This window comes from Pelodiscus sinensis, chromosome 1, assembly GCF_052426305.1.
Source record: "Pelodiscus sinensis isolate ZL-2025 chromosome 1, ASM5242630v1, whole genome shotgun sequence".
Classification (NCBI taxonomy): domain Eukaryota; kingdom Metazoa; phylum Chordata; order Testudines; family Trionychidae; genus Pelodiscus; species Pelodiscus sinensis.
In genome coordinates this window covers 85,108,950-85,360,332 of record NC_143052.1, presented here as the reverse complement: position 1 = coordinate 85,360,332, position 251,383 = coordinate 85,108,950, and the positions used below count along the sequence as shown (strand labels likewise).

Genomic DNA, 251,383 nt, shown 5'->3' with positions numbered 1-251,383 from the left:
TACACACTCCAGCCCCCTGCCGTAAGCTCCTCCTCATACCCCCCAACCGTTTCCTTTCGCCGTTCCCCAATCCTCTTCCCTGAGCCCCTCCTTGTACTCCACCCCCACATCTCCAGGCCCGTCCTGACTCCTGCACCCTTCACATGTCCACCCTCTGCCCTGAGCCCCCACACTTAAATTTCTTACAGGTGTTGTCCTATCACACCTCCTACCCTGATCACCCCAGGGAGCAATATGATAGTACTTGTAAGAAGCTATTTCTACTCCTGAGTCTAGTGCAGTGAGTTTCAATCTGTTATGTCAGAACCCCAAAATGGGTTGTGACTCCTTTTTAATGGGTTGCCACAACTGGTGTTAGATTTGCTGGGGTCCTGGGCCAAAGCCTGAGCCTCACCAATCCGGGCCAAAGTCTAAGGACTTCAGCATTGGGAGGCAGCGCTCAAGTTACAGGCATCCTGTTTGGGGCTGATATCTTTGGGCTTCAGCTTTGGTCACCCCACCTGGGGTGATGGGGCACAGGCTTTGGTTTTGCCCCCCTTTGCCCAGTGCAACAGACCTCAGTTGAGCTCAGGGCTCAGTTTCCCCCTCCTCGGGTTATGTAGTAATTTTTGTTGTCAGAAGAGGGTCACAGTGCAATGAAATATGATAACTCCTGGTCAAGTGGAGAAAAAGAATATGTAGCTGCTATAATTATACAATTAAAAAAACAATAATTAGAGGCGAGTAATTTCCATTTTAAAAGTGTGATATGATAGATCCACACATGTAGCTACTAGGAAGCTCCAGAAATAACCTATCAAAACAATTGTGGAAGATGAAAAAAATTGCCTGTTCCCTTACAAAAACATCATCATGAAGTAGAATAGCTTTGTTGGTAGATGTAAATGTCTTCCAAATAGTAAATAATATTTACATATGCAGGTATGTATTATAAAATATTAGCTATACCACCTAGATAATGTACAAACTGCTGGAAAGTATGCATTTGTTTAGCCTCATTTTGAACCAATTTAAGCATCACGCATTCAGAAGTTCAATGTGCACTCCTACACTACTGTTGAGTTCATGTTCATCTATGAAAGTAACTGAAAAATGCTGAAGAGAAAAAACAGGCGGTCACATTATTGGATTCTGATGTGAGCGTACAAAAACATTGTTGCAGCCACGGTTATGTTTGCACCAATTCATGTACAAAGTGGTCCAAGTAAGATATCTATGAAAAGCTTATGGTTCACTGATTCTGTTCATGCTATTTGTATGCATATATCATTTTTGTATTTGAAGTTATGAGTGTAGATTTGCCCTCTGTGACAGCCTGAGACAGACATTAGAGAAACTGTTTATTGCCTCCCATCTTGGGCTACACCTGGGCAATCCTGTTATCCCATGCTAGGAATGAGGCATATAAGAAAAAAAATCAATTATAGAACTTTGCTCAAAGAAACTGCATTGAGAATGTAATATAGTTAATAGAGACTCAAAAGGGGAAAGTTACAAACTGAGTGACAGAAGCTCAGTGCTATGCAGAAGCCCTGTAGTGACAGAGACATTAAGCAAAACAAGTAGAGCCCTGCAATTCCATGGATATCCACGGCTTATTTTCGAAGATACCAATGTGGATGTGGATACAAATTTTGTATCTATTCGGGGCTTTACCAACAAGCACTGAAACTTATCAGAAGCAGTTCTGGATTGAGCAGTTGTTGGCACACCTAGGTGGGGCAAGACACCCTCACACTGCTCTGACACCCTTCTGAAACATAAAAGGGCCACACTCTGAAAGCGCCCTATCCTACTAGGGGGGAACTCTCCACAGTGCCTGTCCTTTGCTGATAGCCAGAAAGCTGCTTCCCAAAGACCCCCTTCCCTCTAGCATATGTGGAGAGGATCGGGGGCATGGCACAAGGAAGGCAGGCCCATAGCACACAGCAAGGTGAAATGTTATGGCAGACATTTCTCCAAAAGCTAATTTTTCCAATCCTGCCTCTTCCCCTGCTAGAGGGGAAGAAAGGGCTGACATGACCCCACCTGGCAAAGGCTGTATCTTGCCTCTGATTTACTTATGCTGAATCACTCCCTGAAGCCTGCTGGAGACACCAGTTATCACAAATGCCTCAGAAGGGGAAGTGGAACTGAGGAGAAAATCTCTCAAGAAATCAAATACAGCCCTTTGACACAGCTGCAAATCAGTCCAGGACATTATTAACCTTACCTGTTGGTCTAACCATTTGAAATTAAATTTGGAATTTATCTCAAGGAAGCTCTTCTGCAAAAGGGGGCTGCATGAACAACCTGCTTCTAAAAAGGCAGCTGTAACTGGAGGAAACTTCAGGAGAGTTGCATCTACACAAGAGGGCTTAACTCAAAATAAGCTATGAAAATTGAGCTACATCAGTTAGATTATTTCAAAATTGGTAGCATCTACACAGCACTTATTTTGAAATAGAGCACGATTCCTCCAACTTCCCTTACTCCTCGTACAATGAGCGTAACAGGAGTCGAAGTAAGAAGTCCTCCAGCTTGACACTATTTTCACACTATTTCAAAATAACTGCCTGCTGTGTCGACGCGGACTACGTTATTTCAAAATAATGTTGCTGTGCAGATGTACCCGAGGTGACAGGACTCATTTGGCCCTCAAGCTGTCCTCTGTTTGATTACAATGGGTACTTCTCTCTGGGGTCCTTAAAAAAAAGAAGTTAGAAGCAGTAATCAGTCTCATTAAAACAAATGTGTGATATAGGACACCAGATTAGGAGACAAAAAAAAATTAAATTAAAGTGGTATTGCCAGTTAAGGCAATGTAAGATTTCCTGAAAACACTAATAATGTGGTGAATTTGTTCAGCCTCCCTCCTTAGTAAAGAAACTCAGGACAGCAAAGATTTGTAAAGTGTTAAGGGAAGTGTTTACAGATAAGGAGGTGACAAACACTCTGCAGCAACTTAGATAAGGAAAGTGCTTTCTGGAAAGACTACTTGAAGCACAACATCATCCAGAGAATGGAGAAGCTGATGATATTGATTTTAGCTAATGATAAGGAGACTATATAACAAAATTGGAGATGTTCATTAATTGTTGGTTTATTAGATTTGGAGGGAGAAATGTTTCTGTTTGATCTGGCATTACAAGCGATAATGGGAATACTAATGTTATCTAGATAAGTTGCTTCTGGCTAAACTTTATTCCGTTTTGTGTTAATTGGAACACAGCTAAGCATCAAAGAAAACTTGCTGACCAAGTTGTATCCTCTCCCCCAAATGTTTCTGTAAAGTACAAAACTTTGTCTTTACTCTTGCTTTTGCTTTTCATGAAAAGAAGTTGCTGGCATTTTTGACCCCAAATCTTTTTTGAGCAATATGATTCTGTGTTCTCTTGCTCTCCTTTCACAGCTCACATCTTCCATTTTATTTCCCTGTTCAGAAATGTAAGCAATACTATTGACTCTTCTCTCATCAGCTAAACTTGCAAGGCTACCAACTAGCAACTGTTGGAATTATTGCTAATGTAGGATACCACCATGACAAAAACTCAACTGTGACACTAGTTGGTATAAAGGGCAAAAAGACAGAGAAGAGAAATGGAAAAGGAGTGCCCATACTCCATAATGGGGCAGCTATATTGCAAAAAAGGACAGAAGGGGCAAGAGACAGTGAAGGGGAGAAGGGACAATTATAATGCACAACGGCCCTTATGGGCAGGAGAGCGTGAGAAAGGGACAGAGGGGCTTACAATACCTCACCGTGACTAGGGACAGTCGAGAGCAGAGGCGGGAAAGCAGTGGTAACTGGCCTAACTGGCAGTAGAGATGGAAGAGGGGAAAAGAGTTGAAAGGGGCGACTCTGTTGAAAGGGGAGGCAGCAGAGAGTGAAGTGGGCAAAGCATTGGCTGACCTGTATAACAGGCCATAGGGGCCAGAGAGGATGATAGGCAGAAAGGTTCTGAGGGGAAGCAGAGAGTGAAGGGGGGGGAAGAAGCTACATTGCATAAGGGGCACTAGTGGCAGGATAGCGAAAGGGAGAAAGTGACAGATATGGTGCCTAATGGGAAACAGGGACAGCAGACACTGAGGAGAGGAAACATCTGCTTCCATTGAACAAGAGATACTAAGTTCAAGAGAGGGAACAAGGGGCAACAGCGAACGAAATGGGGAAAGTGACAGCTCTCCTGCCAAATGGGAACTAAGGGCAGCAGAGGGCCAAAGGAGGGAAAGGAGAGTTCACTGACTGAACAGCCATAGGGGCTGAAGAGGATGAGGTGCTGAAATGGAAGCTTTACTGCCTAACTCCATGGGGAGCAGTGAGTGGGAAAGGAAGTCTTATACTACATTGCAGCTCCACCTAGCGTCCACTAAGAACTATGGTAACTCTCCCCCCCCCCCCCCCCCCACTATTCTCTGCTGCCTCTGTTTCCAATTAAGCCGGATAACCTCCCTTTCCTCTCCTCACAGTCTTCTACTTCAACTGCCCCTTTCATCCCTTCTCCCACTATTCATTAGGCCCTTCACTACCCCTTTCCCTCCTTTGCCTTTGGCTGTCCCTAGACTTGATGAGGCAGTACAAATACCCCTTACCCCTCCTCAGACTCTCCTAGTCCTTGTGGCCATTGTGCAGTGTAATCTCCCCTCCTCCCCTTTTACTCTCTACTGTCCCTCCTGCACCTTAACCTTGTCCTTAGTGCCTATTATGGAGTAGGGAGACTTCTTTCCCTGCTTTGCTCTGTTCTGCCTCTTCTGCAGCCTAGGCACCCTTACATCCCTTTCATTCCCTTGTACAGGGTTCCCAAACTGGGGGGCATGAAGAAATCCCAGGGGGGCGCAAGGTAATCCAGCCTCCCCCCATCAATTCCTCCCCAGTTTTTCTGCTATTTTTGTTTTTCAGCCCGTCAGTTCCTTTTTTTTTTTTTTTTTTCTCTTCTCAACAAGTTTTGCTGCTGCTGGGGGCGGGGGAGCGCGAGGGTTTCTCAAAAATCCAAAAGGGGGCATGATGCCGAAAAGTTTGGGAACCACTGCCTTAGTGGGTGTTAAAATATACTGTAGTAGCTTTTCCACCTTCTCTATCAGCTGCCATCATTGCCCATTGAACCTGAGGAGGTGAAAGGACAGCTATTCTGCATAACACCCAGTATGGGATTCAGAGGGTAAACGCACAGAAAGGGGTAGGTCACTGTGCACAGTGGACACTAGGAGCCACAATGCAATATGGAGCCTTGAAGTCTCTGCTACCCCTAAAGTCTATTAAGCAGGAAAAGTGCTACTACCCTTATCACACTCCACTGTCCCTAGAGGCCCTTGTGAAGTATAACCTCCCTTTTTTCCTGTCCCCCCCGGTGTCTATTATTCAGGATCAGTGCTCATTTCCCTTTCACACTCTGCTGCCCACAGTACTCATTATACATTAGAACCACTGCGTTCACTCTCTGCTACTCCTAGTCCATTTATAGGCAGCATAACCATCCCTTTTGACACTCTCCTGTCCCCACTGCCTGGTATGCTGCCTCTTCCCCTCTCTCTTCCTGTGTGTACTGATGAGTGCTCCACAGTATAGCTGCCCTTTCCCCTCCTTACCTGCTACCCATAATCTCCTTTATGCAATAGAGCTGTCCATCCAGTCTAGTGCCTGTTATGTATTACAGCAACTCCTTTCTCCTCTTCATCCTCATGTGCCCACTAGCAATCTAGTCCCTGCACTGACCTCCTGCATGCCCTAGCTCATGTTACGCAGTTACACTTTATGCCTTTAGTAAATCCAAAGGCCAAAGACTATTTTAGGCATGGTTAGAGCAATTGTAAAAATGCTAATTACTACATCTAATCAGTAATAATCAAATGATTATGATTTGAATGTTTAATATAGTCACAAAAGGACTAGATTTTAGGGTTACTCTCACCCATGTTGGCTGGCTGAAAGTTAGGGGTGGTTAACTGTTAGTGACTCAGTCAAGAGTTCACCTTTAACACTTTTCAACAAACAGCAGTGCCACTGCCAAATGATGACCTGCTAGAAGTCTGTGGCTGGACTTGCTTTCTTAGGTTAAGAGCAGACAAAAATATGAGTGGGTTTCTTCCCTCAAACTCATATTGACCTCAACATACCAAGAATGTATTATCACATCACAAAACTGTTTTTTTCCCCGTTAGAAACAGGTTGGACAATTAAGAGGCTTCTTGTATTAGTTACATTTTTAACTCCAAATTTTTCAGGGCCAGCCCACAACATTTTGACACCTGGGGCAGGGAGCTCAAATGACGCCCCTATGCCCCCTCGCTTGGACCAAAACTTTGAAAGGTCTCAATGCTGCCTTCTTCCTGTTCTACTCCTCTGATGGTAAGAGAGAATACATGTGCACCAGCAGCAGACACAATTTTCTACACTCTGGGTCCTGGTGGTGCCCCTTCTCCCCAGTCTGGCACCTGAGGTGGCTGTGTCAGTTTGCCTCCTGGTAAGGCCAGCCCTGGCATTTTTATAGCTTGTCTTAGCAGTTACATTTTTAAAGATCTATTGCAGTTGTGAGAGCGTCTTAACTACAAAAGACGTATTTCCCTTCATTCCTAAACCAACTCCATATGTTTGCCCCATTAACTTCTGCTTTGACTCTGCCGGTATAAATTATCTCAGTCATATCACATTCTATTCTTGTATGTATTTAAAATCTTCCAAGGATTCACCCTCATCTTTCACAGACTTTGTATAGGTTTCTTTCTGTTGTAGCTTACATGACACGTCCTATTACCTAATTGGCTGGCTGTTTTCAAATGTATCTGAAATACTGGCTCACTATCTGCACTATGCCTTTATGAGGAACAGCACAGAAAGTGAAATCAGAGCTATCTATGGGATGCCCTGTAGCCTGGAGCAGTCCAGAATTTCCTTTGCTACTCTCAGTGCTCCAGTTCCCACTTGCTACAGCATAGCTTGCAAGGGGCCACCACAGAGGTATAGCAGCAAACAGGACACCAGAATGCCACCCTTCACCTTTTTATTGTCCTTCAACCTTTCTTTCTTAATGCTAACTTTATTGCAAAGCATTGTATTATGAAGTTTGAAATGTCATTATATTTCATGTATTTAGACGGTAGCGCACATGGAAAGATTATTTATCTCCTGACTTTGCTTTTCTTTCATGCATGTTCATGAAAAAGAATTTCAGCACTCTTTTCATTTTTTACCCCTGAATCACTCTTCCTCCCAATAAAGTATAAACTTAAGAGCTCCAAGAATTATTCACAAATTAGGCTGAAGCAGCCTGGATTGTTTGTAGAACTTTAAAAAAATCTTTACTGTATATTTTAGAAATGTGCATCTGTCCAACCATCTGCAGGTCTGTTTGTTCAAGAACTCTTCTTAAATGGTAAGAGTTAGGACCACCAAACTTGGTATGTAGCTTCCTCTGATCATAACTTAAAGCAAGGTCAGGATTTAGTTGCGCCAGGATTGGGATGTGCCTGGAATTCGAATGTACTTCCTGCCAGGCCCCTTCCTTTCCATTTTATGAGAAACAGTTATAATGCAGAATGACCACAGAGATGCTGCAAAGGATGAGAGATGGGGACTGAGACAGCTACCTACTATATATTTCAGAGAGTCTGTCTGTGTCTATCTGTCCCCCAGCAAAGGGGATGCACCCCTTCCCCGGCTGTGCTCGCTGCAATGGCAATTGCCATGGGCAAGCACTTTTCACCTGGCTCCAAGCTGCTGCAGTGAGAAAGGGCTGTGGTTGTCCTTGCTCCCCAGGGCAGCCTGCATACGAACCCCTCATCCCAAGCCACAATCCATAACAATGATTTAAATGAAGAAAAATAAAACTTATTCAAGCTAAGGACCTCAGCAACACCGGGTAAATCTTCCAGTATTCAATATACAAAAAAAACCCCAAAACCCACACACTCATCTCTTAAATTTATTTTTATTTTTTTACATGTCTAATTGTAACTTCATTACATTACCCGTATTCAATATTGCTCTAATACAGTCGTATTGCAGAAGATTATAGACAAAGAAATAAAAATTTGGTTGTCATAGAAAACACACTGAGATTTTAAAACTTATTCTGAAATACAAGATGAAAAATTTACATTGAAAATTTATATATACACACTTTAATGTGTTAAACATCCAAATACTGACGTTAAAAAATGTTTTGTTATTAATTGAAAGAAAAGGAAATCACAGTTACTACTGCCTGAGCAAGTTCACAGACAGACAGAATCAATGGACTAGAACAAAGCTTACTTTAAATTTGATTAGAAATAGTTGGTTATTTAATTAAATAGTTACAAAATCTAAGTTAAGAAAAAGGCAGATAGTGTAGAAAATCTCAGATACATTATATCTTTTACTGGATCAACAAATGTGTTAAAAAAAATCACATACTTTGGGATCAAAAAGATTCCTCTGCAGAGGATTCCCTGTAAACAAAGCTGACCGGATAGCACATAATATTATCTTCATGGCACAAACTAGAGTGAACACTAACCTTAAACAAAAAGAAAATTTCTGTATTTTTAGCAACACTGCAAACATCAGTATTTTTGAACAAGAGCCTTTTGACCCATTTACATCCTCAACTTAGCAGGCTTTCCTCTGACTAGAAAATGAGCACACAATCTCCTCCAATGCAATTACCAACGCCCTTTGAAAGTGTGCCTACAGAGTGCTGCAGCCATTATCTTCCCCCCTCATAAGCCACATTCACTACTCTTTTATAATGCACCCATCTCCGTAAATCTTGAAATCATCATGGTTTCATGCAGTGGTGCAAATTAGTACTGGTGTACAAGTGGGAGAGCTACTCGATTCTTTGCTAAAATTCTTTCCATGACCAGTGCCAAGTTTGTACTGAGAAATGAAATTCTAGCAAAGTCATTAATTCTTTCCATTCTATATTCATTAAAACAATGTCACACATGCCTAGTAAAAGATCATAATTGTTGGTACTTGGCAGTCTCACATTCATGGCCTGAAAACATTTGCCACCAGATTTCTACAAACTATGATTTCCATGTATTATACTCCTATTATGTCTTCTGCTGTTAATCATCTCACCCTATCTGAATACAAGTTAATATAATTTTACCAACAATATAACAAGGTGCATACTTAGTATGCAAATCAAAATGTAAGGACAAACCATTAACAATAACAACGCTGATCAAAACCAAGATGAAATGTATGCTCATTTGCAAAAATTTACATAAATATTATACATACAAACATTTAATGAATCCAATACTGCAAAACACTTCACAGTTTAATGAATGTCAAATTGATTTAGTAGAATTTTGTTTCCAATTCAAAACTCTATAAATCAGTTGCATGAATTTTAACATCCACAGTGCTCAATAATTTATTCCATCATCTGTAGCACATAAAGAATACCAAGGTTATCAATGGTCACATATATTTTGAAACTAGGAGACACACATATCGACTTGAGGTTAGTTCCATTTGTGTAGAATGTTTGTAAAGGTTCTTTAGTCATTATATTCCACCACTGTAAAGAAAGAAACATTTTAAGTTAGTAGGAACAGATTTAGAATACAAGTCAAAGAAAAAAAGTTTAGCATGGTGGGCCTAGGTGACTGACTAGTTTTCTTCCTTCATTCTGTATCTGGGGAAAGAATAAAAAAATCTCAAATAAAACAAGGGGTTAAGAGAGGGTCAAAAGCTGTTAGAGGTTAGGGATGGTAGCATGTAATTGATTACATGATTAAGCGATAAGGCTGGGCTTATAAGTTAACCATACCCATTACTTGCAACCCCCACTCCTTGCTGCCTGGAGGAGGGTGGGGGGAGTCAGTGCCTGCCCACCCATATTGGCTCCCACAGAGCAGCCTGTGCCCCCCCTTACTCCCTCCCACAGAGATGGAAACGTGGGCGGAGGGAGGGGTGAGGAGGCGGGAGCCAACACACGCAGGAAGCCAGCTTTTAAGCTGGCTCTCCGCACTGCTCTGCTTCTTTAGAGTCATCTCTCCTCTCCCCCACATCTGCCTCCCACAGAGGCAGCGGCACAAAGGGAGGCAGGCAGGAACCTCTCGCACCCGTGCTGCTGTCTCTGCAGAGCTCGCATGTGCAAAGAGCTGGATTAAAAGCTGTCTCTCTCTGCATGCTGGCTTTGCAGAGCCGTCTGTACACACACCCCTTGCTTCCCACAAAGACAGTGGCGGGAGAGGGGGAGACAGGAGCCGGTGCTGGGGCGAACTGGCTTAAAAGCTGGCTTTCCATGAGCACCAGCTTCCATGGAGCCATCTGCCTCTGATAGAGTGGTAGCAGCATAGGGAGACAGGGGGAAGAGGCAGGCAGCCAGGAGCCAGTATATGTGCCAAGTGGCTTTCAAGCCGGCTCCCAGGGCATATTGACTCCCATGGAGCCACTTGCCCCCCCTGCTCTGCTACTTCTTTATCGGAGGCAGTGGCTAGCTAGTGCTCTGAGAGAGATGGCTTAAAAGCCGGTACCTCCCAAACACTGGCTCCCGCCAGCCCCTCTCCCCCCTGCAGGTAAATGTGTAACTGCTAGAATTTCCAGCAGCTACAAATTTTACACAAATAAATGATCGTTAACTTCCCTATTAAAGGCCTGAGAGACTTTCAGATTAGAAGATACAGAAGAGATGACGGCTAGTTAGTTTACAGATACACAATAAAGGCATATATAAAATAGTAAAAGGAAGAAAAGATTAAGTTAGAGACTCCAGGTTACCCCTCTCTTAGTACAGGAGCAAATAAAATTTAAAAACAGCATTCAAAACTGAGGAGATATATTTTTATATCACAAAATAACTGTGAAAGAGAGATCATTAAGGCCAAGAGCTTAGCTGCAATCTAAAGGTTTAAACATTTAAAAAGATAATGAGATCATTATCCATTTCATTGGAAGGTAGAAAATTTGTTCAAAGTACAGCTGAAACAAAAAACAGGACTATGTAGCACTTTAAAGACTAACAAGATGGTTTATTAGGTGGGGAGCTTTCGTGGGCCAGACCCACTTCCTCAGATCAAATAGTGGAAGAAAATTGTCACAACCATATATCCTTTGGTTTCTCGTGGAATGAGGAGTAACGGTAGTTCGAACTAGGAAGCCTAGTTCGAACTACCTAGTTCGTGCCCTGTGTAGCCGCGCTGCACGGGGTTCGAACCAGCAGGGTTTTAAAAATGGCGGCGCCCCGCTTATGCAAATGAAGCCCGGGAAATTCAAATCCCGGGCTTCATTTGCAAGTGCGGTATGCCTACATTACCCCGCTAGTTTGAACTAGCGGAGTAGTGTAGACATACCCAGACAGAACAAGGGTCTGGCCAATATAGAACTTCCACTGAATTAAGAACTGCATCCTAGGAATTGCTGTTTCAATACCATTTTAAAATAATTTTTCAATTTCCACTCCCACCCTCCAAGATTTACTGTGATCTGGAAATTTTAGTGAAGACAAAAGCCACAATCTTATTTTCATTAATGACTTGGATAATGGAGCAAGAGAATATGCTTACAGAATTTTCAGAACATACCATGTGGAGAAGAGGTTGCAAGCATTCTGGAGGATAAGTTTAAAATTCAAAATAACCTTGACAAACCAGAACACTGATCTGAATTAAAAAAGATAATATTCAGGGAAAACTAGTGCAAAGTATTTCACTTACGGAAGCACAATAAAATGCAGAACTACAATATGGAGAATAACTGTCAAAGTGGAAGTACAGGCAGTCCCCGGGTTACGTACAAGATAGGGACTGTAGGTTTGTTCTTAAGTTGAATCTGTATGTAAGTCGGAACTGGCGTCAGCCGCTGCTGAAACTGATCAGTTTCAACCGTGGCTGAATCTGGACGCCAGTTCTGACTTACATATAGATTCAACTTAAGAAACCCAGGCATACCCAAGTCAGCTGCTGCTGAAACTGATCAGCGGCTGACTCCAGGAAGCCTGGGGCAGAGCAACTCTGCCTCGGGCTTCCTGTAGTCAGCCGCTGGTCAGTTTCAGCAGCGGCTGACTTGGGGACGCCTGGGGCAGAGCAGCTGGGGTGCTGCTGGGTTGCTCCAGTAGCGCGGCTCCTCGGCGCTACTGGAGCAACCCAGCAGCACTCCAGCTGCTCTGCCCCAGGCGTCCTGATTCAGCCGCTGCTGAAACTGACAAGCAGCGGCTGAATCAGGACGCCTGGGGCAGAGCAGCTGGGGTGCTGTTGGGTTGGTCTGGAGCGGCGCTGCAGGACCAACTCGGCAGCCCCCAGCTGCTCTACCCCAGGGGTAGGCAAGAAAAGCCTGGTCTGCTGGGGGAGTGGGCGCGGGAGGCACTAGCTGCACCCCCCCCCTCAGCAGACCAGGGAGACGGGGGTGGCGGGACCGCCCAAGTCCTCCATGGCTTTGCTCCGTCTCCCTGGTCTGCTGACCTGGGAGACGTGGAGCAAAGCCGCAGAGCACGTGGGCAGTGGGACAGTCCAGGCGCGCCGCGGCTGTCCCACTGCTTGCGTGCTCCGAGGCTTTTCTCCCCATCTCCCTGGTCTGCTGGTCAGACCAAGGAGACGGGGAGCAAAGCCTTGGAGCACGCCCGCAGCGGGACAGCCCGGGCGCGCTTGGGCTGTCCCCCTGCGGGCGTGCTCCGCGGCTTTGCTCCCCATCTCCCTGGTCTGCAGGGAGACAGGGAGCAAAGCCTTGGAGCACGCCTGCAGCGGGACAGCCCGGGCACGCTTGGGCTGTCCCCCTGCGGGCGTGCTCCGCGGCTTTGCTCCCCGTCTCCCTGGTCTGCAGGCGTGCTCCTGCTCCCACTGCGGGCGTGCTCCAAGGCTTTGCTCCCCGTCTCCCTGCAGACCAGGGGGACGAGGAGCAGCTTTTCTCGCCCCGGAGGACGGGGGCGGCGGACTGCGGCGCATCTGGGCGTCCTGCCGCTCCCGTCCTCCGGGGTGAGAAAAGCCCCGTTCGTAACTGCGGATCCGACATAAGTCGGATCCGCGTAACTCGGGGACTGCCTGTACTACTGAAAAAGATCTGGGAAGTTATAGTGGACCACAGATTGAGTCATCAATGATGCAGCTGCAAAAAGGCTAATATGAGTCTGGGGCATATTAAAGGGAGTTTCGTATGTACGATACAGGATGTAATTGTCCTACTCTACTCAATGCTGGTAGGCTGCAACTGGATTACTGAGGATGAGGATTACTGGGCACCACAATTTAGGAAAGATGTGGACAAACCAGAAAGAGGTGTAGAAGAGAGCAACAAAAAAAAGATAAAAAGGTCTAGAAAACCTGACCTATGAGAAAGGTTAAAAACTGAGCCTGTTTAGTCTTGAGAAAAGATGACTGGGTGGGGAGGGATGCGGATAAGTCTTCCAGAATGTTAAGAGCTGGTATAAAGATGATGGTGATCAGCTCTTCTCCATGTCCACAGAAGGCAAGGCAAAGTAGTAATGGGCTTAATTTGCAACAAGATAGATTTTAGATTAGGAATATTCACAAAAACTTTCCAACTGTAAGTGTACTTAATAAGGATGTTAAATTGCATTTAATCAGCTAATCAAGTAGTCACTGGAATTTCCATTAACTACTCAATTAGTCAAAGGGGGAAACTGCAGAGAAGCAACAGGGTTAGCTCCTGGCCCAGGGAGCTAACCCCACTGCGGCTCTGTCTTTTAAATGTAATAAGAGCTGCCCAGCTCTTACTACATTTAAAAAGCAGAGGTGCAGTGTCTGGGACTAGGTGTGAGCCATGACAGCTGAGTCCTGGCCCATGCCTGGTTCCCCAACGCTCCTCTGCCTCCCCAACACCTCTGCTCCCCCCCCCCCCCACACACACACACAGAGCTGGTGCTGAGGAAACCAGCTTTTAAGTTGGCTCCCCCTGGCACTGGCTCTTGCTCAACCACTTGGCTGCAAGTGGGGGGAGAAGCGACTAGTTGAGTAGTGACTCAACTACCCAATAAGGTAAGCTTATCAGGTAGTCAACTACAGGCAGTCCCCGGGTTACGAACAAGATAGGGACTATAGGTTTGTTCTTAAGTTGAATTTGTATGTAAGTCGGAACTGGCTCCAGATTCAGCTGCTGCCACTGAAACTGACCAGGGGCTGACTACAGGAAGCCGGAGGCAGAGTTGCTCTGCCCCCAGCTTCCTGGAATCAGCCTGATCAGTTTCAACAGCTGCTGAATCTGGAGCCTGGGACAGAACAGCTGGGGCGCTGCCCGGTAGATTCCCACAGGACCAACCCGGCAGCACCCCAGCTGCTCTACCCAAGGCGTCCCGCAACAAAAGCCTGGTCTGCGGGGGGGGGGTGCACTAGCTGCGCTCCCTCCCTCCCCCCCCAACAGACCAGGGAGACCCGAGCAAAGCCGCACAGGCGGAGGGACTCCACCGCCCGTGTGGCTTTGCTCCTTTGCCCCCAGCGGCTTTGCTGGACCCCCCCAGCAGACCAGGGAGACAGGAGCAAAGCTGCCCAGGCAGCGGGGGTCCCTCTGCCTGGGCCGCTTTGCTCCCGGGCAAACGAGCAAAGCCGCCCAGGCGGCGGCTTTGCTCGGGTGTCCCTGGTCTGCTGGGGGGCTCCAGCGGCTTTGCTGGACTCCCCCAGCAGACCAGGGAGACAGGGAGAAGCTTTTCTCGCCCCGGAGGACACGGGTGGCAACCCGCTGCCCATGAGCTCCGGGGCGAGAAAAGCCCCGTTCGTAAGTGCGGATCCGACATAAGTCGGATCCGCGTAAGTCAGGGAGTGCCTGTACTTGACTAGTTGCTTATATCCCTAGTACTTAAGCTTTGGAGTAGGCTTCAGAGAGAGATTGCGAAGTCTCCCATCATGGGAAGCTTTTAAAAACGAATTGGACAAATATATCAGGAATGGTCAACGTTCACTTGGCTCTGACACAGTGCAGGAGGCTGGACTTAACTTCTCAAGGTCTCTTTCATCTCTACATTTCTATGGTTCTATAAAAACTTATTTTCCACACATGGAACTCGTATTAAAGAATTTGGAAGTAGTCTGTAAAAAGCAGAGTTAGACATGGCTCAATGAATTTAACCACAATAGTTACTGACAGTTCCTAATGGAATATACAAATGTAACCACTAGAAATTTCTCCATCAATGACAAATTTGAATTTCCAGTTTTAACTGGCATCCTTTCAGAGAACTTTTACAGTATGTCTTCCAAAGTACAGTACCACATTATTAGTATGTGTATTACTATAGCCTGTAGAAGACCTAGTTATGGATCAGGACCACATGCCGTCACCAACTTCTTTTAAACTTTTATATATTTATGAAGAAAGTGAAAAACCAATATTTGAAGTTCAGCTCTTACAAAATAAGGGCCCACTTCTGCAAGGCGAAGTGCACATAATTCTTTCTGACGTTGATGTTTTGGAAGTATTGGCCACCCAAGCTTGAGGAGATTTAAGGGTGTTCAGCAAGGACTATGCTCTGCTAACAAATGTTCTTATATTAAGGGCCATTTTGCTAATATAATCAAGTTTCTACTTTTAATCATAGGTCTAGTGATGCGATGTAAGATTTGTCACTTCTACTGTTGTTTTTGTTTGATTTTTCTAAGTAAAAGAGAAACTCTATTGATTAGCCTATCAAAAAGTTCAGTTACCAAGACATTTTACCAGGTTAGGTACAGCAGAGAGATTTAGAAATGCCCATGAATGCACTGATCATCATAATTGACTATTCAATTCTATTTTCTCTGGCACTGCAAATACAGTGGTTAATAGATGGCAACTGATCCAAGATTTAAGATATATATGGAAAGCGTCTCACCAGTGCTATCCTCAAATAACTCAAAACAATCGATTTCACTCAAACTTTTTTAAAACTTTTGAACAGAAATCAAGCATGAAAAAAGCCAACCCCAAACAAATTTGAGAAAGCTGTAAGCAATGAGAAACTGGGACTGAGGAAGGAAGGGAAACAGTTTTTAAAACTTGAAAAGTGAATATGACCATAACACCCAAGTTGTCACTTTCCAAACCTGTACTTTAATTAATTAGAATAGTATTCTGTGGGGCTTACCGTAAGATATCCTCCACATGACACAAGCATATTACTGTCAGGAGAAAAACAGAGGTCTGTTACCCAGCCACCATGTGTTGATTCTCCTCCATCTACGGTAACAGGGGAGTAGAGATGAAGTAATTCACCTCCTGAGACATCCCAAATCTAAGAAAGACATCAATTAATAATATATACAACCTATTGATGGCATTAAATAAAAAGGATAATTGCTTCAAGGATGACAGGATTTAGAGAAATCCAACCTTTACCTCAAACATTATAGTAGGATGTAAAGTAAGAAGATAATTCAAAGAATAACTCTTAAATCTTAAACCTTTATTGTATATGGAGTGTTTAATGCACAATTGAAGGAGGAGGCTAACTGGTATAAAGAACCCATAGAATTTAGCCATCTATAGAGCAACATTATTTATACCACCAGCAAAAACCACAAAGTCAACAGAATAAATATATTTTCTACTTTTCAAGGAGTGAGGAATGGGCAGAAGGCTATTTATATTACATTTTTTCTCTTTTTTCCCTGTGCAATACATAAACCTAAATGCAATAAATGCCTAAAAAGGGACTCCTTTCCTATCAATCCATAAGTATATTTATAAACCATGAGTCCTAAAAATGAACAATCCAGAGTCTCAGAACACAAATCAATGAAGCAAAAGATGTGCAATAGATGATCAAACCCCAATGTACACATGCACATCTATTCTGAATGTTCTTTTCTTATTTGTAAACTTTACCCTCTAAGTCTATTGATTGTGATCTTTAAATACATTTCTAAAGCAACTCAATAGCCTGTAGTTTCTAGATGACTTCCGTTTTATACCCACTACAAAAACATGCAGTCATCTTGATGGCAAAAGTTCCATTGTTTATATTCTGCCTGATTTCCCTTTGCCATTTAGTAAGTGTTTGCAGGGCAGAAATAATTACCCAAATTCGTATCTTCCAAGTACACTAGACTAAGCACCCTTAGGGTAGTTTTGACTCGAATATTAAAATGTCCCCAAATATACCCTTATTTCTCCATTGTCATCTCCAGTGGCCAAGAATTTATCATCGAAGGAAAAAGTGCAGCACCGCACGCAGCCTTTGTGACCAATAAGCTCATGAAGAACTGATGAACTTTCAAAGCTCCATATCTAAAGATAAAACATTTAATAAAATAGTGAAGATAAGTGGTACATCATGGAAAATTTACAAAATTGTATATGTTCAATCTGATCAGAAACACGTGAACGTAAGGCTTAAAAATACTCAAAGTACATAAATCTGAGAAGCACATATTTGCTAGCTATTATTTGAAAAAGTATGCACAATTTTTTATTACACATTTTAAGCTCCTGGCCCATTAGACAAAGTTTATGAAGTTATTCAGGAAGAGGAAATTCACTAATCAATACAAAGATATTTTTATAAGATGAAAAAAATATATATACTCCAGAATGTGCTCCTGGTGTAATACAATGGGACACACATAAGCAGCCCACTCAAACAGCTGACAAAAAGTAACCTTAAAGGTGATGGTCTTAAGAAACATGGCTAAGTTTTCTTTGTAACTTGAAGGGAAACTTAAATGATTTATTTAGTTTAAATATTATTTTATAAGTTGCATTTCTCAAAAGATTTAGAGATTTTGAAATGTGGCTTTTTTCTGAACAGAAACAAAAATGGAAAATTGTGATATTCCCTGGAAGGAAATTTTTGAAAAGTAATGATGTTTAGGTTAGATAATATGAAAAATATTATATACGATTCACAATTCTAGACAAAAGGTCATTTTAAAATGAATTATCAAAACATTTTGACATGTTGGAACTTGTTTTTCTGGTTTTCTTCCAAAACAAAACTTGGGCAAAACAGTGGACAAAGGAACTGCCTACTCCGATTAAATACAATTTTTATAAAAGTACTTGAATTACAAGTACTAGACAAAATACATTTTAATGTATAGATGCAGACTTCTAGACAACAAGGATATGACTGCTAGAAAGAGCAAAATAAAAAATAGCCCAAATTCCAAAAACAGGAACCTAAGCTGAGTTTCACAAATCTATTTTCAGAAATATATCTGAATTGCTGTTTAGGAGCGTTGGCTGGGTACTTTTGAATTGTGAGAGGTACCTAATATTTATTTATTTTTAATAACCTTGTCTTGTAAAATGTTAGTAGTTAGTTATTTAATGCTCTAGTATGAAAACTTAAAGCAATACACATAGTTACACAAAAATACTGGGCATGGGCTATGCACCTTATGAGAATTAATGTCAGCAGGTCTCCTTAAGTGTGTGTTTAGCTATCTCCAACATAAATTCTGGGAGGTCTCTAAAGCTTTAGAAAGTAAAAACTTAAGAAGGGCCATACTAGATCAGATCATTGGTCCATCTAGCCCACTATCATGTTTCTGACAGGGTCAGTGCCAGACACTTCAGGGCAATTTCAATTGAATCATCCCATCGTCTACTCCCAGCTGTCAAAAATTTAGGGACGTACCGAACATAGGGTTGCATCCCTGACCATCTTGGCTAATTGCTATTGATGGACCTATTCTCCATGAATTTATCTGATTCTTTTTAACCCAATTATACTTTTGGCCTTCACAATGATTGTCCTGTATCTTTAAGAGTGTGTGGTGGTGGGAGGGGGGGAGCGGGGAGAGTTGGCTGGTCTGGTTGAATTAAAGGAACAGTGGTTTATGGCTGGGTGGGGGGTTGGGAAAGATAAAAACTGCTGCAAAAGGGGCAATGGGTTTCTGACTCATCACTTGGGAATGCAGGGCCTGAAAATGCACATAGTACAGAGTTGGGAGCCTCCATTATACATATACCAAGACTGAAGGAAAGGCCCCTTTTTATGCACAGTGACAGGAGTCCCCTTACAGCATATCAATTTATTACAGTGTTGAGATGGAGGCTGATGAGGCTGGAGCTGCCAATCCATGAATTTTATTCCCACTCATTCAGAATTGGGGCAGCAGCAGCAAAGCTGGATACAAGAGCAGAGGTGATCTAGGCACTTGGGTGTTGGCATTCAGTTATATACCTAACATATGTAAGACCTCAGCTGATGAGCCAATATGAATTTGTTGCAATCTCATAACAGATGATGGACAACCAGCCATACAGAGGGTGATATGGATCTGCAGACACACTATTTTCTTTTAGGCACATGTCCATGTTGCCCAAGGATTTGCAAATGGAGTTGAGTGATAAAGCTGGCATTTATGGGACCAACAAATATCAATGTTGTGCGGGGCAGTCAGCAGCAACCCCCAAAAGAATTGTGATTCATCTTGAGGAATGTGATTTAGAAATGCTTAAACCAGGGCATGAAGGGATTTGAGGCAGATCCTTGAATTTTTTTCAGAAGTTCACATCCTTTAGTCAGATATGCTTCAGTGCAAGGTCTATCAGGGAGCTGCAAGCCCACCAAGGTGGACAAGTCAAGGAGGTATGTGAACAGAAAGGTGGCCAATTTTCTGGGGGAGGGGGGAGGGAGGAGTACTGGAGAGGCAGTAATTTCACATCCTGGCACAGTATATGAGACAGCTGAGTTGTTTCAGGAGGATGGGGTTCACTTATCCAATTTAGATGCTGTCATGTTTTTACTCAATATAAAAAATAGCATTAGAAGATATCTGGAAACCTGGCAGTGAGGGAGGAAGTAGCCAAGCTAATTGCTGGCACCTCCTTGTGGTCAATGTCCAATGCAGGCACTCCAATTGCAAAGTTATACGAGCAGGTAAATGACTTGGAAAAGAACTTAATAAAAGGTGTTCATTAAAGGAGTAAACAGTGGGAATCATTTGGGGACTCCTAATATTAGCCAACCCCCCTTCTTACAGCCCACCTTAATACCTGCTATCAGGCCGAGGTGGACGGTAAGGTCCCAGCAATGGATTAGCTGAAGGACAGGGAAGGAAAAGAGGGAGAGCTGGTAAAAGCCCCTCAAATAATTATGGAATAAATATGGGGGTATCTGCACTGTATGCTGTTATCTGCTGGGTAGTCCCAGTCATCTAATAATAAAGTTAGTGGTGAGGGATAGCTCAGTGGTTTGAGCATTGGCCTGCTAAACCAGGGTTCTGAGTTCAATCCTCACCAAGGCCATTTAGGGATTTGGGGCAAAAATTTATCAGGGATGGTACTTGGTCTTGCTGTGAAGGCAGGGGACTGGACTCGATGACCCAAGGTCCCTTCCAGTTCTAGGAGATAGGCAATCTCCATTTATTTCTAAAGTTGTGCCCTGATTAAATTCATGACAAATGTCGCCTGTCCTTTCTGTATAGCCAGACAGCACATGATGGCAATGAATTCCATAAGCTGACTGTGTGTTATATTAAAGTAGTATATCCGTATGCTTGTTTTAACCTGCTGCCTCTTAATTTCATCAGATGACCTTTAGTTCTTGTGCTATGTGAAGGGGTAAATGATATTTCCCTATTCATTCTCTCTATACCATTCATTTTTTTATAGACTTCTATCATAGTTTCACATTAGTTGTCTCTTTCCTAAAAAGAGAAGTCACAGTCTATTTAATTTCTCGTGAGATAAAGTTGTTCCGTATCCCTGATCTCTTTTGTTGCCATCCTCTGCACCTTTTCCAACTCTAATTCCAATTTTGCGATGGGGTGACTTGAACTGCATGCATATTCATATTTATATAGACTTATATAGCAGCTACAGATGTGAAAAGTTAGTCATGGTTAGCTACAGTTCTAATTAACTGGTGAGGGCTGGAGCAGCTTCCCAACCACCACAGGCAGGAGGATGCTCCAACCCCGTGGGGCCCACTGCAGACAGGGGTGCTCCAGCCCAAATGGAGCAGCCCTTGTCTGCGGCAGGGCCAGATGTGTTGTACGCAGGGGCTTCACCATCCTCCCAAAGCATCTGAGGTTGGGGGACTGCTCCAGCCTGGCTGTTGCAGGCAAGTTGGGCTCCAACAAAGGCCTCCTACAGTGCACAGAGATCCTCTGGCACTGCTCAGTCCAGACCACTTTGTTTGGCTTACCTTTCTTACACAGCTCAGTGATGGGGGTGGCAATGGAGCTAAAGTTGGGCATAAACTTCTGCTAGTACCCCGCCATCACAATGTAGGCCTGGACCTGTTTCTTATTCTGGGGGACTGGCCAATCTCATATGGCCTCCATCTTGGCAGGCTCTGGCTTTAAGCTCCCCACCTTATGAGTAAGTATGATACCTCTGTCATCTCCACCTTGCACTTCCCAGATTTTACCCATTTAACCAGTTAAAAGGGATTTTGCATCCCTAATAGTGGCATTTTATTTTCTTTTTTTGTGTGTCCCTTTCCTAGTGGTTCTGTCAGTTTTCTAACTGCCATTGCACACCCAACAGATGTTTTCAGAGAATTTGTGATTTCTTTCTTCAGTGGTGACGACTAATTTAGACATCCTCTTTTTATATGTAAAAAAATTGGGATAATATTTTCCCTGAGTTAGTTCTGCTCCCTTCTCAAGGCACTTTACAGACCTGAGTAATCGGAGGACAAAAGACTCATTAGTCAACTCTCAGCCTAGCCAGATGCTTGGCTCAGCACACAGACCCCAAAACAGACCACATTATAATCTCACAAACAAACATATAAACTAACAGATAGTCCCATGATGCAAATATGATATTTCAAAATGCTGAGAGGTATTTTGAATTGTTGTTGGCGAACTAATGAAATTATCTTTAGCACAAATTCCAGGATATACTCACCATATTGTGCAGATTTGTCAACATTATGTTTACTAACCTTGGCAGTTTTGTCAGCAGAAGTAGATGAAAATTTGGTGGCATCAAGCGAAACGGCACAAGAAAGAACAGCATCCTCATGGCAAACTAAATCATCTTCTATTTTTCCATTACAGATATTCCACACCTATAAAATATTAAAATTTAAAGAGTACAGGCTACTTTTGCTCTTTTTGATCAAAATTCAGAATCTATAAGACAGTTCTAATACAATAATGTATTCTGGATTAAGTACATCAAGAAAATCCAATAAGTTTGTGACTTTATAAATATGCTAAATAGTAAGGGTGCAATAGGAGTAGTAAGGTGAATGATTAAAAATAAATGAAAATGTGTATTTGAACTTACTACACAATGTAATGGAATGCATAATTAACCCAACAACAGAAAAAGCAAAATATAATCAAAATACTAAGTTTTTTTAATTGACATTTTCCTACTGAACTGACTCTGACACTTTTGCATTTCCTAAATACAGCAATTACTCCCAATTTTAAGCCTTGTTTGCATTGGGATTTTTAGCATCCAGTATAGCTACTCTGGTGAAAAAAAAATACACTTTACACTGATGCACCACTTCAACAAAAAGGACTTGCAACTGGTGAATGCAGCTATATCATGTAGTTTCCATTAATAGATAAAAACCTCAGCATTAATAAGACACAAGTTTAAAAATTTAAAATTAAATATACAGTTTTGTTTTTGCATGTATTTTGCTACCAATTGAAGATACAATGCATCTTCTATAATTTGTCAATACAAAGACATTGTATTTACCTTGACTGTTCCATCAAATGACCAAGAAAGAAGTCTTGAATTTTCCAAAAGCCTAAAATTCTTCACTGCTTCCTTGTGACCTTTTAAAAATATATATTCTTCTGACTGCCAATTCCATACCTGTTTATCAACATAGAATCTGTAAGCATTTCAAAAAACAAAGAATGGGTTCTTCAGCAGAATATATCCATGGTCTTCCAGACCCTCTAAAGCAGTGTTTCCCAACTGGGGTTCCACGGACCATCATCAGGGTTCCGCGAGAAATCATGGAATAAAAAACGCTGGGTGGGGCCTGGAACCTCTGTCATTGCCTTTGCCTCCCACCCTGGCACTCGGCTGACTTCTGCGCAGCTCAGCCGGGCCGCTGCGCAGGAGCAAGCGGCCATTTGGGCTCTGCGAGTGAGAGGCAGGAGGGGGAGGATATTTAAAGGAAAAAAAAAAAAAAAAAAAGATTAGATAATACAAAAAAAAGACAGGAAAAATACTCCAATTTTTTTCTTACAATGTAAACTCTCTCTCTCTCACCCACCCAGCTCTTTACAAATACATTTTATTTAAAAAATATAGTAGTAATTGAATTGCACTTCCCACTGTCAACTTTTTCTGGCCAAGCAAACGTTTTCATGGGTACGGGTTCCTCGGGATATGAAAAATTATTTTAGGGGTTCCTCCATGGGAAAAAGGTTGGGAATCACTGCTCTAAAGTGTTGAAAGTAACTGGCTCTGTTGAAAAACACTTCAGGTAAGCACAAACGTGAGCCAATTACGAAAGCATATAATAGTGTATCATAATGGCCAGCCGATAGAAAGTTCATGTGAATGAAGTAAACCTTGAGAAAACTCTAAAAAGGGGAAAAGCCTTCCCAATAAAATTTGTATAATGTGACTTTCAATTATTAGCTGTAATTAGTGAGTTTGAAAACTTCTCCTGAAAACTCGAATTTAGGACCTTAAAACCTTGATTATGTCAAATAAATAACCTTTCACACTTTAACAGAATTATTTTACAACTTTACTCATTTTACAGTTAAAATACATTTTTGATCAAGTGCCCCTTTGTTTTAGAAGTTTGTATAGTTTTTTCTTTTAATTTCAGCAACTGTGCATTAAACATTCAAAGGATGTTATCTCATTTACAAAAATTATTAAACAGCTCAAAGATTTATTTTTTTAATTATTTTAAACATATAGCTTTCTGCACCAAAGAAAATAGGTAGCCAATAGCCAAGAAAAGTATGTGGTTGAAAATCCAGAAAAATTTCAGTGCTAACTTAGCCACTAAAGGGAATCCGAAACAAAAACAAAACTTATGCTGTCAGTTAAAGGAATTAATAAAAATTTCCTTTGTTCAATAATGCTTACCTCCACAAGTGTGCAAAAAAGAATCAGATCTCAAGCTCAATCCTAGCCTCCAATATTTAAATGTTCATCTTCACAGATTTAAGTTTATAATAAAGGCAGAATTGAGGACCTGATCCAAAGCTCACAGAAGTCAATGTATCTTTTATTGGCTTCAATGTACTGTGGATCAGGTCCCAAAATTCCTAAATTACTCAATGTCTGAACTGTCCTATTTTGAGAATCCATATTTCTTTGCAAATATGACCACTATTCAGCTACATTTACCAAAAGGGTGTAATTCATCATTATGTGACCAGAAAATAGAAAAGTTCTAAATGGTCACACAATAGTCACTGCAGTACCTTACATTTTACTAAAAAATTGGTTCTATTTAAGCTATTAAGGAACTGCTCCTTTTTCAGATTTGGTTCTTATTGTTTCTGTTCAACAAGATAAGCATGCATAATTAATTACATAAAAGAAACATTCTGCTGTCCCCATCTTCTACAGTTTTTTAAAAAAATGGAACATTGAGTATAGGATTGGTAAGTCAGAAAATTCCTCACTCTTTACATATCCATTGATATCAAAGACCCAATTTTGAATGTTAGTAGAGATGTATTTGTAAAAAAGTTAAGTACCTCAAATTTGTAAAGGTAAATTATAAGCCGTTAGAGCTATTGATCTTGGTTAGTCTCTAATTCAAAAATCAAACAATCTGTGTAGTATTTGTGCCTCTATGTACACAAATATATAGAATTTGTGAATGATACCAGTAGAAAGACAGACAGCAAGCTTCAAGGTTGGGTAAATGAGAACTGATCTTGTTAACAGACATCTCCTGACCAGTCGTCATTTCTCAGCTGTGATGATGCTCCATCCAAATGGACCATGAGACTAAAAATGGTCAATATGGAAAATGGATGGAGTTTGTTGAGTCTGCATTATCTGCAGCGTAACCCTACCTTTTTTAAAAACAGCTTTGAATTCTCCAATGTAAGTTTAAAACATTTTCCATACCTGTATAGTTGAATCATCAGAGCTTGAAATAAGGGTCTGTCCATCAGATGTAAACTGGCAATGTTGTACAGATTTCTCATGACCAGTACTGGATTTGAAAACTCTCCTATTAGACAATTCCAAAACCTGAATAATGAAAATCAGAGAGATCATTTATGAAGAATTAAAATATTTTCGTTAATAGAACAAACAGAGGAAAGCAAAACACCTGAAGTAAAAATAATGGAATACTATACAGTATTATATAAAAGCGGGGACTCAAATCTAAACCAGTAGGTGGAAAGAAAGCCCTATACATTAGCTTGGTCCTTGGAAAAAGTGAGAAGATAATCTACATTGTTCAACACTGGCTATAAGTCCTTCAATTTACTTTGGCATATATCAACCTGTGTGTGAAGTTTTATGTGCGCTCATGTTTGCTGACTAATACATTCTGCGATGGCATACGTGCATCCCATTACCAATATGTATTAGTCACACCATACAGCTATCAGTATGCATGAAGCACCTAAATGTAATGTAATAGCAATTATATAGCCTTAATTGGCCTAGCCTTTTACATTATCCTGCTCGCTTATGCTAAGTATCCCATAGCCCCTTTCATTCACTACAGTAAGTTTTGGCTTAAGCAAATAGGGAAGCTGTCAAGACCAGGACAAATGACCTCTTTATTCTAGCAACAAGAAGGAATTTACTCTTACAGACCAGTACTGAAATGTCTCAAAAGAAAAGGATAAAAACATATGATTGTTCTACCCTAGTTCAGACCAAGGAGTTCCTTTGGTACCTGAAATGCAGGTATTCATAATGAAGAGATTAAGAGTATGCCATAGTACCAGAAAAACAAGGTAGAAAACTAAGTGGTTAAGTGACTTTATACAGTATTTTGCACTTATAAACAGGTTGGGTAGAAAAAGATCACTTTAGGGGGTGTAGTTTTGGAAGCATATATTCTGGCTAGAGTGAATGGACTGTTCCACAAAATGGCTTTTCAGAAATTGATAGAAACTTTTTCTATACTATGTTATTATTGGTTTACTTCAATAAACCTAACTCACATAGGTTATTTGGCCTCAAACATATTTCATTACAAACCAAAGCATTGTCAAACTATTGACTATACAATTTCTCAATTACATATGTGTCATGTTTTATTTTAACATGACTGCAACACAGCAAGCTGGCCTCTAAATTTGTGTTATATTCCGTAATTAACAGATTAACATGAAAGTGCAATTTTCAAAATTTGTAAGCACTTCTTTCTGTTCTGACAGATGTGAAATTAGACAAGCGGCCAACATGTGTAACACACTACTGCTCTTAACACTCTATTTCAGTGGGCCCCAACATGGTGCCCGGGGGCGTCGGGCATTTGTGTGCGCCCGCCAAGTGCTCGGGGCTGGCTTGGCCCCGGGCACGTGGCGCATGCATGGTGCCGGAGCCGGCCCTGGGCGCATGGCGAGTGCCGGCCCCGGGAGCGCTGCTGATTGGCCGCCCGCGCTCTAGGCGTGTGGCGCATGGGGGAAGCGCCGGCCCCGGGTGCGCGGCCTTTGGAAGGGGCACCGGCCCCGGGCGCACGGCACTTGGGGGGGAGGGGCTAGGGAGGGCCGACCCCAAGCGCGCGGTGCTTGAGGGGGGCGCTGGCCCCGGGAGTGCGGCCCTTGAAGGGGGCACCACCCCAGGCGTGCGGCGCATGGGGGAGCCCCGCCCCCGGGCGTGCAAGTGTCCCCGCCCTCTGGCGCCCGGCGGGCGAACGGCCACGTCCCCTGGCGCCTGGCAACCTCAAATGGTTGGGGACCACTGCTCTATTTACTCTTTTTATGTATGCAGATAAAAATATGGAGATAATTGCCAAGACAGTTCTGAAGTTTATAAACTAGATAATAAACGTTAGTCTCCAAAAGTGCTATCGCCAGGGAACACTTTGTTCTCCCTTTTCATAGTACCTTCAGTCACATCCGGAACTACTCGTGACATGAGGCTCTATTAAATTTCAAGCAATACACTCTTTACATTGTGATCTCCACATTCTGGAACCCACATCTGTCATCTGACAGAGCAGAGGACAACTAATGGGGACCATATGCAGGCAGCACAGAGGCATAGGTTATCCAGTAGAACCCTAGATCCATGCAGATATTGGGGTCTGTGATCCAACATCTTGCTGCTTTTGCTAGAAGAGGAGAAACCCCAGTTACAGAATTCTTAAAGTCTTTGCAGATTACCTCTCCGTTTTCCTTTCCTAAAGCCATTCCCACTGTTTTCCCACATGGCAGGGAGTGAGCTGGGTTGGTATATTCATTATTGGGTAGGGAACAGTTGATTTTCCATAAAACAGCATTATATACCATTTATTTTAACCTTTAAAAGTATAACATACTCTGTTTTTAAAAAGCAATACCTGAATGACTTATCCTCTCTCTTTCTATATTTTTTTTAAATGTTACTTTTGTATTAAAGGAAGCTAATTAAAAATTCTTAGAAACACCTGGGGGTTTAGTCAATTCTGTCCAAAAATCTGGGTACAGTACCTTTACTGTTCCATTCTCCTCTCCAAATGCCGCATATTGAAGATCTTCACTTAGGCAACAGCAGCAAATAGGTGATTCCTGGGCTTCAGTCAGATACTCAGTATGGCCTGTATTTCCATTAATTAGCTGCAAGAAAAAAATGTGGATTATTAAGCTATAGCAACTTTGTACAGTATTTTTTTTTTTTTTTACTTAAAAACTTGTGACAAGCGTAGAGAGCTTTTGTGAACTCTAGTATCTGACCAAAACTGTTTTTAGCATATATCCTACTTGAACATAGGCTAGATAACATTCAGATGTGCTTTTCTAACCAGAAATCAGTTATAAAAGCTGTATAATTAGCTCCAGGAACTTGTTCTTTAGACAAAACAAATTTAAGCTGCCAGGATTTTATAGATCCTGCAGAACAGTTTTCAAATACAGAAGTGACATACAGTTAACTATCACTTTTAGGTAATCTTCATGGAAAGATCTTTGGAATGCAATGATTTACAAACAAGTGAAAATGTCTCCTTTTAAACCGTCTCTGGGAAAGAAAACACTTTGGCTAAATTTTAGAGATTTTTTTCTCTCTTTGATATGCAAAAGTAACTATGTGTGTGTAGTGGGGAGGGGGAGAACCCCATGGTTTGTTTCTTTTAACTACAGCCGCTCCCCGAGTTACGAACAAGTTACGGACCAACATTTGGTCGGTAACTCGAAGAGTTCGTAACTCGGATCCCATAGAGTTACATGGCGACCGTGCTGTTCTTAAGTGCGGATTGCCATTCGTAACTTGGATCTGCATTTACGACCACTTTGGTCGTAAGTGCGGATGGTCGTAAGTGGAGGTGATCGTAACTCGGGTCACAACTGTACTATACACTGAATAAGGTTATTCTAAAGATAGTCACAGGCCAAAACCAGCAGCATTTGTGTACGCATCATACACTGGTCTCTTCCTAGATCCACAGGCAGGTTTCTGATTCTCATTGGTTAATCTCCTTTAGACAACGAACAGAAGTAATTTGTCCATAGAAATGTCAGCAGGCTTAAAAGGCAGAGGCACAGTGGAACATTTTCCTTGGTGTGCAAATGACCACTTTAATCCATCTGTTTCTGACAATCAAAAGTCAAATCTTTCTTTAAAAAATGGCAAGTGGCTACCTGTTCACTGGGAAGTAGTCTAAGAACCAACAAGTTCATATGCCAGCCAGCTGACGGAAGGTACACCAACACTCTTAACCTTGAACACAGTTCAACTTATGACCTAGAGATAAAATACTCTATACCTGATAATCAAACCCTCTGACAGGGTTATAAAATCCCACGTAAAATGTTAATCAGTTAAACTATAGGGTTAACCAGCCTTCCTTTGGTGCGGCAGGCCTGGCCAAGCTGAAGCGCCCCCTTTCCACAGATAGTATAGTGGACGTGGCTGGGCTAGAGCAGTCCTCCCTGCCCTCCCCACCTGTAGCATGCTACAATTATGGGGCTGCTCGGGCAGGGTGCCAGTTAGCCAGTAAGCATGATAGTAAGGCAGTGCTTACCAGGTATCCCTACCCTCAGAGTCATCCAGTCCCACTTCAAAGTTTAAAAAAATCCACCAGTGTATTTTTATGGTTATAGAATATTCAGTTACTGTAACGACTGCATTGCTCTGTATATCTTCTTATAAAAAAGTGGAAATCAGGTATTAAGGATGTAAAATCCCATTTACTTGGTTGACTGTTTAAGCACATTGTTTACAGGTTAACGGATTAAAGGGGGGGGGTAGGTGGAGGGGTTGCTCCTCCTGGCTGGGGCTGCCTGCCGCTGCCCCTGAAGCAGGCCAGGCTTCTTTTGCATCCCTGCTAGAGCAAACCCTAACTCTGTGAACAGAGGCTGCTCTGGCATCTGGGTTGGAGCAGCCTCTGCCTGCTGGGTGCCTGGGCCCACTGCAGACAGAAGCTGCTCTGACCAAGATGCCTGAGCAACTCTTGCCTGCGGTGGGCCAGTCCCTTGCCCACAACAGTCAGGGAGCTGCTCCAGTCCCCACCGATTAATCTTAACCAGTAAGCTTCACCCATTAAAAATGAGGCTTACCGGTTAACCAGTTAAACATTCACATCCCTACCAGGTATAAATGACATCAGAATGTGAAATTAAAACAGTTTCAAAACAAATCAATCATTGAAATGAAAAGTCTCTAGAGTCAAACACCGCCTCACAAAATTTTTGATTGTATAGAGGTAAAATAAGAATGTCTTTTTTCCTGGGGGAGAAGGTTACCTATATTTTTTAAATTAATTAATTTAATTTATACTTCTTTCGAATATACCTAATGACAATGGGATAATAGCACCCGGGACAGCAGAAGACACTTTCTAATGTAAACATTGCAAACTGTAAGATTACAAAAAACAAAGACTATAAACACAAACACCTATAACAAGAGATAGTACTAAATAAACAGGTAGATAGAACCCAGATATGCAAGATTGGGAAAATGCTCAAGAGTTATCAACTTCTTTCTCCATGAGGAATATTGCTATGCACTAGGGACATAAGAGAGTAGTCGTTTAAATGGGTAACCGATGCTTATCGGTTAAACAACTACACCTGGCTCCCGGTATAGCTCTCGAACTGCCAGCTGCCACCTAGAGGCAGCAGCTGACTCCCTGGGAGCCAGACAGGAGGCTATGATTGCCAGGTGCCAGCTTAAAAGCTGGCTCCTGGGAAGCCAAATGCCACCCACACTGCTACCTCTGTATCAGAGATAACAGCACGGGGCAGCAGCTTAAAAGCTGGCTCCCAGCGCACACTGCCTCCCAAAGAGCTGGCTGTCAGCCTGCACTGGAGGTGTGCATAACCATGTAACGGCTAAATTTTAACATCCCTACTATGCACTCAGATCCTTTAATATAAGGGTGGGAACCTATGGCCTGCAGGCCGCATCCAGCCCACTTTGAGCCAGCTTATGATGCTCAGGGTTCACTTCCTCCACCTGCAGGGCATGAGACAGTGCTGACTCCCGCAGCAATGCTTATTGTTCACCCTACACATTCTTAGCTCAGTCTCTGGATTCTATTTGGCTCAAATTTCATAAGTGCCTACTCTTGGTGTCAAGCTTTTAATTTTCTCTATTAGGCTTTTATAACTTTTTTTCCAATAGCTGTCACACCAGTGTCAAATGCTTTGGTAAGCTATCTTCTACTCCATACTCCTACTTGATATTCCCCTATTTTTCTAACCAAGAACTATATTAGACTTCTTGGCAACAGCATTACACTTGGATCTCATCTTTAGTTGATTATGCACCATAACACTATTTTTTTGTCAATTTCTCTTCTTCAAGAAGGGGCACATAAATTGGTCCTATTTTTGTACGGCTGGGTCTCCTCTGCTGTTTGGGTGGAGGTAATTAGAATTCCACATCTAGGTGAACCTGGTCAGTACAAGACTTGCCCACCATCGTTTTTCCTAAAAGAGTTTGTCCATAATTAACACAAGAACTTGTTACAATATATCACAAATACATATGTTAACTGTACATAAGTAGGTCATGTGTGTTACCTTAGAAAAAAAGAGTCCAATTATGCTATTGCATACGAGTTGCTCAAACAAATATTCTTGGCAAAAATACATTCACATTTTCAACTGATTAGATTCACTATTTCCCCTCCCTACAAAAAAATTAAGTGTGGACTGATCAGCAAACCCTTCTCAAAGAGAATAAACTGATCAGTAAGACAAAGTTTGTCCACCTCTCCTTTGTGCAAGGCATATCAGCTCTACTTGTGGGAAATAGCCAGTAAAGGAAAAAGCAAAATAAGGGAATAAGGAGACAAAAAACAGAATTTAGAAGTACAGATAACTAAGCTAGACAGTTTCAACTGATTTGAAATCCCATCTACTAAAAGCAGCATCACCAGACCCCTGGAAGCTGAGCTTAATATTTTATAAAAACAGTGTTAGTTTTAGTGCAATTTTAGTTATAAAATTTAACTAAATATGTACTTTACATTTCTCCTTTGCCAGCCTCATCAACCCAGGAAAATGTGGCTGTTCTGGACAAATTCCCTCAAATCATTTCAGCCTTACATGGTTCTTTGATATAGCTACAGATTCTTGTAATGGAGATATTCTGAATGCATTCTGTCTCCTGCACCTCATGGTCCAATGGAAAAATAGGACCTTGGATTTTTAGGTCCAGTAAAGAAAAATCTTGAAAGCTTTTCTGATGTCTAATGTGTCAAAGTTGCTCTCTAATATTTGCATTTGATTAGAAGACAGCAAGAAATAAATGAAACAAAATTTTTCTTCATATGTGAAAACTTCTAGATTTCTGTTAACAACACTTCCTGTAATTAAAATCATGAGTCTGACTAGACAAAATCCCTCTCAATCTGTTCAATTGTGATGACCTCCATAAGTAATAGGAAGCATTTTGCATTGGTGACAGCCTATTGAATCTTGTATAATTCATACCACAATAATCCTGTGTGTGCCATTCCACAAACTCATTTCAGCAAAGTTAACCACATTCTAAATGTGATTCTTCCCAAGAAGGAATGAGAGTATTAAAGATCCAACTGAAATTACTTCTTTCCACAACTGTCTCTGCTTAACAGCCACATTGTGTAATACTTGGTTTTTCCCCCACCTCCCTCAGGGTATGTCTACACTGCCACCCTAGTCCGAACTAGGGTGGCTAATGTAGGCATTCGAAGTTGCAAATGAAGCCCGGGATTTAAATATCCCGGGCTTCATTTGCATCTTGCCGGGCGCCGCCATTTTTAAATCCCCGTTAGTGCGGACTCCGTGCCCGCGGCTACACGTGGCACGGAGTAGGTAGTTCAAATTAGAGAGTCTAATTAGAGTAGAGCAGAGCAGAGTAGAGTAGAGTAGAGTAGAGAGCCTAATTCGAACTACCTACTCCGTGCTGCGTGTAGCCGTGGCCACGGAGTCCACACTAACGGGGATTTAAAAATGGCGGCACCCGGCAAGATGCAAATGAAGCCCGGGATATTTAAATCCCAGGCTTCATTTGCAACTTCGAATGCCTACATTAGCCATCCTAGTTCGAACTAGGGTGGCAGTGTAGACATACCCTCAGATATTAATGCACCACTGGACCATAGCTAACAACATTATCTTGTAATGGAAGGTAAAGAAATGGATGTACAGCATGGTGAGTGTTCTCAAGATCACTATAGGCTTCCTGATAAACATGATCCCAGAAGCTGAACTCTGGACTAGTCCTCAATCATCTTCTGTATCCCTCTGATCAGTGACAGAATAGGGGGAATTGTATAGCAATGTTGCTTATTCTTTGGAGGTGTCAAAAGCTGACACCCTCTGTAATAAATATAATGCCCGGGACTGTGATGTTGGTACCCACGTTGCCGAGGCGAGCCATGTCCTCCTGGAGAAGTTGCTCACCTTAAGCAGTAACGAGGGTTCCTCGAGATGGGTCCCCGTGGGTGCTCCAAGCCCCACCCTTCCTCCCCATTCCGGAGTTGTTTTCTTGTTCTTTGTACCCCTTACAGATACGGAACGGTGAGAGGAACTGACAGGGAAGCCGGGTGCGTGCGAAGATCAAAGAGCGTGAACGGCGCTAGCTGCACCCTGCGCACGCGCACCCGGCTGGAAACAGCTATACAAAGCATCCGAATTGAGGTGCGGGACGAGCCTGACACCATGAGTGGAGCACCCATGGGGAACACTCGAAGAGGAACTGGAAGGTACCCACAATGGCATGAGCCACAATGAATGCAGTGACAAAACAAGCTTTCTGTAGGGTCTGTGCACATTGTATTCTGCAATAAGTTGTGTTTTAGTTAAGTGTGCTGAGAGAAGAATATATAGAGGGAAAAAAAACACTTTCATTTGTAGGAATGGGAGTGGACAAAACTTCGAAGAGAGTCCTCATAAGATAGTCCAAGACCAAGTTCAGATCCCAAGTAGGGACTAGCACCCTACTTGGTAGAGTTTGTGAAGGCCCTTCAGAAATTTGAATGTTAAGGGGTGTGCAAAGACAGATGAGACATCTATCCATTCATGAAGAGTTAAGATTGCTGCAAGGTGTACCTTCTCAATAGTGTTACACTGTTGACTCATATTTAGCTTGTGGTCCACTATGACCCATAAAATCCTTTCTGCAGTATTACTTCCTGGATAGTCACTTCCCATTCTGTATGTGTGAAACTGATTATTCCTTCCTGAGTGGAGTACTTTGCATTTGTCCTCATTAAACTTTCATCCTATTTACCTCAGACCATTTCTCCAGTTAGTTCAGATCATTTTGAATTATGACCCTATCCTCCAAAGCAGTTGCAACCCCTCCCAGCTTGGTATAAATGTGCAAACTTGGTATCGTCAGCAAATTTGCTGCTTCGCTTCCTGCGAACCCAAGGAGCAAGCCTGAGGTGGACACTTCCTCTGGGATCATTGTTTGGCACGATTATAGTCACATTGCTATTGCTGAACACAGTTATAGTAGCTGTCTCTGTTGTACGGAGTATAACGCTTTCAGTGGTATGGAAGGGTATATATGCCAAGTGTACAAAAGGTAGTGCATGAGTTCTTGCTGCTATACAGGACTTCGTCAGTACTAGCTGGAAAAAGTTTGCACTTATCAAATGGAAGGTCTTCCACCTTCAACTGGAGTTATTTGGGTATGCTGGCTGATAAGATCCAAGAGGCCCTTCTCATCACCACTGCCGTGGCTATTGCCCTGGTGGTTGTGTCCGCTACGTCTCTTGAGAAGGGCTGCACGAGCAATAGTGTGCCCATTGTGAATGACTGATATGAGTATGGGTCTTTTGGAATGTGGTAGATGTTCCATGAGCTTAGCCAGTTTAGAATAGTTATCGAAGTCGTGGGTTGCTAGCAATGCTGAGTAATTAGGAATTATTAGCTGCAGTGTGGCCGAGGAATATGCCTTTATCCGAATAGGTCTAATTTTTTGTGATCCTTGTCACTGGATGCTGGTCTGACCTGAGGGGCCTTTACACAATGATTAGCAGTGTCCACAATAAAGGGGTTTGGGATGTGAAAAAAGGAAGTCTAAGTCTTTTGGTGGCATGAAGTATTTCCTGTTGGCCTTTTTACATGCTGGTTGAATTGAGGCAGGGGTTTGCCAAATTTCATCAGAGACCTCCAAGACAGCCTCATTGAGGGGCAGCATGATTCTTCACTGTGAAGAAGGGCATATGTTTTTCAGGAGTCGATGCTGTTCTCTTTGACTTCATACAGCTGGATGTCTTGGGTGATCGCCACCCTCTTAAACCATTTTTGGAGTTGTTTTAGATCATCTGTTGGATGAGTATCGTCTGGTATTAGAGCTTCGTTAGGGTTTATGAAGAGTTATCAGGAGGGAATTCCGTGTGGTCCAGTAACTCAGTGTGTTCATCAGGGAGCTGACCCTCCTCCTCTTCGGAGTCCACAGGGGTTGGCATAGTGAGAGAGGGATGGTGGGGGAAGTCTCCTCACTGGGACGTGTCTAAACTACATGGCTCCATCGATAGAGCCATGTAGATTAGGCTGATCGGCAAAGGGAAATGAAGCCACGATTTAAATAATCGCGGCTTCATTTAAATTTACATGGCTGCCGCGCTGAGCCAACAAACAGCTGATCAGCTGTTTGTCAGCTCAGCGCGCTAGTCTGGACGCTCCCGCGCCGACCTGAAAGCCCTTTATCGACCTCCCTGTTATGCCTCGTAGGATGAGGTTTACCGGGGAGGTCGATAATGGGCTTTCATGTCGGCAGGGGAGCGTCCAGACTAGCGTGCTGAGCCGACAAACAGCTAATCAGCTGTTTGTCGGCTCAGCGCAGCAGCCATGTAAATTTAAATGAAGCCGTGATTATTTAAATCACGGCTTCATTTCCCTTTGCCGAACAAACAAATCTACATGGCTCTGTCGATGGAGCCATGTAGTTTAGACGTACCCTGGGATAGATGATGCAGTCTTCTCCATGGACTCCAATGGTCCCATGGTGACCATCAGGAAAGGTTGTGGGATGGTGGTTATGGCAACTCCGAGTACCAAGAAGGGTATCGTGGTTTCTCTTGGTAGTAATAAAGATGATGAAAGGTAGTGGAGGGACAAGTGATGTGAAAACACTGTACTGATCATTTTGGCCAAAGATAGCATGCTCAGAGAGTGCAGGAGACCTCACATAGTGTGGGGAAACACATGGTGAGAATGGCAAAAGAGAAGCCTCTCTGGAGGGAAGAGGTGAAACACCCTGCCTGCTGTTTGTGTCTGCCTGGCACTGGGCCACAGCCTCCATGAGGGGGGCAGCATTGAGTCAGGAGGTGAGGACCTCGTGTTTGACAGTGGTCCCTTATGGGAGGACTGCTTGTTCGCTGGTGGCACAGATCTCGGCGTGCAGGTGAGAGCTCTCAGGTGCCAATACAGCTCTTTTCAGGACCAGGGCTGCACCCAGTGCAGAGATTGCAGTGCCAGTTGTGGCCCCGAATTCCCCGGTGTGAGGGGTATTCATCTTGTCCCCTCCGGCTACTCTAGGGGATGAAGTTGGGGGCAGAGATTTAAAGGGCTTCTTAGCCCAGTCCTGGAGCAACGCTGAAGCGGCTCTCTTTCAGGGAGCCTGCCCCACTGGCAAAGAGGCTTGAGTCCCCTCAGGCTGAATCGCCCTCTCAAATAAAAACATTCGGAGCCAGAGCTCCCTACCCTTCATGGCTCTCGCTGTGAGACCATGGCACAGTTCGCATCTCTGGGGTACATGTGCTTCCCCCAAACAGAGGATACAATCCGCATGTATGTCCAAGATTGGCATCAGGACTTGGCATGACCGACATTTTTTAAAACTGGAAGAACCCAGCATTGCGCTGTCTGCAAGGGTTGTAGGGGCATCTGTTTCACTGTTTGTGGTGTTGCTTTTCTCCAAATGTTGCCTCTCTGCTTTTGTTTATTATTGTCATTATTGTCTGTCTTTTTTCTTTATTTTTTTTTTCAAGGGAGGGAGGGACAAAGGGAGTGCCCAACTGCCTGAAAGACAGGCGCTAGGACAAGCAGTGGCTCCTTAAGGAGCTTACAGGATTTTTTTTTAAGGGAATAAGGAGGCAGCAGTCAAAGAACAACAAGAAGTGACAGAGAGAGAGAAAAACTGACAGGTTTTTCCTCCCTGAGGAGAGTTGTTAAGGAGAACAGAGAGCTCTACGGCAGAAGAGGAACTGAAGGGGCGGGGGGGAGCCTGCGCATGTGATGTGCCAAACTGAACACAGCTTGAGGCTCCCCTCACACATGCACAGCCCGCTGACACACTTGCTGAAAAAAAGCTCTACTCCATGGTTCAGGGACATCTCTATACCTTACCTGGAAGCACCCAAAGAAGAAATTACAAAAGTGAAGGCAGCTAGCTACATGTGCATGTTTAAAGTACTTAGTATGCTTAGTCAACAACAATCTGTGGGTTTAACCCATACAAAAATATTGTATCCAAAAATGAGTAAAATATAAGGCATACCCCCAATAAAGAATAGTTATTTTATAACAGAAAAGGTCCTCTGCCTATCTTTATGCAGTCAGCTTCAATTTGCCTATCTAACTTTTCAAAGGAAAAATCCTGCAAAATGTGATAGGTCTTGCTCATTGAAATAGGCATAGCTCCTTTACAGTAAATCCTTGAGTAAATTACAAAACATTATCCATTTACATACCAGATCCAAATGCTTAAATCATAAACAAAAACAACAATCCTTAATGTGCTTTTCACAGACAGCCTCAGGCATATTATTGATTTATGTACTGAAGTCCACTCAGAGATACTTACTTGTAGATGCTTCTGATTGAGAATTGCTAAAACCACAACTTTATCTTCCTGAAACACGACATCTAGTTCACGTTTTAACACAACAGCAGAGGACTTGCACACCTTACTTGACTCCCAAATCTGTTAAAAGAACAATGTCTCAAAGGTTCTATAAAGAACAGGTTATACAACTTTCAGTCAATAAATAAGGCAATATACAAAAAGTTAGAAACTCCAATTCAGTCATTTAAAATCACTAATAACTGCTCAATACTTAATGATTTTCATTGATATGATTACTAGGAAGGGATGTACAATCCAATTCGATAAAGTGCAATATTGATATTTTTCCTGTACTGACTCCCCTATTTCCTCTAGTCAGAGACACCACTTCCTAACTTGAAATGAAAGAAAACAATTTTAAAAATGAAAGTAATCTATTGCATTCTATATTTCAGTAACTCCTCCTAAATTGTATGGGGGCATATAAAATCATATGAAAAAGAGAGAGAATCGCTAGGTAGGTAAAAGGGGCTAAGGGCGCTCCCCCTGCCTCCAGGACTACCCCAACCCTGAGCCTTCCAACCCCCAGTTGCCCCTTAGGGGGCTAAAACCGGCTGTTCCCTTTTGCCAGGGAGCAAGAGAAAAGTGCACATATTGTTGCATTCCTCACTCTGGCTGGGGAATGAAGGAGGCAGACGAACCTAGACCTGCCCAAGTTGCGGTACATGCATTCAGTCATGCCACTGGAGCTGCAGCAACCATGGAGAAGTGCTTCTCACCTGGCCCCAAGCTGCTGTGGTCAGAGAGGGCTGGGGTAGTCCTCTCTCCCAGGCGCAGCTTATATACATGAGCAGCCGCACCCCAGAGTAATGATTCAAATGAAGCATGTACATTTTCATTCTATTTTCTAAAAAACAAATACTGAGTTAAGGATCTGAGCAGCGCCAGGCAAATAATCGAGTATTCCATGTATGTTACCACAGGTTGGACCCTCCCTGGACAGGTACCCGACCGGCCCCAGATGAGGGATTTTGCCAAACCAGGGGAGGTCATTTCTGGCCCTCTTGCCGCTGCTCCCCCCGCCAGCTCTGGCCTGACCACTGGTCTCTCAGCTGGCTCCCCACCCTGTCACTGGCCCCTACTGCTAGCCTCCACTGTTCTGCCAAGCGGCCCCACCGTCTCTACGCACTGGGCTGCTGCTGTCATGCCAGGCTCCACTGCCATGCTAGGCAACCCTGCTGCCTCTGTGCACTGGGCTCCTGCTGCCCTACTGGGCAGCCCCACTACCGAGCATCGAGCTCCCACTACCCTGCCAGGAAGCCCTGTTGCCGTGCTTTGGCCTCCTGCTACCCTGCCAGCCTGCAGGGCTCCCAGGCAGTGGCCCTCCACCAGGGCTCTCTGGTCCTGAAACGTCCATGGTCAGAGTTTCAACCTGTATTGTTAATAATAATAGACAGCTCTTATATAGCGCTTATCAGTAGACCTGAGGATCCAAGTCTAAGATTTCAAGTATTGAAAATTGGGAGATTTTGAATACCTAAAACCTTCCTGTCCTAAGATGGACATGAGTGTTATCTAGCCATTTTCAAAAGAACAAGATATTTGCAGCACACTTTTCTTTCAGAAGTTAGAAGTTATTACCTTACCCTTATTGTCTGGTCATCTGATGATGTCAGAAATAAAGAACCATCAGGGGAAAATGTCACACAGTGAACCCAACTCAGATGTCCTCTACAATCAGCTACTTTTGCAAAGGATTCTGTATTCCATAACTACAGCAAAAATATAACAAAAGGAGAGCCCAACTCTATCATCACCACATTTGAAATACGAAACACAAGCACATACAGTAATACCCAAGAACCTATTTTTTTCTACTAGTATTTGCATTCAGTCCTCATCGTGAATATGCTAAATCGAACATGGAGTTTTCTTCTGCTGTCATTATACAGACATTTATTTTTTGAAAGATCAGCCTTTGCAGCTTATATAATTAAATCAATTTAATATATGTGGTACGCAAAATATAAACAAATATATCTGTTCTATAAAATACGATACTCAAATGTTTTGGGACTAGAATGGCTAAAGTAACTACTTAGTGTTTTTCACTTGGGTGAATCATCAAAAGCACTATAGTATGCTGGTATACTGTATAAAAGTCTTTTGTACCATATTATCTCTTAGAGATTGAGGGTTTTTTTAAATTTTTCTTTTAACATGAAAATTTTACTTTACAGTATATTCTGCAGCTCATGTGTAAATATAAAAAATAAACATGTTCAAAATGAACAATATGTATAGTTCAAAAACAGTATTTTGCCATTCAAAATTATACCGCTAATAAAATGGGTAAAAATATAAAAATGAAATTAAGATATTCCATTATGTGCCAAGAACACTAAAGTAACTAAGTTAATTTTGCACATATACAGGCAGTCCCCGGGTTACGTACAAGATAGGGACTGTAGGTTTGTTCTTAAGTTGAATCTGTATGAAAGTCGGAACTGGCGTCCAGATTCAGCCGCTGCTGAAACTGACCGCCAGTTCTGACTTACATACAGAATCAACTTAAGAACCCCAAGCGTCCCCAAGTCAGCTGCTGCTGAAACTGATCAGCAGCTGATTCCAGGAAGCCCGGGGCAGAGCAACTCTGCCTCGGGCTTCCTGTAGTCAGCGCTGGTCAGTTTCATCAGAAGCTGACTTGGGGACACCTGCGGCAGAGCAGCTGGGGTGCTGCTGGGTTGCTCCAGTAGCGCCTCTCCTCGGTACTATTGGACCAACCCAGCAGCACCCCATCTGCTCTGCCCCAGGCGTCCTGATTCAGCCGCTGCTGAAACTGACCAGCAGCGGCTGAATCAGGACCTGGGGCAGAGCAGCTGGGGTGCGGCCGGGTTGGTCCAGTAGTGCCCAGAGCGGCGCTGCAGGACCAATCGGCAGCGCCCCAGCTGCTCTGCCCCAGGGTCCAAAACAAAAGCTTGGTCTGCTGGGGGGGGCACACTAGCTGCGCCCCCTCCCCCCAGCAGACCAGGGACACGGGGAGCAGAGCCACAGCGGCAGCGGGGTGCCGCGCCTCTGAGGCTTTGCTCTGGCAAAGTCTCAAAGTCTCTGGCAAAGTCTCAGAGGCGCGGGACCCCGCCGTGTCTGCAGCTTCAGTCCCGGTGCCTGTGGTGTGCTGGGGACGGTCCCCAGCAGACCACAGGCACCGGGACTGAAGCGGCAGCAGCGGCGGTTCCCCGTGCTTCTGAGGCTTTGCTCTGGCAAAGCCTCAGAAGCGCGGGAACCTGCCCGGTGCCCCTGGTTTGCTGGAGACGGTCTCCAGCAGACCAGGGGCACCGGAGCAGCTTACGAACGGGGCTTTCTCGCCCCGGAGCTCGCAGGTAGCAATCCGCCACCTCGACCTCCGGGGCGAGAAAGCCCCGTTCGTAAGTGCGGATCCGACGTAAGTGCAGTCACTGAAAAGTTCTAGTTCTCCAAAATTAATGGAATTAGACACCCCATTTTCTCCAAATCACATCCCAGGAGAACTATTTATGTTAAGTTAACAAGGATAGTCACTTACCTCAACAGAATAATGTGATAAAGCAACTGCTACCAATTGATTGCCAGGACAATAATCACAGTACTGGATTGTACTATGGTGACTTATAAGGACGTTTGCTAACAAGTCACTGGTTATAACATCAAGAAGCTGTGAACATATAAAATTCTAATAATTATATTGTATTAACATTGTGACTATTTAGCTATTAATTAAAAACTAAGATTTATATGTACTGTATTGCTGGCAAATAATTAACTATGATCATCAGTGGTAGTTTAAAGCACTCAACTACAAGCATCAACCATTTAGGTAGAATGTGGTTCCTTAAATTAACAGACCCACTCCTCTTTCAGAGACCTTTATCATCCAAGTATTTATTTAAAGCATAATTAAATACACTCTGCACCAAAAAAGTAAAATTATCTGCATACTATTTAAAAATTCTGCAAATGTGTCAATAAATACATGTGGAGACTCCAGTATGGCAATGGAGAGCACAGGCCACTGGCTGCACACAGATGGGGGAGCACCTTCTGCCTTCCCTATGACATGGACTCAATAAAGCTGCATCTCACCGTGACACAGTGCAAGGTTCAGACAGGATCTAAGTGTGGAAACGCTTAGTATGGGGGAGGATCCAGATGTGGGGTGAGACTGGTCCTTTGCGAGGCAGTGGGCAGGGAATCCTGGATGCGTGGGGTTCTGGTACAGGGCCAATTACTGGGACCCTATACGAGGGTCCAAGTGACGGTGTTTGTGTTTCCAGGGGAGGATGGGGCCTAGAATGGAGGATCTAGGCATGGGGGCTCAACAGAGAGCCTGGGTGCTGACAGACTGGAGTTTGGTGGAGTGGGGGTGTGGTTGCAGCTGGCTTGGATTCAGTGGGTTGGGGTGGGCAACTTGTGGCCCATAGGCTGCGTGTCGCCCATCGAGGTTCTATGGATGGCCTACAAGACATTTTGTTTACTGTTGCCCATGTGCAGGGCTGCCAGATTCTGCTGGCTTCCATCTGGGCTATTACTAAAAAGTGACAGGCATGCAAAACAAGGGTAAGTGAAGTGAGATGCATGCTGACTGCACACAATGTTAACAAAGTCAGGCACTCTCTCTGCATCCAATCAAAGCCCTGGTACAGTTCAACTGATACATACCACAAATTCTAGGTTCACAAGAGTGTTTAGCAAAAGCACCCTATCCCAGGTGCAACAATCTTGCAGCCCACTGAGATGAAGGGGGGCCACTCATGCGGCCCACTCACTAGCCTAAGTTGCCCATCATTGGTTGGAGGGAGGGGAAAGCTGGGAGAATCCTCCAGGTACAGAAAGTAAGGCTCGGCAGCAGTGTTTCCTGTGAGCTGTGTGGCCACTCAGGAGAGATTCAAGTGCCACCCACCTGATTAGCTGAATGCTCACAGCTAGGATTTTTATTTCTACTGGTGGTGCCTATGCATCCCTGCCATAGTACACATAAAAAAGTATTCCATAATTAGGTGGGAAAAATTAGCACGGGGTGGAAAAGATTAAAGAGAACATTGCCTGGGAAGATGGGAGGCTCAGCTGGGGGGGTTAGTTGCAGGAGCATCTGGGTGCCCCCAGACACAAAAGGACAGGGAAGCAGGTCCCTGTATAGTGACCCCTTCCACCATGACAGAGGAACAATGAATGGAAATGCTCTGGGAGCTTCCTGCAGCTAGGGGAGACTTTTGGGGATGGATATCTGCTCCTTATCTGCTCCTTGCAGGGGAAGAGCAAGTCCTACTCTTCCTCCTAGCCTAGCAAAGACAAACAGTTGAGCCATGTGCAAAGCAGGAGCCACAAAACAGGACATCCTTGGGGATGGATGCAATACTGCTCTCACAAGCTTCCCTGTACTTCCCAATCAGAAGGCAATTTTTCTGCACGGAAAAAGAAAAAAAAAATCTACAAGGAACATGAATTCTGCATGTGCACAGGATTCCCTCATGAGTATATTTTTAAAATAGTTAACTTTTTACCTCAAAAATATACTACATTGGCCCTTCATCCTTGCCACTATCCCAGAGCCTTTACCCCCAGCCAGTATGTAGAACACTGAATAAATGAAAAGTTTTCTTTTAAATATTTATATGATGCAACCTATAATTAAAGGAAACAACTTTGCATTAGTACTGGCTCCATCAAATATAAACAACATGCTGTAAAACTGACTTTTTCTCAGCCATTTCATTTTTTCTAATAATCAAATATTAAATTAAATCGGGTAAATGGTCTGTTGTATAATTGTTTAATAGATACAATTAAAGCCATTTTTTGAGTTGTACAACTAATCCTGAAAATATCTTATTTCTGCATGCCACAACTCGAAGGCTGAATGCTTTATCAGAACTCTGACAAACAAAAGGCTAATCCTTTGCCAATTTTTAATCCTGAGCTACTTTAATAACTCAATTGTAAGATCCTGAAAAAAAATGAGTTTATAATACTAATCACTACTTTATGGCATAATTAGATTTGTAATCATCTCCTGACTCAATCCACAATGATTTGATAGAATTTCTAGCTTCCCTCAAATGCCTTTAAGCAGCTACCATTAATTTAGTTCACAAACTCAGCTACTATGCTTTTCCCTTCAGGTTAGGGGTGTTAACGAGTAGTCGACTGCTTGCTTCCTTCCCAGCCACCTGCTTGCTTTCTCTGTATGAGAGAGGAAGGGGAGGGAACAGGACAGTGCTGGGGGGAGCCAGCTTAAAAGTCGATTCCCCCCAGGACTGTCTCCTCAGTGCCACCTGTCCCCTCCCGACATCTTCCCCTCCCCCCCACCTCGGAGGGAGGGAGGAAATCGGGTATGATGCTCCAGCAGCAGCCCCTGTCTGCGGAGGTCCTAGCAGGGAGCTGGACCCCACCCTCCTCCCCTGCTGACAGAGACTTCTGCCATCAAAAAGCCCCTGTTCGCAGCAGCCAGGGCTGGCTACAGGCAGGGGCTGCTCTGGCATTTAAGATGCATTTAAAATGCAGAGCCATAGCACAGGTGGCTCCCAAAGCTGGCACTGCTCAGACCCAGCTTGAGCTGCGGCCAGGAGCTATCCCCACTGCAGCTCTGCAGAGCAGTCCTTATGGACTAATCATGTACAATACAAATTATATTGACTACACGATTAGACAGAAAACTGCAATTTAATATCCTTACTTCAGGTAGCACTTTTATAATGCTATCTACATCTCTATGCCCACAAGTTGGAGGGCGTCAAACCTACAGTCTGCTGCCCCTTTCATCCATCTGCAACTTCCTGTACGCATAAACGGAGACCTGGCTTGCAACTGCTCCTCCACAGATTATTCAAAGGGGTGAGGAAGGAGCAAGCTTGTGGACTAGGCCTTTTCTGCTCTGTTGACACGAAGAACCACAAACTAGTTTACAGCCAACTACTGTAACTACTTTGCCTCCCTTCCACTGAGGCAGCAAGAGAAGGCTCAGAGAGGGGGCAGTTTTTCAAATGCCATGGGAGGTTCCTGTAATTTGGGCCCCCAGGGCTCTCTAAACAAGTAGTTTCCAACCTTTTTTATACTGCAGACTGTCAAACCCATTCACAAACTTTTGGCATACCAGTAGCATTTTATTTGCATATTTGCATATTCATTATGTAAAATATTACTAGTCCACCAAAGGGCTGATGTGAACAGCTGGCTTCAGCTCTGTCAGCCGCCTGCCACCTGGCGGCTGCTGGAGCTAAAGCCAGTTGCTGTGCAGCAGCTCAGGGGGCCTGGGTGTACTTCAGCCCCGACCCGGAGAGCTGCCACAAACAGCTGGCTTTAGTGCCGGTAGCCGTTCCGGCCCAGCAGTTTGTGGTCCAGCACCAGTCTACAGACCAGCGGTTGAGATCTGCTGCTCTAAACTATGCTGGTGTCTCTCTATAATCCCCAATGCTCAAAGTCCTGGCTTCAATCCCTATCAATGACCTAAACAATGATGTTGGTACATTTGGCTACGCTGTCTAACTCCAGAACACACACTGCTTCCAGACCCAGGGTTCCTTCTAAGTTTGCATGGCTGCCCAGCTGCCTAGTAAGCCCTATGACGGGGGTTCAGAGCTAACACAGCCAGGGGAACAGCACACTCCTCTGGCCCCAGCACGGAGCTAGTACAAAGTCCCTGCAGTAACTGTAGGCATCATTTTATATTGCAAAATATTGCATTCAGAAAGGAATTTGGTTTCTGTATTAGTATCCGTCTTAGTGCTATAGAGTTAGTTTTCTTATTTTGGTAATGGAAGCTGTCCAAGATGGATGTTGATTAATTGGAGAGGGGTCAGAGAAGAATCACATGAATGATTAAAAAACATGCCTCAGGGTGATTTAAACTCTTTGAGCTTAACAAAGAGAAGGTTAAAGGGTGACTTGGTAATAGTCTATAAGTATCTGCAGAAAACAGATTAAATAAGGAACTCTTTAATCTAACAGGGAAAGATACAACAATGGCTGGAATCTGAAGAAAGACAAATTCTGACTACAAATAAAGATAATGTATTTTTAATAGCTAGAGTAATTAACCATTGGATCCAATCAGCAATGCTAAATACAGATCCCACCCCTCTTCTATACCCCAACCTATGCAAAAAACCCAAATATTTAATCTCTTTAATCTATCTTTAACATACCCAATCTCCTACTCTGAGCTCCATTCTGCACTCAACCTCCATCCATGAGTCTGCACTTCCTCCATTAATATCATGGAAGAATGCAGCCCTCGACCACTTACAAATTCTTGGAGTGGCCCCTCATTAAAAATTACTGCCCACCATAGTTCCCTGAAAAGTGTATGGCTGAGTAGCCATGCAAGAAGAAATTAAGACCTGCCCACTTCATTAGTGAAGCCATGCAGCATGCCTGCACTAATTAGCTACCTTCTCCTGAGTTCTGACCCTGTAGAAGGAGAAGGTGGAAAATGGTAAATTGTTGTGTGGAGGGGGGGGAGGAAGTGGGAATAGAAGTGGGGAGGAGTCAGTATGGGGGTTGGGAGGGAGAGTTGACTCAGAGTCCAACTCTCTGGAGCAGATACAGCTGCCATCATTGTGCCTGTAAAAAGTGGCAACTCCTTCTCAACCAGCCCCAGCAGCTGTCATCAGAGTGTGACTGCAAACAGAGATAGCAACCCTCTTTCACTTCCCCTCCCAGACAGCCCCATGTGCTGGGCTGCTTTGTACACAAACGGGGGCAACTCCCTGCCGCCTCCACCCTCTCTCCCTCCGGAAGCCCCATGTGCTGAACCGGTTTTTGAAAAAAAGCAGCAGCAACTCCTTGCCCCTCTCAGCTTTCCTCCCTCCCAGGCAACCCCATGTGCTGGGCTGCTTTGAATAAAGGAGGAGGAAACGCTCTGTTATCCCCACAGCCCCCTTCACAGGCAGCCCTTCCAGGTGCTTTGAGTAAAAGTAGCTGTCTCCCCCTCCCCCCAGGTAACTCCAGCTGCTTGGCTGTTGTTCAGAGAAAAAGGCAGAAAGCACCCATAAAACAGAGAGAGCCAATAAGATCTGACAATGAGACCATGCTAACTTGGTGCTAAAATGTTGAATCTTGCCCGTCACCCATATTATTCAGACATTGCGTAGGTCCAGAAATAAAAATAAATGAATAAATAGGCAGAAGGATTTCATTCCTCAATCTTTCCCCAGAGCTGAATCACACCAGCTTCGATGAATGGCAAAACAAATTGTAAACAGACAGAAATATATAAATAAAAAAAATCCTGTTGGGTAAAAGGGAACAATATGTGCACAAAAATTGTTCAGGAGTGAGTCCATTAAATAGCATTTAGCCAGTACAGGTTGTGGTCTGGAACTCTCTGATCCAGCAACATCTGTAGTTGTTGGTGGCTGGAGAAGAGCCAACCAGCAAGACCAACGGAGCCCACAGGGCACCAGAGCCTGCAGCCAGCTGGGCTGGGAAGCCAGAGGAGGTGCCGGAATCATGGGGTGAGGAGACAGCAGAGCTTGCAGCAGGCCGGGAAGTCAACAGGGCCATTGGACTCCAAAGGGCAGGGGAGCCACCAAGCTCGCCGCCAGTGGTGCTGGGAAGCCAGCAGGGTCACCGGAGATCGCAGGATGGGGGGCTACCAAGGGCCAGGAAGGTGGTGGGGAAGAGGCCACAGAGTTCAGAGCTGGCAGGGCTGCAAGCACCCAAAGGACCACCAGCAGAGCTCTCGGGCTGCCAGGGCCACCTGATCTAATGGGGCCACAGAGCCCACACGGCTGCCGCAGCATGGGGGTTGAGGGCAGTGGTGCCAGGCAGGAGTCCAGCAGAGAGGCTGATGTGCCCCCCTCCCACAAGACCTTCCCTGGTCTGGAAAACTCCCTTGTCCGGAATCAGTTAGGTCCCGAGGGAGCTTGCAGCTGAAAACAATTTATAGCATCTCTCAAAATTTGTAAGTTAGCCCCTTCTTTAGGAAAATACCTGGACTCTTGCCATACGTTACATATAGTGTATACATTATCTGCATGGTTTGCTTCCAGCTAATTTTTCACAACCCACATCTCAGGATATGAAGATGATGCAGGTCATAGCTGCTCTCTCCCACATATCTAAACTAGTGCATCTTGATCTCCAGGACAGTTGTACTGTAGGAATGAAGATAATTTAAATGTTTTTCTCCTCATACTATAAAATGTTCCTGCTATCCTCCACTAACAATTTGTACTAACACACACACACACACACACACACACACGCACACACTTTGACAAAGTATTTTTTTCACTTGATTGAAGTAAAACAAAATGGAGGCCACAAGAAGAAATAAGAGTTTGAATATTATGAAGAACTTACTAACAGCCGATTTTTTGCTGCCACCATTATTGTAGTACAATTTGCTGACCAGGAGCAACACTTCACTAACACTTCCACATCATCTTGGTGTTCATCTGCATTTCTGAAGAATTCTTTTATATCAATAGTTTTCAGTTCATTTCCTGAACACACATCCCAAAACTTCAAGGATAAATATATTATTAAAGTTAGTTTTAAAAATCAATTAGTATTGATGAGTGAAATTAGCATTAATTTATTGATGTTTTGATTTCATTATTAAAAGGCACATACAGTATTCTTAGTTTAATTTTCAAGATGAGCCTGAATGTTCCCAATGAACCTTTGGTCTGACCGTTCTTATGTTCTTTGAACAGTGATTCAAATGGTACAAGTTTTAGGTTGTAATTGGTAACTATACCTCCATTTTTAAAGGAAAACATTACAATATTGGGGAACAGCTACTTTACAAAAATCTCTGCTCCAGCTAGTTTGTGTTTTAGTCATTCCTGATGAACATATTGAAGATATATTTTAATAAGTAGATCTCTTTTTTCAATCAGGCTAAATCTTAGCTATTACACGCATATTATTTAAAAATATATCACAAAAATCACACTTTTGATTAGAAAAGTTACATGACAAGAAGGATGGTGAAAATAAAGGACTAGAAATGAGACACCTAGGTTCTATTTCATCTATGACACAGAATTATTCTCGGATCTTGAGCAAGTTTTTTAACATCTGAGCCATCTTTAAAATAGAAATGCCACTCAGCTACCACTCAGTGAAAATACTTGGTTTTGTTCATTACCATTTCTAAAAGGCTTTGAGAGTCTTGAATAGAAGACAGTATAAAAATGAAAAGTATGTTATAATCAGATAACAGAAATTTCTATAATAAAAACCAGACTGGTTATTTACAAAGCATACCTTTAAAGTTCCATCTACTGAGCAACTAGCCACACATCTGTCATCTGGTGAAAATCTGCAGTGGCTGACAGAATTTGTGTGACCAAACATTGTGTTTCGACAATGTTTTCTGTTCAAATCCCAAAGCTGCATATAAAGTAAACAACACAACTGCTATTAAACAAAAATAAAAAATTCTAAAGGTAAGAACGTCAAAAATTTTCTTATCAAAAACAGGAATCCACATTCAAAAACTGGAGAAAAGCTTTAATTCAGATTTTTCTTCACATACAAAGCAACACAGGGAAATCAGTGGCAACACTTATTCATTAAGTTAAGTTACCTGAACTTTTAGGCTGAGATTTTCAAATGTTTTACTTTGACCTACCAATGCACGTGAAAACTAAAAATTGCCTATCTTCACAAGGATTTACCTAAAGTTTTTAGTACACTTCAGTTAATTAACTCAAACTAAGAACATGCCTTTCCTCTCACCCTTTTGAAGACAAGGCCTTTGAAGAAGGTAAACTGGGGTGGGGTGAGAGGAAGAGACCAGTATGGAAAGTTTGCCTTGATCACAATGCTTCTCAAAATACCTCTCTTTTTATCCTATCTTCCTAGATTAGGAGCAGTTTATTCATAATTCCTAAACTCTCTTTGATCCCCCTTAAATAGTCTTACATCCAATTAATGTACTCCATTGAATCTATCCTTACCCCAATGTCACTAATGACCTGCTAACTACATCAAAAGGCCACTATAATTTTTGTCTGAACATAGCCTTCTGAACATTTGATCACTCTCATTTCTCTGAATCTATAATCTTTTTCGATTCTCATCCTAAATGGTCCTTCAGTACTACCTTTAGTGGCTCTTCTTTATTCATTTTGTCCTTTGCATTGGCAATACTTGGTTTCTATCCCGTCTTCTCTAGTCCATCAGACAAGCTATTTTAAGAGTAGATGATTTTGGATGCCCCATTTGAAATACCTCAAAGGGGCCCAAATATTTAATGAGTAAGTTGAGTGCTTTCTGAAAAATCAGATCCTGTGAAGGTGTCTCAAAAATTGAGGCATATAAAGTCACTAGTCAAATGACAATCTTGGTCATTATCCTAACACCTCATCCATTCCAGTGTACTGTTCTATTTTTTATTTTTGTTTTGGTTCTATAAATAAAAGCCCACAACTCATTTTAATATCCCTAAGGGTCTTCCCTATCACAGCCATACCTAGAGATATAAAATCCCATTTAAAATGTTAATCGGTTAAGCTATATGGTTAACTGGTCCACCATGTTGCACCGTGGGTGGGAGGCCGCTGAATCAGCCCTCCGTCCAATGGACCCAGTCGGAAAGGGCAGAGCCTACCACATGATGCCATAGGCAGGGGGCTGTGTGATGGGCTTGGCCCAGCCAGAGCAGCCCCCCACCCATAGTGTGGCTGCTCTGGCCGGGCTGGGTCCCCTGCAGCGCAGGTGGGGGACAGCTCCATCTGGGCATGGCAACGGTTAACCTGTTATCTGGTAAGCATGCCAGTAGGGCAATGCTTACGGGGCTAATTGGTTAATCCTTTACATCTCTAGCCGCTACAGAGTAGAGGCTTGGAAGGAGGACTGTCTCTCCACAGCATCCGCAGTCCTGGAGCTAGGAAAAGTCTCCTCTTTGGCTGCCACAATCCTGCACATCCCTAATTCCTAAGCCCTCTTCTCACCCAATTTCTCCCCCTCCTACCTACCTCCTACTTCCCCTAATGCCACTGCCTCAACTTACATGCGCATCTTTCTCCAGGGTCCAAACACCTAATTAGTGGAGCCATGCCTGCAAGCCACTAATTAGGTGGACAGCCCTTCATTGTTTTGTGTGCATCCGCCAGGCATGCACCTTAGAGGAAACGATCTGCAGACCAATTGAATGGAGCTTACAGACCACCACTGGTCTGTGGACCACAATTGAGAACCTCTGTTCTATGCATTGGTCATTTTGCCTCAATTATTACACTTTTCCTTTCTGATTTCTCCTATTCACTTACTCTGCCCACTATTCCCAATCATTCAAAAATGCAGTTGCTAATAACATCTATTTCTCTTGCCATTTCAACAAAAACCCCTTCCCTTGAGTCTCTTCATTAGCTTTCTGTACCCTCTGATATTTAAGCAATGATCACAACCCTGAATTAGAAGATCATACATAATCTTTCCTTCTCCAAACTTTCTGCTCTTATCACTACTCCATTCCTAATCTTTTTCTATTAGCCTTTTCCCAAACTCTCATTTTCAAACTTTTTAGCATACTGTCTCCTATTGAGGCAGCTTCCTTGTCCTCTTAAGCTAAGTCCCACTCCACTGTCTCACTAGCCCTTGTAAAAAATGGACTTCTAGGAATTCTACCTATCTTCTGAGAAATTATCACTATATTCTTCCTTACCTACATTGTTGTCATGTGCCTTGTCTAATATCTTAGAGTCAGCTTTTTGAGTCAAGGAACTTGTTTTATGGTATTTATTAAGTGCATGTACACTTACAACAAATCATTTTACTAGTGAACAGTATAAAATAATCTCAACATTTTCCACTTACTTTGATGTAAGTATCATTTGAGCAGGTGGCTAAGAGAAGTTGATCATCCATGTTGTTGAACTGGCAGCAGTTGACCTGTTCATCATGTTCTTTGTATACCTGCAGAAGCTGACCAGTTCTTGAATTCCAGATCTAATTGATTTGAATAAACAACCAAAAATCATTTGATATATATTTCATACACTTATAAAAAACAAAGTGTGTTTTTGTTGATTTTTTTACAGCTATACTGAAACATTTACTATAAATGAAATTCACTTTTCTCCTAAGATTGTAACTATTTTACAGTGTTTCTCCAAGTAACATCTGAAAGAAGGTAAAAATCTGAAATTATTATATTTTAAAATGAAAAATATTACTTCCAAGTAATAATTTATGGCTAAGACGGGAAAATAGAGGAGGCTTTTAAAAACAAAAGTAGTCAGACAATAAGCTTTTACTAAAAATGTAATTACAAAAAGATGCTTGGAATTATCTTTTCAAATTACCTTGCCAAAATGGGCAGGCCTGCACCTCACTGAAACATTTGAAAAACAGAGATGATGTTAGAAAAAAGTCTTGAGTTAAAGAAAATGGTTATTCATCTTTTCATAACTGCTGTTCTTAGAGAAGCATTGTTCATGCCCACTACAATCAGGTGTATGCCTATGCATGGAAGCTGAAAGATTTTTCCCATTGCAGCTTTAATTTTGGTTGGCCTGGGCACCCCCTTGACTCATGCTTCCATGGCACTCAATACAGAGCCCTGCCAAACCCTGATAGAGGCATGGGAGGGTGGTTATTGGAATGGACATGAGCAATACATCTCAAAGAATCACAATTACAAGAAGATTAATACCTGTTCTTTTCTTCTGAGTGCTTGTTCTGTTAGTTACAATAAGGTGACTCACAAGTCTAAGTTCAGGAGGTGGAGTCACAGTTGCTCACTCATTGGAACACTGCTCTTCCATCATCCTTGGCCTATTGATTGACAGCACAGAGCTTGGTGAAGGTGTGTATGGAAGATCATGTTGTTATTCTGCAGATTCCCTGGGAGGGAACCTGTGCCAGAGACACTTGGAAGAGGCCTGAACTCTGGTGGAATGTGCAGTGACCAGAAGAGCAGGTACCCCTGCTAGGCTGCAGCATTCATGAATGTAGGGACAGGAAGACCTTTCATTCTGTCTGCCACTGCCACCAATAACTGGAAGGACTTGCAGAATAGTTTCCTTCTCTCAATGTACATGGCTAGCACTCTGCAAACATCTAATAACTGAAGCCTTTGCTGCCTACTGCTTGAGTGTGGCTTAGAATCGAATATAGAAAGGGCGATATTCTGGTTGATGTGAAACTTGGAGACAATCTTTGGGAGAAAAGCCAGATGAGGCTTCATTTGAACCTTGTCCTTATGGAACACAGTGTAAATGGGCTCTGATGTTAAGGCCTGCAAGCTTAGTCTGCTGAGACTTGAGGAAATTCTGACCAACAGGTTAACAAAGATCGAGCTTCCCTCTGTGCCTGGATGGAAGGCAGAGAAAGTGGCCAAGTGAACCATTACTGATGACACAGACAGCATCTGTAGCTTGAGGTGGAGAAGACAGCCTAGTGGAGATAGCACCGAGGCAAGCAAATGAATAGTTCTTCCTCTTGGCCAGGTAGGTAGCTCTCATAGATGGTTTCCTCTTTCCAATGAGGATTTGTCTGACTTGAACAGAGCAAAAGAACTCCACTGGGTTCAGCCATGAAGCCTCCATGCCATGTGGTACAATGACTCAAGATTTGGATGTTGGAGAGAGCCATGATCCTGAGTTAGTAAATCTGGGAAGAGCAATAAAAAGTGCGTGAAGCTTCACAGACATTTCCAGGAGTGATGTTTACCAATGTTGGAGGGCCAGACTGGAGTTAATAATATCACTGAAGCATCTTCCCTCCGTATCTTGAGGAGCACCTTGTGAACGAGAGGGATAGGCAGAAATTTGTATAGGAGATGGACTCTCCATGGGAGGAGAATCATGTCTGTGATGTATCATTGACTCTGATTCAAGAAGGAGCTGACACTTCCTGTTGTGTTATGTGACACAGGTCTATCTAGGGAAAGCCCCAACAATGGAACATTGAGTTTATGATGTCAGGATGCAGGGATCACTTGTGGTAATGTAAGGACCTGCTGAGATGGTCCATCAACTTGTTCGGCACTCCAGGAAGGTACAATTTTGCAGGTGTAATCGAGTTCTCTACAAAGAAGTCCCACAGAATGAGGGCTTCCAGGCATACGGGAGAGGATCGTACACCCTCATTTGTTGATATAAAACATTGTTGTGGCATTGTCTGTCATGACCAATACACATCTCCCCGTTAGGTGGGCCTGGAAAGTTTGGCTTGCCAGGCATATCACTCTCAGCTTTCTAACACTGATGTGGAGATTGAGTTCTGCCTGATACCAAGACCTTGTGTTCTGAGGTCTTCCAAATGTGCTCTTCAGCCCAAGTCTGATGTGTCTGTCACAGGAGAGAGGAATGACTGAGGGCTGATGAAAGGGATCCATTCACACATTATCTGTGAGTAGAGCCACCACAGGCAGGAATAGAGTACCAGGTAAGGCAGCGTTACAATCATGTACAGACTGTCACAGACTGGCCAACACACTGATGGTAGCCATGACTGAAGTGGCCAAAGTTTGAATCTGGCACACTGTACTACATATCCCCTCTCTAGTGTGACATGTGCCCAATGGTCCAAACTGATACAGGACCATCCACGCTAGAAAGGTGATAGTCAGGACAAAAATGTGATGTTGAGTGGATACAGATTTTGTTCTGGTGTGCCTTTTATCTATCTTCTCAGAGAACAGAGTCACAACCTCAAATGAGAGATCTTGAATAGTCTGCTGGACTTCATATGGGAGACCCAACACCTGAAGCCATGATCCCCTTCTAATGGCAATCTCTGTAGCCATGAATCTCATGGTGGCATTAGCACTGTCCAAAACAGCCTGGAGGGAAGCTCAGAAGATTAGCTTGCCCTCTTCAACCAACGCCATAAACTCAGCATAGGAGTCTAGGGTGAGCAGCTCTGCAAGTTTTGTATTGCTGCACAGGTGTTCTATAAATAGCAGCTGACAACAGCTTGCTGGCTTGAAATTCAGAGCTCTAATTCATCTGAAGAACGGACCTTTCTTCCAGACAGGTCTAGATGTTTAGCCTCTCTATTTTGGGGAGAGAGCCCTCTGAAACCTTCTTGTTTGCGCTAATTTGCCTTGTTGTAGAGACACTGCTATCAGGCTGTGTGTGGGAGCGTAATGGTTATGAACAATTAGAAGGCACAAAATATCACTGCTCATTATGCTTGGCAATAGGGGTCTGCCACAGGGCCTTGGTGGAGTCCACAAAGTTTTTTATGAGCGACCATATAATGTGAGAAGGAACAGATGTCCACCATGGGTTCAGAATCCTAGACTACCTCTGCCTTGATTCCAAGATCCTGGGCAGCCCAACACAGCAGCTGCTGTCACACCCTGCTGTCTTCAATCACTGGGGCTATGGCAGTGTCTACCAGTGCCTGTTCCAATGACAATAAGAAGGCCCCCATAACAGGAGGCTGCTCCCTGTCAGGAGTGCCCAAGGGATCCTGTGACTCTTGGGAGGCCTGCGGAAGTGGCAATGTGTACAGTGCTGTGCACCTTAGTGCTGGGGCTGCTGGCTCTGAACACGGTGCTGACAGAAGTATTGAAGCCCAAGACAGTGTAGAAGCTACAGTCAATGCCTGTGCTGATGCCACTAATGTAGATGCCACTACTGGAGCGGTAGGAGTCAGACTGATTCTGAGGTCTCCTAGAAAGAAGACCATGGAGGAGCCAAACTTCAGGGTGCAGATTATTAACATCTGGAGGATTGACTGGGCTCTCTCAGGAGGTGCCAGTGCTGGAGGGTGCCATGGAGAAGGAGAACATCGGGACATCATTGCCAGCTTCTCTCTTGATGGCACCTGATAATGGGGTGGCGCCAACCATCTCTTTGGCCCTAAGGAATGAGAATGGTGCCATGAAGTGCAACAAGTCCTGAGCAGCCTCAATGCTTCTGTTGTGGAGGGTAGTGGCAGCTGCTGGCCACTAGGGTTGGGCGAGTAAAGTGGGTACAGACTCAACTGCCGTGCTGGAGCAGGAGTCAATGTGGCCCTACCCTGAAATCTGGTGATGTGGCCTAACTGTGGGGGGCGTATCTTACAGTCGCTGGCTCCTTCAGCTTTGCTGGTGGAGAATGATCCCTCTTTTGTATTCTTCTGACACACCAGCAACTAAGGATGTAAAAATAAGTTTAAAAAGGTAACTATGTAACCACAAAAAATCCTAGTGATTACATGGTTACATGCTGAAAGCTCTGCAGTATTCTGTTTAAATAAACTTGATCCTGGTTGCACCTCTATAAACCAGTAACCATGAGAAAACATAAATGAGGAAAATATAAATGTGCGGTATTTTCTAAATAAGATGTAACGTAAATCGTGATGTAATGTCAGGTGCATCCGGTATTTTTGTTGAAACCATCTGGCAACCCTAATTATGGTACTGATGTCACTTACGTTGTAATGATTCTGTTCACACAGACAAATAATATTATACACCAGCCATACTGAAGAATCTTAAAATTAAATAATATAGCAAATTACGCTTTATACAAAACTATGCTCTACATTAAAACATATAAAATAAAAGCATGTCTTTTAAAATTCTTTTCAAACTAAAAAACCAGCACCTACAATACTTGTTTTTCACGTAAGGTATACATAAACAAAAGATCTTAACGCTGGCTCAATTTAAATTGAAAAAGTTTAGAAAAAGAGCCACTTATTCTACCCTGAGGAAAAGTGTTCACCACTGTAACTTTACCTTCACTTTTTTATCCACTGAACACGTTGCTACAAATCTGTCATCTGCGGAGAAACTGCAACAAAGTACTTCATCATCATGAGCCTTTATTTCCAAAAGTTTCTCTCCACTTTTCGTTTTAAACACCTACATGGGCAGAGTATAATAAACACTGAAATCCTACATCTATCGTACTCTGAGCTGTTTATCATCTCATGGAATGTGCGCCCAGAATTTTAAATATCTATTCTTTACAAAGTTGGAGCTCAGCTTGAAGACCACAGGAACAATAAGAATGCCCTTGAGCTGCTGAAAGTGATATCTGGGGAAGGGATATAATTATTCTTAAAAATACTGTCAGAAATTAAAATTTAGGTTTGAGATGAAAAACAGTGATGGGAAGAGTGTATGTGCAGTGATGAAAAATTAGAAAAATACAGTAAACTTCCTATAATCCGGCACCTTTAGGACCCAGGGGGTGCCGGATTATCAAATATGCCGGACTATCAGAAGGGGGGGCTATGAGGGGTCTGGAGTGGGGTGGGAGGGGATGCCACCCCAGACCCCTCATAGCCCCCCCTTACGATAGTCCGGCTCTGCCCCAGGCATCCCTGATTCAGCTGCTGCTGGTCAGTTTCAGCAGCAGCTGAATCGGGGATGCCTGCAATAGAGCAACTGGGGTGCTGCCGGGTTGGTCCCGCAGTGCCAAGGGGCGGCGCTACGGCACCAACCCAGCAGCACTCCAGCTGCTCTTGGGGACGCCTGGGACAGAGCAGCTGGGGTACTGCCCGGTGGGTCCCGTAGTGCTGCCCCTCGGGGCTGCGGGACCAACCCGGAAGCACCCCAGCTGCTCTTGGGGACGCCTGGGGCAGAGCAGCTGGAGTGCTGCCGGGTTGGTCCCGCAGCGCCAAAGGACAGCGCTGCGGGACCAACCCGGCAGGACCCTAGCTGCTCTGCCCCAGGCATCCGGATTCAGCCTGCTGGTGAAACTGACTCTGCTGGTCAGTTTCAGCAGCGGCTGAATCCCAACGCCTGGGGCAAAGCAGCTGGGGTGCTGCCAGGTTGGTCCCGTAGCACCGCCCCTAGGCACTGCGGGACCAGCCCGGTAGCACCCCAGCTGCTCTGCCCCAGGGGTCCCCAAGTCAGCCGCTGCTGAAACAGATCAGCGGCTGATTCCAGGAAGCCCGGGGCAGAGCTGCTCTGCTCCGGGCTTCCTGGAATCAGCCGCTGATCTGTTTCAGCAGCGGCTGACTTGGGGACCCCTGGGGGCAGAGCAGGTGGGGTCCTGCCGGGTTGGTCCCGCAGCGCCGTCCTTTGGCGCTGCAGGACCAACCCGGCAGCACTCCAGCTGCTCTGTCCCAGGCGTCCGCAAGAGCAGCTGGGGTGCTGCCGGGTTGGTCCCGCAGCCCCGAGGGGCAGCGCTACCAGACCAACCCGGCAGCACCCCAGCTGCTCTGCTACTGGCTTCCCCGATTCAGCTGCTGGTCAGTTTCAGCAGCAGCTGAATGGGGGAAGCCTGTCCGGCTGCCCCAGCACTTCCGGGTTCCTGATGGTGCCGGACCATCAAGAGTCCCGGAGCATTGGATGCCGGACTAATGGAGTTTTACTGTATGAAGATAGATTTGTCAATGGATAGACTTGTGTTTCTAATCAGGTTCTTCAGTATTTAACATACAAAATTTTGAATGTATAAAGGACACAATCAATTGATTGTCAACTAACAATATTGATATTTTAATTTTAAATCGCAAAACTAGAAAACATTGTACACATTAATATTTATTCTTTAATCCTCCATGTGGGTAACACTTTCCTAGAGTCTACATTAAAATGAGGAATTCTAGTTCTATAGATTACAAGAATCAGATTACTTCGATATATAAGGACTTTTTCTAATAAAAAACAATGATTTTGAGGAAGAAAGGAAGACATTTCATCTTATCAAGGAAGATCTTACAACAAAATCTTTCATCCCCAAGTTCCTCAAATTCAGAATGGGAAGAAGTGGGGGGAAGAAGACCTCAATCACTTTGCCAAATATTCTCAAATTTACTTTTATGATAATGCAGGATCCTTGCTTAATCTAGACTAAACTTCCATACTCAAAAACTACTGATCCTCAACAAAAATTTGTTCTCAAGTGAGTACTGAGATGCCAACTGAAACAGGGCCAAGATCATTTAACTATGGAGTTTTTTCTTATGGTTTCCCCTTCTCCTTGAGTTGAAAGGGTATAACTCTGGTTCCAGGCGATTCAAACCCCTCTCCCAGGACCACTTTTACCTTTTATTCTCTTCTCTCTTAAACAGTGCATACATTTCAATGCCTATGTTGCATTCATGAGTGCTATTCCACCAGGCGGCTGTGATCCCTATAATAACTGCTTTGACATTGTACACCCATAGTCCTAGTTCTTCCATTTTTGAGTTATAAGGCCAAAAGTAATGAAGTAGAGAGGATGTCTGTTTCAAAAAATAAAATTAATCAATGAGATGAGGGAGTTTCTAAAAAGATCTCTGACCAATATGGGTGACTAAAGATGGTTTTTAAATAAGACAAAGAATGTGTCTTTGAAGGAACCAACAGGTACCTTCTCACAACAATACCAATACTATCTTAAAAGAAGGGCTGTCAATGAACATGCTTTAATGCCTGCGATTAATGCCGTCCAGGATTAACATTTTTTTAACGCGTTAATTGCAGATGTTAATGTTGCAATGCCCCTTTGAAGTGCCAATGCAGCGCTTCAAAGGGGCAGCACAGCACGGAGCGCAGGATCAGATGGGGACTCCCCAGCTAACCCCAGGCTCCATTGCCCCTCTGAAACGCACAGAGATGGTGTTTCAAAGGAGCAGCCACTTCACAGCTGAGCCAGGGACTCCCCAGATGTTCTTGGGTTCTGGGGAAATGCCACGTGGGGCCCGGGATCAGCTGAGTTCCCAGCTGATTTTGGGCTCCGCGCGGCAACGGAACCGGGGTCAGCTGGCAACTCCCCAGCTGATCCCAGGCTCTGTGTGGTATTTCCCCAGAACCAGGGATCAGCTGGATAGCCCGAAGGCTCCAGGGCTACCACTTACAAATGAGTGCAGAGGTGGCATTTTAAAGGGGCAATGGCAGCACAGCTGCTGCCGTGCGCATTTGTAAGGGGCAGCCCTGGAGTCTTCCAGGGAAATATCGCGCAGAGCCCGGGGTCAGCTCGGGAGTCCCCAACTGACCCCAGGTTCCGCTGCCGCAGGAAACCCAGGATCAGGTGGGCAGTCCCCAACTGATCCCAATCTCCAGAGACGGCGTTTTAAAGGGGCAGCCATGGAGCCCGGGGTCAACTGGAGACTCCCAGTTGAGCCTGGGCTCCCCATGGCAGCAGAACCCAGGGTCAGCTGGGCACTCCAGCTGATCCTGGGCTCCGTGTTGCACTGCTCCTTTGATGCACCACTTTGATGCCTGGACTCCACCTTGCGCTGCCCCTTGGAAACACTGCCCCAGAGCTTCAAAGGGGAAGTGCTGCATGGAGCCCAGGGTCAGCTAGAGCCCTACTTAAAAGCAAAGCCTATCTGAACCCAAGTGCAACAAAAACGTGTTAGCTAGCAGGAAGAAGGGAAAGAGAAAAGGAGGGGAGAAAAGGTTGTAAATCTTAACTGGATCAAATTTGAGAATTAGGATTAACTGTCTCAAATAAATTCTTTGCTAAAGTGGTAATTGGCCATAACATTAGTTTGTTGAAGGGAATAAAAAAGTTATTACTCTGAGAGTTTTCTGTCTGATCATGCCTCATCATTCTGGAGCACATGAGCATGAGTTGGTTTTCCCTAGGTCGGGCCTATTTGTCAGCCTACTGACCACATGCTTTGGAATACTTTGATACTGTATTGGATACAGTGATGGCTTATTTTTAGACAGTTAGCCATATTTAGAGCAAGTGTATAAAATATCACATAGCCTTTGGACTTAAAATAGGGATATAAAAATTCATTTAAAAAGGTAACCGTGTTAACTGCTAAAAATCCTAGTGATTACACGGTTACATTCGGCAGGTTCTGCAGTATAAAAGTTAAATACGCTTTATATTGCGGAGCCCACAACGAAGCCTCCTTCCTAGGAGTGGGGCTGGCAAGAGCTGTCAGCCTCATTCCCAGCGAGGAGTCTTTGCTATTGTGGCAAGGCTGCCTCCCAGGAGCAGAATCAGGCTTGCTCCTGGGAGGACTTCACTGCAGGATCTGCAGCCAGGTCCCTGGGAGCAAAGCCAGCAGCCCATGCTGACCCAGCTCCTGGGCAGCCAGTGTGTAAACCTGTGGTGAGGTCTGTGGTGAGCCCACTACTCCTAAAGGGCTGCTGCAGATGTAGTAGGCCTTACAAGGAGCTTCTCCAGACCCCTACCAGATAATCGGAAACTCTAATCATTACCCATTATTAATTTCTAATATTAATAATTCCACCATTATGTCATTCAGGGTGCATCTAGGCTACACTCCTCTTTTGAAAGAGGAATGCAAACGAGGGAAATCAAAAATGAAAATGAAACTGATTTACAAATCTCATGCTTCATTTGCATAATCTCTTCCAATCACTTTTTCGGAAGAGATTTAATTAAAAAAAAAAAAGGCACAGTCTAGATGGAGTTCTTTCAGAAAAAAACTCCTTTCAAGAGAACCAATATTCCTGAAAAAGGGTTGTTGGTTTATTTCGAATGAACCAGGTCGAGAGTGCTTCCTCCTCCCCAAAAAAAATCTATTCTGAAAAAGCAATCAGAAGAGATTATGCAAATGAAGCACGAGATTTATAAATCAGCGCTTCATTTGCATTTTCAATATCTCTCATTTGCATTCCTCTTTAGAAAGAGGAATATAATCTAGATGCACCCTCGGAGAGGTGAAACATTTCATCCCTGGGCACCAAAGTTAGTTCAACTTAAACCTTTGGGTAGCCATGGCTAGGATGATGGAAGAATCCTTTCATCAACCTAGCTATTCCCTCTCAGAGAGGTACAGAGACACAGCTGCAGCACCATAGATAAGCCACTACAGACATCACCTAAGGGCATGTCTACAATACAACATGATCCAGTAGTGTGCACAAACTATCTAGTATGGACATCTTTATATTACACTGGCTATAGCTGCATTTAGGGGATATAAACCCTTGAACTATATATGCTTTATTGTGAATAAAAAGATGACAACATAAATAACACAGTAAAAATAATTTTGCCACTGTTGTCTATACACTTTTGAATTATTTTCCCTCTGAAGTACTCTAGTTTCTTGGCATCCTTGTACAGTAAAACTAAAATAGAAAAATCTAAGCACTATTTTGTTCAGACTGTTTTATATAGTTTAGTTTTGCTTGCATGTATGTATTTTATTACCTGTAAGGTTTTATCAGCACCACAAGAAGCTATTCTTTGTCCATCTTTGGAAAAGCAGGCGTGGTAAGCTGCATCTGTATGGGGTCGGACAACCAAACGGGAGAGGTTCTTCATGGATTTTTTATTTCTACAACACAGAAATAATAGTCAATGATTTCAAAAAAATACTTGTGAGGTTTCTCTTTTCAATCTAATCCACCCAAAAAAATGCATGTATATGTATGTTTCACAGAGTATTTTAATATCTTTTACTTATGTTCTGAAATCTAAAAGACAGAACAGTAACACACATTGCAATCTTCTACATGCACAGCAAAGGCTTGATTGAGTATGTCTTCAGATGGCGAGATCTGATTATCCAAAAACGGGATTATCCAAAAACTGGAAGGAACCTCAATAGGTTATCTAGTCCAGTCCACCTGCACCCAAGGTGGGACTATGTAATAACTAGACCATTCCTGACAGGTGTTTGTCTAAATTGGTCTTAAAAATCTCCAGTGAATGATTTTCCATGACTTCCCTAAGCAATTTGTTCCACTGCTTCATTACCCTTGCAATTACGAAACTTTTCCCAATTTCCAATCTAAATCCCCCTTGCCCTATCCTTAAAGTTTAAAAATAATAATTTTTCTTCCTCCTCCTTGTAACAACTTCTCATGTATTTGAAAATGGTTATCACAAATCCCATTTTTTCAATCTTTCCTCATACAACATGTTTTATAGACCTTTACTCATTTTGCTGACTTTCTCCAATTTGTTCACATCTTTCCTGAAATATAGTATTCAGAACCGTAAAAAAATACTTTTTGAGGTCTTAATAGCACTGAGTAGAGTGGAAGAATTAGTTCTCGTGTCTTGCTCATAATCCCAGAATGATATTCAATTTTTGTATGCAACAGTGTTACTGTTAGCTTTCATTTAGCTTGTGATCCACTATAGCAGAGGTGGGGAACCTCAGGCCCGGGGACTGGATGTGGCCCCCAGATTGCCTGGATCTGGCCCCTGAAGCTCAGGGGTCCCCCCCAGCATTGGGGAGCCTACACTGGTGCTCCAGCCCCCATCTGCCATACTGCAGGGCTGGAGCACACAAAAATCTACCAGGCTGGGCCTCCCAAAGCTCTGGTGTGCTAGGGGAGTCTTTCTTCTCCTAGTCAGTAAGGAGTGGGGGGATTTTTTGGTGGGGGCAGGGAGAACAGAGCTTTTCACTTGTGTGCGGCCCCTGATTGATTTTTCTGTGGATGAGTAGCCCTGGCCCCTGAACCAAAAAGAGGTTCTCCACCCCTGCATTATAGCTATCAGATCCCCTTTCCACGGTACTCGTTTCCAGGTAGTCATTTCCCATTTTGTGTGGGCACAACTGAGTGTTCCTTTGTAACTGGAGTACAGGCAGTCCCCGGGTTACGCGGATCCAACTTATGTCGGATCCGCACTTACGAACGGGGCTTTTCTCGCCCTGGAGGACACGGGCGGCAGGACCGCCCAGACGCGCCGTGGTCCCGCCGCCCACGCCCTCCGGGGTGAGAAAAGCTGCTCCGCGTCTCCCTGGTCTGCTGGGAGACGCGGAGCAAAGCCGCCAAGGACCCGGGTGGGGGGACTGCCCAGACGCGCCACGGTCCCCCTGCCCGGGTCCTCCGCGGCTTTGCTCCGCATCTCCCTGGTCTGCTGGGAGACGCGGAGCAAAGCCGCCAGGGACCCGGGTGGGGGGACTGCCCAGACGCGCCACGGTCCCCCTGCCCTGGTCCTCCGCGGCTTTGCTCCGCATCTCCCTGGTCTGCTGGGGGGGGGGGGCCAGCAGACCAGGGAGATGCGGAGGACCGGGGCGGTGGGACCGCGGCGCGTCTTGGTCCCGCCGCCCGCGTCTCCCTGGTCTGCTGGGTGGGGGAGCGCATCTAGTGCGTCCCCCTTCCCCAGCAGACCAGGCTTTCCTCGGAACGCCTGTGGTAGAGCAGCTGGGGTGCTGCCGGTTGGTCCCGCAGCGCCGCTCTCGGCGCTACTGGACCAACCTGGCAGCACCCCAGCTGCTCTGCCCCAGGCATCCTGATTCAGCCGCTGCTGGTCAGTTTCAGCAGCGGCTGAATCAGGACGCCTGGGGCAGAGCAGCTGGGGTGCTGCTGGGTTGGTCCAGTAGCGCCGAGGAGCGGCGCTACTGAACCAACCCAGCAGTACCCCAGCTGTTCTGCCCCAGGCGTCCCCAAGTCAGCCGCTGCTGAAACTGACCAGCGGCTGACTACAGGAAGCCCGAGGCAGAGTTGCTCTGCCCCGGGCTTCCTGGAATCAGCCGCTGATCAGTTTCAGCAGCAGCTGACTTGGGGACGCCTGGGGTTCTTAAGTTGAATCTGTATGTAAGTCGGAACTGGCAGAGCAACTCTGCCTCGGGTTTCCTGTAGTCAGCCGCTGGTCAGTTTCAGCAGCGGCTGAATCTGGACGCCAGTTCCGACTTACATACAGATTCAACTTAAGAACAAACCTACAGTCCCTATCTTGTACATAACCCGGGGACTGCCTGTACTTTGCATGTGTCCTTATTGAATTTCAACTTATTTATTTCAAACCATTTCCCCAGTTTGTCCAGATGATTTTTAATTTTAATCCTACCTTCCAAAGCATCCTCTGACATGTCTTGGAATCCTCTGACATGTCTTTTATGGCTATTCAAATCTTACCTCACTTCACTGGACTGGACTGATGGAATGTACCCTCTATCCAGGGCCAGCCCACAACATTTTGGCACCTGAGGCGGGGAGTTCAAATAACGCCCCTATGCTCCCTCGCTTGGGCCAAAACTTTGAAAGGTCTCAATTCTCTGGGTCCTAGTGGCATCCCCCCCACAGACTGGCACCTGAGGTGGCCGCTTCAGTTCACCTCATGGTAAGGACAACCCTGCCTCTATCTACCTATCTTAAAGTTTCTTTCTATACCTACATGAATTACTGTTTTCAGCATTAAGGATCAAACCTTGCAGCATACATTTAGGTACGGGTGTAAAAAAAACCAACTACCTACCCCAAATGAATTATTCAGCCATGTTATCTTTCTTGGACTTTTTAAAATAATTTTTAGATTTACAATTGCTCAAATTTCTGGATTTCTTATTCTTATAAAAATCATAATTCCCTTTAAAGGTATTTGTGGATTAACTATACATAGAAAATAGTTTTCAGGAGAGTTTTTTAGTTTCTTGTATGCAAGAGTCCAGTGCTTCAAAACAGTTTGCAATGACTTACACCCATTCCAAGTAAAATGCTCCTTTAACAAGTTCTTGCTGCGCTTGCAGTTTCGCTTGCTGATACACTTCTGAAGTCTCTGGCTGACACAGTCCTAATTGTATAATGTCAGGAAATGGCTGCCTTCCAAGAAGATGTCCATTTAAAGAGAGAAATTCCTGAAAGTTTTCACGTATTATGCTATCCTGTGAACAAAATGGGTATATGTTTGATAATACAGCCTGAATTGGACAGACATTTTTCAAATATATATTATTCATACTTTTGCATTTTGCATAACAATTCAAATATTCTTTAAGAAGTGCATCTTATATTTAGTCCTGGAGCAGATTTAATTGGCTGGAATATTTGGAAGTAACCTTTGTATGATACTGATTTCCCAGAATAATGGATCAGATACCATCATTTTTGTTCACATTGAGTAGTCTCTTAATCCCAAAGCAGTTCTTTTAAATTCAACCATTTATTTCTCAGAGTGAGGGTGAGAGAATCTGTCCCAGTTGGACATGGGGACTGCAGGAACATTATCAACCAACCAAGGAAGCTGCCAATGGTTCTTGATGTCTATACAGAATCTGTTAGTACTCTTCCTCTCCAAGTGCAAACTAATGGTTCTTATTAGCCTTTTTTAACTATCTTGTCATTAAGGTGCTAATAGTTTTCCTGTTGCAGGATGGCTCTGCTTCACTTTGAAACTTATCTACCCACTGCCTCTTTGTCTCCACCCCCCCTTCATTTTTTTTTTTATTCTCCCCTCCTCTCCTTCCCTCTTTTATTCTTCATTGTGGACATCCAACACTCCGGTCATCTGAAGAAATGGGTTGTGACCACGAAAGCTCATGATACCATCTACATGTTTTATTAGTCTTTAAAGTGCTACCAGACCATTTGTTGTTTAAGTTTTTCCTATTACAGACTAACTCAGCTACCCCGCTGAAGCATAGTGTTACTTGTCTGTTAACTTTAAAATACTGAATAAGTTAACATTTTATATAAAAAGTTTGTTTTTACACACACAGAGAGAGAGAGAGAGAGAGAGAGAGGGAGAGAGAGAGATAACACACTCTACATACATTTATGTATTTTCAATCTTCGCACTGAAAATATACGTGTTCTGTTTTAGTTAATACAGTAAAACCTGTGCTATCTGGAACTTAAGCATCCGGAAAACTGTAGAAACTGGCAAATTTTAGCAAAACGAAATGAAAAGAAAAAGGAAACTGGCCCTTTAAGTGTTCCTCAGACGAGAGTGCAGCACATACTTAGGGGAGGGGCAAACAGGAGCCGGAAGCAAGCATCTTGGCTCCCCCCCACAACTCCTGGCACCCCCAGCAGGCCAGCACCCCCTGACAGGCTGCCCCAACCATCCCCGGCTTCCATCTTCCCTCATCAGGACACATCCCGCGCCCCCTGACAGACCAGCCCCTCCCCAGCAGCTCCCACGCCGCCACCACCTCCCATCTCCATCTTCCCCCCCCCCCCACCAGGCCACATCTCGTGCCCCCTGGCAGGCCAGCCCCCCCACCCCGCCATCACTGCCTCCTGCCCCCCCCCCCCCCGGCTTCTACTCCCCCTCTCACCAGGCTGCATCCTGCCCCCCCCCCCATGGATCGTGGGCCACTCTCCCCCCCAGCAGGCCACATCCCAGCCCCCGCACAGCTCCCATGCTCCCCCACCCCCAAGATAACCTGAATTTTTAGGTTACCAGTGCGCCCTAATCCCCGGACGTACTGGATAACAAGTTTTACTGTCTATGATTTTATGGTCATTACTCATATATATATTAATGTCCAAGAATTAATTTTTTCTTCCTCAAACTACAGGCTGTATTGTAGTGGCAACTCCATAGTTTACCACTCCTGCCTTTGACCATTCAATTCTTTTTTTAAAAAAAGCTTAAATCAAACAGAAAAACAAGGTCTGGTTAGAGACTATTAGTCATTTATCTTAAAGTAACATACCTTCTGATCCAATATAGGGCTATATTCTACATATTCATGAATCAGATGGGCAGGCCCTACCAACTCTGTTTTTGCTTTTATCCAATCTAGAGAAAACATGAGAGCACAAAGTTCCTGTAAGAAAAAAATAAGTTTAACAAAAATACGTAAGGAAAAAATTTATTGCATATATAAAATTGTTATACAGCATTTTAAAATGTGTACAGTAAAAAAAATCCAAAAAACATCCCTCTAAAGCTTCAAATCTTATAGATTGACAACTGACAAAGGAAAAAAACCCATATTTAAAGAAGCCATAAAATTTAAAATGTATTATTGGGAAAGTTTAAAAAAGCCTCATCAATTACAAGCACCTGAAGAGGGAGTCAGAGAGACTACTAATGTAAGGCCCTGAAAAAGGGATTATTAATCAGAGCCTGATGTTAGTAAAGAGAGAAAAGATAAGATTCCCAAATATTCACTTTCATTAGTCAAAAAATAAAAAATACAGTCCAACAGAATGTCTTAAAAAGATGACTTTATAAAGTTTTCATGGTCCTGAAAAAAACAAAAAGTATAACTACTATGCATAAAGTCACCACAGCCAAATTTTAAAGCAGTTGTAGAGTAAAACAACCAAATAAATTCTGTCTATCAAAAGGATGAAGCTGTTTTTAACATCACCTCTATTGTGAATTAATCTGATTGCCTAAGAGCACCACACTACATAAAACTAATTAGCTCTATTTTAGCGGAGAAAAAGTTGACCAAGAGTGAGGGAAGAGGGAAAGAGGAAGGAAAAAAACATTTAGAGAATGTGTGTGTGTGTGTCTGTGAGTCTGTCTGATAAAGAACTCCTTCTAAACAATAAGAGCTAGGACCACCAAATTTGGTATGCAACTTCCTCTTATTTTAAAGCAAGGTCAGGGTTTGATTGTGCCTGGACAATGGCATGTGCCTGTAGTCCAAATGTTTTCCATAATAAAGAAAGAGGGCTGCTAGGAGGGACAGTTATGCCCCGCAATGACCACAGAGGGCAGCAAGCATAAGGGACATTTATACTGCAGAGTGAACACAGGCAGGCAGCTGTACCAGGAAGACAGTGGCCAGAGCTCTCCATATTGCCAGCCACAGATAAGTGACTCCCCTGCCCCAAACCCTTCCACACTGGCCCTCGACCACAGTGCCAGATGGGAGGAGAAAGGGCAAAACCTGCCAGCCAGCAGCCTTGCCACCTTTACCCTCCCACAAGCAGAAGGCCGGGCAGGGCAGCACAGACCATCCACAGGAGGAGCAGCTATCAAGGAGGAGCCCCCACCCCACCCCCCCAGACCTCCTGGCCCTCTGCCCTGAGGCCCTCACCTACTTCCCTGAATCCTACCCTGAGCCCTCCCTGCACACAACCATGTGCCCCAACATCTCCATCCCCTGCCTGAGCCCCCTCAACCTCTGACTCCTCCACCCACACCCCCTGCCCTGAGTCCCAAAAACCCTGTCCTGATTCCTCCACACTACACTCCCTGCCCAGAGCCCCCCACACCTCCTAGCCCTGACTCCTGCACCACCTTTGCCCTGAATCCCCTCATTCCCGAATTCCTGACCTGACTCCTGCAACTCCCACCCTCTGCCCTGAGCCTGTCACACCTCCCTGACTCCTGTACCCCTTGCCCTAAAACCCGCCTCCCATGCCCAACCTCCTGCCCTACACAATCATTTAAATATAGGAAGTACATTTTACTTAAGTTAAGAAAATAAATAAATAAAACTTCAACCTTTACTACAGTTAAGGACCCAAGCAATGCTGGGTAAATCTGCAAATATTCTACAAAATAAATGAAATGAAAACCCTAATCACTTCTTTAAAGGCTATGAATTCCCGATATGGACACACAACAAGTGCTTTAAATGTGTCCTGGCTAACAATGAGCAACAGACCTTCAATATATTTAAAGAGTGCTCCATTACCACCATACATTACAAAAATAAAAATGAAGTGTGGCAAGGTTCTCGCTCAGGCCCCTTGCCTTGGGACACCTTCTGGTCCACAAATCAGCTGGAGACCCCCTTCTGGTGCAGTCACCCGGGCCTTTTATTATCAGTTTCCCACCACCTTCTATTTACAAAGCTTTTGGACTGTAGCAAACTCAGCTAGCCTCTCCTTCTGGCTTGGGGAGCACACTCAGCCACACCCTGGCTCCTCTTACTTCTCTCCTGGCTCCCCTCTGGCTGCCTTATATAGCCCTATGGCTTGTGAGGTCCACAGCTGCTACCATTGGCCCTTCAGGCCTGGGCTTGCTCAGATGGTTCTAATTGACCTTCTCAGCCAGGCTGTAGTGGCAGAGTTCTGGCTTAGCCAGGAGTCTGTCTCAGAAGTTATAAAAGTTACATTTTTATGTAAATGGCAGACAGCTGATCACTGTTACTTTTTTCACATTCATTCTCGTAGTAATCTTTTTCCAAGAGTCTCCAATTTACCCTGCCTGATTTTTTTTCTGGTCACACCAATCTGTTAAGTGCTTTAGAAATGAAAGAATCCAATCCCATACTTCAAAGCTTACAATTAAAAAAAAAAATATTTTTTTTGCTTTAGCACAAACAGATTTTCAAGAGCACACAATATGAACAGGAACTCTGCAAAAATTATCTTTGATGTACATAATAAAAATAATTCAAGCAGAAAATGTGATAGAAACATTTCTAATTTTGAAACTGACAAAAGTTCAGAACTCAAATGGGAGATATTGATGTAGTTTTCATAGAACTTCCTCTCCCGTTTTTCCATCCAATTATAGAGCTAACTGAAATTTTTGTCCCCAAAAATCCAATAGAAAGAAAACAAAAAAAAAGACAAAATTTCACTTTTTGGACCAATGTTAAATGAATACAAAACCCAGTAAGATGATGGTATGTGTAGATATCCCCCAATCTGTACATCCACAGAATCATTAAAAGTCCCGAGTGGCTCATATACAATATAACACAAAACTAGAAGATTTACCCAGCATTGCTCAGGTCCTTAACTCAAATATATTTTCTTTTTCTTCATTTAAATTATTAGTCTGATGTGAGAATGAGGAGTTCAGTATGCAGGCTGCCCCAAGGGGAGAAGACAACCCCAGCTCTCTCACAGCACAGCTTGAGGCTAGGTAAGAAATGCCTGTCCATTGCTGTTACAGAAGGCACAGCTAGGGAAGGGGTGCATGTCTCCCGACTGGGGACACACAAACACAGAAACTCTGAAATATATAGTAAATAGTTGTCCCTTTCTTCACACCTGCCCCCTGCTGACCCAATGGGTTACAGCTGTCCCAGTCCCCATCTCTGGCCCCTTGGTGCTTCCCTTTGTGGCCAGTCTACAGTGTAACTGTCCCTCTCCTTTTTCCATTTTATGAGAAACCATCAAATTCCAGGCACATCCCATTGTTCTGGCACAACCAAACACAATCTTTACTTCAAGTTATGGTAAGAGGAAGCTGCATACTAAATTTGGTAGTCCTAGCTCTTACCATTTAGGAGGATTTCTTGAACAAATGAACTCACATGCAGACAGAAACACATTTCTAAAATATATAGTAAGACAATGGTGAGAACAAAAATTAAATCTCATGAGACAGTTTATCTAAGTTCTTCCAACATTTGCCTAAGGATTAGGGCTCTCTGGTGGACCAGAGATCCTCTGTGTTTCTTGGCTCACAAAGGCAGCCCTGAGTCTGCTTGAAACTAGCCTTTTTCATCCAAAAATACTTTGTCTGTGGCTTCCTGGAGAATCCAATGTGAACTAGTATATTTAAACCTCTGGGGGGGAGAGGTGGGAGGTAGAGTCAGAGGTTTAAAAGTGATGATAACCAAAGGAATTACAATAGCATGCCTCCTTCTCCTATAGACATTGCAAATAACCTTGCACCACCACAAACACTTGTATTTTTAATACTATGAACTACAGCTACATTAATCTTAATTCAAAGAATTTTAACAGAATTCATTAAAAGCCTTGCAATATAATCGCAGGAGTCTGCAACAACTGGAGGAAGAAACTTTTGTAGGGAACAGTTATATAGGGAAACTTTTTTCCCCACAACCCTACGTAGTTGTGGGGAAAATAGGAGAGATCAAGTTTGTGAGTCTGAACTTACATTCTGCATGTTGGCACTAGCCATGTGGTATGCTAGAAAGTTACACCAATACATGCAGTCCTCTTGAGCTGGAGTAGGTATATGTAGTTTATAATGTTTCTTGTATTGATTTACTACCTTTTTATGCAGCTCCTGCAATAACAAATAGGAACACGTTTTCAATTAGTACTACATCAAACCCTAGGATAAAAATATTTTTATTAGTTTTAAAAAGATGTTATTGAAGAAATCAACTCAGATTTTTAATTATCACCCCTATAAAGTGTGAAGTAAAATAAACATCTAAATGCACAATCTGAAAGGTTAATTCATTTCTCCTTCAAATTTTTCCCCAATATCTTTAAGGTACTTATGTCTAGATCAGCATCATTTTTTCAATAAAGGAAATCCCAAAGTTCTGAGGAGATCACACTGTATTTGTCAAAGACTATCAACACATAAAACACTTTACAAAATAAAATCATTCTATGGCCTTAGGAGCTCACATACTATATGCACAAAGTAGTCATTTTTGTGTGGTAACTCCACAATCTATTTGCTTTTGCAGAGCAGTACATGACTACTGAGAACATTTATCTTTTTTACATTGCACATAAAATATTTTATGGAGGTATGAAAAAGATATTTTCTCTTCAAGAGGAGGAGGGATCTTGAATTTTTTTCTTGCTTTTGAATAGATCACTTTTGGCTTCTTGTATCTTCTGAGTTCCTGGAAAATTTAGGGTGGAAATTTCAAGAGAACTGTGGGAGTTATACCTCAAAGTCACCTACTTCCTCCCTCCCCCTGAAAATCCCACCCTAAATTCGATGCCCTCCAAGTACTGGGCTCATTCTCTATTCAATTCAGTAGTGAAACTATGGCATCCCTAGATGAGGTGATTTTTAGTGGGACAAGAGGGACGATTTCATCCATGCCAAGTCCCAAAACCACATGCAGTCCAACCTAGAAAAAGCAGGACACTAAAAGGCTTTCACGATCTATACTGTAAAAACTTGGTTTATAATTAATTTCAGACCTCAGAGGATACATTATTATTACATAGTTACAGCTCAAATTCTTCCTGAAACTAGTTATTCCACTGTGACAGAGAGCTGGACAACAGTAGTCAGGGTCAGATTAACTCTTGTGGAAGTGTGGGTCTATTAGATTTTTGGCCCCCTAGACTCTGGAGTGGGGCCAAAAATGAGGGATTGGTATGCAACAGGGCTGTAGGTTCAGGCAGAAGGGTGGGTGTGGAAGGAATTGAGGGTTCTGACTGGGGGTATGGGCTCTGGGGTTGGATTGCGGATGAGGAGTTTGGGATGCAGGAGGGGGCTCCTGGCTGAGGCCGCAGGGTTTGGACTGCGAGAGCAGGCCCAGGTTGGGGTGGAGGTGTGGGGTCTGGGCAGAAGTGTAGGAGGGGACTCAAGGTTGACGTGTGGGTTCTAGGAGAGGTCTAGAGAACTGGAGCAAGGTCAGAGCTGGGGCTCTGGATGGAGTTAAGATGCAGGAAGGGGTCAGAGCTGAGGTGCAGGGTATCGGGTGTGATTCCCAGCCCATGGGAGCTGCGGGGCAGAGCACCCAGGCAACAGCAGGCAGTGCAGGGACAGAGCTTCCCAGCACTTGCAGCAACACAGCTCCAGAAAGGAAAGGAACAGCAGCATGACAAGCTTCCTTCCCCTCCCCTCAAGGAAAGTCTGGCCAGGAACACAGGGGCTTTAGGGGCAGTAGACCAGGCATACTTAGCTCAGGGTAATTACCTGTACCCTCAAATTCCCTTTCTTAATCCATCCCTGTCGGTAGCTATACCAGCACTCTGATCACTGGATCACCAATTAAATGTCCTCAGAGTAAACCTTAGGAGCCTAATTGATAGATTGTGGCTGGGCAGGAGAGAGCAATAAGGCTAATTAACCCATTATCCCAGAAAGTAGAAGAGGCGTACGAAAGAAGTTCTTTGAGAGGAAGAGAAACTAGCAGGTTTTTCAGAAGCAGAGCCATGAAAGTTCACTCAGAATAAAGATGCATTCTCTCTTCTTCATTCTTGGCTAAGTGAACTTCTGCCAAGTGTATACCACTATATATTCTGAGCTACACACATTGTAAAAGTGGTGGGAAAGGACACTGTAAATAAATTGCAAAAAGGTTTTGAGAGAAAGAAGATTGCCAAGCAGTTTGTGGCTAGAGAAGAGACAGAGAAGGATAAAGCCCTGTTATGCCCTCTCTAATCATTAGTTGCCAGAAAATAGTGCTATTTTAAGTGCTACTATGGGTTTATGCAACTAAAATTAACAATAATTCCGTTTTTGCCTACCCTACTTTTACACTGCACCTCTGCTTTTTAAATGTCGTAAGAGCTGCCAGGTCTGGGACTGGGTGCAAGCTGGGACAGCTAAGTCCCAGCTCATGCTGTGGATCTGCCATTTAAAATGCAGAGCTGCACCACAGCCTAGGAATTAACCCCCTTATCGACTAATTGAGTGGTCAAAGGAAATTCCATCAACTACTCAATTAGCTTACTAACCACTATTTAACATGCATACACAGAAAGGCTCTTTATGGCTGGTTCCTGCTTTGGGGAGTCAGGTGCCTGTCTCTTAGGTTTGGCATGTTGTCCTGAGGAAGGACTCTAGTCTGAAACTGCAGTTGGTGAAGCAAGTTAGAGGTGGGCAGGGCCCAGAATTTCAGGCTCCAAAGCACCTCTCAAAGACTGCACCATAAGGAGACATTTTGAACTGTAAATTTCTAGCCGTGAGCATGAGACAATGTTAAAACTTCTGTGAAATATGCGTTTTGCCTAGGCAGCGATCATAGGTGCAGCAGTGTGTAAAGTCCAGGAAACAGGGCATTTCTATTGGTGTATTTCACTCCCAAAAGGGTTCCATATGCTGACGGTTACTGAAGGTCTTCATAGGCAGTTGACACAATTCAAGGTAGAAAAGAGAAGGGAAAAGGTTTCTGTGCGTTTGTTTGGTTTGTTTGTTTTTTAAATCAAGGAGAAAGGAAAAGAAAAGGAAACGAAGTATCTGCTAACAGGAAGCTAAGTAACAACAGTAGAATAATTAACTACAAAGTAGCCAGGCACTGCTGAGTGCTTCAATTCGTAACCTAGGCTGGTAAATAAGAAATTGACAGGGGGTTGGTTGCATGGCATCAGGGACTATGCCTATGCAACCCAACCAGGCACTACTACCAAAAATTTCCAACTATGAGCACACGGACACCTGCAGTGGAGCACCCAGAGGGACAGTACTCAAAGAACATTATTCTCCAATTAATGAACTAAACTGGAAAGTGAAATATGGGGAACTATTTTTTAAAAATCTAAATTAAAAAGATTTTACCGTTGTAGTCAGCCTTAAATTCTAAAGCCTTTTGTAACATGCATAAATAACTCTTGTTGTTGATCTTATTCTTTGACTTTAATTTCTCACTGTTACTTTTGCTAATTGAGTGTGTACTACAAGGCAAATAGGAGAGAAAAATATATACTACTTGCAATCACTCTCTCATTCCCCCCCCGGGTTTCATTCAAGAGACCACCAATATACACACACATACACTTTTCTATACTCCATTTAAAAATAGACCAAAAAGGAAGTGGTATGACATCACATAGTGGTGTGAAGATTATCTTCTACTTGTAATAGGTAATTTCCAGAGAATCCGAGACAAGAGAAGAAATTTATTTGAAAGAGTCTTATAACTCCAAACATGCCCACTGTCAACTAAGCTCAACTTTTTCAAATTTCTCAGCATCAAAATAGTTACAAATTATGACTGTCAAAAAAACCCCATTAATAAGCATACTTAAAGTTAACTGCATTTAAGATCTACCTTTACAAAAATGGTTATTAACATTCTGTAACATGGGAATATAGACCACGGCTATTTTCTGTAACAGAAGTGTATCTAACACAGTAGGCCATTGGTGCGAAATCTGTAGCCCACAGGTTACATGCAGCTCATCAGGATTCTATGAGTAACCCACAAGACATTTTGTTTACTGTTGCCCAAAGGTTTGCCAGATTCTGCTGGTTTCTGACCAAGCAGTTTTTTCCATACCAGTATTACTAAAGCAACATGCATGTAAAACAAAACCAGATGAAGTGAGGTATATGCTGACTGCACATAACAATGACTGTGAGATCTATGTGTTCCTTATGCAGCCAATCAAAGCACTTGCTATGTGTGGTTCAACCAACACAATCCACAAATTCTAGGTATGCCAGTACTGTTAGCAAAACTATCCTATCCCGGAAAACCATCTTGGTTACAACAATCTTACAGCTCGTGGAGATGGAGACACACTCATGTGGCCCATTCACGAGCCTAGGTTGTCCATCGCTACACCTGGCTGACCAATGTTTAAGAGTAAGTATAAACTAGAGTTATGGCTACTGTACCTGAAGCTGATTGCGATTTTTCTCTGTGAGGAAGTCAAGTTGAAGATCATGTAAATAATAATGGAATGATTTCCCATTACGGTCACAAAATAAGAGAGATTTATTAACAAACTCTTGCAGTATATCTTCAACTTCTTCAGTCTCCATATCCCAAAGAATACAAAGCACCTGAAAAGCCATAAAACATAAAAGAGGTAGGACTAAAGCAGCAATATGGCTATTACCCCCAAATTACTTAAATTACCAGACAACAAAGACCACATTAATTAATGAATACAACTTCTTATAGAACAGACAAAACAATGAGGTCACCAATGTTAACTTTTCCATACCAAACTAGATGAATAGATCAATTTGGATTTACACAAAAATGCACATTAGAAATTTTCTTAGCCCTAAATATTGCCAAAAAATACTTAAGTTCTTGATGAGGGATTTCCAGCTCCAGAAGACAGCACATGTGCAATCTTTGTTTAAAATAACTAAAAGGGAAGGAAAATCTGATGTACAAAATATTTAGACTACCATTGGACCAGGTAAGAAGTGAGTGTACTTAAAATGCACAGGGGGAAAATGGGAAAAAACATAGTAAAGCCACACTCTAGAGATCAGTTTGAGAAAAAGTAATTGGTTTTCATTTTTAGAAGAGGGGAGCAAAATTTTATTAGTTTATTTAATTGTATTGAAATCTGCAACCGGTGGTCAGCCTACACAAAAAACGAAAGGGCCACAGGGCAGGGGTAAATCTCGAAGTCTGTACAGGTTGTACCTGCCTTAACTGGGACTCCCCGGTCAGACAACATCCATGGTCCGACAGAGCCCAGGAAGAGGAAGGTCTGGTGGTGGGGCAGGAGCACCATAAGGGGCAAGGGGGGGGGAATTCTGGCTCAAGCAGCCCTGGGCCTCTGGCCTTGGCCAAGAAGCTCTGACCCCAGTGGTAGCCAGGGAGCTCTGGCCCCATTCCTGACTGCATTCTAATTCCAGCAGCCGGGGAACACCAGCTCTAGCGGCAGTCAGGGAGCTATGGCCTGGGCCACGGAGCTCCGTCCCTGTCCCTCCACACTGGCCGCAGAGCCCCAGCCCCAGGAGGCTGCAGAGCTCTGCCGTAGCTGCACGGCTTTGGACGTGGCACTCCGACCCTGGTACTGCTAGGGATGGAGCACCACAGCCAGAGAGCCCTGAAGGGCTGGAGGCCAAGCCCAGTGGCAGCATGGCCAAGTGGGGAGGGACCTTCCCTGGCCCAGCAAATCCCCTCATTTGGGTCGAGTCAGGTCCCAAAGGTGCCAGACCAATGAGGTCCAAGCTCTACTGGGACACACACATAGCCATCTGTATTGGAACCAGTCATATTCGACATATTCATAAATTATATGGAAAAAGGGGTAAACAGGTGGCAAAAATGTGCAGATGATACTAAACTACAAGAGACCGTCAAGTCCCAAGCAGACCATGAAGAACAATAAAAGTATCTCACGAATCTGAATGACTGGGAAGTAAAATGGCCTGTGGCATTCAATGTTTACAAATGCAAAATTATGTACAAGAGGGATCTTGGAGTTATTGTGAATAGTTCTCTGAGAACATCCATTCAATGTGCAGCAGCAGTCAAAAATGCGAACAGAATTTTGGGACTCATTAAGAAAGGTATAGACAATAAACACAGAAAATATATTGCCTCTATATAAATCCATGGTATGGTAATCCATCTTGAATACCGCATGCACGTGTAGCTGCCCCATCTTAAAAGAAATAGTCAAACTGGAAAAGGTTCAGAAAAGGGCAACAAAATGTATTAGGGGTATGGAACAGCTTCTGTATGAGGAGAGACTAGTAAGATTGGGACCTTTCACCTTAGAAGAAGAGACTACTAAGGGGAGAATGACAAAGGTCTATAGCATTATGACTGGAGTGGAAAAAGTAAATAAGAAAGTTTGTTTCCTCTTCATAACACAAGAACTGTAAGTCACCAAATGAAATTAATGGGTAGCAGGTTTAAAAAAAAACAAAAGGAAGTGTTTTTTCACACAAAACGCAGTCAACCTCCTTGCCAGAGGATGTTGCGAAAACCAAAACTATAACAGTTCAAAAAAGAACTAGCTAAGTTCTTGAAGGATAGGTCCATCAATGGCTATTAGCAAGGGTGGGCAGGAGTGGTGTTCCTAGTTTCTGTTTGCCAGAAGCTGGAAACAGGTGAGATGATTACCTGTTTTCTTCATTCCTACTGGAGCACCTGTGTTGTCTGACACAGTATAACCATTCTAATGTTCTTAAATTAGACCCAGGATTTTGCTCAGGAAAAGGGGAGACCGGAACTCTTCAGAGATCTAGATACCACTTGAGTACCTCCTTATATGGGTAGAACAAAAAGAATCAGAAGTGAGCCAAGTCCTAAAGGTAAGCTGAGGAGAGTCTGCCCCATGTTATTGGTTATATGTAGGGAGCCATGTAAACCCACACTGGGCCCAGTGAAATGCCTAGTATGAGAAAGGTAAGCGAAACAACACTGGGAAGAAGCGCTAAATTAATCAAGTGGCAGCCTGCCATTAATTCACCCATCTGCCTTCATTCATCTGCACATTCTTACCAATGAAGATCATGCTTATTTACTCAACCTCTCTCAAATGCTAACCACTTTCAATATGCTTTTTCAACTTTTAGCTAAATCAATAAAGTCTGATCAAAAGAGCTATATAAGGCCTAGGTATTATATTACATTTGAACCTCCTTAATGTGGGTGTCTGTGATTCAGGAACATCCATGGTTCAGACCTTCATATGGCTTGAATGCCAGCATCAGCTCCCCGCTAGTTACAATTGCAGGCCAGATGCACGCCAGCCCAGCCGTAGCTTGGATCCAGCCTGGGGGTTCTGCCTGGCACAGGTAGGACTCAGTTCTGTGTGCTGCCACTCTCATCTACCCCCAACTGGGGGAACAGCAATGTGGTAAAGCACATGTCTGAAAGCTGCCCCCCACCACCACTCCCATTGGCTTCGAATTATGGCCAATGGGAATGGCAGGAGGCATGGAGCCACGTGTGTCCCTGAAAGTGGGATGCCAGATAAGCACCCCAATCCCATCTTCCTTATGCCTAGACCCCACAAAACCCATGCCCCTCATGCACCCTCACTACCTCCCAGATCCCACACCCCCAGCACATTCCTACATCCTCCCTCCCTTCCAGACCAGACCCCCCCAACCCAAGCACACTCCTACACCATCCTAGACGCCACCCCAGCACACTCCTGCACCCTACCTCTCCCCCCGGCCCCATTCCCACCCTGCTCCTGCCTCCCAGAATCTGTACACCCAACTCCCAACAACAGTTTAAATACAGTGCATTAAGGATTTATCTTATGACATGTTATACATACATGTAAAGTTCTCTATAACGGTTTGTAAATACAAAAGCTTTAGTAATAGACTTTTTTACCCTTCATTATGGCAAACATCCATGATCCAGAAAATTCCATAATCCAGCACAGCCTATTTTTCAAGGTTGCCAGATTAAAGAGGTTCAAGCGTATTTCAACAGCTCTTCAGGTACAACTTCTTAAATATCAAACTAAGATGCTGTTACTTTTTAAAATCACACTGGTGATAAATTCTTTTCATTAGGTCATACATATTAAAAGGAAAAGAAAAACTATTACTTTTAGTCAAAGTGAGTAGTTGAATCTCAATAACAACTATAAAACTCTTCAGTTTTGCTTTTATTACCTTAGTTGGCACCTTAACATCCTTTTGAAGGACAGAAAGATCTTTATAATAGTCTTGAAATTTTTCATTTAACATTTCAACACTCATGGACATGGCTTCATCAAGTGCTTCGTAATCATAAGACGATGATTTCCTTATTCTTTTAAATTGCTTATTCTGCAGCTGTCTGAGGTAATATTCCCATCGATTAGGGAAATCTCGTAATAGTGCACCTATCAATGACACAACAAGAGGGGAACCTGAAAAACATGAATAAAAAAAGTTTAAAATCTTGAAATTTATTGCTTAACAATTTAATACAGACATTGATGAGGAAGTCAGGTCAGGTTCTTGTTTCTTCGACAAACATCTTGGGATGCTGGAGGCAAAGTGAACAAGATATGCACTTTATTTATGTGTATGAAACTTTTGAGAACTCATCTGAATACTCTTCCTGTACATACTCTACACAGAATGAGAAAGGAGGCAGAAAAAGCTGTATACTCAAAAGCCAAGATAAACATTCATTTTGTTGTTCATTTAAAACAATGCTGTAGTACAGACTTAGTGTTCCTTACTTTATTTCTATAAAGCAGAAACTAAAAAATAAAAATATTTCTAATTGTAAAAATTAAAACTACATACCTTTGCATTCCCTTACAATACTATCAGCTTCTTCTGGCAAATCTGTTATTTTCATATTAACAAACAGAGATAAAATTTCTAGTCCTTTATCGTGTGCTAATCCACTCTCCACAGAAACTTCATATTTATTGCCTGGAGATTTAAATTAAGTAAAAACAAAAACTTAGTAAGAAGTATCTGAAGTATTTAAATTAGCTTGTGTGCAAAAGGTTAAAGGACTACCAAACAAAAACTTTAAATAACGTGTGTGCTTAAAGACTTGGCTCTTCCTTCTTTGTATGTCACTAAAGTACTTTTGTACCTAGATTGATGGGGAAAGGAGCATAAATTACACTTATCAAACCGATATGTAATAAGTACAAAATTGTTGCAGTGATAATTATTAGACTATAGTTTAGTATTCAGGCCATCTCCTTCCCCACCCAATAAAGTTAGCATTTAAAATAGATTAAGAAAACATAGTGAAGGTTGGCAGCTTAAGTAAAACATCACTGACTACAGATTTTGCAAGTGTGTTTTTTGTTGCTTATGTCATGCCATAAATATTTATGAAATGGTACAGTATGTAAATTTGCTAAACAAGTTCCCATTCCAAAGAGTTATATATTATAGAAGCCCAAACCTAAGGCTACGTCTAGACTACATCCCTTTTTCGGAAAAGGGATTTAAATTAGACGTATCGCAATTGCTAATGGAGCGGGGATTTAAATCTCCCGCGCTTCATTAGCATAAAAATGGCTGTTGCTTTTTTTCGGCACGGAGCTTTGTCGGAGAAAAGCGCCAGTCTAGACGCTGATCTTTCGAAAAATAAAGCCTTTTCCGAAAGATCCCTTATCCCTTATTTCAAGAGGGATAGACTTTGGCAAACATCAGCTTAAGGAAGGAAACAGAAAGCAGCACACCAAAGATAACTCGTAAATCTGAAAGGCACTAACTGAAGGCAAATTTTCTTAGTAATAAACATGTTTACACTTTAAAAATAAATCTAAAACTATAGCGTTCTTTCTTGTGGCACAAACAGCAATACACATCAGGGAGGATAATAAAAAGAAAATAGAGGAAATCATATACAAATCTGAATAGGTTTGAACAAAAACATATCTAAGAATTTTAAGAGTTTTAGTGAATGAAATATCAGAACCACAACAATAAAACTAAAATATACTGAGTAGGAAAAATATCCCACAGCCTAGGGAAGGCGGAAATTATGTTCTGCAACTGTTCTTAACAAGGTGAGGAAGGGAAAAAAATGAGATTACTAGCCAATCTGACCATGAGTTCACTAAATGCACCTTTGCAAGCAGCATGCAATTACATGATGTCTGTATTAAAGGGTTATGCAAAAGCCACAAAGTAGCTAGTACAGGCAGTCCCCGAGTTACGCGGATCCGACTTATGTCGGATCCGCAGTTACAAACGGGGCCCCTCCCTCTCCCTGGTCTCCAGCAGGCCAGGGAGAGGAAGCAAAGCCACGGAGCACGCGGTCAGCGGACAGCCCAGACGTTTCTGGGCTGTCCGCTGCCCGCGTGTTCCGCCGCTTTGCTCCCCATCCCCCTGGTCTGCAAACCAGGGGGACGGGGAGCAAAGCAGAGCAAAGCCACGGAGCCCGAGGGCAGCAGGACAGCCACAGCGCGTCTGGGCTGTCCCGCTGCCCCCGTGCTCCATGGCTTTGCTCCGGACGCCTGTGGTACAGCAGCTGGGGCGCTGCCGGTTGGTCCCATAGCGCCGCTATGGGCGCTACTGGACCAACCCGGCAGCACCCCAGCTGCTCTGCCCCAGGCGTCCTGATTCAGCCACTGCTGGTCAGTTTCAGCAGTGGCTGAATCAGGACGCCTGGGGCAGAGCAGCTGGGGTGCTGCTGGGTTGGTCCAGTAGCGCCGAGGAGCGGCGGCGCTACTGAACCAACCCAGCAGCACCCCAGCTGCTCTGCCCCAGGCGTCCCCAAGTCAGCCGCTGCTGAAACTGACCAGTGGCTGACTACAGGAAGCCCCTGCCCCGGGCTTCCTGGAATCAGCCGCTGATCAGTTTCAGCAGCAGCTGACTTGGGGATGCCTGGAGTGCTTAAATTTAATCTGTATGTAAGTCAGAACTGGCGTCCAGATTCAGCCGCTGTTGAAACTGATCAGTTTCAGCAGCAGCTGAATCTGGACGCCAGTTCCGACTTACATACAGATTCAACTTAAGAACAAACCTACAGTCCCTATCTTGTACGTAACCCGGGGACTGCCTGTAGATAAAATATATTTAATGTAGAACTGTGTTGTGGGCATGAATTTCAAAAGCAAGTGGTGATTTTGGGCATTCAATGTGAGAAACTTCAAGGGGTCTAGATTTTCAAAATTGTTAAATACTGATCCTCTGAAAGTAATAGTCTCAAGTTGCACACCCACAGACAAAGGCATCTAACATAACTAGCAAATTTTTGAACTCTGATTCATATTGTTAACTGGTTGATATTTAGTTTTAATAGTATGTGTTATTAACATGGATTATTAGAAATCAGGTGAATAACAGAAAATTAATTACTTGCAAAAAGACTTCCAAGTAGAGAATGCTATCAAGTGGGACTGCAAGAGCAATTTGGGAGTTAGTTAATATTATAATTTAAAAAGACAAATGAACTATGATCAGGTATTCCACCAACACTAGCAGAAAAGACAAGCTGCAAAATGATTTGGAGAAATCAGAAAGAGTAGATTCCAGGCAACATGTCAGATTCATAACATACTGTTTTATGTTAATAGTACATAACATTTTCCCATGCATAAACTTATGGAACTGGAGTGTAGCAGACAACTCTACCAGTTCTGTGTACTTTAAATCCCCTATTACATTAGCCACTTGCACCCAAGAGAGGTAGAGCACACCTGACAAATTATTTTTATAACTGAAGTGAAAAAGAAAAAAGCGGTTCCTTTCAAAAGGAATGCAAACATTTAAATCAAAAGTTGAATAGCTTTAAAAACATACATATGTATCAAAACCTAGGCAAGGGAAGAAAACAATTCTTACCAGTCACTGAGTCAGTTACACTCCTATCCCTACTGGTAATAAGAACTTGACACTGATTATCAAAAGCTTTTAATACCCAGGAATCCCAAATGTCATCCAGAACTAGGAGACACCTAAACCAGGAAAAAAAATTAGGGTCAACTAGCCACTTCTCAAAAAAGTATTCTGGAAAGTTATTTCATTATTAAAATGCTATCTGTAAGTCGCATTAAATATTGCAATTCAGGAAAGAATGATGTGTTTTGAAGCCAAATATCTCAAAAAATAATTAATTACTGTAAACGTTTTGCCATTCACCACTTTGTCAATAGGGAAAATATACAACTTTGCTTGTAATTTATGGCTGTATCTCTGTCACAAATGAATTATTAGGCAAGCATTTCGAAATTTTTCTTCTTAATACCTTTCAGGATAGAAAAATATATATATGTTTTCCAAACTTGAGAAGCTTACCCTCCACTCACTCAACAGCATCTCTCTATTTGTATGTGTATGTTTGTGAAGTGTAACTTTTGAGAAGCACATCTAATAAACTCCAAAAATGCAGGGAACCCTATTTGTTTTGAAGAAAGTCAGAACTATGTAACACTGAAGGACATATTGAGCCACGTGTGATCTCATTAGCACAACTACAGACTAAAGTACCTCTGCAATTTTCTATTCATCAAATCAAACAACAACAAAAACAAATGGTAGATGACACCCATTAACCCATTTAAGTATAACATTATCCCAGCTTGTAGACAGCAAATTGCTTTCAGAACTGCTAACCACGTAACAGCTATGTGGTGGTGGCTCAGCAGGCAGGGAAGGAGATGAAGCTTCACTACTTCTTCCTGATATCCAACCTCCACAAAAATCTACTCCATGGCAAGAGAAGACAGTTTACCAGCCAGCACCTATCCATTGCTATTGAGATGGAAGAAAGGGACTTTTGGGAAGAACTGGGGGAGCAGGAGTGCAGGGAAAGAGAAACACAACTCTCAGCATGGCAGGAAAGAAAAAGATCCCTTAGTGTTGATAGGAGAATGTGTACTCTGCTATGGGGGAAAAGAGTGACAAACAATACCCATGAGAGGCAATCAAGTGATCCCAACATAAGGGTAAGGAGACACACAGAACCCGAACCAGAAGAGAGACTGGAGAATCCCAGGAATGGCATTTAAGGAACTTATGAGGTGGAATGGAGGAATGCAAGAAGCCCCTGATGAATGCAGTAAGATAAGCTTACATAAATTACAACGTGTGTCCCCTCCTAGTCCAGGGATGGGCAAACCTTCAGATCTGTCAGTGAGCTAGATCAGATCAGATGGCTAGAGTAGTCCTCTCTCCCTGGGGCTGCATACCGAGCCCCTCATCCACAGTCCTACCCCAGAACAATTATTTAAATGAAGAAAAATAAAAATATTTGAGGTAAGGACCCAAGCAACACGGGGTAAATCTTCCAGTGTATATTATAAATCCTTTTACATGTGTGTCTAATTTCAGTTTTTGCATGCCTTTCTGAACCCATCACACATACAGAGTGGAAAATCCTCATATGGGGCCTTTCATTTGAGCATCATAATATGCAGGGCTTGACAAACCGCAGTGAAATCTACTCGTCAGCCCTGCACTGCGCATTCACAAGACCCGCATTGTGCATGCACGCACCGCTGGTGAACGGGGCGACCGGCTGAAATCTACTCGCCACGGGCGAGTAGATTCACTGATTTGTCGAGCCCTGATAAAATGTTTAAGAGTAACCCAACTTCTTGAAGATCCTTCAGTTTTGCCTTAAACAACATTTCCTCTATAATCTACTGCATTACTTCCTAGGATATTCAAAGATTAGGTTGGAAAGAATTTAAAAGGTGACCACATTATAACCTCTTACAAGTTTTAAAGAGGAGTCACAATAAGGCTAAATAACTTGACCAAGATTGTGTTTTCTTATATATAACCTAATTCCTCAGACACATCATTTATCCCATCAATAGTACCTGGGGTATTTGCGCAGCATCAGCAGACGAAGACGGTCTTTAGCCTCTTCAATATTAAGTGGTGGCCTCTGTGAAAGAGAGAAATCCTGGTCTAGTCTACTACAAATATTCTGGAGTTTCATTAGAAGTCCCGCCTTGTCTTGTTTTCCAACAGAAATCCAATGTACCCCTCCTGGGAAGCAATCTAGGAAAAAGATAATGAAGAATTAAAATAAGTATTTTTAGGTGACACATATTTGCTATTAGTGACAAATTAGTGATAAATATAATCAAAATTATATCAAGAAAATATTTCATAAAGCTAAGATGGAAATAAATTTTAGGTTCCTAAGCAGCTGTCAAACTAGGTAAACATATTTTGAAATGTGAATAAAATACTTCCGTAATTCTAAATTCAAATGCATTTGCACATCAACCAAAGCAGAGTGAACTGCTTATATCCTTATTCCAAAATTACTATGCAGAATCGGAAAGTAATTCTGAGGACTTTTTCCATGACCTAGTTACATCCAATGATTTTAGTGCAGCGTTTCTTAAACTGTGTTCCGCGGCACACCGGCAGTTGGAAGTGTACTGTGGAAAACAAGAGAATTCAAAAGGGCCACCCTTAAAGGGGCAGGCAACTTTTTTTTTTTTGCTCAATAACTTTCCCCCTACCTTTTTTTGCCTCTCAATAACTTACTCCACCCCTGCCCTCTCCCCCCCCCCCCCCCGGACTCTTTTTTTTTTTTTTTGGCTCAACCAAAAATCCTTGGTGTTCCTCAGTCTTAAAACGTTTAAGAAACACGGTTTCAGAGTATCAAAACTATAAATACTAGATGACTTTTTTCAGAAATGCACATGTCATTTAGAAGCCTGAATCCCATTTACCTGCAATGGGACTTAAGCTCAGTAATGATTTATGAAAATGTTATGTACAGGCAGTCCCTGGGTTACGTACAAGATAGGGACTGTAGGTTTGTTCTTAAGTTGAGTCTGTATGTAAGTCGGAACTGGCATCCAGATTCAGCCGCTGCTGAAACTGACCGCCAGTTCTGACTTACATACAGATTCAACTTAAGAACCCCAAGTCCCCAAGTCAGCTGCTGCTGAAACTGATCAGCGGCTGATTCCAGGAAGCCCGGGGCAGAGCAACTCTGCCTCGGGCTTCCTGTAGTCAGCGCTGGTCAGTTTCAGCAGCAGCTGACTTGGGGACGCCTGGGGCAGAGCAGCTGGGGTGCTGCTGGGTTGGTCCAGTAGCGCCGCTCCTCGGCGCTACTGGACCAACCCAGCAGCACCCAGCAGCTCTGCCCCAGGCGTCCTGATTCAGCTGCTGCTGAAACTGACCAGCAGCGGCTGAATCAGGATGCCTGGGGCAGAGCAGCTGGGGTGCTGCCAGGTTGGTCCAGTAGTGCCCAGAGCGGCGCTGCGGGACCAACCGGCAGCGCCCCAGCTGCTCTGCCCCAGGGTCCACAACAAAAGCCTGGTCTGCTGGGGGGGGGAGGGGGCGAACACTAGCGGCGCCCCTCCCCCCCCCAGCAGACCAGGGACACGGGGAGCAAAGCTGCAGCGGCGGGGTGCTGCGCCTCTGAGGCTTTGCTCTGGCGCGGGACCCGCCGCCGCTGCGGCTTTGCTCCCGGTGTCCCTGGTCTGCTGGAAACAGTCCCCAGCAGACCAGGGGCACTGGGAGCAAAGCCGCACCCGCGGCGGGGTCCCGCGCTTCTGAGGCTTTGCCAGAGGACTGCCTGTACAAATTAAGAATGGGCACCTGTAATAGTTATATGACAATGCTAAAAGTACCTTCCAAAAGATGGTGATCCCGAAGTGCTTCTGCTGTTAAAACAGACTTCCCACAACCTGCCATTCCATAAACAGTGACCCAACCTGGATTACTTCTTAAGTTACACAGTTTCTGTTGAATTGTTTTCACTAGTTTTGGACGAGTAACAAATACAACTGGTCTTTGTGGTACTCCACCTTCACAGAGGACTGTCCTCACTGAAATTTAAAAACATACACACAGAACAGAAATAATGTCTAAACAATCTCCCCCCAGCTCTTAAAACAAATTCTGTTATAAAAACTACTAGATCATCAGTTGCCGAAATCTACTGTTTGTCCCCAGAACAAACATAAAGGTTACAAAACAGGAATCGGCTTCTCTCACACTGCACTGCCTATGATTACATTTCCACTGTGAACTAGAGGACTGATCACTGTGGCATAAAGGAGTAACTCACCCTCCATGACACATTTTTAGACCTAGATAATCAATAAAAGTACAGTAAGGTTGATGGCACATTTTCAAATGCTATATGAATGCTCATGCCACTAAGGATTGCTCAGAGACAATCGCCCCATTTCACATCAGTCACAGAACACAACTACTGCCAACAAGATGTTTGAATCAGTTTAGGAATGCACTTAAGACAATTTGAAGTCTATACTTTAAACACACGCTTATGGTAGATGAGAAATGTGAATAAACTATTAATGGACTTTTAGTATGCCCCAAGTATTAAATTAACATAAAAGAAAGTTTTGTGGGCAGGAAATAAGTTTCCAAGAAGATTTTCAGAATTTTACTTCTATACTCAAATTCAGCTTCTTTAAAATATGCTTACAACAAAGCTCTTCCTCTTGACTACTTCTTCACAGTCAAGTCTTTGGATTTAAATGGAAATATGGGACATGTTAGCCTTCATTTAAATAATAATCAACAGAAAATTTCTTAAAATAAAATTACTGAACATGAAACTACACCAATTTCATATAAGACCACTCACTCTCTTTCCCACCCTGTATGTCAGATGAAATATGGAAACATTGGCTAGTGCCATACCAAATTAAACTGTCTCAAGAAGCCGTACACTTATTCATTTTGAAGGAATTAAACCAGGATTTAAGTCTATCTTCAAGACTAAAGAATGAAAGAGTTATACTGACCATATGAAGTACCTCCATCCATAGACTTGTTTCCTTTACAAGAGAGGATAGGTATTCCATCCTGAAGAAGAGCAGCCAGGTCTTTGTACCCTTCATGAAGCAGTGCATTATAGAAGGATATGTATGAATAATTATCTTTTGCAAGAATAATTTTTATTAGCATAGCAGCTCGCTCCCTCTGCGTAGTCTAACAGAAGCAAAAAAATAAAAATTTATTATATAAAATCTCAAAAATTTTGAGAGACTTATTAGATCTAGTTCCAACACCTAGCTAGTTAAATACTGTGCTTCTTATCGCCAGGAACACTTGTTGCTAATACAGGTCAGATAATGAACTTGCATTAAGACTTGAATTTAGCAAGATATTCAAACACACAGTTAACTTTGAGCATGTAAGTAGCCCTACATGAAGTTAGACATGTGTTTGGGTATATTGCTGAATCATGGCCTAAGATGTCAGAAGTTTATTCAAACAAGTATTCTAAAACATGTTGATCAGTCTGAGAACAGGAAATTGATTAAGATATGTATTTTACCTGTGCTTTTACTTTCTCCTCCTCCTGTAATGTTAGTACTTCATCAGCAATCATATGATCCATAATGTAAGAGGTCTTGATGTCTCTTTCCAATGCTTCATGATTCAGAAGCAAATGATTTCGAGACTTCACATCCATTTTTCTTCAGTGCAGTAAAAATAAATTTGCACAGGAACATGAGCTAGTCAAGACAGTAAGAAACAAATTGATTTCAAAATATATTTCCTTTTATGTAATGTCATTTAAAAAGCAAGTGGCAACAGTAGCCCCAACATTAACTCCAGCAGCTGAAATATAGCTGATCTTCAGTTAAGTTCATGTTATGAATTACGTCACTAGAAACTGCACAAGCAACCAACATGTCAGCCTATTACTGGTATTTCTTGAGAACATTATATAAAGATATTTGTATTACCCCTCTCCTAGATATCTGTATTACCATCCATGCTCAGATGCTTATATCCAGCTCGGCTGATAAACATAATACAGGCAGTCCCCGGGTTACGTACAAGATAGGGACTATAGGTTTGTTCTTAAGTTGAATTTGTACATAAGTCGGAACTGGCTCCAGATTCAGCTGCTGCTGCTGAAACTGACATGGGGCTGACTACAGGAAGCCGGAGGCAGAGTTGCTCTGCCCCCAGCTTCCTGGAATCAGCCACTGATCAGTTTCAACAGCGGCTGAATCTGGAGCCTGGGACAGAACAGCTGGGGCGCTGCCAGGTAGGTCCCCCCAGGACCAACCCGGCAGCACCCCAGCAGCTCTACCCCAGGCGTCCACAACAAAAGCCTGGTTTGCTGGGGGGGGGGGGGGGGGGGCGCACTAGCTGCGTCCCCTTCCCCCCCCAGCAGACCAGGGAGACCCGGAGCAAAGCCGCGGGGGCGGCGGGGTCCCGCGCCTCTGCGGCTTTGCTCCGGGTGTCCCTGGTCCGCTGGGGGGGGGGTCCCCAGCAGACCAGGGACACCCGGAGCAAAGCCTTGGAGGTGGTGGGGTCCCGCACCTCTGCGGCTTTGCTCCGGAGCAAAGCCTTGGAGGCGCGGGACCCCGCCGCCTCTGCGGCTTTGCTCCGGGTGTCCCTGGTCTGCTCGGGGTGTCCCTGGTCTGCTGGGAGGGGTCCCTAGCAGGCCAGGGACACCCCAAGCAAAGCCGCAGAGGCGTGGGACCCCCGCCGCCTCCAAGGCTTTGCTCGGGGTGTCCCTGGTCTGCTGGGGACCCCCCCAGCAGAACAGGGACACCCCAAGCAGCTTTTCTCGCCCTGGAGGACGCGGTGGTGGGACCACTGTGCGTCTGGGTGGTCCCGCCGCCCGCGAGTTCCGGGCGAGAAAAGCCCCGTTCGTAAGTGCGGATCCAACATAAGTCGGATCCGCGTAACTCAGGGACTGCCTGTAAATTAAGGAAACAAAATGAAATCCTCTATCATCATCTCCTTTAGCAGTGATTCTCAACCAGAAATATATATCAACTCATCTAGATGCTTGGCTAGTTTTACAACATGCTATGTAAAAAGCACTAGCAAAATCAAGCTAAACTAAATTAAATGACTTGTTTATATTGTGCTATATACTATACACTGAAATGTAAATACAATATTTATATTCCAATTATTTTATAATTATATAGTAAAAATTAGAGAGTAAGGAGTTTTTTTTAGCAATAGTGTGCTGTGACACTTTTGTACTTTTATATTTTATTTTGAAAGCAAATAATTTTTGAGTTGCAACTTGGGGAGATGCAAGATAAATTGACTCATGAAAGGGATACACTATTCCGGAAAGACTGAAATACACTGTTTTATAGTATAACACACGTAAGTAGCTTTTCTTTTTTTTTTTGGCAAATGAAAGACGGGTATTAGTGTTTGGATTTTAGAAGCATACTGTACAATAAATGTGAAACATTACCAGTATATTCAAAATCTTACCCAAAAACCCTATTAATGTGTTCACGTTATCAAAAAGAACACACTCCTACTACACGCCAAATTATGTATAATTGGGACACTTAAGTGGCTCCGCCATTAAAGTTGTATTTAAATTTGTACTTAAAGCATGACTGAAATTGAGACATTTCATATTTTAATTGTGAAATTAGACAATGTTCAATACACAAATTCTTTGCAGATCAACTGACGTTCCCATTTTTTAGCAATCAAATATATATTAACTTTTCAAGAGGAAAAACAAACAAGTTAGTGATGTTTTTGACACATATACCAATTAATATAATGTCTCAAGGACAAGGCACTTTTCAAATATTGCAGTGAACCATACAAAGAGTTATTTATCATAACTGAGTAAGTCTCCCCAAAGACAAGAGTTCAAAACTGTCAAGTTTCACCAACTAGTTGTTTTCCAATGTTGCCTAACTTGCCCAGGCAAGTCCCTGGATAAGCTACTCACATACACTGCTTGCTGAGAGCACAGCTAGATTATACCAAAGCATCAGTATGTAAAGGCAGAATTTCCCACAAAGCTCCACCACCATACATGTTTACATCTCACTTGCTCTCCGCACACTTTATACCCTTCCTTTGGTCATCAGAAAGGGAAAAGTAAGGACTGGGGCCTCACCCTTTCCCAAATACTCATGGCAAGCCAGCCCTACAGAAGTGTCCCAGTGAGAGGAACTAGATTTTGCAGCTATGCCTCTACAGAATTCAGGAGTTGGGGTTTTCTTATTGTTATTTGCAATACAAGGTTTGGATTAGTAGAGTCGTTATGAGTTTGCTAGCAAAGCAGATTTGTGAGGGAGCTGAACACATAGCTAGGCAGCAGCAAAGCTCTTGCTAAGGCACAGATGTAACATGGATCAGCTTTATGTTTAAAAAAACTACATTAGAAGAATATTAAGATTGCAAACACAAGCATCAAAATGCTAGAAAATGCTAGCATCATTACCCATGTAACTTCAGTTTAGCCTGTTTGTGCAATGTACGCAGGCTCCCTACACATACCAGAAGCCTGCCATAAAGGTTAACCAATTAATCTAGGCTCATCAGTTAACTGTGTACACGGTTACACTTTCAAATCCCTATTACATATCCTTTGTCCCTACAACCTGTCCCTATCCCTCCCTTCTGCTCCTATACTTCTCACCTGCTTTTCTCCATTGCGACCCACACAACTCCTACTTAACTTCTAACTGACCCCCATTCTATTTCCTTATAAATCCTGTCTCCTGCTCCTAATACAGAATCACAGAACTGGACGGAATCTTGAGAGATTATAAAGTCCAGTTCCCTGCACACATGGCAGGACCAAGCACCATCTAGACCAGTGTTAGGCAACCTGGAGCCCACTGCAGCTTCACCTGCAGTCTGCAGACCCTGTCTATTCCACTCTCCCACAGCGGCACTGGAACCCTGCACTTCCTACTTCTTCCCTTCCCTCCCAGTTCTTCAAAGCTGGTCGTGGCTGTTCCAGATCTGGGAGGCAGGGGGAAGAGCGAGGACAAAATGTGAATCAGATTTGCATGCTCCACAGAGTACTGCAGCCCAGTGAAGTGAAGGGAGGGCCATTAATGCAGCCCACTCCCTATTCTTGGTTGCCCAACGCTGATCTAGACCATCATTAACAGGGGTTTGTCTAACCTGATCTTAAAAATCTCCAGCGATGGAGATTCCACAATCTCTGTAGGTAATTTATTCCAATGCTTAACAACACTGACAGTTAGGAAGTTTTTTCTCATGTTCAATCTAACCCTCCCTTACCACAATTTAAGCCTACTGTTTCTTATCCGGTCATCAGAGGTTAAGGAGAATAATTTTTTCCCCTCCTCCTTTCAACAACATTTAAGGTACTTGAAAGCTGTTATGTCCCCTCTCAGTTTTCTCTTATCCAAACTAAAAAAAAACAATTATTTCAATCATCTATCATAGATAATGTTTTTTAGACATTTAATCATTTTTGCTGCTCTTCTCTGAGCTATCTCCAATTTGACACAGCTTTCCTGAAATGTGACACAATACTCCAGGTGAGGTCTAACCAGCCCGGAATACAGTGAAAGAATTATGTCTCATGTCTTGTTTGCTATCTTCCCTATTCTCTTACAATGCCTGGCTCCTTCGATGCCCTCTCCAACCTTTAGACTCCTATCTGAGCCCCCAGCTCCTGCTCCAACTCCTCTACCCACTACTGCATCTAAGTCAGACTGCTTCCTTCTCCAATGCAATGCTGGCTGTGTGCTAGCAAGAAGGCAACTTCTATCGCTTACTCTATCTTCCACTCTCAGTTCCAGTGCCTAGCATCACAGCAGCAGCAGGAAAAAATTCTAACAAAGTCTTGTTCAGCTCTTGCAAACCCAGGATAGAGTATGCTCAACAGGGGCTCTGAGTCAGGCTGTCCCTACCAACATCAAAAATATGCAGCACCCCTAGCTACTCCTCCCACACTCACTGTCCCTTTCCCCAGGGCATATCCCTATGATCTCACCTCTACTTTTATGGAGATTTGACTCTTCTAATCCACCACATTGACCTCCTCCCAAACTCCAACACCATACTGCACCATAGGGTACCTTAAGGTCCTCCACCACTACTGGGCACCCTGCACTCCCTAAATGGCATTCCTGGCCAAGACACCCTACAACTTCCCCATAGTGCATTCTCTTTGCCCATGCCTCTGCAGGGCAGGCACAACACGATCAAGGGGTATGCGCAAAACCTGCCTCCCAACAGGAACATAAGCCACTGGTTGCATGAAGATTGGGATCACCCTGAAGCCTCCCTTCCCTTCAGGACAAACTCACTGGTGAGGCTGCACCCTACCCTGACGCAGCACAAGCGCTGGACGTGCTCCAGAAACACACTAGAGCCCCAGCCCTCTGAACCAGGTGCGCTGTAACAGCAAGTGAAAGGGACAGCCTTGAAATTTCACCTAGCCCAGCCACCCACCTGGCAGTGATTTATGTTTCTCCTGGCTGCTTCTGCTATGCCTGCTTGACATTGCTGCTGGAGAGGGACATGTGACCTCTCTCACAGTTTCCTTTTGCTTCCCAGTCAGAATTAGTGATGTGTTCAGGGCTCGACAAATCATTGAATCTACTCGCCTATGGTAAGTAGATTTTAGCCAGTCGTCCCGTTCACCGACAGCGCACGCATGCGCAATGCGGGTCTTGCGCATGTGCAGTGCGGGACTGGTGAGCAGATTTTGCAGCAGTTTGTCAAGCCCTGGTGATGTTAAAGGTTAAACAGTTAACTGGTTATTTGGTAAGCATTAGCTTCACTGCCATGCTTATCAGGTAACCAGTTTCTGCAAGGGAAATTAATTCTGCACATGCACAGTGGCACAAAATTCCCCCAAGAAATATGAAGCTTCTTCAGACTTCCTCTGAAACATTTGGCTCTGGTCACTTTCAATCAGAGACAGCTGTACAAAAGTAAATGAATCAGTGGTCTGCTCTGATCTGGCAAGTTCTGTTTTCTTTTAGGATCCTCTGTACTAATACAATGTACCACTCTTTGGTTTTCAATACAAAGGAGTGTTTAAAATAAATCATTACAGTCCATAAATCAAAATGTTGGGCCTAATCTACTTATTTTAAGTAGTAATATAAAAACACAATTATGTCCCAAGTCTCCCCAATGAGACAGATCTCCCTATTACATCAGCCTTTAAGTAAGGAATCAGGCATGTACTAAACAGAACACAAAACTGTCCGATAAAGACAAAACAGTTCTTATTCATTCTCATGTATAATAAAGACACTGAAGGCAGCCAAAAACCCTATCAGTATATTCTTGCAAGTGACAACCACAAAGGTTAATTATATAATCTATTTATGAAGTAGAGCGCCAGCTAAAATAAAACTAGGACTGAAAAAAACATCCAGCCAAGGAAAACTGTCTCCGAAATATAAACAGAATTCAAATGCATTATCGAAAGTGGCACTGATGAGTCTTTCTACATTATCTCACATGATGGCAGCAACAGCTGTGTGATCTCCATGGAGCAGCAGCTCAGCAGGCAGAAACCGAACACTTGGGCTTGAAAACTGCCTATTTATTACTAGCACCTCCAGCCTCAAAAATCACAAAGGCGAGCTCCCAGGTATAGCTGAGCCACGCCGCAGCCTCAGCAAGCACGTGCCAGCGAGACCCTACCTCATTGCACTCCCGGGGGGTTGGCAGAAGCTCCGGCCACGCAGAGGGTCCGACGCCCCCTAGAGGCAAGTGGTGGAAATTAGACACGAAACTTTACGCACCGGACAACTTTCCCCGGCCGGGGGCCGCTCCCATGGGCGGGGGTCTCACAGCTCCGGCACCAATGGGAAAAAGAAGCTCGTGGGCTTCACACCCCCGCCGCACAAACCCTCTGCGCTAGAGCGGCAGCGAGTGGGGGGGGGGGGCTGGGAGGGAGACAGACACACCCCCCCCCCCCCCGCAGAGCCCGCGGCATTTCGGCGAGGTCCCCACGCCTCCCCCCGCGCCGTTCTCCAGGGCCGTTGGGGCGCGCGGTTACCGGGCCGCGGCAGACACCGGCAGCCAGCGCGGAGCAGGGTCTCGGGGAGGCCGGTCGCCAGCACGAGCCAGGGTCTGGGTCAGGCTCGGCGCCGCTAGCGCGGGGAGAGGCGCCCCGCAACCAGCTGCCACTTCCTCCTTCCGCGAGGCTGGGCGGCGGCGCGGCTGGCAGGACAGACGCCTCCCGGCGGGCGGCCGCGCCGCTCACACCGCCCCCCAGCGCCCAGGACCGCGGAACAAAGCCACGGCCTCCTCCCGCCCCTCCCACCCTCAGCCGCTGGGCTTGCGCTGGCGCACAGCCGCCCACGCTGGGTGCCGGGGCGCGAGCGGCGGGGCAGGCGCCAGACGTGGCGCGCGCGAGCCCGCGAGGAGCGGCAGCAGGGCAGGAGTTTGAAGCGGAGGGTGGCGCGCCTGGCTCCAGCTGCAGGTACCGGGAACGGGCGCGCGACGGGGTGAGGCGATCGGGAGAGCGATGGCGAGGAGGCCAGCGGGGGGGCAGGGCTGCCGATGGGAGATCCTGAGGAGGTGACGGGCGGGGTGGCCGTTATTTGCGGGGCGCTGCTCAGCCCCCTGCGTGTGGCTGGGGGCGCCCCTCAGGCCGACGGGTTGCGTCCGCCTTAAAACGTTTTAAGTCGCCTTTAACATTCCTTCCGAAATTCGTTTTCCTTGGAGTTTTCCAGTGCTCCGCCCAAAGCAACTTTTAACGGCTTTAAAGAAAGTCGGGTCTGAACATGTTTGTGTGGAGCGGTGGGGATCTTCTATCTTTTTTTGTTCATGCCTGATGCACTTCTTGGCGTTCGTGTTAATAACTCTCGTATCTTCTCAACCTTCATCTCATAGATGTTCATTTGGTCATACGGTAAAGCGTTGTGCGCCGCTAAATAGAGCGAGGACTATATTACGGTAGAATGCCTGTTGAACAATGAGATTTTGTTTATAATTTATTATTGTTTTGTCTCTTGTATTTACAGGGCAAGGATTCTTAAAGCTGTTAAAACTCCCTAAATAGTGCTTAATACAAAACAGGAAAAATAGCTGTTTTAAGTCATTTACATATATTTGCATTTGAAGCTTGAAAAATATAGTAACTAATGAACCTGGCTTTATGAACGGACATATTTTAAAAGTTATAATACAAACATTCACTCCCCCTCCCAAGGTGATTCACTATCCCAGGTTCTTTTCCCCTTTTCCGCTGTGAAAGACTCAACTGTAAAGCAACAGATTAGTTGCTCAAACATGAGAAATCGTGAAAGATAGTGTTGTCTTGGAAAAATGTTTTGTTTATTTTTCATATCTCTTTTAGGCATAGTAATCTTAAGAACATCTTGTAAACTCCAATTGCTTCTGCATCCTGAGTAGTTGAAAGTTTTCCTGGACAATTGCCATCAGCTTATGTAGAATCAGCTTTCTTTTTCTTTTTTTAAATTAAATCTATGGGCTTAGTGCTATGAAGAATTGGACCATTTCTTTGAAAGTTTGGAAGATGATGGTCATGTAATGGAAAACTGAATAGTTATGACAAATTCTTGAAAATGATTAATATAACTGAATAAATATCAAGCAATTAATTTTGAGGGCAGTCGCTTAAGTGCATTTTTGGGAATTCTCTGTTAACTTGGAAGGGTGTGTCTGCACTTGCAACCTCTTCTGAGAGAGGAATGCAAATGAAGACATTCAAAATTGCAAATGAAGCCAGGATTTAAATATCCCACGCTTCATTTGCATATTCGCGTTATGGTGCTATTTTGAAATAGCGCTATTTCGAAACAACAGATGCTGTTAAGATGCGGTTATTTCGAGAGAAAACCCTTCTTCGAAATAACCCTTATTCCTCATACAATGACGTTTACCAATTATTTCGAGAGAAGGGTTTTCTCTCGAAATAACCGCGTCTTAACAGTGTCTGTTATTTCAAAATAGTGCTATTTCGAAATACTGCCATAATGTGAATATGCAAATGAAGCGCGGGATATTTAAATCCCGGCTTCATTTGCAATTTCGAACGTCTTCATTTGCATCCCTCTCTCAAAAGAGGGTGCAAGTGTAGGCATACCCAAAGGGACTAAACTCATTTTGCTTTCTTTTGCTAGCTCTCTGCTTGCTTTCTGTTTCCTAAAGATATTCTTAAAATGTCTGATGTGAAGCAAAGAAAGAAACCTGTTTCTTCATCAAAGCATAACGAAGAACCACAGAAGCAGAGCAATTATGGAATGCTCTCTAATCCCAGAAGTGGAAGAAACAGCCCGAGTTCCTTTTGGATAGACTCGCGAACAGTCTTAAACCTACTTTCACTTTTTGCTTGTCTACTGCTGACCTGGTAAGTAATCCAGAATTACCTTTAAAGGATATAGACTAGGGGTGTAAGCTCCTCTTTAACTTGCTAACTAGTTAAGCATATTGGTTAACCACTTACGGACACTTTCGGCACATGATAGCATAAATTATATGGTCATACAGGACATACCACACTAATACCAACCCTGGTACCTTCTCTTGCAACAAACCCGTTGCCAGCTTTGTCCACATATTCACTCTGCTAAAACCATTATTGGACCTAACCAAGTGAGTTATAAGATCAAGAACACACATTCCTGCTCATCCAGAAATATAATTTATGGTATCGTGTACCGAAAGTGTCCGTCTGCTATATACGTTGGCGAAGTGTCTGAGACGTTTGTTCAAAGAATCAATGCTCACAAAACAGAAATTATACAGGATCACAAAGAAAAAACAGTTTCTTGCCATTTCAACCAGAAAGGACATTGTCTCAATGACTTGATTACCTGCATCCTGCTTCAAAGACCTTTTCAGACCACACTTGAAAGAGAATCCTCTGAAGTGTCATTCATGCTTAAATTCTACACTTTACACCTAAGTTTAAACAAAGACATTAATTATGTTACACATTACAAAGATAGCTTCCCCAATTATCACCTCTAATGTCATTAGCTCACAGACATTTACCTTCTTCCTCCCCCATCCCTGTTCTGTTCTGAAATGTGATTTGTCCTTTTCATATGTGTTCATTTTTTTAATTGTATCCTTTGGTATATATGGTTGTGCCAATTTTCTTCCACTATTTGATTTGAAGAAGTGGGTAGAACCCATGAAAGCTCATCACCTAATAAACCATCTTGTTAGTCTTTAAAGTGCTACATAGTCCTGTTTTTTGTTTCATCTATTAAGGATGAGGCTTCCCAGTTAACCGGTTAAACCTTCACATCCCTAATATAGACAGTTTCACACTTTTAAATTTTACTTTCTCTGATTTTTTTTCCTTGTCACATACAATGGAATTGTATATGGCATTAGTAGACTAGTGTCCATTTCTGGTGTTTGCAGTTTTAAAAAGATGTTGACAAACGGGAAGAGCTCCAAAAAGTCATCACAATGATTAGAGGTCTGGAAAACCTATCTTACTGTGGGAGACTACAGAAGTTTAATTTATTTAGATTAACAAAAAGGTTAGAAGGTGACTTGATCATGATGTCTAAGTAACTATATGTGGATAAGATTTCCAGTAGTGGAGAGTTTTTTAATCTAGTAAGCAAAGGTATTATAATGAGATCCAATGGCAGCAGGAAGGCAAAGCTGGAAATTGGACCTAGAAATAAGGCATTGTTTATTTTATTTACAGTGTAGGTAAAATAAAATAACTTACTTAGGGACATGGTGGATTCGTCACCACTTGAATTCTTTACATCAAAACTGGACATTTTTTCTAACAGATATGTTCTAGCTAGAAATTACAAACTGTATAATCTATGGGTGGAAGACTGGTCCCAGTGAAGTCAGTGGCAAAATTTCTACTTAAGTAGGAATAGAATTTCACTCAAATAATCATTGACTAGGTCACAGGATTGTCTGGATTAGAAGAATAAAAACTGTATAATTTTAGTTCATCTTAAATTGGCACATGTGGGATAGGTATAAATTACATTTTCTTAGTTTTTGCTCCAGACCTCAGTTTCAACAGTCCTTTATTACAGATGCTTTGGACTCGGTTCTCTCTTTAATTGCTGTATGTTGTTTTAATAGATCTCTGTTAAAAAAAAAAAAAAATTCTTCTACTTAAATTGATCCCAAAAAGAGGATCCCTGGACTATCTGTACTTTTTCTATCTTGATTTGGGATTGAGATGTTAATAGCAAATTAAATTTATTTCACTGACAGTGCCCTCTCCGTTGTCTCCCATTTCATTCTATGGTGGTAGTGGTGGTTGCCTACATGCCATCAACTGCAATTTCATTGTATTAAGACTATAACATTTACACAGTGTCATACTCAAGGTACATTAATGTGTAGCTGTGTTTACCCTTGCCCTTTAACCTGGGATGCATTTTACACTGCTTTGCTGCTGTAGCCTCCACTATGGACTGCTCTCAAACAGCCACTAGCATGTAAGTTACTAACAGCTATACCTGTGTGTGAACTGCAGCCAATCTACCACATCTTGACTCTTTATCAGTCTACGCCCGTGGTCACCAACTGGTTGATCACAATCGACTGATAGATCGTGAGGCCTCGACCAGTCGATCGCGTGGTGTTTGAGCCCCGCCCACTTCCACCCCACTACCTACTTGCAGTGAAAGTGGAGGTAGTGCCGGCTTCCCACAGGGTGGACGGAAGTCCTATGGCTTCGCGCCACTTCTGGGTGTTCCGGAAGAGTACTGGCTGCTCCCCTCCCTAAGTTCTTTGGCGTGCCGGGAACTTGCCTGGGGGGAGTCCCCAGAGGAGGCACGCAGGGGCTTCCCTGCGCTGCAGGAGGGGGTGTCGGCCCCAGAGTAGGCATGCATGGGGGCTTTCCTTTTCTGCGGGGCGGGATGGAGGGGAGTCCTTGGAGGAGGCTGGGGAAGGGGACTCCCTGTCCCTCGCTGCTGAACCCTATCCGCTCCCCCCAGCACCCTGTCCCTCTCTCCTGTTCCCCACTGGCACCCTGTCCCCTGCTGCAGAACCCTGCTCCCACCCCAGCACACTGTCCCCTGCCCCAGCACCCACTAGCGCCCTTCCCCAGTATCATGTCCCCTGCTCCCACCAGCATAGTTGGGGCCACATTAGTGAGGCTTGGGGTCTTTTTGGGAGGAGGGTTTGGGTTTTTTTTGGCATCTCCCTTGTGTGGCCCCAACCGACTTTTCTGTAGGTCAGTGACCCCCTGACTCAAAATAGGTTCCCTGCCCTTCGCATAAATAAAGACAATGCAGAAACTGTTTGTGTTTAACATAGTATTTTATTTAAAAATGAAGCCTGGCCAAAAAAAAAAAACCCAGTTGGGGCCACGCCCCCATCTGGCCACACTCCTGCACCTCCTAGATCTGAGCCTATCATACACTGAAACCCCCTGCCCTGAGCCCTCACATACCCCAACTCAAATTCCTGCATCCTCACAGCCATGAGCCTGTGGCTTGCTTAGTACCTCAACCCTCCATCTTACCCCAATACTCCCCAGCCTGGAGCTCCCTCCCCGAGCCAGCATCCCCTTCTCCACCTCTTCCTGCATCCAGATTTCCTCCCAGAGCTTGCACCTCTCACCCCACATCCAAATCCCTCATTTCCACCCCAGAGCCCACACATCCTGTCTCAACCCAGTGAGGGAACGGCTAGACTGCAGGAGACATCCTGGAAAAACTCTTCCGCATCCAAGGATGCATTTGTTCTGCTTTTTTTTTAGTGGAAGAGCAAACATGCTCTTTCGGTAACCCCTATATTCCTCGTTCCACGAGGAATAAGGGGAATTAAAAAAAAAAAGGGTTTTTCTAACATTTGGTCCAGTCTAGACAGGCCAAATGTTGGAAAAACCTCTTCCTACATAAGAATTGGGGAAAAAAGTGGTAGTGTAGAGTGTATAAGAGCTGGGGATAGCAAGTGATGGAGAGGAGAACAGAGAGGCCAGGGCTTCAAGGACGGGGTGGGGTCTTTGGGAAAGGGTGGGGCAGTAGATCTTCGCTTGTTCTGAGATTTAAAAAGTGATCTTGGGTGTAAAAAGGTTGGAGACCACTGGTCTAAGCTATAGTACAAGGTCACCCCCGTTCATTCCTAATCTTATCCCCCCCACCAAGAAATATATTTCCTGCATCATCTGGCCCTCTCCTGGACAATACAAGTATCATAAGTCTGTTATTTCTTTAAGATAAAAATATGATATCTTATTATTTCAAATAATTTGTCAGACACTTCATATTATACACAGCAGGGATGTTAGATAGCAGGTAATAGAACAGTCCAGTGGTTCCCAACCTTTTTTTATATCATGGACCAGCAAACCCATTCAGAAACTTTCAACAGACCGGTAACATTTTATTTGTATGTATGTGTGTGTATTATGCAAATAATGAATATGTAAATATGCAAATAAAATGTTACCTATCCGCCTAGCCCCAACCCAGCCTCTTACTTCCCAGTGCTTGACACCCTTTGACCCCCATCCCTATGCCATTTAACCCTTTAACTTCTGACCTCTATAGCCCATGCCCACACCATGACCCTACCCCACCCCCACACTCCCGAGAGCAAGGCTTCCCCCTCTAGGGAGCATAGCCATTGCTGCCGTGCAGGCAGAGGGAGCGGCCATTGGTGGCATGCACACTTATTCCTCCTTTGCTCCCCCTTCCCAAGCATGTTTCTCATCCCCATGAGTAGAGGTGGAGGGAGTATGGAGCCCCGACTGGGCCACCATCTTACCTGGGTAGGAGGTGGAAGGAAAGCGCTTCCTTCTCCGCCTGCTGCTCCCTCAGCCCCAGCACCGCCACCAAGCAAAATCAGCCACCATGAACAATTGTCTTCAGCTCCAGCAGCTGCTACTGCAGCCAGTGGTTCGTGAACCAACGGTTGGGAACTGCTCGGATAGTCGAGTAACCACATGAATTTTTATTGGTTACTCAACTTTCTACTGTCTCCGGGGACGGCAGCCAGTGCATTCCTGGCCCCACTCCCAAGGAGTCCCCTGCTATCTATCCCATGCTGCTGCCTCTATTACAGGAGGCGGTCAGCAAGGGGAGCCAGTTAAAAAACCAGCTCTGTGCATACACCAGTTGCTTGCCACAACCTGTGCTGATGCCTCTGATAAGCATAAGCTTATCTGGTAGTCAATGGGAGAATCAACTACTCGTTCCTCCCTCCCTTTGCTCCCTCTCAGAGACGGTAAGGGGGAGAAACAGGAGCCAGTGCTGGAGGGAGCCAGCTTAAAAGAGGTAGCCAGGAGGGGATGCAACCTCTCTGCCTGCAGCTGCTGCAAACAAGAGCTACTGAACTCACTGCAAGCCAGGACAGAGCAGTCTGGGACATTGCGCCTCTGCATTTTAAATGTACAGTAAACTTCCGATAATCCGGCACCTTTAGACCCAGGGGGTGCCGGATTATCAGATATGCCGGACTATCAGAAGGGGGGGGGCTATGAGGGGTCTGGAGTGGGGTGGGAGGGGATGCCACCCCAGACCCCTCATAGCCCCCCCTTACGATAGTCAGGCTCTGCCTCAGGAGTCCCTGATTCAGCCGCTGCTGGTCAGTTTCAGCAGCAGCTGAATCGGGGATGCCTACAATAGAGCAGCTGGGGTGCTGCCGGGTTGGTCCCGCAGCACCGAGGGGCAGCGCTAAGGCACCAACCCAGCAGTACTCCAGCTGCTCTTGGGGACGCCTGGGACAGAGCAGCTGGGGTACTGCCCAGTTGGTCCCGTAGCGCTGCCCCTCGGGGCTGCGGGACCAATCCGGCAGCACTCCAGCTGCTCTGCCCCAGGAGTCCCCAAGAGCAGCTGGGGTGCTGCCGGGTTGGCCCTGCAGCCCCGAGGGGCAGTGCTACCAGACCAACCCAGCAGCACCCCAGCTGCTCTGCTCCCGGCTTCCCGATTCAGCTGCTGGTCAGTTCCAGCAGCAGCTGAATGGGGGAAGCCTGTCCGGCTGCCCCAGCACTTCCGGGTTCCTGATGGTGCCGGACCATCAGGAGTCCCGGAGCATTGGATGCCGGACTAATGGAGTTTTACTGTAGTAAGAGCCCAGCAGCAGATAGAGGCAGCAGGGATGTAGAGGCAGACTTTCTCCTGCTTCTCCCCGCTCTTTGCTACCTCTGTATCAGAGGCAGCAAGGGGAGGAGGAAATAAGTAGTCAAGAAGATTAACCAATAAGCCTAGGTTTATTGGTTAATCATATACTCAATTACTCCTTTACATCCTTAGTACACATTGGATTAAATAAAACAGAAGAAGTTTATTAACTACAAATAGATAAATTTTAAATGAAACGAAGTAATGAAGCATAAAAGTCAGAAATGTTTACAAGAAAAATGAAGATAAAATGCAACTAATGTCCAACTTTACAAACTAGGTTAAATTCAAACCATAGTTTTTTCTCATCACGTGCCCTCAATAGCCTTACTGGCCAAACTTATCAGGCCAGGACCGTTTCTTCTGTTTAATGGCTATTTTGTATATCTGTTCCTGTGCTGTGAATGGCTGTGGGCGGGAGGGGGCGGAAGGGAGTAGGGAATTTCTTGGGGCATTTCTTCTCCTTTATATAATGTCAGTCTCCATGTTGGAAAACATTTCCAGCTAAAATTCAGGACTTGGAGTACACTGCCGTCTTTTATGTTGATATAACTATCACTAAGGGGGTGGAAAATCATACTCCTGAGCAACACATTTAAATCAACTTAACTCCCAGTGTAGAGACATGTCCCATTGTGTCCATTAGAGTCCCTTTCTGAAGCCCTGCCCCAGCCATCCTAACTTTTTTTGTAAAAGAGAGCATTTGTCTCATTTGTGATGTGGAGGAATATGCAGAGAGTGAGCAGAGATGCCAGTACTCTGCAGGGGGGAGGCTGAGCTGGAGGGGAAAGGGAGGAAGTGCTCAAGTGAATGGGGGCAGGCAGGGCTCTAGCAATGAGAAGCAGCCTTCAAGCAGGGGGGCCAGCAGGGTTCAAGTGATAAGCGACAGCTGTGATTGGGAGTTTGGCAGATTCATGTTACCAGTAGAACAGTCCCATGCGTGTAAGGTGATCTTCGGGAAATATGGTCACCTTAACATGTAAGGATAGTCCATGCTGGTTTTCCCATCTCTTTGAACTCCCTTTGTTTTCCTTCCTGCTGTATGACTGTTTACTGAGCACACATTCTTTTGTTTGAGCCAGCTTTTTGCTATGTTTTGGAACATGTGCCAATTATACAGGGACATTTCAATTAACTTTTTTCTTTTTGTTTAAAATAAGTAATAGTTGAAAGAGCCTGAACTAAGAGCCTGTAGGATAAAATCTATTTATCCACAGAACTCGTACGTCACAGGCAGCAGAAATATAAGCATTCCCACAACACAACAGCAGTGGTTAAAATTAACACAAAATTAGAACTAGCTTGGCCCTCCCTGTGTCAGAGCTGCTAAATATAGTTTTGAGAAGGCAAATTATCTTGTTTTATTTAACTTGACTATGATTCTAAGTTGTATCAACAGGTGTGTTGTAAGCAAAACTCGTGAAGTCATTCTGCCGCTCTACTCTGCACTAGTTAGGCCTCAGCTGGAGTACTGTGTCCAGTTCTGGGCGCCACATTTCAAGAAAGATGTGGAGAAATTGGAAAGGGTACAGAGAAGAGCGACAAGAATGATTAAAGGTTTAGAGAACATGACCTATGAAGCCAGGCTTCATGAACTGGGCTTGTTTAGTTTGGAAAAAAGAAGATTAAGGGGGGACATGATAGCGGTTTTCAAATATCTAAAAGGGTGTCACAAGGAGGAAGGCGAAAATTTGTTCCTCTTGGTTTCTGAGGACAGGACAAGGAGTAATGGGCTTAAAGTGCAGCAGGGGAGGTTTAGATTGGACATTAGGAAAAAATTCCTAACTGTCAGGGTGGTCAAATATTGGAATAAATTGCCAAGGGAGGTGGTGGAATCTCCCTCTCTGGAGATATTTAAGAACAGGTTAGATAGACATCTGTCAGGGATGGTGTAGACGGAGCTTGATCCTGCCTTGAGGGCGGGGGGCTGGACTCGATGACCTCTTGAAGTCCCTTCCAGTCCTATTATTCTATGATTCTATCTAATCAGCTAACCACTTAGTGAAAAAAAAATTTAAGGGTTTCCTTTCCCGTGTAGGCACTTTTTGTTCAATATATTTACACTAAATCACAATGAAGTGGTTATGTAGCTTGGTGATAGCTAACTGAGTAGAACACGCATACAATCTGTCTTTCACACACTTTCTTATTTTAAATGCTATTTTTGTCCATTTCCTTATTTTTTCCCTTTGGTAGTCTATCGTTCCAGTCCTAAAGTAGACCAAACTTAATAAGTCCTGTTCTTTTCTAAGGGTCTGATCATGCATCAAGCTGTGTGAAGGTAGATACACTCATGTTGCTTCTTCCAGAATCAAGAGCTAAAACATTTAAAGCATGCAAATTATATATACTACTTTTTCATGATTGTAGGTTCCTATATCAGCAATCAGGCCAACTTGCTCACATGGAGAAAGAGTATCATTTATTACAGCTGGAAGCTGGAAAATGCCAGAATATGGAAGATAAAGTTAATTTCATTTCTGAAAAGGTAATAATTGGAATTTAATTGGACAACCCATATTGAATATTAGCTAAAATGTATTAATTCATAATGATTTAGTCAAAGTTAAATTAGACCATTGTAAAATGTTTATTCAGTCATCTAAATGGCAGTTAATGGGACATTTTATTGGACATCAGATCCGCTTTTGGTTCTGTTCTGAACTCTTTTGTTTACTTGCTGTATAACCTTGGGCAAGTAATTTAACCTCTCTGTCTTAGTTTTCTAATGCTATAAAATGGAAATAAATATATTTAAACAGTTCTATAAAGTTGTTTTTCTGGATGAATGCTATGAAATGCTACATATTATTACATTTATGGTAGAATCACTAATAATAAAAAACTTTCTAAGACTATGTTGCTATATAATACTTATTATGTAAGTAATAGCACACAGACAAATGTATGTTTATATTGAGATACCAGCATTGCTAAGGAAATACTGGCCTCATTGAAGTTAACTGCACAGCTCTCATCAACTTCAGTAAGGTCAGTGTTTCACCCTGTGGAAAATAGCTGAGTGAAAATGTTTCACATTATTTATATTTTTGTTTGTTGTTGATCTTTTCAGGACCTCTAATACTGTTTTCATTTGTAATTACATATAAAAAAGTGCTCACTTTCTTATTTCTAGAATATGTATGACTCTGCTTACAAGACTATTAATACGTCAAATACGGGACCTAAATTTGTCCATCCATTAATCATGCATGTTACAGAACTGTATTTTAATTCTTTCTTTACTAAAAGTCCTCCATGAAATTCATATGGCTTAATTTAGAAGTTTAGTTTTCCATGTAGTTTAGCTATATATTGTTTTAAAGAAAATTGACAGAAATTCTTGTATGGTAAATTGGTCTTGCTCCCACTTCAAACTGTCTTCTGTGTTACCAATTTTAAAATCTTAAAACAGCTGATTTTCAGCATTGTGTTCTTTTTCCATTCTACTGTTGTGTTGTGTTGTGTTGTGTTGTGTTGTGTTGTGTTGTGTTAGAAAAGTTAATATTATTCTAAAATCATTCTATGGTACAGATGATGATAGAAGCATAATACAGCTTGTGCCTATACTGCCATGTTAGCCCTAATCTTATAAAGTCACGCAGATAATTTAATTTGAAACTCTGTCCACTTCAATCTAGACAGCTGACCTCAAACTTGGAATTCCTTTTTGTGCATATATTGGATAAAATTCAATGATTTTTAAATGTTTTTATTTTATTTTATTTTGATATTTAAATTATAATATATTTTCTTTAAAAAATAAACCTGTTTACAATTCTGAATTTAATATGAAATATGTTAACATCTAACCTTATAATCTCTTACAATATTTAAATAAAATAGATATGCTAAATCCATCAGTCTCTATCAAAAATGTTGACTTTCTTTTTTGTATAAAGAGAGATCTCCCCCCCCCCCCCCCCCCCAACACTTAATTTTTGAGTTTTACAAATATGGCACAATAGTTAAGAGCTTGTTTTGTTGATAAATATTTGTATTTGCTGTTGTGCATTCAGTTAAATTCCAGTTTCCATCCTAATGCAGCTGGACATAAATCATGAGTAAAAATATGACAGACTAGGTAAATAAACAATTTCATTCACCATTTTCTAAGTCTAAAATTGACAGTTAGCAAGAAACATAATTCCTTAAATAAATAAATATACGCTTTTAGCGCATACCCCCTAGTTAGTGAAAAAAATATACCAAGTCTAGTATAAAGACTTAATTTAGTTGTAAATAAATGTATTAATGGTTATATCAACCAATGGTAATGCACCTGTCTTTAGAAAATAAAGGAAGTACACATGGAAAAGTTGATTAGAATCAGTTACTTAAATTAAGGCTTTTCACTTGGTGATTTAAATTTGGGCAGCATAATATCTTTACAAAAGAAAATCCTATTGAAGAAATTAAAACAAAGAGTTGTCTATCCAAGGAAAATTATTCATGATTTTCAGTATAATACATGCAAACTTACTCCTTCTCTGTTGTAAAGATTATTTCAGTTGTTTCTAAACTGAAATATTTTTATGTTCCTTCTGGAATTTCATTTGTGCTCTTCAGTTGGTCAAAGAGTATTACAAAGTTTTCCTATGCTCTCTGACTGAAATCGTGGAACCCACTGTAGTTAGTGGCAGAACTCCCATTGACTTTGCTGGGTTTAGGATTCCACCCTCTGTTTTCTTCCCTTAGTTTAGTGTATTGTTTTCATAGTGCTCTTATCTCCTGCTAGATTTCACAGGGAAGAGACACATTCGATTCTCTGTATGGTAGTGCATTGTGGTTGCCCTGTACCACTTGGTCTTTTGGTAATACTCTTAATTGAATGATTTAATTCTAGGTACCTGTAGTAATATTTTATTTGTAATTTGAAGGTATTTGTTCTAAGTTTGTTGCTCAATATCTTTACATATATGTTATGACAGTTTATGTTTTTATATAAATAGAAACTGAGGTCAAGATGATTTGAATGTAGTAATTCTGATGCTAAGTAACAAATTAACTGGATATACTAATTCCTAAGTAGTAATACACATGTGAAAACAGTCATAAAAATTCTCTAGTTTTTGCATGCCTGAAGCAACTGGAACAACAAGATTTTTAATATAAATTAATATAAATTATTAAACTAAATAGTAAGATTGGAAATGTGTCTCAAGTCAGAGGGAATTTCTCCAAGAGACTGACTGAGCCTTATGTATATATTATATTCCCACTTGTATAAAATAGAAGTGCTCTTCCAATCTAATATTAAGTAGACATGGACATTCTTTTGTGTTACAAATGCAGCTTGAGTCTTCCGAAAGTGTCCTGCAGGAAGCTACCTCATCCATCTCTATGGTGACCCAGTTTGAGCAGGAAGTGTCCACTCTCCGTAACATCATGCAGGACATTCAGACCAGTGAGCAGACATTCTCTGAAAAGATGCAAAGCATTAATGAGACATTCCAAAATGTTATGGACTCCTGGAAAAGAAGCCTGGATGAAATGAATGCAAACACTAGTAGTTTAAAATCTGAAGCAAAGTTCATACATACTGAAGTTATGGCCCAAATTAATACTGCTGATCAAAATATAAAGTCTCTTTCAGAAAGGTTAAAAGAATTGGAAGACAGTACACTAAGAAATATTAAAACATTAAAAAGACAGGAAGATGATGAGCTTTCTAGAGTTGAACAGCAGTTGGAGTTGGATACAAAGACAGTTGAAAAATTAGAAGAAGAGCAGAATGCTTTGTTAGCCAAAGACATAGATCTGAGTCAGCAGCTTACAGACTATGAACCGAAAATTGAGGAATGCAAGTCCCACTTGCCAATAGTTGAAAATGCCATTCAGTCCATTCTTAGAGTATCAAGTGAGCTGACCGGTATAGAGAAAAAGATGGAAGACTTGACGTTACAGATCTATACCATGGAAGATGAAATGCTGAAAACAGTGTCAAGTATAATGGAAATGCAAAAGGTTCTTGAAAGCATGCAGTATGACAACAACATTTTAAAACTGCAAAATGAAATAATTGTTTTAAAAGAAAAAGTATATGACATTACATTATCTTCAAACACAAGAGAAGTGCCTTTAGACTACAGTCTAGAAAATGAACAGAATGATGGTGGTGATAAATGAGTTCAGACTCAATTTAAGTATGTTACTTTATCAATATGGACAATATTTATAGCTCAGTTATGTTAATGTGTTTATAAACAAACAATGATAATCAAAAATAGTAGTCCAAAAAACTTTGAAAAATTGCAGAAGTTGTGTCATTGATTTTTATCAGCATTGTATCAGAGTTTATATTCCTAAACTTACCACAGAGGAAAAAAATAAAATGTAATGGGGTAAGAGGGACGGACAGACAATTTTTTCATGTTTTATAATGATATTCTTTTTATTAAAATATTTCCATGAAAAAACGTGGATCTTAATTCAGAATTTGAAACACTGTATTTAAATTATTTTTTTCTTATTACAGCTTTTTGCAAAATTATAGTTCATACTCATGTATTAGTTGTATTGTAATATACGAAACATTAAATACCTGTTCCTGAACAGGTTATATGAATTGTAGTCTGATTCTAATGTATCATATTGATTATAAAAGTCAGTAGTTTCATAAATTTGGTTTCATTCAGTAAAATTAGATCATAATTGCATCTCTTTTGTGGGGACAAAATTTTGTTCTTGGTAAATGTAATGGAATTATTCCAGATTTACATGGGTGTTATTGAGAGCAAAGAATTTGATCTTTAGTCCATCCCCACTCTCCTACACTGGAGACCATAGTGGTGTACACAAATATGCCCCCAAATGAGCTGTAATTGTGATCTAATTGTATTTACTGGAATAATCCGAAAGTTTTCTTCTGATAAAACTTTAAAAATAGCGAATAATCTAGCAGCACCTTAAAGACTAACAAAACATGTAGATGGTGGTATGAGCTTTCAGGGCACAACTAATTTCTTCAGATGAATGGAGTTAATAAAGGTCCCGTTCCAAAATAAATAGGGGACGGAGGGGGATTTTCTTCTGTCGTCAGTTTAAATTCAGGAAGTGCTTTCTTTACAAGGACTCTTAGGCTATGTCTACACTCGCTGCTTCTTGCATGAGTAATATGCAAATGAGGCTAAGCATAGAATATCGCTGAGCCTCATTTGCATACCTAATGAGCCACCATTTTTTTCCAGAAGAGGCTCTTGTGCAAGAAGGAGCGTCTACATTCTCCCTTCTTGCGAAAGAAAAACCCTCTTGCGCAATGCCGTTACACCTATTACTTGAGAGGACATAGCCTTAGATTTTGAGTCTGCACCTAACTAGTTTTCAAAAAATGCTAATTATTTATAATAATTATGCCTCAGTGGAAGAGTGTTGTGAGAGATTAGAAACATACCCACTTCACTTCCATTGAAGCATATATATTCTAATTATTTGTAATATAAACCCCAATACAGTTAGTTGTTTTCCAGTGTTCTGTGCTTGTGCAGCCACTCGAGCGATTCAAATGCTGCCTAACTCATTAGCACAGCCCCCACAGATAATTTTTTGTTTATACGGGTGGTGCACATTCTCCAATACCTCAGTGAACATAAAAATGTGTTCAGCACATAGGTGGAAAAGATTAGAAGGAACCGTGATGCTGACCCAAAATCCAAGGGTCCTTTGCAGCACTTTGAATTTAAACTGACAGCTCAAAAAGAGGACTTTCTGGATTATTGGTAATAAATTATGTACATTTAACAATTTCCTTATGCTGGTCTAAATTCCCCTCTGAAATACATAAGTACAAGCCCCGTAAACACAGTATAAATGAGAGGAGAACATGATCTCTTCTCCTGGTGACAGGTAATCTTTGAAAAGGCCAGATTGCAATGCAAAATATACAACTTTTGCTAAGATCTCCATTAAGATATTGTTTGTTGATAGATTATACAACAGTTAATCTTGACATTTCTCTCTCCTTCATTTCCTTGGCCACATGCAATTGGCCTCCTCACTTACTGTAGTTGACATTCTCAAGATCATTGTGACAAATTGTGCCACCCCTGTTCACACTGAATAGCTCCATTCTGTAGGAAAGTCTCACTGAAGTCTGTGGGTTTAGTTGTGGAGTTAAGATGTTTCCCAACCTGAGTATAACATTATTGTCAATAACCTTCCATCATTTCAATTTTTGTGAATTTGCTAGCATCACTTCCTTTTCGGGGTTAACATATCTTCCCTCAAACATCTCATAAATCTCCATTTCCCACTTATACCTGCCTAACATTCAGAAACAGACTACTTTTGTTACTGATTTTTCCCTGCCCTTTATTACTTACATTTGTTGCTAGATAGGGATCCAACTTTTCATTAAAAACAAAAATTCAAAATTATTAATTCTAAGGCAATTTATATTTCCTAAATGTAAAAGACATTAGTTTTCTCCAATTATTAATCCCTTTTCATGTCAGTATTACCAGATTTTTGTCCTTATACAAGACAATTAATCTTGGTGCTAATCACACTTAATCACACTACAATCCATCTAAAAAAATCCTTTTGAATGGCACATTAGTAGGCCTAAAGAAATGTGACTTCCAATATAAATTCTTGTATTTCAAAGTTAAAACACAACTAATATAGCAGCTATCAGGTGGGTAAAACAAGACTATTCAAGCTTTGCTCAATCAAGAGCTGCACTGGCAGCCTGTTAGAACCAGAGAGCTATGCCTGATTTATGTGAAGTGCATTGTAACCATCATTATTTTCAGTGTAGAAATGTAACCTTCACAGATCTGTTTAGATCAAACTGGTGCACTACACATGAGGACTTGTAATCTGCAAAAGCCTTCTATATTGAAGATGAGGGCAGGTGTAGTCTGAATTTTAAACCTCAAAAGTATGTCTCTACTGCAGTAGGGATGTAAAGGACTAGTCACTTCCCCCCGCCTTGCTGCCTCTGTCAGAAAGAGGCAGCAAGGGAGGGTGAGGAGAAGAGAGAGTACTTCAAAGCGGCAATGCCGCATGCAGCCTGGGGCCAGCTGGGATATCTCCAGGCTGCACACAGCATTTCAAAGCGGCAGCACCGCATGGAGCCCAGGATCAGCTGGGGAGTCCCCAGCTGAACCTGGGCTCCATAAAGTGCTCTCGCCTTTGAAGACAAGGCGCTCTATTGACTAATGAAATACTTGATGCAAAATGCATCAACTATTCAATTAGTCAGTTACTCGCAATTGAACAGTCCTATACTGCAGCTGACTCAGTTTTGCAGGGTTCTGGCTAAAGGGGTGTTTAATTGCAATGTAGACATTTGGGCTTGGGCTGGAGCCCAGGATAGGGTCCTACATCTCCAGTGCAAGCCTTAGCCTAAATTGCTATTAAACACTGCCTTAGCCTGAACCCTGCAAGCCTGTTTCAGCTGGCACAGGCCCACTGTAGACTTTTAATTGCTGCACAGGCATGCCTAAAGTCACATACTTGGTTTGCAAACTAGGAATAATTGATTAATCGATAAGAATTCATAGGGTTACTCAATTATTCTACAGTCCCTGTGGGTGGGGCTGGCAGCCAGTGTGCTCCAGCCCGGCTCCCGAAGAGCCCCCTGCCGTTCTGCAGTGTGGTGTGCCGAATGGGAGCTGGTCCATGAGGGGAACCAGTTTAAAAAACAGCTCTCCTCTCAGACCAGCTGCCTGTTGCCCTACACTGCTACCTCTGATACAGAGGCAGTAGCGCAGCAGCCTCTGTCGGAGGTGTGGGAGGGTTTCTGAGCTCTAGGCTCAAGCTAGAACTGAGCTGCACTGCCTGCCCACCTGGCTCCTAATGCACTTTACATTCAGAGCCACAGCAGGGATAGGTCCCAGATCCAGCACAACCAGAACTGATTAGGCTGCTAACCTGCCTGCTAAAAATTTATTGGCAGGGGGCTGGGAAGCAGGGGGAGGAAATGCTTGTAGTCTAAAACATTAACCAATAAGTTTTTGCTTATCAGTTAATCACCTTCACTATGGCTATGTCTACATTACAAGATTTTTGCGCAAAAACTAGAGGAGTGTCCTCCGCTACCTCAAAAGTGTTTTTGCGCAAAAAAAAATACAGTAAATCAACAGGACAGAGGGCTTTTGCTGATAGTTATTCCTCTCCCTATGAGTAATAACTCCTTTTTGCACTACAGTTCTTGCGCAAAAAGGCATATGTGGATGCTCCGCAGGGGTTTCTTGTGCAAAAAGAGCCTATCAGAAAAAGCACAGGTGCTCTGTGGATGGCCATCAGAGCTTTCTTGCGCAAGAGCGTCCATGCAGCGTGGATGCTCTCTTGTGAAAAAGCACATCACTTTTGTGATGCGCTTTTGAGGTGTGGACACACTTTTGCACAAAAAGCTTTTGAGGAAGATCTCTTCTGCAAAAAGCTTCTTGTGCAAAAACCTTACAGTATAAACTGTATTTTTGGCTATTCCTGATTTAAGACTGGTCCAAAGTAATGATTTTGTGAGCTGCATATGCCCATTAAATTCAGCAGATTAACTCTGCATAAAATTGTTCTCGTCTCAATTTTCACGTATTTATTTATTTTACTTAGCAGATTAAAATAATCTCTAATAAACAATTATAGCTATATTAATCCTATTTGTCCCTTAATAGACAAAATGTACCTCAGTGACACTTCTATATCTATTTACTTTTTTATTCAACAAAGGTGTGTTCTCATTTTTCTGCCTCAAGTGGCACAAAGTCTGCTTGGCTATCTAGATTGTTTTTCTCTTGATTAACATTTTATGGATAATAATTTTTTGTAACACGTTTTAATACTTTTCATAAGTTTGGGGGTTTTTTAACTTAGAATTTTCACTTTTATATAATAGGTGTTGGTTAACAGTAAGGACTGAGATCCCACTTTTACCATCTTTAGACTGTAGGTCTGGATCAATCCAAATTCCATTGCAGGCTAGATAGAATATACAGTTGAACAAATAGTAGTGAGCATTGTGTGTTACGAAGTTCTTAAGCCAGTAAACCAATAAAGTTGCCTGAAAATCTTAAATTTGGGAACCACAGGCTGTATTAAATGATCCTATGTTCACCGGGGATAGCTAGGACTCTTAAGTAGAAGTGAAATTTTGCCTGCACTGAATCAATGGGAGTTTTGCCATTGGCTTGAGTGTAGCTAGAATTTCACATTAGGCCTTTTCAGTCTAAGTATGAATTTGTGAAAATGAGATGGTAATTACAACCAAACTAGACTTTTGTCCCCCAGGGAAAAGTATGTGAAATAGTTTATTGGGGTGAAATGGTGTAATCCTGGCATGGGTTCACTAAGAATGAATCATGTCCTATAAATGTGATCAGTTTAATAGAAGGAACAACAGAGTGGAGTACTAGCTGTAAATTTCAGCTTGGAGTTTAATCACACAAGCAGTTGTTGAACAAGATATTAAATGTGATGTAAATAAAGTTAAAAACAATGTCAGCATCAGTGCTAAAAAAGTGATCTGGATCAAAAAGTAGTTGGCAGACAGCAGTGAGAATTATACACAGGGACCAAATCCCTAAATTAAAATTAACAATAATTGAATTAGATAAAATAAATTTGAAACAGTAATTTTTAATTCAAAAGAAACCATTTGAATGTTTTCCTGTGCATCTAAGTTCCAGAAGGGTATAATAGCAGGTGTTACAAGTTTGAAAACAAAACTCATTTGGAGCTATAACAGAATGTCATGACTCTTCCCAAAGTACAATCTTAAGGTCAACTTCTAGAGATGTTTACTGTTCTCTTCCAATCTGTGTTATTCCTTTAGGTTATAAACTCTTCAGAACAGACACCTTCATTCTTTGTCACAGTTAATAAATTGTATATGCTATATGCAGTGTTGTGCCATCAACAACTTTATATTGTACAAGCTACATAACTTGTGCTACAAAATACTAATGCACAAGTACTTTAAAATTTATGTACACAAATATCTTGGGCCCCAAACTTCCTTTTGTACAACTATCAGCATTAAGGGGGACCCAGCTGTTTTTAATACCAATACTCCATTGAGCCCATAAATAAGAATCTAGCACATATGGTATCTTGTCCATTTTTACATGTTTGAAAGAGATGGTTAATAGAAAATGATATATAGTCAATTGCCTTGATAAAGAGTCATTATAAATAAAAATGTCTGTTTACTCTAAGTCCGTGGTCCCCAACACGGTGCCCGCGGGCGCCATGGCGCCCGCGGGGGCATTTCTCTGCGCCCGCCAAGTGCTCAGGGCTGGCCTGGCCCCGGGCACGTGGCGCATGTGCGGTTCCGGAGCCGCCCTGGGCGCGTGGCACACGGTGAGCGCCGGCCCCGGGGGCGCTGCGGATTCACCCCCTGCGGCGCATGGGGGGGAGAGAGCGCCGGTGCAGCGACCGAAACACTAACTTTACACCGGCCCCGGGCGCGCGGCACTTGGGGGAGGTGGGGAGAGAGCGCCAGCGCCGGGTGCGCGGCGCTTGATGGAAGAGCGCCGGCCCCCAGAATGCGGCTATGGGGGGCTCCGCCCCCGCCTCCCCCCCAGCGCCTGGCAGGCGAACGGCCACGCCCCCTGGCGCCCGGCAACCCCAAAAGGTTGGGGACCACTGCTCTAAGTGCATACTGTTTTTGTTAGAGGGAGTCATTTTCTACTGCTACATTGTAATGTTGGGGAGTTATATTTTGTTACCATTTTAAAAGACAGATCCCATTTTGATGGAGGAAAAGGTGACCAAAGAAAGTCTCAACGTATAAACTATTATATTGTTTTAAAAAAAGTTGATAAGGACAAGCACAAAATTGAATGCAAGGTTTTGTCTAAAATTTATTTGTTTAGACTACCAGATGGTGACAAAATGACCTTCACGTACTCATGTGAAATCATAAATTGGCAAAATAAAACCTCAAATCTTCACAGTCATTGATGTCTTCAAATGAACATCAACTTTGTCTATGACTTTGGCAGTGGGAGGACATACTCAGGCTGCCAACAGACCAGTCAAGATGCTAAAACCATAGACAGCATCTCATATCAGCTCCTACACTCCCTAGTGTGTTCCAGTATATCCGTTCTGTTCTTTCTCATCTTCCTTTTGCCATCTGTTGTTTCCAAACTTTGCAGGTTTTGGAATTAATTTAACGTTATGATTTCACCTTCCTAAGCTACATTGTAGATGGAGCTTGGTCCTGCCTTGAGGGCGGGGGGCTGGACTCGATGACCTCTCGAGGTCCCTTCCAGTCCTATTATTCTATGATTCTATGGTATGTTGTGATAGTAACTAGCTCTGTTTCTCAGCATGAAGAAAAACTAGTGGTAGGAGACCAGAGCATTTCCTCTTGTACTGGAGAACTATAGTCTAGAAACTAAAGTATATCTGTTTGTAATCAACATGTCTTCATACTGTGTCCTGCCTCACCCACAACAAATAAAGCAGTACCAAGCAGAATGTTTTCCTTTCTTATCTGATCAAGTGCATGTTTGTCTGAAGAGTAGGAATAGACGTTTTAAAAAAAAAACTCTTAAGACAAAACCCAAGAGTGGATTGAATCTTCTCTCATTAAGATAGTGTGAGAGCAGGAAACTGCTTTCTTTCCCCTCTGAAAGATTTTGCTGAATATAGTTTAAAAATTTGCTCCAAATGAATAATCATTTAACTTTTCAAGTTATTAAATGTTATTTTTTTGTACTTTTTGATGTGTATGTAAATAAATGTTCAAAAGAATGTTTATGCAGTCTTTGCTGTAATAAGAACAGGACAGAGTCCCTTTACAGAACATTCATGGATCACAATTATTTTAAATCGACCTCTTCTAAAAGATACGCTATAACTCAAATAGAAATTATGGGCTTAATGCAGAAATTACTAGGTATGGGTCTCTGATCCATGCTATGCCGGAGGTCAGAGCAGAAATTCATCCTGGTCCCTTCCAGCCTTAAAAAAAATTATGAATCTATGTTGTAACAGTAAAAGGAGAATTCTAGAATTACATGTGAATCTGTTGCCTATACTTATGTAGAAAAATTGAGTTAATGGGTGAAAGTCTGGGAAAAACGCATTGTGGCAGAAATACTGTTCTTTAAAGACCGAGATCCCTGGGTCCATCACTAATGTTTAAGATCTCAGAACAGAAAGATTTCAGGAAAACTTAATTGCCGTTTAGCTGTGAACTTATTCATTAAAAACTTGTGCTTATTTTGTGAAATACTTTTTTTTGTATCTCCCTCTAGTGTGAAAAGACTCAAGACTTAATGGAACAACTGGAAGCTCTTCAGAAAATTTCTCATGTTAAACATCTGCAAGAGGATCTCTCTGGCATGAAAACATGGTCTAAGAGTACAATCCAAAAAAAAGAAGAATTGCAGAAGAATTTAACAACTGTTTTTCATGCAGTTGAAAAAGTTGAGCAGAGTACAGCTTTGATAGCAAAAGATGTATCTCTAAAGATTGCAACAGTAAAAACTGACATAAGACGCATTTCAGGTCTAGTGTCAGATATGACCTTACTGACTGATTCCCTGCAAGCTCTAGAAGATAAAGTCAATAAAGCTGAAAAGAAGACTGTACAAAATATAGGTGATCTGCTAACAAGTAGCATTGACCGTACTACAAAGCTACGAAGTTTTGCCTCTGATAACTCAAAAAGAATTGAGCAAATTAAAATCATATTGTCTGACTTGAGAGATGATTTCAGCAAACATTCAGACAGACTTTTAAACCTGGAAAGCAACAGAGCAAAAGTTCTGAAGACAGTTACATTTGCAAATGATTTAAAACCCAAGGTGTACAACTTAAAGAAAGATTTTGCCCGTTTGGAACCATTGATAAATGAACTAACATTAAGAATAGGAAGGTTGGTTGATGATCTGTTACAAAGAGAGAAAGAAATTGTTTTCTTGAATGAAAAACTGTCCAATTTAACTAAAGTTCAGACTGAGATCAAGGATATGAAAGATGAAATAACCAAGATGTTAGATGTGAATTAATTACTTAATCTATAGACTGCATGAAACACAGTAGTAGCATTTGAAAAGTGATAATCTAGTCAAGCATGGTACTAAGACACTGAAAGAGAGGTTTAATTAAAGGCTTCTTTTCAAAGCATACTGAAACAAAATTGGAGGCCAATCCTCCTTTTAAAGGGGAATTTTGTCACAATTCAGGTGATAAAGAGCCTGATCCAGGTCACTATTAGAAAAGCAGAATGTTTTCATGAATTATTCGTTTTGTAGAACTGAAGTAGACTATTTTACACACTTTTAAACATGTAAATATTTTATTTAATTTCTATTTTTGTTCTTACCTATAAGTTTGCTTTCTTAGCTCAGGTAGGCCTTCAGATTGACAGGTGGGTCTTCAGGCTTCCTTACTGCTTTGAAGTTGAATAAAATTGTGGATTCCGGATGCAGTCCTAAACATAAGTTCACAAAACTGCATCTGCATTTCATGTTCCTCTCTCAAATAAATACCTACCCCAAGTTTTTCCCAGTATGTGGGGTTTTGTTTTTATTTTACATCTATCATTTTGTCATGGATACAGAAGACAGCAATGACTAGAAATAGTGTTATCTTTGAAAATGGAAATTTGTCAGAAATTTTCCATGTTAAATGCAAAGTATTATAATTGTCAAGCTAAATGGAATCCTTTATTCAGAACTGCAGTCACAATATGTATGGTGGAGCTGTAGAAATTCTTTCTACAGCAAAGCAAAACGCTGTGGGGACAGTGTAATGAAAGAGGTACTAACTACCCCTAACAGAAGGTCCTCATTCCAATGTCTTTGGGTTCCCTGTGCAAGGTGCCTCTACTGTTCATTTGTCCCCTTCATGCACTGATGATCACTTGGTCTGTAAAGAGGGCTATCTGGGTAGCCCTCTGCACGCCAGAGCTCCCAGCCCTGCTAGGCAGCCACATGCCAGTAGGGTTGCCATATAGTTTAACCAAAAATACACCACACACACACACACACACACACAAAACACCAGGGAAAAAATTCTTTGGGGGGAGGGGGGCCAAAGTTGTTGAGCAAAATAAATAAATAAATAAACCCTGAGAGTTAAGCAAAAAAAATAAAATAAAACAGCATGGCCCCTTTTAAGTGCATGCAGGATAGGAAAAGTTGAGCACTAAGACCCAGGGAAGGCATTGCTTCCCCCTGCTTCAGGTCTTTAGGCTTTTTGCCAGCAGCCATCTTGTTTTCTTGGTTGAGCCAGAAGGCAGCTTCCCTGTGGAACCAGGTAGGCATGGGAATTGGAGGCTGGGCCCAGTTGCTGAGTGTGTCGTAGGGTTGCCAGGTGTCTGGTATTTTCACCTCCAAGCAAGGGAAAAAATTAAAAAATACCGGACATTTTAGGTGTCCGGTATTTTCCAGTATTTTTTACCGGACAGGAAGTGGAAATACCGGACTGTCTGAGTCAATACCGGACACCTGGCAATCCTACATGCCAGGTCTTCCAACCCCACTAGGCAGTCCTGCTGCCACGCACTGGGTGGCTCCGTCATCAGCTCTCTATGGGCAGCCCCCTGCCCTGCCAGCTCCACAGGGATCCTTATTGCTGGCCTTCCAACCAGGACTCTAGTCTGGCAACATCCATGGTAGACCATGGATGTTGCCAGGCCAGAGAATCCTGGTTAAGAGAGTTTCAGTCTCTACTAATACAGATAGGATCAAAGCACTTGATATCCAAAATATCCTTGAAACAACTGGTAAATATAAAATATGTGGGTGTATTTGATTTTGGAGGAGTTCCCATCTGTGGGTTTCTTGTGCAGTGTTTGGTTGTTTCCTTTATAAAACCAATTGTACAAATGGAAATCACTACCCAATGAAAGCTACTACAGCCTGTCTTCGACTTATGAACCAGTTACGAACCAAGCAATTGGTCGTAACTCGGTTTGTTCGTAAGTCAGACCCATTGAGTAACACATGACCACGCTGTTTGTAAGCGTGGATCGTGTTTGTAACTCGGGGTCCGCCATTTATGACATTTTTGGTCTTAACTGCAAAGGGTCGTAAGTCGACCGTTCGCAACTCGGGGACTGACTGTACTATGACCACTGGAGTGCATCAATGTCGTAAAGGAATTTTAATTTATTTTAATGTATTTAAGACTATCACTCTTAAGAAGAGACATTCCAAAAGAAAAAGATCCTTGGCTCACATCAGGAAATTAAAATAGGGTATTACTACCTACATTGGCTCGATCAGGTTATGTTGTAAAAATCAAGTAAATTCTTCAGAGTCATCAGAAGAGGGGTGGCAGCTATGTCTACACTGGTGGCTTCTTGCACAAGAACAGCTGTTCTTGCGCAAAAACTTGGGTGTCTACACTGCACGCGTGTGCTTGTGCAAGTAAATTTACAGTCTAACGTCGGAATACAGGGCTTCTTCCGGAAGAGTTATTCCTCTCCCCATGAGGAATAAGCCCTCTTGCGCAAGAGTTCTTCCACAAGAGGGCAGTGTAGACAGGCAACATGAATTTCTTGCACTAGAAACCCCTATGGTTAAAATGGCCATCAGGGCTTTCTTGTGCAAGAGAGCGTCCACACTGCCACAGATGCTCTTGTGCAAAAGCACATGCCAGTGTAGACGTGCTCTTGTGGAAGACATTTTGCGCAAGAATTCTTCCGCAAAAGTCATTGCTCAAGAAACTGCCAGTATAGACGTAGCCTATGAGTATAGTGAAACCTGAGTTGTGACTTTCTGAAAGAAAAACAGGGTGCTTAGTGTAAGTAATCTTTAAAAGTTGATCAAAAATTTAGAAGCCATGATAATTTTGTCAAGTGGTTGCTCAAAGCAAAGGAATGCCTCAGACTCTGCTATTTATGCATTTTTTATTATAGTGGTTCTCAAATTGTGGATCAGAACCCCAGAGCAGGTCATGGCCTTGTTTTAATGGGGTTGCCAGGACTGGCATTAGACAAGCTGGGACCTGGGTCTGAAGCCTGAACCACACATGATGGAAGCTGAAGCCCTTTGGCTTTGTCCCCCTGCCAAGGGTGGTGGGACTTTGGCTTTCCCCTCCTCTCCCAACACCATACACCCCTAGAGCATTGGGGTCATGTGTAACATTTGTTGTCAGAAGAGGGCACAGTACAATGATGTTTAAGAACTCATATTTTTTCAGGCTTTTCCCCCATATATGGTCTCTTGGTAATCAGTAGTATTGGGAAATATTCCAAAAGCTGTGATCTCTTCCTCAGATGAATTTCACCATTTGTATTCTAATAGTACCAAAATGCTAGGCACTGTACGCACCTCAAAAATGCAGTCCATACCAAGACTTTATAATATAAGCTATAAAGCGAATGCAAAATACACTGGAGACTGTCCTACATGCCCTGTGAATAAGCTAGCTCAAGTGGGTGAGGAGGATTTCAAAACAAGTTTCAAAGGCCACATGAGAGCTATCAACAGTATACAAACTGATACATACTAACTACACCAAATATACTTACATGATCCCATACCTTGTACATAGTTTGTAATTGTATAGTCATGCTGAAAAATTTGAAATTCATTTGGGCCTGGTTGAAGGGATATCCACAAGTCTGTTAACCTCTCAGCTGCTTATCTGAACATTTTTGTACTTACTCATTGTGGATGGTGAATGGAAAGTAAAGAAGCTCAGGCACTACAGTCTGATAGATCCAGAAGGGGATAGGGCAAGGTAATTATCTGGGCAAAAGAGCAAGCTCTATGCAGGGGATAATAATGGGAATATTATGGGTTAAGCCAAGTGTAAGGGTGAAATGGTGAATACTAGTCTAGGGAACAGGTAATGGTCATCATTAATGTTCCTGCTGGAGAATGGTTCTGTTTTCAATTACTGTACATAATGCTGTCAATGACCCCAGCATTTAATTAGGGTACATGTAATAGCACCTTTGCTTCTTGGTCATGCAAACCTAGGACTTGAGAGAACTATAAAGTAAACCTGTTTCCATCACTAAAGCTCGAGAGAGTGAAAAGATAGGACTGAAGCAGAAGAATTTAAAGTCCAGAATGACCACATTATCTAGTGTGACCTCCTGTATAGTACAGGTCACAAATACCATCCTACACTAAACCCAGCAAGTTTAGTTAAGATAGTTCTTTATTGAAATAGATGGAATAAGTCATCCCTCGAGCCATGGAGAGTGCTTAAGATGTACAGATACAGGCTCAATATTATTAGAAAGTCATATTGAACCTTTTCATCCAGTCTCAAATGCATTACAGATTTTGGTTTGTGGAGTGCACAATTGCACAAGATAAAGGTACATGTGGGAGTAACATTAGATTGACTTTGCATAGTACATCATCTAAGACTATTTCTAGACTAGCACTTTTGTCCATTAGGAATGTGGGGAAAAAGCCAACATGTTTCACTGATATACACTTGTGTGAACAGGATATGCTCTCCCACCACTTATTGGGAGTGGTTTAATTATGCCAATGGAAGAGCTCCCTCCTGTCAGCATAGAGCAGCTCAGCAGTACAGTACAGCTGTAAACTCTGTAGTGCAGACTGACCAAGCCTACTGTTTGGTGATTCAACTTCATGCTCTTTCTTCTGCTTAAGGATGTTAAATATCAGTTAATTGATAGTCAATTAACCTCATTAATTCTTATCAGTTAGTGGACTATTCTATAGGCCCCAGGCAGCTCCTGGCTATGTCCAGACTGGCATGATTTTCTGCAAATGCTTTTAATGGAAAAGTTTTCCGTTAAAAGCATTTGCGGAAAAGAGTCTAGATTGGCACGGATGCTTTTCCGCAAAGGCACTTTTGCGCATTTTTGCAATCAGGGCTTTTTTGTGCAGAACAAATCTGAGCTGTCTACACTGGCCCTTCTGCACAAAAACTTTGCACACAAGGACTTTTGCGCGAACGGGAGCAGCACAGTATTTCCGCAAGATGCACTGATTTCAGACAGCAGGAAGTCAAGAGTTCTTAGGGAAATTCAAGCGCCATAGTAGACAGCTGGCAGGTTTTTCCACAAAAACAGTTGCTTTTGCAGAAAAACTTGCCAGTCTAGACACAGCCCCTCTGTGTGTGGGGGAGGGAGGGGAAGGGGTCTGAGCTCCCAGTACAAGCCGGAACTGAGATGGGATGCCTACCTGCCTCCTAATACTCTTTAAATGTAGAGCCACAGCAGGGGTAGGTCCAGGACCCAGTGCAGCCAGGACTGAGCTGTGCTGCTGGCCAGCCTGCTAAAAAATTTACTGACAGGGGATGGGGACACATTGTAGTCTATAGCATTAACCCATAAGCTTTTGATTAATCAACTGTACTATTACATCCCTACTTCTGATCCTAACCTGCATTTTTCTTGAGTCATGGAATTAGAGTAATTTTACATGACAAAACAGAATGGCTTCCATTATATCACAAACTCAGATTAACAATAGCAAGAAACTCCACAAAACTCATCAGGATGGATGTAAATAGCTCCCCGTTTTGGATATTCTGTTTAATCATACATCAGTTCCCAATCCTGCCTCTGAGAGAATGACATACAAGAGTATGCAAAAGTAACAAGCTATGCCCAAGAACAGACAGAGGAATGCTGCCGGAAGCAAGCTTAACTAAAAAAAAATTCAGATTGTCAGAAAAAAATAGTTCCTCCTACAGGCCACAGGAAAATAAATTAAGCTTTAAAAATGAATACAACAGTGACCTTACTTTTATCCCCCAGAATGCTGATAGAATACTATAAGATGGCAATATACACCTGAGTGTTTTCATATACCTGTAAGTCTATTCTTGCACTCCAAAATGCATTATTGCAGTCTGATATCAAACATCCTATGCAGCCTTTGTAACGTATGTAAGGTCACAAAATAAGGCATTATGATGCGTCTTAGTGAAGAAAGTGACCATGTATTTCACTCTGATGAACAAAGTGATTTAAAGCTTTCCTGTGCTTATCATTGTACCCTGCTCATTAAGGGCATTGAATATGTATATGTGGCTTTAACCTTATTTGTTACAATGCTAAATGAACAGTGTATGTGTTCCCAATCCCTGATCGATTTTTATAGTATTGGCAAACATTACATGTCGACTTGACCTGTGACAACTGCTATCTACAATGGGAAAGATAGCAGAACAGGATAGTTCTGAGCTGAAGACTTCAACTAGGCCACTACCATCTTTTCTGCGGAAGTTTTGAAAGAATGTTATCATACAACCAAAAATGCTAAATTTAAGGAGGTAATTATTCACTACAAAAACCAAGCTAGATGTTTATTGTCATCATTATGCACTGCATCATTCTCTTTATATTGAAAGGTAAAATGAATTACAACTTCCATCTTGTTTTTAACCAGACTGTTTAAGAATAACAGTACATGCTTCCAAATAAATACTAGAAACATTATTTAAGCAGACACCTAGCAATTGCAATACTGAGCTAGTGGAAAGCAGCATGTATTTGACAGGTACAGCATAGTCTGATTTCCATAAAATGAAAGCAGTTCTTACATCTAAATCAGCATATGCACGATCAAAACTGGTTGCCATTCCTACGGCAGCAACAAAATGGGGAGACAGTATAGAAATGTGGAGGGGAGAACCCTCCCAGTTCCAAGGGGCTCTCTCCTGCACAGCAAGCTGGGATCTGAGTTGCAGTGGTGGGTCAGAGGATGCTACTATGGGTGACAAACATCTTTAATAGTTTGAGGAAGCAGTAACAGCAAAGGAGGACACTGGCCTATGATCAAGATACCCTTCATATCCTTCCCCATGAATTTGTAGCTGGTGGGATGTAAGGAGACAAAATGCTCTTTACTCGAGGTGGCAGTCTGTGTATCAAAAGCTTTATGGTGGCTTGTTGACCTGATTGGTATCTGGGTTGATAGAAGTGCAAGAGACTTACTAGGTAAGAAGCTGATGCTACCTCTGTTGCCACAAAGTGCCCCCTGTACTGCAGTTCCTTGGCAGCTGTTTCCTTGGCTGTTGCTTCAACTATGGGGTCTTCCTTCAGATTACTATGAATTGTAAGGGCAGTCACCTGGAATTGGGCAGTAGTGCCCAGATTCCTAGAAAGCAAAATTCAAGTTTGCCACCTTTGCAGCCCTGTAACAATGTTTGATACCAAATGACACACTAATCACTCTAGTTCTCATTTATTTAAAGATGTATGACAGATTTTTTTGAACCCTTACTTGATAAGGGCACAACCAATAATTGTATCAGATGCAGAATTTTAGTCTCCTACATGGTCAAATATAAAAGTTTAAAGAGCAAAGTTTCTTGTTAATGCTGGTCAGCCAGAAAGGTCAGTCCATGATTTGTCTATTCAGTTAAACCAAGCTTCTTCTTTAGGGATTCAGGCATTTCAGGTGGAGGTGGACGAGGAAGTCTGAAATAAACCTTGACAGAATCATAGATGAACCACTGTAGTGCAGTCAGCGTACCAATCATAATAATACGAGCGAAGAGCCCCTTCCATACTCCTGTTGAGTAAAGCGTAAGCATTAGCAACTGGGAGAAATTATTTTATATCGACAGACAGGAGTTTTAAAGTTCTTACCTTTGAATCCAAGCCTCACTAGAACCTGTGAAGCAGAACTGCCTTTCTCCTTGTTTAGCACAGACACCACAGAATCAGCAGGATGAGAAACAATGGCACAGAAGACACCAGCTGAAAGAAATTTATCAGTTCAGTATTCTTTAGTGTTGCTACAGTACAGTCAAACTTCCATTAGTCCACTGCTGTCTCTAACAGCAGACACCTGTGTTATTTCACCTCTCCTTGCTTAGGAGCCAAAGGAACTTATAAATTGCTCTTTATATAAGGAGCAAATCACATTCATGGCCTTCCATAATTCAGTTGAGTCAATACAATCCAAAACCATTTTTCAACAACATCGTGCCATTAGCTACTCATTCTTTTAATGTCAGAGTTCTTGTAATTGTTTTCTGGTACCTCTTAATGAGGTTAGCCAGCAAAGTCCCTACTTCCATTCGGATTTAATTAGCACTGATATTACACTCCCATCTCTGTATCCCTATTCTGTTCATCTGAGGTGGTGAGTAGTCTCACAAAAGCTTATGCCCCAATATCCTAAAGACTAATACATTTGTTAAAGAGTACCACACATTTCTAGTTATGGTTTGTGGAATTACTGTAGTCCTAGTGTTTTGTTTTAAAAAAAGATTCTTCCAGAAGTGTCTGAAAAGCATGAACATACGAAGGCTCTTACCTATATAGCCAGCTATAAATGTGACAACCAGTTGTTCTGGCTTCGAACATTCACTCCGGGGCTTGGGAACCACATACTTGTAAAGAGCTTCAACTGTACGCTCAAAGCAGGCAAATTTCATCATTGTGTATGGAATCTGTCTCATCCATAAAGGAACAACACCTTTGTAAAACCTTAAAATAGAAGACAGTAAGAATTGTAGCAAATGTTATCTTACCGAAAAAAGCTGAACAGAACAGAAGCAGTTACAATTTACTATCTCTATGGCCTGTATAAATTGTCCCAACCACAGGGGCAGGGGAACTTCTTTTGGGTTGGGGGACCACACAAAGCAAACCCCCCTCCATACCTAAGTGAGGAGAAAACCTTAAGACATGACTGAGAAGCGAGGGAATTAAAAAAGAAAACAGCATTCACCTCACTCCTCTTACATTCTAGCCCCACAGGAGGGGGGTGCTGAGGCTAACTCATGTGTGGATCCAAGGTTAAGTAGGTTGTGGGGCACCCTAAGCTCTGAGGTTGAGCTTAAAAAGAGGGGTTTGGTGCTGGAGTGAGGTCTGTCAGAAGACAGGGTGGAGGGGGACAGGAAATTAGGGCACCTACCCAGTGCAGCTCTGGTGATGGCTCCTCTGTTAGTGGCTCTGCACCAGTAAGCATTTTCCCCCTGCCACTCCCATTGGCCCAGAATCATGGCCAATGGGAGTGATGGGGTGTTTCCCCAGCCAGGGCTCATGGAGAGGGTGTGGGGAGGACAGCAGTGAACAGAGCCACTTCCTCCCCCTGCATGGCAGAGCCCACAGCTTGTCTTGATGTGGCCTGTGAGGTTTGGGGGATCTCCTTCCCGATAGTGTGGAGTCTCATGGGCTATCGGGTTTTGCAACCTATGGGTCAGGACCCAAATATGGGTTGCCATTACATTTCAAAAAGGGTCACCAAGCGTCTCCCCCGGTTGCTCTGCCCCCTCTTTGAATTGCCTTGGGTCACCAAGTCTTCCTGCAAAATAGGTCCCCATTTGGAAAAGGCTGGGAACCACTGGGCTAGATCAAGACAAGCCTCTGGCCTGCAGGCTACAGGTTTCCCCCACATCTGTCTCCTAACTGTAAAAATAAGCGAAGTAAAGCTTCTGCCATCTACCAGGAGACCAATTTAAACAATTGCCCAGACTCTCAAGTTCCTGTCACAAAGACAAGCAGAAGTTAAGGCGATAGCATTACAACATGGAAGTGACTACAAAATGGTAAGTTAATGATACTCATGTCTGCATACCAGCCAAGTCCTGATAGTGAGAAATGACATGTAGATCTACAGCCAATGATATCAGAACACAAGGCAAATGTGCAGGTATACTACTCTCACATGCCAATGACTCAAGCATCTTTGACTGTACAACAAGAAGTTGCTGAATATCAGCTGACTGGAACTACCAGAAAGAATGTTAACAAGCAGAACTCAGTCCAACAGATATCCACAAAGATGGATCTAAGGAGCATGTTAACTAGATTAGCTTGCTGACTTGGCAGCCTGCGTTTTAGTAATGCAATGACTTCCTGATCAATGTTGATACCCATTCTTCCCATTACTACTTATGTACAATGAGCACAGTGTAGAAAGCAAAGATTTTACTTAATGCTATACCCAAAATAAGTTTTCCTTCACTAATAAGTTGATACTTTGTTTCACTTTTTCTCTACATGAAAATAAAGACAGACTTACGCCCATACACCTTCTTCTGCAAACATTTTTGGAGCAGCTTGTCTCAAAGTGTTAGCATATCCAGGCTGTGTCTGAATGCGAACCTTTGCAGCTTCCATTGGAGCCAGAGCAATATCAGCAAAAAACTCTGCACTCGCAGAGGCAGCCAAGTATAGTGATGTACGCCACAAATATGAATTCTCCTGAAATGCAAACGGAACCAAAGATTTTAGTATTTTCAAACTAAATTTAGTATTTCCATTGTATAGTAAGTCAGTCACACAAGCATGCAACATACAAGCTGCCATTCAAAATAGAGGCAGTAGACAATTTAAAGCTTACCTCTCCTAGAAGGTTGCCATAAAGGACTTTGAACACTTCATAGAAACCAAATTTGCAGAGTCCTTGCATAGAATATCCAAAAAAGGTTGGAGCCCATCCCTTAGCCAAACCTCGAAAGCCATCTTCTTTAACTGTAACTGAGAATCCATTGAAGATGCTTTTGTACTTTTGTGGGTCCACCTTAAAAAAAAAAAGTAAAGTTAGCCTTATATAATATTGTTAGTAGCTTACCTGCATATACCTCTCTCAGCAATAAGTTTACCTTCTTTTCATGGCACCTATTTCTCCACTGAATTACCCATATAGTACCTTTACTTATAATCTTAATGGTCATTACAGTAAACTTCTGATAATCCAGCACCTTTAGGACCCAGGCGGTGCCAGATTACCAGATATGCTGGACTATCAGAAGGGGGGGGCTATGAAGGGTCTGGAGTGGGGGGATGCCACCCGAAACCCCTCATAACCCCCCCCTTCCGATAGTCCGGCTCTGCCCCAGGTGTCCCTGATTCAGCCGCTGCTGAAACTGACCAGAGGCTGAATCGGACGCCTGCGGCAGAGCAGCTGGGGTGCTGCTGAGTTGGTCCCGTGGCCCCAAGGGGCAGCACTACGGGACGAACCCAGCAGCACCCCAGCTGCTCTGTCCCCAGCTTCCCTGATTCAGCTGCTGGTCAGTTTCAGCAGCGGCTGAATCGGGGAAGCCGGGCACAGAGCAGTGCCGGACCATCAGGAGTGCCGGAGCATTGGATGCCGGACCAATGGAGTTTTATTGTATCTAGTCTCAATTACTGTGCTTGCTGCTGTCAGCTGAAATGCAACAATTTCTCACGTCAACCTTGAATTAGTCTTCAGGTGCTTTTTACTATTCATTCCCCTTATCTAGTTTCAAAGTACGTGGCCCTTGGACTACACAACTCTTCAAATGCGGTCACATTTATACTGGCATAAGAGTGCTACTGATGTATCATTCTAGTGCTCTGAACTAGAATAAGCAGTTTCAGATAGACCACGTTTATTGATTTTGCCAGAATAGTAGCGTCAGTTACCGGTGCATGGCAATGCTAGTATAAAATGAGTGTAAACTGGGCCATAAAGCTTAGTAGAGTAGTATTTTACAATTTGTGGTTTTGAAAGTAAAAAATTACCTATTAAAATCTTAGTGCAGATTAAGAAATCTTAACCTGTTGCCCATCTAACCAGACTTAAGGGTCTCAACAACCCTCAGTCTTATTCCTTCAAGAAAGAAAGAAAAGGATATACATGGCAGAATATGTAAATTTTGTACTATAAAACATAAATCGATTGAACACTACTTCTACCTCATGAGATCATTAAATGCATAAAGTAAACAAAATCTAACACTTGGCATTAACATCTCTATACAACCTCAGAGCAATACAAAAGAAAATGCCATACACAAAGCCAGAAGAAGTGGCAGGGATGACTAAGAAGGTGTACCATGTTTATTACTTTAAAATCCAGGCTCTGGTGTCTAAGAGCCTCTTCTGTAGAGGCTGATTCAGAGTACAATGTTTCAGATGTGCTCAGTAACCTGCAACACTTAGTGTATATGAATATTCCTCTATTTAGAGAGGACAGTTGATTTTACAGAGAAAATTTTTTAAAAATTGCAGATTTGGTAAAACATTAATATTTCCCTGGCTCTAGTGGTTTCAACACAAACCACATACAAGCGCTTATGATACCTTCATCTCACACATTTGACTGAATGCTAATTAGGTTCACTGTCTTTCATAATGGATCACAACTTCCAGACTTAAAGGAGGCTTAGATTTCAGAATGGCATGCAATTCTAAACAAAAAACATCAAGGCTGCCCTTTTAAGCAATGTTGCACTGGCATAATGTTCACTTCCATCCCTCAGACTCAGAATTTTTATCACCATAGATGTTTGCCAGCTCTAGAAATACTGTTCACTCACAGTACAACATGAAAGCCGGTGAACTGCTTGTTGTTGGAACATGAGCCTTTGGCCAAGCAGCCACCTAGTTATCCTATTAACCAATGAAAGTACAGTGGCAGTAATTTATACATTCAAATGGAATGGGCATTCAGTTTCTTCAAATTTGCTTGCGTTAATTGACTAGCATTTTCTGCAGTCACAGATAGCTAATCAGCCAAGTATTAATTTGCTCTGGGCAAATAAGACTAATTCCAAGGTTTAGTAAATTTTAAAACAAGCATTAGAAAGTGCATAGCAGTTGAAAGCCATTTGCTCATAAAAGGCTCAAGCTAAATTCAATCCAGAATCCATGCACAAAAATCTTCTGTACAGGCAGTCCCCGGATTATGTACAAGATAGGGACTGTAGGTTTGTTCTTAAGTTGAATTTGTATGTAAAGTCGGAACTGGTACATATTGTAGGGGAAACTCTAGCCAAACATTTCTCCAGAGCTCAGTTTTATTCTCCCACACCTCACTTCCCTCAGTCCTTTATTCTCAAGCTGAGGTGTCTGCTGAAAAAAGCCGTTCTGCGTCTCCCTGGTCTGCTGGGGGGGGGGGGGGGCGCTAGCTTCGCGTCTCCCTGGTCTGCTGGGGGGAAGCAGCTAGTGCGGGGTTGCCTCACCCCGTTTGTAAAGTAGGGATCCGATGTAAGTCGGATCCATGTAACCCGGGGACTGCCTGTACTAATTTTCATTTAGCCTTAGATATGAACATCATGCATTCAGATAAATTACCTCCCTACTTCCACAACTAGCAATCCCACCAAGGCCACAAAGGAGAAATAATCTGCCTGAGCAATAGGCAAAAAACAGGTATACTATTTGATGTCCCTCCCACACATTTCACTAATCTTTGGTTACAAATACTTAAGATAATTGGTGGCAAGCTTTTGAATTATGCTTTTGAGTAACACATGGCAAAGTCACTATAATTTATCTCCATCACATGGAGGGGAAGTTCTATTTATGAACCAAATGGATGTACTTAACCCAACAGAATAGTGTGCTTAATCCAATATCTTGCTTATTTCTACTTTCTACTCTGCACTAGTGATAAGGTATTACACTATACCCATTAAAAGCTCATTACATATAGCCTCTGGCATAAATATAAAAACAGATTCAGTTAAAGCTTTGGAGTTTGTTTCATTCAGATACAAACCTGGATACGACATTTCACTAAATCCAGAGGTACGACTGCAGTGTGCGTCAGGCCACAACTTAGGACCCCACCAAAGCCACAGAGAGCATAAAACTTGAGCGAGCCATATTCACAACTGTTTTCTTCTGCAGCAAAAAATAAAGACACCATGCTTTTACTTAAACCTCATGCACTGCTGGAGAATATCTTGCTCGATGAGTAACTTACTGCTCCAGCTTCTGTTAGCAGACATGTATCACACTTCATAACCATGCTTTGAGTTTTACCACATTCAGCATGCAAAACAAACCTGAATTCTGCATTTAACCAGGTCTAGCGGAACCAATGCTGTATGTGTTGTGCCACAGCTAATAATCCCACCAAGGCCACAAAGGAGAAAGAATCTGCCTGAGCCATATGCACAGCTATATTCCTCTGTTTAATCAGAAAGAAGAAAGTTAAGTTTGTACACTTAACTGTATAAGCCTATGAATAAAATAGTTAGTGTTGCATGTTCAAAAACCATTTCCAATAAAACCTTAAGCATGTAAGATTGGAAGTGAGTGCCTTTAATGATTTCTACCTCTCCATGAGATTAGTTGGCTGACAAACTGCTCAAATACTATGCCACTGGCTTATTTCACTCCTAATTTTTGGACCAAAGAGAGCAACTTGGTCTACTTGCAAGCCTGCCAACTTTAAAGTGTCCATATACGTTCTCATTTGTCAAAGCTTTCAATGAGGGAGCATGCCCTTTTAATGAAATATTGAGCCAACTATTTAAGTTTGATCTAGTAGAGCACCTCTAACTTTAGTCAGTTTTATTAAGGTGCCAATAAAAATTTAAGATTAAAAAACTCATTTGAAAAGTAAGTAATGCAACAGTTAGGACTCTAGCATGATCCACCAAAAAAAAGATGTAGACCAAGTTGTTAGAGCAGATGAGTTTTATTAGTACAGCTTATGCAAGTGTCCTTACTGAAGCACGATTTAACATATGTAAGAACCCATGCAGGAAGTTGCACTAGTTTAACACAACTCATTTGTGTGGACAAATCCTTCCTCATTAGACTTAAGTTTTTTTCAGGTTGATTGTTTAACCTGTTGAATTGCTGCTCTCTTGTCCAAAGTCCATCTGATTTACACATGGTTTTTACCATGTTAAGCTGATTTAACACTTAGTAAACCATCATAAATTGTGTTTAAACTGGCCTAGTATGATGATCACATATTTCGTTTCTCAGCTGCAATTAAGAATCCAGAAAGTAGCAGTGAAAGGACAATGTTTCACTCTGCTGTTTCAGAATACAGGCAGTCCCCGGGTTACGTACAAGATAGGGACTGTAGGTTTGTTCTTAAGTTGAATTTGTATGTAAGTCGGAACTGGTACATATTGTAGGGGAAACTCTAGCCAAACATTTCTCCAGAGCTCAGTTTTATTCTCCCACACCTCACTTCCCTCAGTCCTTTATTCTCAAGCTGAGGTGTCTACTGAGAAAAGCCGCTCCACGTCTCCGTGGTCTGCTGGGGGCGGGGGGGAGGAGAGGGGCACGCTAGCTTCGCGTCTCCCTGGTCTGCTGGGGGGGAAGTAGCTAGTGCAGGGTTGCCTCACCCCATTTGTAAGTAGGGATCTGATGTAAGTCGGATCCATGTAACCCGGGGACTGCCTGTATAAACAAAAGCAAGGTCTTTGGAAGACTTAGGGTATGTCTACACTACATGGCTCCGTCAACAGTTACGGCGACAAATGCCTTTGATGTCGACCGCGGAGCATCCACACTACAGCGCTGTGCTGACAAACAGCTGATCGGCATCCATTTTAATTTAAATGAAGCAGCGATTATTTAAATCTCTGCTTCATTTTCCTATGTCTACAAAGGTAATCTACATGGTTCCGTTGACAGAGCCATGTAGTGTAGACATACCCACAGTGAGAGCTCCTTCCTTCCAAAATGGAGGGCTTCAGTTTTAGACCTTCTTCTAGACAGGACAGTGCAAGATGTTCCTCAAAGCAGAATCCAGCAAATACACTGTAGAAACACCAGCACTCACTACCTCCCAGCAGCTGCACCAACATTTACTCCTTACCTTTGTTGAAGGGATCACAGTATTTAGCATGCCTGTTTTCATATAGCAGCACTACATGGCAAAATCTGAACATTTAGATTCAAGTTTTACAATGCCCTTAATTTAAGGATCAGAATGTTTTGTCTAGTGTACTTAAAGCCAACCTGAAGCAATTTCTATATTTAAAGTGGCATGGAATATTAAGTTAGTAGCATAACAGATTTATTTTAATAGATGTGCAAGTTTTCAGCCTGCCTGGCTTTTAATATATAATGTCATGTATAATGTGACAGTACATAACTGATGAAATGCCACCTTGTAAATAGCTTCAGTTATTTAGGTATTTATCAGGAATGCCTGACAGGAAATACTTATGGGCCCAAATTCAGAATTTTAAGGGACACTCAGTTTACAGGGTGGATAGTCAAAATTTAAAGGAGTTTATTGAAATAAACTATTTACAATTAAATTTGAAATTCTGGCAGTGCATATTAAGGTCTATATTAACTATAATCTATTACAGCTAAATATTGCATCAGTGATTCCTCAAATTCTCATGAATTAAAGAATGTTTATTACATACACATTTTATATTACATATAATAGATGTCAATTCCAGGTTCCATCAATGTTTATGGTTTTGTTTTTGTTAAATAAGAGAACAAACGTTTTGCTTTTATTTACACTGTGCATATCAGTATGTTAGTTCAGACAAATATTTGGAATTGAAACAGAAAAGACTGGACTGGAAGAAGAAAACATTCTAAAAAAACCTTGAAGGACACTGAACAGAAAAAAAATTCAAAACTGCAGTTAATTTTTGTTTCAAGAGGTTTTAAATCACAAGTAGGAATGTAAAACCCCATTTTAAATGTTAACTGGTTAAACTACATGTTTAACTAAGATGCTGCTCCTCAGGTAGGGGGCTGCCCCAGCCTAGATGGGTGCCAGTTAACTAGTTACCCCAGTAAGCAAGCCAGCAAAACAATGCTTACCCTGTGACTGATTAAATCTTTACATCCCTAAATGCAAGGTGGTTTTAATTAATTTTCCTTAAACTATCCTGGAAAACAGCTCGTGTCATTCAGCACTTTAATGTTTGTACATCAACCCAACTTCCATCCGAAAGTAGATTGAGAAAAGTTAAATTCTCATGAAGTGAATTATTCACCAATGTTTACTTTTTTATATTAGAAAATAAGACAGTGGGTAAACATTATGTTAAACTCCACAACTGTGCAAGTTTGTATCCGGTTCTCCTGGTTAGCAAGTAACAATATATTAAACTTGAAATATACTTACACAAGCCAATGAAAATTACCTCCTTAGAAAAAAATCAATAGTACATATGCAAAACTAGGATGTTTAAAATCAAAGTTGTCTGGCTTTAAATTTAAATCAATACCATTTTCAGTTTATTTCTAAAGAGTGTCCATTTGTAATTCTAAATTTATGTATCCCATTAAGTTCCTAAAATTACTTGAAATAACTGAGGTTTTAAAACCTCAGTTATCTAGTGTCCTTGCCTTTTCAATCTGAAAGGGAACGCATGTTCAGATCTATTACTTGAGGATTCCCATTATTCCAAAAGGGATAGAGTTAGATCCAAAAGTTACACTTTGAGTCTTACTTCTTAGATGTTTCCTTCACATGAAGGCACTAGTCGAATACCCTTTAAATATTTTCAACTTTGTTACTGTACAATGAAGTGTTTAGTTTAATCTAAAGAAATATAAGACAAGATCCAGAGATGGTACCAACTGGCCTCTATATAGTTCTCTTGTATTTGAAGTTATTTGCTTTATTCTGTGTAGGTTTTAAAAAACACTTTCCAGAAAGAATGCACTGTGACCTATATCACTCCCACAAGAATAGGTGGGTACAATATTTTGGGGATAACATACAGTTTTGGTTAGAATAAAATCAGTTACAATAGTAATTTCCTCAGGAACCAAATAAAGCCTCTCTGAAATGAGAACAGGACAGAACTGGCAAACCAGTAAACATGTGTACTGATATATGGCGTATTTTACAAAAAAGTCACATCTCTTACCCTTAAGTCTCAACAGAAGAATGTTCTTATGCTAGGTACCCTTTACTAGCATCAAGACTAATGAATTCTGTTCCCAGTCTCTCACTGGGTGCAGCACTGGGAAAGCCACTGTAACTTAAGCAGCTCAATTACATATTTTGGAAAATCAGTATGTGAAGTGTTCAATAATTCATCACGGAAGAGCCTATATTTATCCCTCTGTGCATGGCATCCTTAGTATCTTTAGCACCACTTTAGTATGTGCAAATAAGAAGAAAATTATGAAGGGGTTCTCAACCAAAGGTCCAGGAACCCCTGCAGAACCATAAGCTGATTTCAGGTGGGACACCAAGCAGGACTAGCATTAGACTCACTAGGACCGGGTGCAGAAAGTATGAGATTTAAGAAGCCTGAGAAACTTATCTTCACAGTAACCCCCTGCAGTTTGGGGCCCCGGGCCACTGTCCTGCTTGATCCCTTAACTACAACCCTACCTTTTATATGAAGAAAACCAGTTATTGTGGACAGATGGGCTGTGGAGTCTTTATAGCAAGTCAGGAGCTGCAAAGAAAGGCTGAGAACCTCTCCCAAGTACAAGATCATCTGTTCTTTAAGAAGAGATGTCTTAGCTTCACATTTATTTGATATACTGAAGCCCAGTATTGGGATCGTCTACATTCTGAATGGAAGGCTAAGCAGCTAGAACAGTGACAAGGTACCAGGATACCTGGGTTCGATTTCCAGCTCAGCCACTAGCTTGCTGGGTGTCCTTGGGCAAATCACCTCACTGCTATATGGGTATACTGATAAAAGCCTCATTCTTCTTTACAAAGCTCTACCAAAGAAAGAGTACTAGTATTTTTAATTAACTGGAAATTAAACAGACAAGATCAGTCATAACAGGATAACATTTTCATTTGATACACTGCTGAGTTTGACAGTATTTTACATCTAGGAAGATGCCTTTATATAATTTTACTGAGAAAAAAGCCATTTAAAATAAGGATGACAGACTCTGAATATTTGGCTAGACTATTCAGGTAGAAAATTGGTGCTTTAATTTATTACAATGCCTAGATTTCCAATTGCCATCCCATTAGTTTTAAGCATTAAACAGAATGTGTAGAGCCCTCAGAGTTCAAATTACAGGGGAAAAAAAATCTAAGCCAGTCAGGATTTCCAATACATGCCAGATCTATTTCCTCCATTAGTTCTCTCAGCAAGCTCTTCCTCTGTCCTTTAAAAGTCCTGGTATGAGCCACGTGGGATTTGCTCCATTCAGATAACATGCCCTTGCTTTAAGACAAGGGCGATGGGGCCAGCTTATGGTGCCGTGGGCCAGGCAGATACCCAGAGGGAGGAATAAGTGACTGGCATCTCTTTAGTCTCTGCCAGCTTTCCCGTGCGTGGCTGTGAACCATCCTGCGGCGGCCTGGCCGCACCAAGTTTACCGCGGAAGAGCAGGGCCCAAAGGCGCCTGCCAGCTCCTCGCCGCGGGCAAGTCGCGCTAGGGTGACCGTGAGCTGCCCGGGGCGGAGCGATTGGGTCCCAGGCCCTGACACAAGCCGGGAAGCAGCCGGCTAAGACGAGGCGCGTCTTCCCCGCCCCATGCCCTTCCTTGCCCTCTAAGCAGCACCACAGAGGCCCGCTCCAGGCGGCTCCTCCCGGGCCAACGCGCAGGGCAGGACCCTCTCCCCCAGCGCCGGCGGGCAGAACCCGCCCAAGCCCCAGGACAGAGGGATGCGGGACGGCAGCAGCGGCCTCCCCGCCAGCTCCCGGCGGCTCCATTTACCTTCCGAGACAGCGGCGGCCGCCAGGCTCCTCCTGGTGCTGGGGGCCGGCTCGGCCGCGTCCGGGCGCTTCCTCGCGCCGTCCTGGAGCAGCTGCAGATGGGGCGCGTGGAAGGGGTTGAGGCGGGCGAGCGGCGCGACGGACGAGAACATGGCGGCCTGGGGAGAGAGGCGGACACGGGCCGGGAGTTCGCAAGCGCCGCGCGGGGCCCAGGGCACAGGCCGCTGCCCCGCCGCGAGCCGGCCCCAGGGGCTCGGGCCCGCGCGCTCCGGGCAAAGCGCGCGCCGGCCCAGCCCGGCCCAGTGACACTCACCCTCTAAAATGGCGGCAGCGACTCCGCCCGCTCCGAGATCCGCTGCTTCCCCGGCAGCTCGGCTCAGAGAGGCCGACTAGTGCCCCTGCTCAATGACTTTGTCCTTCCCCGCGGAGGGGGCGGGGCAGCCGCGCAACAAGCTGCGATTCGATTGGCGGAAAAGCCCCGCGGACTGACGTCACCACGAGGACGCCCTCGAAAACACAACCCGCGTCTTCGCTCACGCATGCGCACGTCTTTACACTCTCTCCCCCCTCCCGTTGAAGCACCGGGAGCCAGGCGTGTGGGGGTGGGGCGGGGTGTGTCTTTGACTTTCCATCCGGCGCGAACTGCTGAGGCGCTGGCACCCGCCGGCCTGAACGGGCAAGCGGAGAGGGCTGGGGCAGAAAGACACGTGGGCAATGATGCCACCAGTTTGCATTTCTGGAAACCCCTTTCCTGTCTCATTCTTGCAATTAAAAGCTTCAGGGGGTAGCCCAGTTAGTCTGTACAGGAGAAACATCAAAACCAACCAGTCTGGTAGCACTTTCTAGACTAACAACACATGTAGCTGGTATCATGAGCTTTCCTGCCCACGGCGCAGGTCTCGGTTGCACATGGTGTCAAGGTGAACCCCACCCCTCCGAATTTGCTACTCCCAGAGCAGGAGATGTGACAGACTCCTTTGGACCAATGCCATGTGCCCCAGAAGCAGAGTCTAATAGAGGGAAATCACCCTGACACAATTTGCTGCCAGTGCAAAAAATGAGGTATGTTAATTATGGTGGTAAGTGCTACTGGAAGCAAAAGTAGAGGTTTGCTCATTGGCACACTACCCCTACTCCGGGGTGCCGCTGTTGGCGTCAGTGGAAATGGAAAGTGCTTTTTGGTCGAGGACAATCCACATAAGAGTCTCCACGGGGGACAGTTCCAGGCAGTGACTATGTTACAGCAGTTCTACTTACCTGGGTCTGAAGGCTCCATCCTGCCACGGGCAGTCACTTGAGGCAAGTGGTGTGCAGATTTAAAACCAGGCAGACAATTCCCCCTTCCGCCCAGATAGGAAAGACTAGTACCAGGTACCATAGTAGTAAATGTGTCAGATTGTTAGCTGCAGTGTCTGTCCCTGTTGCCCTGCCTGGCCAGGCCAGCCAGTCACCTCTTTGCAACTCCTCATCCTGGTAGGAACAAAGCATGGTAGGTAGCCCAACGCTATCCTCACATCTGAGTCCTTCTGAAAGACACAGTTTCCCTCTCTCCCCCACATGTTGTAAACCATGGCAAGGAAGGGCAGGAGTTCTCTTAGGGTATGTCTACACTACAGCACTAATTCGAATTAGCGTATCTAGACTTAAAAACTAATCGAATTAGCATTTTGCTAATTCGAACTAGCATGTCCACACTGAGTGGACCCTGAACTGAGGGTAAGGGTGGCTGGAAGCAGTGCCGGCAGGGCATCAGGTTAGGACTTAGAGCGTTGAGCTGCTGTCTCAGGCTAGCCGAGGGCTCCGCTTAAAGGGACTCGACCCCCACCCCGGACAGAGAGTTCTCAGGGGTTCCTCTCTTGCAAAGCAGTCCTGGCTTGGAGTGTCCTGAGTGCCCTCACTCTGCACATCACAGCACTCAGCCATCAGCCCGGCTGCACTTGCCGCAGGCTGCCATCCGGAGGGGGGGGGGTCAATCAAGGGGCTTCAGGAGAGCTTCCACCCCAAGGAGCCCGCAGAGCCAGCCCAGTCCTCCCCATCGGGGGCTCGTACCCCATTCCTCCCTCACCTCCTTCCACTTACCCCTCCCTAGTCCCCCTTCCTGATGTAAAAAATAAAGGACACGTGTGTTCAAAAATAGAAACTCTCTTTATTGAACTAAACTCGGGGAGACTGGGAAAAGGAGGTGGGAGAGGGGAAGAGAGAGGGTGGAAGAGGGGAGGGCAACTAAAATGATCAGGGGTTTGGAAGAGGTCCCATATGAAGAGAGGCTAAAGAGACTGGGACTTTTCAGCTTAGAAAAGAGGAGACTGAGGGGGGATATGATGGAGGTCTATAAAAGCATGAGTGGTGTGGAGAGGATGCATAAAAAAAAGTTCTTCATTAGTTCCCATAATAGAAGGACTAAAGGACACCAAATGAAATGAATGGGTAGCAGGCTTCAAACTAATAACAGAAAGTTCTTCTTCACAAAGCAAATAGTCAACCTGTAGAACTCCTTGCTGCAGGAGGCTGTGAAGGCTACAACTAGAACAGTTTAAAGAGAAGTGAGATCAAGTCATGGAGGTTGGGTCCATGGAGTGCTATTAGCCAGGGGGTAGAAATGGTGTCCCTGGCCTCTGTTTGTGGAAGGCTGGAGATGGATGGCACGAGACAAATGGCTTGGTCATTGTCTTCGGTCCATCCCCTCCAGGGTCCCTAGTGTTGGCCGCTGTCAGCAGACAGGCTACTGGGCTAGATGGACCTTTGGTCTGACCCAGTACGGCCATTCTAAGCTCAGGGTTCAGGGTCAGGGGTCTCAGTGGACCACCTTGATTTTCATGCCAACCTGTTCCTGGGTGGCCAGGCTGGCAGCTATCCTGCCCTAGACGGCCACTTTCCTGTGCCTAGTGTGGAGGTCGTGGATGAGGTCCACGATGTCCACACTAGACCAGGCGAGCGCCCACCTCTTGCGGACCCGGGCGGGCTTCCGGGAGCCGCCAGCCTGGTCTTGGGAAGAGGCAGAGGGCTTGGTGGCAGCGGGTGGCTGGCTCGAGCCGTGCCAGGTGCAGAGTCTGCTGGCTGGGTGCTGACAGGCTTGCACCTGGCACGGGCACCGTAGCCAGCCCGTGCCCCTTTAAGGGCTCCGGGGCCGGGAGGGGGGCAGAAGAGTTTCCCTGGTGGTGCCCAGAGTCACCACCAGGGAAAGCTGGGGAGGGCTAGCCTCCCTCTAGTTCATATTAAGTGGCTACACAGCCCTTAATTCAAACTAGTTAATTCGAACTAGGCATTATTCCTTGTGGAATGAGGTTTACCTAGTTCGAATTAAGCGCTCCGCTAGTTCGAATTAAGTTCGAACTAGTGGATCGCTAGTGTAGCGCCTATCAAAGTTAATTCGAACTAACGTCTGTTAGTTCGAATTAACTTTGTAGTGTAGACATACCCTTAGAGAGTGAGGAGATGCTGAGCAAAATAGTGAGAACATGTTGTTTTAAGCACCTGTGTTTACTGTGCTTTTAGGGTAACCTTGGTTACCTGCACTCCAGGAACCAACTCCAGGGGAAATAGCACCTCTGTATCTGAAAGATTTTCTCTATATACCTGTAAAGTTACATATTTCATCACAAAATGTTTCCCAAACGATATAGCTGAGGAGCATTTTATATCATTGTGCAGGAAAGCAGATTTTTAAAAATCTAAAGGGACTAAAGTCCCTGCACATTTTGATAAATACAGCCTCTTCCCGACTTAGGAACTGGTTACGGACCAAGCAATTGGTCGTAACTCAGTTTGTTCTTAAGTTGGACCCCATAGAGTTACACGCAACCGCGCTGTTCGTAAGCGCGGATTGAGTTCGTAACTCGGGGTCCACCATTTACGACAGCTTCGGTCGTAACTGCGAACGGTCGTAAGTCGACCATTCGCAACTCGGGGACCAGCTGTATAACCTTTGTAAATAGGTTTATTACTATAGCACTCCTTTTCAAAAACATTTCTAAGTGCTATCTCAGCAATAACCATATAAAAAGAACAAATGCCAAAAAGGTGTGTCTCTTCCTTCTCATAGTTCTTTCCCGGAAATTTGTTTGTAATATGAGAATAGCCATATTTTGTCAGCTGTTGATCAGCCCAGTCTAGTAGCCTCTCTCTGAAAAAGGTAAAAACTGTATTATTTACCGGTAGGTGCAAGAAATCTTGAAGTGAGTGTTATGTAACATGCCCTAACTTCCTGTCTGCCAGAGATTGGCTTATGCTCTCATGCATTAAGATTTCATTCCTTCCAAACTTTCTTCCTGCCAACTATTCTAGTAAAACTGAATTTTCTGATTATCCATATATGTTTCTTCTTCAGTGCTTAAGAAAGTCTGCCATTGACATTGTTCATCATTTGGTCTGTTCCTGTGCAGTGACAAAGGCTTAATGACCTGAGAGTCCAATATTGGAACAGATTTGAGGAACTCTTGTAATAGAGGGGCTGCCTCTGGGCTGCTTCCACCCCTTGGTTGGTGAAATTTTATCCCAGATGTTACAAACCACCTGAAGAATGGTGTTTCCTCGTATGTCTTGTGGCATCCTTGTAACATGTCCAAAAAGCATAAGGTGCTGCCTGCAGACAATTACCCCTGTAGTCTGCACACCTGAATGACATAGAGATCTCCAGTGTAAACAGAAAACTGTAAGCATTGCAGGTGCACAATTTCAGATTGTCCTCCTGATTTTCCTCTCCCATCAGATCCCATTTACTATTCTATTGGAATAAGGGTAATCAAATGAGAGGTTTTACCAGTATATGGATATGTCTACACTTGCACCCTCTTTTGATAGAGGGATGCAAATGAAGACATTTGAAATTGCAAATGAAGCCAGGATTTATTCATTTGCACAATTGCGTTATGGCGCTATTTCGAAATAGCACTATTTCAAAATACAAAACGCGGTGTAGATGCAGTTATTTCGGGAGAACACCCTTCTTCCAAAATAACTGTTAAACCTCATTTTATGAGGAATAAGGGTTATTTCGAGGGAAGGATGTTCTCTCGAAATAGCCGCATGTACACCATGTTTTGTATTTCAAAATAGCACTATTTCGAAATAGCTCCATAATGTGATTATGCAAATGAAGTGCAGAATATGTAAATCCTGGCTTCATTTGCAATTTCGAATGTCTTCATTTGCATCCCTCTCTTGAAAGAGGGTACAAGTGTAGATATACTCTATCTCTGTAACCGGCAACATTTCCCCATAGATACATGGCCTTATTCTGAGGTACAGAATTTATCACATGGATAAGAAAGAATTGTTAAATATTAGAGGGCAACTGAGGTAATAAAGAAAAGGTCACGTCAAAAATGGTTTTGATGCACTTTAGAGTTAATATTCTAGACTGGCTGTAGAACAGAAATCACAGTTATTGTGATTACAGAAAAACAACTCAGGTGCTATAAATGAGCTTTAAACTATTTCCAGCTTTGCATAGGCCAAATCTATGTAACCTGAAACCTATAATAAAAGATATGAAAGTATCAGGAAAAAATGGATGAGACAAAGCTAGAAATCTTAACATATTGTATAGACTGAAAAATTCATTGTTAAAGCTAATATACACCACCAGCTTTGCAACACAATGTAATGTTTGGTTCTATTAAGAGATAGTCCTTTGGGGTGTTACATAAACTAGGGAAAATACTCATCTACTATGCATTAAATACACTGTAAGTCACTCACACACTGACTTTCCTCCCATATTTATTATTTTTTGTCTTTACTGATAATAAATTTGGGGTTTACTTTCTGGGTGGGGGGTTACATTATAGCCAAATTGCAGACCTCCTCATGCTTTATATATATTATTAACCAAAAAAGGTAAATAATTGATAGGTATTGTCCTATTTAGCTTCAGGTAACCTTCAGTTTCAGGTTGATGTACAACAGCGAGTATGTATGGAGTATGTATATGTATGGAGCAGGAGTACAAGTACAGCTGTGTTAATTATGTTTATTTTGCTAGGAGAATCATCAGGGAGGGTAGAAATTAAAGGAAGGAAAAAACCCACAAATAAAAAAATGGTAGACGCTGAGTATCTGATCCTGCCCCACTGAAATCAATAGCAGAGATATCCGTGACTGCTGTGGTTGCAAAATAGAACCCTAAGAGAGGGTGAAAAGTAACAAGTGAAGAAATGCATAGGAAAGAAAGGGCAGGGAAAGGTGAAATAGGAAAAAAAGTAGAAGCATATAAGAGACTGTGAATAGAGACAGCCAAAGAGCAGCTATTAATGGTAACTACTGATAATTATTTTAACAAGCTCATAATTTGTATTATTTTAAAAAACTAGCCTTTTGCTGTCAGTTTGGTGACACTCTATTTACTGTCTGTCAAATACAGAACTATACATGATGGGTTGGTAGATCTTCTTTTTCAGCCCTTTTTCTACATTACAGATTTTTTATTGTTTTGGAAGCAACACATTATCGAGCAATTTAGTTTTGCCTATATGAACATTTTGTAAATGTATTAAACAATAGCAACTCCGTAAAGACTTGGGCAATAGCCTGGATCTATTTGCAATATCATTTTAACAGCTTGTCTTAATACTACCTCCAACTCATCCCACCCCTATAGCAAACTCTGTTATAAACTAGGGTTACCATATTTGAACTTTCAAAAAAGAGGACACCCCTGAGGGGGAGTGTATCTGTATCAGTATTTGGTAGATACTGATACACATACATTCCCCCTCAGAAGTGTCCTCTTTTTTGAAAGATCAAATATGATAACCCTATAACACGGTGACCAGAAATGATAACAGTTACAGTACAAAGACAAATGCCATAGGAGGGTGAAAGTTTAACTGCTAACCTTTCTTCTGAAAACTTCCAGCTAGTTTGATTTTTAATTCAATCTAATGTGGCAAGCTTTGTTAATGTGGACACGCTACTGCAGACATGGAGCCCCTGGAAGCACTCTGGAAAGCTGTGGGAAGCCTCCTGGAGACCAGTTAGTTTGGATTAGCAGCACTGGAGTGTCCACACTAACATTATTTTGGACTTACAAGTTCGGAAATAGCATTATTCCTCATGAAAAGCAGGAATACAGAGTTTAAATTCCTCAGCACCTTATTCCGGAATAACGGGCTTGGTAATGTGGACGCATCACTTATAAATTCAACCTTGGGGGCCTAATTTCGGACTAAGGTCCTAGGGTAGACCAGGCCTTAGAGACTAACAAATATATTATGAACTTTCTGTAATTTTCACTCCAACTCATCTGATGAAATGGGTTTTACCCACAAGAATTCATTATATGTTTGTTAGCCACTAAGGTGCCACAGGACTGCTTGTTGTTTTTAAAGTTTGTCAGCCGACGGTCAGGGCAGTGAGTGGTGTGTGTGTGTGCTATACACACGCGACTTCAACTGCTGAGACCGGGGTCCCTTGCAGTGGGCAACCTGGAGGAGGTTGACGGGTGCCCCAATAAGTTTACAGGGAGAGCTTATTACACTTCAGATTTTAGCTGCTAGAATCCATGATTCCTTCGCAGCGGGCAGCCTGGGGGAGGCTGAGAAGTGCCCCAACAGATCTGCCACCTGGGAGTGACACAAATCCAAATGCCCAAGCTCTCCCTATATCTGTCCCTTAAGACCGGCTGAAGTTCTTTTAAATTGTGCCTGGTTCTGTTACAGCAACTGAAGGAGTCAGGTTAAAGCTTAAACAGTTACAGGTTTATTGAAGAAGCTTATAAATCATATGGTTGCAATGGCTATTGTTCTATTTCTTAACTGCTAGCAAAATATAGATCTTAAAAATGGTTACAAAGAAGATAAAGATAGGAAAACAGAAATAATAGTACCAAGTAACAGCTTAATCTTTAAAGAGCTCTAAGTCTGTGTACACTTAAGACAGAGGACCACATCCAGGTACTTTACCCCCTTCTGTGCCTCTTGACTCCAGTGTGTCAGGCCAGGGCCGGTCCCTCAATTCCTAGGAATGACAAAAATATGAGGTGGGCGTCCCCATAGAACCTCGGGAGGTCAAACACCTAACCCGGCCAGCAGGTAGAGGGTAGATTGACACTCAAAGTGAGTGCGCTGCTGTACCCATCTTTATACCCATGGGGTCACGTATTTCTCTTTCTTATCTGTGATGTCAAATAGTGCTGGTCTGCCTTTTGTGAGACCAGTTCTTACAAGGGAGTTGTGAACTTAATTTACACTTGTAAGAGAGAGTTGAGAGGATTAAATTGGAAGTGCTGAAGATTCTTTTCTCAGTGGGGTATTCCTCTCCCAGGGACGGCTGTGTGTTCGTATCAACATGGGTACCAGCCGGGCACTTCTCACAGCCTCGAGGCCAGCTTATTGCCTTAATCGCTCTCTCCTCATATCTATGTTTTCAGCTTCTCAGGATCAGATGAGCCAGCATAGACTATGCTATTTTTATTGCTCCTTCTCTGTCCTGTATGCTTCAGGAGCCTCAGAGAGGCAAAATAAGATGGATGAGATGGGGGGGGGGGGAGCTGTCTGGCTACAAAGTTATAGACTAACATGGCTACCTCTCTGAGACTTTTTAAAATCACAGTGCTATTATTTATGTGTTTCTTTTGGCTGGTGTAAATTTAGCTTTTACATTAGCTAGAAATATTATTTTGCAGAGCCATGCTCCAGCATGAACTTTGCAAGATGCTGCAGTTCCAAGGGTATAGTGAAAACAAAAGCACAGCTCTGCTGTCCAACTGCAGCAGGACCCTGTTCATCTCACTGGCTCCCTTGAACTTCCCAATGTGCAGCCTTATTATCTGCCCTAACATCTGGACTTGGCATGTAGCATTTGATTTAATGCACGAAGTTTAGTTAGGTGAATTCAGACCGCATTGCCTGAGCAAGATGACATGCAGCTCAGTGGTTCCCAAACTTTTTTATACTGCGGATCGACAAACCCATTCACGAGCTTTTGGCAGACTGGTAACATTTATTTTCATATTCATTATGCAAATAACAAATATGTCAATATACAAATAAAATGATACTGGTCCACCAAAAGTTTGTGAATGGGTTTGCCAATCTGTGGTATAAAAAGCCCCGGCCTCCAGAGCTCCCTAGTGCCAGCTTTAACGCCAAGAGTCCCCCACCCCTCCACTACCCCCCAGCGCCAGCCACTGACCCCAGAGTCTCCTGCACCCAATCCTCCCCAGTGCCAGCCCCCCGCCCCTTAGAGCCCACCACCACCAGACCCCCCAGTGCCAGCCTCCAGTTTCCAGGGCCCCACTGCACCCAACACCCAGGATTCCCCCAGTGCCAGCCCTCAGTCCTCAATATTAGCCCCGTCTCTAGTGACCCCCAGTGTCAGCTACCTACACCTTAGAGCTCCCTCGTACTAGCCCTACCCCAGGGCTCCCCAGTGTCTGTCCCAGCCCTCCGCTGCTTCCCAGCTGAGCGCTGCTGCCCGAGTTGCGCAGCTCTAAGGCTGCCATGCTGGGCTCCATGCAGCTCTTCTGTCATGCAGCAAGCTGCTCATCTGCAGCTGGGAGACTTTGCCCCTGCCTGGTGCTGGTTGGCTGAAAGGCAGGGCAGGACATGCCTCTCCCAACAGCTGCGGCACGAGGGGAGGCACTGAGCGGTGTGCCCCTGTCCTGGCCCCCAGAGCCACTATGGTCCAGCACCAGTCCATGGTCCGACTGTTGGGAACCACTGATGTAGGTGAACAGCCAGCCAGAAAACATGGCAATGTCAAGCCAGTCTTGAGTGAACCAGATTGGGCAGGTTCCAGTGTGCTCCAAGTAAGGCAATGTCAGCGGAAACACAGCTGCATTCTGTGCATAGTTCAGTTCGTGGCAGCAGGAGAGTCTGACATGCAATTCAGATTGTGAGGTTTAAAATACAGCAGGCTGGTTTGTTTCTCAGCTCATGATAAAGAAAACTTTGAAATGAACTATTCTGTCCTGCAGTGAGTTCTTGCATGTCCTGGTGTATTCACTTGTATCCAAGAAACTGTAGGAAACAGTTTTATCCAATGGAAATACTAATGTTCTTATAAAACACTGGAATGATTTAGTAGCTGTTAAGTGTAATTAGTATTAGGACTGTGGCATGGAACTCCTTTCAGGGCCATCTTGGGATTGGTCTGCCATTGTAGCAAAGTAAATATCACTGAAGAGACGACCGCAACCTTTTCTGGATGACCTCTGGACTTGGAATAGATCATTGTCATCACTTCTATAAGGGCCACATTCTGATGGTAGAACCCTACTGGGGATGCACTGCTTCAAACTATGTCAAATTCTTGCATATAGTGGGGGTATGCACCTTTGACTTTACAAAATCGGGTGCTAAAAAGTCAACTTTAATAATTTTGACCTTATCTCTGTCAAAGTCAGACAGGACTCACAGATTTGGCAGACTGCTCTGTTTATTTCAGCAAAGCTTTGCTAAAATGCATGGAGAAAATGTGAGTACCATACAAGGTTCAAACCCCTTGATTTTATACAGTCAAAAGGCCAAGTTAACAAGATCAAAGGGTGTGGCAAAACTTCACATTATTAGTGTGGTTAAGTATCTTCATTTCAATATTAAGCACACAGCAATCTCCTGGCTATATCTCCCTGATTATCTGGAATTGTTTCCTGTCTAACACTTAATGTTCCTTTTCCTGTTAAACTCAGGCCCAAATTGGCTAGCACCTTGATCTGCATACCTACAATCAACATTAACATACTTTTCTTCTTTCTCTTAAAAAGACAAACAGAATTCCTTCAACTTATTCAGTTATTACAGCACAATTCATCTTTTTCTTACAGTATAATTCTTTCTACTTTCACATCTCTCAGTGTAGACATGTCCTAAGAGGTCACTGTATTACAAGGGAAACTGTGGAACTGAATAAAATGAAAAGGCTAGTCAAAGCAGCAGATCCTTTCAGCAGCATCACCGGAGGCAAGAAGGAACTGAGGGTGAGGGGATCCAGCATGTTTACATCACTTCAGAGGTTATCAGGGCCCTAAAGATACTGAGGGAAAAACTTCTAGCACCAGTGCATGTGATGTGCACACACACCTAATATGGAATGGACACGAGCAAGCACTTGGAGAAGGAGAGGTTATTCATTTTGTGCAGTAACTGGAGTTCTTCAAGATGTGTGTCCCTGTGGGTGCTTCACTTCAGGTGATGGTGCATGTCCCAGCTCAATTCTCCAACTCCCGAGTGCAGAGATGGGGAGCCGGCTAGTAGAATAAACTCTGTACATCTGTGACTCCCAGAGACAAACTTGTTCAATCTCAGTCCCCCTAAGATCCAAAAAGACAAAGACTGATTTCTTGCTGCCACCACCCAAGTGAATGAAAGAAAATATAAAATAAACCCTTTTCCAGGGGAGAGATCAGTTGGGAATCCACTCCCTATGGCAAAGCTCTCCCCCCTACCCCAATCTCCATTTTGCTTGGAGTTGGGAAAACAAACAGAGGGAATCTGCAGAGAACAATGGACTTTGCCCAGGTAACTAGGCACCTAAACTTAAAGACACAACAATCAACCAATACTGGTTAATCAAAACAAAAAGGAAAACACTTTTATCATCAAAACAAAACTACTGTTGTATGCATAGTAAATGACTGGGTGTGAATTAGCCATGGAATGAAATAGACTCGGGAAATCCCTGGGTTATAATCCATAGTAACAAAAGAGAAAAACAATTAGCCAGCTCAGACATGATTTCCAAACCCCCAAACAAAGAAAACAATAAAACCTGATGGACTATCTAAACTTTTCTCTACTTACACATTTCAAGAAGTCCATTCCTGGGAAAACCTGTCTCCCTCCATACCTGGAGAAACTGCTGATCTCAAACAAAGAAGAAAGAAAAATCCATTTCTCTTTCTCTCTTACTCACTCTTGGTTTGAAATTCCTATCTACATTTCATTGGCTGACTGCCCAAACCCCCCTCCCTCAGGTGCATCTCCAGTTGCTTAACCCTTTCATCACTCTTCATCAGGTAAGTCAGACTCCCCTTAGCAGCATCTATTTATGACAGTGTCTCTCAGCATTGTCAATCAGAGATTTAAGGTAGTAGTGGTCGGGCAGCTCACGGCATGCGCAGTAGGTATCTCTTGGTGCCAATAGCATCGCACACACAACCCGAGACCTCATGGACAGCTTTCCCAAAACTGCCTACACTGCCCAGCAGCCTAGGATGGACCGGAGCCGTGCAGCAGCCTGGCTCCCCAGTATCCAGGGAAGGATGGGACCACATGGCAGCCTGGCTCCCCAGCGGCTGAAGAAGCCTGGGGCCATGATTCAAGCAGCCCAGCTCCCTGGTTGCCAGGGAAGGCTTGGGCCGTGCCATATGGCAGCCTGGGGCCACACCATGCAACAGTCCCAGCCTTCAGTTGGGGTTGGGCAAGGAATGGCTGGAGGATGGGAGGAATGGTTAAGGGGCATGGTCTCTGGGATGGGGTGTGGCTTTGGGTGGAAGGGGCGGGGCGCTCAACTGCATTCCCCAGCTGGTCCTTCACCTGCCGCCCATACAAGCCCTACTCTCTACTGTGGAGTACCTACTAGAACACACGTTCTACAGAACTCCAATTACTGCATAAGAGATAAGTAACCTTTTCTTCAAGTGGTGTTCCTCTAGGCGCTCCACTTCAGGTGACTGCAGAGGTTTGAGTAACTGAGATAATGACTTTACTGTGTCAGTTCAGGACTCTTCTGTGATCGAAAAAGTGTAGACAAAGGCCCAAAGTGGCTGTCTTACAGTTTTCTAGTAATGGAACTTTAAGAAACAACATGGAGGTAGACAAGGACTTAGTGGAGTGTGCCCTGATGCATTTTGGTGGTTCAGTGATCCTGATGTTGGCACATTTGAACTCATGTAGAAATCCATTGTGATAGTCTCTGATTGCATGACAACCCCCTTCAAATGCTCAGTAGTAGAGATAAAGAAAAATTGTCTATTCATCCATTCAGACAGGCAATGAGTAAGGCCCATACTATTTAATATTTTGTATATGTAGATTTCCATAAATGTATCTTTAGCTTAATCGCTATAGGTCATATTTTAAGTGCAAAGGACATTCAAATTGCTTTTATTGTATTTAAATTGAATATTATGTACTGCACTGGGCAATTTGGTGGATCTCTGACTAGGAAAATGTGAACATCAATACTTACAATGTGTAATTGGTTTAATATAATACTATTAATCTTAGATATCATTAGCAGAAAAGGGGAATTTCTGTGGTGTTCGCAGCTTAGATCTTACACTGAGGGCTTTGCCAAACACGATTGCAAACATCCTCCTTTTCAAACTTTCTTCCAAAAGAACACAATTTTCTAGTTAAAGGAGCTCTCTGCAATGCACTAGAACGGATTGGCCTGGGGGTGTGGAGAGCACGCAAAGTCCCCTCCCGCCCTGCCCCCATCCTGCAAGGAACATGCAGAAGCATGCTACGTATCCTCTTGATTGGAAGGGGCTCGGCAAGTGTGGTGCTCCCTTGCAGTGCAGGAAATGAGAGACTTCATGTGCTCCCCCTCCCCCAATCTGATTGCCCTTGGGGCTTAAAGGGAGCACACAAAGACTCCTCCCGCTGCCAGGAGCCTGGGTGCCTAGAGGGAACTGCCAGTTGTTCAGAACAGCTGGTGATTGGGGGGGGGGGGAACTTTACATTTCACCACCCTCAGACCAATCAGGGTGTGGGGGTGGGGAAGCAGAAAGTGCCCTGACCCCACCCCTTCCTCCTGAGATTTGGCCTCTTCCAGGGCAGCCCAGAGCCACTCCAAAAATTTCTCAAGTGGCCCACAATCAAAAATTATTGCCAAGCCCTGCATTAGGACATTCCCAATATTTCAGCAGTTATATGTGGGATGGCAGGAAGCTCCCTGGGAACCAGTGCATGCAGTGAGCTAGCTTCTAAGTAGGCTCCATATATGTACCATGAGCCTCTGTGTAACCATGAACATTAACCAATGAACCCAAGCTCATAGATTAACTCACAGTTACACTTTTACATCCCTATTCTGTACTGTGAATATTATTAGACATCTCTACTCTGCATTGGGCATGGAGTGGACATACCAGACTCAGATCTGTGTATTCCACATAGGAGGAAGGCTCCTACAGCTCTCAACGTTGCAGCACTTTAGTTCCTTTATAGATTTAGCCCATAGTCCATGATTAAGTGCTGGAGAGATCAACTTTTATCTTATCAGTATAGGTATTACTCCTTTGACAGCTGATCTTTATTGGCTTATTGCATCTGATAGAGTGAGTTCTAGCCTATGAAAGCTTATGCCCAAACAATTGTCAGTCTTTAATATGCCACAAGTGTACTTGTTTTTCTGTAAGTGTTCAGTGACCCTAACTTCTACCACAACCATTTGAAAGTGCACGTTCAGCACCTTCAGAAACGTTTTATAATAAAGTTATCAGGGTGCCCTTCCAGCAGCTGAAAGTGAGTATATTTAATTGTTTAACTTCTATAAATCCAAATACTTGAAAGGATTATTCATAATGCCATAAATCCAATTACTATACTATACAATTATGCTGTTTCCACTGTAGCTTTAGAAGGTTTTAATATACATTTCTGAAAGCAAGCACAGCCAAATTAAACATTCACTGAAAATACAATTCACTTTTAAATTCGTTTGGAGGCAGGTCTATTCACAGTACTTTTAAATAAATGTATACCAATCCATAATAGGTTTTCTATGTCACAGCAAGTGAAGTAAAAGTTAAATGCCTCGGCTCAGTAAAAGCAAAATGGAGCAAAGCCCACTTAGGAAAAAAAAACAAAAACAAATTCAGTTAAGAATTACTAGAAACAAGACATTTTTCCAAAACAAAAAGGGAATTGGAATCTGTTTTATTAGACAAATTTTATTTTGTGAATGTTTTAAAATTTGTCAGTGGCAGAAGACTCTAGAATTTATGTATTTCTACACTTTAGATTATATGAAGGGCTTTGCTTTTGCTTCTAGAATATGTTCTATCAATACCACAAGACAGCACATTAAAAGTAACTGATTGGTTCAGTTCTTATGAAAATAAGCACTAAAGTACACATTACATGATCTTTATTTTTCTACACTTTTACTCAAAAAACTGTTACAGTTTTCTATAGGATGAACACAAGTTTACTATATGGATGATTAAAAACAAATTAAAAGAATTAAAGCATTTATTAAAGACCAAAAAAACCTATTGCTTTGCTACCAAACATAAAAGTTGCCAAGTACACAGCAAGTAAGAGTTTCCATAAGCACGACTATGAATATTGCATTGTATCTAGTTACAGTAAAAAAAGGTACTCAACTATGTTAATTTATATCCTAAGCTTTTAAAAAGAGAAAGTACCACTTTCATAAAGATTACAATTGTAATTTTGTATAGAATATGCAGTATGTTTCAGACTTAAGTGCACCATTTTATACATTCACTTTATATTCTATTTGTATTTCAAATTTCACTGGTTGTGGAAAAATCAGTTGCCTATAACAGTTATGGAATTTAACATTGAGACATTTCCACTGAGAAAATAATAGTCAAAAGATGAGTAATTTTAACTTAAGTTACTAGTCAAATCATAATAATGCCCTCTTCACATCATAAATATGAAACTTCATGATCATGGGAGTATCCAATATAAGTTGAGAAGCAACACATTTTTATGTGAATTTCTGCAAGGAGTATATGTGAAAAAGACTTGACAAATAATATTTTAAGATCATAGACCTATGCTAATTTTATCTGCAATCTTAATCATGCTGGTGAAAGATTTAAGATGTAGCATAAATGTTTTAATATTTGAGTCCCTCAATAAAAAACAAAAACCCTGATTCATATAGTATTTTGGTAGCAAATTACATGATGCAAATTTTATTTTCACACACTTTACTAATAAATAAATTCTTCTATAAAGACAGATCGGTTGCCAATTAGATCTGTAAACATTAGGCCTCTACAAAACAGTATTAAGTACTAAAATAAAGGGCTACACTTAAAACTGATGTTACGCTTAAATGATGTTAATGTTACTTAGACCTTACAGAAATGTATACAACAGGTTTACAGTTATACTTACTAAAAGGTTACAGTATTACAGAAGAGATTATTGCCATACTTCCCTACAAACTACAATATCAAATTCAGCTGAATGGTTCCAGTAAAATGCACCCAAGAATGCATTTCCCTTTGTCACATCAATATCATCTCCTCCCCCTCTTACCCATATTGTGTAGTAGAGAAAGAACTACAACCTCTTTTCTGTACATAGTCAAAGCATTTAAACAGAGCTTCACATTTTACTACATTTTGCCCTTCTCAGCTTCCAAGTTTGCAAAAACAAATATACAATTTCTCAAAAATGAATTTAAAGATGTCCACATTAAAAAAATAAAGACTACAAAAAGTCCCAGAGATCTAAAAAATGTTACTCGTATGGCACAAAGTGATCCCCTACTAGTCCAGAAATGTTACTGATGTCCATAAACTGTCTTGTTTATTTTTGCTTCATTATCCAATTTGTCAAGTTGCACGTTTGTAAGCAGTCCTTGAGACGACAGTAGAGCAGAAGTTTTTTTTCCTATAATTAAAAAAAAATGGAGACCAAGCTGGGTGTGCCATACAGATTATCAATCACCATCTGCTTCAGGGGCACCATTAATATATTTAGAGAAAGGATTTCCTTGGTTAGTTTCCATAGATTGATAAACCACAAACAAGAAGACTGAAACAACAACAAACAGCAAAATCTTTATCCACATGGGAATGGAGCGTTTTTTTGTTGGTGGTTTCTCTGGCTTGAGATCGGCTGAAGGAACGTATTTTGGAACATATTTTGATGAAAAGCTTTCCTCCATTCTGAAGTCACTGAGCTCTATAGGTCGGCCAGCAGCTCCTTTGATTGGTCTGCGGCAGCTAGCACTGTCAAAGAGAATAAATTATTCACATGTTTAAGCAAGCAATCTGAAATATACAAAAGTTTTAGTTTAACCGGATTAAGGAACAGAATGCTCAACAGATACTGTTCTAGAACTTTAAGGATAGATTTCACTACTGCCCACGGGTAAGCTTTCAGGCAGAGTACATATTTTACTTTGTCTTTCCCATTACTGGTGAAGAACATGTCTTTCAATTCATTTCTGCCCATCCCTGCTCTCCACCTCCCAACCAGATGCCCCCCCCCCCTTTAGCCCACTTCTGTATCAAGCCTTTTGGTCAGACTCTGCGTCCCACCTGCACCCATTTTATCATCACAGGTGGTTGACTGGTGGTCCATGGAAGAGTCTGTGTTGAGAGAGGTGGGCAATGAACCAAAAAGTTTGAGAACCACAGGTTATATAAGATTGCGTATAGCAGTTCTAAAGTAAAGGTTTTAATCTTAACCTCACAATCATCAGGAAAGCGACCCTCCATGACTGGTGGGAAAGACAGCAGAAACCCAATGGCTCAAGGGGTGGGGGCCTGTGAGCCTATATAGAATTAAGTTAAGACCTCACTGTGGAACAGAAGCCTATGCCAAAAGTCTCAAAAATCTGACCATCCTGTCTGAGAAAACACTGTCTGGTCCTGGATTGGTGGGTGGAAAGTAGAGATGGCCATGAGATGCACTCTAACGGAAGTGTGTGTCAGACCCTGGTTCCTGAGATGTAGCAGGTAGTCCAAGAGACACTGTACAGAAGAACACAAGGGAGAGATGCCTGCTTCGATGTCCAGAAGGAAAACCGTAATCACATAGCCAGGCAAGTCAGTCTGGTTGACAGCTTCCTAAAAGGACCTGTTGGATCTTCTCTGAGCAGGTTTGCTCCTCCAGGTTTAACCATGGAGCATCCACACCGAGAGGTGAAGAGATGCAAGACTAGAGTGTAGGAGCTGACAGTGATCTTGTGCTAGCTGGTCCAGTTAGTTGGTTATGGGCCAGGCCTGAATGAGTGCTAGTGAGCCCATGCCAAGGCAATCATGACAACCTGTGCCTTCTCTCGATCTTTACCAGAACCCTGCTGATGAGAAGGATCAGTGGGAACATGTATATCAGGCTCCCCCACCATGAGAGAAGAAAAGCATCAAGAGGGAGTCCTTGCTCAGACCTTACTGAGAGCAAAACCAAGAGCATTTTCTGTTGAGCCTGGCAGCAAACAAATGTACTTTGGGAATTCCCCCACCTCTGAAAGATCACACAGGCCATCTCAGGGTAGAATGAGTACTCGGTGACAGAAGTCTCTGCTGAGGTGATCCACTAGTGTATTCTTGATGCTATGGAGAGGACAAGCTTCCAGGTGGCCAGTATGGCTGATGCCTAAATTCCAGAGTGCCTCCTGACTAAGTGTTGATGAGCTTGCTCCCGGTTGCTTGTTGTAGTAGAACAGCGAGGCTGTGTTGTCTGTCAGGACTCTCATTGCTTTGCATCATAAGCAAGGCAGGATGATGAAGCTGCTGGCCTGAGGCTCCTGACACCGAGCAGCCAGATTGGGAAGGCTAGGTGAACCTCGAAGGGTTCTATGGATACCAAGGTGCTGGCCACAAGACAGGCTTTGGTGCCAATGAAGTAGGTGGCACCCCAATTAGGGAATCCTGTTACATGCTGAGGTGTCTGCTTCTTGGCAATCAGGATCTGGCAGTGCATCAGCTCCTGGCCAAGCAGTGCTGGTCACTGTGCCTGGAGAGAGACTGGTCCAAACTGGATGCAAGTCTTGGCCAGGAACTCTGATCAATAGATCAGCATTGGAAATCTGGCAACCTACAACTCCCACTATGTGACAGTACTGGGATGAGGAATGGGACTTGGAGCTTTTGTGGACTGACATCCAGGAGACATCTCCCCAAATATGGCAATCCCTTTGTTGGAGATCGATGGCAGGAAGTGGCTGATAGGTCCTTGGGGGTCAATCTTCATGCTCTTGCTTGGCAGCGGACGGGGGGGGGGGAAGAGAGGGAGGGAGGTCAAGGACAGCAAGGTACATTTTGAGTCTTGCTATCAGTGCCCAAGGTCCGGTGACTGAAGAGAGCTCTGATGAGCTGGTCTCTGAGACATGATGACGCCAGGTGGGTGAGTGGAAATGGGGACAAGGGGAGACATCCCAAAGTAGGTTTACCCAGAGATCTGGATACTGCCAGAGCCAGTGTGGGCAGCAGCGGAAGCATCAGGATCTCCTGAGCTGCCTGGAGGGCTTCCAGCATTGATGGTACCTGAAGCTGATGGAGGCCTGTATGCCTATGAGTCCAGATAGCAAATGTGTAGGGTGGGGTGCTCTGCAGTTGAGCTGCCTGGCATGGGTCTTTATTGTCATGGTCTTGAAGGATTTGCAGAGATAGTTGTTGCTTATATGCCCTTCATCCAAGCAACCAAAAAAGCTACCGTCTTTTAGCGAATATACCCCACACCTGAATATACCTTGCAGCTTGAGTATAAATAAATAAATAAATAAAATCTTGTAAATCCCGTACATGAGTATAACCCACAGGGTATACAAGACTGTTTTTCAAACTGAATTAGCCTCCCTCCGGACGGGGGAGCACTCACCCCGCCTGGATCCTGCGCAGCTGCACAACCTCCAGGTGGAGGAGCACTCACCCCCCAAGTCCCGTGCGGCCGCACAACCTCCAGGCAGGGGAATGAATGTGCTCCCCTGCACCTTCCTGCAGCTGCACAGGAACCGGGAGATGAGCACTCCCCCGCCCGGAGGCTGGTGGCTGTGCAGCGGGGGAAGGGGCGGGGGAGTGCTCACCACCAGATAAGTTTTTTTTTTTTTTTAAATGTATACCCCGCACCCGAGTATACCCCTGCAGGGGGGGTGCAGGGTTTGTAAAAACAAATATAACCCGGGGGTTATATTCGCTAAAATATGGTACTATGAGTATTGGTCATGGGCACAGGCTATTTGCAATGATCATGGGGCTTACCGCTTGAGGAGCGAGGCATGCCACATCTCCCATTTGAATCCCGGTCGGGACGGACAAAGGCTGTAAACTACTACTAACATCTAACTTACAGGCTCTACAAGTTCATAAGAATGGAAAATGAACAACACTAGCCAAAGCAGTGGACACTTCATGCACCATCACTAGCAACAAGAAGGAACCAGAGATGGGAGAAGCTGGCAGTGCTCTTTATACTGTGCCATGCACATACCACTGCAGAAGGCACCAGAGCTGGTTCACTATAGATACTGCTGAGGGAAAATCTTCCAGCACCGGTACATGTGTAAAGCACATACACCTGATATGGAAGGGATAGGACAAGCACTGGAAGAACACTGGGTTATAGTTGATAGGAAGCCTTTTGCTTCAGTGCACACACCTATCGCTGACAGAGATTAGGCAATAAAGGAAAGTTGTGAGCATGTTATTCCATAAATTTACACAATTTTTTTGCACTCTTCTTTGAAGCAGCTGGTACTGGTCAATGTCAGAGACCACACTGGACTATGTGGACCATTTAGTTGGTCTGTTCTGTCTACAGAAAGTTTATTTTTTAAAATCCCATGGTAGAATACTGGACTTCTTTTCAGATCTGAACTAATTCAGTTAATGGGGTGCTGTGAGGTTGAGCCATAGAGTACAGATTAATTCTTAGACATTTCTTAGCAATACAATCTAATTAAATCCAGAAAAAAATGGATTCTATAAAAACTGACTAAAACATAAGATACTTCAATTATACCTAATTCCTGTAGGTGTTGATACTTCATATGGGAACATTTCCTTAAGAATATCTCTTTCTACTCTTCGTTCTTCTGCTAGTGTTTTCTCCACCACCTAGGAGAACAAACAGAATTATCATCAACCTTGCCAAACTCAAGAGAAAGAAAAAAGCTATAGCACAGATATTTAGAGTGACCATAATCCTAAGTGATTTGGAAGGGAGAATTTGGTTCACCCAGTGATTTTAAGAAATCTTTCCTGGATTTTAGTTGTTGGTTTAAACTTTGTTACTGGCAGATGTTTAGTCATTTTTGGTGTCCAGATGATTTCAGCGTTGTCCTCAGTTTCCTTCAACATGAAGAATACTTTGTTGTTACTTATGCAGTACTTATACACTGATCAGACAACAATACAGATGATCAAAAGGGATTGGTCATCACCTCTATCATGGCTGTGTTGAGCAGATCACTGGATTGCGTGTGACCAATGTTAACAATATGTTTATGAGGACGACATATTTCCTCTTGCTGTGGTAAGCGAAAGTGCTGCAATATAGCAAAACACCAACTGCAAAGACTCATTGGGTTTGAGACAAAGCACTAATTTTTAATAAATTTAATGGGCATCACACATCAATGCTCAGTCAGATCTGCTACCAACATGATATCAGATTATCTGTGTATTCAAATGAGGTAGCCCATTTCACATAATAGATGAAGATATGGACACATCTGAAAGCAGATCCACTAGTTGTTTATCAAAAAATTTAACTATTTTTAAGAATGAGTTTTATTCAAAGTAAGCAATGCAAAAAAATGATAAATTCTACTGATTTCTACTAGGAACATAGTAATACTGCAGAATAGTGTACAATATTAGATCTAAACTTTTAGCATAAAAAAGGTTACCAGATACAATATATTCAAGCCCTCGTTTAACATCAACAAGCTGATAAAGGCAGGGACACTTTAGCCATTAAAAGAAGAAGCAGATCTACCCCAGTAATGTTACCTTGGAGCCTTTTGGTTTAAAATAATCCCATTTGATATTATAAATTAAGCATACATCCATCAATTTTTCAAAGTTCAAGAACCACGTACCTAATTTCTCTTAATCTAACTTGACAAAATACATATAAAGCACCATGCTACACTGATAACAGAAGTAGCAGAAAAACTGCAAACATGACCCCAGAAATGACGACTGTCTCAAAACTAAGCAGGTGTTTTATTGGCAAAACTTTTGAACCCTACTTTCACCAGTCAAGTCATTGTACAATGCTAGTTTGAGCTGAGTATCGTCATGACACCTGTTAGAGAGCTGTACCCTCATTCCCACTTCTGAAAGAGTGACTAAATGTAAGAATTCTGTCCAGAAAGAATAATGATAGCAATCTAAATTTTAATTCATTACTTCAGATGTCATCAGTGGTTTCTTTGGTGTTCTTCTGGGTAAGTCTGAGAATTCACTTATTGATAGTGTAGGAGCTGCATGCTTGAAATTTCCAGGAACCCTATTGACAACCTGCTGAGATTCAAATTGTTCACACTCAATTAGCTAAAATACAACAGAAAAAAATTAAAATAGAGATAAAATCTGTGTTAAACATTTGGGTAGTAAAAATTATCAATCAGAAAAAAGATAAGGTAGGGATGTGAAAGTGTGATAGTGTACACAGTTAACTGACGTTAACGTGCACGTTTACATGCAGGCCCCCTTCCCCTGTATAAGAGGCAGCAATGCAGGGGTTGGGGCAGGAGGAGGAGGAAGCGAGGCAGGAAAAAGCCATCTCCCTGGGTGCACTGCCACCCCCCTCCCCCACAGTGCTGCCTCTGATACAGAAGCAGCAGCATGGGGTGGCAGGTGAGAGTCACCTTCTCTATGCATGTAGCTGCTGAACTTCAGCTGTTAACATGATTAAACACATTTAAACATCTCTAATTTGAGGAGAGTTACTTGGGAATGAACATTCTAAATACATTAGCGATATAGTTTCTGTAGCTTTTTCTTAAGCTGTTTAGTTACAAAAGCTCACAAACATTCAAGCTGGTTTGTTGCTCATGTTAAATAAAATGGTCTCTCCATAAAGGCTGTGGTACTGACATTTCCCAATCTTCCACTTTTAAAATGGGAGCTATCATGCTGGCTCCTACTCCTGGCCTAGTCTGAGGCTTCAGGGGACAACACAAGAACATAAGCTCATACAAGATTGATAAAATGGAGAGGGAAGCATATTTGACAAAGTAAAAATGCATTCAGTATTGGGGGCTATCAAGTAGAGTTAGATTTGTTTAAACTGAAAAACTTTCTAGTGTATATGAGAAGATACATTACAGAACGATACCACTTGTATAATTTATTAGATATATTTACTAGGGTCTTGTTGCTTGAAGCCACTATAGTTTCAGCTATGGGAGTACCCTCTGACATTACTGCATCATCTACAGGCAACTGTGCTGTAGTTTCCACCTGTTTGTTTAAAAAAAAAAAAACAGAACAAAAACAGTGAGTGTAAAAAGTACTCTAGGGCCCTGAGAATCTCAACAAAAAAGTAAAACAAGTCTAGATTGCAATAAGCCTCTCATCACCCTTTTCCTTGGTGTTCTTCTTGATACTCTTGTAGACTCCCTAGAAACTGCCTGCAGAGGTCCACTTTTTGAAGATCCACTTGTCCAGATAGCCTCAGTAAGTCCATCTTGAAAATAGTTCTATTCAAGCATTAAACACATTAGCAAACATATAAAAAGCCATGTCCCAACACTGAAGTGTCCATAACTAAAAGCCATAGTAGCATTCATATTCCAGATGTAGTGCACTCGATTTACAAATATCTTGCCATTTAGAATACTGCATTACTATTAAGGATCAAGTAATAGGGATCATTTTAAGGATAGAACAGTATTATATGGCATTAAATAGACAATGCATTATCACCATCAGAACAAAGTGAATGCTACCACTTCCAGTAAGTTTAGGGTATAAATCGTTTATAACATAATTTGCTAAAACTTTAGCTTTGATTTGAACCTGGATAAGAGCCACGGATGATAGCAGATATGCCATTTTATATTTAACTCCAATCTCATACACCTAAAAAAACCCCAAGCCTCTTGTGCATCTCTAAGGGTACGTCTACACTACATGGCTCCATCAACGGAGCCATGTAGATTTGTTTATTGGGCAAAGGGAAATGAAGCGGCAATTTAAATAATTGCCGCTTCATTTATATTTACACGGCTGCCGCGCTGAGCCGACAAACAGCTGATCAGCTGTTTGTCGGCTCAGCGCGGCAGCCGTGTAAATTTAAATAAAGTGGTGATTATTTAAATAGCTGCTTCATTTCCCTTTGCCTACAACCCTAATCTACATGGCTCCGTCGATGGAGCCATGTAGTCTAGACACAGCCTAAGAGTTGGGGTTATCAAAACATGCACCTGAAATAAAAGGTTTATCTCCTCTGATCACAGAATAAGGAGATTTGCAAATAAATTCATCAGAAATTGTTTGCGTAACTCCCATTTTTGCCTTTGAAAGTCTCTGTAACTATACCAAGTTTTTCACACCACAAGTTAAGCTTTGCCTATTCTTTAAGACTAGGTTTGACTACTGTCTAGTCTTAAACCATTAAATACTAAAACCAAAATGCCATACTAGTGTTAGAATAAGATTTAACATAGGAGTTTTACAATAGCTTTATAGCAGAGGTGGGCAAAATACAGCCAGTGGGCCAGATCTGGTCCACTCTGACCTTCTGGCCTGCTAAATGTCCCGCAGCCCCACGTGCTGCTCAAAGCAGCTGGGGTAAGCATTTCTCTGTACATGTGCTCTTTGAGCAGAAGGGGGTAGTGGGTCTCTGTGCAAACTGGACAATGGAAATTGTGGGGGTGGTACTTCTGGGTACCAAGAGCATGCAGAAATAGGCTGCCCCATTCCTTCTCCCCTCAAGGGGCATGCACAGAGAAACATGCTTGCTCTAGCAGCTAGTGCTCTGAGTGGCAGTGTGGGCCTGTGACAGGCAGCTAGCCTGTCCAAGAGCCCCACTGGGCTGCTGGCTGGGAGCCACTTACTGTGCCTCCCAGCCAGAGCCTGCATCTGACCCCCCCTCCTGCACTCAAACTCCCTACCAAACCTTGCACCCCTGCCCCAGGTCACAGTCCCCTCCTGTAGCTTATACCCTGCACCCTCTCTTAATATAGTGGACAAATGCAGCTTTTGACCAACTTACCCCCCCACTGTGAAAAGTATTGTCCACCCCTGCTTTATAGTTGTCAGAGAGGAAAAAGCCAGTGACCACAGTAACAAAGAGTGCACAAGGGGAACACCTTCTTTGGATTAGGTCTCAAAGAGACCCCAAATCTACAGAAACTGCAGAGATCTGCAGTTTTAGATTGGTAACTTGAAATACAATTAGAAATCCCAAATCCACAAAATAACCAACATAAAACAGTTAAAGAACCCAGACAGCTACTACTGTATTAAAACAAAAACCATTTTTAAGGAAAGGTTTACACTAGTAAAAAGTAATCAAACAGTCTGAAGCCAGTAGCAAAGGACAAATGCAATGTGCATGTTTTCCTTTAAAAAAATTAACTGAGAAGGTCTGCAAGTTTGCAGTTATAAACATAGTTCTTCCCGCTATCAGAAAAACAAGTCTGGGTGAGAGGACCACCAACTCCATGCAAAGTTACAAGTGGGGCCTTGGGGAAAACAAAAACAAAAATAAAAAACCCCACCACACACAAAAATGGTGAATCCTCTCCTTTATAGAGGGAGAGCCCATTGACACAATCAAAGCAAGAAGCAGCCACAAAGCACATTCATATTTTGCGAGACTTAAAATTATCTTCCAGACTGCTTTGTTAAATTGTCTTTCTCCAGTCCAAAAAAAATATCCTCCCATTAAGTAATTCTAATATAGCTAGAAGTTGAATTGCGGGGGGGGACCATCCGCACTTATGACCAACCTCGCGGCAGAACATTGTGTTTGCGTGTCTGCGGTCAGGCAGCGTGTTTACGTTTCATTCCCTCACAGTGTTTTCAGTGTTTGCTTGTGGCCATCATGTCAAGTAAAAGAAAAAGAGCTAGTGATAAGGGTGGTGAGAAAAGAGAGAAAAACTATTGATTTGGAACAGGAAATAGCGATAGTGAGACAACACGAAGGGCGTCAAACAGTGTCCTTCATGTCACGTAAGTTAGGGCTATCGAAATCCACTATCAGCACCATTATAAAGGGTAGTGATCACATTCATGAAGTGGTGAAAGGATCTGCTCCTATAAAATCAAAAATTCTAACAAAGCAAAGAGCAGGTCCCATCCTGGAAATGGAAAAACTCTTACTGCTTTGGATGGAAGACCAAATTGAAAAATGCATGCCATTAAGTCTCATGACGATACAAGCTAAGGCTCGTAGTCTTTTTGAAGACTTAAAGAAAAAGGAGGGGTATGACTATGACCAAACTTTCACTGCCAGTCACGGTTGGTTCAACTGTTTCAAGATGCGTGCAAACCTTCATAATGTGAAATTAAGTGGGGAGGCAGCCAGTGCTGATTCGAAAGCAACAGAACCTTTCATAGGAGGTTTGGAAGGACAACAACATTCTTCATTGCATAAGGAACATTGCTGCAGGGTGGGAAGAAGTCACTCCACAATGTATGAATGGCACATGGAAGAAAATCCTAAAAAGGTCTGTGAACTGTTTCAAAAGACTTTGAAAAAGAAAAGGCACTGGAAGACATTTCTTATAACATTGTACAGCTGGCAAAAGAAGTGGATCTGGAAATGGATAATGAAGACATACACCAATTGGTTGAGAATGTTGGGGAGGAGCTGAGCAATGAAGATTTAATGCAGCTCGAGGCGGAGAAGGTAGCAGAGGAAGAAAGACAAACAGCCCAAGAAGAAGAAGAAGCAGAAGAAGCAGCAGCCCCCAAAAACGTTGTGACGAAAGAAATGGCTGCAGGTTTCAGCAAAATAAATGAAGGAATGCAAATGTTTGAAAAAATGGACCCTAATGTTGCGAGATTCTCAAAGGTGGATCGTTTAATTCTGGACGCCCTGGCTTGCTATAAGGAAATTTATAACGAGAAGAAAAAACAAACTGTCCAGTCCAAAATGGATATTTTTTTTAAAGAAAGCCCCCAGCAGTGCTGCCTCCCATACTGAACCAATGCCTTCTATACAAGCAAAGGAACTGCTGAAATAGAATCTGTTGATGATGTTCATACTGTATTTTTTTTACTCGTCCGATTCCTCATCCAATTAATTCAATTCACATTACTGTATTTAAATTACTGCATTGTGTTTTGTATTTCATGTTCATGTTTGTTAAATAAAATTTGCTGTTGCTGCAGTAGTGTTTTTTTCGTGTGTTTCTATTTTTCGTTGTTGATTGCTGTGTTGTTGGTGCTTGGTTATGCTTCGAGTGCTTTGTATGGGATATTTCCAACTTACAAACAAATCGAGTTACAACCAGCTATTCAGAACATAACCTGTTCATAAGTTGGGGGAACGGCTGTAGAAGCAGCAAAAATGTGTTAATTAGGTCAGACAAGTTTTTTTTTTAAACCTTTTTAATGAAAAGCAGTGAATTTTTACTGGGTGTTAAGAACACACAATAACTTTCCACTAGAACCTAAGTTTCATGGGAGTAGGCTAAGTTAGAGCATTAAAACTGTTTGCAACATTTCTTTAAAATTGTAAGAAAACTCAAGAAAACAGCTTTTCTCTAATCCCCTTTAGGTTTTCATCCAATGTTGGTTTCTCAAATTAAACTAATTATTCCTATCACATCTATAACCTCAACATTTCTCTCCTCCCTCAAATTTTCTTCCCTAAAAAGGATAATTTTGAAAGTTTACTATACTTCAACTGTATGTCATTCATACCTGTAAAAGATGCATTAGATATCGTTTGCAGTTTAAGCCACTCAAAGTACCATCAGCTTCTCCTATGGACATTTAGCATTTACATTTATTAGATTTTAATGGGTCCAAGTCAGTTTAGCTAAAAAGAGGGCTATGATTTGAACCAGCAAAGTGATCATTTTGAAATATTTGTATGGAGAATTTTACTATTCTCACTGAGTCAACCTAGTGAACTGGAGAAGATACCAGTTGACTTAACATTGGAAATCTGCACCTAATGACGACATTATAAGAGACCACTGGCAGTAAACATTCATAATTGAAGGGGAGCATTTTTTGAGGCTTGTGAAGTTACTACCTTAATGTGCATTTTATTAAATATGTTCTGCTTAAATGGACCCACTTGCTGAAAAACATTCCTGTACTCCAAACTAACCTCTTCTCTCCCATGAGATTTTTGAAATACAGGTTGAACCTCTCTAGTCTGGCACCCCTGGGACCTGACCAGTTCTGAACCAGAGAATTTTCTGGATCACGAGAGATCAATATTGTCTAGCAGCATGACCTACACTTCCACTGACTGTTAGAAGACATTGAGGGGTAAATTAGAGCTAAATAGCACAGAACACAGAGCTAGACTGGTGGCTGTAAACAAAATTTATGGGACCACAAGAAACTTGGCCACACCCATGAAAAGTGGACATTCATCTAACTAAAATAATTCCGGACAACAAATATTTCTGGACTAGAGAGGTTCAACCTGTACTTAGTTTGGCACCTTAGATAGCTCAAGTGATCACAAAGAGTCAAATTAACACTGATTTGTTTAATCTAGGAGTTTGTGAAAATGGGTTGTTTTCTGAGGGTGTTCTTTCAAATATATATCTCCTATTAGCGTGACAAACTCCTAAGATTAAAGATATTGAGATTAGGGATGTAATAATGTAGTCGATTAACCGATAAGCAAAAGCTTATCGGTTAATGCTATAGATGACATGCACTTCCCTCCCCTCCCCCATCAGCAAATTTTTTAGCAGGCTGGCCAGCAGCCTGGCTCCATCCTGGCTTGAAACAGGGTCCAGGACTTTCCCCTGCTGTGGCTCTGCATTTAAAGTGTATTAAGAGCAAGGCAGGCAGGCAGCCCGGCTCAGTTCTTGCTTGTGCCAGGTCCAGAAGCTCAGACACCCTGCCCTCCCAGACAGGGGTTGCTGCCACCCCATGCTGTTGCCTCTTTATCAGAGGAAGCAGCACAGGGCAACAGGCAGCCGGTCTGCGAGGGGAGCTGGTATTTAAACTGGCTCCCCTGGCATACCAGCTCCTACATGGCAGCCCAGGCTGCTGCCTCTGATACAAAGGCAACAGCATGGAGTTGCAGGGGGCTCTGGTTGCTGGCTCCACCCCAGGGGGTTATAGACTAGTCCACTAATTGATAAGAATTCATGAGGTTATTCAATTAGTTAATTAATCGATATTTAACATCTCTAGTTGAGGCAGCAGCATGGGGTGCCAGCTAGGCACTAGACATGATTAAGGTGGATGAGAATATATTTTATTGGACCAGCTTCTGTTGGAGAGAGATAAGCTTACAATGAACTAGCGCAAAAGCTTGTCTCAAACAGAAGTTAGTAACTTTTATTGAGCCATCTCACTTACCTCATCTCTCTTAATTCTTAGTAATTTAACTTTAGGTTTTCTAGTTTTTTCCCCTAGAGTTATTTGATTCTTTGTAAACTTACCACTATTTGGCTTGCTGTTTTCTGCAGCCATTTAAAAAAAGAACTGCCCCCCCTCAAAATTGCAGCTCTCTTTATTTCAACATGATGATGTTAGTTTGCTCTCTCTTGAAAACAATATATGCACGCTCCAGGATAAAAGGGCCTGATTTTTCAAGAGCACTGAGTATGCCTCCACCTCCATCATGTTGAAATCAGTGGAGCAGCAAGAGGAAGGAAAAGGAATCAGACCTCTTGTTTAGGGATATAACTCAAAACACTCACTTAAATTCTTGGCTGACAGTGTTTCAATACCTTTTAAAACACCGTGTAGCCAATAACTTTGAATTTTTGCTTCAGCTGGAAGGAACAGAAGTGTTTCAATATGATTCCTTGATTTTGATTCTCAAAACAAGCTTGAACAGTTGCCACAATAAGTTACATTACCACATGTATATGTTCACTGCAGCCAAGATACTTTTTTGAAAAAGACAACCAAGCACCATTTAATTCTATCAGACAAAATGAGTAAGAATGAAGCATTTCTGAGACAGCCACTGACAACAAATCCCAGATAAAGAAAAGATTTAGAACAGTGTGCACTAGTATCAGTGGCTGAAATGCCACTTTAAAAGAAATGTTTCTATTCCTCTCCTGCCATATGCACTGCAACACAGCACATATCACTGAAGTTCTGCAAAAGCCAGTCACTTAAATACTTGCTCCACAATGATTCCACTATCTCTTTTCAGCAAAAAGAAATGTTGCTCAGGGTGCTATGCTACTACTGGCCAAAACTGGATCATCTAACAAAATACATTTGTATGGACAAAAAGGATATTCACAGGGATATTGTAAAGTCACAAGGGATGATTAACAAGAGGTATGTGTCAAATCAGATGCCTCAAGTCCACATAATTAATTCACTAAAAAAAACCCCACAACAATTACAGTGTATGGGATGCGTCTACACACCCGTAAAACCCAAACACAAAAAAGCTTTCATTAAGCAAGCTAAAGTGCATTAGCATTTCAAAGCCAGGCATTCATATGTCAATAAAAAGCTCATGTGTGTATGCACTGACAGAATTCAACAATACAATTGAATACTCCCGCACAACTGTATGCTTTTCTCTTATGACAACCTCCCCACCAATTTTAAATTCTTACTCTAATGTAAAGAGGCACTAACGCCTCTCTAGCAGATAACAGGAGATTTTAATTAAGCAAAGCAAATAAATAATTTATTTTCACTAACTTTGGTCTGAGAACTTTCCCCTCTAATATTTTCCATCTGTGTGCAGAATAAATTTTGTTATGTGCACCATAGCATGTGTGGATGTGCACCATCAATAGAATCACATGATTGCCAGCTCTAGGCACTATGGTAATCAGCTGGATAGCATTTGAATCTCTCCTGAATGGCTAACCAAGTACTGAGCTTACAGGAAACGGCTGCAGAGCTGATTTTACAGGAGGTTCCAAAACATTCACTTGGGCAGCAAAGAAATGTACGCTTCTATATGCTATTATAGAAAGAGAGGCATCCATCATGTCATCTGTCTCAGAGAACATCTGAGAAGACCTGAGAAGTTTCTAGGGGGATGGAGGCCCCGAGCCCCACCCCCACCACAGGGAGGAAGAGCAGGAGGAATGGAAGAGGACACACAGCCCCAAACAACCAACCTGTGCCTGGGAAAAGTGGAGGCCACATGGCTCCAGCCTCCCCAGCCCCAGTGCAGCAGGAAGGGAGGTGGCCACGTGTACATCTACTGTCACAACAGGATGGGTAATGCTATTTTCAATAATTTGGCAAATATGTAAGTCACTGAAAACTGTTTTATGAAAGTGTTAATGCAACCTTAATTACAGCAATGCTGCCTACAATATAGAAAAAAAGCAAAAAACAATTTAAGATTAGCAGCTGTGATCTGCTAATTTGTGTTACATCTAGATTTAAAAAAATAAATAACTCCAGGGTTAGCTAAGACTTGGGTTGTATTAAATTACAGCATGATTCCTGGAAAATTTGTGATAATATTTTAAGTGGGTTAAACTGTTTAATTGTATGTTAATATTAAATCAATATGAAAGAAATTTAGCTACAGCCAGCACATTCACAAGTTGATAAGAAAACAATTAAAATAACAATACCTGATTATGTTCAACAACTCTTCTTTGTTTGAGTGTTACTGGAGTCTTGGTCTTGGCTTTCAGTGGTTCTCTCTTCTCAAGTCTGAATTCTACCTTGGGATCTGAAAATTAAATCAGTCACCATTACTCTTTGATTTTGGCCCTTTGAGTTGCCAAACAGAGGAGCCTACTAACATCCTATGTAAAATGTCACAAAAATATGTTCGTCTTAACAGTCAAGACCATAACATAAAACCAAATACACTTATGAAAAACAATCATTTTGACTGAGAGAATGTTTGAGTTATTTGCCTTGTGACATAACATGCTGTAATCAGACAGTCACTCTTGCACTGCAACGTAGGGATGTTAGCGAGTAGTCGACTGGAGTATTGACTACATGCTTCTTCCCCTCCCCCCCCCCCACTGCTGCCTTTATAAGAGGCATGGGGGTGGGAGGGAGAGAGGTGAGAGGGGAGGTAAAGGAGCCCCTTTGTGTGGGGAACCAGAGATAGTAGGGCAGAGGAAGTTTTCAGCAGTTACACGATTACTTAAACACATTTTAACCAACTCTTACAACATTTAAGGAAGATACTAAACCAACTACAGAGCTCTCCCATTGGCATAGTTAATCCACCTCAGTCCCTCTTTGAAAAGTATTTCCAACTGAGAACCAAGACACAGAGATCTAGTGGAGCAGGGAGACTGCATGCAGTTTTGTTTGTGAAAATGCAGATCTTTGTCCCTACTCCCCTTTCTTACCAAAGAGTGGTCACTTGATGGGTGACTGATGATCAACTGTATTGATGTATGCATTTAGCAGAGGTAGGTAGAGGAGAAGACTGAAGGCATATGTTAAATGTGGCTGATAAACAGAAGTGAGTAGGATCCTACCAAATTCAGTCATGAAATCTGGTATCTATTACAATGAAATTTCATGAGAAGCCAGTGTCTAAAAATTAGGACAATTCATTGGATCAAAATGTCAGAAAAACGGCAAGAGAGCCACAGAAGATTTTAGTGGGTCTGGACTATTCTGGCAAAACTTTAGGAAAGTAAGAATGGCCATACTGGGTCAGACCAATGGTCCATCCAGCCCAGTATCCTGTCTGCTGACAGTGGCCAATACCAGGTGCCCTAGAGGGAGGAAACACAGCAGGTAATCCTCACATGGTCCCTCCCAGAGAAACAGAGGCTAGGGACACCATTGGCTAATAGCCATGGATTAAGCTAACCTACATGAATCTATCTGGCTCTTTTTTGAACCCTGCAAAAGTCCTAGCCTTCACCACATTCTCTGGTAGAAAAACTTTATTTTAAACCTGCTGCCTATTCATTTCATTTGGTGACCCTTAGTTCTTATAATGTGGGAATAAGTAAATAACTTTTCCTTCCTCACTTTTTCCACACCACTCATGATAGAGATCTACAAAATCATATCCCCCCCTTAGTCTCCTCTTTTCTAAGATGAAAAGTCCAAGTCTTTTTAATCTCTTTTCATATAGGACCCCTTCCAAACACCTAGTCACGTGTTTCCCTTTTCTGAACCTTTTCCAATGCCAATATATATCTTTGAGATGAGGTGACCACATTTGTATGCAGTATTTAAGGATTCAACTTTAAAGGATTAGGAGCCAAAAGAAATCAAAAAAATTATTTCCATCGGTGTGTCTGTCCAAGGCTAGATACAAAAGTGGGTGACTGGGAGGTGAAGTATGTCTTGTCTAGGAGGAGTTCTAATATATACATTCTATTCCTGGCTTTGCAGCTGACTGGTTGTGTGACTTTTTCCCTCAGAGTAGAAGATGAGAATCTGGAAGCCCTACAGGAAACAGCGGAGTGAGTGGGCCTCAAGATTAGTCAGAGAAAACCAAGTTGATGTGCATTAACAGACAGGAAGGTGAAATTACAATTGAAGGAAAAGCAGTGCAAGAGGCTGACCAGTTTGTATACCTGGAGACTGTTATCAGCAAGCATAGGGGAACTGAAGAGGACATCAGTGCGAGAATACAGAAGGTTGCAACAAGCGTTTGCCATACTACTACTGCCATACCCCAGTCTGGGGCACAAGAGCCATTTCAATAAGAACCAAACTACGCATTTTCACTTCTAATGTGAAATCAGTGCTGCTGTATAGCTCACAGGCGTGGCACATTGTCCAAAACAACACTAAGAGAATTCAGACATTTGTCAATAAATGCTTTAGACACATTCTCCAGCTAAAGTGATATGATAGAATGCCAAATGAAAAGGTGTGGACCAAAACAAATCAGAAACCAATGGAGGTGCACATTAAGAGGAAAAAATGGCAATGGGCAAGCCACATCCTGCGTAAGGACTATGAGGAATGTATTATGAGACAAGCATTAGAATGGAATCCAAAGGGGAAGAAGAAAAGGGAACATCCCAAACAAACATGGCAACGAAGCTTCCTGGACAAAGTAAAAGCAACTAGCTTAATGTGGGGACAAATCAGGAATATCACTAAGGATCACAAGAGATGGAGAATGACTGTGGAGGCCCTATGCTCTATTAGGAGCCCAAAGGACAAATAATGATGATGAAGATGGGAATCATTTAGAATTACCTTTCTTTGTAAATTGCTTTGAGAGCTAGAACGGAAAAGTATTAATAGCCTGGAAGCTATTGTTCTATTAACAGAACTGCAATCCTTTCATTCTGGGCAATTTTATCTATCAAAATTACTACCTGTCTAACTTGTGGGATTTTCCCACCTATAAACACTAAGAAAAAACATGTATTTACCAGGCCAGAGAAAGGGGAGGAGAAAGAGCTGGGGGGAGGGAGGAAGAGAGACTAAAAACAAAAACCTCCCTCTCTCTACATTGCATTTTTCCTACCACCTCCACTATTGTTTCCAGCTGTCTTTTTCCCCCCACAGATTGCAAGACCAGACAAAACCATTCTGATCGTTTGACCCCTGCATTTGAATAATTCAAACACTGATCCTAATAACTTGTGGTTGAACTAGAGATTTTTTAAAGTGGTTTTTTTTTTTTTAATTCTCTGCCACTTGGGAGTGTCTACTAACTCTCTTGGTAATGTCTGCCAGTGTCTAGTTCTCCTCAGTGTTAAGGTTTGTGCACTTTCCCTGGCAATTCTTTCCTCTTCCTTTCCCCATGAACTTGCAGGCTCACTCCCGTCATCCATTCCTATCCCTGGAGTGGAAACAGAAGTGGTATCTGGCTTGCTTGGATTCCTACCTCACCTTATCCACAGAAACAACAGTGCCAGCTGTTCTACTTTCTGGTTCTCCTCCTTCATGAAGCGGTAGGGTCTGAGATACTGTGTTCACAGCTAATACTCTTAAAGGAGCAGTTCTGGGCTACTCTTTTGCTAGGCTTGATAGCTTCCCAAGGAGAAAAGAACCAGAAACTTTGCTCCCTAAGCTTTAGTCAGCCCAAACATGTCCAAACTCCTACCTGCTCCATTCACCAAGCTTTCACTAAGTCCTGACGCAGTGGTCAATATTGGCATGTTCAGGTTCAGAGTCAATCCCAATTTTGAGAAAAGTTAGATGTCCCCTTCATTAGCGCTCCAATTTTTTTCCACCAGAGTGGAATGAATTTAAGTGCACCAATGCGGAGGTAATATGTAACACATCCCCTTCACATTGGTGCACATAACAAAATTACATGTGGTGGGAGTGGAGCTAAGGGGTTCTGAGCATGGTAGGGCTCAGTTTAGGGCTAGGTGCAAGGGCTTTGGCTGAGGGTGCAGGATCTAGGGTGGTGCTCAAGATAAGGGATTTGAGGTGAAAGAGGGAATTCTGGGTTCAGGATGTAATAGCATACAGACTCTCTCCGAGTTACGGACCAAACACTTGGCCGTAACTCAATCCGTTCCTAACTCGGACCCCACTGAGTTACAAGCGACTACGCTGTTCGTAAGCGCGGGTCGCGTTCGTAACTCAGGGACCGCCTTTACGACCGCTCCATGGGAGCTTTGGTCATAAGTGCGAACGGTCGTAACTCGACCGTTCGCAACTCAGGGAGCGGCGGTAGTTGATTAACAGATAAGCAAAAGCTTATAGGTTAATGCTATAGACTACACACATTTGCTCGCCTCCTTGCCACTATATTTTTTAAGCAGGCTGACCAGCAGCATGGCTTGCACCAGGTCCAGGACCCACCCCGATGCAGCTCTGCATTTAAAATATACAAGGAGCCAGGTGGGCAGGCAGCCCGGCTCAGTACCAGCTCACAACAGGTCTGGGAGCACAGCTTAGGGTGAACTTAGCCCAACACATTATTAGTATGAAAAAATGCTATGTTTGATCTTCCTCATAAGCTCCCTCATGAAGGTACAGTTACAAACTACTCATTCTAACTTACATTATTTATGCTTATTTTGAGTTAAGTTTCCACTTTAGTTTTACCTTCTTCATTGTCACTGTACTGATCAGAATCATTATTTCCATTCTGTTTGGTGTTCTCAGCTGATGAAGAAACTACCGATAAAGGTGTTGAAGAGCCCAACTCTGGGACTTGTTCCTTCAGTTTCTGCAATTTCTTCTCATAGAGCTTTCTTGTAGTAGCTGTAACAAGGCAGAAAATATATTCGAAGAATTAAGATGGAGTCAAGTAAAGGTGTATAGTCTAATGTTGAACCTTCCTAGTCTACAGACCCAAGTGGGGTGAGAGTATTGTTAGGATTTGCCTCTGTATGTTTAGTCAAACAGGTTTACAAAGTAAAAGCTACTCAACACAGGATGTACCTGTTTATTTTTAAAGTTAGAGCATTCCATTCACCTGTTTTCTCTAAACTTGGATTCTATGTGACATGCTATAATATGAAGAGAACAAGCTGGGTCTTTACTTGAGCCATAGTTGTCCTTGCCCTCAGTCAGTCATGCAAATAAGTTAGTTTCATTGTTTATATGTTGGTGGATTAACGGGAAGATGTAGCAATGCTAAGCTAAGAATCTCTTCTCCAACTAGAAAGGCACAAGGATTATACAGCTCTGTGCAGATACAAAAATATGGATCTGCATCTGATTCGCCAGGCTCAACTTATTATCCGATCCACAATCTGGATTTTACTTGCATCTGCACAGCAAGTCATGAACGGAGCACAGATGAGTGAAGGGGGGAGGAGCAGAGTCTTGCAGGTAAGAGTAGGCAGTGCCAGAACAAGGACTGGGGATAAGGGGCAGGGTGAGGGTCTTGCGAGGGGGTGGATGGAGGACGGACACAGACTTGCACTGTGTGCTACTGCTGTGTGAGGGATGGCACCCAGCAGCAGCAGCTTCCATCACATCGCAGCAGGACAGAGGACTGCCTGAGGGTCCTGCCCACTCCAATTCCCGCTGCGGCCCTTGCACTTATCGACTAGTCGATGAAAGAGTCAATACACATGGGGAGCTGGCTTTTTAGCCAGCTCTCCCCCAGCACTGGCTCCTACCTGCCCTCCCATCCCCCGCCACTGCTGTCTCTGCTAAAAAAGTATTACTTCCTTCTTACTTTCTTTTGAGTTGTTTGATTAAAACCCTCAAATGCAGATGTAAACTTCAATTTCTTAAAATATCCCTTCTGGGCTATATCCAGAAGTCATGCAAGGTTTTCAAACTACATTGCACTGTGACTCACATCTGACAACAACAAAAACACACTATAAAGACCTGGGGGAGGGATGGGGGGGGGGAACAAAGCATAAGTCCATCCAAATCCTACTGTCCTGATAGGAGGGAGAGTGAAACCTGAGTCCTACTGCCCAGGACAGGGAAGTGATCAAAGCCCAAGAGCTTCAGGAGGCTGGAACCTGAGTCCTGCTGCCCAGGGCTGTGGGGCTTGAGCTTCAGCAAGTCTCAGCCAGCCCTGGCAACCCCATTAAATGGGGTCTTGACCCACAGTTTAAGAACTGCTGGTCTAACATGGTATCCAACTTTCTGCAAGTAGACATCTACTATAGTATATGCTTCAAGGAATGTAGCGAGTCTGCCATGAATCTATTTATCCCTGTTAAATTAGTTCTCATGTTTTTTCTTGCTAAGAGAAACTTTAGAACTATTGAATGAAAAGGGATTTTGATTATGGCTTGTATTGATTCAGACATTAGGGTCTTTTTAACTAGTCTACAGCGCTTTCCCACTTAATACTAAATACTGATGTTTGACCTGGATGCCCACTTCCACTAGATGCCATTATAAATATAAGACAAAACTGCAGTCTATTATCCTGTGTTTCATAGCTGGACTATCTAAAGGATTCATCCAAGGTTATTGTAACTAAAGAGCCCTTTACAGTGTGACCACAGACCATACTTATGTGAAGCAATATTTGTATGCAATTATACATCATAAGTCAGTATTAACAGCTTTTACCCACCTACTATAGGACCAGGGGTCACGCCATGTTTTACAAGCTGCTCTTGAAGGTCTTCGTTACTGAGCTCTGTTACATCTAAGTCATCTTTCTCCTCCAGCCTGGGTTTGTCTGTTTTCTTCGTGGCTTTCTGTAAAGAAAAAAAAGTTACACCATTTTTCTATGCATTACAAAAACCACAAAGTGTTTCTCCTTATTGAAGGAGTAGAGAGAATACATGTGGGCTGTAGGAAGCAATAGTATGGTGGGCATGGGGGCAGTTTTGCTATTCATTTATTTTTAGTTAGTTGTGTTACTTTAATCAATACCAGATAAAACACTTTTTTCACTTCTAAAAAACTTGGATAACTAGTCCACGTTTAGGACTTGAACATTGTGAAATATTTTAAGAGCTTCTGATAGAGCATCTTTTACTTTTTTTAAAAAACCCTCTATGCTGACAGACTACAGGCCACCACAAGTTTTATCTTTCCTACAACTGGATAGATCCGGTTTGAAAACTTCCCCAACACCTACTTGCCTGAAGAGTAAACCTACTAGGTCACCAATCTGAAGAATACCTTGCCATCACACCCTATCAGTGGTATGTGTGTATATTTAGTTTCTAGTGGCATATCTTCATGCCTGTCCACCCTCACCTTGCAGGACTCTTGCAAGAAAGGGATAGAAAATAAGACCCAGAATATCTTACTGCCCCTGTATAAAACTATGGTAACACCCACACCTTGAATACTGTGTACAGATATGGTCTCCTCACCTCAAAAAAGATATTTTGGCTTTGGAAAGAGTTCAGAAAAGGGCAACTAAGATGATTAGGGGTTTGGAACGGGTCCCATATGAAGAGAGGTTAAAACAACTGGGACTTTTCAGTTTAGAAAAGAGGAGACAGAGGGGATATGATAGAGGTATATAAAATCTTGAGTGGTGTGGAGAGGGCGAATAAAGAAAAGTTATGTATTAGTTCCCATAATAGAAGAACTAGAGGACACCAAATGAAGTTAACGGGTAGCAGGTTTAAAACTAATACAAGAAAGTTCTTCTTCACACAGCGTGTAGTCAACCTGTGGAACTCCTTGCCAGAGGTGGCTGTGAAGGCTAGGACTATACAAAGTTTAAAGAGAAGCTAGATAATTTCATGGAGATTAGGGCCATAAAAGGCTATTAGCGAGGGGATAGAAATGGTGTCCCTGGCCTCTGTTTGTCAGAGGCTGGAGAAGGATGGCAGGAGACAAATCGCTTGATCATTGTCTTCAGTCCACCCTCTCTGAGGCACCTGATGCTGGCCACTGTCGGCAGACAGGCTACTGGGCTAGATGGACCTTTGGTCTGACCCAGTACGGCCGTTCTTATGTTCTTATGTAACAGTAATGAGATCACCAGGTAAGATTTGATAAAGAACTTTATGCATAGCCGGAAGATGCAGAAGATGTTTGTCACCTATAGAAAAGGAAAGTCACTTCTTGTTTATTGCACTAAGGATGCTAGAGAGAACAGTAACCTGACCTGCTATGCCTAATCTAAGTCCATTTTGAAGAAATCAGATGTGATATTGATGCAGATGAGTGTGCTAACATCAGCGGTTTAAAGCTCAAATGGATCTATAAAATATGCTGAATTAGTGTATTTCTGGAGAGTAAATGTGTAGATATTGGCCCACTGAATAATCTTGTGCCTCGGAGGTTCAAGGTACAAGACCCAGTCAGCTAGGCTCAAACTGTCTGCATTCTGATTCATTAGTAGTCCCTGTAAAATTCTCTCTCTCCTTAATGGAAAGCACATGGTAGGTGTCGACATCTTGTAATAGAGAACAGAGAACCAAGCCTCCTTGGCCAGACTGGGGACAACAATTACCAGTGCTACTTCTCTCCTGAAGCATTCTGGTGAGGAGAAAAGAAGTGGGGAAAAAGCATTAAAAAAAAAAAAAAAAAAACCACCACACTTTCTGGTCGTCTTTACGAGCTATCAGTTTCTTTGGTTGCAAACCAGTGAGAGGCAAATAGATCTACTGCTCAAAGACAATTTCTTTGCCATGAGTCCCCTGATAGGGATGTATTAGTGGTCGATTAACCGATGAGCAAAATGTTTGTTTTGGTTAATGCTATAGACTACATACATTTCCCTCCCCTTGCCAATATTTTTTTTTTAAAGCAGGATGGCCAGCAGCCTGGCTCAGTCCTGGCTTGCAACAGGTCAAGGACCTACACTTTAAATGCAGAACCACAGCAGGGGTATTAGGAGCCAGACAGGTAGGCAGCCCAGCTCAGTCCTCATGCTGGGTCCAGGAGCTCAGACACACCGCAGACAGGTACTACTGCCTCTATCAGAGGCAGCAGCACAGGGCAACAGGAAGACAGTTCACGAGCGGAGCTGGTTTTAAAATTGGCTCCCCTCTCAGACCAGCTCCTGTCTGGCACCCTGCGCTACTGCTTCTGATACAGAGGAAGCAGCACGAAGTGGCATGGGGGCTCCTTGGGAGTGAGGCCAGAGCGCACTGGCTGCTGGCTCTGCCCCTGCGGACTACAGAATAGTCGACTAACCGATAAGAATTCATAAGGTTACTTGACTATTCAATAAACCAATATTTAACATCCCTAGTCCTTGGTGCATTTGCTGCAATGGGCTTATATTGCTGGTAGAAATGGAGGGTTGGGGTGTGCTCAGAGGCTTCTTACTAGGCTCACTTTATTTTGTCTCTGGATCCCGGTCAGTAGTTCTCTTCCACTGCAGCAACAGGGGGAGGGTGGAGTAGCAGCTCAGCAGATACACAGCATGGCTGAGAGCATGTGGATTCTGGTGAGTGGGTGGGAAGCTTTGGTGATCCATGGTCCTGTTCCCAGGAACCAGCACCCCACACTGGAAGTGCAGCTGTACTGCCCCTAGCTGTAGCATCTCCTGTCTGGAGTTGTACAGCTCTGCTGGTGGTGGGGATGAGGACACTACAGCTACACTGCTGGGAGGAGTTGCTGGCATAGTGAACTGGCTCCCATGAGTAACGGAAACACACTACTTTCCATTGGCCATAGTGTCTGTTGGGAGTAAAGCCCTGCAGATTGGAAGATATCAAAATCTGCTCTTATTCCAGGGATTACAATACTTTAAATAAAATTAAATGGGGGCATTATGCCAGGGTCTGACAGTGCCAGCATCTTAACCAAAACTGGATGGTTAACAATTGCTATGGGTTTTCCACCAAATAATATGTATCTTCTTAGGCTTTGGAGAGGAGACTTTAACTCTTAGCCCAGAAATTCATTCATGCAAAAAAACTGAGGCTTCTTCATGTCCAGTTTGAGCCTGATCAAGCCCACAACACGGATGGAAAGGTATCTTTAGTAGAAACGATCACAGTTTTTCAGTCTTTGCTTGTAATCCCTTAATTCCTGAATCTCAAAGGGACTAGATTAGTATAAACATAATCCAGTTAGAGGAATTGGAATCTTGAAATCACATGTACCTCTGCTTTAGTTTTCCATACTGAAGCAATTCAAATATAACTAGTTCCGAAATAGCCAAAAAAAAAAACTTAATTAAAAAAGGAGACCGTCACACATTTACTTATAGCCTGTCACTACACATTAAACATAGCATTTATTTTAACCAGTTTCACATTTGCTCAATTTTTCTTATTTATTCTTTCTGGTCAAGCCAATGAAAGAATTAAAGATTCAAACTCTAATCAGCAGGTTAAAGCTCATGTTGGATTTCTAGTCATCATCTTTTTTAGGCTAGTATTGTATTGCAGTGTTGTTAAGGCATTGCCCACATCACTGACCAGATTGATACTGCAAAATACCTCTGTATGCCAGAGGAGTACAGCTAGGAGTAAGAACAACAATTACAGACATTTAACATTCAAAGAAAATGTTATAATGTTACAAGCAACTAACATGATTTACTGTGTTTCTGGACAGACATCAATTCATCTCAGGCAAGTAGGAAACTTCTGCAAGCAACTATCAGCTTATCCAAATTCAGAGTTTTCATTTCAAAAAATAAATTTAAGATGTTTTCCTTGCATACTTAACATTTCCTCCACAGAGGTGAATCTGATGCATGAAGTATCCTTACTATACAGCCAGTTCTAATGTCTTCACAGCTACCTGGAGATTCTTCAAGGTGTAGAAGAGTGGAAACTGTAGCAAAGTGGAAGAGTAATGCCTATACTTGCTAGTTTACACTGCTGTTTAGACAGATCCCTGTAAGCAGCACTTACATTGATAAGAATAAATTCAATTTCAACCTGGAAAAGCTTGGGAAGCTTTCAAGCAACAGCAAATGTATTCAATGGAAAGGACCAATCAAAGGTGTGAGCAGGAAAAACAGGTTAAGTAAAGGAAACAATCTCTCACCCTTTTGATAAACCTGAAGCTTCGAGGAGTGAGAACCCTACCTACTTTCATGGGAACTAGAAGACTCTGGGTGGGATGAGTGAATATCTTCTTCCTCCCCCACTTCCAGCCAAGTAAGTATAATGGATGCGAACATGTAGGCTCCTAGGGTCATCAGTTAATTCTCATGGTTACATGCCTCACCCCCCGCTGCCTCTGTATCAATGAAATTTTCAGTAGACACATGTTTACAAAAATAAATGTATTTTAACATCCCTACTAAGGAGTGGAAATAATTCAAAATGTATCAGGTAACACAGAAATTAAGCCTCCCTTCCCTCTCCCTACTACTCCCACACACAGAGCTCACAGGACTGCATCCCTAGGAAAGGTCAGTCTTCTAACAGCTAAGGATTGGTTTCTAACAGACAAAGCACCTGAACAGTCATCCTTCATGTCCTCCATAGCAGAATGGGACAAATTTCCAATGTAAACATCTCCTGCCTTTACAAAAACATAACTATAGCCTAACAAAAATAAGTCACCTGTTATTAAAAAACACACACACACACACACACTAGTTCAGCAATATTTCTGCTGTATTCTCAGTTGAACCATTTTCATAGGTATTAGCTACTATGATCTAAGAGAGGCATCAGGCAGATGAGCCCCAGACATCTGACTCTCCAAGCCGTGCCTATGACCTCTCATATATGCAATCCAGCTGCGTTTCTGGTTACTTCTAAACTGCAAACTGGATACCAGCTTTTATTCCCTAAACCTTTGCTGCTCACTTTCACCAAACAGTACAAAGAGCATTCAGCATAATCCAGTTAACTCCAGCTTCCTCTATGAAGGAAGAGCAAGATCAAGGAGGTCAAGGAGACAAAAAGAGTTGGGTGCCTGGCTGCAGTAAAATAGCCAATTCCACACAGACAGCAGAATTCTGTAGCATTTTGAAAAGATGCCAAATTCAATGGCTTTAAAGTCAAGACAACCAGTTGCCCCTCACCCAGATGAAAAGGTCTTATCATAAGCAGTGATCCCTGTAAACTGCATGGCAGCTTAGAGGGAACACTGATCATATGGCTGTTTCATGTTCTCAGCTAATCTTTCATAAGTTCAAACTTGGTTCACCTTTCAGCTATTTTAGCAATAGGACTGCGAAGTAATTAAAATTAATTGCAGTTTTTAATCAGTTGAATTATCTTGTTTAACAAGAGAATACTAATTGAAACATTACATATTTTTGAATTTTTACATTTTCAAATGTGAATTTTAATTATAATGAATACAAAGTATATAGTGCTCACTTTATATTTGAGTACATATACTTGCACCGTAAAAATAGTATGCAAGTGATGAATCAAAATACTGTAGACACTCTGCTGGCAGCCCTCCAAGCATCGCCTCTCTGTGGATACCCACGGGTTTGCAGGGCTCTAGTCAAATGCTAGAAGCTCTGTGTGTGTGCATGCGGAAAGCTGGGATTCTGGATGACAGTTCTGAAGCAAAATTCAAAGCTATAGAGACCTTTTTGCACTAAGGATGTTAGAGAGCGGTTATTTGGCTAATCATGTAGTTGGTACAAATTGTATCAATTACAAGATTAGTTAATAAGGACCCCTCTGCAGAGAGGCAGCAGCGGGGTAGCTCCCGGAGCCAGCTCAAGCCAGGACTGAGCAGTTCCAGCTCACGACCGCTGCAGCTCTGTAATTTAATTGTAGAAAGAGCCCTTACAAGCCATTCCTCCCCCCCCCCCCTCCCGGCATGGGTGTAGCAGGGGAGGCAGAGGCACAGCGGGAAATTGCATGAGCGAGGACTGAAGTAGTCCCCACTCATGCCAGTCAGACTGCTATGCCTTTGCAATGTAGCAACACCACCATAGGATTCTTGCTACATTTAAAAGGCAGAGGCAGCGCAGTGGGAAACGGAGGATGAGCGGTAACTCAAGCAGTCCTCACTCGCTCCAGGTTCCCTTCTGTACCTCTGTTTTTTAAGGGCTGTGGGCGGCTCTTACTACATTTAAAAGGCAGACGCTCAGCTGGGAGAGCTAGCCCTTATCAGCTAATCGATGGAAGTTCCATTGACTATTCGATTAGCTGATTAATTGAAATTTAATGTCCCTACTCTAAGCTAAATTGCAATGCAAGTAAATGATAGCCTACAAACCACAGCTAAAGGGGAGTATTTCTGGTTCACATGTCAGAACAAGTCTTTCTTATTCTAGAGAGATGTACAACCCTCACGTTCATTATACATTATCAGCGTGTATTAAGGGACTAACTGTAAGAACACAGTTTTTAATAACAATCCACAGAACTGGCTACATGCTTAGTTGCACATACTGAACAGCTAGGCTCAGCCTTCCATTGCAACACCTACAGGAATTTTACCGCTAACTGCAGCTATGTTCAGCAGATTATATTTACAAGAAATACAATCCAATATCTGATCATATTGATTCCAGCACCCTTTCCAAAACGACACCAAATATTATAGAGCACTAAAAATTGATCATCAAGGAACTATTTGACAGAGGAAAAAAAAAAAAACACACAGCTATTTACTAGTAATCTGTAATTCTTCTATTTTTACTAGAAGACTTACCCAGTGTTGCTCAGATCCTTCATGGTAAACTTGCCAAAGTAAGCCATCAATTCTTAAAAGCATAGGTACATGAAATTTACATTTGGTACAGGATGCGGTTTTTACATTCAAAGAGACCTTTGGTGCAGTATAAGCATAAACAGAAGTGGAGGGCAATAAGCGGCCCACAGGCTGGACAGTGCGCTGGGGTTAACCTCTGGAGGACCATCATTTGCTTCATTTACCTGAGCACCTGCAGGTACACCATTAGCTGTGATTTGCTATTTCTGGACAATGGGAGCTGTAGGAAGGAGGATGGGATGGGCTCCCATTGGCTGGGAACAGTGAATCATCCCAAACAGGAGCTGCAAGTTGCTGTACCTACAGACACTCATCTAAAATAAAGCATCTGGCGAGCCACCAGGTGCTAATTCTGGTGAGCCATATCCAGTCCGCATGTTGCTTACTGCCCACCGATCAGATACAGTGTTGCAATAACATAATAGCAAAATAAATCCTTTGCATCAAAGGAAAGTATACACAGTAGGGATGTTAAATTTAGATTAACTAATTGAATAGTTGATGAGATTTCCTATGACTAGTCGATAAGGGCACCTCCACCTATGAACTGTAGCAAGAGCCCTGGTGAGCTCCCTGCGGGCACCTGAGCTCCCTGGGGCTCTTGCACATTTCAAAATCAGAATTGCAAAAGAACCGGTGCAAGCATAGACTGCTTTAGTTCATGCTCAACACCATTTCCTGCTGTGCTTCTACCTCCCCTACCCCTGGGTAGAAAATGCTGAGGGGAAGCCAGATTTTAAGCTTATTGGATAGTCGATTAGTCGCTCACATCCCTAATATATAGTGCAAGTCCACTTCTTACCAATATTCCGTAAATAAGAAATGGAATTTTCTACCTTCTGTGGCAATGCCCCAACCAAATATTCATTAGCTATTTGTGTCAAGTCATCTGGAATCTGACAGGTTGGAGAATTGGGCCATAAATGTCTAAACAAGTTATTGAAATAATGATCGTTCCACACAGTTTTTCTAAGATTGTTGTCGTAGCTAGCCACAATATAACCAAGGTACAGGTTCTGATTTGCAACCTCTCTTCAACGTCAACAGGGACAGATCCTTCAAAAGCCTTATAAACTGGTCTCACTAAACTTTGGGGTGGGGACAGTGAAAGAATGCAAAAATAGAAAAATTCAAGTCTGCATGACATCTTATCCTCCCACCGTTGTTGCTGCGAAAAGACCGAACACTGAGGCTATGTCTACACTGACACTTCAAAGCACTGTAACTTTCTGGCTTACGGGTGTGAATCCCACTCCAACGCAGCAAGTTAGAGCACCATAGAGAGTCAGTTTGAACCAGGCTACAATGTTGGGAGCCATATGCACAGCACTATTAGCCTTCCCAGCACTATATATAAACAGCCTCCACGAGGGGAATAGCTTTCTCCCAGTGCTTGTGTCGTGGCCACACTACCAATTAAAAGCACTACCATGGCCAAGACTTACGATCTATTGTATTAGATCAGATCAATTGTTCCAATATTACTACTCCAATCTCTTTAACAACTGGTATCACAGACTTTAATGGAAGGTACCAGAAATCATTTGGACAGTTATGAAATTACCTGATAATAAGAGGATGTTTCTTCTTAAATGAGGACAGTTACACTGCATCTATACTAGGATTTTCTAAAGCCTTAATCCTAAACAGGTGCAGCTTCACAACAGTAGTGACAAGGCTCAGGCATCTTTGCTACTCAGAATGGGGCTCTCTTAATAGAAGTCTTGTCAACACGATATATGCTGCCAAAAGTAAAACTATGTACACTGGGAATTATGAACACGAAAATACTAATGTATGATGAGACAACCACCAAGGGCTGATCTATGAAGCATGTGAATTTGTACTCCTCCTGTATTTTTTTTGGTTGAATGTAGTAACTAGGATGTTTTACACATGAGTATCTAATCCCTTACTGAATCTGACTAAGCTCTTGATCTCACAAACCTTGTAGCAATGATTATTCTAGTTTATCTTTGCATGTGGGATAATCATTTCCTTGCCGTTACTTGTTGTTTGTATACCATCATTACTAAAGGCTCTAATTAGCCTAAGTGCCTGTACTGTACAAAGATTATACACACTACCACACAAAAACATTGAGACCATTATATAAAGTCAAGCACTGAAAAATAAGAAATGCCTGAATTAAGGTTACGCACGCACCCTTAATTCAGCCTCCTGTGTGCATGCCTGCTCATATAATCACTTCAAAGGCAAGTAATTAAAACTTATCATAGATGGTCACTAGTTACAGGTTCATTTTCCAGATGTCTGACTTGCCCAGGAGCTCAGCACTTGCAGTTGCAAGTGAAGTGCTACGCAACGCTAGTTACTCTAGAAACAAAAAACAGATCTTCACATATTGAGCACTCAAATTTAATGGATGCCACCTTTGTGCCTCAGATTTTTATCTGTTGAATGGGGATCCCCCACACACACAGTGTTGTGAAAATAACAATCTTGTAACTATTTGAACCATCTACTCACGGTCTTCCCCCCCTCCATTTTCTCCCCCCTCCCTTATTTATTCTTGGATCTGGACTTCTAATACTCCAGTCATCTGAGGAAGTGGGTTGCGCCCATGAAAGCTCATGATACTGTCTACATGTTTTGTTAGTCTGTAACAGTAAAAACTTAAACAACAAATAGTCTAGCACCTTAAAGACTAACTCAGCTACCCCTCCAAAATTTTTGTTGATTAATCTTGAAACTCTCATACTATACTGATGAGTCCATAAGAAAATTAATAATTCTGTCTCCAGGAGCAGAGTTTGAGCTGTATGCCATAAGGCATGGGGCCATATACTGAACAAGTATTGAAAAACAAACACACAGATTCTCATTCACTGAGCACCACCTGTCCGGTGTGCTCCTTTCCCCTTAGAGTGGTCACAGCCTCCTACTACCCACATTCCACTTCTCCTCCAGCTCCCAGTCAAGCACTCTATACCCACTCACCAAGCTCTTATCCCAGTCTCTTTCCTCAGTCTCTCCCACCCAATACCCTGGCTCTTTGCGGAACTCTAACCTCCATCCCAATGGTTTCCCAGTCCCAATCTTTTCTCAAATCTTCCAGGTTGTCTCAGGCAACCTATTCCCACTCCCAGCTCTTGAGTAGGCCTGTGTCTGGTCCTCGTTTTATTAGAATCACACAAATTTTCCTACCAAACCACCTGAGCCTAGAAATTAGGGGAGGCTCACTGAGAACACAGAAGACCACCTCCTCTTAGCCTGAGGCAGCCAGCCAGCATGAAAAAGTGCAGCAGAGTTATAAGCAAATGACAAAAGGGTAGTATAATGGGTAATGCTGAACCTTAACAGGTAGGTGGTGCTTCTATACCTGTCAGAAATAAAAAAGTCCTTACCATGAACACCAAGATTAATTTGAAACAAGCAGCAACAGTATGAGGGAAAAGGGTTGTGGAGGAAGGCATGTATATGAGATCACTGAAAAATTAGCTATATTCACAATTTGATATTTTAATTCCTTTGCACATTAAAAAAAGTAACTGTAGCTCAAACCAGCCACTATTACTTAACAGTTCTCTTTTTTTCTACATTTAAGTTTGTTGCCTTTCACCTTTAGGTACACCTGACTCATCGTACACAAATCTAAACCCTTGAGAGCAACTCCTGAATCAGTAGCATTTGTACAGATCCAGGAACTCACTATGTTAACTAAAACTGAAAACTTGTAGGGAAGTTTGAACATGGGAGTACAGCAGAGAAGGCTTCTATGTAGTCTGCCCCTCACAGATACACAGAGCTCAAGTTATTGAACAGATATTGGGACTATATTCTGCAAATTTTAGTAAAGCTGAATGGACCCAAGATGCTAATTTTTAAGCAATATTATTAAATTACAACAATTTATTTTGGATTTCAAATTACAATGATTTATATCTAAACAAGTAGTATTTCAGTCATCACCATGATGAACCCGCAACAGCAGGATACTATTTCAGTGTTCCTTATAAGCTGTGCAGGCATTCAGGAGATTCAAATGCACTTCATCTGATTAGCAGAGCACCCATAGCTATTGCTTAAATAGCTCTTCACTCCATCACAAGGAAAGATTAGCATGCTTTACCAGTTACTAAGCACTTAAGTATCAATGCCACAAGATATGGCTTAGTCACTTTATATAAAATATGCAAGTGCTAGTATCACTGTTCTAAAACATACAATAGACTTATCCAGTCTCAAGAGAGACACATGGATGCTCACTGGACTAAACAAACCTTGTTTGGGGCTAACTCGAACAAGTAGAATAGTTTCACATCTAGCTTACTGAAAAAACCATAACCTTAGTGATGGCATACACTGGAGCTTAATTATCTTCTTGATATTTCCCTTGTCTTCTGCCAACTGTCTGATTATTTGTTAACTCACATTAAATGTCAGATACTGCATTTATGCTTCTTGGAAGCAGGAACACATGTAACTGTAGGCAAGCGGGCAACTCTATAGGGGAGAGTAAGTAAGTTTAGATCACAAAGACAATCCTGTGGATAGAAGCCTGGGATCTCTTCCTTTAATGAAGTTTAAGTTTCTGGACTTTCAGACATGGGAAAGCTGGTCTAAAACTTGGTCTTTCTTTATAAAATATTTTACACACAAACAGCAACACCTCTCTCCAATCCGAGTTTCTAACATGCTACAAACACAATCGTTGCAGTTACCATATTATTTTATTTTGCATACTATAAATAAGCATCCACTAAAGAACTTCCCGCCCAGCAACTTCATTACTAAAGTGTACAGAAGCAGGAACAAGACCTGTCTTCCAGCAAAGCCGAACATTACACCCGCAGATATCCTAGCGCTAGCGGTCGGCATTCAGCGAGCTCCTGAGCCTCACACGACAAAGTACGCCCTAGCTTGAAGTAAAGAAAGGAAATCCCTCCGGCAAACTGCCCCTCTCCTTGAGCACAGGCAGGGAACAGCCCCGGCTGCCGCCGCAGCGCACCCCGCACGCTGGAGACCCTCGGGGAAGAGGTCTGTACCGAGAAGCTCATACCGGCCACTGAGAGCCGCTCTTGGCTCGCGGGGGCCGCAGGCGCCGAAAACTCTGGGCTGCGAGGAAGGCACCGCGCTCTCCCCTAACCCTAGTTCAAGCTCCGCAGACAGGCCGCGGCCGCCAGGGCGCGCCCCGCACCTCGGAGAGCGGGAAGCGGCGCACGCCGCCAGCAGCCCGCTCCCCAGGGGCGGGTCTACATGCGCGGGAAGGGTAAAGGGGCGGGAGCGCGGGCGGCGGGCAGGGGCCGCCAGAGCCCTTTGTGTGGCAGCGTTAAGCTCTCCGAGCGGCGGGGGGGGGCGGACTCTTACCCGGCCGGGGGTGCCGCCTCCTCCTCTGCCCCTGGGACCGAGCGGGGTGGGCTCCCTCTCCTCGTCGCTGGAGAAGTCGGGCGCGGCGGGCGCGTTGCGGGCGGTGAGGTGCTGCAGGTAGAGCTGCACGTACACGTCCTTGCGCTGCTCGCCGCCCGGCAGGCTCACATTGTTGGCGATCAGCTCGCTCTTCAGCTTCTCCTTGGTCAGCACCGACGGGTCCGCCAGGAACTCGGGCATCGCCGGCCTCTGCCGCTCTCCCGGGACAGACACCAACAAAGGGGGGAGGGGATGGGAAATCGCCTCCCCTGCCCAGCGCGATGAACCCCACTCGCGGCGCGCTCGGCGAGGGCTTCGCCCGACCTCCAATAAAGCGCGTCCGGATTGGCCGGGCGACTCACGAAGTGGTGCTGCTATTGGCTGCGGGGGGAGTGGGGGAGCAGCGCGAGGGTTTCACCAACATTAGTGCTTTGCGCGAGGAGTAGTAACGCAGTTTAAATTCAGCTCAGGCGGGAGAGGGGCTGGCGTGCTGCTGCCTCCCGCCCCCCGCCGGCGAGCACGGCACAAGCTCCCCCTCCCGCCTCTGACGTCTCCTCATTGGCGCCACATGAGCCCTCCCCGCCCAGAGGAGGTCGAGGCCTTTGCTGCTGGAGAAGGGCCGGGGCGACACCGCTGCCTGGGGAGGAAGTGCCCGACTCCCCTCCAGCCGCGCTCTGGCAGGGGCACCGCGGGGTTTGCTGCCCGCTGTTTCAGTGCGACGTGTCAGAGCTTCCTGGAGCCCGGCGCGAAGGCTCCATTGGTGGCGTGGGGACGGTTCCAGCGGCGGCCAGCCCCAGAGGCGTGATCGGAGCACCGCGTGTCCCGTGGTTGTCACAACAGGCACGTTCAGTGGGAGGCTTGGTGATGTGCCTCCTCCTCGCACGCGGACCTGGCCTTCCCCAGCCTTGACCTGGGCACTGACCGGGCGGAGGAAATGGACTCCAGCCAAGAAGTTGCTTTTGCTATTGAAAGCTGCGAGTGCTACATAAAAATGAAATAAATCGCGTTACTGTATTGCAGTTTTTAAAGGGACGTTGCATTGCCCTTGAGTGCCGATGCCACAGCTTCTTCAGGAGTGAAGGAACGTGCCTATGAGGAACAGATTGCAGAACTAAACTAAGTGTTTGGGCAACACAGTGGCAAACGAAATTTAATGTTGATAAATGTAAAATAATGTGCATTAGAAAAATAGTCCGAGCTATACATACAAAATGATGGGGACTAATTTAGTTATAACTACTCCAGAGGGAGACCTTGGAGTCATTGTGGCTAGTTCTCTGAACATATCCACTCAATGTGCAGAAGCAGTCAAAAAAGCAAACAAAATCTTAGGAATCAATAAAAAGTGATAGAGAATAAAACAGAATAGCTTATTGCCTCTGTATAAAACTATGGCAAGCCCATATCTTGAATACTGTGTACAGAAGCGGTCGCCTCATTTAAAAAAAATTGATAGTGGAAAAGGTTCAGAAATGGTTTGGAATGAGTCCCATATGAAGAAAGATTTAAAAGACTGGGGCTTTTCATTTTAGAAAAGAGGAGATCAAAGGGGGGATATGATAGAGGTCTATAATATAAATGATATGGAAGAAGTGAATAAGGAAACATTATTTACTTCTTCCCAAAACAGGAACTAGGGGTCACCAAATGAGATTAATCAGTAGCAGGTTTAAAACAAACAAAAGGAAGTTTTTCTTCATGCAACACACTGACAACCTGTGGAACTCCTTGCCAGAGGATATTGTGAAGACCAGGACAATAGCAGGGTTCAAAAAAGAACTGATAAATTCGTGGAAGTTAGGTCCATCAGTGGCTATTAGCCTAGATGGGTAGAAATGGTGTTTGTCAGAGGCTGGAAATGGATGTCAAGTGAGGGGTCATTTGATGATTCCCTGTTCTGTTCACTCCTGGGGTATCTGGCATTGGTCACTGTTGGAAGACAGGATTCTGGGATATGTGGACCTTTGGTCTGACCCAGTATAGTCATTCTTATGTTCTTATGACTGAAACCATTGATTGTGCAAGGTCCTTGGGGCAATGAACTTGCTTTCTCACATTTGTAAAAGGTCCTATATATGGCTCTGGCACTAATAATGAAGTCAAATAGCCTGGAAATAAATAACCAATTTGTATTAATAGAATATTTTATGCATTTCTTAAAAAAACAAAGACAACTATTTTTATTTGAATCTAAATATTAGGGCTATCAAAGGATTTAAAATCACCATAGCAAGATATTAAACAGTTGTGATTAATCACAGTTTTAATCATACTGTTAAACATTAATGGAATACCAGTTTAAATTTATTATAAATATTTGGATGCTTTTCTACATTTTCTAATATTTTGATTTCATTAACAACACAAAATACAGAGTGTACATTGTTCACTTTATATTATTTTTATTGCAAATTTTTGCACGTTAAAAAGATAAATAATACCTTTCAATTTTCCTCTAAGTACTGTAGTACAATCTTTTCGTCATCAAAGTACACCTATAAAGGTAGAATTTTTACTTTTAAAATAATTGGTTTCAATCAAAACCAAAACAATGTAAAACTTAGAGCTTACAAGTCCCTTCAGTTCTACTTCTTGTTCAGCCAATTGCTAAGTCAAACATCTGTTTAAGTTTAGAGGAGATAATGCTAATGCTTCTCATTTAAATGCTCTCAAGTTTTATGTTGTTTTATTTTTGAGCGCAGTTTAAAAAATTACACTTATAAATTGCACTTTCACGATAAAGAGATTGGACTACAGTACTTTATAAAGTGAATTGAAAAATGTTCTTTCTTTTATCTTTTTTACAGTACAGATATTTTACTATATATTTAGAAATGAATCCGGAACCAAACTCTGCAACAAACCCTGTTGCCAGCTCTGTCTGCATATCTACTCAAGTGACACCATGACAGACCCTAATCATATCAGATTAATCTTGTCATCATCTACAACCCCCAACTTAAACCTGTCCAACACATTATCAATAAACTACAGCCTATACTGGAACAGGATACCATACTCCAAGAGGCTCTGGGAGACAGACCCATAGTCTCCTATAGACAACCACCTAACCTCAAGATGATTCTTACCAAGAATCAAGAACACATATTCCTGCGCATCCAGAAATATAATTTATGCTATCATGTGCCGAAAGTGTCAGTCTGCTATGTACATTGGACAAACATCTCAGACACTTCGCCAAAGGATTAATGCCCACAAAACAGATATCAGACAAGATCACAAAGAAATAACAGTTTCTTGCCATTTCAACCAGAAAGGACACTCTCTCAATGACTTAACCACCTGCATTCTGCTACAAAGACCTTTTACATCTGCACTTGAAAGGGAATCCTCTGAACTGTCATTCATGTTAAAATTCGACACTCTCCGGGAAGAAATGAACAAATGCTCAAACTATCTTACCCATTACCAAGATAGCTTCCCCAATTATCACCTCTAATATCATTAGTTCACAGACATCCCACTCTCCCCACCTCTAATATCATCAATTCACAGACACTTACCTTCCTTCCCCCCCCTGTATCCCCCTCCTGTTCTGAAATGTGATTTGTCCTTTTCATATGTGTTCATTTTTTAATTGTATCCTTTGGTATATATGGTTGTGACTATTTTCTTCCACTGTTTGATCTGAGGAAGTGGGTCTGGCCCACGAAAGCTCATCATCTAATAAACCATCTTGTTAGTCTTTAAAGTGCTACATTGTCCTGCATTTTGCTTCACCTAATCATATCAGCCACAGTATCAGGGGCTCCAGGGCTGGGGCCAGGGGAAAGTGGCCTCAGGGCTGTAGACAGCAGTGAGCACCGAAGTGCTACACTGTATCTACTCCATGAGGATGAGCACAACTACATTATTGCCCACTGGCTTTCACACGGGGAGTTACAGTGCAACACTTTGGTGTGCATTGATGTTCATATCTCTATAGTCAGCTGCAGGTTTAGTGTAGGCATAGACATCATAGCATTGGTTTACACTCAGTTTACAATTTAAAGATTACCCCAACCATCGGCTCTCGAGGCTAAGTTATACCAGCATAGCTATATTAATGTAGCTACATTGGCATTACCTGCAGCATAGATGCAGCCTACACCAAAAGAATTCCCTCCCCCATATGTACAGAAACACCCAGTGAGGGTACCTATGTCAACAAAAACACAGACTTTTCACACCCCTGAGTAATCTTGTTATTTTTATCAGCTTTTTAAGTGTAGACTGTATGGTTAAACCACTGTAGTTATACTGGGGAGTCATCTCTGGTTTACACTTAACATTTAGATTGGCCTTTATACATCATTCAGTCAACTTAGTCTCCCATGTAGACACATCAAGACTAATAGAAAAATCCCTTTCTTGACATAGGTATTGTCAATTGGAGAGATGGAATACCTGTCTCAAAGGAAAAACTTATAGGCTGTTGTGGTGCCCTTTATTCTGGGATGAGTGGCTTTTTTGGTTAGCTTAAACTGCTTCCAAGGCAATATAGGCTAAGCTAGAAAAAAGCACTCATCTACCACAGTAAGAATGTTCACATGGGGAATTATACAAGTAACTATAGAACTTTAAATCACATTCTAATGCATGCCTGTAAAACTTCCTCATATAAAGAAGTCTTTAGGGCAAATCCACGTCCCCTTAGGTCAGGGGTGGGCAATAATTTTTGACTTAGGGCCATTTCAGAAATTTTTGAAGGGGCCCCAGGCTATCCTGGAAGGGGCGGTGCCTCAGGCAGAAGGGACGATGCTAGGACACTTCTGTGCTTCCCTGCATACAGTCCCTGATTATTCTGGTGGTGGGGGAGCATGTGAACTCTTTGCCCTCCCTCCAGAGAGAACTTCCAACTGTTCTGAATAGGTGTCATTTCCCATGTGGTGCCTGCACTCCTGGTGGTGGGAGGAGACTTCATGTGCTCCTCCCCTACCCCCAGGTCAATCAGGACCAGGGGCCAGAGGGAGCATGCAAAGTCTTCCCCCGCACTGCAAGGGAGCAGCTGACGGTTGACTTAAGTGTCAAGTCCTTGGCAGGGCAGAAGGAGACTTCACACACTCCCTCTGCCCCCAGGCCAGTCAGGACTGGGGGGTGAAGGGACCATGGAAAGTCTCCTCCTGCCCTGCCCCTGTCCTGTAAGCAGCATGTGGTGCTTTTCCCTCTACCCCCAGGCCCTGATTGGCCTGCGGATGGGAGGAAGCACAAAGCACAAAGTCTCTCGTTCCCTGCCCTCTGGCGCATGGTGCCAGGACCTCCATGGGCAGGATCAAACCAATGGTGAGCCGGATCTGGCCTGCGGAGGCCCTTTTGCCCAATCCTGCCTCAGGTGAACTTTGTACAGGGGAATTTCTGGATGACATTAAGATGACATAGCCAACTCTGCACTTCTTTGGAATAATGGGTATTTAGAGACATGTCAGGGATAGGGAAAAAGTAATAGATGATAGATCTAGAATCTCCTGCCTCTGTTATAATTTATACTAGAAGCCATGAAGCCTTTTAGCTACTTCTGGGATTAGAGATCAGGTCTTCATGAGGATCTGGTCCTTATGGGAATGTCAACACTACAGCACTAATTTGAACTAACTTAATTCGAATTAGTTAATTCGAACTAAGCTAATTCGAACTAGTGCATCTAGACCTAAAAACTAATTCGAATTAGTGTTTTGCTAATTCAAACTAGCATGTCCACATTGAGTGGACCCTGAACCGAAGTTAAGGGTGGCCAGAACAGGTGCTGGCAGGGCATCAGGTTAGGACTTAGAGCGTGGAGCTGCTGCCTCAGACTAGCCGAGGGCTGTGCTTAAAGGGACCCAACCCCCACCCCAGACAGACAGTTCTCAGGGTTCCCGCTTGCTTGTCTACCTCGATGAGGGACAGCAAAGCAGTCCTGACTTGGAGTGCCCTGAGTGCCCACACTTGGCACATCACAGCACTCGGCCATCAGCCCAGCTGCACTTGCCGCAGGCTGCCATCCAGGGGGGTCAATTGGGGAGCTGTCAGGATCCAGGAGACCCTGCAGGAGAGCTTCCACCCTGAGGAGCCCACAGAGCCCCCCCAGTCCTCCCCTTCGGGGGCTCGTACCCCATTCCTCCTTCACCTCCTTCCACTTAACCCTCCCTAGCCCCCCTTCCTGATGTAAAAAATAAAGGACACGTGTGTTCAAAAATAGAAACTCTCTTTATTTAATAAAACGGGGGGGGGGGGATTGACCTCTGGGGAGACTGGGAAAAGGAGGTGGGAGAGGGGAAGAGAGGGGGAGGGGGAAACCTGGGAGGAGGGAGCTGGAAGGGGGAAGGCAGAGGAAGAAGGAGGAGAAGTATAAAACTATGGTACGCCATATCTTCAGTACTGTGTTCAGATGTGGTGTCCTCACCTCAAAAGAGATATTTTGGCCTTGGAAAAAGGTTCAGAAAAGGGCAACTAAAATGATTAGGGGTTTGGAACAGATCCCATATGGAGAGAGGCTAAAAAGACTGGGACTTTTCAGTTTAGAAAAGAGGAGACTGAGGGGGGATATGACAGAGGTCTATAAAATCATGAGTGATGTGGAGAGGTTGCATAAAGAAAAGTACTTCATTAGCTCCCATAATAGAAGGACTAGAGGACACCAAATGAAATGAATGGGTAGCAGGCTTCAGACTAATAAAAGAAAGTTCTTCTTCACAAAGCCTAGTGTGAAGGTTGTGGATGTTGGAGGCCATCCCCCAAACCTGGATGAGGTCCACGATCTCCGCACTAGACCAGGCGGGCTCCTGCCTCTTGCGGCCCCGGGCAGGCTCCTGGGAGCCACCAGCCTGGTCCCGGGAAGAGGCAGAAGGCTGGGTGGCAGCGGGTGGCTGGCTTATGCTATGCCAGGTGCAGGGTCTGCTGGCTAGGTGCTGGCAGGCTTGCACCTGGCACAAGCAGCGAAGCCAGACCGTGGCCCTTTAAGGGCTCCGGGGCTGGGAGGGGGGCAGAAAAGTTTCCCTGGTTTGGTCCCAAGTGGCCAGCAGGGCAAGCTGGGAAGGGCTAGACTTCAACTGTGGCTACACAGCCCTTAATTCGAACTACTTAATTCTAACTAGGCATTAGTCCTCATCGAATGAAGCTTACCTAGTTCGAATTAAGCGCTCCGCTGGTTTGAATTAAGTTCGAACTAGCGGTTTGTATGTGTAGCGCCTATGAAAGTTAATTCGAACTAATGGCTGTTAGTTCGAATTAACTTTGTAGTGTGGACATACCCTATCTTTTTAAATCAGAGCTTAGATTTGCAAATAACAGATGGTAGCCAGAAAAAAAAATCAAGTCACTATAAGCCAATCGAAATGGCCCCCTGCTTGCCATGCATTTACAGGAAAAAACTGCCAGTACTGTTTATTAGCAAACTCATATCCTAGAATACTGAAGGCAAATCTATTGTCTGGTGACACCTTTTGTGAAGCATTATGTCATTTGAAATTCAGGCTAAATTGGCATCTATGAGTGAGGCCTGCTTTTCAAGAGCTGACTCAGTAATAATCACTCTCCACTGTCCCTACCTGAGAGACAATAGTTGTATTTTACCTATTGTCAATGCATATATTAGTAAGAAGAGGAAGACAGAAGAGTGAGATTGAGATTGTATTCATTTTCAATTGCTGAAAATGTACTGTAAGCCTGCCTAAGAATGTGAACTATGTTGAAAGAAGAAGCCAAATATACTTTCTCATAGGACTCTTCCAAATTACTGGAATTCCTCAGCGTTTCAGAATGTAAGAAGAGATTTTCAGTCAAAGAATTGTCTTTGGTGCATAGGGGGTGCCTAGCTTTTAAATCATCTCAAATTTTGAGTTTAGTGGGAGCTTTCTCAGCTTATTTATGACCATTGTTCTTACTATTGTGAATAAAAACAAAAAGTACTTTTCATGTTGCATTGTAATCTAAATTCTCTTTAAGCTCTGTATGAGCATGCAGCTGCTCAGCAGCCTATCAAAGGCCACACAAGCACTCAGGGCTGCTGTGGGGAGAGACATCTCTCCCTTGGTCCGAATCCCAGAGCTGCTGTGGTGGGGAGAGATGCTTCTGGCCCAAGCCCCAGAGCTGCCATGTTTGGAGGAAGCACCTCTTCCCAAGCTCCAGTCCCATAGCTGGTGTAGAAAGGAGAGGCATCTCTTTCACAGGTCCTCCAGGAAAAGAGAGCTAGAAGAGAGTCTTATCTTCCTACTGCTGCCCCAGGGCAATCTGCAATCCAAACCACTCATCCCCAGCCCCACCCTTGAGCCCTCACTCCCCATACTCCAACCTTCTGCCCCAGCCTGGAGTCTCCTCCCACACTCCAAACCCCTTGGTCTCACCCCTGCTAGATGAATTTTGTTAATGTGCACCACTATGGAGGTAATGTGCGATGCATCGCCTCCATAGTGGTGTACATAACATTCATTCCACACGTGTATGGGAAAACTTAAAGGCTACGTCTACACTGGCCCCTCTTCCGGAAGGGGCATGTAAATTTCAGCAGTCGTCGTAGGGAAATCCGCGGGGGATTTAAATATCCCCCGCGGCATTTAAATAAACATGTCCGCCGCTTTTTTCCGGCTTTTAAAAAAGCCGGAAAAGAGCGTCTAGACTGGCCCCGATCCACCGGAAAAAGTGCCCTTTTCCGGAGGCTCTTATTCTTACTTTGAAGTAGGAATAAGACCCTCCGGAAAAGGGCGCTTTTTCCGGAGGATCGGGGCCAGTCTAGACGCTCTTTTCCGGCTTTTTTAAAAGCCGGAAAAAAGCGGCGGCCATGTTTATTTAAATGCCGCGGGGGATATTTAAATCCCCCGCGGATTTCCCTACGACGACTGCTGAAATTTACATGCCCCTTCCGGAAGAGGGGCCAGTGTAGACGTAGCCAAAGGGAACATTGATTGTAATGTAAGAATTTTACTTTTTAAATGTGTGTATTGAAAGATGATTCAGAATGTGTTTCTGTTGCCAGTTAGGCGGGGTTGTCCTGATGGGCTCCTGCTCCATCAATGATGATAACCAGAAGGCTGCTTGTAAGTGTGCTCAATGATGTATGTTGACTTACACACTTAGTCACCACAGCAGACCCCGAAAGAGCTCCCAAGGACCACAAATCAGATAAGGATTAAAGGTGCCAGCCAGGTTTATTGTTAAGCGAAGTACAGTAATAGGTGTCAGTAGGCTCTACCGATCCACTTCACAAATGTACTTGTAACAATGGACCGACTCAGTCCGTGGGAAACCCCTACTGTCCCCCAGCCCCCATCAGACAACGACTGCCCCCCCAAGACATCACTTTATATACAGATACAAACAAGTTACAGATCACTTCAGATGTGTCAGGTTGCCACCCTCTGATGTTGTCAGGTTACTGCCCATCATAGGGATGTGAAGGACTAGTCAACTATCTGATAAGTAAATGCTAGTCAACTAGTCTTTTCCTACTCTCTCCCTTGCTGTTTCTATTAGAAAGAGACAGCAAGGGGCAGAGATAGGAGGGGGTACTTCAAAGTGGCAGTGCCGCTTGGAGCCTGGGGCCAGACCCCTTCATGGAGCCTGGGTCAGCTGGGATCTCCCCAGCTGATCCCAGGTTCCACACAGTGCTGCCACTTTCAAACGCTGTGGGCAGCTTGGCATCAAGTACATTGTGGCATTTCTAAATGGCAGTGTCGCAAGGAGCCCGGGATGAGCTGGGGACTCCCCTGCTGACCCCGGGCTCCATGCAGTCTAGCTGCTTTGAAACATGCGGGGATCCCAGTGTCAGGGTCCTCACGGCATTTCAAAATGGCAGTGCCGCGTGGAACCTGGGATCAGCTGGGGAATCCCCAGCTGACCTGGGCTCCACACAGCGCTTTCACCTTTCAAGCATAGTAACAGCCGTAGGGCTGTTTCTACACTTCAAAGGCAAGCCGCCCTATCGACTAATCAAATAGTCGATGCAAAATGCATTGACTATTCAATTAGTCTATTAGTCGATATTTAACAACCCTAACCCATCACCCTGTATCTTGAAGTTTGATTAGATCATCTCTATCCAGCATGCTGTCATTTTAGACCCTTTCCTGAACCTGAGTCTGTATCTGTGGGAAGTTTGGGTACCAAGGTGTTTTTTAATGAGTTGGTTTTGCCATGTGCTTTCATGTTATGATCAGTACCAATTACTGTTTTATGGTTGGTACCTAGTACCAATTACTGTTCTACACCTGTATTACCAATCAGTGTTTTACACTCTCATCCCTGTTTGTTCCCAATTCTGTGAGCAAGGAACTGCCTCTTGCTGACAGCTTAGCTTTGCTTTATGATAGCCATGTTTTGTCCATTAGCTAGGCTTCAGAACAGGCCTGTGCTACATGGGCTTATGTTTTAGGCCTTCATTTTACTACAGTTTCCAATGGAGATTTTTGGACACTGATTTAATGTTAGAAATACAAATTTTAAAGGTATTTTTTCATATTTATATCTGAGTACCAAGTAAAGATTACAATAAATGCAGAAGAGCTCTGTGTTAACTAGAAAGTTTGTCTATTTCACCAATAGTAGGTCATCCAATAATATATATTACCTCATCCACGGTATTTAAAAAGGATCTTCAAATTTAAACATTAAGGATGTGACAAAAACACACACCTTGACTTATAAAATGTGGACATTAATATAGAAATCCCTTTATCTAATACACAACTTTAAAAAACATAATTATAATATTAATTTAGTCCAAGTGCATGACATATTTTAGCAAAGAAAACAGGTGTTTACCAAGTATGCAACAGACGATGGAAATTATTATAAATAAGAGAAACGGGTGCTTAATCATAACTGTACACTATTATTATACTTATTTAAATTAGGTTGCTTTTCCATGTTCTTGAGTGAATGAAAGAGATAGTGGAAAAAGAAATAAAATGGTTATACGTAATTCTAGTTTTCTCAGAGGTTCATTTTGAATACACTTGAAATGGAGCGTACCAGGTCATATGGAAGAAACATGTCATTGTAAGTGGCCAAATTCATCTCTGGTGTAACTCTATTAATTAAAATAGAGTTACTCCATGGCTAAATTAGCCTAATCTGTTTTTCTCAAGCACAGAAGTTCCCAAGTGATCATTTACTCATATGGGAAAAAAATCACACAACTTAAGTGTATTAATATTTTTAATCTTTTTGTAACTGGCATTCTGAAAGACACAGACCTAAGTGAAAAAGGACTGAAAACAGAAGTATCAGTTCCTACTTTGAGTGACATGACAGTTACAAATTATGTAAAAATGATTACTTTATAGTTTTCCATGCTGAATCATTTCCAGATGCAAGTTTTAAATTTCATAATATAGAAACAATAATTCAGAAATTCTAGTCACGACCTATAAAACTACAGTTGTAATCTTAAGAGGTCAGTTGTTAGATTATTTTCCATTTTAGAGAAATATTTTTCTCCATATTTATGTAAAAACAAAAATGTATACAATAAACTTTTCAGGTGGATATCTACAATATGCTAATCCCTTCATTCTTAGGGCACAAGTTTAGATTTGGTCACAAGTGACATGTGCTTTGTGATTTCACCTTAGTTCCTGGGGAATGTTTGAATACATCACAACTGCTTTGTAGTCTGTCACAATACACAGTCTCCATTCCAGAGAAGCTAGGACTAGTATCAGTTAGTTCAGAGGACTTGGTCACACTATGCCAACCTCCAATGAGTGCTAATCATCCCTCACTTTTTAAATGTTTGCAAATTCATCCAATATACCATTTTATGAAAAGATTATAATTTTTGTTTTTTGAAGATATACATTTATACTAGAATTTCAGTATTTCTCAACAAGTGGTCTCTGAGCTACTGCCAATTCCTGAGATCTCCTTGGCACAATTTAGAAAAGCATCAAACTGGTCCCCGACATCAAAAAGGGTTGAGAAGCACTGTACTCAATCACCATTCACGGGGCAGTGGTTCCCAAACTTTTCGGCATCACCCCCTCCCCAAAATAGCAGCAAAACTTGGGGTGGGATTGATGGGGTGTGTGTGTAGCTGGGTAGCCTCGTGCCCCCCCTGGAATTTCTTCATGCCCCCCCAAAGAGGCACGCCCCCCCCAGTCTGGGAACCTATGACATAGGCATTCCCAGCAGAAGAGTGGACAGAAACATCCATAGTCTAATACTGTATTCCAAAGTTGTTAGCTACAACAGGGAGATAGCTACCTTAAGGCTGTGTCTAGACTACATGGCTCCATCGATGGAGCCATGTAGATTAGACAGATAGGCAAAGGCAAATGAAGCCACGATTTAAATGATCGCGGCTTCATTTAAATTTACATGGCTGCTGCGCTGAGCCGACAAACAGCTGATCAGCTGTTTGCCGGCTCAGCGCGCTAGTCTGGACGCTCCTACGCTGACATCAAAGCCCTTTGTCGGCAGCCCCGTTATTCCTCGTGGGATGAGGTTTACCGGGGCTGCCGACAAAGGGCTTTGATGTCGGCAGGGGAGCGTCCAGACTAGCACGCTGAGCCGACAAACAGCTGATCAGCTGTTTGTCCGCTCAGCGCGGCAGCCATGTAAATTTAAATGAAGCCGCGATCATTTAAATCGCGGCTTCATTTGCCTTTGCCAAAAAATCAAATCTACATGGCTCCGTCGACAGAGCCATGTAGTTTAGACGTACCCTAAGTGTTCCTACCATAACAATTCCTATACTGATTGGATCTCCCTGATCTGGCATCCACAGGACCTGACTAGTCCAAAGCAGGGAGTCTGATGAATTGGGAGAGGCCAGTGCTTGCCCCTCTGCTGCCAGCCTCTGAGCTCTCCCTTGGCCTCTGAGCTCTCCCCTGCTAACTGCTGGTCCTTGCTCCACAGCTCCCCTCCTGGACACTAGCCCCCCTGCTGCTGGCCTGGCTGGGCTCCTGGCCCTGGAAGGGCTGCCAGTCCTGCTGCCACTGACCCAGCAGGGTTCCTGGGCCCTGCTGGGCTACCAGCCTTACTGTCACCAGTCCCGGCAGGGCTGCCAGCCCCACTGCTGTTGGCTTGGTAGGGCTCCCAGCCACCAGACTCCCAGCCACCAAGGCACTCTGGTCCAGAAACATCCATGGTCCAGTAGTCCTACTGGACCATGGATGTTGCCAGACCAGAGTCCTGGTTTAGAGAGGTTCAACCTATATAAGCAAGAGTTTTAATGTTATTTAAATGTAAATTTGGGGAAAAGTATCAGAGTTACAGACCCCTAATTTCAGAGATGGTGCGTATAAAGGCTCTGTTCTAAATGGCAGTATACCTTCAGAGAACAACAATTACAGGAACTTCTTCAAAGATACAGTGTATTCTGTGTAGTATCTCCATTCTTGGAGAGTCTAAAGCTAATGCCAATAAGCCAACTTTGATTTTTGCCATGGGGCTGAGTATAAAGCAATAATCCTTTGTAAATGTGTTCAAAAGAGCTCTGTGTAGCCACCGTATAAATCTCCTGGTACCTCATTCTTCCATGTCAGTATGAGTTTGTCATAGCCTTTTGAGGGAGAGTATGCCCTCCGGATGGCAACTGACTGCATGTTAGCTGCAGAAGTACATAACCCTTGGACTGAATATGCATTGACTGGGGATGTAAAATGGGTTAACCAGCCCACCTAGGACAGTCCTTGCTTGCCATGTGCCGGGCTGCCACAGACCGTGGCTGTTCTGAACACCTGGAGCAACACATGTCCATAGTCAGCCTTGCAGGGCTGGACCAGTCTCCTGCCCATGGCTGGTGGGAAGCCCTTCCAGCCGCCACCCCGTTAATCAAAGCTGGTAAGCATCACCCTTGGCCATGAAGTTGGAGGCCTGTCAAAGTGCAGCAATGAGAGATAGACAGCTTTTAAGACATGGTTCTTCTGGGGACAGAACTATTGTATTGTTAAAGGGAACACAAAGCTAGATAGAGTTTCCATGACTATTAGTCTAATCCAGATAATAATCTAGATGCCTAGGGACAGCCAGAAGGCTGAATTTGTAAAGAAGGGCCTCACTGGCACAAAGAAGGTAGGCAAATCAGTTGACAGATTTAAATATATTTAGTTTTTTTTATTTAAGAAGTGTGCCAATTGCCTTTGCCTTCAGGTAGGTGTACTTACAATTATTAAAAATACAATCACACGTTTAAAAGTATACTGCCTTTGGCAACAATCAACTGTAAAAAGGCCACTCTTCACATTTCCTTGTACCACAATGAGAAGTATAAACTCATTTGGAACAAAACCAATAACATAATATAAAGCTGTGTTATTAAAACATCACTCTCTTTTGAAAAACTTGCAACTCCCTTGTGATGGATAGGAGAAGTACTGGCCAGCACCAGGTGACTAAAGGCTTAAAGTCAGGTAGGCATTGGCTGAGGGCCAGAAGAACCAATGGGATATAGTGCTGAAATGTGAATTGAATATAGATAACTTGCCTGCTCTTTCTTTGTGTGACTTCGAAGTTAAGGGCTGGAGGGAGACATGCAGTAATCAGAATTACCATGCCTGCAAGGAATATTAGGCATGGAAGTGGACTGAACCAGGAAGAGAGCATGAGTAAATAAAGGGAAAATGTGTATTTAGTCACAATAAGGGCATTTTTCTTTGTTTTGGTTGTTTGGTTAAACTTCTCTGTGTCAATCTATGCCTTCCCTCCCCCATTTACTATCTAACAGCGTATCCAAAGATGTTCTTTGTGTTTTAATTTGTTTTACTCAGGTGCTCTGTAACACCTACCAACCAAGTATGTTTTTAGCAAATATATCTTTTTGTTTTGTTAATAAAATCACCTTTTTTAAGGCAATGATTTGATTCTTGTGTTCTGGAAAGAAACAGGAGGTTTGTGTGTGTGTCTGCCTATACTGAGAGAGATACAGTTTCTTTCTTTCTTTCTTTCTTTCTTTCTTTCTTTCTTTCTTTCTTTCTTTCTTTCTTTCTTTCTTTCTTTCTTTCTTTCTTTCTTTCTTTCTTTCTTCAGAGGAGCTTGGGGTACCCCTGGGAAAGGAAGTCTAAGTGCTTTCTTCGTAGGTTTAAAAAGAAAGGGGTTTTCTTTTTTTCCCACTTGATGGTAGCAGCTATCTCTAAAAGTCGGTGATTCTGTGACTCTAGGATGTTTTTGTAAGCAGAGCCTATAGAGGGAAGGTATTTAAGGTCTCTTGCAGGGCCCCATCTTCTGCACTCCGAGTACTAGTGTGGGGAACAGCCCTGACACCCCTGAAATTGTCACCTTTGTAACAGCCCACTCATTTTATCAGTGAATGACTCCCCAGTACCTGTTATGGAGGACACACAGCAGGAGGTAATAATGTACCTGTTATGGATAGGAAGAATTATGGCCAGCACCTGGTGACTAACGGGTTAAACTCAGGTAGCTAGCAAGGGTGTTGGCAGGAGGCCAGAAGAACCAATGGAGATACAGTGCTGAAACTTGGAGTGCCAGAGAGGGGATCAGCCCTGACAGTACCTAATTATGTTATTTTTCCTAAGCCTAAAATCTTATTCAGGGGCTGTGTCTACATTGGCATGATTTTGCACAAAAGCTGCTACTTTTGTGCAAAAACATGCTGCCTGTATACACTGGTGGGGAGTTCTTGCGCAAGAACACTGACGTTCTAATGTGTGAAATCAGTGCTTCTTGCACAAGAAGTATGATGCTCCCGCTCAGGAAGAAGCCCTCTTGTGAAACTGTTCTTGCGCAAGAGGCCAGTGTAGACAGGCAACATGAATTTCTTGCGCAAGAAAGCCCGATGGCTAAAATGGCCATCGGAGCTTTCTTGCGCAAGACAGCATCTACACTGGCATGGATGCTTTTGCGCAAAAGCACATGCCAGTGTAGACGCTCTCTTGTGCAAATACTTTAATGCAAAAACTGTTGCGTTAAAAGTATTTGCGCAAAATCTTGCCAATGTAGATATAGCCTTAGAGTTTACACCTCTTTCTCCTTTCTATCTAGTTGCTAAAATTTTGGTTCTTGTCTTAATCATCTCATGTTTGGGTTGGCTACTGTAACTTTCTCCTCTATGGACTTCCTGTCTTTGGTATCTCCCACTCCAATCTGTCCAAAGGCTGCTTTGAAATCACCTGCCTGTCATAATCCTCAAACATTATCAATGCCTCCAATGCCTTTGTTCATTTTCTTCTTTCATTCCAAATAATAATGCTTTCAGCAGCAATGGTTATAATGTTTGAACAGCACTTACACTAAGCTTTCAGGAGGATGTTAGAGGAATGCATGAAGATATGGCTGCTCTCTATATTCATTTCCTTTTGACAGACAGAGCCAACATTCTTGGAAGATGAGACAGGAGGACTTTCTCAGGACTAGAGTTGATTAAAAGCTTCCAGCAGAATATGCAACTAATTTGGTTTTCTCTCGTGTTTCTGGCATAGAATCCTGTTCTTCAATGTTTAGGGAAAGAAGAGACAATTATTTTCAAAAAATGACACACAGAACATTGTTAATTTCAGTAACTTCATTTCTATGATACCATCTGACTGATGTAGATCTAAAACTTACAAAAATCTCTTATTTCCTTCTTTTGTGTCATTGTTTAAATGATATCAAACAATTTTTTTCTGTACCTAAGCCTAAAACCTTATTCTTAAACTTGGCTCCTGTTCCTCCTGTCCCAACATTCAGGCTGTCACCAAACCCTGTAATTTCTTCTTTTATAACTTCATTAAATGTTACACTTTCTATCCCAGTTGCTAAAATCTTAGTTCTTGTCTTGATCATCTCATGTCTTGGTTGGCTACTGTAACTTATTCCTCTTTGGATTTCCTGCCTTTGGTATCTCCCACTCCAATCTGTCCAAAGGCTGCTGAAATCATCTGCCTGTCATACCCCTCTAATGTTATCAGTGCCTCAGATACCTTTGTTGAGGGTACGTCTAGACTACCGCGTTTTGTCGACGGAAGTTTTGTCGACAGATACTGTCGACAAAACTTCCGTCGACAAAGAGCATCCAGACACATTGAGTTCTGTCGACAAAGCAAGCTGCTTTGTCGACAGAACTCCGTAGTCTGGACGCAATGTTACAGGCAATAACACCTTGGGCGTGTCTAGACTACAGGGTTTTGTCGACAAAAGTGGACTTTTGTTGACAAAACTATTCCTGCGTCCACACTACCACTGAGTTCTGTCGACATAACGTCGTCAGAACTCAGCAGTTTTGTCGACGCTGGTAAACCTCATTTTACGAGGCATAACGCCTTCTGTCGACAGAGTTTCTGTCGACAGAAGGTGTTATTGCATGTAAACTGTCCTTTGCGTCTACACTACCATGTCGACAAAGCAGCTTGCTTTGTCAACAGAACTCAATGTAGTCTAGACGCTCTTTGTCGACAGAAGTTTTGTCGACAGTATCTGTCGACAAAACTTCTGTCGACGGAAGCCTGTAGTCTAGACGTACCCCTTCTGTCGACAGAGTTCTGTCGACAGAAGGTGTTATGCCTCGTAAAATGAGGTATACCAGCGTCGACAAAACTGCTGAGTTCTGTCGACGTTATGTCGACAGAACTCAGCGGTAGTGTAGACGCTGGTATAGTTTTGTCGACAAAAGTCCACTTTTGTCGACAAAACTAGGTAGTCTAGACACACCCTGAGTTTCTCCTTTCACTCCAAATTCAATGTTTTTTTTCAGGTGGTATGGAGGGTTCATCTTCAAGGCTCTTTACAATACAGTTTCTTTGGCTACATCTAGACTGCAGGCTTCTTTTGGAAGAAGCTTTTCCAGAAGAGATCTTCTGAAAAAACTTCTTCAGAAAGAGAGCGTCCACATGCCAAAGCGCATCGAAAAAGTGATCTATTTTTTCAAAAGATAGTGTCCACACTAGATGGATGCTATCTTATATTTAAGCTGGGATTACTATGGACGGAGTGGCCACCAGGGCACTTGTGCTTTTCCCTCTTTCCTCTTTTTTGGAAAGAACTCTCTTTTTCGGAAAAAGACTTCTTCCTCGTAGAAAGAGGTTTACCAGAGTTGGAAAATCCCCTCTGTTCTTTCGATTTTCTTTCAAAAGAATGTGATTGCAGTGTGGATGTAAGTGAAGTTTTTTTGGAAAAATGGCCATTTTTCCGAAAAAACCCTCTGTAGTGTAGACATACCCTTTCCTGCATATTTGCTCTCATTTTATCCTAAACCAGACTTTAAAACTCCCTTTCTCTTGGTTACTTCTTCTTTTGTGCCACTTTCTGTATTTAAAACAGTTCCTGCTTCCTGTGTGCCAAGCTCCCTGCCTCTCTTCCTGCAAATCCCTTTACAAATTAAATAAGAAAATAACTCTTTTTACCTACCCTAATAGCTCTTTCTTGAGACTATCTCTTCACTTTCATATATATGTACTAGCATCTTTATATAATATTTCTCTCATTTAAATTGTAAGATCTTTGGCATAAGGACCACGTCTTTTTAAATGCGTTATAAAAATCTATTCTTATACATTTGCAAGTTGTAGCTCCATAAATACAGATAGAATAACAATTTTAACTGATGGGCTTTTTACTAATATGTTAGTACAGCAATAATAATTCACAATGGCTGTGAGTGATCAGTAGTTCCATTGAAGCTATATAGTGATGAACTTATGTGCTTGGGTAAGCATGTGACTAAGTGCTTAAATAACTATGCACTGAAATGGTTTGCTAAATCAGGATCTATGTCTCTTCTATTTTCATTGACTTAGTCCTGAAAGACTTGTACAGTTATTAATTAATTAATATCAGGTTTCCTGATGATAGATATGTTTGAAAATATTGATAAGTGAAAAGTGGTCAGTCAATTTGCAATGGCTGTACGATTCTATTTTCATACACTTTTTAATCCAGTAATTTAAATGACTTAAATATATATGCACATTTCGTTTTCTTTTCACATACTAATCAATCCTTCAGGATAAAAAATAAGAACTATACAAAAATGTGAAATCTATACAGAAGACAATTTATTTTGGGGCTCATGTATGAGAGTATATTCTGTAGTATAATCACTGCACTGCATTGCAATTTGGTTGGAATCATTTGTATTTATTGCCAGGAAAAATCGTTAAGATACTGGGGTGGCTAATATCTCCAGACGTGGATGCCCAACAAATATGTCTTTGCTCTATATGTTTAAAAGATCAATGCTTCCAAGCTAGTATTGCAGTTAGCAGTATTTAGATACCACTCATAATGTTAACACACAAAGCCGGCTAGGTGGCTGAGACCTGCTTGCCAACACGGCTGTCCCTAGAGGGCTGTGGGATCTGGGGCAACCCCTCTCTGCTTCAGGCCCTGTCCCTACTACACCCCTTCCCCCAAGCTCTGCCCCTGTTCCACTCCTTCCTGCACCTGCTCCACCTCCTGCTGCCCCTACTACACCCCTTCTATGATTTACACGTGTCAGGGGATTACTGGGGGGGGGGGAGGACGTGGTGTGGGAGAGCAGTAGGGGTCCCCCACCCCCGGCACTCACCATGCTGCCCATCTCCCAATCACTTGTACTCCTCTTCACTGTGGTGATGGAAAGTGGTGAGGCTAGGGCCAAGTTGCACTATTTACCATGGGCATAGTGAAGAGGAGCACAATGGGCTGAGAGATGGGGGTGCGGCAGAGCAGACTGCTGGGTTGCTCTGGCTCCCAGTGAATGCAATGGGGGGCCTGATCCCTGCTGCTGCCCAGTACCAGACCCCCAGATAATTCTTCAGGCCATCCCAGACCAGGCCAGTCTTGTCTGTAGGGTGGCTGAAGTAGCTGCTACAGGGTCTCCCAAAGTATGGGACCTGTATGGCTCTACTTGCCAAAACATCCCTTCACCTGAAAATATAGCTTTTCCGGGAAATATCGATTTTTCTACAGCTATTGTCCCTATGGGTGCCCCGCTTTAGGTTTCTTTGTGTCCCCAATCTGTGGGGTGGGGAATGTGGCTACACCTAGAGGCGCATCCATAGGGGGACACATCTCCAAACCCCATCCTTATTGCTATCTTCTTCTTTGAGTCGTGTCCCTATGGGTACTCCAGGGTAGGGGTAGCCAAGTCCCTAAGTGAAGTCACTATGCAAAGACACCTAGAATGGATCACTCAGCCCCCATGGGGGGGGCTGGGTCAGTGTGAGCTATGCTGCCATAAACTGAGGGAGGCCACACTTGGGAAAGGAAATAGGGGTTTTCAGGTTGCAGGACTGAAAACAAATAACGTCCTTCCCCCCGGGCCATTTCTTGCCACAAAACGGCTGAGAGCCGGGTCTCCTGGTGCAGCCCAGCTGTCTGGGGCTACTGGAGGCCACGTGCTCTGGGCCGCTCTCCCTTTTGTAGCTGGGTCTCGGCCCCTAGCAGGAGCAATGGCAGGCTCAGGACATGGGGCTGGGACTAGCAGCAAGGCTTGTGCAGGGCGGACGGTTAAACAATGAGCCAGATATGAAGCAGGAAGAAAAGCCAAAAATGATTTTATTGACCCCGACGTGATTCGAACACGCAGCCTTCTGATCTGGAGTCAGACGCGCTACCGTTGCGCCACGAGGTCCTGCTGAGCTTTGCTGCGCATCACGTTAGAACTCACTAACCGCCGCACCCGGACCGCTACTCCGCGCGCTCGCCTCATCCCACCTTGCCGCGCGCCTCCCTCGCTTCCCGCCCCCCAGCACTGAGCGTCCCCGGAAGCTCGAGGCGGGGAACAGCCCGTTCGCCTCACGCGGAGCCACGTGGCCAGGGCGCCTAACGGCCCCTACGAGGAGCCCGGCAGCAGACCCCGCCCCGCTCCCCAGAACAGCACCTCCGCCTCCCCTCCCCCCGCTGCCGCTGCCCCTGCCCCACAACTCACCGCACCTCCCCCTCCAGCACCCGCCCTACTGCTCCCAGCAGCTCCCCTCTCGCCGCGCTCCCCGCAGGCTCTGAACCAGGGTGCCCTACACCCCTCCCCCAACTTACGCGCTTGTGTCCCGCAGCCCCCGCCGCCCAGCTGGTAGCGGGCGCCGTGATCGCTCCTAGTTACCTGGCCACATTCACCCCTGGTACTGGAGACATAAGGGCAGCGCTGCGCAGCCCTGTGCTACGCAGTTCCTCGTTAGTATAGTGGTAAGTATCCCCGCCTGTCACGCGGGAGACCGGGGTTCGATTCCCCGACGGGGAGGCGCATAACTTTTTGAAACCCTCACTTTTTAAAACATTGTTTAAAACAAAACTGAAAACGAATTGGAATATGTTGAAAAAATGAACGTGATTGGTTTATAATGCTATTGTGGTTTTCGGTTTTATTATGAGCTATACAAATCAACACTTCAGTACTAGAAATTTAAAAAAAAAAATTCAGCTGCCTCCCCGTCGGGGAATTGAACCCCGGTCTCCCGCGTGACAGGCGGGGATACTAACCACTATACTAACGAGGAATTGCCTGTTGAGCAGTTTCCCAGCATGGCTATTTAACAGTCCTCAGCTGAGACACAGACTAGAATTAAAATGCACGACTATGTAGCCCTTTAAAGACTAACAAGATGGTTTATTAGATGATGAGCTTTCGTGGGCCAGACCCATTTCCTCAGATCAAATAGTGGAAGAAAATTGTCACAACCATATATACCAAAGGATACCATTAAAAAAATGAACACATATGAAAAGGACAAATCGCATTTCAGAACAGGAGGGGGATACAGGGGGGGGGAAGGAAGGAAGGTAAGTGTCTGTGAATTAATTATATTAGAGGTGGGGAGAGTGGGATGTCTGTGAGCTAATGGTATTAGAGGTGATAATTGGGGAAGCTATCTTGGTAATGGGTAAGATAGTTAGAGTCTTTGTTCATTCCTTCTCGGAGAGTGTAGAATTTTAACATGAATGACAGTTCAGAGGATTCCCTTTCAAGTGCAGATGTAAAAGGTCTTTGTAGCAGAATGCAGGTGGTTAAGTCATTGAGAGAGTGTCCTTTCTGGTTAAAATGGCAAGAAACTGTTTTTCTTTGTGATCTTGTCTGATATCTGTTTTGTGGGCATTAATCCTTTGGCGAAGTGTCTGAGATGTTTGTCCAATGTACATAGCAGACTGACACTTTCGGCACACGATAGCATAAATTATATTTCTGGATGCGCAGGAATATGTGTTCTTGATCTTATAACTCACTTGGTTAGGTCCAATAATGGTATCAGCAGAATGAATATGTGGACAAAGCTGGCAACGGGGTTTGTTGCAAGGGAAGGTACCAGGGTTGGTATTAGTGTGGTATGTCCTGTGGTTGTTGGTAAGAATAATCTTGAGGTTAGGCGGTTGTCTATAGGAGACTATGGGTCTGTCTCCCAGAGCCTCTTGGAGTTTTGTATCCTGTTCCAGTATAGGCTGTAGTTTGTTGATAATGTGTTGGACAGGTTTAAGTTGGGGGTTGTAGGTGATGACAAGTGGTGTTCTATTGTTGGTTTTCTTGGGTCTGTCTTGAAGTAGATGGTTTCTAGGTATTCGTCTGGCTCTTTCAATTTGCTTTTTTATTTCTCCGGGTGGGTAGTTGAGATTTATAAATGCTTGGTAGAGATCCTGAAGCTTCTGGTCTCTGTCAGTGGGATTAGAGCAGATGCGGTTGTATCGAGGGGCTTGGCTATAGACGATGGATCGTATGGTGTGTTCTGGATGGGAGCTGGAAACATGTAGGTAACTGTATGAGTCGGTGGGTTTTCTGTAGAGAGTGGTGTCTAATTTTCCATTGTTGATTTGTACTGTGGTGTCCAGGCAGTGGATCTCTCGTGTAGAATGGTCCAGGCCGAGGTTGATGGTGGGGTATAGGTTGTTGAAATCTCTGTGGAATATCTCCAGTGTTTCTTGGCCATGCGTCCAGATCATAAAGATGTCATCGATGTACCGTAGGTAGAGAAGGGGTGAAAGTGGACGGGAGTTGAGGAAATGTTGTTCTAGGTCAGCCATAAAGATGTTAGCATACTGTGGGGCCATGCATGTACCCATGGCTGTGCCGCTGATCTGGAGGTATAAGTTGTTCTCAAACTGGAAATAATTGTGGGTGAGACAAAGTTACATAGGTCTGCTATCAGGTTGGCAGTGTTGTCCTCTGGGATAGTGTTTTTAATTGCTTGTAATCCGTATTCATGTGGGATGTTGGTATATAGAGCTTCTACATCCATGGTGGCAAGGATGGTGTTGTTGGGGAGGTTATCGATGTTTTGTAGTTTCCTTAGGAAGTCAGTAGTGTCTCGGAGATAGCTGGGGGTGTTGGTTGCGAAGGGTTTGAGAAGAGTGTCTACATAGCCGGATAGACCAGTAGTGAGCGTGCCAATACCAGAGATGATGGGACGTCCGGGGTGCCCAGGTTTATGGATCTTGGGAAACAGATAGAACAATCCTGGTCGGGGGTCAGAAGGTGTTTCTGTGTGGATTTGTTCCCGAGTAGCTGTGGGGAGGCTTTTAAGGAGACAGTGTAGTTTCTTTTGGTATTCCAAGGTGGGATCAGAAGGGAGAAGTTTGTAAAATGTGGTATTCGAGAGTTGTCTGGTTGCCTCCTGGTTATAGTCGGCCTTATTCACAATGACCACAGCACCCCCTTTGTCAGCTGGTTTGATTATAATGTCCAGGTTGTTTTTGAGACTCTGGATGGCATGGTGTTCAGCGCGGCTAAGATTGTGAGTCGCTTGTTGTCGTTTGCGAATAATGTCAGTCTGTGGGTTGTTGCGGAAACTTTGTATATAGAAATCCAAATTGTAATTCCGACCATCAGGGGGAGTCGATATAGAATTATTTTTCCTTTGGTGTTGATAGGGGGGAACTGGTAGGTCAGATTGATGTTCATTGGTGGTTTGGAAATATTCTCGGAGGCGGAGGCGGCGAAAAAAAGCCTCAAGGTCACCACAAAATAAAATTTGACACTCTCCAAGAAGGAATGAACAAAGACTCTAACTATCTTACTCATTACCAAGATAGCTTCCCCAATTATCACCTCTAATACCATTAGCTCACAGACATCTAACTCTCCCCACCTCTAATATAATTAATTCACAGACACTTACCTTCCTTCCTTCCCCCCCTGCATCCCCCTCCTGTTCTGAAATGCGATTTGTCCTTTTCATATGTGTTCATTTTTTAAATTATATCCTTTGGTATATATGGTTGTGACTATTTTCTTCCACTATTTGATCTGAGGAAGTGGGTCTAGCCCACGAAAGCTCATCACCTAATAAACCATCTTGTTAGTCTTTAAAGTGCTACATAGTCCTGTATTTTGCTTCAGCTACACCAGACTAACACGGCTACATTTCTATTACTGGACTAGAATTAAGTTCAGGTCTTTAGACCACAGCGAGCCTCCTGCACCCACCGCTTGGAATCACGTGCGGGTCTCATTGCCTCTCCCCGGCCAGCCGCCTTAGATCGCAACCACAAGGGCAAATGGCTTTTCCAGGCGCCAGGCGCCCTGCCCCAACCCCAGCCTCACACTCTCTCTGGGGCTTCTGCCCCTCTCCACGCTGCCCGGCGTGTCTCTTCTAGGCCCGGGCCCCGCAGCGCCCTTGGCTGCTTGGCTGCGCTGTTTCGCCAGCCAGGGCGCGGGAGGCCCTGGATGAGTCTCCAGCCACGGGCGAGCACCTTGACTCCCTCGGGACACTATCCTGACACTGGCGCAGCTGCTGCTGCTGCTGCTGCCCCTGTGGCCTTACGGCCCGTTAAACCTCAGCCAGGTTGGCAGGGGCGGCTGGGTGCAGTCACGGCCCGCACGCATAGGGGCTGTGTGTACGGAGCCCTTTGCGGCAAGAGGGGCGCCTCAGGCTAAGACCTCGCCTTGGTCCTAACTTTCTTGGAGTCTGGGTTTTGGGGTGCCAGGGTTTGCTCGCGATCTTATTTGTCTTCATCTTTTTCCCATTCCTCAATTGCATAGTTGGGGAGGGAGGGAGTCTTTTGAGGGGATCCATGGGGATTTTCTCCCGCAGGCGTCGGCGTGGGAGGGGATAATGGGGACCCAACTCAAGAGAGCGACAAGAAGCAGTTCAAGTGACTTTGCCTTTGGAACTGAGCATGTGCTCAGGGAAGCGTGGAAGAGGGTTTTTTAAATGAGAATTTGAGAAGCAGCTTGAGTCAGCAGTCAGGTCACAAACACCTGCTGCCTGACTTTCTAAAAAAGGGACAGAGAAATGGAGACCAATTACTTCGGGAGCTGTGAGTGTAAAGTTGAAGGACACTTGTTACCCAGGATACTCAGTCAGCAGTAGAGTAGTTATAATATACGTGTGGCAGTCTCCATCACAGTGACATTAAATCAGGAACTATATTTAACTTACCAATTTGTGTCCAGTCAGATGTACAGCAAACATCACATGTAAATTGTTTTAATAGATATAAGGAAAGGCTCTGCCTGATTGCGATAATGAAGACAAAGATCTGTTTGGATAAAGGGAGCCCAAGCCAGTTTTCTAAACATGGGTGGCTAAAGGATGGGTCAATTCATATTTAGGCACCTAAATAAAATAAAGTGACTTGAAGCTCCCATTGAAACACCCCTGAAAACCAGACCACTAATTTAAGCCTTTAATCCTTGTAGTTTCAAAGAGGTAGCCAAGTTAGTCTGTAACTTGATGAAAGGCGTGAGTTGCGCCCACGAAAGCTCATGATACCATCTACATGTTTTTTAATCTTTAGGGTGCTGCTAGACTATTCCTTGTTTTTAAATTTATCCTTGGTCTTTCTACTTATACAATGCCATGTAAATTTTCAGCACTGTCTGCAAAACTTTTAGCCTTGAGTGATTGCTATCCAGTGCAATGTACACCCGTAGTGCTAAACAATTCACCTAATAGCAATGTTTCAGTATTGCTAAACTTGGATCACACTGCAAAGTAAAAGTTTTAGAAGTAATTGCAAATGGTTGTTAAGTTATTTAAGAAAGATGCTGATGCACTGTGCAACACCAAAAGGTGTGGGTGGGTGTGTGCCTCTTTGCAAGCAAATAGTTCAAATACATTGAAAACCGCAATGCATTTATAAAACGCATGTATTATTTGGGTTTTAGCAAAGTAAGTACATTTTCTTTTTATTTACCATAGTGTGTATTGACAGGTGCTATTTGTTGGTGGGAAGAAGGTTAGGATTTTACTTGGAAGATAACAGGTACTGTGTTAAATAATAAATAATGCTTTATTTCTGCTGTTTTGTATCGTTCCCCCGATCTCGAGGGAACAGAAGCTGGCGTTTCAAGTTCTCAGCAGTATTTGCTCCCTCTAGTGGTGCTCAGATCTGCTCCCCTTCGTAGTTAGTGAACTTAAGAATTCAAAACGATCTGAAATTCAGACAAAAAGGCTATTGGTTTATTTTATTGTGAAAAAGAAAAGAGGGGAAAATCTTAGACTCAAATGTATATTGAGATTAGAGCAAATTAATCCTCCTCCTCCCCAAAGCCTGGTGCTTTGTTCAATTCTGGCGAAGAAAATAGCTGAACCATCACTAACTTCCACACTCACATTCTGTGCGCTTAATCAACCCACGCACAGCAAACATTTTGTTAACGCTTTGCATCTGGAAATCAGCGGGGGAAATACTTACAAAAAAACCTTCCTTTACAAAGGATTTTGCAGTTTCACTCTGCAACATAGATCTATAGAGCATGAAGGGGGTTCATTTCTTTTCGAGATGCATGATTGTGAAAAATAACCTTTCGAAAATTAAGTCTTTGTCATTTGCATTTGACAGAGGCTGGTTAGTACCAGCGCTAAAACAGAAGCACATTACATGCCTGATCTTTTTTCCACGTGCAATTAATGAGAAATTTGTAAGCACAGGAAGGACCAGTTTTAGGCTGCCTTGCCTATCCTGCCACCCGCTTTGAACCCAGCAAAAGCACTTGCCGAAGAATAACACAGCTATTGGCTGCACGTTATCAGCGCCATAGAGTGCACAGCGAAGCCATCATGGCTGTACACTGTATATGCCCCATAAGGAAATGAAACCTGAGCCCTCTCCTTCTGGAGCCGAGAGAGAGGAACTGGCAGGCAGGAAGCAGGGAGGTCAACTATAGGCTCCTACTCTGATGAATTTAACTGGGTCAACTTTCTTTGGACTGATATTCCACTTGACAAGGCATAGAACTAGAGCAGATCAGCAGTCCAAATTTGAAGGGAGGGTTTGGGGTGTGGTAGATAGTAGATTACACATTGATGTATGAAGTCATAAATCCAGTGTTTTTAGGCAGCCAATGATTTTTTTAATGTCCAGCAAAGTTATGCCTTTATCTCCCAGGCTTGTCTTTTGAAAGTGTTGTGAAGGTGTCCTCTGAGGGTGAGGACTGATAGATCTGATAGCCCTGGTATACACTAGAATTTTATTTTGAGATAACACCCCCCCCCCAGTCAAATTTATAAGCAAAGCATCCACGCCTGTTATTAGAAGTAATGGGCCCTACCAGCCTTCTGCCTGCAGTCCTGACTATGGCTCCACATTTTTCTGCCTTTTCTCTGTGGCCACGACTGTTTCCCACAGGATCCCCTCATACCTTCCTCTCCACTGTGGTCCCCAGAATCCATTTGCTCCTTTCTGCCCCTCCCAAAGACCAAAGAAGCTCTGTCCCCATCAGGGCCCCAGCATAGAGTGACAGCTCCTCTAGTCCCAGCACCACAGCAGGCTCCGAGGGAAGGGTTTCCCTCTCCATCCCTGTACTTCTGTGGGAGACCAGTGTTGAGGATGTGGGGGCTTCTGCCCCATCTTCCCAGAACTTCTGCCAGTGTGTGGAGCTGGGCACAGGGCTTCCTCTGCTGCCCTGAGCCTTCTGCCAGGAATGGGGGGAGGACACTGAGGGCTTCCCCCATCCCACAGCTCTTTGTGGCCAGGGGTCTTGGCTTTCACCACCCAGTGGTGGATTTTTTGGGGGGCCTTCCAGTTGGCTGGGGCCCTTGTGACTGGGCCCTGTTGGCTCAAGGGCTAATCTGCCACTGGTTATTGGGCTGTTTAGAGGACTAGATGAAGCCCTTCACATGTTGTAATAGGCATATGTGGGGCCCATGAATCTTGAAAGGAGTGTTGTGGAGGGCAGATATCGATCATTGTACCAGTGGAGATATGTCTGCAAATTTTGCATCTGTTGTTCTGGCGGGATCTGGTACTGCTTTGAGTTGCTAGGTCCTGGTCTGCGGGGAGTTTGCTTCTGATGATTAGGTTGGAGAGGTTGGGTGGTTGCTGAAAGGCCAGAAGTGGGGGTTCAGGAAAGATTTCTTTCAGGTTGGATGGGTCTCTATTGATAGGAGTGTAGTAAGTTGGTGATACCCTGCAGGGGTTACAGTGTGGGGTGGTAGATGACAATGAGGGGCATGAGAATGAAGGGGAGGTTATTTTTGTGTTGAGGCAGGTTCTTTCAGGGTATTTGGGTTACCCCTTCCAAATCACTTTGAATGGTACCTAGTATTAACTATGTATGCTACCCTTGTATTTAGCTGTGACACTTGAGTGCATTTCCCAGACCTGAAGAAGAGCTGAAGGTTTCTCTCACACCAACAGAAATTGGTCCAATCAGAGATATAGCCTCACATATCTGGTCTCTCTAATATCCTAAGACTGACATGTCTACAGCAATACTGCATTCAAACATTCCAGACATATTTGTTTCTGAGCTGAGAGCACACAGGAGCAGTTTCAGCCCAATGGTTCCTTCCATGTAAAAGTTAAATATGACTGCAAATGAGCATGCGGTGTCAACCAGAACTTTAGTATCACGTGATCAGGAGCTGAGACAGTATATGTGCAGTTAAGTGCTTCCCAAAGCAATGTGCATTAATGAGAGAACCTGATTCTTGCTATTCCTAAATTAGGGGCAGGCTAATGAGGTCTTTTCAAAGCCTTCAAAAAGATGAAGAGTGAGCATTGTATTTAGAAGCATGAAAACATACTTAGAATCTGAATTCACATTATTGTGTATAAGCAGAGAAGTGGAACAACAGCAGCTAAGGCATGCAGAATATAAATTTGCTAAGCCCTGGTGATTACAAGAATATCATTGACAATAAAAACAAATTACAAAGAGGGGTCAGTGGTCCCTAAGAGGGTGTATGTGTGTGTGGTAAAACAACCAAAACATAGTCAGGGATTTTATTATCTTTTAATTCTTGCTGATGGTTAGTAAGTGATGCTACCATTCTTGTAATGTCCATCTATTTTTTTAAAACCACAATTTGTTTGCAATGCAGGGAAGTGCAGATGCTTTGGAAATAACCTGTGTGTCATGTATCACACACTAGCAAACTTTTAGAGAGGTGATAAGAGAGACAGCTATTCTGTATAGCCCCAAATTGCCTACAGTGGAACAGTCTATGTAGGAGATAAGGAATTATAGGAGGCTGTCCTTGTGGAGTTTTCTATGGACTGCCCACTTATAGAAAACAGGGTTCTCATCCCTATGACTCTCAGGGGATCAGCCCGAGATAAGGGCTATAAGGGAGAAATCAACACATTTGCATAAAAACTTGTCTAGATAAGCAAGGCTATACATTTAATTTTTAAATCAATTGGATTTCTAACAGTCTTAAGTTAAAGTGAAGTTAAGCCTGGTTTTAATGGAAATACATGTTCACACAGCCATTTGCAACTCCATCCCCCAGCTTTAAACATTCCCCTTTTTGGAGGGGAACCCCAAACATATGTATCACAAGGTGATCTCAGCCCATCACCACAAGGTACTTACTTAGAAAGGTCCTTTGGATGCCCAGAAATTCTAATTTCTGCCTTTTCTTGAGCTGGGCTACAGAGGGGACTGTAAATATATGGAAAAAGTGAGCCCAGCAAAAAAAAAAAAAAAGAAAAAAATCTTTGGGCCAACAAAAGTCCAGATCTTTTTGCGGGCTCCCCCTTTGCAAGGAGACCTGGGCTGCAGCCACTGAAGCCAAAAATTATATTGTGTTATTGTTGTCATGTAGGTTTCAGGATATTAGAGAGACAAGGTGGGTGAGGTAATGTCATTTATTGGACACATTTCTGTGGTGAGGGAGACAAAGTTTGGTCCCCATATATGCTCAAAAGTTGAATCTCTCACACTACAGAAGTTAGTTCAGTATAAGAAATTATCTCATCCGCCTTGTGTCTCTAATCTGTGTTTTAACAGTTATTGATGTACAGTAGCTCAATTTATGTAGCTTATTTTGAGTTAAGCCCTACTGTGTAGACGCATCCTATACATGGCTAAGAAGGCCATGTTTATCCCACCGCATGTGATGGCTAACTCCTTACCCCAAGAAATTAACGTTCCATGGTTTCAATGCCAGAGAAGAGTTATATCAATTCTCCCTCCCTTTATTGAGTTTTTCTATGGAAGGGGATGAGGCTCAGTTTTAATGTGTATTCTTAATGTTTCATTACTACAGAGATGACTATATCTAATTACTCTGACAATGAAGAGTCTTTTATAAAGAAAGAAATTTTATTAAATTATAGGTTTGATGCTTCCAAAAGGAATTCAGCTTACAGGAAAAGGAAAAGTCTCGATTTAAAACATTATGTCCAAAAATTGTCCAGACCCAAATCAGTAACTTTTTATAAATATATTTGAAACAAAGGCCTTTCACCAAAAGCCTGCAAGTTATTATTCTATTGAGTATGTCTGGGTAAGACCTGTCTTGAGTTTCCGTTAACTATTGGTTGCATTAATTTATTGTTGTGGTGAGGTAATAGAGAACATTATTAATAATAGATGGGTTCAGTACTTGGAAATGGAAAATAAAAATGGTTCTCTTTGTTAAAAGGGCACATGAACTCTGGGCTTGCTGGATTCATTGTTTTCTGAAATCAATAGCTTCTCTAGCACAACAGGTGTCTAATAGCAGAATTTGGGGATTCATTAAAGTGCACCACTGTCAGGGAAAAAATGTGTAGAAGCAGGAAACTGTAAAAATATCTAATTGTGTCAAACTTCTGTAGCAACTATTTCAGTAACTGTAGCAACCAGAACTATGATAGCTAACTGTTTTGTATAATGATGAGTACTCCCCATCAAATGCAGATAAGCTGTAACGGAGAAGGGAAGTTTCTGTAAAGAGGACAGTGTCAAATAGAAGAGGATTAAAAGCCCTTCTTTATGTAAATATAAATGCTTTGATTACAAACAAATTTTTGTTTTAACATCTAGGTAACTCAGTGGTGGGGATCACAGATACCTTAATTTTTCTGATGAGTAAAAGGGTTCTTTCTCTTCTAAACTGCTGTAAAACAATTTACTTCCTGCATCTGCTCTTCTGGGCTTTAAAAAGTGGTGAGGTCACTTTTTTTGTGTGGCTATGGAGGAGGTTTTCTGCTCTGTAAACTGCCCTAAATACAAACTTAGGCTATGCCTATACTGCACCCGTTTTGCACAAGAAATATGCAAATAGGGTTGCCAGATGGTTTAACAAAAAATACTGAACACTCCCCCCCCCCAAAAAAAAAAACACTGGGGAAAAATTCTATGGGGGGGGGGGAGGGAGAGACCAAAGTTGTTGAGCAAAAAAAAAAAACCAGCATTAAAACAGCATGTCCCTTTCAGAGCATGGTCTTTAGGCTTTTTCCCTGTGGAACCAGGTAAGCAGGGGTCCAGGGGCCAGGGGCTGGGTCGTAGGGTGGCCAGGTGTCTGGACAGTCCTGTATTTTCGCCTCCTGGCAGAGAAAAAAAAACAGAAAATACCGGACATTTTAGGTGTCCGGTATTTTCTGAATATTTTTACCAGACAGGAGCCAAAAATACCAGACTGTCCAGTTCAATACTGGACACCTGGCAACCCTATATGCAAATGAGGCTAAGCGTGGCATATCACCGAGCCTCATTTGCATAATTAATGAGTGCCTGCTTTTTGCGCAAGAGGCTTTTGCACAAAAAGGAGCTGTCTACATGGCTCCTTTTTGCACAAAACTCCCCTATTGAGCAAGAGTTGTTCTTCTGGAAAAAATGCAGAAGAATGGCTCTTGCACAAAAGCCTCTTGTGCAAAATGCAGGTACTCACTAATTATGCAAATGAGGCTCGGTGATATTCTACGCTTAGCCTCTTTTGCATATTTCTTGTCCAAACGGGTGCAGTATAGACATAGCCTTAGGTTAGGGTTTTGGATGGGACAGGTCCGTGCCTGTGCAGCTAGCCCATCCCACCATATGTGCTGCCACAGCCACATTCTTTGTTTTTAGAATAGAGCTTGTGTGGCTGTATGTCCTTGAGCTAGGAATCACACCCCCAGTTTGCAGTATAGATTAACCCTAGGTGTAGCAGGGTTCCTGGAACTTGGCACCAGCAAGGTTGGTCTATGTGCATAGGACTGGAATACTAGCTGCAGTTGTAAACTCTGTGCAGAGAACTCTCTTAACAAAGAGCCAGTTTAGTGGTGTTCTGCACAAGGATGGAAAAGATGAGAGGGAACATTGCAGCTTAATTTTAGAAAGATGTAGTTCACTCATGTTATTACCCAGCACATGGTATATGAAACAAGTTTGCAGCAGTCAGTCTAGCAAAACCCACAGCAAAAAAGAGAATGTGGTTATCATGCAAATAAAGCAGTACCTAGAAAATAAGCAACACAGAGGGACTTACCACCAAGAAAGCTGGATTTCTGGGTGGTGGGGAAGAGACATGCATAAACATGGAAGTAATGAAAGCAAGAACTAGTCTGTGTTCAGAGCTGATGATGGGGGATAAGGATGAGAAAATGAAGTTCTACGTTACAGAATTAGATTTATTTTATTTAAGTTGACAGGGAGCCTCCAATTTAACTGAATTCTGCATGTCTCCACTATGTGCTTTTGGTTGCCAGAGTGCATCCTCACTAACTAACCTTGCATTGACTGACAGAGCAATACACTGTGGGCAGCTATCCCACAATTCCAGGACTGCCTGGAATACTGGGCTAGGCTCCCAATGTCTCATGGGACAAAGGCATTTTTGTGAGTGGTTATGGGTGCATATTATCAGCCTCTCATGGTGCATTTGCCTCTCTCTTCTTCAGTAGCCAACAGTCTTTTTTGTGCCTTATTTCCTAAGCCTATGTTACCTATGCAGATGCTATAGCACACCAAGCATGGATTTCATTCAATTATACAGTGTTTTTGTGAGTATTGCAAACACCTTGCCCATTATTCTCTGGTATTTGCAAAGCCTAAGGAGGATCCTCCACACGAAACAATGTGATACCACACAAACAGGTGTGCTGGAAGCCATGGACTGGAGCAATTCACAGATGCTGGTGACAATTACACATGTTGACACAGTGGAATGCCACTTCTACGCCTGAGAAACAAGCACTGGCTGGTGGAACCGCAGAGTTATGCAGATATGGGATGAAGAGCAGTAGCTGCAGAACTTTTGCATACATAAGGCTACTTTCATGGACCTGTTCAATGGTTAATTGGGAATCAGTTTGTAGTGGGTAAGTATACTGTGCGGGCTGTTGTGATCCAATTAGCCAGACCAATCAATACCATTCTGCTAGGAAGGATAACGACTCTGGGAAATGTACAGGACATAATGGCTGGGTTTGTGATAGGGCTTCCTAACCGTGATTGAGTGATAGATGGAACACATATCCCTATCTGATCATGAGACCTCTTCGCAAAACAGTACCTAAACCACAAGGTCTTCTCATTGGTGTTGTAAGTGCTGGTGGATATCTAGGTGTTGTGGTTGATAAAGGTGCATGACACATGCTTCCTTAGGAATTCTGGTCTGTTCAGAAATCTGCAAGAAGGAACTTTCTTTCCAGAGCAGAAAATTACCATTGGTGATGTTGAAATGCCAATAGTTATCCTTGGAGATAAAGTTTACCCCTTTCTCCCAGGGCTCACAAAGCCCTCTACAGGCAGCTCAGACTACAGCAAGGAGCAGTTCAACCCTCACATGTGCAAGTGCAGAATAGTAGTAGAATGTGTCTTTGAATGTTTAAAGCCTGCTACCACAGTTTTCTTACTAGGTTAGACCTCAGTGAAAGCAATATTTTCATTGTTTTTGCTGCTTACTGTGTGTGCCATAATATCTGTGAAAGCAAGGGGGAAGTTTCTGATGTGGAAGGGGGTTGAGGCAGATACCTGACAGCCAATTTTGAGCAGCCAGATGCCAGGGCAGTAAGAGAAGCACATCAAGGCACATTGTGTCTCCATAAGGCTTTGAAAATGAGTTTCATGAATGACCCATAGTGATGTTACACTTATGTGTGTTGTTTGTTAATAAGCTGTTCCTTCATTGCATGTACTGCCCTGTAAACCACACCCCTGCTAACCACAGAGTGATGAGTAAATAAAGACCCATTTATCCTTACTCCATACATTGTTATTGTGCTCATAAACACTGATGAAAGATAGCAAGGAAGCGTAAAGAAAACCTGGGGCTAAGGAACTGGTACTACAGCTGGGGAGGAGAGAAGGCCAGGACAAGTTGCTCACAGCTGCACTGTGGTAATAGTCAAAATTGTGGGGATGACAGCCTTCTGCTCCTTGTACCCTTCCATAGAGTTGAGTATAGGGGACACGGGAGCTTTTCCTCCCCTCCCCTGCATCCTATGACATCTGGGGGAGGAGGATGTGGAACGTGGTGAGGAGTGCAGAAGCTTCATCATTGGGCGCAGTGGGACTGAAGATCCAGCTACCTATTCTGAACCTAAAGGAGATGCCTCAACATGTCTCTTTGCTCACTCATAAGATGCATCATCTCATCTTGCATGTTATGTTCATGTTCTGCATGAGCTCCTGTCTTCTTGTCTCTCCAACAGAGCAAGTCTCCAGGCATTGACCTGAGTCTTGTCAGTGTCAGAGTAATGAATGAGCTCACTGAATATGTCCTCCCAAGTCTTTTTTTCCACCTTCTGATCTGGGACAGTCTCTGTCCTGGTGTGGAGGATGCACCCACAGAAAATATTTCAGCTTCTAGAATACAAAACACAAGGGTTGGACTGACAGTGCTTACTTTGTTGTAGGTTCAAGGTTAACTCTTGTTTTGAAAGAAACACTTTACTTCAATGCATACATTGCTTGAGTGCAAGGTTAAATCTTGTCTTAAAAGAAGTGCTTAACTGGGGGGTGTTGCAGCAATTGGTTTGCAGAGAGGCATGCTAAGCCCACAAAGAAGGAGAGGGAGGTATTTTGCTGCAGCTTTTCAGACATCTGGGATTAATGGTTTCAACTAATAGTCCCTCCCACTTTTCCATGGCAACCAGGATGGTGCTGGAGAACGGGCATCAGCACCAAGCTCCACACAAAGAGGGTTTGTTAATCAGTTTGCTCATGAAAAAGAAGCAGCACCAGTTGGGTAGTAGTGGAGTAGGATTGGAACAGGAAGTGTATCCTCCCGCCTCTTTCTTAACATGCTGGCAATGGTCCAGGTGATCCCTTCCAAGCACAAATATGGCACATCCAGGGAAATTTTTTTGGGTGGGGGATCAACAAACAGGATTATTTAGTGAATTGCTTGTGGCTTGGCTTGAAGGCCAGCACTTATGCAACATCCCACATTTCACCTAGGTAACCATATGCAATATGACTCTTCTGAGGGTAATGGAGGTGGAAAGGGAGTGGATTCTGTAAGCATCTGGGTGCAGACTTGGTGTTTATGCTGTAATGCTGTGTGCCACAGTGATGCCAAAACACTTAATATGGGAGCGGCATGGGAAAGGTCCTGCCACAATGGATGCACTAAGGCAGCTCTTTCCGGAAGCCTTCTGCAAAGGATTGCAGAGTTCTTCCATGACAGCTTCCTAGAGATCTCCATGGAGGATTACTGGGCCATCTCCAGACACATAAATAGTTTTTTTTAGGGCACAACCTGTCTGTAGCTGGACTCGCCATCCCATTTGTGGGCCTCAGATTAAACCATAAAAATAACAGCGTTTGACCCCTGCTGTGTGATTACTCACCAGAGGTGCTTTCCCCACCATCAAAGTCTGACAACATAGGTCCTGGGAGAGGAGTGGCTCCAGAGTTAGGAAATGGTTCCATCTATCAGGGTGAATGGATCTTCCATTTTCCTGCCACAATTCTCCTCATCAATAATGACCTTCTTGTTGTTTCCTGAGGCTGCCCGAGACTCCTAGGAGGTAGCCACGTAGAGTTTTTGGCTATTGCAAAGGTTACCTGCTAGAATCGCATGCAGCTCTCCATAAAACTGGCATGTCTATGGCTCAGAACCTGAGTGACTGTTTGCTTCCCTTGTCTTCTGGTACACTCTCTAAGGGTATGTCTACACTACAAAGTTAATTCGAACTAACAGCCATTAGTTTGAATTAACTTTCATAGCGTCTATACATGCAAACCGCTAGTTCAAACTTAATTCGAACTAGGTAAACCTCATTTGATGAGGACTAATGCCTAGTTCAAATTAAGTAGTTCGAATTAAGGGCTGTGTAGCCACTTAATTTGAACTAGTTGGAGGCTAGCCCACCCCTGCTGGCCCTGGTGGCCACTCTGGGCACCACCAGGGAAACTCTTCTGCCTCCCTCCCGGCCCCAGAGCCCTTACAGGGCCACGGTCTGGCTACAGTGCTCGTGCAGGTTGCAAGCCTGCCAGCACCCAGCCAGCAGACCCTGCACCTAGCACGGGATGAGCCAGCCACCTGCTGCCACCCAGCCCTCCACTTCTTCCCAGGACCAGGCTGGTGGCTCACAGGAGCCTGCCCAGGGCCGCAAGAGATGGGCACCCACCTGCTCTAGTGTGGATATTGTGGACCTCATCGAGGTTTGGGGGGAGGCCTCCAATGTCCACGACCTCCACACTAGGCACAGGAACGCGGCTGTCTAGGGCAGGATAGCTGCCAGCCTGGCCACCAAAGGCCACATGCGAACCCAGGAGCAGGTTTGCATGAAAATCAAGTTGGTCCAGTGAGACCCCCGACCCTGAGCCCTGAGCTTAGAACATAAGAACATAAGAACGGCCGTACTGGGTCAGACCAAAGGTCCATCTAGCCCAGTAGCCTGTCTGCTGACAGCGACCAACACCAGGTACCCTGGAGGGGATGGACCGAAGACAATGACCAAGCGATTTGTCTCGTGCCATCCATCTCCAGCCTTCCACAAACAGAGTCCAGGGACACCATTCCTATCCCCTGGCTAATAGCACTCCATGGACCCAACCTCCATGAATTTATCTAACTTCTCTTTAAACTCTGTTATAGTTCTAGCCTTCACAGCCTCCTGTGGCAAGGAGTTCCACAGCTTGACTATGTGCTGTGTGAAGAAGAACTTTTGCTTATTAGTTTTAAACCTGCTGTCCATTCATTTCATTTGGTGTCCTCTAGTCCTTCTATTATGGGAACTAATGAAGAACTTTTCTTTATTCACCCTCTCCACACCACTGATGCTTTTATAGACCTCTGTCATATCCCCCCTCAGTCTCCTCTTTTCTAAACTGAAAAGTCCCAGTCTCTTTAGCCTCTCTTCATATGGGACCTGTTCCAAACCCCTAATTATTTTAGTTGCCCTTTTTTGAACCCTTTCCAAGGCCAAAATATCTTTTTTGAGGTGAGGAGACCACATCTGTACACAGTACTGAAGATATGGCGTACCTTAGTTTTATACTTCCCCTCCTCCTTCTTCCCCTGGCTTCCCCCTTCCAGCTCCCTCCTCCCAGGTTTCCCCCTCCCCTCTCCCACCCTCTCTCTTCCCCTCTCCCACCTCCTTTTCCTGGTCTCCCCAGAGGCTAATCCCCCTCCCCAGTTTTGTTAAATAAAGAGAGTTTCTATTTTTGAACACACGTGTCCTTTATTTTTTACATCAGGAAGGGGGGCTAGGGAGGGGTAAGTGGAAGGAGGTGAGGGAGGAATGGGGCATGGCCCCCAATGGGGAGGACTGGGGGGGGGGGCTCTGCAGGCTCCTCAGGGTGGAAGCTCTCCTGCAGGGCCTTCTGGATCCTGACAGCCCTCCGATTGACCCCCCCCCCCCCGAATGGCAGCCTGCGGCAAGTGCAGCCGAGATGATGGCCGAGTGCTGTGATGTGCCAAGTGTGGGCACTCAGGGCACTCTAAGTCAGGACTGCTTTGCTGTCCCTCATTGAGGTAGACAAGCAAGCGGGGAACCCTGAGAACTGGCTGTCCGGGGTGGGGGTCGGGTCCCTTTAAGCACAGCCCTCGGCTAGCCTGAGGGTATGTCTACACTACCCCCCTAGTTCGAACTAGGGGGGTAATGTATGCATACCGAACTTGCTAATGAAGCCCGGGATTTGACTTTCCCGGGCTTCATTAGCATAAAGCCGGCGCCGCCATTTTTAAAAGCCGGCTAGTGGAACGAGGTGTACAGATAGTTCGGATTAGGAAGCCTAATCCGAACTATCTAGTCCGTGCCGCGTGTAGCCGCGCGGCACGGGGTTCGCACTAGCCGGCTTTTAAAAATGGCGGCGCCGGGTTTATGCTAATGAAGCCCGGGAAATTCAAATCCCGGGCTTCATTAGCAAGTTCGGTATGCATACATTAACCCCCTAGTTCGAACTAGGGGGGTAGTGTAGACATACCCTGAGACATCAGCTCCACGCTCTAAGTCCGACCCTGATGCCCTGCCGGCACTAGTTCCGGCCAGCCTTATCTTCGGTTCGGGTCCACTCAATGTGGACATGCTATTTCGAATTAGTAAAACGCTAATTTGAATTAGTTTTTAGGTCTAGATACACTAATTAGAATTAGCTTAGTTCAAATTAGTGCTGTAGTGTAGACATACCCTAAGCTCCTTCATCTTCACATAGTACTGAGATGTGTCAGTGGTGTAGCCCCTCTTTCCCAGGCGCTGTGCAATTTGGGCATAGATGTCAGCATTTATTCTGCTGGTTGGGAGTTCTGCCTGCACAGACTCTTCTCCTCACACAGCAATAAGATCCTATGTCTCCTGTATGCTCCACGCTGGAGCGTGTTTGTTGCCCTGGGCATCCATGATCAGCTGTGCTGGTGAGAGCTCCATGCTGATCAAACAGGAAATGAGAATTCAGGAGTTCTCGGGGATTTCCCTGCACACCTGGCTGAAGTGCAATGCAGCTGAAAATGCTCACCAGAGCAGTCACAGCAGAGCAGCACCTCCAGTGCTGTGTTTACACTACCCCTAAATGTGAGAGGGTTGATCAAGCACTATGCTTCTTGTGGTGGAGTACAGGAGTCAATTAAAGAAACCCTTTAGGTTGGCAGAAGGGGATTGGCAGCATGGACACATACATTAATAATTGGAGCTCATGAGGTATATATAGAGCTAACTTTGTAGTGTAGACCAGTTGGGGAAGTTAAATTGGAAGGAGCAAAATGTAAAGTTTTGTCTACACTGCAGGGTTTTTGCACAAGAATCCTTTTGCAGAAGAGTTCTTATGCAAAAACTTCTTGCACAAAAGCACGTCCAGACCTCAAAGCACATCGCAAAAGTGATGTGCTTTTGTGCAAGAGAGTGTCCACACTGCATGGACACTCTTGTGCAAGAAAGCTCTGATGGCCATTCACAGAATGGCCATCAGAGCACCTGTGTTTTTTCTGATAGGGGTTTCTTGCGCAAAAACCCCTCCAGAGCATCCACACCTGCCTATTTGCGCAAGAGCTGTAGTGCAAAAAGGAGCTATTCCTCACGGGAAGAGGAATAACTCTACCGGCAAAAGCCCTCTGTTCTGTCAGTTTTCTTGCATGAAAATGTGCTTGAGGTGTGGATGCTCCACCGCTTTTTTGTGCAAAAATAACTGTTTTTGTGCAAAAACCTTGCAATGTAGACATAGCCTCAGTGTATACACCTCTGCAGTTAGGTAGATGTAAGCTGGCTTATATCTACCTATCTCTGTAGTGTAGACCAGACCAAATAAAAACTGTTAACATGTCATTACATTTAAATGTCCCTGGCAGACAACATTAACAGTCCCCTGCCTTTACCTACCATAACCTGTAAGAAAAAAAAACCCCTTTCTAGCAATGATCCAATTAAATGCTTGACCCAAAAAGAAGCAAAGTGCATTTTGTGATGTTTGCTGCATTACTAACTCTTGAAGATATTTCCTCAGATCTCCTCATTCACCTTTGTTGAGAGAGTCACTAAACATAAATTTTCCACATTTAAACAATGGGTGAAATTCAGTATAAATGAAAAGAATAGAATGCATCTTTGCCTCTTTTACAGGAAGTGTTTCTTCAGCAAGATATAGTGGAACTTGATCACACATCTTTATTTTTTAAAAGTGAAAAACCCAAAAGAAAAGTATTTTGCTAGAAATTGGCTAAATTATAGCATTCTCCTGCCAAGTTCCAGTTTTTACTGTTCAGCCCCTGGCAGCTTCTTTTTTAGAGTACAGGAAGCAGCTGTACAGCTAATATTAAGTGCTGAATTACTGTCTAAGTACAAGACAAATAAGACTGTGTTGGAAGGTAGAAATCACTTAGTAAATTCCTCTTTAGATAGGGTGCCCATATTTCCCTAAGCTCAATACAGGACATCTGGTAACGTTACTCATATTCAGGCGAGTTTAATGGCAACCAATCAGAACGATGCAGTAAAAAAGTTCAAATTAACATCAAGTTGACTGAGACTCCATTAAAAAGAAATACTGCATAGTTGGAATCTTTTTATTTACCTTCTTATCCTTAGGACTTTAGAGTTTCACACAGGGAGGGGTGACACACACTCCCATACACCTCTCTCACATGGGAGGTACCTGACCAACTGTCCTGATCTACCCTTCCTGGGCCCTTGGGATGGACCTGTTTTTAAGAAAAAATCAGACACGGGCAGGAGGGCTTAAATATGGGACTGCCCCTTTAAAAAGAGGATATTTGCTCATCCTATCTTTGGAAAGAAGAAACATGAGGCTACAGAGTTATTCAGATTGCTAACATTTTTGATGTTTTAATTGTGTTGGTGTCTTACTTCAGCAATACAAATATTAATGATTAAATTAGCTGCAATTATATATCATCAGCCCTCAAAATCTGTCTAACTCTGTGAAACAAAACTCTGTGGCTGCGTCTAGACAGGCAAGTTTTTCCACAAAAGCAGCTGCTTTTTCGGAAAAACTTGCCAGCTATCTACACTGGCTGCTTGAATTTCCACAAGAACACTGATGATCTCATGTAAGATTGTCGGTGTTCTTGTGGAAATGCTATGCTGCTCCCGTTCGAGCAAAAGCCCTCTTGCACAAATGCTTTTGCGCAAGAGGGCCAGTGTAGACAACGAGGTATTGTTTTGTGCAAAAAAGCCCCGATCGTGAAAATGGCGATAGGGGCTTTCTTGTGCAAAACTGTGTCTAGATTGGCACGGACGCTTTTCCGCAAAACGTGCTTTTGCGGAAAAGCATCCGTGCCAATCTAGATGCTCTTTTCTGCAAATGCTTTTAACGGAAAAACTTTTCCGTTAAAAGCATTTGTGGAAAATCATGCCAGTCTAGACTTAGCCTGTAAGTATTTTCCACTGGTCGTTTTTTAAAAGCTCTCTTTATATCAGAAACATTTACTGCATTACTCACTTCATGTGTAGTCTTTAAAATTCACGGCATTGTTCAAATTGAGGAGTCAGAAAGAGAGACCATCATGATGAGAAATCAATAAAAAATCTGGCACATGGTTAAAAATAAAATTCATACCAATACTTGTACAACATTTCTCAAATCAAACCCATTTATTACTAAAATTTATCCATAATCAGCAGGAAGAAAGAGTGCTAGGTAATAGACAGAAAGTAATAGGATTTTTTTGATGTAAGTACCACATTTACTTTCTTGTCAGCATTGCTTTAGCACCACCTATTTGTGATAATACAAACACACTTTTAAAACTATAATCCTGTACTTTGCAAAATAGCAATATTTCATAATTATGTTTGAGGACTTATGTCATAGCTGGATGTCACCATTTTATGTGACCACAGGAATTCTTTGAAGGAAATTAAAAGTCTAAGCTTCTGAGAAGAATAAGTGTACAGTGATACTTAAAGAATCCTATTTCATTTGACAAGGATCTCAATATTAAAAATATCCCAGTTAAATGCTTTGAGGAATCATTAAAAACCTGGCCAAAATGTGCTTTATAATTATATGGGGTTTTTCAGATAAAGTATATCTGCCTGAGGATAAGGCTGTTATCGTCCAAAATGTGAAAGAACTTTAGCTTCAGCTGCTGCTTCAAAATCATTCCACAAAGATTTAAGATATTCTTTTTTGGGGGGGGGGGGGAGGGGAAGATAATGATTCCTTTAAACTAGCTTCTTGTTTATCAAATTCTACTGCAGCTGAGGTAATCAGGAATCCCCTTTTTGATTTATCACTATGGCCATTACTCACCTATTTTTTATGTCTTTAATCAAAATAAGGAATTGCTCAAATAAAGAATGGCAAATATTACCCCACAAAACCTTCTGACTATGATTTATAATTCTAAGGACTAGTCTACACTAGAAGTGGAACATTAGCACAGCTGTACCACTGTAGTGTGTCTGGTGAAGAAGAGTGCCCCTGTTAGCATAATAAATCCATGTTTGCATGAGATCTTAGCTGTGTTAAGGGAGACACTCTCCTATTAACATAGGATTGTTTACACCTGCACTTAAGTCATTGTAATTTATGTTGCTGGGGTGTGTGTGTGTGTGGCTTATTCTCAGCCCTAAGCAATATAAATTATGCTGAAATAAACGATAGAGTATATCTGGCCTAAGTTTGCCTTCTGGTTTTCCACTTTGAAGATGGTTCATGCCTTTGAACTGCACTTGTATGAGCTATCAAACCCTTATTTCTGTAAGGACTATACTCAGTTAAGATTTTAAACCATAGATGCTGCCATTTTCAAAAGCAGATATGGAAAAGTCCTTTCCCATCTTTGTTTTTGCCCACATGTGATGGGGTGTGCATTTCCGCACTGGAGAAGGGGAAGTGAAAACTCTGTGGGCAGAGGAAGTCCCGCCCTTCCAACCAGACTGGGCATGTGCCAAGTGCTAGGGCAGTATAAAAGGCAAGGAAGTAGCTCAGTCTGGGATGGTCAGCAAAGCAGCAGGATCTCCAGTCAGAGTGTGTGACCTGTAGCAGCTAGTGAGTCAGACAGCAAGAACCAGAGTCCCAGGAGACAGTCACGATGCAGCCCTCATGGAGTCCTAGGGAGAAGCTGCTGCTGAAGAATTGGAAGACCCAGCTGCTATGTGGGATGTTGACCCAACAGAAGTGGTAGGAAGTGACCCAGGGAGGGTGTAGGAGCGGCCTCTCCCATGCAGGTATACTTGGTGGCTGTGTCTAGCCTGGCATGATTTTGCACAAATGCTTTTAACTGAAACATTTTTCTGTTAAAAGCATTTGTTCAAAAGAGTGTCTAGATGGGCATGGATGCTTTTGTGCAAAAAGTGCTTTGCGCAAAAGCATCTGTAGCTAGTCTAGATGTGATTTTGCACAAGAAAGCCCTGATGGCCCCGATGCGCAAAATGGCATTCTTATGCAAAAAATTCCTTCCCTGTCTACACTGGCCCTCTTGCCCAAGTATTCTTGCCAGTCTAGACGCAGCCGGTGTGTTTTGGCAGGAATCCCTGCCGAGGGAGTGGCAGACCATTCTGTTGCTCAGAGGGCCCTGGGTTGAGACCTGGTGGGGCAGAGGAGGTTCAGGTCCCCCTTCTAGAGCACTTGCCCCAGTCCTACTGGCTCTGGCTGTTAGGGCCTACTGTTCTGTGATGGAATGTTTATTGATTCTGTGTGTTGCCTGGAGACAAGAGCTCTTCACTGACTCTGGCCACTAGACCTGCTTGTCCTGTGATAAGGGCTACTTATGGACTTTACTTACTAGAGTATACTACCCTGAGCTAAGGGGAGGAGGTTCTGATAGAGCTTGCCAACTGGTCAAAGAGGGTATGTCTACACTACAAAGTTAGTTCGAACTAACGGACGTTAGTTCGAACTAACTTTAATAGGTGCTACACTAGCGCTCCGCTAGTTCGAATTTGAATCGAACTAGCGGAGCGCTTAGTTCGAACTAGGTAAACCTCATTTTACGAGGATTAAGCCTAGTTTGAACTAGCTAGTTCGAATTAAGGGGTGTGTAGACCCTTAATTCGAACTAGTGGGAGGCTAGCCCTCCCCAGGTTTCCCTGGTGGCCACTCTGGCCAACATCAGGGGAACTCTATGCCCCCCTCCCGGCCCCGGACCCCTTAAAGGGGCACGGGCTGGCTACAGTGCCCGTGCCAGGTGCAAGCCTGCCAGCACCCAGCCAGCAGACCCTACACCTGGCACGGCACAGAGCCACCCACCCGATGTCCCCCAGCCCACCCCCTCTTCCCGGGACCAGGCTGGCGGCTCCCGGGAGCTTGCCCTGGACCGCAAGAGGCGGGCACCTTCCTGGGCTAGTGCGGACATCGTGGACCTTGTCCACGATCTCCGCACTAGGCACAGGAAAGTGGCCGTCTAGGGCAGGAGAGCTGCCAGCCTGGCCACCCAGGAGCAGGTGTGCATGAAAATCAAGGGGGTCCACTGAGACCCGAGCCCTGAGCTTACAATGGCCGTCCTGGGTCAGACCAAAGGTCCATCTAGCCCAGTAGCCTGTCTGCCAACAGTGGCCAACCCTAGGGACCCTGGAGGGGATGGACCGAAGACAGTGACCAAGCCATGTCGTCTCGTGCCATCCCTCTCCAGCCTTCCACAAACCTTGGGCAGGGACACCACTCCTACCCCCTGGCTAAGACTACTCCATGGACCCAACCTCCATGACTTGATATCACTTCCCTTTAAACTCTGTTCTAGTTGTAGCCTTCACAGCCTCCTGCAGCAAGGAGTTCCGCAGGTTAATTATTTGCTTTGTGAAGAAGAACAACTTTCTCTTACTAGTTTGAAGCCTGCTACCCATTCCTTTCCTTTGGTGTCCTCTAGTCCTTCTTTATGGGAACTCAGGAAGAACTTTTCTGAATGCACCCTCTCCACCCAACCCCTGCTTTTAGAGACCTCTATCCTGTCCCCCCTCCGTCTCCTCTTTTCTAAGCTGAACAGTCCCAGTCTCTGTAGCCTTTCTTCATCTGGGACCTGTTCCCAACCCCTGATCATGTTAGTTGCCCTCCCTTCTCCCAGCCTTTCTCTTCCCCTCTCCCACCTCCTTTTCCCAGTCTCCCCCCAGTTTTGTTCAATAAAGACAGAGTCAATGTTGGAAGAAACGTTATCTTTATTTTGTACATCAATAAGAAGGGGGGCTAGGGAAGGGTAAGTGGAAGGAGGTGAGGGAGGAATGGGGTACGAGCCCCCGATGGGGAGGACTGGGCTGGCTCTGCGGGCTTCTGGGGGTGGAAGCTCTCCTGCAGCCCCCCAATTACCCCCTCTCCCCAGATGGCAGCCTGCGGCAAGTGCAGCTGGGCTGATGGCCGAGTGGTGTGATGTGCCCAGTGTGGGTACTCCGGGCACTCCAAGCCAGAACTTCTTTGCAAGCGGGGCACCTCTTAGAACTGTGTGTCCGGGGTGGGGGTCGGGACCCTTTAAGCGCAGCCCTTGGCTAGCCTGAGACAGCATCTCCACGCTCTAAGTCCTCCTCTTATGCCCTGCCGGCACTGCTTCCGGCCATCCTTAAGCCCTGTTCAGAGTCCACTCAATGTGGACATGCTAGTTTGAATTAGCAAAACGCTAATTCGAACTAGTTTTTAGTTCTAGACGTGTTAGTTCGAATTAACTAATTCGAACTAAGTTAGTTCGAACTAGCGCTGTAGTGTAGACGTACCCAGACTGACTAGGTGGCATCTATACTTCTGTGTCTGACCCACAAGGGACAGGGTGTGCATATGCCATGCCATGACAATGTTATATTTGGAGGATCCTCCTCAGGATCTTCTGGAATGTACAATTTTCCATCTGCATGCTGTATTTTCTCCCTTTTGCATAAAAAGCTTATCACAATCTTAAATTTGTGGGGTTTTTTTGTATTCTCTCAATTTTCAGTAAGAATTAAATTAGTGTCAATTTTTGCCTTTTAGCTTGTGCCGAAGAGGAGAGTTTTATTTATTTCATTATTATATGCATATTGTTGCTTTAGATTGCATATGTTTTTCCTTGTAGCTGTAATACAAGCCCATATGGGATCTAATAAAGCTGATTGATTGAAAGCCTTGCTTTCTTTAGGAAAACTTGAGACATGAGAAATTGTTTATTAGTGTAAATGGGATAGCCTAATAAAGGACAGGAAGTAGAACATAGAGGGCTTAATCCCAAACTCATTTAAGTTGGTGAAAAGACTCCTATTAACTTCACTGGCCATAGGATCAGGCCCAAGCTGTTCTCTAATTATTGGGAAATGGGAACAATTTTTATGGTCATTCAATGTGGTTTACATTGTGCAAGGTTTGAAAAAGGTTTTTATTTAGGAAAGTATTTGCTTTAATAATTTTCAATTTCCCTCCCTTTCTTCCACCCTCTCCCTTTTTTCTTTTTTCTTTTCCATTTAGTGCAATAAAACAGTGACTTGTAGTTTTTTTTCCCCCCAACACTTTCATTTTTTCTCCTTTTGCTCCTCTGTAGTGGCAAAGTTAGGATTTTGTTAAAGAGCTTTCGTCTGTAACTAAATCACACTTACAATTGTGAATCATATTTTTGAATAATTTTTAAAGTATACAGTTTTTCCAAAAAACTATTTTCACATAGCTATTCCAACTCATATGGGGGCCTATCCCACTGCAGTTGGAGAGGAGAACTCCCTTTGTTGTCAGCAGTAGGAGAAGGGGGTGCAGTCAACATCCTCTTCATAAGAGCTAGGGAGGCCAGTTTTGCTGCAAACCTGCTCTATTCATTTCACAGCTCCTGACCCCCTACAATAGCAGTACAAAGAATCAAGCTGGCTATGCTATATGTGCTTTATCCCAGGGCTGAATGAGCTAGCACTGTATTGTATTTATATCTTGAAGGAGCAAGCTGAAAGGATAGTGTGAGATACACTAGAACTGGAAGGGACCTTGAGAAATCAAATCCTGTCCCCTGCCCTCATGATGATCCCTGATAGATGTCTGTCTAACCTGCTCTTAAAACACCATGGCTACGTCTACACTGGCACCCTTTTCCGGAAATGCTTAAAACGGAACAGTTTTCTGTTATAAGTATTTCTGGAAAAAGCGCATCTACATTGGCAGGATGCTTTTCCGGAAAAGCACTTTTTTCCAGAAAAGCATCAGTGGCCAATTTTTTTCTGGAAAAAAGCCCCGATCATCATTTTCGCAAGCGGGGCTTTTTGCGGAAAAGACTACTGTGCTGTCTGCATTGGCCCTTTTCCGGAATAGTTTTTCCAGAAAAGGACTCTTGCCCAAACGGGAGCAGCATATTTTTTTCTGGAAAAAACACTGACAATTTTACAGTAGATCGTCATTGCTTTTCCGGAAAAGCAAGCGGCCGCTGTAGACTGCTGGCATGTTATTCCGGAAAAGCATCTGCTTTTCCGGAATAAGTGGCCCAGTGTAGACACAGCCATGAGAGGGGCTTCTACTAGTTGCCCGGGTATTGAAATAGTAGACACTATATGACACTGTTACTTTAACTGCAGTTCAAGAGTTGTTGTTGTGGGCTAGTTAACATCAGTGACTCTGATCTTTCCCTTGATGTGGTATAGAATCCATACTTTCTTGCTTAAAGCACTTACGTCTCCATCTTGTATGGATGTGAAGTTAAAATTCAAAATGCAAACCAAGTGACGTGATGTGTGCCCCTCTCTGCAGGACACAATAGCTCTGTGTCGAGCTAGCCAGAAATTGGGACCCCCTTTCTGTAGAGCATTCGGAAAAGAAAAATAACAAACCCAATTCTAGAACTGACCATTAATTTAAAATTTCCCATGGAACAGGAGAATATCTAATTGATATTCTGAATATCAATTAGTCAAAATGACATTTTCCTTTCCTGGCAGCCTGTCTTGGCAAATGTAGCTTCCATCAGAATTTGACAAAAGTCAGCATGTTCTTGCACAACACTTAAGCGTTGGTAAGCTGGCATTATCCAATGGGGAGGGAAGGGGACATTAATAAGATTTCTTATCAACTCTAGCTCAGAGGTAGATATGAGCCAGCTGACATTGGCCAGGCTTAATCATGACATTTAAAAATATTCTTTCAACAGCTGACAAAAGCAAGACTAAGATAAAAGGATGATCTGTCCAGTTTACAAAGTGGTAGCAGAAACGGATTGTAAATTAAATTTGCAAGCGTATCCTTCTGTCATGATTTGGGATTCAACCTATTGATACACTTACTTGCAAGTTTATTTTTTAAGGTCAGTTAAATTAGTAGTAAGATTTCCTTTGTTGAACATTTGAATATAATTTGTTTATGGTAAACTGATTTTCTTTTTGGCAGAAATGCCAATTTCTCACCAACCACATCCTAATCTGACATCCCTAAAATATAACTGAGTAATATAACTTGAAGACTGACCCAGACTTTTACATTGGTCTTCTAAAATTTTCTTGTGCAGCTGTTTGGATAGTACGCACCATTTTCTTTAATCTCTCATGATCTATTGGTGGCTACACATCAATATTAAGGACATTTTTAAATTATTTTGCTAATTATGGTAGAAACACAACCTGGATTCTCACCAGGTGCCTATAAATTTGGTGCCTTAAATGTTGCAGTTTAGAGACCAGTTCAAGCAGGCACTTCCCCAAGTGTCTGGGTGCTGGGCAGCCCTGGATCAGCACTCTGAGCCCAGCAGCCTGCTACAACACAACAGACTTGGTTACTACTTTCAGGAAGATGTAAGCCAGAGGCATGTAAAATAGGCTACCCGACAGTCAATGAAGCTGGGATTTAAATATCCCCTGCTTTGTTAAAATAAAAATGGCTGCCGTACTGTGCTGGCTCCGCTGATTGTCGGCAAAGAGCGTGGATCGGTCAACAAGGGAAGCCTTTGTCGACTGCTCCCTTCTGCCTCGTGAAATGAGGTTTACAGGAGTTGTCGACAAAGGCTTCCCTTGTTGACCGATCCGTGTCTTGACTCGTGTGTGTGACGATCAGCTGAGCCGGCACAGCATGGTGGCCATTTTTATTTTAACGAAGCCAGGGATATTTAAATCCCGGCTTCATTGACTGTCGGGTAGCCTAGTTTACATGCCTCTGTTGGCAGAGGCATGTAATCTAGACATACCCTTAGACAAAAGTACAACTTGAAGGGGAATTAGCCATTATTTATTTCAAACACCTCACTAGGTTGGGTTAGAAGATGGAAAGTAAAACACATCTGCTCAATCAACAAGAGGTTTTACATGAATTAAAGCACACGGGATGAAGACAAAATGGTTACAAGCAAGTAAAAATACAGTCATGGGCAGCAGGTATCATGGACAAGTGGAAGGTAAAACCTTTCCAAACTACCTCACTTGGCTCCACCAGAGTCCCCAGATACCCTCCCCCAGCCTATTGTGGTGTTAGAGGCTGGGACAGGTAGGCTGGGGGTTACACCACACCCGGCCTGACCTCCCAGTGCTGGGCCACCAACACCAGAGCTTCTTATGAAATTTGAGGTGGGAGGAAGAGAACGTTCTCCCCCTCCCTCCTCTGTCCATGAAGCCCCTAGGACAAGATTCTGCTTTCCCTCATCATCTTAGATGAACAATCTTTTATCTAAGAAGGTTTCTTAGCTATATTCAGTTCCAGAGCGTTCTGTTCATTTGGTGGAAGGACCCATCACCCTCAGCTTGCAAGCTGGCCCCTTATGTCTGGTGAATGATAGATGCCAAGATAGCTTCTTCTCTTTTCGTATATCTTCTGAAACTCACTGTTTGCACCCTAGACTGACTTCATATGATTCTTCCATTCCTGTGGGTTTCCCATCCCCCACGCTGATTCATATGAAAATGGAGCTTCATTGTCCTGGGTCACAGCTTGCTTAATTTCACCCACAACAGATATGATCTGCTTTCTCTCCTGTCTGGGAGAAAATCCATTTCTTCATACACTTTGAAACAATTTCTCATATAATGTTAATACATTTTACATTGATCTTAACCACCACTATCATTAGCTTTCATAACAGACCTTACTTGATACACTTTGTATGCAATATTGCTATCTTATAAATCAGCTGATACAATCACTTATTTGGGGTTCAGACCCCTATCTTTATAGTTAAGAGACGATCTCCCTCCACTTGCTAGGCTGATGGCTTTGTCTTCCTTTTATCATAGAATCCTAGAGCTGGAAGGGACCTTGAGAGGTCATAGAGTCCAGAGTTAGTAACTCTTCATCTCTGGCTGATGACTAGGCTACTCAGGTAACCAAATGCAGACTGGTGTTTTGCATTGCTTGCCAAACACATTTTAAGCACATAATGCTAGTACGTATCCATACTCATCCCATGCATATATCACACAATATTAATGATCAATGAGGTATTAATTTTCCAGTGACTTTTTAAATGCCACGTTTTGGGCATACATCCTGACTAGAGATGTCAATGTGTAGTTGACTGTACGCAGGGACGGCCCTAGACTAGCTGCCAGCAGCTGGCGCCCTAGGCAAACCATGCAATCGACGCCCCCACCTCCAAACCCCTCAATGATATTGCACCACCATTTGGCGCCCCATTTAACTTGGCGCCCTAGGTGATCACCTAGTTCACCTATATGGACAGGCCACCCCTGACTATACGATAAGTCTAGGCTTATTGATTTATCGGTTAATCTTGTTGAGTACATGCATTTCCCCCCTGCCCCCTTTCTATCAGAGGCAGCAAGGGGAAGGAGGAACCAGTGCAGGGGAGAGCCAGCTTAAAAGCCATTTCCCTCTGGCTCCACAATGTCACCTGATCCCCCCGCATGCTGCTAACTTTATCAGAGGCAGCAGTGTGGGAAGGGGGGCAGGAGAGGCTGCCACGAAGCAGCTTCTGTCCATGGTGGGCCTGAGCTCCCCATGGATAGAGGCTGCTATGCATCCCATGGAGCTGCTTCTGTCTGCCTGGGCCCACTGCAGACAGAGGCTGGTCCCTGGCAGCAACCCCTGTACATGGGACAGGTCCGAGCTCCTTGCACACAGATGCTGCTCCAGGAGAGGCAGAGCAGCTGCTGTCCGTGGGGAAACTTAGACCCCCGCGGACAGGAGCTGCTGCTGGACCAGTTTGTCTGCGGCCAACCTGGGCTGCCATGGACTGAGGTTGCTTCACAGCAGCTTCCCCTATCTCCTTCCCTCCCCCCGCACAGCAGCCTTTGTCTGCGGACAGAGGCTGCTCCGTGGGATGCTCTAATCCTGTATCCGAGGCAGCCGGGCTGCATGGGGAGTTGGTTTTTAAACTGGCTCCCCTTGTGGACCAGCTCTCGCCTGGCACTCTATGCTGCTACCTCTGATCCAGAGGCAGCAGCTCAGGGTGGCAGGAGGCTCTCTGGGAGTGCTGGTCCCACCCCAGGGGACTATAGAATAATTGTGTAACTGATAAGAATTCATGTGGTTACTCTGGATGATCTGGCCTGTGTACTTCAATGGGTGTAGGTTCATAGTGCAAAATGTGAAGTGTTGTATAATAAACTTGGTAGACTTGTATATTTGTTCTGCTTTGTTCCTGTTAATTACCTCCTACCTTGATGTTTCTTTTCTGCATGCATGTATACTAGTGATATTATAATGTATCACAGTGCAAAAAATCTTGCAACAAGTTAGAAGTTGCTTGCAGTCTCACTTAACAGGGAAGAGAAATGTTTGTTTTCTTTCAGATAATCTATTTTAAATGAAATCAAAACTAAAAACCATGGGTTTGGTTACTTTCCATTTTACAGCAATTGATAGCCTCAAGATATTAGAACAGCTAGGAGTATTTTGGATAAATTTAAAAACCTTGGGATCTGGCCAGCTCCTTATTTCCAAAGTATATGAGTTCCATGCTTTACACTGCGAGTGTGAAGTTGAGGATATTGTTTAGCTTGAGAGTTTTCTAAAATGGCAAGAAAATTGCTTCTTCTTCAGAAGAAAAACCCATCCATGATGATGATGATGGAGGATGATGATGATATCATGGATCAGATCCTGGACCTGGATGAGTTATCTCAGCATCACTGTAAGCCATCTTTCCATTTCCTTTGGGCTACTAAAGAGCAAATCAGGGGTTTCCTTGGTGTATATGAATGCTTGAGTGGTGTAACATGGTATAGCTGGCTCTAAGTGAGACCCTGGTCCTCTTGCAGCTTAACACATACATGGTTAGAAACACTGGCATAGCCAGAATGCACTGCATGCCATAATGGCCCAATAGAGGTATTCCAGCTAGCATAAATGAGGTCAGGGCTGAGGCTGGTCTAAACTGGGCCAGAATCCAAACTGTACTTTGGCGAAAACCAGAGTTATTGGAAGGGAGGTATGGCAAGTTCTCATAACTTCGCCTAACATCAGAGACTGACAGCCAGTATTTGCCATCTGATATCCCTGTTTACTTACATAAACAGGTCTGTCTGAGGCCTACTTTGAGAAACACTGATCTACATCAATGCCTATCCTTGCAGATGAAAGGATGCCAACTAGTGCTGCGCCACCCATAACCCCTTCTGTGTATCTTTTTAGAAGAATTGTGGTTACTTATTAGTTAACACATTATGGGTCTCATCTGAAAAGACCTCTTCATGCTTGACAGTGGGGGTGGTGGTGGGATGAGGAGGTGGGGGGAAGTCGAGGCTCCACTCTGGCTTTAATTTTGTTCAACAATTGCCCCTTTTCCAAGAGCCTAATTCCTTGGTCTAAAACAGAAAACAATGCACCCTTCTCTTCTCCCCTGCCCCCCATCTGGTCGTCTTTCTGCCTTGGCAGCTCATTCACAGCCTTTCCTGTCTGGAGTCATTTCTGCTTTCATAGATTCTGCTCTTCTTGTCCCTTCCTTAGTCCTCTAGCTTTGGTTTCAGGCCCAAACCCTTCCCCCCAGTTCAAGGGTCTTGCATGAGACCTGTGTAACTTCTGCTCATAGCAGCTCTTCCAGTGACTTTCCTAGCTGCTCCTCTCAAGCCCCTCTTCTCAGTTCCATGGGTGAGAGGTCCACAAGTAGCAACTCTCTGCAATCTGCAGGAGTCTCTCTCAGGTTATGTCTAGACTGTAGGCTTCTTTTGGAAGAAGCTTTTCCAGAAGAGATCTTCCAAAAGAACTTCTTCCAAAAGACTGTCCACATTGCCAAAGGGCATCAAAAAAGCGATCTGCTTTTTCGAAAGAGAGCATCCACACTGGACGCTCTCTCACATAAAAGGTCACACGGAACCACTTCAGGCAGGGCTTTAGGTCACCAGTTGCTTCCGAGTGCTGGTGTTGGAGCCTAGAGATACATGTGCTTAAAGGAACCTTCCCCTGGACAGCTGTTTCTCTGCCTCTACTGCGTGCTTGCTACCTCTTCAAGGGACAGCAAAGCTCTCGCAGTGCCTGCTGTGGTTGCCCTGCTTTTTTGGACACCACAGCTTTTCCCTTGGTACCATAGAGCCGGAGCTGCCCCTGGGCATGCGATGGAGCCACATGGCCGCAGTTTTTGCAGCACTTTGTGCTGGTTGCCTTCCTAGTCCTGAGCTCATTCTGTGGACCCTCTCCCTGGGTGCAGGAACAACATTTTTGCAACCGCACCCCTCCATGGAGAGGAGTTTCTGGAGGCTGGACACCAGTTCTGACTGCTGGGACCAGCTGGTCATGGAGTGGTGGGATGACCAGCAGTGGCTCTAAAACTTCTGCATGCGGAAGGCCACCTTTCTGGAGCTGTGTGCCTGGCTTACCCCTGCCCTCTGACTTGACACCCACGGGCAGCCTGCCATTCCCCAGGAGAAGTGGGTTGCAATCGCCATCTGAAAGCTTGCCACTCCAGACAGTTACTAGTTGGTAGGCAACCAGTTTGGCATGGGAAAGTCCACTGTTGGGGCCCTTGTCATGGAGGTAAGGCATTCTCAGTGTACAGTCCCTGTGGGGGGGGGGGAGGTCCTGGAAAAGGGGAGACCCATGGGAAAGTGGGATTGGAGGATGTGGAGGTGGAGTGGGGGTGGAGGGAAGGCCCATCCCCCCAGGGTTCGTGCCATCCCACCCTCACACAGCCCTGCTGCTGAGGATGGTGGCCTCATAGGGGGTGGCTCCTGGGATTCTTGGGGGGAGAGGAGGGAGATGGGCACCTCCCAAGGGCTCAGGCACCCCCTCTCTTTCCCTGTTTTGTGTGTATGTCTCCTGCAGGTTGTGAGGGCCATCAACTCCATCCTGCTGTAGAGGGTCATCTGCCTGGGAGACCTGGACACCATCGTGGCTGGATTTGCTGCCCTGGGGTTCCCAAACTGCAGGGGAGTGATTGATGGGACCCACATCCCGATCCATGCACCTCAACGTAGAGCGGCCCAGTACATCAACTGCAAGGGCTACTTTTCTGTGGTGCTGCAGGCCCTGGTCAGCCACCGTGGACAGTTCAGACATTTCTGTCAGGTGTTCAGGGAGGGCACATGATGCCTGGATTTTTTTGGAACTCCAGCCTCTATGGGAAGCTGGAAGTGGGCACATTCTTCCCCTGCCATGAGTTTGTGGTTGGTGATGTGCAGATGTCATTCTGCATCGTGGGGGACATGGCCTACCCCTGATGCCTTGGCTAATGAAGCCTTATACCAGCCACCTGGACCCCAGCAGGGACCAATTTAATGCCCACCTGAACCGGGCCAGGATCCAGGTGGAGTGTGTCTTTGGCCGCCTCAAGGCATGTTTCAGGTGTGCTCCCCCACATCCAGATGGGTCAGGAGGCAACATCCCCAAGGTGTGTCAGCATGTTGTGTCCTCCACAACATTGTGGAGAGGAAGAAGGAGGCTTTCCTCCCAGGGTGGGGGGCAGAGGCCAGCCACGAAGGGAGACCCTTTGAGCAGCTGTGGACAGCTGCCATCCAACAGGCCCATCAGGCTGGGGTGCACATCTGGGAGGCCGTGGGGGAGAGTTTCTCTCAAGCACCACAGTAAACTGTCCCCTGGGCCTCCCCGCTAGTGACCTGTGGTTTGCTGCACTATTCCTTTCCCACCACAGTCCCTCTCTTCTCCCCTTCCCTGATCTCTCAATAAAGATACCTGTTTTGGTTTTTAACAAAACAAACTTTTTGTATTTGTGTGTTTTTTGTTTTAAAAGGAGAGGGAGGCGCATAACCTCCAGGGGAAGAGGGTCTTGGAGTGGTGTGGGGGGTGTCTGGATGTGACCTCATTGGATTGGGGGTTGGGTGGGTCCTGGGACCACAGGGGATGGGCAGGAGGGGGGGGGGGCTGAAGTTGGGTCAGGGATGGCAGGAAGGGCAGGGGGAAGGGGCATGGGCATTGCTTGGGTCTCCACCGTGACCTCTGGCCGGGCAATGGCAGGTGTGTCGAGGCTGGCATCCACCACGATGGGTGGGGAAATGGCTTCCCCAGCCCCCAGGATTTGGTGCAGCTCCTGGTAGTAGGGGCAGGTGTGGGGTCCTACCCCGGAACTTGAGCTGCGCTCTCTGGCCCTCATGTATCCCTGGTGGAGCTCTTTGACTTTACTCCAAGGTCCGGGGTGGGCGTCCGTGCTCTGCCAGGGACTCAGCCATCCAGCCATGAATGTCTGCATTGCAGTGCTTGGAGCGGAGATCCTGAAGTGTCTCCTCCTTGCCCCACAGCTGGAGGAAGGAGAGGATCGCTGCTCCAGACTAGGAGGGTGCCTGCCTCTTGGTCCCCCTGGGTGGGTCCTGGGAGCCCTGGGGCTGCTCCCTGCGAGGGTCAGGGAGGTGTCGGGGGGGCTTGAGGATCTGCCATGGGGGAGCAGGCCTGTGGCAGGGAGAGCCATGTGGTCAGGGTGCTGCTCCAAGACCATCTTCCTGCCACAAGGCTTGTCCAGGGTGCCTGCAGCTTTAAGAGGGGCCAGCAGACAGGAACTATAGAGTTGTGATTACTTTGGATGGAGTGGCCACTAGTGCACCTGTGTTATTTCCTGGATGCCTCTTCTTTCAAAAGAAAACCTTCTTCCCCGTCCACACATGCCTTTTTCTGAAAGAGCTCTTTTGGAAAAAAGGGTTTTTCCTCATAGAAAGAGGTTTACCAATGTTGAAAAAACTCCTCTGTTCTTTCGAAAGAACACGATTGCAGCGTGGATGTCAGTGAAGTGTTTTTGGAAAAATTTCCATTTTTCCAAAAAAATTCTGTAGTGTAGACATGCCCTCCGTGTCTAAAACAGGTGTTTCTCCTTAAGCCCCTACCTGGCAGCAAGAAAACATTCCAGGTGCACAATCCTCTGCTCCCTCTAAATGGGGTCCATCACCTGATGACACAGGCACATCAGAGGGGTAGCCATGTTAGTCTACCTTTAAAAATAACGAGTAGTCTGTGGCACTTCAGAGACTAACAAATATATGGATAGTGTATATATAAAATAGTTGGATTTGTGTTGGAGTAGTGAGGACATCTTGTGGCCTTTTTGAAAAATTCTAGAACTCTATATTTCACCCCTGCCCATAGGGATATATTTAATACTTCATGGTTTTTCTTAAAGGATCAGGTTACAGCAAAATTGAGTCTGCACCAGCTCTTTCTCTTATGTTGTAAAAACCATACCAACCTCATTTTTTAAAAACCAGAAAGTTAACAAGTTTACAATTCTTGAGTGTAAATATCAGAACCAAAACAATCAGCACAATAGTTAGCTTTTGTCTGAAGAGACATTATATAGGACTATAGCCAGATATTTCTACTGAACAGTGTGTTAATGTATTGCAGAGTAAGCATCATTACAACACATTGTCATTTCTACTGATTTTATTAAATTGAGTGAAATCTCTATAGACACATACTTAACAGACCAAGTAGGCCTATCAAATGTTAATATTCAAAAATTTGGACACACATGATGGGTTTTCTTTTTGGCAGGTGAATGTGTTTTGAGTACTAAATAAAAGGTCACCAAATACCTATGTATCTATTGCTACTCTTTTGTTGTGTGTGTTAATTTTTCCTTAATCACAACCTCTCATTTTCATTCAACAATTTCTCAGTGATTAGGCTGTTTTTTCATATTTTCCAGTAACAGGACAGTTGTAGCTGAGCAGCTACTAGCAGATGAGAGATTACCTCTTCATTCCTTTTGTGGAACTAGTTCTTTTAGGAAGCTCTGGGAGGATAATCAAAGGATGATTTGATAATAAATGTCCAACAATTTGTGTTATGTTATTTGGTTATGAATTGTATCCCAATCCTCTGACAGGATATGTCCATCATATGTAGATAAAAGCTCCTCTTTCACCACAATTTCTTCAATGTATTGTAATTTAATCTATATACATATGTTTTAACCAGACTGGTGCGAGATACCGCTGAAATGGTATCTTTTATTGTGCTACAGACTGAATTTGCTGGTCCTTTTTTCCAGATCAAACTACAGGCAGTCCCCGGGTTACGTACAAGATAGGGACTGTAGGTTTGTTCTTAAGTTGAATCTGTATGTAAGTCGGAACTGGCCAGTTCTGACTTACATACAGAATCAACTTAAGAACCCCAGGCGTCCCCAAGTCAGCTGCTGCTGAAACTGATCAGCAGCTGATTCCAGGAAGCCCGGGGCAGAGCAACTCTGCCTGGGGCTTCCTGTAGTCAGCGCTGGTCAGTTTCAGCAGAAGCTGACTTGGGGACGCCTGGGGCAGAGCAGCTGGGGTGCTACTGGACCAACCCAGCAGCACCCCATCTGCTCTGCCCCAGACGTCCTGATTCAGCCGCTGCTGAAACTGACCAGCAGCGGCTGAATCAGGACCTGGGGCAGAGCAGCTGGGGTGCTGCCGGGTTGGTCCAGTAGTGCCCACGGGCGCTGCAGGACCAATCGGCAGCGCCCCAGCTGCTCTGCCCCAGAGTCCAAAACAAAAGCCTGGTCTGCTGGGGGGGGGGAGCACACTAGCTGCGCCCCCCCCCCCCCAGCAGACCAGGGACACGGGGAGCAGAGCCGCAGCGGCAGCGGGGTGCCGCGCCTCTGAGGCTTTGCTCTGGCAAAGCCTCTGAGGCGCGGGACCCCCCGCGGCTGCGGCTTCAGTCTGGGTGCCTGTGGTCTGCTGGGGACGGTCCCCAGCAGACCACAGGCACCGGGACCCAAGCGGCAGCAGCGGGCGGGTTCCTGCGCTTCTGAGGCTCAGCAGCCCACCCGCTGCTGCCGCTTGGGTCTCGGTGCCTGTGGTCTGCTGGGGACGGTCCCCAGCAGACCACAGGCACCGGCACCCAAGTGGCAGCAGCAGCGGTTCCCGCGCTTCCGAGGCTTTGCTCTGGCAAAGCCTCAGAAGCGCGGGAACCCGCCCGGTGCCCCTGGTCTGCTGGAGACGGTCTCCAGCAGACCAGGGGCACCGGAGCAGCTTACGAACGGGGCTTTCTCGCCCCGACTTCCGGGGCGAGAAAGCTCCGTTCGTAAGTGCGGATCCGACGTAAGTCGGATCCGCGTAAGTCGGGGACTGCCTATACTTTCTTCTGGGCGCAATCTGTCTATTCACATTCTTCCCCCAATATATCATACATGGACGCTTTTATTAGGAATGCTGTCTGCAAAGATTGATATAAATTAGATTTAATTTTGGTTTTCTAATTGACCAGATGTCATTGCTCTTATACAGAAAGCAAACGTCAGTGAAACAGATTGTCTAGAAAGCTGAGAAACAATGACCAGCTTTCAAATACTGGACCTTAAAGTAAGTTTTGATCTCTAAACAAGTTTTGTTACTGAATAGGAGGCCAGCTGTGTGTATGCCCTGGCACTCCCAATTTTTGAAATTCTTCTTTGGATCTACCTTATTTGTAATGGGTGCCACTGGTGAGTGAAATGAACTAATCTTATCTCTAGTTCTATTCAAAACCCACAGAGTAGCCGTTGCTAAAAGACGCGTAAGTTTCTGGAGGGGGTTAATTTTTATTAATCCACATAGCCTTGCAATGATTACACTACCAATTTTCTTGTTCAGTAAAGACCAACTGCTTGGCTGGATAAGAGCACGTCCCAATCCACTATTGCTTTCAGCAGGCTCATTTGATCATGCGATAGAACAGTGGATTTCAACCTTTTGTCATTTGCAGACCCCTAAAAACATCAAATTGAGGAGCAGATCCTTTTGGAAATCTTTGACCTAGTCTGTGGACCTATAGGTTGAAAACTACTACCATAGAGTATTTGGAACATCTAGTCCACCTGTTTGCTGCAGAAGTAACTACTGATTGGTGTGGCAAAATCTCCTACAATGTGGGGAAAAAACCCAAAGCAGCTCTGCCAAGCAACTTTCTGCTGAGGATCCCAGAGTATACACAGGAAATTTTCCTGGAGATCTCTATGGAAGATTTCTAGGAGACCTTGGTGTGTATTAATAAACTTTTCTACTGGGCCTCCATTGCATAACTGCTCAGGGGAATGCAAACAGTACCCAGTGTTTATTTCAAACTCTTCTCCCATGTGTATTATGTAACAAAATAAAGGACAGCTCTACTTCATGCAACTGTGCAGTATCAAAGCAAAATGAATACTTACCAGAACTCTCTTCTCCTTCATCAGGCATGCCAAAGCCAGTCTGGTGGGATTGGCTAAACCCTCCTGGACTAAAAAATAGGTCCTGACTTAGCAAAGCACTCCTCGAGCTTGTCACCTGTCCCACATCCTCCTCCAACTTGACCGTCTTGTCTATCACTTCTTCCTGGTTGTTGACTCAGCTGGACACTGCCTCCAATCCCCTTGAGGTATTCAGGGGGCTCTCGATGGTGGAGGTGGAGTCACGGCCAAAGATGGCGTGTGGATCCTTGTAGAAGCAGCAGGTTTTCAATGCTGCACCAGTGTGACAGTTCCTTTCCTTCCTTTCTGGTACACTTGTCACAGCTCCTTGATCTTAGCACAGTACTGCTGCATGTCCCTTTCGTACCGCATCTCATCCAAGCCATGAGCAATCTGCCCATATGTGTCAAAGTTCCTATGGTGGGTTCAAAATTTGTGACTTCACGGCCTCCTCTCCCCAGAGACCCAACAGAACCAGCAAGTCCAGTGAATGCCAGTCTGGAGTGCACTTGCTGAGGAATGGCAGCACGGTTAGCTGGGAAGATGTGGTATGAGCTGTCCATGCTGGGCATACAGGGAGTAGAATTTCAGAAATTCAAGAGGCTTTAAAAGGGTATGTGTGTGTGTGTGTGTGTGTGTGGGTGGGTGGGTGGGTGGGTGGATGGGTGGGGGGAGGGAACATACTGTGTACCTGGAGGCAGGGCAGCAGAGCACAAATTGCTTACCAGAATGGTTATGATGGGCATTGTGAGACACATCTCAGAAGCCATTAGGGTGACTTAAGCCAATGCAGTGTCTACATTGCCATTGCGTCATTCTAACTTTGCTGCAAAAAGATCTATGTAACTCATTAAGGTGGTTTTTTATTATGTCGGAGTAGCAGGAGAGTTGAGTGGGCAGAAGGAGCATTTGTGGGACATACACCTCCACTGTTTTGTTGGAGAAACCTGACTTCTTAAAAAAACAAAGAAGACCGTGTAATGTAGACAAAACTTTAGTGTTAAATCCCTTTGGGTATGTCTACACTTGCACCCTAGTTCGAACTAAGGATGCAAATGCAGGCATTCAAAATAGTAATGAAGTGGGGATTTAAATATCCCGCGCTTCATTAGCATGATCTCACCAGCGTGCTAGTTTGAATTACTGCTGATTCGAACTAGGAAGTGCGCGCCGGGACGCGTTAGTTCAAACCAAACTCCCTGGATCAAACTAACGTTACTCCGCTTCATTGACTATTTCGAATGCCTGCATTTGCATCCCTAGTTCTAACTACCATGTAAGTGTAGACATACCCTTTCTCTTCAACTGTCTGGTCTACTTAAGCTCTAAAGTGTCTTGTCAAATGTGGTGCTGTTCTTGGTTGGTCCCTAGGCACCACTTCAATAAACATGCTTATCACCACATAACTTGAGCTGAAACAGGGCCACAAACTCATTATCTAGAGGCATGAGAGCAAGAAGAGGCCATGGGGAAATACATTCGTGTGTATAAAATTAATCAAACATTGTGCACTGAGTATAAAGCTGCATATCTGATGGTTTACATCACTGCATTTGATCATTTTTATAAATTAAATAATTGTAACAGAGGTAAACCTATAGCATAGAGAATGCTATTTTTGGTCACGTTTGCTGCAGTAACTTCACAGCCACCTAATTGTCCTAAAAATTCTCCTCTGCTGTGATGCCTACCAAAAAAAAAAATCTCTGCTTGAGCAGCTGTTTTGCTGTGACTATTGCTTGTCTTGCTGCACACTATCACCTTGTTTCCTTGTGTGCCCCCTCTATCTGTTGTCTCCGTCTTTTGCCTTGTGGGACGCTTGGCATGTAAATGCTTGGGGGCAGGGGTTATGGAGCAAAGTTACTACTCCAGCAACTTTCAGGCCACAAGTAGTGCTGCAGCAGCTTTGCCGCCACATAGTCCTTTAGACAACTCTAGCCACAGGAATGTCCTGGCGCTCTGCCTGAACGGTTTTACAGAGTCCATCCCTCCTAAGGCCACAGATCCCTTTATTGAAACTCAACAGAAACCTATATTACAAAAGCCTTCTCCCTAGCTGGCTGCCACTTCATCACAGAGATGCTGTCACTGACTCTTGATCAATCCCACACTCCAGGGGCTAAGCGCATTCAACCCTTTACCCGGGGGCTCAGGCTGGATACAACTTGTCAGGGCCCCCCCCATCTTCAACCAGGTTTCCAACTCACCCCTGGAAAAGCTTTTTTACACTTCTCCCTTCCCCTCAGTCTTCTTTTGGGCTGTTTCTCAGGGAGAGGGAACATCTCTTCTCTGGATCGCCTCCCTTCTACTGGGCTCACCTAGCTCTTGATGGAGATAAACCTCAGTTCTTCCCAGTTGGGCTTTGTCTCTGATTAGGTCTGGCCCACCCTCCAGTTGCCATCAGTCAGGCAAATGGTGCTCAGGCCCATTTTTATATGCTTATCCAGTGCCCCTCACAACAGGGCCCTGAGCCTCTAGACACTACCACAAAACAAATACAAATGTTTTCGGAAGTTGCTGATCTGTTCCATTCATGCTGAGCAGCTGGGAAGTGCTCCTCCCTTACAAGAAGTTGAGAGCTGGTTAGTATAGTGACAGTATTGGACCAGAAACTGAAACCCGGCCTCTCAAAGGAGAGAGTAGACCCTTAGCACTATGACTTACAGCTAGCCCTGGAATCATTGCTTCATTTATATTAAAATGAGCAAATGGAGACATTTCTACAAAACTTTATACATTGACATTATTACTAATCTGTCTAGAAGTGCACTGGACCTAATACATGTAGGGCCAAATCTGCAAGAATCCCACTGCAATAAATAGGAAGTAAATCTAACAAGAGTTGGTTCTTAGGTGCACGGAGAAGTTTTAGTCTTTGCATTCTGTTTCATTTCTTGTTCCAGATCTTTTTTCCACTATACCCATTCTCCACTGGGTTGCCAATTTCTTTAGTCCTTTGAAAATTTGTCTAGTATCTTGAAATTCTACTATGTTGTCCCCAATCTCTGCTTCTTATGCTGTGATTCAATTCATTTTAAAAGTTAAAATGTGTTTCTTCTGCAGGCGATGTCACTTTAATCAGTGACCCTCTTGGCCTTGTTTCAACTCTACTCTTTTGGATGAGCAGCTGTTCCATCAGATCTTATTTATATTTCCCCAGAATAAAAAATGTTTCAATCCACCTTTCCCTGCAGTCTCACATGTGCATAATATGTTCTTTTGTTTTCAAACTGCCTGTGTTTGCTTTCTAGAACAGTTATCTCACACTGCCTTTTCTGATTACATTATTGTATATTGCATCTTGAGAAATAAAACAACTGGTGATCTCTGAACAAGATTAGGAGGAGAAATCAAAGTGACCAGAAAAGCAAATGTGACAATAGAAAACGAAACAAAAACCCAAATATTCACTTTCTTCAGAAGAAAAGAGAAGTGATGATGCAGCAATGCATTGTTACCCTTTTTAGATCCAAATGGGTGATCCAAGTTCAGGGTACTAGGGATATTCCAGTTGAAAGTAAACATTGATGGGAGTCTGGTACATTCTTTGATGCAATCTTATTTATTTACAAGGAAGGTACAAACTCCTGCTTTTTCAAATGCAGGAGGAACCAAGAACAAAAAAAGTAGTTTTTTAATTTACTGCCCAAAGCTCCTTTAGTGAGCAGATCCAAAAGCTGCATCTCTAGCTTTTTCCAAGGCCACACTGTGCTCAAATGTTACGGCTAAGTGTTCATGCTTTTTGGTGCTGTTCCTCTCTGTTCTGAGTTTTGTGTTCACTTTCCCAAACAACACCTCAGCAAAACACCTTGCTCACAGTGTTGTGAGCAAGACACGAGAAGTCATTCTTCTTCTCTACTCTGCACTGATTAGGCCTCAATTGGAGTATTGTGTCCAGTTCTGGGCACCACATTTCAAGAAAGATGTGATGAAATTGGAGAAGGTCCAGAGACAGGAGAGGCCCGAGGCGGGCTGTGGCAGCTGGTGCCCCAGGCGGAATGTGCGATCGGCGCCCCCGCCTGCAGGGCTGTCAATGGACTGATATCATCATCAGGCATCCTGGGCGCCCTGTGATGTCATCATCAGGTCACCCCTGTCCAGAAAAGAGCAACAAAAATGATTAAAGGTCTAGAAAACATGACCTATGAGGGAAGACTGAAAGAATTGGGCTTATTTAGTTTAGAAAAGAGAAGACTGAGAGGGGACATGATAATGGTTTTCAAGTATCTAAAAGGGTATTACAAGTAGGCGGGAGAAAAATTGTTCTCCTTGGCCTCTGAGGATAGGACAAGAAGCAATGGGCTTAAGCTGAAGCAAGGGAGGTTTAGGTTGGACATTTGGAAAGACTGTCAGAGTGGTTTAGCACTGGAATAAGTTGTCTAGGGAAGTTGTGGAATCTCCATCACTGAAGATATTGAAGAGCAGGTTAGACAGACACCTGTCAGGGATGGTCTAGACAGTGGTTGGTCTGCTGTGAGGGCAGGGGACTGAACTTGATGACCTTTCTGCCTTTTCTGTACAAATTTCTGGATAGGGTACACAACCCCCTTTTGTTTTAGGTGTGTGGGGTAAGACTTCTGAGTAACCCCGTCTAATTGTTATGTTATATTAATTGGGTATGAACACATCCTTCAGTCTCAAAGAGGTTTGAGATCCAAGCAGTCACCCATATTTGAATATATAAAAGAATTATTACTGCCCCACTCTCAGGACTCACACAGTTAGGCTACGTCTACACTGGCCCCTTTTCCGGAAGGGGCATGTAAATTTCACTAGTCGTCGTAGGGAAATCCGCGGGGGATTTAAATATCCCCCGCGGCATTTAAATAAAAATGTCCGCCGCTTTTTTCCGGCTTTTAAAAAAGCCGGAAAAGAGCGTCTAGATTGGCCCCGATCCTCCGGAAAAAGTGCCCTTTTCCGGAGGCTCTTATTCCTACTTCAAAGTACTTCAAAGTAGGAATAAGAGCCTCCGGAAAAGGGCACTTTTTCCAGAGGATCGGGGCCAGTCTAGACGCTCTTTTCCGGCTTTTTTAAAAGCCGGAAAAAAGCGGCGGACATTTTTATTTAAATGCCGCGGGGGATATTTAAATCCCCCGCGGATTTCCCTACGACGACTAGTGAAATTTACATGCCCCTTCCGGAAAAGGGGCCAGTGTAGACGTAGCCTAGGGGCATGAACATCTTTATCTCTTGCAGACTCAGGCGATGGCTACACTGCAGAGCTTATAGCAGTACAGCTGCTACAATTCACTGTAAGCTCTCTAGCTGTAAGTCATGGGTGGGGAACCTTTTTTGTGTGGTGGGGCCACTGACCCACAGAAAAATCAGTCAGGGACCACACACAAGTGAGAAGCAAAAAAACCCCCAAACCCAACCAAACAACCTCCCCAAACCCTCACTGATGTGGCCTCCAACTCAGAAGGAGAAAGACACTCCTCACATTCCCTTCGCACACCAGAGGGGGGCCCAGGCTAGCAGATTTTGTGTGCTCCAGCCCCATGAGGGAATGGTGGCGGGACTGGAGCACCAGTGTGGACACCCCAATGCTGTGAGGGTGCCCCGTGTCTCGGGGACTGGATCCAGGCAAGCCAGGGGCTGCATCTGCCTCCCGGGCCTTAGGTTCCCCACCCCTGCTGTAAGTGGACAGAAGAGAGCTCTTCTATTGACTTAATTAATCCACCTGCAACAAGTGGCAGCATCTTTGTTGACACAGTATCCCACACTACCACCTATATTGACAAAACTTATGTCATTCAGAGGTGTTTTTTTTCACAACCTCGAGTGCCAGACAT

The 251,383-nt window shown here is 43.5% G+C and overlaps 4 protein-coding genes, 3 non-coding genes and 1 pseudogene across 15 annotated transcripts; 2 read left to right on the top strand and 6 right to left on the bottom strand.

The window, feature by feature from the left end:
- Positions 1-7,885: 7,885 nt before the first annotated feature.
- APAF1 (apoptotic peptidase activating factor 1) lies at positions 7,886-94,341 on the bottom strand. 4 transcript variants are annotated; one of them, XM_075934001.2, is made up of 28 exons: positions 94,100-94,339; positions 93,742-93,800; positions 87,641-87,821; positions 87,105-87,291; positions 85,959-86,156; positions 84,180-84,363; positions 82,198-82,310; positions 79,186-79,317; positions 78,562-78,800; positions 74,845-75,012; positions 70,459-70,590; positions 66,347-66,460; positions 64,386-64,570; positions 61,162-61,288; positions 55,821-55,946; positions 50,957-51,088; positions 48,401-48,526; positions 47,489-47,650; positions 40,713-40,841; positions 38,797-38,922; positions 37,169-37,288; positions 27,409-27,534; positions 24,878-25,003; positions 22,517-22,636; positions 21,741-21,866; positions 17,000-17,125; positions 15,984-16,130; positions 7,886-9,491 (listed from the first exon to the last, which is right to left on the bottom strand). In XM_075934001.2, exons 3-28 carry the CDS (start codon positions 87,776-87,778, stop codon positions 9,345-9,347), a joined length of 3,756 nt encoding a protein of 1,251 aa, XP_075790116.2. In that variant the 5' UTR covers positions 87,779-87,821; positions 93,742-93,800; positions 94,100-94,339; the 3' UTR covers positions 7,886-9,344. The 4 variants fall into 4 exon arrangements, with proteins under 4 accessions (XP_075790116.2, XP_075790127.2, XP_075790138.2 ...); XM_075934012.2 differs by lacking the exon at positions 93,742-93,800 and having other exon boundaries at positions 93,843-94,340; XM_075934023.2 differs by lacking the exon at positions 47,489-47,650 and having other exon boundaries at positions 94,100-94,340.
- Positions 94,342-94,390: 49 nt separating this feature from the next.
- Positions 94,391-117,605, top strand: IKBIP (IKBKB interacting protein). Of its 5 annotated transcripts, none has more exons than XM_075934060.2 (4): positions 94,391-94,525; positions 96,192-96,418; positions 104,505-104,622; positions 107,430-108,702. In XM_075934060.2, exons 2-4 carry the CDS (start codon positions 96,231-96,233, stop codon positions 108,261-108,263), a joined length of 1,140 nt encoding a protein of 379 aa, XP_075790175.2. In that variant the 5' UTR covers positions 94,391-94,525; positions 96,192-96,230; the 3' UTR covers positions 108,264-108,702. The 5 variants fall into 5 exon arrangements, with proteins under 5 accessions (XP_075790175.2, XP_075790181.2, XP_075790186.2 ...); XM_075934066.2 differs by having other exon boundaries at positions 94,397-94,525; positions 96,220-96,418; XM_075934071.2 differs by having other exon boundaries at positions 94,425-94,550; positions 96,220-96,418.
- Positions 117,606-123,330: 5,725 nt separating this feature from the next.
- SLC25A3 (solute carrier family 25 member 3) lies at positions 123,331-136,807 on the bottom strand. 2 transcript variants are annotated; one of them, XM_075934092.2, is made up of 8 exons: positions 136,648-136,807; positions 136,336-136,492; positions 130,755-130,879; positions 127,340-127,519; positions 127,019-127,200; positions 125,306-125,478; positions 124,633-124,743; positions 123,331-124,555 (listed from the first exon to the last, which is right to left on the bottom strand). In XM_075934092.2, exons 2-8 carry the CDS (start codon positions 136,484-136,486, stop codon positions 124,395-124,397), a joined length of 1,083 nt encoding a protein of 360 aa, XP_075790207.2. In that variant the 5' UTR covers positions 136,487-136,492; positions 136,648-136,807; the 3' UTR covers positions 123,331-124,394. The 2 variants fall into 2 exon arrangements, with proteins under 2 accessions (XP_075790207.2, XP_075790197.2); XM_075934082.2 differs by lacking the exon at positions 130,755-130,879 and adding an exon at positions 130,466-130,590.
- On the bottom strand, positions 126,559-126,798 carry LOC112545013 (small nucleolar RNA SNORA53). The gene has a single exon (XR_003088398.2). It is a non-coding gene; the product is annotated as a small nucleolar RNA SNORA53 (small nucleolar RNA).
- A 14,548-nt stretch (positions 136,808-151,355) lies between the features above and the next one.
- On the bottom strand, positions 151,356-187,266 carry TMPO (thymopoietin). Its single transcript, XM_089780459.1, is given in 12 exon segments — positions 151,356-153,219; positions 156,956-157,050; positions 157,172-157,179; positions 157,182-157,284; positions 157,377-157,481; positions 158,350-158,463; positions 159,310-159,405; positions 159,525-159,644; positions 167,667-167,767; positions 172,045-172,203; positions 173,993-174,119; positions 186,319-187,266. Coding segments are annotated over 12 exon segments (1,560 nt in total). The 5' UTR covers positions 186,559-187,266; the 3' UTR covers positions 151,356-152,927.
- A 1,535-nt stretch (positions 187,267-188,801) lies between these two features.
- On the bottom strand, positions 188,802-226,360 carry LOC149525594 (uncharacterized; annotated as a pseudogene).
- On the bottom strand, positions 206,753-206,824 carry TRNAW-CCA (transfer RNA tryptophan (anticodon CCA)). Its single transcript has one exon. It is a non-coding gene; the product is annotated as a tRNA-Trp (tRNA).
- On the top strand, positions 207,359-207,430 carry TRNAD-GUC (transfer RNA aspartic acid (anticodon GUC)). The gene has a single exon. It is a non-coding gene; the product is annotated as a tRNA-Asp (tRNA).
- Positions 226,361-251,383: the final 25,023 nt, after the last annotated feature.

Bases quoted from the DNA above. Each gene is read 5' to 3' on its own strand.
- APAF1 (XM_075934012.2), bottom strand. From the start codon at position 87,778: ATGGATGTGAAGTCTCGAAATCATTTGCTTCTGAATCATGAAGCATTG. The intron at 75,013-78,561 runs GTAATAAAAGCA...ATGGCTTTTCAG, and splicing joins ATGTTAAGGTGCCAACTAAG to GTGCTTTGTATTCTTTGGGA. The intron at 47,651-48,400 runs GTATGCTTTGTA...TTATCCTTGAAG, and splicing joins CAGTAGATGGAACTTTAAAG to TTTTGGGATGTGTGTTCAGG.
- SLC25A3 (XM_075934092.2), bottom strand. From the start codon at position 136,486: ATGTTCTCGTCCGTCGCGCCGCTCGCCCGCCTCAACCCCTTCCACGCG. The intron at 127,520-130,754 runs GTTTGTTTTGCA...TTTTTTTTTAAG, and splicing joins TGGTTAAATGCAGAATTCAG to GTGGACCCACAAAAGTACAA. The intron at 124,744-125,305 runs GTAAGAGCCTTC...AATTTCTTTCAG, and splicing joins ATTTATAGCTGGCTATATAG to CTGGTGTCTTCTGTGCCATT.
- IKBIP (XM_006118277.5), top strand. From the start codon at position 96,231: ATGTCTGATGTGAAGCAAAGAAAGAAACCTGTTTCTTCATCAAAGCAT. The intron at 96,419-104,504 runs GTAAGTAATCCA...TCATGATTGTAG, and splicing joins GCTTGTCTACTGCTGACCTG to GTTCCTATATCAGCAATCAG. The intron at 104,623-107,429 runs GTAATAATTGGA...TTACAAATGCAG, and splicing joins TTAATTTCATTTCTGAAAAG to CTTGAGTCTTCCGAAAGTGT.